This window comes from Danio rerio, chromosome 8, assembly GCF_052040795.2.
Source record: "Danio rerio strain M-AB ecotype USA chromosome 8, GRCz13ab, whole genome shotgun sequence".
Taxonomy (NCBI): Eukaryota; Metazoa; Chordata; class Actinopteri; order Cypriniformes; family Danionidae; genus Danio; species Danio rerio.
The window spans coordinates 41880133-42168490 of NC_141028.1; the positions used below are offsets into that span (position 1 = coordinate 41880133).

General features: G+C 36.3%; 5 protein-coding genes, 6 long non-coding RNA genes and 1 pseudogene across 26 annotated transcripts; 6 read left to right on the top strand and 6 right to left on the bottom strand.

Annotated features, from left to right (window-relative positions):
• Window positions 1-7139: 7139 nt before the first annotated feature.
• rh50 (Rh50-like protein) lies at window positions 7140-11259 on the bottom strand. Of its 2 annotated transcripts, none has more exon segments than NM_131547.1 (2): window positions 7140-8432; window positions 10801-11259. In NM_131547.1, coding segments are annotated over 2 exon segments (1419 nt in total). In that variant the 5' UTR covers window positions 11248-11259; the 3' UTR covers window positions 7140-7460.
• Window positions 11260-15281: 4022 nt separating this feature from the next.
• On the top strand, window positions 15282-18863 carry LOC147842788 (uncharacterized). The gene is made up of 5 exons (XR_015498260.1): window positions 15282-15344; window positions 15925-16113; window positions 16368-16526; window positions 17051-17146; window positions 17882-18863. It is a non-coding gene; the product is annotated as an uncharacterized LOC147842788 (long non-coding RNA).
• A 7887-nt stretch (window positions 18864-26750) lies between these two features.
• On the bottom strand, window positions 26751-141537 carry slc12a5b (solute carrier family 12 member 5b). 5 transcript variants are annotated; one of them, XR_015497345.1, is made up of 26 exons: window positions 141312-141532; window positions 79211-79311; window positions 78983-79114; window positions 75707-75853; window positions 72800-72854; window positions 71856-71986; window positions 68278-68525; window positions 67178-67389; window positions 64491-64658; window positions 63997-64095; window positions 63279-63336; window positions 62849-63023; window positions 62643-62761; window positions 56191-56289; window positions 55673-55792; window positions 54046-54150; window positions 53771-53939; window positions 53473-53668; window positions 49215-49384; window positions 46575-46706; window positions 46382-46489; window positions 44113-44238; window positions 43543-43746; window positions 41676-41809; window positions 33712-34991; window positions 26751-27987 (listed from the first exon to the last, which is right to left on the bottom strand). XR_015497345.1 is itself a non-coding variant. In NM_001302243.1 (26 exon segments), coding segments are annotated over 26 exon segments (3354 nt in total). In that variant the 5' UTR covers window positions 141367-141537; the 3' UTR covers window positions 34817-34899.
• On the bottom strand, window positions 94954-111011 carry LOC147842789 (uncharacterized). Its single transcript, XR_015497367.2, has 3 exons — window positions 104645-111011; window positions 95773-98596; window positions 94954-95628 (listed from the first exon to the last, which is right to left on the bottom strand). It is a non-coding gene; the product is annotated as an uncharacterized LOC147842789 (long non-coding RNA).
• Window positions 141538-150149: 8612 nt separating the features above from the next.
• On the top strand, window positions 150150-152828 carry LOC147842790 (uncharacterized). 2 transcript variants are annotated; one of them, XR_015498263.1, is made up of 3 exons: window positions 150150-150189; window positions 151070-151109; window positions 151208-151346. It is a non-coding gene; the product is annotated as an uncharacterized LOC147842790 (long non-coding RNA). The 2 variants fall into 2 exon arrangements; XR_015498262.1 differs by lacking the exon at window positions 150150-150189 and adding an exon at window positions 152690-152828 and having other exon boundaries at window positions 151068-151109; window positions 151236-151352.
• Window positions 152829-155854: 3026 nt separating this feature from the next.
• On the bottom strand, window positions 155855-159708 carry LOC147842791 (uncharacterized). 6 transcript variants are annotated; one of them, XR_015498296.1, is made up of 7 exons: window positions 159096-159131; window positions 158199-158350; window positions 156729-156913; window positions 156535-156642; window positions 156405-156458; window positions 156139-156313; window positions 155855-156042 (listed from the first exon to the last, which is right to left on the bottom strand). It is a non-coding gene; the product is annotated as an uncharacterized LOC147842791 (long non-coding RNA). The 6 variants fall into 6 exon arrangements; XR_015498299.2 differs by lacking the exon at window positions 155855-156042 and adding an exon at window positions 159521-159708 and having other exon boundaries at window positions 156190-156313; window positions 156405-156461; window positions 159096-159155; XR_015498295.2 differs by lacking the exon at window positions 155855-156042 and adding an exon at window positions 157730-157781 and having other exon boundaries at window positions 156190-156313; window positions 156405-156461.
• A 16333-nt stretch (window positions 159709-176041) lies between these two features.
• On the top strand, window positions 176042-180005 carry LOC147842792 (uncharacterized). The gene is made up of 3 exons (XR_015498665.1): window positions 176042-176819; window positions 176862-177320; window positions 179368-180005. It is a non-coding gene; the product is annotated as an uncharacterized LOC147842792 (long non-coding RNA).
• A 9120-nt stretch (window positions 180006-189125) lies between these two features.
• Window positions 189126-192602, bottom strand: LOC141375527 (uncharacterized). Of its 2 annotated transcripts, none has more exons than XR_015498663.1 (4): window positions 192366-192602; window positions 191922-192022; window positions 191676-191806; window positions 189126-191557 (listed from the first exon to the last, which is right to left on the bottom strand). It is a non-coding gene; the product is annotated as an uncharacterized LOC141375527 (long non-coding RNA). The 2 variants fall into 2 exon arrangements; XR_015498664.1 differs by having other exon boundaries at window positions 191918-192022.
• A 26151-nt stretch (window positions 192603-218753) lies between these two features.
• eif2d (eukaryotic translation initiation factor 2D) lies at window positions 218754-232996 on the bottom strand. Of its 2 annotated transcripts, none has more exons than XM_087263001.1 (15): window positions 232890-232996; window positions 231780-231970; window positions 231613-231696; window positions 231447-231537; window positions 227965-228072; window positions 227599-227861; window positions 227408-227525; window positions 224731-224776; window positions 224537-224643; window positions 224173-224328; window positions 223993-224082; window positions 222769-222864; window positions 222358-222478; window positions 219003-219177; window positions 218754-218918 (listed from the first exon to the last, which is right to left on the bottom strand). In XM_087263001.1, exons 1-15 carry the CDS (start codon window positions 232895-232897, stop codon window positions 218848-218850), a joined length of 1725 nt encoding a protein of 574 aa, XP_087119127.1. In that variant the 5' UTR covers window positions 232898-232996; the 3' UTR covers window positions 218754-218847.
• A 2824-nt stretch (window positions 232997-235820) lies between these two features.
• mapkapk2b (MAPK activated protein kinase 2b) lies at window positions 235821-246615 on the top strand. 2 transcript variants are annotated; one of them, NM_001101803.1, is given in 10 exon segments: window positions 236203-236482; window positions 237009-237148; window positions 238242-238306; window positions 238422-238501; window positions 240102-240228; window positions 240298-240373; window positions 240449-240573; window positions 240655-240740; window positions 245775-245855; window positions 246406-246615. In NM_001101803.1, coding segments are annotated over 10 exon segments (1194 nt in total). In that variant the 5' UTR covers window positions 236203-236248; the 3' UTR covers window positions 246586-246615.
• A 3196-nt stretch (window positions 246616-249811) lies between these two features.
• On the top strand, window positions 249812-263628 carry fmodb (fibromodulin b). Of its 2 annotated transcripts, XM_087265178.1 has the most exons (4): window positions 249812-249916; window positions 250090-250168; window positions 255792-256744; window positions 261743-263628. In XM_087265178.1, exons 3-4 carry the CDS (start codon window positions 255808-255810, stop codon window positions 261892-261894), a joined length of 1089 nt encoding a protein of 362 aa, XP_087121304.1. In that variant the 5' UTR covers window positions 249812-249916; window positions 250090-250168; window positions 255792-255807; the 3' UTR covers window positions 261895-263628. The 2 variants fall into 2 exon arrangements, with proteins under 2 accessions (XP_087121304.1, XP_087121305.1); XM_087265179.1 differs by lacking the exon at window positions 250090-250168.
• Window positions 263629-282804: 19176 nt separating this feature from the next.
• LOC100150155 (odorant receptor 131-2-like) lies at window positions 282805-283913 on the top strand (annotated as a pseudogene).
• The last annotated feature ends 4445 nt before the right edge of the window (window positions 283914-288358 follow it).

A 288358-nucleotide genomic window follows, 5' to 3' on the forward strand; every position in this document is an offset into this window, starting at 1 on the left:
GTATACTTTTTACTTTTAAACTTCTTTTTAAATTAAAAAATAAATGAGGAAATTGCTCATGGAAACTTTAGTGTAATACAGTTTGTTATATTAACCTTAGGCCCATAGGCCCCAATCAAGTTTGGATTTTGGCCCTTCATAAGAAAAAGTTTGGGCACCCCTGGTGTAGATTATAGTAAAATATATAATCATATTGAGATTCTAGATAGGATACTATAATATTGCTCATTAAATAATTTAAACATTACAAAGTCATCAATCAAGCAGTATTAGCATATCTTATTCACAATCAGTAATAGAACATCTACACAGAGATTAAATAAACATATATATACCATACATAATGCAATTAAATGACATTTAAAAATGTTTTTTTTTTTAATTTTACACTTTCTTTTTAGATGAAAGAAAAGTTTCATTAGTCAGCACCCAAGCTCCGACCTTAACCGAGACTAGACTTACATTACAAAAGTAATAAAACTCTAAACATATGGCAATATAGTACAGTATGTGCATATCTGTATGACCCTAATACAATCAACCTGTTAATTTATAACTTTGATCTAGATAACATACATCACATTTAAAAGAACACATTCACAGTTTGAACTGTTAACTGCTTAACTTTAGTCTTGTTTTTATCTTTTGTTCAGTGAGGGAGGTTACTCAACACAGATTCCTGCTGCGCTTGAGATACTCTGTATCATTTATCATGCTTTTGCAAAAAAAGAAAGTGCATTTCTGTTTTGCAAATTTTGTAGTATTTAAAAACTTCTCTATTACTTTAGGATTACTTGAATAAAAGGCAAATTTAAAAAACTTTTAAAAAGTGTACACATTGTTTTGTCAGATTATACTTTTTTATATTACCTTAAAGAACACTTAAATATATCTTCATAATTTTATTAATTTATATATATTTTTGTTGTGCAAAGAAAAATTATACATATTTTGTACAATAAATAAAAGTTTTTATTTTATTTTTATTTAAAGTTCCCAAGAAATCAAAACTAACCATATGATTTTGCTATCTCACATTTCTAGTTTAGTGGTGATATATCTGTGCATGTCATTAGGAGAAAAACATTGCCCTTCTAATCTTTAATTTAAATCTGAAAATGCTCTTTCTGTGTGCTTTCACTTAATTTATCAGATTTCGTGATTTTGAGTTAATGGGTGTGGCTAAAGGCTGATTTACACTTTTGCATCAAGTGCTTGCATATGCTCCAGCCCAGCCTTCAGGCTGGTTTATACTTCTGTGTCAAGCGCACTCGTATGCTCCGGCACAGCCTTTGTGTGGTCGCATAGCCCTCACCATTGCCAACGCTGACACATACCTCTCAAATAATGTAACTACACGTTGCAATGACGCGTTGGACAAGCTCCGTGGCTCGTTACCACTGATGAGTGGCTGCGCAAACCCATTGGAATGTCGAGTCCTGTGAAGGAGATCCAGACTGAAACTGTAGTTTTTTGTTTATCTTATGATCAAAGTTGTTGCACGTCTGCTGGTTTCCACCTCTGAATGAGCGAGTTTTAGCTACTTGTACATTAATGTAGTGTTCAGAAAAACAAAATACTAGTGAAGAAACACAGAGGAACATAAAAACCTACTGCCAGCTAGCATTTCAGAAGTGTTGAACAGCCTGTGTGTGACACATAGCCCTGACCTAGCCGGCACTGACGCGCACCTCTCAAATATAACTACACATCGGAATGACACGTACCACAAGCTCTGTGATAGGTCAGCTTGGTAGCGCTAATGACTGTGGACTGGACCGAGAGCCGCGCAAACCCGTTGGAGCTGGTGTTTACAAATGTCACATCCAGTGAAGGAGGTCCAGATGGAAACTTTTGTGTTTACCTTATGATTAAAGTTGTTGCATGTCTCCCGGTTGCTGCCTCAAAATGAGCAAGTTTGAGCTACTTCTAAAATAAGGAAGTGTAGAGAAAAAACAAAACACCAGTTAAGAAACTCGACACAGAAGAACATAAAAACCTTACTGCCAGCTAGCGTTTCAGAAGTGTTATTGCAGAGCAACACAAATAACACGCAGAATTATAAATGCATGACAACTCGCAAGGCATGTGCTGTAGGTCACGCCACTTACTCGATGCAGAAGTATAAACCAGGCTTTACTGCAGAGCAACACAAACAGTACACAGAAGTATAAATGCATGGCAACGCAAGGCATGCACCGTGGGTCATGGTAATCACTCGACGCAGAAATTTAAACCAGGCTTTTGCGTGGTCGCAGACCCCTCACCGTGGCCAATGCTGACAATCACCTCTCAAAAAATGTAACTACACGTTGCAAGCTCTGTGATTGGTTGGCTTGGTAGCAGTGATGAGTGTGGGCGGGACCGAGAGCCGTGCAAACCCTATGAAGCGAGTGTTTACAAATGTTGAGTCCCAAGAAGGAGCTCCAAATGGAAAGTTTTGTTTTGTTTTTACCCTATGATTAAAGTTGTTGCACGTCTGCTGGTTCCTGCCTCTGAATGCGCCGTAGGTCATGCCGATCACTCGACAGAGAAGTATAAACCAGGCTTAACGTTGCTCCAGCTGTCAGTTTTGACAACAAACAGAATTGATGAGCTGGAGGAGTCTGTTAGGTTGTAATAATTCTTCTTAAACCCCTCACATTACGAAAAGAGTAATGATTGCAGCTTCCGGTTCACTGGGACTTTAATAACAGTCATGGAACTCTTTAGTTTTTACAAAAGTTTTTTTTAGATGTCCGAAATACTCAAAGAAAAGAAAGGGAATTACTATGAAAACACCATTTAGTATCTTAATCTTTTAAGAGGGTACTAAAGCACTTGATTATGAATTTAAGTGTAGTGCCATATTTATTTATATAACTCTTTTACTATGTAGATTGTGTCTAAGCAGCTTATATGAAGAAAAGAGAATAAAAAACTATAATAATATATTAGATTGTGGAACATTGTGTTGGAAAAAATGTATTTATTTTTATTACTTTTGTGTCTTTATTTTTATTAGAAAAATGTTTAGATTAACAACATATTAATCAATCTTTTTCTTTTGTATAATAGCACATATTGACCGATACACTTCCTCTTTTTATTGTGCTGCATACTTTTAGAGGAAATCGCAGAATAAGAATAAATTTAAGGTGGGGGCCCTTGTTCCAGATTGCTGTCTAGACATGTCAGAAGTTGTCATGATGCTTGCAGAAGTTGTGAAATATATTGAAGATGCACATAATTGTTCAGTTCTGGTATGCAGAGAGGGGTTGCAGAAAGAGGAAGTATGTCTGGGGTACAAGAGCCAAAGGACTGCAGAATGACTGATAAGTGACGTTAAACCAAAACTCCACTTGTTAATGTTAGTTGTGTATTCATGCTGGAGTCAGGAAATGTATGTTAGTTGCGAAACTCTTGAATGTAATTCTTGTATTGCATTGGGGTAACGTAACCCAGAGCTCTGTCATCGAATTATTCATTTGTACCTAATAAATTACTAATATTTTTGGCATTGAAGAAAACCCTCTCCAGACCTTTTCTTATTGAACACACTTGGAATTGGCTTGATATTCCACCAATTGCAACTTATCAGTCAGGCAGGAGAGTTAAATTTAATTAAATTTAGTTAAAATTAATATTGATTCAGTTCAGTTTAATATAAATGTCACTGTTAAAGTTCAGTTTAATTCAGTTCAGTTTAACACAAATGTCTCTGTTAAAATATGATCCACTGAATAGCAGCTCCAATAACACCAATTAAGCAAGTCAACAATGGCAAGGTACCAAAATTCCAAAAATTGACAGAAGTGGAGAACAAACTTTTGGAAGATCCAGGCTCAGTCTATGAACTACTTATTTTATGGCCAGATGCAGAGCTGGAGTTAAAGGGCTGGTACACAGCAAGCCGACACCAAACATCTAGCACCAATGTTGGCCCATGTCTGGTTCTGTCTGGACCAAAAAGCTGGCCATAAACACACCAAACAGACGAAAGCCTATTTCTACACCTGCGCCAGAGGATGTGTTTTTCTACACTGCAGGGGGTAGTGTCTGTTTTCTTGTTCAGAATAGCAAGACCAGAACTCAATTAGAGGTACGTGTGGAACACATCAAACCAACTAAGCTTGACTAGATCTGAACGACAGACCGATGAAGCGCAATGGCCGATGGTGTCCCAGCCCTAAGATGTCAGAGGGTTTGAGAATTATGAGTTTCTGTTGTGGTGAAAATACAGGTCCAAGTAGGTCACTGCTTCAGACTAGCCAATAGGATAAATGCAGATATTTGTCCCCCACTGGGCTCTTTGCAGAAATCAAGTCTTGTGCACTTTACTCATAGATGACCATGACAACTATCTGCCATGGATACAGGCCAGATCTAATATTATGTGAACCTCAGGATCCAAAGAAACAAACTAACTGACATGGGTGTAGATGTCATTCATTCATGTCAATTTTGATATTTTAGGAATAATCAATTGTCTAGAATCAATTGAACATAGTGTGAGTTGCTGTAATAAAATGTATAATTTTAAAAAAGTTGTTTAATAGGAGTCAATGCAATCCTGACAGAACTGGACTAATATGATCACGTTTCTTAGACATAGAAAGCACAGCTGCTGCATTTTGATTTAGCTGAAGATTGTTTATTATCCTACAGGGCAAGAGATTATGAAAGCATTTATAGGCTTTTCTGCACTAGCCGTTGATAGCATATGTTGCACTTAGTTGAGTTATATTACTTAACTTATATTTTTAATGGGCATTATTGATTATTAAAAGTGATGTTCAGCAAAAGAGAGGGTATGTTTCCCATTTTAAATAATAATGAAAGGAGGGAGTAATGTTATCTCTGTTTTGTTATAAATATGCATACAGTGAAGATGACGCTCATATAAATATGTAGCTACATGACACCTCACCTTTCTGCTGTCTGTCAAGTTGCCCTTTCCTTATTCACCACTCGACACTCCCACCTAAGCAAAGCTGGAATCATACACTTTCCTGATTTTTTTTTAAGTAGAGGTGTAAAAACACCCTGCTGAGACAAGGGGGTTTCATGGCCCTTTAAAGCCCCGTTTACACTAGCGTGTTTTAGTTTTAAAACAGCATTTTAGAATGAAAACGATCCGCGTCCACACTATCGTTTCAACCAGCGTTTCTGAACAGCTCTCCATCCACACCAATACGACTGAAACGCACATCACATGACCATACACACTCTCTGGCATGCGCTGCAGCCTATCTACCCAGATGAGAGCTGTGCTCGTTGGACTGCTCATCAAGCATCTCCCACTGGATCTAATCTCACTATATTTGTTAAACGTGATATTTCATTCATCTTGTTGTCTATATCTAACGACATATTCCCTGAATTTGATCCTTTGAATCTATTACTTGTTCTCAGGTAACGTGTTTTGGCTGAGCGCAAAGATAGGTTAATAATTAATATAACCACATACATTCTGTATATTGACTGATCGCTTGCTTTTATTTCCTATAACGTATAAACTTATTGTACGTTACCTTTATAATGGCCATTATCGATTATTGAAACTGATATTCAGCAAAAGAGAGGGTATGTTTTGTATTTTCACTGAAAATGAAAGGAGGCAGTTGTTATAGGCTCCGTTTTGTTATATCCACACAGTGAAGATGTTGCTTATATATGTAGCACAATGCCTCAACATTTCTGCTGTCTGTTAAGTTGCTAATATCAAAATAAGCAGCAGCATTTTAGAATGTAACGGCTTATTCAGCATTTCCAAAACTCTCCAATTTCGGCGCTCGAAAACTCCGGCGTAGTGTGGACGGATGGCATAACCGTAGCAAAACGTATGCGTTTTAAAACGAAAACGCATTCGTGTAAACGGGGCCTAAGTCAAAAACACTTATAGCCTGTGTGAAATCTAAATTTACACTGTTTATTTTGCTAGCTCACATTGTTTTTCTGTAAGTGAAAAATTCAAGTTATGTAAGTTTTCAGTAATGTCCACAGAAAAATGTTTTGGTAATCTTTAGTCAAAGTCTAACCATTTGCTTCAGTGTTTGGAGTGGCGGTTTTTGTGGACATCAACTCGATGGATTTCTTACCAATATTCTTAGCCTAACTTAATTCTTAACTAAAATTCAATTGGAAGCACATAAACATACTGCAATAAAAGCATACCTGTCAACCCTCCCCTTTTTCCCGGGATTCTCCCGTATTTTACAATTCTATCCCGCTATCATCCCGTATGGTAAGGTATTTTCCCGTATTTCTCCCATATTTTCAGTCTTTCTCTGAACAGCCGAGCCTCCCTATACGCAACCCATTCTGCCAAACCACCAGAGGTCGTCCCTTTCTCTTAAATGTTAGTCTGTTCTGTGCTTTTGCTTTGTTTAGGAATGAGAACACTTTAAAATAAATATTAAAAACGGCGCGATTCCCTTTTTTTTATTGCAGGTGCCGTCTCCCATCCTATACAATCCTCGAAACAGTCATATAATGGTGCATGCTTCACAGTGATAAAAGATATAAAAAGATGCTGTTTCCCAAACGGATTCTGTACACGGGATTTGTTGAGAGAGAAAGTCTTTTGGGTGTGTGTTTAAACAGACATACACACATATTAATAATAATAACATATCAAGATGTCGATCTTAGTGGTTTTTTTTTTCCAAACACAACTAATTTAAACCTAAATGAGCATGAAAAGTTAGGAAAGCAGTCAAATGCTTTCATTATAACGTTAAATGTGTGCATTTTTAAAGTGACACCTCTTATTTAATGTAATAAAAAAATATTAATAAATGAGAGATTCATTCGTTGCATGTGAATGTGTAAGTCATACAGTGGAGAAACGGCTAATGAGATTTGATTGCTTGATTCTATTTCATTATAATAGCTATTAATGTTAATAAGCTCAACTGTTTGCTAATGTATTTGCTGCTAATGTACATATTTATTTTTCTTTTTTGATAATAACTTTAAAACATTTTACTGACCATTTAGCTGTTTATTTACAATGAAACAGCTCTAAATGAACATATTTAGTAATTTGGAAATTTTTTTTAGGGGGGGTGTCGGGGGAATCCCTTATTATGGTGTGCATATCCTTTATTTTCACATCCCAATGTTGACAGGTATGTAAAAGTCTCAGCATCTTCCAGTTCACACAGATTTTATATTTTAATTTAAAATAAATGTTCTCTTAATTCCAAATAAAAAAGTTCACAAAATAATAAATGAATCATTAACTATAGACAGAATATAGAAAAACATGAGATTAAAAAATATAAATTTAACAAATATGTATGAAAATCAAATGTATGGTACAGTTTATACTTTGATAGCAAACATTGAAATAATCTTATTTTGTAAGTACAATCACCAAGCAGAGTTAGAGTACTCATAATGTTGTTTAGCCTATTGTCCAGCATTGATATTCCTTTATTTAATGCTCCTACCAAGCTATAGTCTTTTATCTTTCTTCATTCATTCTCAGCTTTGCTTGTTTCACTGAGAACATTTACACAGTCGTAATCTGAAGGAACAGTAAAGAAGACCTCATCATCAAAGCATTGCTCATCTGAGGGTGAAGCCAAAAATGGTAGCTTGAGAACTACACCAGTCAGCATCCCCCCTACTGCAGACACGGCAATGGTCCCGAACAGTGCAGCCACCTGAAAGAGGGCCTGTTCCTTTGCACTTCTGCCCAAGCCTGCTTCCAGATCCGGGATCAATTGTTGTAACTCCATGAGCTGAGGGTCTCCTTCAGGAGGTGCTTGATGAGAGAAAGTCTCATAAAGACTGGGGCCGTATGTTTCCTCGGTCGCCAGCAGGATGGCACAGATTCCTGCAAGACTGGAAATGAGTCCGGTTAGTCCATGCAAGTTATGTATGCCACACTGATCCTGTATCCGCAGCTTTTGTGCCAGGACTGGGCTTAGGTATTTGTACCCCAGCATGCACGCGAAGCACCCCATGACTCCCAGAACGTAAGCAGCAGCCGGTGAAATCATCATGTCCACTGAGGCGCCGACAGTTACACCTCCAGCCAATGTTACATTCTGCACATCAGCCATGCTGATCTTACCATTCTTACTTAGCATGCTGGACAGGGCAAAAGCAGTAATTGTTGAGGCACTGAGACCTATAAATGTGTGCAGAACGGCTCGGTGCTGGTCGTCACCCTTGAAGGTCAGCGCTGAGTTGAAAGATGGCCAAAACACCCAGAGGAACAGGGTTCCCATTACAGATAACAGATCTGATTGGTAACTTGTGGACACCTTTGGGTGTCCTTCATTTAGGCTTGGTCTATACAGGACAAATGTGACACCCAGACCAAAGTAGCAGGCAAAAATGTGGATAAGAATCGAGCCACCAGCATCATTGATCCTCAGGTATTTCAGTACAGCCCATTCTGTGACACCAAACAGAGGGATCTCGAGCAAGGCCATGATCTATAAACAATACACAATATGTAGTATATGTGGGTCTGGAAATTTTAGTTTATTAAATAGGCAGATGGTTTAATTCAAATCATTTTACATCTTACAAAATTAGGCATACATTAATTGACTCATTTTAATGGTAACTTCACAAACCAAAGTACACATCATCTTCAGAAAACCTAGTGTTTCAACATTTTAAGTCTTGATAACATTAAAAAATGTTGGGTTCCTCACAGTCGATTTGTGTTGGGACAACTTAAATGAATTAAGTTAAATTGTTCTTTTTTTTTTTTTTTTACAAATTTAAGTAGATTGAACATAAAACAATTAATTTGTACCCCAAAAAATTCAAGAATTGTGAAAAACACAAGAATAAGTAGTTTGAACAATAAGCAAATGTCATTTTTTGAGTGGAGGCTGTCTAGAGCAGGGGTTCTCAACTGGTTTGGCCATGGGACCCACATTTTTACATGGTCATCAAGCCGTGACCCAAATTTTTAGGGATTATAATACAATTTTAGGAATTATAGTTAATTTGTATTTAATTGTTAACTTACACAAGTAGTGACAGATAAATCATAAGAAAATCACCAAGACTTACAAATAAACAATATTATAAAATTATAGAAATATTACAAAGTAAAAATGACAAATACTGTAAACAGTGGTTAGGGTAAGGATAGGTTCAGTTACCATGAACTAAACTGAACTTTTAACAAAACATTTTGTCTGGTTTTTCAATGTTGTTTTAATTTAGAAGGTTTCGTGCTCTCTTGTGAAAGCACCTCACTACTTATGACACACTGAGGCTTTAAGTCTTTTTTGCCGTCAATATATGTAAATCCATACTTTACATATTCGGGGTCGTACTTGCGCTTTGACAAATTTGTTGCTATAATTAAATGAAATTTCACATGTCAAATGGTAGGGTTATCGTGCACGCATTTTAAAATAAAAGTCAAAATAAGTTTAAAATTAAACTTTTGTTGTTTTTTTGACCACACACTCCGCGACCCACTGAAAATGTTGAGAAACACTGGTCTAGAGAATTTACTTTTAATTTAAATTGAATGCCTGCATCACATGCATTTATTATGATCAATGAAATTCCAGAATTCTTCATGTCAAGAGTGTGTTTCTTGCATGTGTACTGACATATTGGTGTCATATTTTGGGATGTTACGCACATTAAGATGCAGTTCATGTGTTTTTACATCAGATATGTAAATTCATTGCATTTTTCTGTTGTTTTTATTACAATACATTTTTTTAAATAACATGAAAAAACCCTGTAAAACCAAACACTCAAAAATGACATTTGCTGTTTGTTTAAACTACTTATTTAACTCAGCTGAAACAACAAAATTGTGGAGTATAAGGGGGGACAAATTAATTGTTTTATGTTCAATTCACTTAAATTTGTAAACATTAATAAATTAAATGAATTCCTTCATGTTGTCCCAACACATAAATTGATTGTGTGGAACCCAGCATTTTTTTTTTTTTTTACAGTGAGCAATACAATTCAGAAAACAAAAGTAATATATTACATTTTAGTCTATCATGAGTAGAGATGCACTAATAAGCCAATAATAAGCACAGACAATAAAAGCTATTTTCCACACTCAGACATGGGCCAATTGTTGCAGCCAATCATCAGGACCACTTTTATTCTGCCAATAAAAAGGGTCACGTTTCAAGACCATGTTTCCTAACACACCAAAGCACGAGTTAAATATGTGCAGTGATTAAAATGTAAAGCATTTAACTTTAAAGCACATCATTTCTTGAATAATTTATTGCTCTTCAATTTCTTAAAGAATATTTTATTATTTTAAAGAAGTACACAAATTGATATGGCAAGTTTTTTAGTTGACCATAAATTTTTATTTCCAAGTATTTTTTGTAAAATATGCTTATGTGTAAAAGAATAATAATAATAATAATAATAATAATTCAGTATGGAAACAGGTTACTATCTTATTTAACTATATAGGGCACTATAAATTATGTTTGGGATGCTGCCTTAGAATTGATTTTGGCAGCTAAGCCAGTGTGATTTTTATACAAACGTTTTCAACATTACAGAGAGGATTTCATGACAGCCTTGCATTGTGTAAGACACAAAAATTGATGCTTGGCAGATTTTCATCTCACACAAAAACAGGTAAAGATGCCTCTTCTTACTTTTTATACTATATATACAATATAATATACTAGAATATACTATAAGACAGTATAATAAACATATTTTCATTTTATATCTGTTTGTGAAATTAAGTGCTGTTCCCATTTGACTATTGAAAATGATGCAAAACATCTTTTGTAGATGCAGTGTCCAATATCAAACCACCTACTGCAAAAGAAATAAACTTACCAAGAGTTGCACAGGGCTCGTCTTTCCCAACACGGCTCCAAATGAGATGAGCACAACAGCACAAGCAAACTCGGCATTAATCAGGTTCAGCACACTAAGATGAATCTTCCCATCATAGAAAAACTGAAAGAATCCTTGAATCAGAATTGCCCACTGAATGGTGAATGTAGCAACTAAAAAATTAAAAACCATTCCACCAAAGCCATAGCGTCGGAAAAAGGCCAGAAGGCAGCCAAATCCAATAAATATCATCACCTGAATGTCAGCAAAAAACGGATAGTTTTGATAAAATGAATTCTCCATGTGCCGTGTCTGGTTGTTTTGTAGAAGTGCATTAGCATGATCATCATAGGTCACAAAGCAAGCATAGAGGACCAAAATCACAACCTCTGATGCAAAAATTAGAGCAGGGAGCCGTAATCGCAAATTTGTGGAATTCTTCTTCATTTTGACTGAAACTGAGCTCACAGCCTGCAGTCCTGCCTCAATTTCTCTCCCAGTGACACTTATTTATTTTATCTACTGTAACATGATAAGCAGAATGCTGGCCATTGGCTAAAACATGAAGTTACATCACTCACATGCTGCTTGGGCAGAGAGGAAGCCAGGTGCACTTTGTCCTAAGTAATAACCATCCCTGGGATTTTAATTACTCAGCGGTTTTTTAAACTTCAGCAAAGAACATGGTATTGACCCACTTTAAATGATCATATCACATAATAATCATAGATAGGGAGAAAAAGGCAGAAAGAAACACATTGACATGTTTATTGCAAAGATCAATGGCACAGTTATAATGAAGGCTCACTGCATGCTGAGTTCAGAGCATGGCAGGGTTGCACATTATTGTTTCCAATAACACAGTACAAAAAGTTCTGCTCATTTTCATTTAAACAGAGAAAAAGCTTGGAACGCTTCATGAAAGTGAATGGAAAAGCTTATCAGTTGTAAATGTTCATTTTAAATCTTGTTGAACTTTACAAAACACAATAGAAGCTTTCAACTTTATCACTGTAAGTTATCTTTTGGATGATATACGATATAGATAGGCAGATAGATGGATGGATGGATAGATAGATACAGTTGAAACCCTAAGTTTACATACATTGTATAAAAAGGGCACACAACCATTAAAAAAAAGGTCAGATGTTAATGTGACTAAACTTTTTCTCATTTAGGTAAGTTAGAATTATAAAATGTGTTTCTGTTATGCTTAATAGCAGAATAATGAGAGAAATATTTTTTAAAAAAATTGTTATAACTTTTCTTGAAAGTAAAGTTTATATACTAAAAGATTATTATGCCTCTGAAAAAGCTCAGATGAAGGTGTCAAGGTTTTGGAAGTTTCTGATTAGCTAATCGACAATATTTTTGTTAATTGGAGGCACATCTGTAGAATAGCATGTAAGAAAAACCTCAAACACACTGCTTCCTTGTGTGACAACATGGGAAAATCAACAAGCCAGAATCAACAAAAGCCAGATTACAATTTGTCAAATTACACTGGGAAAAAGAATCATTTTTGTTGACGTCCTGTGGTCTGATGGAACTAAGATAGAACTGTTTGGCCGTAATGACCAGTGTAACATTTGGAGGACAAAGTGGAAAGCTTACAAGCCTAGGAACACCATCCCAACTGGTATGGGGGCAGCAGCATCATGTTGTGGGGCTGTTTTGCTGCAAGAGGGACTGTTCCACTTCACAGCATAGATGGCATCATGAAGAAAGAATATTGTGTAGAAACACAAAAGCAACATCTCAATACATCAGCCAGGAAATTAAAACTTGGACACAAATGGTTCTTCCAAACAGACCATGACCCTAAGCACACTGCCTAATTAGTTAAAATGTGCTTTAAGGACAACAGAGTGAATGTTTTGAAGTGGCCATCACTAAGCCCTGATCTCAATCCTGTAGAAAATGTATGGGCAGAGTTGAAAAAGTTTGTGCAAGCAAGACAGCCAATAAATCTGACTCAGTTACACCTATTCTGTCAAGGAGGAATGGGCCTAAATTCCTTCAATCTATTGTGTGAAGCTAGTGGAAGGATACCCAAAACCAAAGTTATACAGTTTTAAATCAAAGCTAAAAAATACCAAGGAAATGTATATAAAGATTTGACTGTCTAGAATTTTTTTTTCTCATTATTCTGGCATTGAGCAAATGTAAATGATTTAGGTAATCCTAACTGACCTAAAATAGTAAACGTTTAGTATGATTTACCATCAGACATTTTAAAAAATGGTTATGTTCCTTTTTTTAGTGTATGTAAACTTCTTGTTTCAATTTTAGATGTTTTATATTTAGATAGAAAATGCATTAAATATACATTTTCTGTTGAAATTATTAACTCTGATTGGATGGAACATAGTTTAATTCAGTTTTGATCATAGCTTGAAATAAATTAGCTTCCTTCAAACATTAGTTTTAATCATAGTAACTATGTGACAGTTGAACTTGACAGAGTCTTCATTTCTTTGTGTAATCATGAGGTCAACAACATCTGCTGAACCAGGGAGCTGATGAGGATTAATCTTTCATATTCAATAACAGTATAATAACAGGATTTTTACACATGGATTGGCCACCACAGTCCAGACCATAACACTATTGAGAATCTTTGGGATGTGCTGGAGAAGTCTTTTTTACCAACGAACCAACTCATCATCTAGTAGACCAGATGGTGTAACATTGAGTGAGTGGGGTATAAGTAGGAAGCGGCAGATTGGAGTGAGGTGGTTGTAATTAGAATTTGTATGATGATGATCAGGTGGATGGTGCTTCAGATGTAGTGACAGAGGAAAAAGGTTGTGGTAAATGTGTGACATTACCCCATCCTCCAGAGGTAGCTCCCGACACACTATTGCATCGCCAAGAGTAGCCATAACCACAAGGAGCAGGTTGATCCGGGTGGCTGTGGAGGAACTCATGCAACAGTGTGGGGTCGAGTACATCTTCTCGAGACACCCAGGATCATTCTTCTGCACCATACCCCTCCCAGTTGATGTATTCCAGGCGGTCCCCTCGAAGCCTAGATCTCAAAGACCATGCAGATGTGTGGTTGGTTGAGGACTTTCAGAGGAACAGCTTCAGTCTGTAACAGAAGGAGAGAATGGTTTTAATAGGTAAACATGGAAGGTGGAATAAATGTGGTACCTGGGTGCAAGTTAAAGCTGGAAGGTCACTTCATTAATCTGCCTCAGGATCTTGAAGGGACCAATATAGTGGGGACTCACTGGGCAGTCATACACTGTAAAAACGCCAACTTTCAAAAAGTCCTCTGAACAAAGATTAATAAGTTAACTGAATTTAAATATCTTCATTTGAAATGCTGACAAATAATAGTTAGTTTGTTCAACAAATATGGTGCTTCAATGTGAAAAACTTAAAATATTTTGTTGAACTAATACAAAATTCTTAGTTTTGCGTTGATGCGTGCCCTTCTTGTTGGCGCATGCGCCTTATAAGCTTCTGGCGCATGCGCAATTTACTTCCATAGCTCACTGAAGGGGGTACCTGTCACGTGCGCGCGATAAAACGAACCATCTTTCTTTCTGTGGAGCTACGTGTCAATCGTTTTCATAATCGATTGTATATAATTGTATACATGTTTTTTGTGCGATGTGCTACCCATCTGACTGCCCGATCTATTTTACCTGTGTATTAATGATGTGAGAGACCGTGATAGAGCGGTTAAGAGCAGGCCAACGACGTTTCTGCTAAATCATAGTAGTGATGGTCAAATGAAGCTTTCTGAACCAGTGAAGCGCTCGACTCAATTGTATCGGAAAAAGGTTCGTTACTCGAAGCTTTCTAAATCAGAGCTCAATGAGGACCTCTTCTGGTGAAAGTGTGGGAAAGCACTGTGTTGCCATAATGTCAAATGTTCACAACTGACCAACTCATTCATGTAGTAATACAAAAACAGCAATATAAACAAATTACTCAATTACTGTAGTTTTTACACAAGATATATTACATTACACAACTGATGATTGTAGTAAAATTCAAAAGTTTATCATAATACAATTAGTCCCGCTCCAAGCAGGGACCGAACCAGGGATTCTTGATTGGGAGGCGAGTGCTCTAGGAGGACGCTATATGAACGATGCTTCAAGGTTGCATTCACCAGATGCTCTCTGTCAAACACAATACTACGATATGCGGTGGTTTTCTTTAAAGATAGTCATAAAAAAAATACGTTAATACACTTTAGTATTGTTCAAAACCTTTTTACTAAAAAATACTATTGTAGTTTAGTTTAATTACTGGTGTTTGGGACTGGTGCAGTGCTTTGAAACAAATGTATGTAATAGACGCCAATTCTCTAGCTATACACTTTACTATGAGGGTGTTTAAACCTTTGAATCAAAATTCGAAGCAGTCACGTGGGTAAAGGCGAAAATGAAGCTTCGGACGTCACTGATCACGTGATGATGGCAAAACGAATCAAGCTCCGGTACACTGCTTCACTGCGAGATGTATCGTTTTTTTGATACATGCTTCGAAGCCTCGGCGCACAACGTCACATCACTAAATCATAGGTATGTATGTCTTTTTTGTTGTCATCTAACGTTATATTATTTGATATGTTGGCTTTGATGTGCGTGTGTATCCTAATACGGGAACTATTTGTTATAATTTAGCCGTGAGTTACTTGTTTCGTGCACTTGGTTTTGGCTATTTACATCAATAAAAGTTTTGAGTGAATGTATTTGAAACAAATAGCGATTTCAATCGAGTCATTTGCTTTAATAACTCACGATTAATACAATGAGTATCATATAACATACCAGATCAGGTATCCAAGTCAAATTTCCTTGCTAAAACGAATATAACATTATGTCCTGTTTATCTAGATTGCTGTCAGCATTGCGCACATCATAACCTTTTTTCCCTTCGAACCAGAGCCAGTGGAACAAACGGTGACGTGTTTAACTGTGTAATTTGTGTGAAAATCGTGTGATTTTCATGTAATTCATTGCTTGATTTGCTTGTATATTAGTTAGCTCGACTAAATGTCTATCATATTCAGACCAACTTGCTTTAACAGTCAGCTAGCTTTTATTTACATAAAAAATATAAAGGGCTAAATATATATTTTTCTTTCTTTTTGCTCAAAAGGACTGAAATATTGACAATGACATAATTCAATGCAAGATTTCCTTGAGGAGGTGAGACTTGCTATCATCAGTGAAATTTGACGGTCATTCACCAGCAGATGCAAGAAACCTTTTCTCTTTGCCCAAAAGAAGTTGTTGAGATTTAGCCAGGAAGAAATTAGAGAGAGATAACCTGGACTTTAAGGAAGAGGTAAGTCACTATATTGCAATTGCTTAAGTTTCATTCAAGGTAGTAATGATAATGCTAAAAATAACAAACAACATTATTATTATAGGTAATTCAAAATACATCTGTATTCAGCATTTGAACATTTAAATATTTACATTTACAAATATATATATATATATATATATATATATATATATATATATATATATATATATATATATATATATATATTATGTGTAAATATTAATATGTATGTTTTTTTTTGTATATTGTAGATCTGCAAAGAGTTTTCTCAGATCTGTAATGTAGATCTCCTGAGACAGTTAATCGAGTGACTTGATAAATATACAGCACCTCTCCTGAAACTCTACAGAAAAAGAAAGGATTCAATGGGTCCAGAGATGGATACAACTTTAAACAAGATGGATGAGCAGGTACTCATTAAGATTTTTTTTTTCTTATACACCCGTCTGATGTTTTTAACATGTGCAACATATTTTGTCCTGTCAAACACAAAAGCATGAATTTCATGCTCAGGTAATACAGTCTAATAAAACGTGATTGCAACAACTTAATTGTCCAGCCCTTTTGCATTAATTTTAATTGTGTCAAGTTGTGTTTTGATTTTGAGATGGAAGTAAGATAAATAACAGATGTTTCACTTGTTTTGAGTGACCATTTCAAATGAATACATTCAAAGAGAAAAATAGAAAATAATAGCTGTAGTTTTTAACTCAAAGTAATTGTCACATGAAACTAAACATTTTTCTAAATTTGCCAACACAACCATTATCAAATTCCATTGTATGGAAACCACAAAATTCTTTTTTAAAAATAAAGCCATGTGTTTTTTCAACAGCATGAATAAAATACTATGCTCATTTAAATGTACTAAGTACATTTTTACTTACAAAACAATAAGATTGTAAAACACCCTTTGTAAATGACTTTCCTTTAGGTCACTGATATTGTCACCGATCGAGAAAGAGCAGCTCTTGAGGGATTGCCAATTTTTCTTCGTAAAAATTCTGCTTGCTTTCTCAAGATATGTCTGGTAAGTTACCCATTTTCATACCCTATTCTACATTTATTAGTCTGCTTGGTAACACTTATAATAGCTGCACGCTATAAATAATTTATTTAGTATTAGCGAATAGTTAATTTATTTTCCGTTAAGCATAACTCTACATGAAGTGCTCAATGATTGTATTTTTTTAACTTTAATGATTCATTTGTATTACTAATTTAAGTATTGCATTATTTACAAACCAGTTATTTAAGAATACTTGGTGTTTTTAAGATCATTCAGAATGCTTAAGTACACGATTAATAAACTATTCAAATTAACATTTAAATATCCTAATATTAAGGTATGTAATAATAGTTACTTTGTATGTTAGTATATGCTTTATGAGCTTAACTTCATCCAGTTGTGACCTAATCTAAAGTGAGGACTATTTATGCTTTATAAATCCCTTATGAATGACAATTAAAGGCTCAGTTATATTCTAAACAGGACAATAAACAACTTTCACAATTGAAACTGTATCAAATAAAAGTAAATCTTTGCAATTTTATGTAAAATAAAAGTTTAAAAAATTGCTAAATATTAAAAAGTTGTCAATATATTGTTCAATTATTATATATTATAGACTATTCAAAGTGTTACTGTTTGTATGTACGAAAGTATTACATGTTTTTATTTTCTTTGCATAATAGTAATAACATTAATAAGTAGTAATTAATATTACACATCAATTAATTTTCTCATTACTTAATCTCCTATAAGGACACGGACCCTGAAGACCACAGCACCAGAGATTAAAGGATTGGAATCTTCACTGTGGTGGAAGATGATAATGGCACTTCTGCATCCCTGCAATATGTGATGAACCTCGCTAAAATCTTGGAGGAGGCCATAGTACTTCAGCATATCACACATCTGCCTGCAGCCTTCGCTTACTTGTTCAGCCTCTTGTATAGACTGAATATGGAACACCCAAAAGAACTCAAATATACTTTTTAAGTGATTCAGCATGTTTTATGGAGGTTGGTGGCACATGATCTGCGAGAGTTCAGTTCATTCATTCATTCATTTTCTTTTCGGCTTAGTCCCTTTATTAATCTGGGGTCGCCACAGCGCAATGAACTTGTTTTACGCAGCGGATGCCCTTCCGGCTGCAACCCATCTCTGGAAAACATCCATACACACTCATTCACACATACACTATGGACAATTTTAGCCTACCCAATTCACCTGTGCCACACGTCTTTGGACTGTGGGGGAAACCAGAGAACCCAAAGGAAACCCACGTGAACGCAGGGAGAACATTCAAACTCCACACAGTAACGGCAACTGACCCAGCTGAGACTCGAACCAGCGACCTTGGTGGGAGGCGAAAGCACTTCCTACTGTGCCACTGTTTGAATGTTTTGAGGTCTGTTTTTGGACTTGATGTACTTTGTTGACAAAAGTGCAGTACACTTTAAAGACTGTTTGAATGGAGTGGCTTTTAGGGTTTACTCTGATTAGATGATTGTATATACACCTGGTTTGAGTGTTTGGACACACTAATAGCTTGGTTTTAGTAAGGTTGCCAGTTATTTTATGTTGAGGCAGTGTACAATCTTTTCAAATCTGGAAACATTCAGTACTAGTTGTGTACAAACTAGCCCAATGCTGAACACGGCTAATGTCAAATGCTGATTTTGTATGCAAATGTTTTGGATTGTGATTTGAACACAGTTAAAAATAAAAAAAGTGAATTGACTATTCTTGTGTATTTAATTTGAATCCTAAAAATTAATTGTCTGGTCTAAAAGGGTTGTCCCAATGCTGTTACTTATTCATCAGCAGGGCTGGACAAAATGTGCAATACAAAATTTGTGGATTTTTATGGAATGATTTTGGGAGTATAGTAAAACATGAAATTAAAAATAATAACTTTAAAATTTTCTTTAAGGTTTTAGACTCATATTACTAACTTGAACTTGTAAATTACACAATGTAAATGCAGAAGCAGCCATGTGGTGCACATGTACCTGACTTGTTTTATAGTCCATTACGCCCAAAACCTGTACAAAGAGCTCTTTAAGGGATTGGGTACAAGCGTTTTGGACAATGTGATAGATGCGTCGAACATTTTTTCATGGCATCATTTAAATAGAAAAAAAAGGGTTTTGGGCATTATTTAAAATTAAACCTGCACCATCTGCTTATTTTTAACAAATTGTTAAAAATAAGGTTCCAGGAATCAGTTGGTCAATGGGGCAGTTTGACATTTCTTTTTTCAGTTACCTCAAAACAGCTATGTGCGCCTAAACCAGCCTGATCTCATGAGGAAACGTAACTGTTTTACGTTTTGACAGTTTAGGCTAATTTCAGTCATATGGAAATGTGTGATTTTTAAAAGAAGTCGTGACACCAAGCCTCAGCCTTAAACCCAAATGTCATTGGTGGATAACCAAATCAAATATAACAATTTCATATGAATTAGCCGCTAAATCAATGAGTTACAAATTGCCGTGAGATAGCGTTAGTCTAAACATACTCCATTTTCAGAGTAGCATGCCCATGGTTGTACAAATGTTCACAAATGCATTTGTGGATGAATGTGAAACTCATAATTGCATCAGGCTAAAACTAGCAAAAACATGTGAAAAAAAGTCACCATATCTTGGATGGCCTGAGAGTGAATGTATCACAGTTCAGCATATTATCATATTTTAATGTTAAAGGAGCAGTAGATGATAGCCTTCAGAAACAGTTTTTTGTTGTGCTGGTTGAAAGTCTCTTCACAGTCCAATATAATGATTAAAGCAAATCATCCAAATGTATTTATATGTATTTTTATATTCTGGGTAAGGCCTAAGACAAAAAAATGTTTATCCAATTAAAAATTGTCAGGCCGATAATGTCAACAAATGTAGATTTTTACAACTGCACACCCGTTTAGACACCATGGCTGAAGTATTTCTTTTAGACAGGTAATGTTATGGTTGAGGGCTGCATGGTGGTGCAATGGGTAGCACGTTCACCTCACAGCAAGAAGGTCACCGGTTCGAGCCTCGGCTGGGCTAGTTGCCGTTTCTGTGTGGAGTTAACATGTTCTCCCCGTGTTCGTGTGGGTTTCCTCTGGGTGCTCCGGTTTACTCCACAAATCCAAAAACATTTACTAGGTGAATTGGGTAAGCTAAATTGTCTGTAGTATGTGTGTGTATGGATGTTTCCCAGTGATGGGTTGCAGCTGGAAGGACATCCGCTGCATAAAACATATGCTGGATAAGTTGGCGGTTCAATCCACTGTGGTAATCCCAGATTATTAAAGGGACTAAGCCGGAAAGAAAATGAATGAATGTTATGGTTAAAATTTATTTGTCATGCAAAGATTTTGTTATGCACAGAAGTGTTGTTCAACTACTCAAATTGTCCGGTGATAGATTGATGTGACTGTTTTCAATTTCAAAAGGGACCTTTTACAGAATCCATAATGTTGATTTTTTATTTAGTTTAACAACAAAACATAAGTAAATAACGCTACTCCGCCTAGCATGCTTGAGGTGAAGTTGGTTTTATGTTCACATTGGTTCATTTTTGAACAATGGCAACGTGAGACGCACTCCCTATATTGTTTAATGCTACTCTGAATATTCCGTCTGAAATAGCATATAGGTATGGCTTAGTAATAAGTGTAATTCCTGCACACCGCCGGCCAAGCACTAAGCATACAGTAGTGGCTTTAGGACAAAGCACGTGAGAGTGAGACCAGCGATCCTTGCATGCATGAAATATTGCACATTTTGACAAGTTTTGCTTGCTACATAAATGAAAACGTGCTAGATATAACACATTTTTTGTTCAGAATTGTATTATTATAAAGTACTATAAAGTTTTAGTTTCCCCTTCGGGTGGGGAACTCCAATGCTATTAGTGGATTTGATTTAGAAAATCCACGTATTGGGAGGATTCGGTTCAGAAGCCACTTGTCTGAAAGAGTATGGAACGGGCCAATGAATGCCAATAAATTGGCAGCGTAAACTTGCACAGGTGTGCTTCATTGCCAATTAATCAAGCATATAAGCACACGTGGAGCGAGCAGACGCTATCCTTTTCGCTTCAGAGACTTTTCTGATCGAGTCGATGAGGGTTCCTCTTGCTGACTACAGCGACTTCCGAGCGAACGAGTATCTCCCTGTCCAAAGTGGGTATACGCGGCGGCAGACGGTTGAGCTGGGATTCTCCCTTGCCTGGCGTTCTTTGGGTCCGGTCCTCCAGAGCGGTGCGTATAAGTTGCATTTTTTCTCTAAAAGAGCAACACAGTCGTGCAGCACTTCCTTTTTAGGATGGTGCTCCGACTGTGCATTTCTGGATGTGGGGGTTTCCTGGCTCCGGATGATGGACACGATCACTGCATTACATGTTTGGGGGTCCAGTATGTTAATGTGGTGCTCGCGGGCAGTTCATGTCATCACTGCGATGCCATGATCGTTGCGCCTCCTGCTCTGCAGCGGGCTCTCAGGCAGATCTGAGGGTCTCAGCGGGACATAATCCGCCGCCCAAGGGGTCGCGGACCTTCCGCTCCTCTTGGCGCTCCATCCAAGCTTTGGGCAGTGGGAATGATCCGACTAATCAGATGGTAGCTCTCACGCTCGCTGAAAATGGAGATCAGATGTCCACCGCGGCATCGGAGGGTGGGCTTTCACTGTCTGACGAAAATCCAGACCCGCTCGCCCCCTCCGGGCAGGTGAGCGATGTCAAGATGGATCCTGAAGCGGACAGTCCTGAAGTTAGCCGTGCTTTCCCGGGCTGCTTCGGCCGTGGGGTTGAAGATGGTTTATCCCCCAGCTCCGTGGTCGGACCGACTAGATGGGTGTTACGTAGAGGAACAGAAGGTGAAGCCCTCTAAGCCTCTCGTCCCCTTCTTCCCGGAGGTGCACAGTAGGCTCACGCAGTCTTGGAGGGCGCCTTTCTCTGCCCGTGCTGCATGTCCCTCTGCCCTCACCACCCTTGACAGTGGAGCTGCCAGGGGGTATGAGGCGATTCCGTCAGTGGAGCGCGCTATGGCGGTCAATCTTTGCCCGCGTGGCACCCCTACTTGGCGGGGTCCGCCCCGTCTCCCGTCCAAAGCCTGTAGGTTATCTGCCTCCCTCGGAGCCAGAGCTTACAAGGCTGCGGGCCAGGCTGCTTCCACCTTGCACGCGATGGCCACCTACCAGCGCTACCAAGCACAGGCGCTGGCCGAGCTGCGTGTGCGTGTGTGCGCTGGGGAGGACGATGTCCACACTAGTGGTCCAGGAACACCACCTCTGGCTAAACCTGTCCGATATGCGCAATGTCGACAAAGTTTGCTTTCTTGACTCGCCCATATCCCAGGCTGGCCTGTTCGGCGAAACCGTCGTTGAGTTCACCCAGGAATTCAAGGCGGTGAGTGAGCAGTCGGATGCGATGGGCAATGTCATCTATCGCTCTCCTCCAGCTCTTCAGCGGGGCCCTCGTGCTTCCCTGATCAGCACACCCACTCCACGCTGCCCCACCGCTGGTACGTCAGCGATTGTATAGATGACTCCATCATAGAGGGCTCTGCCTGCCTGGTTAGCGCAGGCCAGCCCCTCGCAGTGGCTTATACGCACAATCAGACTCGGTTATGCGATCCAGTTCGCGAAACGGCCCCCCAAGTTCACGGGTGTGTATTTCACCAGGGTCAGCCCCCGTCCGCCCCTGTCTTGCGAGAGGAGATTGCTGCCCTCCTGGCAAAGGGTACAATCGAGCCGGTCCCTCCAGCCAAGATGGAGAGTGGGTTTTACAGCCCGTACTTCATCGTACCCAAAAAGAGCGGTGGGTCACGGCCAATCCTAGATCTGCGCGTTTTGAACCGCTGTCTGCACAAGCTGCCGTTCAGAATGCTCATGCAGAGGCGCATTCTCCGGTGCGTTCGTCCTCTGGATTGGTTTGCAGCCATAGACCTGAAGGACGCGTATTTCCATGTCTCCATTCTTCCACGCCACCGCAAGTTTCTGGTTTGCGGTTTGCGAAGGTCGAGCGTAGCAATACAAGGTCCTCCCCTTCGGGCTCTCTCTGTCTCCGCGGGTCTTCACCAAACTCGCGAAGGGTGCTTTAGCGCCCCTTCGGCTCGCGAGCATCTGCATACTTAATTATCTCGACTACTGGCTGATTTTAGCCCCCTCGCGGGAGCAATTGATTATGCACAGAGACAAGGTGCTCCGGCACCTCCGCCTGTTGGGGCTTCAGGTCAACCGAGTAAAGAGCAAACTCGCCTCTGTGCAGAGGATCTCCTTTCTCGGGATGGAGCTGGACTCGGTCACCATGATAGCGCACCTCTCCGGAGAGCGCCCTCGGCTGTTGCTGAACTGTCTGAGAGAGCTTGATAGCAAAGTAGTGGTCCCACTGAAACACTTTCAGAGGCTCCTGGGGCATATGGCATCCGCAGCCGCCATCACGCCGCTCGGATTACTCCATATGAGACCACTTCAGCACTGGCTTCACGATCGAGTCCCAAGACGCGCATGGCACGCGGGCACACACCGAGTCTCTGTCACGGCGTTGTGCCGCCGCGCCCTCAGCCATTGGAACGACCTCTCATTCTTACAGGCCTGTGTGTCTCTAGGACAGGCGTCCAGTCATGTTGTTGTTTCAACAGATGCTTCCAACACGGGCTGGGGAGCCGTGTGTTGCAGGCATGCAGCTGCTGACCTGTGAAAGGGTGCCCAGTTGCATTGGCATATCAATCGCCTAGAGCTGTTGGCAGTGATCCTCGCTCTCCACCGCTTTTTTCCGGTGCTGGAGCAGCAACACGTGCTGGTCAGGACGGACAGTACGGCGGCGGCGGCGTACATCAACCGTGTGGGAGGTATGCGTTCTCGTCGCATGTATCAGCTCGCCCGCCGTCTGCTCCTCTGGAGTCACCCGCGGCTGAAATCGATGCGCGCCATTCATGTTCCAGGCATGCTCAACCGTGCAGCCGATGTGCTCTCATGGCAGTAGATATGCTTCTGAGAATGGAGACTCCACCCCGAGTCTGTCCAGCTGATATAGGCGTGATTCGGGGAGACCCAGATCGATCTGTTTGCTCCCCCCGAGAACGTTCATTGCCAGTTGTTCTTTTCCCTGACTGAGGGCTCTCTCAGCACGGACGCACTGACCCACAGCTGGCCTTGGGGCATACGCAAGTATGCGTTTCCCCCAGTGAGCCTGCTCGCGCAGTTACAGTGCAAGGTCAGGGAGGACGAGGAACAGGTTCTGTTAGTTGCGCCCCTCTGGCCCAACCGGACCTGGATATCAGAGCTCTCCCTCCTCGCAACGGCCCTCCCCTGGCAGATCCCTTTGAGAGAGGACCTACTCTCCTAGGGATAGGGCACCATCTGGCACCCTCGCCCTGATCTCTGGAACCTCCACGTGTGGTCCTTAGACGCGAGGAAGACGTAGGTAACCTAACAAGTGCGGTGGTTAATACCATCACTCAGGCTAGAGCCCCCTCCACGAGGCACGCCTATGCCCTGAAGTGGAGTCTATTCACTTAATGGTGCGTCTCTCGCAGAGAAGACCCCCGAACCTGCCAGATCAGTGTTGTGCTCTCTTTCCCTCAAGAGAAGCTGGAGAGCAGGCTGTCGCTCTCCACTCTCAAGGTTTACGTGGCTGCCATCTCCGCTCATCATGACACGGTAGCTGGCGGCACCGTGGGAAAGCATAACCTCATCATCCGGTTCCTCAGAGGCGCTAGGCAAATTAACCCGAATTCGCCCCCCTCTCATGCCCCTTGGGATCTCGCCCTCGTTCTCATGAGCTTGCGCACAGATCCCTTTGAGCCACTCAAATCAGTATCTTTAAGATTTCTGTCCCTGAAGACATCTCTGCTGGTCGCGTTGGCCTCCATTAAGAGGGTCAGGGACATGGAGGCATTTTCGGTCAGTGACTCGTGCCTGGAATTTGGGCCGGATTACTCTCACGTTATCCTGAGACCCCGCCCGGGTTATGTGCCCAAGGTTCCTACCACTCCCTTTAGAGATCAGGTAGTGAACCTGCAAGTGCTGTCCCCAGAGGAGGCAGACCCAGCCCTTTCCTTACTCAGTTCGCACTCTGCGCATCTATGTGGACCGTACTCAGTACTTTAGATTATTTGAGCAGCTCTTTGTCTGTTATGGCGGTCGGCAGCAGGGAAGTGCTGTATCGAAGCAAAGATTATCTTGGACACGTGCACGCGGCGCCTCTCTAACAGACATCTGTAGAGCTGCGGGCTGGGCGACACCCAACACATTTGCTAGGTTTTACAATCTGCGAGTGGAGCCAGTTTCCTTAAGGGTATTAGGTAACCCTTGGTGATTGAGGAAACAACTCGGTAGGGTGTTGAAACACGCTTGCTGCGCCCCTCTCCCTAACAAGGAGATACGTGTACCTTTTTATCTGTCAGTAAAGTTCCCCGTCAGGTGGGCCCTGCAGATTCCTCCGTGGCCCCCAGCACTGACTCAGCGAAGGAGTCACCTGCTGGCCCACTACGTTGTAGGCCTGCCCGCTGGTCAGCCCGCGTTTTCGGTTGGGTTCCTGCTATGCGTGATCCCCACTAGGTGATCCCATATGCCTATTCCGCCACGGTTCAGTCCCCCCTCTCGGGTGGGGCCTTGTCTTCCCTCTCTACTAACCACCCCTTCTTATGCGCACTCCCCCTTCTAAGGGCTAGTCCATATATAATTTTGCCATCTTATCTCCCCCTTTGGGTAGCGGGCGGCCTCCGCAGCATCATCGGAATTGCACGCTTCCCAACATACTGTCGTATTTTCCTAGAATTATCTAGACGCTCGCGACTTCCCAAAAAATATACCTAATCCGTAAAACTTCTGTTGAAGTAGGATAAGTTAGGGCCAGGGACACATTGGAGGACCGCGCCTCCCATGATGTGGGTGTGTCACGCTTGCTTGACTATCCTCTCATTGGAGGCGTTGGTAAGGTGCAGTCATTATGGCATTTTTCATAGTTCTCCCAATATGTGTATTTTCTAAATCAAATCCACTAATAGCATTGGAGTTCCCCACCCAAAGGGGAACACTCTGGTTACTGAAGTAACCCTCGTTCCCCGAGGAGGGGAACGGAAATGCTATTTACCATCGCCATAATGACTATCCCTTAGCTGTCAGTAAAGTCTCTTCAGCTTAAAAAGGATAGCGTCTGCTCGCTCCACATGTGCTTATATGCTGGGTTAATTGGCAATAAAGCACACCTGCGCAAGCTTACGCTGCCAGTTCATTGGCATTCATTAGCCCGTTCCATACTCTTTCAGACAAGTGGCTTCTGAACCAAATCCTCCCAATACGTGGATTTTCTAAATTAAATCCACTAATAGCATTTCCGTTCCCCTCAACGGGGAACGAGGGTTACTTCAGTAACCAGAGCATTCTCTGTCATCTTTAATGTGTGCACTTGTGATTTTAGGAGCCGTGGGTTTGAACTGCAAGGGAAGGATTGTATTTGAAAGATATTATGCTAACCGGTTAGCATATACTGTAGGCAGATCACCTGCACCTTTAAAAGTTGAGTCTGTTATTCCAAATTCAAAAATATTCTGAATAAAATAAAATAAATGATTCTCTCTCCGGTAAAATAAACTCTACATCACACAATATATAATAAAGAAATGAGCACACAAAAATAGTTGTAATAAATGACTTGAACTTTATTGCATTTTGTGCAGACAAGTCTATAAAATGGTCCAGAGAAACCATTATTCATAGAACATAGAAGCTTTGACAAGATAAAACAATAGTTGAAGATATCTAGTTTAAATATATTTTCATATAACACAATTGAGACACAATTTTCTATTTATTTTTAAAATATTAAACTTGCAAGGACACACAAATTAAACAGCTAGGCTAAGATAAATATAATGTGTCATATATTTACAAAAGTAACTGCCACGGTTTCAACCTCTCTTTTTCCAATAAAATGATATGTCACAGAGTCATACACATAGAGAAACAGAAACACACCACCTCTGTCCCTCCGTTACACTCACGCTCACAAACATGCTGCGTTTTGACTCCTCGTGAGAACCGAAGCAGAAAACGTAAAACACATCACTAATCAAGATCACTGTCTTTGGATCTACACTGACTACCTTACAAAAACTGTCAAACTGCCCTTCTATGGAGAAAGTAGAAATGTCGACTATGTAGAAACACTCTTGCACACACTGCTGGGAAAGTTTCAGAAGTTCAGAAAAGTATTTGAAAATGCAATTTGCCATTAGAAAATCAAAATCGCCACTTGAAATTTGAAGCTGTGGCTGAGGCGAGGCCTGCAGATTTTTTTATTTAAACACCAACTTGCAGATACAAATATTGGGAGCACTGAATGATGCTTAAACTCTTCAACCTCTCCAAAAGCCCCTTCTTTCTGCTTAGTTTATACTATCATTTATTGCCCCGATGACTTTCCAATCCCATAAAAAATGCATTCATCTTCCCAGTACAAATGAGGATGTTTTAATAAAACCTGAGATATTTCTATTGCCTTTTAAATTCAGTTTACACAGAACAGTTAAACAAGCGCAAAGAAAAAAAAAATCCAAGACATCTAGAGATATGCAGGCCAACAGAGTCTGTGGCTACAGAAATCTGCAGATTTTTAGCTCATCAAGTTGTGTAAATATTTGTAAATTTATATTTTGTCAGTTTTTTAATTATTTCAGTAAAATGACTGACTAAAATAAAATGTTTATATGTTATGACAGTGTGTAAAGTAAAATTTTTTGTCTTTTTGTAGATATATTATATAAGAGGCTTGTTTTGTTTACCAAATAAGTGGACCTAATTGGATTTACATAGGAAACATTTAATACAAGTAATTATTTTTTTATTTCGTATATTAAGTTTTAAGTTATGATACTCCCAAATTCATTCTCCATAAATCCACAGATTATTTTACAAACTTCTCAGCAGAAATAGCAATAATGATTAATAATAAAGTCCACAGATTCTGTTTATATATGATTACTTCATAACTCAAACACATGTAAATTGGCTTTTATTAATATTCACTCAAGCATATCTGTTTGACGTGCAAGAACGAACCTCATTGGTTCTTGTGTAAGCTCAGGTGTGAGCTCAATGAATGAACCTCATTGGTTCTTACAAGTCAAGAAAGCATGTTTGAGCTTCTGTGACCAAATGTGAATGCTCTCCAAACAATCCATATTTGTGACAATGTCATGTATAAAAAATTGTAAACAAATTTAAACAAAGCCTTCGCAGCTTGATTCATATGAATAGATTTTTGTTTATTTATTCATTCTTTTTGCAATTATATTTTAGGTTTTTATAATTTAATTTTATTATTTATATTATTATTATAGTTTTATTATTTAATTTAATTATTTATTTATATTATAATTTTAAAATTATTTTTATTTAATTTATTTATTTAAAATATAATTTTTATACTTTGCAAATATTTAGTCTCTGCAAAAAAGTTTTGAAATAATAACATCTCCCACATTTGATTAAAAATCCTCACTTGTGTTTGAAAAATGAACAAATTTTATATGGGTTTGGAATTACATGAGGGAAATTCAATGACATTATATTCCATTTGTGATGAATTAACCCTTTAGAAATAAAGGCTTCAAAAAAGGAGGGTTTTGTAGCAATGCAATAGAGGAACTATTTTGTGTTTTCCAATAAACATTTTAATGAACAGTTCTTAAAATATTTTTTATAGTGAAAAACCTTTCAGTGATCTGAAGTACCTTTTTCCCCCACCGTTAAGAACATTTTGTGCAATATAAAGGTTCCCCAGATGCTAAAGGTTCTTTTTTGAAGGATCAAAACATAGTAAATCAATTGATTAATCAAGAATGGCTCATTCTATAAGGGTCAGTGTCCTCAATATTGCATTTAAACACATTTTCATACACACCGCATCAGCAGTCACAAATAATTATTAGCACCTTCTGAAACCCCTGCATTTTCAAATTCAGTTCGCTGGTTATATTAAAAGCCCTGTTAGTCTACTAGTAGACTACATTACCGTTGTTGCAAGCCAGCATTGCATAAAATGCATTATGATTCATCTATGCAGTCTAGAGATGTTCTCTACAACAGTGCTCCACAGAGAGGACATGAAATGAAGATACAAAATGAAAGAAAAGATACAGTGTAGATGAGAAAGAAACACTAACTTTTTCACAGTGCTTATTTCTAGTTATGCTTTGGCCAATTTGGGGTGACTTTAAAGTTTACCGCCCCTTTAAGGGAAGATAAGGAACAACAAGCTATACAACACGAGGTTTATGACACTTCTTTATGCCTTCAGCCTTGGGGAAGGATAAGACGAATTTGATAAAATGATATCGAAAAGCCCTTTGCATCAATGTGAATTCAATTCAGGTATTCTATATCTCACGATGAACGAGACTTCAGACACCATCATCATCCGCAGAGTGAAACCTCTGTTACCCAACTAGAGAGCACGAAGCCAATATGGCTAAATCGCGACTTAGTCCCATGCACGTTGTCTTTCCAAATGACTTTAAATAATGTGGAAAGTTCTCCTAGAACTTCAAGTCACCCTGGCAGATACGGAAGCTCTGATTTCAATCTATAATAATACCACTAAAAACAATTCGATAGAAAGTCGTCTCAGACCTTCAAAGAACTTACTAAATTGTAATTGCATAGGACTCCGAAGAAGCCAAACTCACCTTTTGTGTTGTAAATTCTAACGTACAGCAATGCAAAAGTTCCTTCAGATAAGTTTATCATTTTAGCTAGAAACATAAGCAGTAAACTTGGAAGAATTATGATAGGTAGCACTTATTACATACTTTGCAATTCCCATTTTGGAGTAAAAAACAAATTTGTAGCATAACTAGAATACCAATAAAGAAAACGTACTTAGCTATAATTCAAATTCTTTTCGCAAACAATTGATTTAAAGATCACTTCTATAAACTTATAAACCACAACCTTTACACTATCTTTCTACTACAAGTGAGCACTTTGACATAACAACATATGAGGTACGATGAGGTATGCTTGAATAGTATTAGGACAGACTGAAGGTGGCGTTTTGACAAACTATCGGAGAAGTTTTGCCAGTAAAGACTTGCTGTTTGAGATAAACCCCAGTGAAACATTTTGTGGAAAAAATACAACTCATTAAGGTGTCTGAATGTACAGTGCTCGGCATAATTAAGTACACCCTGTTTTGAAAATGAATATTTTTATCAATTACTCAGTGAATATAGGCAATTTTGGTGCATTTAAACAAAACAGATTTATTGAACATATATGTTTATTAAGATAATATTTTAGCCACCAAACATATTCAGAAATTGAAAGATAATACAATATAAATTCAAACTAAATATTGCAAAAGTTTTTTTCTAAATGTATTTTTTGTGCTTCTCTTGATTTTTCCTCTTTTTAAATTTGTATTTAATATTTTTCTATAACATTAATAAATTTGGGTGTACTAGTTTTGGACCATTATTATTAGTTATTTTGTTAGATAAGCTCCAGGTTTGGCGTCAGTGCCCACCAATCATATATATCAGACCCTCTAGTTTTTCACAATTTTGTAATAATTTATTTTCACGATTTTTTGGCGATAAAAATGATTGATTTTTAGGTGGTAAATACCAGAATTGTGTAAATAATATATATATATATATATATATATATATATATATATATATATATATATATATATATATATATATATATATATATATATATATATATTTATTTACACATTTCTGGGATTTACCACCACAAAATCAATTGTATATATATATATTATATATATATATATATATATATATATATATATATATATATATATATATATATATATATTGTATAAATTCATATATTATCTTTTCCAGACAAGATCTAAAACAGATCTAGAATGGTAGGGTCTAAGCCAAAGGAAGGTTGTATAACTCTTATTTTTATCCACAATCTTACTTTCTCTCAGATTTTAACATCTCACATGCACCTCAATCAGGACATGCGTTAGGGCTTCCCCTAACCATAATACACCAAAACACGGATTGCCGTAAAACTCACCAATGGCAGGGAAGGGATTTCTCTTGTCAAATGCAGGAAAGGAGTTAAACGAAAACATTTATGCAACGTCCATAAGTCACATAAAACAATACATTTCAAACTGAAATAAATACAATTTGATCATATGGTTTGAAATTGGATGAGATTATTTACATGTTTTTGCGATTTTTTTTTCAGCGATTGGGGAATCACAAAAAACTAGGGGGTCTGATATGCACAAATATAATATTGTATAGCTTCCCATTAGAAATATGAATTGAAAAGATAGATTTGTGAGGGGTGCACTTATATATGCTGAGCACTGTAGACACACTTTCTATTTAAATGCAGAAAGTATATTAATATTGCATTTTTTTATCCTTTTGTTTTTAGTCTTTTGTACTGGGGAAGTGCAGTATATTTACATTTTAATGAAGGTAGCAGCAACCTCAGCACAATTGAATTTTTAAAGTTAAAACATCTGAGTTTAAAACATACAGTTAGGTATTTTCCTCTTTTTAAGTCTCACATTTACACAAGACAATAGTTTACTAGTCTATTAATTTAATATATTAATTTTTTCATCGTTGCAATTTTACAAAAAAAATAAAACAGTTCTTTAGATAAATGTTTTTTTTTTTAAATATGTCTATTTTTCTACCACACATGAACTAAATAATAGGCTCGTGCTCGTGAACTGAACAGTTCGCATCAGTCGCTCACAGATGCTGCTTAAATGTAGCAAATTAGTGTCGGTTTTACAAATGTAAAAAATAAATGAACATTTCAGACATTCATGACAAACGTTAGACATGATTTTAAAATACTATGCAGTTAAAATATGCTTTTGTTCACAAATTTAATCTGGTGAAAAAGGACGAATTGATTAGAATAAATCTGATTTATGAAGTAACTGGTAATATCAAACACATGATATGTTTTGATGCCGTGGCCCAGTACTGTCCTTTTCTTGTATGAAAATGTGAAGAAAAATATTTAGTTAGTTCTTTTTTTTACCTCTCATATGGCACGATTTATACTTAGTGATTTGGCAAGAGATGTAAATACCATGTTTTTCCATGTTTACAATCAATCAAATTGCTGGATGAATAAATATTTGTTTTGTAAATAAATATTTGAAATATAAATACTAATTCTTTTCTATTTACATTCCCTTAAGATATATACGTAATTATACTATTAAATGAGATTATTTAATATAATATCTTTATGGAATATTTGAACCGTATATGGGTTTTCAATTATACAGCAGTTCTTTTAGGACTCTCTTCACAGTATGTACAAGTGAGCAATATAATTCCTGTCGATGCTGATGATATATATATTTTTTTTGTTTCATGGATCAAGAGAAAACATTTGTCAAAGGAACACAGCCGTCAACCCTGTTTTATATTATAAAACCCCTTTTAAATCTACTTGAGTACAAACTCACGCGCTTGATCCAGCCCTCTCATATTGTACAGTGTATGACTCTGAAAAGGCTGATGTAGTCAGAGGACATGCAGATGGTCAAGGGCAAAGCTGATAGTCATTGATCCAGAAGTGCTTGCACCTGGCTCACATAAAACCCTGGTCAATTCTGTCCTTGGTGTAAAAACACCTCGGACAGTTACATGGTACGCTGGAAGACTTGGTTTTCAAAAAATAAAAAGATTCCACACTATTTACCTCATAATGAACAATGAAACGATGGATTGACAGTAAAAAAAACAGGCATATAGCTTAAAAGGGGGAAATCACACTAGATATTGACTGTCATTCACTTACATTAATATTCAGGCAAAAAAAAAAAATGTGAGTTTTATGTTTCGCTGTGTACAAATAATTTGAGCTGCCTATTTGAATAGCTATAGAATATTTGACCAAAAGAGGATTTTGGCATCATATTACGATTTAAAATGGGTGGATTGTTCATCATCATGTTTTATATACACTGCAAAGTTTGAGTTTCGATAAGCAGTGGCAAGTAATCTGTTACTGTTTACAAACTACACGAGCCTGTTACTGATTACACATAACAAAATTTAGTCTGGGATGTAATCTAGATTACTTATTTAGGTAATACTTAAAATACTTTTGGATTATTTTTACATTACTCTTTGACCTGAGCTGGTAATTAGTCCAAATTTTTATTGTTTTAAATGCAAAGTGTATAATTTTCACCACTAGAGGGCACATATTCACAACAAACAAAGGTGTAGTTTAATGACACATGACTAGGCCCACATGAAATCAGCATGTGCAGAAATCTACAGATTTTCAGCCCATCATTGAGTCTACTTATTTAGATGTGAAAATGTGTTTTGTTTTAATTAATTTCAGTAATATTGCTGACTAATATGAAAACATATGATTTACTTATAATACAGTTTGTAAAGTAATCTTTTCTGTTTTTTAGTAGATATATGGTAGATATATTATATAAGAGACTTGTTTTCTTCACCAAAGAAATTGATTTAATAGGATTTGCAATGTAAACATTAAATTTTTTAAAAAAAATTATAATTTTTATATAACATATTAAGTTTTTAGTTATGATACACAATCTTTCCACATAAACAGGCAATTTTTTATAATATTCTGTGCAGAAATAGCAAAAAGTGTCAGCAGATTCTGTCTGGGCATACACATGATTAAGTGTGGAGTTGTCATCTTCATTACATCCTATAAGACTCCTGCAAAGTCATGTTCATGGATAAATTAATATTTCAGTAAAGTATATTCAATCGCACAACATATTAAAGCATATTTGGTGTTTGCCTGTTTTCTATTAAACCTAAAATGGAAATTGAGGGAAATGGTCAGTGTCACTAGGTAAAATTGCTTATTTCTTTGGATGTTTAACATTCTTCTGAACATTTGGGAGAATCTAAGTACATAAACCAGCAAATATATAACATGTATCTAGTGGTTTTTGGATATTTTAATGAAAACATCTTAAATATTGTGCCTTTAATCCCTAATTTTATAACATGGTTCAGACATGAATTTATATGAAATTGTCATAGCACTTTGTTGGCTCTTTCATTGTTGTTAGGGATTCTATTGCTCTTCTAATTTTGTAATACAATGTTTTGAACATTGATAATACAAACAAATTTTACTTAAGCATTAAAGCCTGGGGTAAAGGTTGCTGATTTGCAAATACCAAAATATTTTTAAATATATAAATAGAAAACAGTGATTTTAAATTCCAATCATATTTTTCACATTATTCCTGTATTTTGAATGGCAGTGTAATACAAGTTTGGATTAAACTTTAACATTTAAACGACGTTTTGAAGTATCAACCTAAAATAAAGTCATTTCATATATGCAAAATCTAGTGTGACTGTCCCTTAAAAGCTTTTGATAAGATATATAATACTAAATGGATCAGAGTATTTGGTCAGATATCACTAAGGAATATGGGGTTTTAGAATTAAGTTAGAATATAGTACACCAACTCAGTCATTTACTGGTCTGTGAGTGAAATAAGCTATCAATTGTATGAGTTAGGAATTAAGCCAATAAGAGGAAGATAGATAGAAAGATAGATAGATAGAAAGAGGGAAAAAACGTAATATTGTGGAAGATGTGACATCTACTAAGCTGGTGTCTTTTTAGACTATGTAGTGCAAAAGTCATCTGATATGTGCTGGGGGCATTATTGCTCATGGTGTAGGTAGGGGTTACTGGGATGTTCCATCTATGCAGGGTGAGGAATATTTGGTGGTTGAGCTGAGCCCCTCAAGAGTAGATGGTAATGACTTCACGTCCACCTCCACGCACAAGAAGGACCCTGTTGAGACCTTCAGTCAAGACCTCGAGGAACTCCATGTCTGTGTGGCAGAAGTTAAGGGGCAAACTTTGACCTACTGTATGAGAGCTGGTAATTAAATACCTTTCCAGTTAATGTTGTGAAAAGGCCTGCACTTGTAATTGTGAAAGAAGACATTATAAAGTGATACAAAGAGCAGTAGCTTCTACTTTGGTAAAACTCAAATCAAATGTTATGGGTATACCATATCCGTCAACCAACCTGGTTTTAGTCTCTCATTTTTTACCATTCTATCCAGGGCTGGCCCTGTACATTTGAGGGCCCTAAGCAGAATAATTTTGGGGCCCTACCTTGCTCTAAATAGTGGAGTATTACCATTGCAATCTGGCACACAATGATTTTATTGCTTATTAAATACAATCAATGTAACAAAAAAGCCTGATTTCTACTTAATATCTGTCTGAATGATTTGGACATTTTAAAACAACACTATCTTTGTCAACTAGCAGCTTCAAAAATGAAGAATCAAATTATCTTTATTAAGGCACCAGTGATTCCTAATTTACATGCTTCTGGATTATTTAAAACAGGGGTCTCAAACTCAATTTACCTGGGGGCCGCAGGAGGCAAAGTCTGGGTGAGGCTGGGCCGCATAAGGGATTTCACAAAAAAAAGTCCTCAAATGTCATTATTAACAGTTTTAATTATTTCTTCTGAACATGAAGTGTCCTGAACATTAATAGAACATTGAGTGAAGATTATGAACAGTTCTTCTGAACATGGCATCTTTTGCCTACTTCTTGCTGCCAGAGACTTGACAGCGCTTCTTCTCACAAATCTGAACCACATTTGGCTTTAGAGTGGAAACAGTTGAGACCCTCAGTATGGCTTGAAGATGATCATCATTAAGTCTAGACCTGTACTTTGACTTATTGAAGTCCTACGGAAAAAAGTGGGGGAACTCACTCAAAACTTCCATTCCCTCAACTAAAAAAAAGGCGTATATATGTATAAATAAAACACCCCCACCCCACTCCAGTCACATCAGTCTGTACCAGTCTGTATCTACCTATAATATCAACACAATCTCACAGCAATTCGTAACTTTTTCAGTGCAGGCACGTGCACACATAGGGCTCAACCTGTGCAGAGCACATGCCCTTTTTAGTCTTGCATAGAAAGCGCCCTTCCAAAATTATCAAAATTGTCCCCGCGACGCGACACACCCTCGGTCCCGCCCTTCAGTAGGCGCGCGATAACACCGCTCTTGAGTACGCGCGCGACAACACAGCTGATCAGAACGCACGCGACAACGCGCATTGAGTGACAAGCGCGCTGTGTACGGATAGAATCAGCGGAGCGGGGAGCGCTCTCTCTCCCCGCTCCGCTGATTCTGTCAGAGTACAGCGGTCGGCGCGGGCCACAAAATATTGCACTGAGGGCCGCAAATGGCCCGCGGGCCTCGAGTTTGAGACCCCTGGTTTAAAACATATTCTATTTATTTAGCAAACTGATAAAGATTAGATAAAACATTCTTAGTTGAGTTATTTCTGCAATAAAAGATAACAATTAGACAAAAATAAAAATGCATTAATTAGTAATAAAATATACATTCTGAACTAAACTAAACAACAACAACAAAACAATTAAAATTAATGTAAGGATTGATCCATAAATAAATATGGAAAACGGTAAATATGAAAAAAAAAATGAAATCTTAATATCAAAACAAGAAAAAGGGAAGCAACAAATGCTGAGTTAATGTTTATACTCAAACACAAACTATTATTCCCAGGGGCTGATTTAACCAATAAGCAAGGTAAGCGGCCGCTTGGGGCCCCAAGAAATAATGTTCACAATACTTAACATTAACAGAATTTGTAATGTAGTCTAATGTGTAAACTTTAAGCTGTGGTTTTGCACTTCTGACTCTGAATGTCTCTGGGACAGAAGCAGCTGGATGAATGATAAAGCTTTATATAAAAGTGAAACCATCAACAAAAGCCTGATACTTTCTAAGTTTACGAATACAAACACAGCTGTTTAGAAAATTTACCTGTATTTTAAAATGTAAAATTAAATTAAGATGTGTGAATGGTCTTGTACGGAAAAATTCCGGAATGTCCTTGCCTGTGTAAAGAGTGTTTTTTTTTTTTTTACTTCACTATTATATGGTCTCCCTCTGAACCCAGTTAGAAAATAACAACAGACTGGGCCATCGAACCAATAACTGCAGATTAACCTTACACAAAGGAGGGGTTTGGGAACAAATGAATTTCTGAACAAATCATATGGGAGTCGTTGGGATAATTAGGTAAAGATAAATGCATATTATATGACAATGGAATTGTTTTTTGACCTTGCATGCAAATCAGCCTGTTGTTGGAGACCTATAGGGCCTCTTTATGCATTTGTTTGGCTTATAAATGCTTGAAACGAATATAAACATTGCCGCATCCCTTTCTTTCTATCAAAGCCATGCAACGGCTCATTGCCCTTCCCATGCAACCTCTGAATCAGTCAATTCATGTAGGTTAATGGTACGTGACTGTCGGACGTGCTCCATAGATGCTGTTCCCTTAGCAGCTTCTATATAAGATATTTGAAGACGAGCGCTTTGGACTCTTTGGAATTTATGTTTTATCATACAAACACACATAATATATATATATATATATATATATATATATATATATATATATATATATATATATATATATATATATATATATATATATATATATATATATATATTTTTTTTTTTTTTCAGTCTATGTTACAAATTGTAAAGGTACAAATGGAATCAAAGATACCAAAATAATAAATTATGTCTCATGTAAAAAAGAAGAGATAAGTAAAAGAAAAAAAAATAAGTTTAAGTAATAGACGAATGATGTATGTGGTATTGGGGTGGGAAAATAATAAGCTTGTGCTTCATCCCACTCCATTTTCGATCATGTTGAAATCAATTTTTTGTTTATGATGTTTTATGTATGATATTTCTGTTCAAAAATAAATTAATCAAATTGAATTAAATCAAAACATGAGAACATGTCAGACTGGGCATGTGTTATCTTAAACTCAGAAAATTAGAGATTAACTTGCTACTCTTCAGTAAATAACTATAGAAACTTTAATCAGCATCAGTGTGTGTGTGTGTGTGTGTGTATATATATATATATATATATATATATATATATATATATATATATATATATATATATATATATATATATATATATATATGTATGTAAATTATAAAGTGAGGAAAAAGTGAATGAGATTTGATAAAAATTCAAATTGTTTACTAGGCTATTATTTTTAATAGGCATTTTCTATTGTATGCTATTTAATCTATATATTTATTAAGGGTAGAATCTCTGTATTTTCTTATTGCAGTTTTGACAGCCAGGTAAGGGGTGTACATATTTATGACATTTTTTTTTTTTATCATTTAGACCAAATTTAAACTTTCTGAACACAATGTTTCATGTTCATAGGTCATAAACTAAGAAATCATTTAGAAATTGAAGACAGAAGTTGTTAAAAATATCCTGTAAGATTTAGAACACAGTAATCTTGATGGCCTAAAAACAGCTTATGCTGAAGCAAATCAGCCAAAATTACAGGTTGCCACTTTATTAAGCAATTGTGTGGTTAAACACTGCCTCAGCAGAAAATCAATGACTGCTTCTACATCCTTGCCTATTCAGCTCAGCCCAGCAATTCGCACATGCAGTAGTTAAATAATGAGGAAGGCAAATGAAGGTCTACTCTACACCAAACAAAAAAGATGACTCTGAAGACAACAAGATGCTTTGTAGTTCAAAAAAAAAAAAAAAAAAAAACATGGACAATGTCTTCCTTCTGATTATTAGGAATGAGTGGATTCATTTTTTTTTTTTTTTGGTCTTTGTTTATTTAACCACTGATTTCTTGTCAAATAAGACACAACTTTAAATTGGATTTTCAGGAAGACTGAAAGTAAAAGACAATGCTGTGCCGACTATTAGGTCTAACAACAATATTGCACCACACAATTGTGATTAGTTGTTTTTAGTATGGTCACTATTTGTTTGTTAGTACTGGACATTTGATATCTATTAAACATTGATGCACTTTTAAATTTAAATGACTATGAAGGATAGAGGCTGTCAAACATGCATGTATAAGTTTAAAGTTACATCAGTTGGGCACACAGCTATTTTTTCTAACATTTGCAAACAGTCACACCAGTATGAATTTATTTCAGAGCTTTATTTCAAAATTTCTTCCAATTAAAAAATAAAAAATAAAACTAAATAATGTATACATTTATAAGTGGACCTCAGAGAACATTACAAAAATAAATTAATAAATAAAAAGTAATAATCCCTTCTGACTAGTTTCTTTAAAGGTGACAGAAATTCTCATTCTGAAAACGTAGCCCTATATACATTTCTGGAGATCGCAAAGTCTTAGCGAAAGAGCAGAGTGGGTCAGTCGATCAGTCAGTCAGTCGGTCAGTCAGTCAGTCGAAATGGGGCCTCGTCCCGGATATTTATCTGAGACATTAAATAAGATCAATTAAGGTAAGATAAAATAAATCATCTGGAAATGGAATAAATTGAATTCATCAAGAAAATTATTTTAAAAAGTAATTTTTGAAATTAAGATTTCTTAAATTTATCAGATGGTAATCTTTGAGAAAAATGACCAAAGAAAAGCTGTTGTTGTTTTGGCGTGTTGTCTGTTTGGTGTTGTCCGTGTGCGTTGTCGCTGTTACTGATGTGTGCTTTGATTGAGATCTATTGATGTTGACTTTGAGTGAGTAACTGATGACTTTGAGTGAGATTTGTTTGAGAGTTCTGACGTGTGTTTCTACATCTATAGCCCGCTAATGCTCCATTCAAAACCTTCTGTGACTTGACAAGGGAGATCTGGAACAACATAGTAAGTCACGTGACATACATATTTGCACACAGGATTATTGATGTATAGACACACTAGTTAGCGAAGTGCGCTAATTTTGTATTTTTATTTATTAGTTAGAGTAAGTTCAGGGCGCTTTGCGCTGAAGACTTTTCTTTTCATATTGTTATTTTCTTATTTAGTGGATTGGAGAGGAGATTAAGGGAATGTTTTTGTTATATTTATTTATTTGGTTTCCATGCGCAAACTTCAGTTCCCTCTCCTATTTGTCTTGGTTCTTTTCAAATTTATCTTCTTGTTTGTAAATATTGTAAATAATGTGGGAGCAATAAATCTTTTGCGGTGCTAATTTGTTGTTTGGTGTTTTCTTTTGCCATTCTTCAACATCAGTTTATACTTTGGTCATCTTTATGTTACTCCTTTTAATACCCTAGACAAATTGCCATCAAGGATCGTAACATGAAATGGGTAGATTTACGAGAGAACAGCAGGCATGAATGGCACTCTTGAGAGAAATGTGAGTTCTCAAAAAGCATGAACAGTGGCCTCTGGTGGATTCAAAATAAAAACTGCAGACAAAAAAAAAAAAAATTAAAAATAAAAAGTACCTTCTGGGACATATTTGGCGCTCTCCAGAAATGTAAATAGTGGTACATTTTCAGAATGAGCCTGGGTTAAATGCATTCAGACAATATGTTAAATAGTTCTTTGAAGTCTAAATAAAAGATATGTAGCTTAAATAATTGCATAAATTCCCCTAAAATGGTTTTACAGGTCCATTTCCAATCCTAGGAACTGGCCCTAATATGATACAGTTGGTTTAGACCAGAGCTGCCCAAAGCAGGCTAAAGTTGGCCCATTGTAACCTGTGATTTGGCCCACCATCCCATCTAAAAATGATGGAGAGGGTTGGAGTGAATGCCTTTTCACGAATTTGACCATTTTTTTTTTTGTGTGCAATGTTTATCTGTTATAAATGAGATTGTTTTTTTTTTTTTTTTTTACTGTAATACAGTCATTATAAAATATATATATAAAAAATACTGTATTAGTTAATATAAAACAATGTTTTCTAGTTATTTAAAAAAAAAAAAAAAAAAATATATATATATATATATATATATATATATATATATATATATATATATATATATATATATATATATATATATTATTAAATAAAAAAGGAAATTACTAATGGCAACTATATTTGCCTGCGGCCCACAAGCCTCAATACTGCTTGGTTTTTGGCCCTTCATAAGAAAAAAGTTTGGGCACCCCTGTTTTAGACCATATTTGGAAGAGTTGAGAATAATAACAAGGAGTTCTGATGATTACTGAGCTGCTTATGTCAGTGCCTAAATCTTGCTCTCTCTTTCTCTCTCTCTCTCTCTCTCTCTCTCTCTCTCACACACACATAGTACAATGTACTCTAAAATATAAAAGTGCAAAATAACCAGTTTAGTTGGCAAAAAATATTTTAACAAATTGAGTAAATTCCTTGTTAAATGACTGTCTCTTCACCTGAACTGGTAGAGCGGTTTTATGTTTGCTAGAAGGAGTGAGTGAGCTATCTTTATGCCATCAGAGTAACCTAGTTTGCTTCTGAGGTGTATTGTGGATGAAATATAGGCTAAATTATAATTGTACCCAACAAAAAGGGGCTGACAGATATGTTTTGAGAGTTGTATTTTGTGGTTTTGACATATATTAAAACACAGGCAGGAATTAACAACAATCTCCACTTAAACGGATTATTTTTTTGAAGATATTAGAATGATCTCACTCCTGAAAGGGCCAATAGAGAGGTGTTTAGAGAAGAAAAAAAGGATACAGTTCTCCTCTCCAGTGCGGTTCCTAGGTGGTCCAGGCATGTTTAGCAGGACTAGTTTAGCTTCTTGCGATTTCTTCACAATGACCTCATTGAGCTTCTGCGCATGGTGCATGCGTCTCACATTGGACTGATTCCTGTTTCAAACATCATATAAAGACCGTTGCAAGGAGTTTTCTTCCTTCATTGCATGATTACATTTTTTTACACTCCTGCTAATCAGAGATTGAGTTTACAGCATTTATTTAAATGTTAAGGTATAATTAAGTATGAGATTTTTTTTAATGAGAAAGAAGTAACATTTGTGTTATCTTAAAATGTACTCACAGGTTCTCCCATTCCCTGAGGCGTAAGCAAAAAGAAAATAATGGTGAATAACACAGTGAAAAGAAAAATACAGGGAAACAGCACATATCGGATTACAAACATATATTCACTCACAGGTCACTTTATTAGGTACAACTGTCCAACTGCTCATTAATGCAAATTTCTAATCAGCCAATCACATGGAAGCAACCTAATGCATTTAGGCATGTACACAATGGTCAAGCTGATCTGCTGCAGTTCAAACCGAGCATCAGAATGGGGAAGAAAGGTGATTTAAGTGACTTTGAACCTGGCATGGTTGTTGGTGCCAGACAGACTGGTCTGGTGCTGATCTACTGGAATTTTCATGCACAACCACCTCTAGGGTTTACAGAGAATGGTCGGAAAAAGGAAAAAAAATATCCAGTGAGCGACAGTTCTGTGGGCGTGAATGCCTTGTTGATTCCAGAGCTCAGAGGAGAATGGCCAGATCTCTGAATGTACAACCCCTTGAACCTTGAGGCAGATGGGCTACAGCAGCAGAAGACCACACTGGGTGCCATTCCTGTCAGCTAAGAACAGGAAACTGAGGCAACAATGCGAACAGGCTCACCAAAATTGGATGATAGAAGATTGAAAAAAACGTTGCCTGGTCTGAAAAGTCTCAATTTCTGCTGCAACCGTCAGATGGTAGGGTCAGGATTTGGTATCAACAACATGAAAGCATGGATCCATCTTGCCTTGTATTAATGGTTAAGGCTGCTGGTGGTCTAATGGTGTGGGGGATACCTTCTTGGCACACTTTGGGCCCATTAGTACCAGTTGAGCATCATGTCAATGCCATAGCCTACCTGAGTATTGTGCTGACCATGTCCATCTCTTTGCTACCACAGTGTAGTCATCTTCTGATGGCTACTTCCAGCGGGATAATGCGCCATGATCCCAGACTGGTTTCTTAAACATGACAATGAGTTCACTGTACTCAGATGGCCTCCACAGTCACCAGATCTCAATCCAATAGAACATCTTTGGGATGTGGTGAAATCGGAGATTCATCTCAAAGATGTGCAGCTGACAAATCTGCAGCAACTGCGTGATGCTATCATGTCAATATGGATCAAAATCTCTGAGGAATATTTCCAGTACCTTGTTGAATCTCTGCCACAAAGGATTAAGGCAGTTCTGAAGGCAAAAGGAGGTCTAACCCGATACTAGTAAGGTGTACCAAATAAAATGGCCGGTGAGTGTATATATTTAAAAAGCACATTTTGCAGCTGACTTTAATGCAAGATGTTGAAATAATTATGGGAAAGAGAACTTTAAAATAGTCATAAAGTAATTTAAAATAATCAATATTCATCTAAATCAAATAATATACTAATGTTTTACAGTAATTTAGTAGTTTTAGAGGAGCTGCCAGAATAAGAAAAGCAGCAAGTATAAAAAAGAGGAAATTTAAATTTATTATACATTCTGAAGTCTAAGATCTGTGTATCCTTGTGTTCATATCACCTATTTTAACCCATTTGTTTACCTGAAAGAATACATGCTAACTAGACTCCACTATTATCTTGACTCACGGTTTCATGTTGAACATGTCCTTTATGTTTTCAGGATTGGCCACTGCTGGGTTATTGGCCTTCTCCGTATCGTCCGTCCAGGTCATCTGAATCTCCTCTCCAGGGCTCATAGTCGCTGGTGTGGGAGCAGTAGGGGAGGTGGGGCTAGTGGGCGTGGGGGTGGCATTTTTTCCCTGAATGAGCTGAACCTGTCGAGGATGGGAGACACGGACAGACTAAGAGAAAGGTAAAAAGAATGAGAGGGTGGAAAAGGTTGACAAAAAAATAATAATGAGAAATGGTGCTTTTCTGGTTAAAAAAAAAAAGAGGGGGAGAAAATTGCACTGCCAGGGATGTTAACAGAGGACACTGATTTTCTAACAGATAATGACTGCGAGAAGAGAGTGAATGGCTAAAATAGAAAGTGATAAAGAGATGCTATCTTCATGGCTGACAGGTCCATGCTATCATCTAATCGGCCAGAAGGGCACGATTAGCTCAAATGGAGAACAAGCACAAAGTCACTCACTTCAAGGATAATTGTATAGAGAAAAAAGCAGAGAGACAGCAGGTACCTCCTCTTCAGGCTTTTCTTCACCACTTCCTGCCACCGACTCCTCAGCGATACTCCTCTGGGGGTGCAGGTTTGATGGGTTCTTACGCCTAATAGAGCCACGGGACACATCTGTGATGCTCTGAATCTGAAGACGACAACATCAGTGTTGATTTAAAATGAAAGGCTTTACTCACTCCCCCATCCATTACTCATCTAGGGATTTTTAAAATCTTTTGAATCTTTTAAAGTCTTTTGCTTTTTGATTTTTTTAAACTTCCTTTACATTCCAGTAGTGATGCTTAAAGTAAATTATCTAAATGTACTTTTTATGTGTTTTTGTATTCAGAGTAGGGCATAGGACTAAAAAAAATGTTCGTCCATTAAAAATGTTCAGGCCGAACATCACAATAGAAAGACTGAACGGTCTGTCAACAAATGTACATTTGTATATCTGCACCTGTTCATGTGCAGTGTGCCAACCTGGTGCTGACAGACAGATGGCAGACAACCTGAACTTTTTTCTATACAAAACTGGCATCAAGTGGCCTTAAAGAAAAACTTTGAAAGGGTTTCTGTAAAAAAAAAAAAAAAGAAATTCTGAATCAAAACTGCTCTAAAGCTGAACAATATTGGAGTTGCTTTTGCACGCTAAATGCAACTACAAGATTCAATTGGTCTAAACGATGACACTGTTTTTACAGAATTTCTCTTAGACAGGTATGAAGGTTTTAACATATTTTTTAGTCAATCAAAGCTATTAGGTTATGTTAGGTTACTTTATTTAAACTCTTTATAGGGTTGGAGTGAATGCCTTTTCACTGCCTTTTCACAAATTTGACCTAATTTTCTTTTTTGTGCAACTCTGTTAAAAATTAGATTTTTTGTTTTTACTGTAATACATTCATTATAAAATGTAAAAAAATACTGTATTAGTCAATATAAAGCAATGTTTTCTAGTTATTTTTTTCTAAAATGTTATTAAACAAATAAGGAAATTACCAATGGCAACTATATTTACCTATGGCCCACGGCCCACTATATTTAACACAATTTTTTTAGGTTAGGTTAGGGTTATTTTATTTATACCCAAAAGTAGATTTGGTTTGACTTTGTTTTGATCAAACACTGAAGCAGATCCCGTTTGACTTTGAACATGTTGCGAAGACGCTGTGCTCTGAAGTGTGAGGGAAAGTTTGTATTACTTTCCCTACCCAAAGATGAGGCTGTGAAGAGTCAGTGATTGAAGTTTATTTTTGCAAAAATACCTCAGCATTGTAGCCCCAGCCTTGTGCTGTGTTCCCGTTATTTTTCTGATGAGTGCTTCAGCAATCTACATGCTTACAATGGGGTATTTGTCAGCCGTTTGTTAAACGACGGATGAGAAAAGACTATTGATGCATGGGACTTTGTCAGAGCTTGACAGGAACTTTACAGTACACAATTCAAGGATCAGTTCCTTCCTCCTTTGAACAAGTGAAAGTAACTTAAGTGTGATAAAAATGGTTGCCCACTTGTTTTCTCTATCTTGCAAAATGTGTATTTAATTGTGTTTTGTTACTTTGTAACCGCTCCACGTGGCTTGAACTGTATCTGATTAACTCTTTATATTCTTATATTGCGTCTAAAACCACATTGAAAATGCAACACTTGTCACTTTGTTTACTGATTAAAATGCAATTTTGAGCTTGTGATCCACTGCCGTTTGTCGGTTCTGTGGCCACCATCAGCTTTTTCTACAGCAGTCAAGTTTCAAAATAGTTCAGCTTTTGCCAGTGAGGTTTAATACTGAATGTGTGTCATTGTTAAGAATAGAGCAACATGCTGGTGTTTAACTGCGTTGCTTTAATGCACACCTGCATTGGGCTCACACATACACTTTGCACTCTGACTACTTCAATATTGTTGATAAGCATTTATCTCTGTCTCACGCTAAATGCAGTTGACCAATCGCAATTTGGTCATTGGACCAATCAGTGCAGATTAGCATCATGCTATGTAGGGGTTTGGGAACAAATGAATCACTGAACAAATCATATGGCTTGGAGTCGCTTGCATGTATATCAGCCTGTTGTTGCAGACCCCAAAACCAAAATATGACCTTTTTTAATGCATAATAGGGGCTCTTTACTTGTAAAAAAACCCCAAAAAAACATATAAATATATTCTATTCTATTCTATTCTATTAAAACAATTTTTACATTATTTCTGTAATAGGCAAACTTTTAACATTTATCACATAGTTAATATTCTGTTCTGGGTTTTTATTAAATCTTAATGAGCGTCAGTACCTCTCTCTCCCGCTCATTCTTGGTTAGATGCATCTCCTTGAGGATTTGCGATCGCTGCTCCATCATCAGGGTCTTTTCGTAGGTGTAAGCTGAGATGTCATTGTCAAGCTTGAAGCAAATGAAATTACAGGTTGTAACAACCGCTGGCAGGATCTATTGGTGCGTGTTAAAACATTGTCAGCTTGTTTCTCACCATTTCAACCACTTCAACTGCAGCATCAAGACGCAGGTGATAAAGGAACGTCATCAGGTCTTTCTTCATCTGAATGCTGTTGTCATCCATCTGAGCCACAGTGAAGATACGCATCTTGCACTTCCTCCAAACCTACAGAAAAAAAGCACAGTCAGCGGTTTGGATTTCATTCAGACATGAGCTGAATGCAGTTACAGTTTCAATTACTGCCTTAAGTTAAACATTTTACACAAGCAGCAACCTAATACTCAATCACTCAATTCACATAAATAAAGTTTATTAGATCAATGAAATTAGCAAATTTGTGGTTCTTCCGATTAGCATGTTGCTTGGCTAATGGCCCTTTGTGAACCTTACTATTTTAGCAATACATTTCAGTATTAAATAAAAAAATAGTGTTAAACTAAATTATTTTATACTATCTTTAATATATATTATATTATATTATATTATATTATATTATATTATATTATATTATATTATATTATATTATATTATATTATATTATATTATATTATGTTATATAGTATTGACATATATATTTTTAATATAAATTATTCATACTAAGTATGTTTATTTTCAAAAATAGAAATAATGTATTAAAATGTTTCATAACACACATTACTGTGAACAGATAAAAAATAAAACAATACATATAGGAGCATTATCATTTTGTAATAATCTCACAGAACTCATAACGTCAATATTAAAAATAGTAATAAAAAATCTTTTATTATACTTTTATTTACTTTTTATGCTATATTTATTTAGCAAGAATGCATTTGATTACTCTCAAATATTTTATTTTCACTGTTTTCATTTATTCATTAATTTTCCCTCGGCTTAGTCTCTTTATTTATCAGGCATCATCACAGCGGAATGAACCACGTTACTGTTTTCAACATGATGAAATCAACAGCATGTGACACTGGAAGAATGGGCAATCATTTAATGAGATCAATATCAACTCAAATATAAAAATTTACTCAGCATTTACTTACACTCTTTACCTTTATAAATTGCATTCTTTTGTTTAACAAAAAACAAACATATATATATATTTCAAAAAGATATAACAAGATATTTCTGGAGAATATTTGAAAACATTTTTAAAACACTTTTTAAGAAGTCTACATGATGACATCAAAAAATGTGGCGTTTTTTCAGTTATTTGCCAGAGTTTGAGATCAAACTAGAACATTCATTAATATTGAACAAGTGGATCAATGCTTGGAGTATGGATGGAAATTATGCATCACATTTAATGAAAGTAATAGACAAATAGCAGTTTAAAATCTGACAGGAAAAACAATCAGTCAGTGGCTACAGTGCATTGCGATACCTGTAATACTTTATTGGCTGTTTCAAATGTCATTAGCTGATCTGAAAAAGCTCATATTGTTAATTACAAACTTTGACATAGTTAATCAGTAGGAGACAAACATGTTAAATAATTCAGTCTCCTGGTCAAAAACTCCCATTTTTTTTGTAAGACATCGTGTTTTATTTTGTGTTTTGAAGAGTGCAATTTCAAAAGGCATGATTTATAGAAACTAGAAATTTTTGTATTTTTCAGAAATTGTGATTTTACATTGACCATTGAAGATTTTAACTGCAAAAATGTTGACAAAAATGCAGCACTAAGACAGCACTATTTTCCAACTCATTATCTGCATTCAATGGTTTTTACAGTCATTAAAGAGAAAGTCTTAAAGACAGGACTTTCAGGACTGTACAAATTGTATACTGAAATCAAAGAGAAACGCATGGCTTATGAATAAAATTATACAAAGTAGATTTTTTTATGAATACCTCCTCATGTACAATAGAGGTAAATGAGTTGGCAGAGAAGCTGACTTAAACTTGCTCTGAGAAATGCTGTTGCTGTCAAAGATTGTTTACTTCACTAAATCAGTTTAATGGTGAAGGGATTGATCCAATATGCCCATTGAAGGTTTTCAAAAAATAAAATAAAAAAATAAAAAAATGTAATGCTCCCATGTAAAAGTATTGTTGTAGTATTTTCAAAATACAGGATTTAATTTGATATATTTGTGGCTGCTGCTGTGGCTACTGTATGGTGGCAGTATTTCATTGTAATATATATATATATATATATATATATATATATATATATATATATATATATATATATATATATATATATATATATATATATATATATATATATATATATATATGAAGTATTTTTGCCCATCCCTGGGAACAACTAATATTATGTAGGTTGTTTTTAGAAATATTTTTAGTAAATCTTGCTTTGGAGATTTGAGTGATAACACTCAAATGATAACAACTTCCATTTTTTACCCTTAAAAGGTTTATTGGCCATTAAAAATATATCTTAATAAATAGAAAAAATAATTAAACTTTTTTTTAATATAAAATATTAACGTTTAATATACATTTACTTAACTTTGATAGTGTAATAATAACAATGGAACAATTTAGTTTTTCCATAAAAAAAGATAAAAAATAAGAATAAAAAAAACAGATCAATGGTTTCTGTCCAGTAGCAAGTTACAGTTATTTAAGGTCATTAATAAAACATTTCTGCCCAAAAAGTTTTGATCACTTTTTGATCACTACAAAATTAATGTATTTTTAGGAATGTTCACACACCTTATGCTGGCGGAGAAGAAAGGGAAGGAGCATGAGCATGCCTCCATCGTGGACAATCCACCACACGTCAATGTGGCCCTCGGTGAAACGCTCTCCATTTGATGGATATGCAGAAATGTTCTTCGGGACCAGTAAGGCCATGTGACCTGCTGTGGTCTCCCTAACAACCTCTGTGGAAAGAAAAAAAGAAAACATGCTAATATTATCAAATACAATGAAGGATTTGGGAGCATAAGCTAACTGTGATTGAGATTCAATTTAAAAATTCAGGCTTGCTACGCTTGTTTGTAGGACTATACAATTTGAAAATTTTATTGAATTGAATTGAATTGAATTGTATCAATCAATCAATCAATCAATCAATCAATCAATCAATCAATCAATCAATCAATCGATGCTATTATTATACTATTAATAAAAAAACAAAATAGTACAAAATATTAAATCAATACTGTAAGAATTGAAATATTACAAATATTCTGATATCTTTGACAATTCAAAACATGAGCTGAAAACAGAGACTGGTGACTTCACAACCCACCAGGGAGGAATGCGGGAAAAACCAGTTCCTGCTGCATTTGCATCTGACTATGCTGAGACTCAGCTTCATCCCCCAACTCACGCATATGGTCATTTCAATGTTTGAATGTTTTAGATTAACCAAACTGACTTTAATTATCATGTTTGATATCATTTGAAATGTCTCAGTGCGATTGGTACAATGGTCTCATTCTCTCAGAAATAGACATAATCAGAACAATAAATATATAACTTCAGGCATCTTTTGAACCACTGAGAGGGGTGTGCCACTAAGTGTGAATGCCTTTTGTTCACACCCCCTTCCTTGAGGGAATTCTTGGATTACTTAAGGCAAGGTTTGAGAAAAACTCAGGGCGATTCTGCCTAACCAGATCAGCCCATAACATGGGGTCTGCCCCATGTTATGTATATTTCAAAGTCAGGAATGCATCTTTTTCATCTTGGATTTATCTTTGATAATTTGATGTTTTGTATTGATCATTTATGAATTGACTGATTGAATTGGCATAATACATTTACCTGACTAATAAATTGTAATGTTTGACCATATTTTGCTCACTCTGTAATTATTAATTCAAGTAGATTACGCTGTATCCTTGTTTCCGCACGTCTTGCGTCAGGTCAGTAGACGGACTAAAATCCAATTGAGATGGAGCATTGGCACACTAATTGTGTTTTAGGGATCCGGCTGACTCTTGGTATTGATTCATGTGTACTTAGGTGGAAAGGGCGATAACTTCCGTCTAGGTCAACAAGGTGTTGCACGACTAACCTAGATTGGGTACCCGACCTTTGTTTGAAGGTAATATTATTCTAAATTAAGTTCATATGGGAAACCATGGGCTTGGTGAAAACCAAAGTTACTATAGAGTCCAGTAGTCGGGTACATTTATATTAATGCCCTAACCTCTAATTAGAAATGATGATTGTCTTAACTCAAAGGTGTACATCTAAGCGGGACTAACTAAAGTATTTTAGAACGAGCGCGCTGGTAGCGGCCATCTAAAGTATTAGTCAATTTACCTCTGTTTAATATACAAGACTGACTGGAGTGTGACCGTGAGGGACGCCTTCGGCCGAGGCGATCTCTCTGAGCGACATGAGCACCCGAATGAACGGATGTAATAGTTACTAGTGAAGACAAACGGTTCAAACATTTATCTAAATTACATATTGATATAATCTTCTTAATGTTTTATAATTGGAGTCAGATAAAACGAGGATAAATATATTAATATTCTAAACCACCTCATACTAAAATTGGAGTCAGATATGAGTTAAGTTTAATATAAATCAACATTGTGCACTGGAAAGACCGAACATGCAGTGAACCTTCATCCACCATTGGATACCGTCATTGGACCAACTGGCTGGACCCTACAAAATAATACAAAATATAAATGTAAAGAAAAAAGTATTTAAAGGTTCCATAGAGAGAAATTATGAATATGAAAAGAGCTGAATAATAAGAATTCAGTCCATAGAAATGACATATTGTGGGCAGCAAACACCATTGTTTCCTTGTTCTCATGTAAATCTGATGAGTTTAAAATACTGATGAAAAACAGGTCAATCAGTGCAAGTCACCAACTGTTATGTTGTACATTGGAGTATTACTATGCAAAATATTTCCTTATTTTTAAATGAATTAAATCCCTAAGGGACTCTTATTATGAAAACAGGAGAGGCAAGAAGAGTAACATGCAGCGATGTGTTTCGTCTCTTACAGCTGGTTAAAATAAAAAGAGCAGAATATACAGATTACAAGTTTATTTAGTGCAACCCTGAAGATGCATAATCTACATTTAAAAGTATCTTATGTTAGTTTAACATGTACATTGTGGAATTTGCCCCTGGCAAATTGCCCCTGGCATTGTGGTACCCCCTGGTTAACACACATTTCCAATCAGCTAATCTCATAGCAGCAACTCAATGCATTTAGTGCTACTCCTTTCAGCTAAGAACAGGGAACAGGAGGCTACAATTTGCACAGGCTCACTAAAATTGGACAATAGAATATTAGAAAAATGTTGCCTGGTGGTCTGAGGAGTCTTCAGGCTGGTTCAGGCTGGTGGTGGTGTTGTAGTGGTGTGAGGAAAATTGTCTTGGCACACTTTGGGCCCGTTAGTATTTAAGCATCATGTCAATGCCACAGCCAACCTGAGTATTGTTGCTGACCATATCCATCCCTTTATGACCATGTCATAAACCACAAATCATTTCAGATTGATTTCTCACACATGAAAATGAGTGCACTGTACTTAAATGGCCTCCACATACACCAGAACTCAATCCAATAGAGCACCTTTGGGATGTGGTGAAATGGAAGATCTGCATTATGGATGTGCAGCTGACAAATCTGCAGCAACTATGTGTTGCTATCATGTCAATATGGACAAATCTCTGAGGAATATTTCCAGTACCTTGTTAAATCTATGCCACAAAGGATTAAGGCAGTTCTATAGCCAAAATGTGTTCCAACCCAGTACTAGGAAGGTGTACCTAATAAAATGGCCGGTGAGTGTACAGTATGTGTGTAATGAGGCAACAAACACATTAACTATTGAATGTAATTGTTAAAGGCAGTTGTGCCCAAACTCGCTCATGCAGGGCTGCTGTCCTGCATAGTTTACCTCAAACTTGCTTCAACACACCTACTAGAATTTTCTAGTATACCTAGAATGAGCCTGATTAGTTCAAGTGTGTTTTATTGCGGTTGAAACTAAAATATGTAGGGCACTGGCCCTCCAGGATGGAGTTTTGACACCCCCAGTTAAATGCATGTTTATGGATCATATCATATCACTTAGCTCTTACTGTGATTGCTCTTGAGCAAAAAGACCCCAACAAATTTCAAAACACATCTGTCTTTTCATATATTGTAAAGCTTTAAAACTGTTGAGTATTAAAAATAACTAAATTTCAAAAATAATAAAAATAAAAACTCTGAATGCATCTCCATTTGTCCATTTTGTTGTGCATTATTATAATTTAGTCTATATTTTATTCATATTATTCAACTCAGGATAAGTAATGGAGGAACAGACTTAGTTCCTAAAGTGAACTTCTTCTTTGCTTCATTTGAAATGATTGACATTTGACAAGGAATCCACTCAGTTTGTTCAAATATTTATTGACTATTTATTGACAAATGAGAGTAATTTAGGAGTAATTCCTGGTTTTAAAGGAGCATATAAAAAGTTTCTGGAGATTTTACCAAAAATTCACATACCTACTAAGTAAATATCAGAGAACAGTTTAACACATTTAATCAATGCACTATATGGTACCTTTAAGAAAGGAAACAATACAATTGTTTTCTGGCTTGGAACATCTTGAGAGTGAGTGAATGGTAAGTACAAAAACATGTTTGTGGTAAACTATCCCTTTAAAGCTATTGTTAACAATTGTTTTTTTAATATTTATAAAAAGTATTATGGAATAAATACATTCATTTACCAAGAAAACTAACTTGGTAACTAACTAAAAACTTCAACAGACAAAAGTAGATAGGTTTGGAACAAGCTGAAGATGAATATAAATGGTGACACAATAAAAATTTTAGGGGTTAACTGTTCCTTTTATATATTTATATATGATGATATCTTTGTAGCCTTTGATTCCTTATCAGGAATGTCATGAAAGAAAATGTAAAAAGTCATTAAGCAGATACCAAAGACTGTCACCATATGTAGTGCAGTGTACATTGTTGTCTTACCAATAAAGTTCCTGCAACGATGGTGCTCCTCAGCCTGTTTCCAGTTCTTGGGAAAGCTGACCAGAACAGTATTGTGGCGAAGCCCACCCAGACCACCAGCTTGAATTAGGTGTGAGGTGGCATCCCGCAGGTTAGAAGAGATCACCACTTGACTGAATCCCTTCACCTTCTCAACCTCCATCAGCTTCCTTAGGGACTGAAAAATATGGAGGTCAAAAAGGTTATTAGTTTAATTTTAATGATGGACTATTGCCTCATGTTAAAGTTTGGGTGCACAGATTAAATTCTGCGTGCGTACCTGGTCTGCTTTCTGAGTCTTTGGCTGGTTGTTTAAGTAGGTGCCTTCTATACACGCTCCTACAATGGTCAAACCTTTGCCTGCTTTCAGCTGACTGGTCAGGGACAGCAGTCGAGGCTGCTCCACGTTCTGCTCCCCATCCAAAGTTGTGAGCACCAAAATCTGGGGCCTGCAAGATAAAAATATTTCAAACATGTAAAATACATACTCAGTATTTTGGATGACAATATTTGGATGATTTTATGAGAACAGTGCATTACTGATATGCCACTGACCTCCAGTTTTTAGTGTGAGGAGGACCTTCCTCCAACCTCATCAGAGCAAAACGAGCAGCGCTCAAAGAGATACCACGGATTCCATCACCCCATTCTTTCTCTGCTCTACAAGGTGAGAACACACAAGCATCCAATTGAAGTCTTTTTCAGTTTTTTAAAACTTACAGTTCTTACTCCCAGGGCCATTTATATTGAAGTTGATATTTAGCTGCACCATGTTAGTGTTTTGTGACATCAAATTTTTGCGAGATCGCTCATAAGTCTAATGCTCAAACTTCAACCTGGAGGACCAGGACATACACACATACCCTACGGACAATTTCGCTTACCTATAATTCATCTATAGCGCATGTATTTGGATTGTGGGGGAAACTGGAGCAACAGGAGGAAACCCATGCAAACATGAGGAGAACACTCTTGCTGTGAGGAGACAGTGCCATCCATTTAACCTGAATTTTGCATGGCAGTTTATTGTAATAAGTAATTATATACTACATCGTGAGAACATACAACCATAATCAGTGTAGTCCTTTTCAAATGGAGGTGGGACTTTGTCATAGGAATTAAATGTTGCATTGCAGTTTATTGATTGATTGGTATAAATATTTAGGGTGTACTCACACAAGGCACAGTAGTCTTGAACTGTGCTCAGTCGCGATTTTCCCACATCTTGCACTCACACTTTATTTTACCTTCCAAGCCTAATCACACTTACAACACTGATGATGCGACTGTTCAGGTTAACAGGAAGAGAAGTGCTCTCTCTCAGTACATTGGCAATTGCTTTAAATATATTGTTTTGAATTGTTCTAAGTAGTGTGTGATGTGGTGACATACTGTGAAATCTTTTGATGAACAGATCTAACACTTTTGATGTTCTTTAAGTTTTAAACTCATCAAAGTCATCGTGCAGCACGTATTTGAAGGTTTCCGAAAGGTGGCAGCTGTTGTGCAGCGAGGGGTTTGTATCTTTAATAAACTATAACAGCTCGCTTTCATTGGAAAATAAGAATGATTAATAAATCCACATCATCCCTTAAAAGTGATGTCAGGTCTTCAGTTTTGCGTTCAGGCATGCTTTGCACTCAAAATACAAGCGTACCATGGCTAAGCACAATTGAACTGCGCTCTGGCACACATCTTCCAACCAGGACAAGGCTGGCCAATCTAACTGCGACTGGGCCTGATTCGGAGCACTCACACTTGTCAAACGAACCGGGAAACACTCCCGGTTCTTATAGCCTTGTGTGAGTACACTATCAATAAAAAAACTTTTGATAAACTTTCTTAATTTGAATTAATGGTTTGATTTCATTGGTTTTAAAACAGCGTTTTAGAATGAAAACGATCCTCATCCACACAAGCATTTCACCCAGCGTTTCTGAATAGCTCTGCGTCTACATCACAATGCTGAAAATGCACATCACGTGACCACACACACACACACACACACACACACACACACACACACACACACACACACACACACACACACACACACACTCTGGCAAAAAACAAACAAAACAAAAAGACAATAATGCCTTTAGAGTAAGATTGATCTAGGTTTTGTGGTTTTTCATTTTTGTTCTCTGTTGCTTTCCCTGGAGGCTCATTTAGATTTGCTTACCCGCAGAATTCAATGTATTTGTAGATGCAGCCGGCGATTACCATGGCAACAATAGCATAGTACCAGGAGCACAGGAACATCAGGGTAAGACACAAGCTCATGCCCAACAGTGACAAAGCCCTGGGGAAAGATCACAAACACTCATTTGACCAGTTAGCAATTGCTCACATGACTGTGCTGTCAGATATGTGTATACAATCATAATAATTAACCACCACAGGTTGATATATATATAGTCTCCTTTATTTGCAGTGATGTCTTTAAGCCTTATTTTAATGTTAAAGGTACAACACAAGTCTAAACCAGGGATCACAAATCTCAGTCCTAGAAGGTTGGTGTCCCTGCAAAGTTTAATTCCAACTTGCCTCATCACACCTGTGTGGAGGTTTCAAGAATAGGTACCTAATAAGAGCTAAAGTTTTAACCCAAACCTCTTAACATTTTGTAAACAAACATGCTATCTGTTAATGTCACAAACCTAAGGGAGCATGTATGTGTTTGTTTGTGTAATGATGTACCAATGGTAAAACTTAAAGCGTGGTCTCCAGTTTGGGGTTCTGAGGAGAGTTTGCAGTGCACAGGCCAGGTTTACGAACATGTAACACATGAGAAAGAACCTGTGGAGAGAAAAAAAAAGTGTCAACATTATGAGCTTAGAACCTTAAAATGAAAACTCAGATGAAATTATATTTCAGTCAGTGTCCCTGGAACTGCACACTGCACAACTCCAATTTCAAAAAAGTTTAGACATTTTGTAAATGTAAAGTGCAATCAAATGAAGAATATGTGACTATTTTATTATCTTAAAGACCTTTATTTAATTTACAGAAGTACAAAAAAAATATTTTTTTTTCATTGACCAAATCAGTTGTATTCTGTAAATACACTCAAAAAAGTTGGGCATGTTTATCACAGTGTCATATCAACATTCCTTTTAATAATACAACAAATCAATTTACTTATGATGCTTTTTTTGTCTTTGGACGGTGGAAGAAAACCAGGGGAACCTGGGGAAAACCCACGCAAGCATGGGGAGAACATGCAAACTCCGCACAGAAACGCTGACTGGCCCGGAGAGGGGTCGAACCAATGGCATTCTTGCTGTGAGGCAACAGTGCTAACCACTGGTTTGCCGTGCTGCCCTATCAGGAGAAGGGAAGGAGTAAAAAAGAGGATTCTTCAAGACGAGGATGACTGAAGTGGAAAACCTCTTGGTTACGCATGTACTGTAATCCTAGTTCATTGAAGCTCATGGTTAAGGGTTGTGGTCACAGAGAACACCTGTTTTCTGCTTCAGTAAATGAGGGTTACATGAATAACCGAGATGTTCCCTTTCAGAAGATTAAGGGTCCCTATGGAAAGTGTCACAACCATTAAACAAGTTATGCATTTAAAGCGAAGATGTCAAGCATGCAGCATGACCATACAAGCACCTCCAAAGGTGTAACCATTCAAGGTCCCCTTGGCCCAAAGAACAAAATTTGAGAATTGAATACTAAAGAGAAAGTCATAACAAGTTTACCTAGTTAAGTTCTAAGGTTAGGGACTTCATGATAAATATGGCAGCACATTGGGAATTTGTTCCAGTCCTGAAGTGGAAACACTGCAGAGACCACAGTCTATATGAAACTGGAGATGCTGTGGCAAGAAATGCATAGGACTGATACTATCCATCAAGCACCACATATGAACCAAGGTGTCGATCACACTGAATGAGCTTTTTAGTTCTCAAAACAGTAGGTGTACTTCACTGCCTTTTTGTTGCCTTTAAAAAAAAAGAGCATTTTATGTTTGGTTAGGTTTCCACTGTATCAACATCTTGATGTTGGAATGCATGAGGCAGAGTCTGCGCAGAGTTTACTGTTTATTTCAGGCGCACAGAGCACTTCCTCAAAAATTTAAGACGCAGCATGCATTACAGTGTGATTGCTGCATAAATTTGCAAAGAATTCTGTCAGGGGTATAGTGGTCAGGGGTTTAAGGGTTTGAATATGAACAAATGCCTTTATTAAAGTTGCCAGCTTGGAAGCTGGGGACTGAAGCCATGTATTTACACTATTGGCTACTTGTGTGATGACATCACTGCATTTGAAATCTCTCTGAAAGTGCTCAAGGGAGCAATTAAAAGCCTCGTCAATCAGCTAATCTATCAGCATATTGATCGTGCATATATCTGCACAGTTCAGCTGATAGATGTGTCTTTAATATGCCCCTGTGTCTGTGTAAGAGCAGGGTGAAGCCAGTTCATTGATGACCATCCTGACCAATCACAGGCATTTCTGTTGAGCTCTTGACCACAACAGGTATTCAGCTCATGACTTACTTTATATTGGCTGCAGCTTGTCACTACATCTGACCTCATGTGGGGTTGAGTCAGCCGGCTTTTGCTGAATATTTAGCATGCTACAGTATATATCGTTTTTTCATCTGTGAGGTGTTGGCCACAAATCAGCAATCCTCTTTCATGTGTCATTCAGTAGTTCACACAAAAAATGCTGAGTGCCAAGCACCCACAGTTTTCCCCGATCACAGCCTGATCTGTTGTTGAGCTGCTTAACTTGCAAATCGGACTCAAATAAATAAATAGTGCGAACTTGACATTAGGTAAAGTTCAACATTATACATAAGTACAGTTAAACATATGAAGATGGCGGCACCCTGTTCAGATGGGGCTGCACTGGCTCATGACAGTTTTGATAGATTTGACATCTTTCACCTAGTACACGGACTAGTATACAGACTAAAACAGACAACACCCTCGGTAGGCTTAGTGTAGGATTGCGATCAGCTACTTGATTTACGATAATCCAGTGATGGCTTAACTCGCAGATCCCTGATGTGTCTGTTAGCATTGAGGAGAAAACTACAATCTGTGCTGAAAGGAGCTGCGCTCTAAGCGGCAAAGTCAGAGGAGGACTTTGTGCATTTTTTAATAATAATGATTGGAGTAACAAAGCTATGATGGTCTCAAGCTAGTGCTCTCCGGATATTGAGTTGCTGACTGTAAAATGCAGACCATCCAACTTATCCAGGGAGCATACTGCAATCATAATCACCAATGTACAGTATATGTGCCTCCAAGCGCTAACACAAATGAGGCTGTGAGTGTTCTGTACCGGTATATGAACAAGCTGCAATATGCTCATACTGAGGACATACTGATGTTGCTGGGGATTTTAACAAGGCTAACATGTAATTAGTTCTCCCACACTTTCATCAGCATGTGAATTTTTCCAACAGGGGAGAAACACACTACATAAATTCTACTCCAACGTCAAGAATATGTGCAAAGTAGCCCCTCGCCTTCATCTCGGCTCTTTAGACCTTCTATCTGTGATGCTAATTCCTGCATTCAAGGCCCTGTTGAAAATCAGTAATTTAGGCAGGTGAGGCAGTGGACTGTGGATGCTATGAAGGCTGTCATCACAAGCAAAAATTGGCTGTTTGCTCCAATCAATTGATCTGCCAATGCAGGTACACTGCATCTTAGCCTGTACTAAAGATATCTATTGTCACAACAGCATGTCTGGGCACTTACTTTATTGGCACTCCAGCCCATAGAAAAGCAAGGTCTGACCAGAGGTAGAATGTACAGTGACACAAGAGTAACGTGCAGTTGATGTAAGCCGCTGTGCTATATCTTTCCCAGGACTTGGTTGTGCAGCCAATTCTGAAGTGGTTTCCTATGTAGCAATATGAGAAGCATGATTTCAGCTGCAGAAGCAATATGCCCCAGTTGGACTGCTTTTTCCCTCCTGAATCATTTCAGGCAGGAGAGCACTGTCTTGGCTCATTATGTGGAGATGAATTTCTGCAGAGGAACTGGTGAAAGTTGGCTGCAGAGCTACGGGTGAGGAAGCAGCATGTTGCTCACCAACTGTGTTACACCCAGAGGTTAAACATATCACGGAGGACCTTGCAGGTTTACAAGAATGATGTGTGGACATATACAGTACAACCCAATTTTGGCCCCCATGTAACATGTCGACCTTGCTGTCTAGTTGCATAGGCACAGTTATTTTTCTTCAATTCATCTGTATATCAATAGCGCTTTTACAACGTAGATTGTGTTAAAGCAGACTAACATACTGTAGAAGTTCTAGTAAATTGCAATTAAAACTGTATCAGTCCAGTTTTCAGAGTTAAAGTTCAGTTTAGTTAAGTTCAGTGTGGTATAATCGTCATTTCTGAAAGTCCAAACACTAAAGAGCAAATCCATCGATGTGTAGTTCCACAAATGTCAGATCAAGCAAGCCAGTGGCAACAGTGGCGACAAACAAAACTTCACCATTTGACGAAAGTGAAAGAAAAAAAAACCTTGAGAGGAACCAGGCTCAGTTGAGCACTCTGGCCAAACTTTCTGTGCAGAGCTGCAGTCTATAAGCACCGGAGACTGAAGAAATGCTAGACGTCCATCATGGAGAAACTGCTAGGGTGTGTGAGTCGGTCACCTGCGAAATGCAGGCTGGCACTTCTGAATCAATTCGGATACTCGTCTGTCATTGGGTCTTTTAGGAATCAGTTTCATGCTCTCCACTCCTCCATGACACAATCCTCCACAGCTTCTGCTCAGGATATGCCTGGTCTATGATTATGGAGACCTCGGGTACACCCAAGGGGTGAATCACAGGTGAGGCCCCAATGGAGCATGACAGCTCACCATCCATTGCAGTGATAAATCTGTTTCTTTGAGCCATTAAATAAGTGTGAGGGCACACTGTGTGGTGGGCCAGTTCTCTTATCCGAAGCTTGGACGGGATTCACTGTGAAGGAGTGGGAGGTCCACATGGACTAACCTGGCAAATCTACTCCCACTGTAAACCTTTGTTAAGACTGTATTCAGTGACAAACGTTTTCAGAAATACTCCTGAGCCCATGTGTCTATATTTAACACCAAAGCATAACACCTGTATATAGTGCAAAGTGTTGGATAAAAGAGATTTTGCTGGATTTCCTGAATCTTTTCACATGTTTATATATTATATTTGGTGAAAGATCTAAATCTATTATTTCATATAAAAGAAAGAAATGTATCTAAAGTAATATAGAAAGAATTTTTGATAATTCTGTAATTACTTTTGGTACAAAATGATAGACCCTTCCACATCTTTGCTTGATTTCAATGCATTGTGTTTGGTGTTTTATTCATTCATTCATTTTCTAGTCAGCTTCGTCCCTTTATCAATCCGGGGTCGCCACAGCGGAATGAACCGCCAACTTATTCAGCAAGTTTTTACGCAGCGGATGCCCTTCCAGCCACAACCCATCTCTGGGAAACATCCACACACACATTCACGCACAAACTCATACACTATGGACAATTAAGGCCTACCCAATTCACCTGTACCACATGTCTTTGGACTGTGGGGGAAACCGGAGCACCCGGAGGAAACCCACACGAAGGGAGAACATACAAACTCCTGTAACGGTTGCCGTATATTGGTGGAATTTTTGCGTCCCGTTCTCTCTCTCTTTTTCTATCTCCCTCTCTTTCTCTCTCCCCATCTCTACCTGTCATATCCTTTAGGTCCGCCTTCGCGGAATCTGATTGGTCAGGAGACCAGTCACTCATCATTGGGTGACGTGGCGCTGTCACATATAAAGACGCTAGGGAGAGCGGATGACAGCGCGCTTTTCCTTTGATCCCGTTTTTGTGTATTTTTGCCGACATGATTTTGTTATTCGTTAATTTTGCTTAACTTTCGTTTGTATAAAATTATTTAGTATATTTTCTGCCCATTTTTGAACGAGATTGTGATTTCTGTACATTTATATTCGATTGTTTGTTTGTTACTTTGGCACAACTCTTACCTGCTCAAATCCAAAACAGATTATTGAGAGTTGACTTTGTCCTCAGAGTAAGGCGGACAGGGAAGATGTCGTACGACTTCCATCTTACATACACGTAGTCAATCCATTGTTTAAAACACCAGGTAAGTAAGTGAATGCCACTTATGTATTTGTTTTGTTTTTAGTTCAGAATAGGTAAGTTTACGGCGCTCGGCGCTGAAGCTTTTTCTTTCCTTTTTCTTTTCATGTTCTAGTGAGGTAAGGGTTTCGCTTATGAGTTAGAATTGTTTTGTTATATTTATTTCTTTGATTTGGCTTCACTGGCGTCCCCTTACTCTTGAGTTGACCTAATTTTGTTTGATACTTTGTTTAATTTGTTACTTTATTATTGTAAATATTTTTCTGAGTGTATATATATTTGGGCATTATTCTGATTTCACTTTTTGTACATTAAATCACTTTTGTTGGCAGTTTTGTTGATTGTGTCTTTTGTTTTCACCCATCATCATGTAAAGGTACCACACCTTTTAAATGTTATTACTTTTACATACTTTTACATACTTTTACACAGAAACGCCAACTGAGCCGAGGTTCGAACCAGCGACCCAGCGACCTTCTTGCTGTGAGGCGACAGCACTACCTACAGCACCACTGCCTCGCCAGTGTTTATTGATCTTGATTAATTATAATGAACTTCAGCACGCTTCATGAATGGCCAGCTGCGCACAAAGACCACTGGACAATTTCAGAGTTTTTGTTAAATAATAATAAAAAAGTTTGTGTTTATCAAAAAAAATTCTATCATTTATATCTTGAATATTAATGAATTGAATATATGTGAAAAATACAATGCCAGAGCAAAACCAAAAAGCACCACGCATGGAGAAGTGTTCACTTTTTTAACACTGTCCATTGGAAAACCTTGGCACTACAGATAATAAAGATGAATGTACTGTTTAGGGAATACAAAGTGCAGAATGAATGGTATTTCTTTGTGCTATGCAAGTACCAAAAAAAAAAAAAGTTTAGGAATTATTGAAGAACAGGTTTAGAAAAGAACCTATTCAGCACAGTAAATAAGTTTTATTACAGCAATAGTGAGTTTAAACAGTTTATGGCTGTTTCTCTGGGAATCATAAAGAATGAGGTGTGCTATGTGCTTTTGGGAAGACTTGCTTACATGGACAGAATAGGTGCGACTGCATCCAGGGAGGCAATGAGGATGCCACTTTCACAGATGCAGGCTGTCAGAAGGAGAGCCCATGTAGGTTCACCGTTAGCTTTGCCATGACCAAACACCTGTAAAACAAAGATGTACAGCTTAGTACAATGCAGCATCGAAGCATCAACAGAGAGATAATCAGAGAGGCAAAAATATACATGTACCCTGAGGAAAGGAATGATGCCATCTCGGGCAATAGCTTGAAGGAGGCGGGGTGCTCCTGTCAAACTTTGAAGCCCGGCCCCACAGGTGGAGAAGAAGGAGCCAAACACAATGACCCAGGGTGAGGGCCATGCCAGCGTGCCAATAACCAGGTTACCACTGACACCTTCTCCAAATCTATGTGTTTAGAAGAGTATTGTTACTAATTATCTCTCTGGGATAATTGATTGTGATCAATCAAACACAACATTCTAATGTATATTGATACCAGAAAACAACTAATTAAACTAAAAAATACAGGCTCAGCTGGATACTACGAATCAACTTGACCATAAGTTATTATATGTTCACACATATCCTAATAAAAATGATGACAAATTGAATTTTTTTTTTCTAAAAATACAGTAACACTACATAGGACTACATACTCACTTGTCCCTCAAAACAACTCCATCCACACAAGCTCCAAACAGAATTACACTAGACATGTCTGAGGGAGCAAACACTTAGGAGAATAACACAAAACATCAAGAAGTCATTCACATTTCTTCAGCTATTGTTCCACACACTGTAAAATCCAACCGTCAACTTTATCAAATAAAATGAGAATAGTTAACTAAAAATTTACTGAGAGGTATTCTACTCCTTTAAAAACAGTTTTGAACTCAGTTTTGAAGGTAAGGAATTAATTAACAACTCATTACTTTACCTTAAATGGAGTAAGTTCATAGTACTCATATAGATTATTTTTTTTTTAAAATCAAATGGTTTGTAGCAATCGGTTTCCTAAGATGGTTTGAGTTGCCTTAACTTAGTGGGTTTTACAGTACTCAGCTGGTTTGAGTTCTCTTCATTTATTGGGTTTTACTGTGCTCAAATTGCTTTGTTGACTCAAATGGATAAAGTTCACAATACTCATTACGATTAGTTTTTGAACTTAAATAGGTTGTTGCAATCGGTTTCTTCAAATGGTTTGAGTTATCTTAATTTTTTGGGTTTTAAATAGTCATCTTCTCATTTTATCAGTTTATATATATAATTAGACGGTATTTGTACATTCCATTAGCAGTTTTGCACTGAGTGGAAGTTAATGGTAATTTATTAAAGCAGTTTATTTCATATTTATAAGTTATTTATAAGTAAAGGATACAGATGATGGAGGTGGTTGTGATGGCCAAGATGGTACCAACAGGGATGGACTTCTGAGCATCCTGCAGGTCACCAGAACGGTTGGAACCTGCCATGATACCTATGGCACACATTAAATATTTTGGGTTACATCCTGTTTTAAGGCAGTAAATAATTAAGTGAATAAAACAGTTAAGAAACACATTTATATGAGTAAATACTGTATCTTTTTAATGTATACTACAAAAAAAAAATTTGGTTAGATCTAAACTTTTTATGGATAATTGTTTTTTCAATAGTGTTTTAAATAATCCATAAAATGTTTAGATCTAACCAAACCAAACTTTTACTGTAACCAAACAGTTTCTGTAATTTAATAACTTATCATAACAAATTTCATTAAATTTTTTCATTCACTAACTCACTTTTCTTTGGCCTATTCTCTTCTTATCAAGGGTCGCCATAACATTGAACCACCAATTTCGTTGAAATATTATTAATTATCATTATACTGACCTGTGACAGAGGGGAAGTAGATTCCAACCAGCAGGGTGAAGAAACTGGTGATATCAGCCAACACATATCGGTTACTGTTGGTTACTGGGAGTTCAGGGTCCTGTACTGCCTGTAGACCTCTCTTTTCTAAGACAGAATTTTTCTCCATATAGCCACTGAAAAGGTTTTCTGAAGACAAAATGATTTAGAAAATACAATAAGTTTTTTTTTTTTTTTACATTAGAGCTGGTCATCAAGTTAATTTAATTTTAATGATGGTTAAGTTCAGAGTGTATTTAATATAAAAAATACTGGTAAAATAAAATTCAGACTGAAAAATATTGTTGTCAATTTGTAGATTTTTTATTGTACAAAACGTATGTATAAAAGATCAAAAATATTGTTAAAAAGTATTAATTCAGTGATATTGTGAAATATTGTTACAGTTTAAAATACTTTTTAAATAAGTTTTAAAAGCTTAAGAGCATCTATATTACCCCTATTTACTATAATGTTGTCACCTTAGAATTATAAGGTTCTATCTGACATTTTTCTCAAAATTGAGTTATTGACATATTCTTATTGAATGAAAGCTTATTTACATTATGGAATGTTTTTTACATTGTTTACATTTAAGGACTTTTTATTTAAAAAAACGATCGTTATACACACTGTTTGCTATATGGAATGCAAAAACTTTGAGATCATTATCTCAAAATCATTCAGAAGGGGTTTTAGGGGTTGTGTTGCTTCTCATGAAAATTAGTTTAGATTTCCCTCCCAATTTAATGAGGGGTGGAGCTAAGAGCTCCCTTGCTTTGTGTATGGCAACAGACAGGCAGACTGAAAGAAGCAACATGGGTGAGAGGACCAGCATTCAGCCATACATGTACGACTCAGACACAGACCAAGCAGAGACTACTGTTGAGGATCAATATTCCTAATGTGCCACAATGTGTCAGAGTGGTAGTTACAAAATCATTTGTGTCTTTGTATAGTTTTACAGCAGCTAACGATGCATGCGTCATCCATTTAGGGATGTAATGAGTAACCGGCTTTACTATTAACTGCGCTATAATTCGTCACTGTTAATTAATTGTAAAGGCTTCTCAACAACGCGCTCACACTTTCCAGCCACACATAGTTGAGATGACTGGGAGCTTCTGTGACCGCGGGAAATGCAAATGGCTGAAGTTTAAGGTAGACACAATGAAAAGTACACAGGTTTGCAAACCCACCTAAAGTTACAAACAATGGCGCTGATGGGATCGATCATGTGGTAAATGTTGATCCGCCAGCTGAGATCAATTGAACTAGATGTAAAATCTCTGTTGCTCATTTATAGGAATGCAATGAAGGCTCTTGTGTTGAGCCTAATGAGCCTTACATTAAAAAATAGAACAAGGGTGTGTGATGTCGCTTTGACTCACACGCTGAAAATGCCAGATGTGAAACAACAAATTGAGGATATGGTTATGCGCGCCTGTCAATCAATATTGGTGGCCGGGGGACAGCACTCCTACGTCAAGTTTGGTCGGTCTCAAAACCGCTCTAATTGGTCCACCGGTTTTATGTCGTTAAATTTAAAAAAGAACTGGGTGTGTTTATATCACTCCAATATGACAGTCTATACACTATATCTACACATGTCTGTCCAAACACCTTGAAAAGTAGATTTTTCAGCATCAAGAAAAGCTGTTCTTTGCAGCTTTTATTCATCATAAATCATCATGCATTATGGTTTTCACAACATTAATAATAGCAGATGGTTCAAACCAGCATATTAGAAAGATTTCTAAAAAGTACAAAAGATATTTTAAAGAGTGCTGGTTGATTGATCAAATTGACTTCCATAGTAGGAAAAACATACTATGGAAGTCAATGGGTACCATTGTAACGTGAAGTGGACGCTGCAGGATCCTGCTTTATTAGCAGAATGATCAGGCAAGCAACAGTCAACACAGAAGCAAACAAATGTATACAGGCAATCTAAAGTCATAGTCAAATGAAAAGGCAGATGGTCAAAAGGCAGGCAGCAGACAGGAATAAACAAACAAAAATTGGGGGTCTAAAACACAGCAGGACAAAACAAGGGAAAATGCGTTGTAAATGTTCACTAAACAGTTTACAAGACTCTGCAACAATGTGTTTGTGCTGGTTTTATAGTCCATGTAATCGCATCATGAGCGACTTCAGCTAAGACTGTGTGTGTGTGTGTGTGTGTGTGTGTGTGTGTGTGTGTGTTTGTGTGTGTGTTTGTGTGTTTTATCAACGGAACTAGGAGCTTGTGTGTGTAAGCGGTGCATGACTGGATCTTTTTGTCAATGAAATGGCAGATTTGTAGCCCTTTAGCGATCTGCATACGCTAGATCCCTGGTGATCATAACAACCATCAACCAGCATTCATTAAAATATATTCTTTTGTGTTTTGAACAAGTGAAGGATGACCAAATGTTAACAGATATAAAATTTACCTGAGAACTATCCTTTACATTTTTTACTAAAATTTTTAGTCACATTTTTTTCCAGAAATCATTCTAGTTTGCTGGTTTGAAACATTTGCTATTATCAATGTTGTGGAAACCAAGAAGCATGGTGATTTATGATGAATAATAGCTCCAAAAAACATTTCTTTAAAACATATATTACATTGTTAATCATTTGAAATAGTAAAACATCAAATTAACAATGTCTATAGACTTTCTAACCTGCCAGGATGCCACTGGTGACTCCAGGGATTCCCTGGATCTGACTGATATTGTTGTTAACAAAGTACTCATCACAGGTGGCGTTCAGGAACTCAGAGTCACAGAAGGATCTCCAAAGCTTGGTAGTGATGGTGGCATTCCCCCGCTCTATGGTCTTGGCACAAATGTCATACGCCTTTGACACAAGAGTTCGGTTCCCAAGCACACACACCCTAAATAGGATAAAGTCTTATGGTCACTTACATTCAGTACAGGAAAATATGTAACAGATTAGTCACTTGGAGAACACTTATTCGCATTAACTTTTGCTTTAATTTGTTGTTACTGCTTATTAATAATCATTAAGACATTTGTTGAGGTGGTTATGATTAGTAAGGGATATGATTAAAAACAAAATTCAAATTGTGCCATTGATCTCTCACTCCACAACTTGTTTCAGAACATTTAAGTTTCTTTCTTCTGTTGAAAACAATGTATATCATTAAAAATAGCTGAAAACAGACACTGACTTAGAATATTTTTCAAAATACTTTTTTTTTTCTGTGCAACTAGAAATACAAAGAAACTTCCAAAGATCTGGAACCATTTCAGGGTCAGAAAACAATAAATGCACCTTTGCCTGAGAGCTACAACTTTTCAGAATATAGTCAAACAGAGTAATTTAATATTAAAATGTACTAAAGTACCAAATAAACAGCCAAAATGCTGGTAAAATAAGCAATTAGTTAAACGTAAGTACACTGTACTAACAGCAAAAATATTGCACCAACACAAATCGATTAAAAGTTAAATTAACAAATGAAAGTGGATTGAACATAACATAAATATGTTACACCCAAAAATCATAAGAATGGTGTGGTTTCAGCTGTTTTTTAAATAAGTGGTTTAAAAAAAAGAAAAATTATATATATATAAACCCCCTTTGAATTTTTTCTTTTTAAAATATTTACCAAAAGCAAGGAACTTACCAAATTAAGCCTTAAAATATTATTTACTGTCATCATGGTAAAGATAAAATAAATCAGTAATTAGAAATGAGTTATTAAAACTATTATGTATATATTATATTAAATTTATATAGATTGTATAAGTCTACTTACGGAAAGTCAGGTGGATCAAAAGAAGTCTTGATGACCCCCGCGTAGATAGCCAGGATGGAGAGAATGACGCAGGCGAGGAACACAAGAGCCAACTTGTTGACATACTTCACACCAACAAAGACGACTATAGCCATGAAGGTGAGAACGATGGTACCGTACACGCGCATGTTATTCAACAGCGCTGCCTCGGCTTCTGACCCCTCAAGACCCTCCATTTTAAATATGGCAGCTGATGGAACAATGTAGATCTACAAATAAAGAAGAGAAAAAAGTAAAATGAAACCACTTTTTCAGTTGAGAATGTAGTTGTTCAGATTGCAACTATGCAGTTTATCTATAAGGATAGTGCCTATTTTAAATATTTATCATTTCTGAGAGACAGCGCGTCATTGAGCTGACGGTTGATGTGAGTTACTATTTGGTTAGCCATCTGTTTGTTTTTGACGAGTCTCCTGTTTTCGTTACTGCAGACTAGTTCAGTAAAAAGAAAAAAAAAAGAGACATGCTTGGATGTGTTTAGCATTTTACCTTTTCACAAACAGTAATCTGGTAGTATTTGCACTGCTTTGGCTTTTTCGGTGTTAATTATTGTGATCTCCCGATTGCAACAAAGAAATACTGGGAAATCTCTGTAGACTGATGGCATTTCAGTTCAGCCTTATAATCTTAAATTGTCTGCAAAATCATGTTTAGTCATTAGTTAAGATATTATGCAAGAGAATCATTAATTCAAATACTAGCTCAAAAGTGACAGTGGAGAAGTAGCAACGGTTTTTGCTGTACTGACCGTCAGCTGCAGATGTAAAAGAATGGTGGAAAAAAGTAGTTCCTCATACAAAAAGGATTTTGAGTGTTTGATTTTCTTTTTTATTAACATGATTATACCGTCAAACGGTTGTATAAATGCAATATTACATGAGTATTAGTGCGATGTGGCTGTATATTGGTACTAGTGGGACACTAAAGCAGGTCGCACACCAGAAGCACCGCTCGGCGCCGCGACACGGGGGGTACATGACAGTTTAAAGTATCACACACCAGACGCGCACATTCGAATGATATTTAACATGAAACTAATCAGATGGCGATCTGTGGCGCAGCTGAAAAATGAACTGCGTCCTGAGCCGTCGCCGAGCGCCGCCGACAGCCGCCGACTTGCGGCGCCGGTGTGTGTATCCTGATAGAAACCTATGTTTAGAATTCTAAAATACATGGCGCTGCGTGGCGCTGCGTGGCGCTACGTGGCGCGCCGCTGAGCGGCGCTTCTGGTGTGCGACCTGCTAAAGGCATTCGGCTTGTGGCTTTGTACCAATGCAGACCACCCACCAGTGCCGATATACAGCCAAATTGCACTGCTTCTCGTGTGATATTGCTCATATATATCATTGATTACTGGAATTTTTCACACATTAATTTCATCTAATAAACAAAATGGAAATACTGTGGTTAAATATTAATATTCATTTACTGAAATCACGGAAATAAACCTAGTAACACAAAAACATTGTATCAGTTTATTATAGATTGATAAAAAAATGACAGAAAATACTGTATTGCAGGGCAACGCAGTAGCGCAGTAGGTAGTACTGTCACCTCACAGCAAGAAGGTTGCTAGTTCGAGCCTCGGCTGGATCAGTTGCCGTTTCTGTGTGGAGTTTGCATGTTCTCCCTGAGTTCGTGTGGGTTTCCTCCGGGTGCTCTGGTTTCCCCCACAGTCCAAAGACATGCGGTACAGATGAAATGGGTAGGCTAAATAGTTCATTGTGTATAAGTGCGAATGAGTGTGTGTGGATGTTTCCCAGAGATGGATTGTGGCCGGAAGGGCATCCGCTGCGTAAAAATGTGCTGGATAAGTTGGCCGTTCATTCTGCTGTGTCGACCCCAAATTAATAAAGGGACTAAGCCGAAAAGAAAATGAATGAATGAACTGTATTAAAGAAAAAAATTTTGATTTTTGATTTTATAAATTTAATAATAGCAATCTTCCTTTTGCTAAAAATAGAACTTTAAGTTTCCACAATATACATCTTTTATATAGGACACAAAGTCTATTATTTATAGTTATGCATTAAAGTTTTTATAACCCATGTAAAACATGATCATAAATCATGAAAAAGATCATACATTTTTCATGTTATTTTACATTTAGATACTGTCCTGAAAAAAAAGTATTTGGTGTAAACCTCCTAAAGCATGTGGGTCCATTTTGACATAAGTGATACATAAAAAGGCATTGTTTGTAAAGAGAAAAAAAAATGCTTACGTTTTAAGACTTTAAAAATATCTGACAAAGAATTGAAAAAATACTTTGTCAAATTAAGTTTATGCAAATAAAAGTAGTTAGTTAAGTTAATTCCATTTATCTCAAAACAGTGAATACTTGTCACTGTAAGATTACATTAAAGTAAATTTCATACAATAATAAATACAAACTGCTCAGAAAAAAAAAAATTCTCTCCAAGTACCACCATAATGACCAGTATTAAAAAAAAAGTATGCCTAAATTAAGAAGCCACAGCTCTGCACAGTTAAAAACGTGGCAGATTAATTCTTATTATTATGAATATTTATTAATGTCAGCCACTTTAAACATTTATTTTATAAATAGTTTGAACATTAACACTGCACTGTGCTTACGGGTTTAAAATAAAACTGTCAATGTTTAAATTAAAATGTGCTTTTTAACATTACAAATATCCCTGTTCTTAAATTGTAAAAAGAAACTGCTTTACTTAAATGGAAGGCATTACCATAAAGTAGCCTGTTCATCAAAACCTGTAAATGTTCCTTGATAAATTTTTGAATATATGATGCATGTATATATGAGTTATTTGCATAAATTTGAAATCTAAACATTAACTTGTATTTTAAAGATATGAATTAGATTGATATATTTAAATTATAAATTAGATCTGTTTACTGCATCTTAGAGTTGGTTTTGTGTGTCAGAAAAGCAAGTGATTTAAGATTTATCAGTCAACATTTGGATATAAAAATACGGGATGCGCCCCCAACAACCGTTACAAATATGGGGAGGAAATTAGCTTCAAATGATAGAATACATAACAAACATTGGAAAATTTTAAATAAAATAAAGCTTTAGCTTATTAAAATCAATTTACTGATCACATTGGTGTTAGCGTACTCGTTAAAGGGTTAAAGTGGTAATTTTTTTAGCTTAATTATTCAGCGAGTCCTCCGCATACCACTAGAAGAAAGCCTGCATACCACTAGTGGTACGCGCACCAGTTTAAGAACCACTGCAATAATATGTTCAAGTCATTTTTTTCATTGATAATGGTTTGCTTTTTTGTTTAATTTACATTTTTATCAATTCCTCAACATTTTTAATAAAATAAAAACTGTGTCTCATATTTTACTAAAATTACTAGCATCTTGCATATTCATCAAGCGGTAAGATCTGATATCAAACAAAAGAGATGCAAAATAATGCAATTTATCATTTGGACCACTGGCTACTGAACTCTTCAGCTCTGCATGAAATGCCTGCATAATGAATTGTGGCTTTAATTTGTTGAAACTAATAGCACATTCAGTAAAACCCAATGAAATTGTACCAGCAGGATTTCGATGCACCCCAAGATGTACATGGCTCCAGCAAAAGTGGTGCCCAAGAAGAAACAAATGCCAACAGCTCCTCCAAACTCCGGTCCGAGTGATCGAGAGATCATGTAGTACGAACCTCCAGCTAAATAAACAGGGAAATTCACCATTCAATGCACAAATATAAGCAGTTGATTATTTAAGCATTATAAGTTGTCATTACATTTTCTTTTCTTTAAAGGAGACCCATCATGCACGTTTTAACAAGATGGAAAATAGCTCCCTGATGTCCCTAGAGTGTTTATGTAAAGTTTCAGCTTAAAACACCACACACAAAATGTTTTATAACTCTTTGAAACTGCCCCTTTTAGGCTTTGATCCAAATTGTGCTGTTTGGTGGCTGTCGCTTTAAATTCAAATGAGATTGAGCTCTTTTCAAAAGAGGGCGGAGCTACAAATGCCTGTGTGACAGCATAGTGGCAGATTCAAATACAAGATAATGCTCTGTGATAATGACGGGAGATCATTGCTAGTGGGCAGGGCTTTACCCCCTTGGATGACACGTTAAAAAGAGAGAATGTTAATCAATGTGTTTCTGCAGTGTTTTTATGAAGTGTGCGTATATATATATATAAAAAAAATACATATTTTACCATTAGAAGCTTGTTATATTCACAGACTGTTGCCATACAGCTGTGTTTAAGCCCCTTATAAAAGTGCTTTTTGCATAATAGGTCCCCTTTAAATATAGTTTTTACACAAATCTACAGGTTCCTGTTATTTCAAATAAACACAGATCCAAACATGCATCCAGGCACATATAGTTATGAGTCCAGAGCTGATCTTAGCACAGTTGGGAGCAGTACAGTGTATTGTAGCTAACTGCCCATGAAGAACAACAGGACAGCTGTCCTCTGGGCGTTTGCACACATATACAAACACTGCGAATTCTGCTCACCTGGCACAACTCCATTGGTGGCAATAGCACTCATTGAGATAGCAGTCAGCATAGTCTGTAAATAGAGTAAATAAAGATCAATGCAGAGGGGACAGTGAGTGACAAAGACAAGAGGCCCCGCTCCAGCCCTCCGGTGACCCGTGAAAGAAAAATGTACTTATTAGAAAATAAACACTGAGTACAGTTGTTTGGCCGTGGCTTTGCTATATAGCAGAGTCCCATGACTCGTGATTTAAAGTGATGTACATGCAGAAACAGTACTATGTGTAATTATACAATACATATTTGATTAATGGTGATGTGTCATATTTTAAATTTTGATTACTTATTGAAACACTTTACAATGAGGTATAGGGGTATATAGGGATAAGGTATGAGAATGTTAATCATACAGTTGACATTAGCCATTGTCTTTCACAGTAGTCCAATTTTAAATCATTGGCTACCATCAATTGTTTGGATACCAACATTCTTTTGTGTTTAACCAAAGAGAGAAATTTATACAAGTTTGACAAACATAGGGTTGAGTAAATACTGAATACATCCACATTTCGAGGTGAACTGTACCTTTAACTACACTGTAAAAATGGCTGTAATTTCAACAAAAAACTGCTACAGTAAAAATCTGTAACCTGGTTAACAGAAAGTATAATTAATATATACCATGAATAACTGTAAATTGTTCCCTGCATGACTTTTTGTTGAAATTACCATGATTTTTTTTACCCCCCTCCCCCCCCCCCATTAACTATGTACATTAAGGGCTCTATATTAACAGTCTAGATGCAAAGACTAAAGCGCAATGGCGTAAAAGCATTAAGAGCATGTCCGAGTCCATTTGCTATTTTAAGAATGGAAAAATATGGTTTGTGGCGCCGCTTGGTCTAACAGGGTTGTGCTTATTCTCCTGATGAGTTTATGATGGGTGTATTTTAAGTATAACCTGCCCTAAACCAATCAGTCTCATCTCATATTCTTTTTAAGAGTCAGTTGAGTGGCGCATTTGTTATTTACATTACTGATTTTAAAAGTGGAAAAAAATTTATGGAAAAACTGAACGCTTCACTAGTGAGAAAACAGTTAAACAGACCTGATCTGCACAAGGATAACGAATGAGCCTTCTCCATTCGGCCTCTTTACTTTTTCTTTACTTTGACTCTTTACTAATTTAGTAAATTATAAATTTTGTATCATTTTAATCCTTTTTTTTCCATGTGTAAAGATATTTGTGTATTGCTGTACATCCCCTGTGTATTAAGCATTTGAACCTGCAAAGGTACACCACTAATGTACTCTGCACTGGACTTTAGACCAGCTTTTACTTGGTCAATGTTTATTTCAGTTCCTCAAAATAGCAAATGCCCCAACAATGCGCCTCAACACAACTCCTTTAAAGATCGCACATGAGTCCAAAAAGTGGTGCAAATGGATTTTCTATTTAAACAATGTGGCACAAAAAGTGAATTATAATGTTGCGCTAATCTGAAAATAGCAACAATAGACAAAACACATATTGAGCCTTATTGCGCCAGGTGTTTGATAGGGCCCTAGAGGCTTATGTTCTCTAATGTTGATAAATAATGTGTTTAGTAGTTGAGTGAATGATACAGACATATATTTATTAGTATATTTTGAAACTGACAATATAAAAAATAATTAGCAAAAAATACATGTTTTTAGAATTAATAAGCACTTATTTTTAAATGTTTAATCTGATATGCTGCTGTTTAAAGTTTATTTACAACCAAAACAACCAGAAGCTTTACAATCAAACAAAAGTCAAGTGCAAAAACATATTATAAACAAACCATGTTATCTTTCTTTGCTTTCTTAATCTAACATTTTTTTTTAAATTAGAAAGGCATATGTAAACTATATATATGATTTTTAATATGAAGAAGTTGGTCTGAATTTTTCACAATATTCATTTAAGCTGCATTTGTGTGTTTGGGTTTAAACAGTTATGTTATTTTATTACTAAGAGGTCTAGATAGGAGTTGTGCAAACACTAAGCTTTGTACAGTGGATGTGTTTTGCTAACTCTTTCAAACTAAAAATAATAAAACCAAAAGTAAATATATAAAAACTGAATACAAAAGTATAAAACAAAAAAAAAAATATTTAAACTAAATAATAAATTAACAAAAAAAAAAAACATTAATGAAATGTACTAATACTAAACTAAAATGTATAGCCAATTAAAAAATATTATAGAAACAGAAACATTTTTAAAATACAAAACTATAATAAACTTGCTGTGCTTGCATGTGCGCATGCTTGCTTTAGTTTGGCAGGGTCAAAAGGGCATGACAGGGGATTTATGTTGATAGAATCTAAAGGGACAGCTTTCAGCTTTTTGACTTCAAACAATATTAAAAGAGAAATGACAGGAGGGCAAAGAGCTCACAGTGGGACAGCACATATGCTTACATAATGCTACTAAAACTCACAAAATACCTCAAATATATTACTAAAATGTGACATGAGCACGCACAGAAGGCACACACGCTATTGTAATCACAAACATACAAGAATAGCTTGTATTAAACTAGCAGCTCTGAAATGGTGAACATTTAGCTTTATGTTCTTGGCAGAAACTCCATCTGGCACACTCGCTTACTGACTAACCAAAGTGACTTACAACAAAGCGATTGTATAACTGCAAGCATTTTTTAGTTAACAGTGCAGAGAGCTAAAAGGAAACCCTTAGGTCTCAAGAGGGAGTCTCTGAAGGTCTTGCTTCATAATATAAATAAAAAATTCTGCTTTCCAGGGCTATTTGTTGGCATAGATGCTATAAGCTACATTCGGATCTGAAGAAAAGTGTGGCTATTTGTGGAGAACTTGAGCAATTGGAACTGTGTGTAACAAATCCCAAGCAAACATGCATATGAGTCTGAAACTAACCGTGGAGCAGCACATGAAGACGATGGTGAAGGTTCCCAGGACGCCTCCAACACCCACTAGCCAGGTCATCCTGAGGAACAAAATCACCCCAAGGATGTTTTGAAGACATGGTAGGTAAACGCCCATTATTGTGCCCATACGAGGAGCCTGTCAATGAAGAAGTCAGCAAATCAGTAATCAGGACACCGTGTAAATCAATAGTTTAAAACATAAAAGTCAATGTCACTTATAGACAGCATCATTAAATGGTAGTTTTAGCTGATTGTTTGTGAACATCCACCTTTGATTGGGTGCCATTGATCAATGTACAAAAGACCTAACATGCATATAGCGCTCTATACACCTCATTCTGAAATGCAGATGTATTTCAAATAGTTAACAGCGGTGTAAAATAACAAATTAAAAACACTCCAATTACTGTAACTGAGTAGATTTTCTCAGTAGTTTTAAAAGTGTGTACTTTTACTTTCCCTTGAGCAAATTTTTAGCTCTGTATCAGTACATTTACTCCACTACTTTCCTTCAACCAGCAGTCACTACTTTATTCCTTTCTTGTCTATGCTGTGTTTTCTGTACAATCAAATCACTCATAGAAAGTAAATCGCATCATACTGAACAACCTTAAGACATGGGTGCTTTAGAAATGCAGCAAACCTTTCCAAAATCATGTCCAAAATCTTTACACACAATGACCCAGAGACTGTTTATCTGCTTGTTAAGTGTTACGTCACTCGAAGCGGCTTCCGGGTCCAAGCCCTCTATCAAACTGTATGGGGAGACTCATCAAATGGTAATAATAAACATTTACAAAGCGCTGTAACGCTTTTGAAAATCACAATCGCAATATATATGACCATGCTTAATTTGCAATGGCCAGCAAGTGATAATTTTTTTTTAAATTGGTAAAATTTTGGTATTTGTGATGCAGCATGTACAGAGACACCATGATTACACCATGATTAAAAAGTGGCCATAATCAAATATTTTTTCAATTAAAATGAGTAGCGGCTTGGACCCAGAAACTGTATTCCATATGTCAACGATATAGCATGACTTAACAAGCGGATAGACTTCATGTTACTGATGAGAAAATTAAGGATGTCAATTGTACGATGACTGAAATCGCCAAACAGCCTTAAACAATCATTAAATGGAACGAATGAAGAATGGAAGGAAGGGCCAACAAGGAATGGAAGGAAGGACCAAATGAATGAAGAAAATATTCAAGGAAGGATTGAACAAACTAACAGACAAATATAGGAATGAACGAATGAATACTTGAACAAAGAACCAAATAAACGAAGAAACAAAGGTATAAAGGAGAGAATGAATAATTGAACGAATGAAAAGAGGAACGAAGGAAAAAACTAATTAATAAAGGAACGAACAAACAAACAAACGAACTAATGAAGGAAAGACAAAACAAACAAACAGTGGAAGGAATTAATATAGGAAGATCACTAAATGAACTTCAGAATGTTATGCTTACACATCCCTACACAAACTGCATGTAAACGCACCAACTTTTCACAGTGTAATACTCACTACTCGCTCCTCTTGAGTACTTTACAAGGGCTACTTTTTACTCATACTTTGAGTAATTTACAACAGATACGTTTACTCGCACTACATGTTTGGGTAAGTAATAGTACTTTTACTTGAGTATGATTTTTCAGTACTCTTTCCAGCACTGATAGTTAATAGTAAAATTGTTGTGTGTAAATAATATGTTTACAAAATCAAACAGCGTGGGCTGCATTTCTCAAAACTTTCTTAAAGCTATGTCATTCTGAAGCTGTGCCTTAAGCTGGACATGTGTTTACCACTATCTTTGATAGGTATACCCTTACATACCCTTACAGCACGACAAGAAATGTTATACATTGTTAAGATGTATATTGAGATACTTTATAGCCAACTATGAGACGACATTGTCTGGAAACGCAGCCATGGTCTTACATAAGACAAGTGGAAGTTAATGACACTGGAAACCTTGTACAAATGGCAGTTTCCATTCTTAAAAATAAAGACTCTGAAAGGTGGCTTTTGGAGTGATACCATAACTGAAAAAATGTCGATTCCTTCAAGATTTTGTTTAAGAACAATGCTCAAGAGAGTGTAAAGTTAAAGTTCCTGGGACCATTCATTGCAATAAAGATCCAGTAAGTTAAACTGTAAGTTAAAAGACATAATAAGGATGCAATACAAATGGTATTGAAGCAATTTTGCAACATTCAACAAGAAAATAACATGTTAATCAACAATAAAAAGTTAAAATATGAGACAAATACAAATTGTTCACTAAAATAAATCTAAAAAGGATTTACATACATATTATATTTTTATATATAAATAAAAACACTGGTATTATTTTATAGTTTATTTTAATATTAAATTAGAATAAAAAATGTCCTGTTTTAGCCATAAAAGTTCAAAACACAACAGTGTGTTTAGGTCAGTTCAGTGTGGATTTGGTTAAGTTTTATAACAGAAATTTCATTGTGATCGATGTGCAAAAAAAAGAAACGTTTTTAATATCTTACAATTCTGCCAAAACAATCTTTGCTAACAAGCATACAGTTAAAAAATACAACACTTCACAATACTATGTTGTAAAAATACAATATTTAATAGTTTACATGGAGACGATTTAGAAATAATAATAATAATAATAATAATAATAATAATAATAATAATAATAAAATTGAACCTCCAAAATGGTGATACATTGAAATATGTTCCATATTTGGCTAAAAACAGGGTCACACTTTATTTTGATGGTCCTTTTCTTGAATTTAAGTTACATTGCATCTACATGCCAATTAATTATCATTAGATTATATGTAGACTTTTAAGTTGGGGTTAGGTTTAGAGTTAGGGTTAGTGTCAGTTAAATGTCTGTTGAAGGAGCAGTATCAACTGATATTAAGCAGACAGTCTACTAATACTCATATGGACCATCAAAATAAAGTGTTACCAAAAACAGTGTCATGTCCTCATAATTTTATTGATACTGCAAAATTGTAAACAAACCATGAAACTATGAAACAAATTCAAAGCAGCCCTACAGAAAAAAAAGAGTCATTATTCAGCTCAAGTGAGTTTGGTATTGATTCAGTATAGCTCAAAATTTAAAATGAAAGTAATTCAGTTCAGCTATCATAATGCAGCTCTTTAAAAGGAAATTATGTCATCATCCAGCTCAACTAAATTCAAGCTTATTCTGATCAAAAATTAGGATTTGTGATGATTTGGCAGTTGAAGTGTTTTTGTCACCTGTGCAGCTTTCTTGCGTGCCTCCTCATTGTTTTCTGCCTCTTCATGCTCTTTACTGCCCTGTGTCAGGTTGGAGTAGTTGGCAAGACTGCTCAGCAGAGAAGATACCATGGGACTAGTGTCCATCTCCTCCTACAAAACACACACACACATACCAACAAATATGTAAATTATCAATCTACTGTTACCTTTTAAAACATTTTGAAATTATTAGCAATACTGGGATACCTCAAACAGAGCCATGTTTTTCCCATCATACTGCTGGCTTTTTTCTACGTCACTGGTGCTGCTGTTGATGAAAGGGCTGCTTTCCTTGGATGTTGCATCTCCTGTGAACATATAAAAGTGAGACAATAATATTTATTAGCATACAGTTGAAATCAGAATTATTAAACTTTTTTTTTTTTTAATATTTCCCAAATGATGTTGAACAGAGCGAGGAAATGGTCACGGTATGTCTGATAATATTTTTTCTTCTGAAGAAAGTCTTAAAAAATAAAAAAAGTTTTTAATAGTTTAATAAACATTTTGGCTCCTATATTATTAGCCCCTTTATGCTATATATATATTTTTTTAATTGTCTACAGAATAAGCCATTTTTATACAATAACTTGTCTAATTATTCTAAATTGTCTAGTTAACCCAATTACCCTAGTTAAGCCTTTAAATTTCATTTTAAACTGTACAGAAGTGTCTTGAAAAAATCTAGTAAAATATAATTTACTGTCATCATCGCAAAGATAAAAAAAAAAATCAGTTATTAAAACTATTACGTTTGGAAATGTGTTAAAAAATGTTCTATTTGTTGAACAGAAATTTGGGGGGGGGGGTGGGCTAATAATTCAGGGGACTTAATAATTCTGACTTCAACTGTATATGCTGGATTGCATGTGCAGTGAGGATAAAAACTGAGCTTTTAGAACACTTATTATCTAAAAACAATGTATTAACATTAGCAAGTTATTCAGAAAAGTTTGAATGGCTTAATTTAGCAAAGATACAGTACATTAATTTGTAAAATGTGACAATGTGTATTTACATTAATTTTATATTCAAAATATGTTCATTTCAACTAAATACCAACTCAGGCTCAATATTGATTTATACCCCTATATACATTTGTGGAGATCGCAAAATATGTCCCAGGAGGTTCATTTTTTAGAGTTTTTGTTTTTGCCAAATCACCAGAAGCCACTGTGTATTAATCTTGCCATGATAGACGGTGTTGACGGTGTTACCGGTTTTAAGACGCAACACCGGTGACATGACTTTTCCACCATGACATCATCTCCACGTTTTTTTTTTTTTTTACAGTTTTCGTTTTTTATTAAACATTTATTTGAATTAAATGGAAAATACAATTCTAAATTATTCACTTAAGACGAGAGCATACTATAAATAAAATCTGAGCTACAATGCATCATATTTCATTTATCACGTGAGGAAAACGAGAGAAGTGGACTTTACAGAAAGAGAATGGCGGATGATTTAGTGTCAAACGCAATGCAAAAGCACCTGTTTATTTATAATTTATACACGCATATTCAACGCACCTGCTTGATGTTTAACTATGGGTGGGTCACGGGTATATAAGATCAATAGCCATAAATAGGCAATGCATACTCTCATTTTAAAAATCACGCAACCATTATCTCACAATGTTTATTAATAAATAATCTTATTTTTTATTAAAACGAGTGATTTAGCAATGCCATGTCATTAATAAGCCAACTGCAGAGAAACAAAGCAACCATCGTGGCAACCGCAGTGAGCTTTTTTTACGAAGTTCAGCTGTTCTTGCACTTGATTATTATGCGTTTAATGTTAAAAAATGAATAATGAATGTTATATCACCCGACAAGAGTGTATCCTGTGTATGTATGTGTGTGTGTGTGTGTGTGTTGTGTGTGCGTATTTTATCACTGAAGCCGCTCTCTTCAAAACCCGAAAGTTGATTCGTCTGTCTGGCAATATTTCGGCTTTTAAATCAAATGAAAAGTTAATTTAGATGAGCCAATATTAAAAATAGCAGCAAAGTAACTGTGATGTGCGGCCACACATCGAATCTGAGGTATGATCTTATCTCTCTCTGGCGTTCATCCAGACATCCATACAGACGCCACACAAGTCTGAGACTGGTAGCAGCTGACAGGTAGAATAGCTGAAGCGTTTGCAAAATCTGTCAAAATACAGCTCTGAAATTGACAGGCATAAATGTCTTTGAGCCAAAAAGTCTATAATAATTATATTAATTCTAATAAAATGAAAATCAAAATAAAGAATTCATGGCATTTTTGCATTGCAGTTTGATAAAAAATATACGGAAGCGAAAAAAATCAAAGGGTGGCTAGTTAGCATTAATGTGTTTTAATATAAATACAAATATGCTGATCCTGTTTAAGCTTAACGGCTATATACGTCGCCAATAGGCAAGCCATTCAAAAACTTACTTAATTATTTTACTGTGCACTGGGTTATAATGTATATTATACAATAAAAACTAAATGTAGCATGCCTCACTGTCATTAAACAGTAGCTGTAGCTGTAGTCTATGCAGTGTGTAAACTTACAGGGAGGTGTTGGTCAATAGTCAAACTGCGCACCACTTTATTAAATTCCAATATCTCTGAGGGAGATTGTTTTATCAGATAGCCAATATTAACCTGAGAGATTTTACAAATAAAAGGTATTTTAAAAAGGAACAACACGCAAATAACAAAACAAATAAAACTGGTCTCGTGGAGTTTATTACTTGATCTTGCCAGTGTATGCCGTGTAGCGCCCTTATGCAGCGCGTGTTGGCAATTATTGCAAAACTGAAAGTGAAAGTATAATACGCACGCTTTTATAAGTTATTTAAAAGCAGAAAAAAGAGAAAAAGCGGAAACCGCCACGATGATACTGGTATTACTGGTGTTGTCATATGTCAATTAACCGGTGGGGAAATTTCCTCATCGTCACAACCCTACTGTGTATACTTTTTAAGATCTCAAATCTCTCTCTCGAGTGCCATTAGCGCCTACTGTTCTTGCTTAAATCCACTAGAGGCCGCTGTCTACTGATTGACTAACCGATAACCCCCACACAGCTCTTTTGCCTTTTTTCAAGAATGAGTCGTTTATATGTGTTTTAACATCGTTTATTCATAACAAACATAGGCTATAGGCCACTTAGAAGTTGGAACAAAGAAATAAAATAAGTCCTCCGTAACATTGTAACATCTCAGCACTCAAAAATAGGCCTAGGTACATAGCATTTAAATTGGCCAACACACCAATGAAAATTTGTCTTTCGTAACAAATTAAATTAAAATATTTTAAATGATATTAAAATATTTCAAATTAAATTTTTTATTGCTCGTGCTGCTGCTGGCCAGGATGCATACAATAGTACAACTGATCTGGCTAATTTTGCAAGTCAAGTTTTGGGTAGGACTGTTTGTTCATCTTTCACCAGCCAAGAACATCCATTTCATTTTCCATGACAGTGGTTTCAGTGTAGCGAGTGACCTCATCATTCACCTTTGCAGGGATGGGTTTTAATGTTTTAACAAACTATTTGATTACTTTTCTCGAGCTTATTGAAATGCATCACATGACAAACTAAAGCGATGGGTCCCGTCAGGTTCCTTCAGGTTCGTACAAAAATCTTCAGCTCTGCCACAAACGATTGACCCGATCACCCTCTTCCATAAACCCAACCTACAGTGTTTTCAAAAGCAATCTAGAAATATATATATATATATATATATATATATATATATATATATATATATATATATATATATATATATATATATATATATATATATATATATATATATATATATATATATTTTTTTTTTTTTTTTTTTGGCTGCCTGATTTACCATATTTTTAGATCTTACCTCATTCTCACCCTGTTATTTACCAGTTTATTTTTTTGCTTTTTGTTTATGTACATGGCGAGCTTCTGGACAAACTGGTAACAGTGGAAAAGCCATCCATAGAGCCATCCGAAAAAAAACAGAAGCTCTTGGCGGAATCATACCACGCCGTAGCGTTCATTTTAAAGACAAAATGCAGCCATTTGTAGCTCTGGGTACATAATTCATGCTCTCTAGAAACGTAAACAAGGGTACGTTTTGACATTGAGCTGGTAAATGAGCTGGTAAATACATCACAGTTTACACAAAAACATATATTAAGCAGCTTTACGAATAATAATACATGTTTCCTGAACATCAGCACAATTACTTTCTAAAAGATTATGCTCAAAACTGGAGTAATGGCTGCTAGAAATTCAGCTTTGCTATCACAGGAATAAAACAACATAATTTATTAAATATTTATAGATTGCTCAGCGTTCATCAAAATAAGCATCAAGCAAACACACTGCATTAGTAATTTGTCAGACATTGTTCCCAATAGACTTGCTTACATGCCATCAATGTCAACACATCAGCACATAATACTAAAGAACAATCTTGTAGTGTCATCATCAGATTGATAACATTGGCTCAAAATGTGCTGTTTTTGTAAGAGAGGCTTGTCTCGCAACATCTCTTTCAGATCTCACACGAACTACAAGTGCTGCGTATAGTACTACTATAACAAGTCATTGCATCCTCTTGTCTACTGGGAGAAAAAAGAACAGGAAGATTTCCATAAAGAAACACAAAGCATCACCACAGAGAGATCCTTGTGTATCAGTGTGTGAGTGTGGGTGAGGAATTCCTGGATTTCTAGATACTCTTCCATAGCAACAACCCGGTTCTGAGCCTATTTTTATACTAGCGTGTTCAGCCGCACATCTTTTATCACGGAAACCTTTGATCAGTTAATTCTGAAGCGTAGTGCAACACAAACCCCTCACAGGTTCAAAACGACATTGTTGTGCCCTATAAATATGTCATGATTTTTTAATTGTGTGTATCTCTAAATTGCAGCGTGTGTTGTAATTTCTTTCGCATGCTGTCACCTCCCCTGCCTTCTCTAACATAATTATATGTAGGAGCATGCTCATTAAATGGCCATGGGAATCCTGCCTCTTAGCTTGCCTGGTTTAATCTGATGTATTAGTTTAATTAATCATGCTTCCTGGCAAAGCTTTATACATTTTAATTTACACAGCATTTGCCTGCTTATTGACCTGCGACCCTACGACCTTTAAACACACAATTCATCACCTTGTAATTTCAACTGTCAGCGCTGAATCAATACTCCGAGCCTTCTGCTTCCTACAGTAGATTTGAAACTCAAGGACACGCAAAAGAAAATCTCAGACACAAAGCATTAATCACTTCAACTCTCTGACTCTATGATGAAATAGTAAATAATTATTATAAAAGTATAATTATTTGGTCTAATTTTCATCTTTTTGTTGATTTTACACTCTTAGAAATAAAGGTACATGAGCTGTCACTCAGGTGGTACCTTTTCAAAAGGTATACATTTGTACTTAAAAGGGTATATTTTAGTACCTCAAAAGCATACATTAGTACCTAAAAATATTAAGAGAAAAACTTTTGTACTTTTCAGGTACTACAATGTACCCTTGGGTCCCACTTTATATTAAGTGTCCTTAACTACTATGTACTTACATCAAAAAATAAATACAATGTACTTACTGTGTTTATAATGTATTTGAGAACACGTGATGCTTTTGAGTTGGGATAGAGGTTGGGTTATGGACAGGTTTGGTGGTATGGGTAGGTTTAAGGGTAGGTTAAGGTGTAGTGTATTTACAAATGTAATTACAAAAGTTAATTACAGATGTAATTACATACATGTCTTTAATCAAGCATAAGTACACAGTAAATACATGTATTTACACAATAAGTACATTGTAACAAACTATTAATTCCTGTGTAAGTACATATTAGTTAAGGCCACTTAATATAAAGTGGGACCCCCTTGAGGTATTAATATGGACCTTTTAGGTACAAAGTTGTACCTTTTGAATAGGTACCACCTCAGTGACAGCTCGTTTACCTTTATTTCTGAGAGTTTACTAAGTTTACTCTACTAACTCTGGAACTCATTTATTCTTCTCATTAATTTATGAAAAAAAAAAATATGCAGGATACACCAACACTAGATTTATCTATCAGTTATTTGTCAACCCTGTTATGCAATTTCTGTAAATTTGTCATTCTTTTTTAAAAACAATAATACGTTTTAGACTTTCCATGTTGTATCTGGTTTGAGGTTAGCATCTTGAACTAAAGCACAAAATGGTGAAATATATCAACACTGTTACTTTAAACTCTGTTAGGGCTTTACAAATGTTAAACAACAATTACATAACCAATTGTCCCTCAGCACATTCAAGCATTATCCATTATTTTCTGTTAACAATAAATTCCGTTTACAATATTTTAGTGGTAACAGCACTGTTTTAGCATTGCTTTGCCTGCAGTAAAATCAAGTTGAGGACTGAACTCACTGTAGTTTGTCAAATAATGCAGCTCTTGGAAAACATATTGCACTTTTGACACAATGTTTTTTTTTTAGGTAATGTATAGTTGGCTGTGGTTTAGAGCGGATACTGCCTAATTGTAAATTTGTTTCAATGGTTTCGGAGTTGGGAGCTCCAGGACGTTCACCCGCCTTAAATCATCACCATGGAATTACAAGGTTCTATCTGCGTTCTGAATGATTTTGAGACAAAAGCTTCAAGTTTTTGCATTCCATGTAGCAAACAGTATGTGTGTAACATTTTTTTTTTTTAATTAAAAATCTTAAAATGTAAACAACTTAAAAAAAAAAAAAACATCCCATATTGTAAATAAGTTGTCATTTAATAAGAATATGTCAATAATTGAATTTTGACAAAAATGTCAACCTTATAACTCTAAGGTGACAAAATGTCACAGATATGGATTAGTAGTAGCTTTCTGCGCCTATCATCAATCCACATGGTTAATCAGCTATACTAATAGAGGACTCCAGATCCATATCTGTTTTTACATTACTGTGATGGTTGGGTTTAGGGTTGGGGTGGAAGTTAATGAAATGCAACTAATGGGAAATTTAATAAATAATATAAATAATTCTCGTTAACTTCCGAAGCTGTACGTTATTAATTAGGTGAATAACCATGTAGATGGATGATAACAGCTTTCTGAGCCTACCAGTAGGTGCAGAAGGCCTCTACTGGCCCATATCTCTCAGCTGATTACCACTGATAATGCCCATTTAATCGAAAGATAACATTTGGCTGCCAAGTCAGTGGTCAATGCCCTTGTTCCTGGCCAGAGCACCAACATGACAGACACGTATTATTGTGGATGTGTCTCTACAGTTGTTAAAGGTGACATACAATTCATTTCTGGTATATCTAATGCCAATATTTGGTCACAATCATCTTTTATTTGTCCTAGAGCAAAGAAATGTAACTGTAATGTACATTTTATAACAAACACAAAACAATATATTCTGAAGGTTGTTGAAGACCAGCAGCTGTTGGGATCCATAGTAGGAACAAAAAATTTAACTATTACTATTTTATTAACAATGTAACACAAACATCTTTGCTCTCACATTCACTTGCTCTCACATATTGTCACATTCAGTATATGTATTGACAGGCCTTTCTTGTTATTTTAAATGTTTCTTGAAATATTCAATTCAATATATTGTCTTAAATAACTCAGCAGTGTATAAGTATTAGTTTGCAATAAATTCTCAGAAAGTTGTACACACTGAATCATCCCACTATTTGGTTTCATCACCCGGTTCATGGAGTACATACAGAAATGTGTTTTCTCTGTAATCTTTGCTAAAACTCCTACTTCTGGTTCTCTTGACACACACAACCCACATCCCCAGCAGACTCACACTGTAATAAGCAGTAATGAGAAAAAAAGATTGAGTAAACAGATTGAGATAAATCATAATCTCCGACATCTTGTGTGCTGTGTAGTTGAAATTTATAACCGAAGCGTTTGCTTCAGTTACAATCCCCAAATGAGGCACTGAGCATCTCCAGGTCTATTATGTGAATCATACAGATATCAAAGCTTGCTTGGTGAGGGAATTGAATGGGGTCTGCTGATTCTGCCCTGATGTCCATTCAAATGTCTCTGGTTTTGTGATGTTGCAGAGGCATGAGCAGGACGATAGGCAGTAGCTGATGAATGTACATTTTAAATGTACAAGCTATTCTTTTCAGTGCATTTTTTCACACTCTAAAAAATGATGGGTTATATAACCCAAATTGGGTAAAATATGGACTGATATGGTCAAATATAGAATAACATGGTCATTGTGTTTGTGTGTGTGTATATGAAGATTTTAGATGCAAAAACCTCTAAATGCTGTCTGACACAAAGCAATGTAGCATTGGCTTACATTGGATCTTTTAATTAAATTTAACAAATTAACCTAACAGTTGGTTTAGTCCATATTAAACCCAGAATTGGGGTAAAAAAAAAAAAAAACAGCAGTTTTTGGAGTGCATATACTTTACCCTTTTAAAACTTTGAGAATCAAAAACACACACACACACACACACACACACACACACACACACACACACACACACACACACACACAAACACACACATGCACACGCACAGGCACACACACACACGCACACACACACACACACACACACCGTAATACACATTATTACTTGTAAACTAACATCATACACTCAAGAAATATATTTCTTTAACTTGCTCAAACTACTTATTTAAAATGAGCTGAAACAACACAGTTCTTGAGATTTCATTGGGACAACTTAATTGTTTTATGTTTGATCCACATAAATCTGTGTTAAAAAGTGTTAAGTTAATGGATTTGTGTTGGGACAACAATAATGAATTTTTTTACAGTGCATACAATTAAATCATATTTCTATAAAAGATATATTAAAATAAAATATCAGTAATATGAAGTAATGGGTTTATTCTGGAAAAAAAAATCTAGGTTTCAGGTTGCTCACAATAACTTCATGTTGTTCCAACACAATTTGATTAAGTAAAAAAAATGTTTTTATTAAGATAGGTAGATTAAACAAAACAATTAAGCTGTGCCAAAAATTTCAAGAATTGTGTTGTTTTAAGTTGAGTGTAAATACGCTGAAAAAAATGTTGGGTTCCACACAATCGGTTTGTGTTGGGGCACTATGAAGAAATTAAGGTAACTTATTAGTTTTTACAAAATTAAGTGGATTGAACATAAAGCAATTAAGTTGTCACAAAGAACTCAATAATTGTGTTGTTTCAGCTCATTTAAAATAAGTAGTTCAAACAAACAGCAAACGTAATTTTTTGAGTGTAGATTAAAAGCCTGATTTTGATACTACTTCAAAAACCAATTCATTAAGCAAGAAGATAATATTGCACAGCTTTAATTCTAGAGGTATGGTTTGTATTTGCTAGCCATTTGTAGAACAGCTGCAAACAAACTTAAAGAGCAACCACAATGTACCTCCAAGCAACATAAAATAGCCTTCATGGATGAATCATTATTTTAAAAGAATCATTGGAGTGAACGATTCAATTGCTTCCTTGTAGAAAACGTTTTGTTCTTAAATGTTCTTTTAAAGCTCAGAATAAATCACTGAAGTCCCGCTTGTCACCATATTGTTAGCTAAATGCTAACAATGGATCCTTTTCACAAGACTGTTGTGACGTGTTTAACGGTCATCATAATCTCAAATCCTTGAACGTTTTTAATAATTTTGTATGAACATTCATATCATCTTTGTGTCAAATTGCAAAAAAAACTACTGCTTATGCGAGGTGTTTCTAATGCAGTGTGTATGGGTTTGAGACTAAATTGGATGTTTATTCAGTTCGATCAGTCTCACACTATTTCTTTTTTTTTTTTTTCGTTTTTCTGAAAGTCTTGATTACACCATCAAAAACAAATCAATGTACTAAGTTTACCTAACCATACTGAAAAACCCGGGATTGTGAAAAGGGTCTATATTGCTAATATCTACAGTAATCTAGAAAAAAACTAGTGCATTGGTCTTTACCTCTAACATTTCCTTGTTCTTCAAATCAAATCATTATAGTTGAGTATTGATGAGCAAAATTTGCATTATGAATCATTCATTCATTTTCCTTCGGATTAGTCTGTATTTCAGAGGTCGCCACGTTAGAATAAACCACTAATTATTCTGGAATATGTTTTATGAAGCGGATGCACTTTCAGTCAAAACTCAGTACTTGAAAACACTCATACCCAGCAGGCATATAACGTTATGAGACATTAATATAGGTTTTGATTTAGGTCGTGACATCAAGTGACCAAAAGTTAATGTCCAGCCAGCATCTAAGGACAATGTAATTTTGACATCCAATAGTGACATCATATGACACTGATATTTGCTTGATTTTAGGTTGTGTTGGAAAATGACCAAAATCCAATGTGGAGTCAACATCTTAAACCAACATCATATTGACGTCAAATGCTTACATTTATTTGCCAGGCTTGGCAACTAAAATCCAACGTCTGAAAGATGTCATAGTGGTAACTTCCACACAACATCAGGCTGTAACATCATTAGACGTTGATATTTGGTTGAATTTAGGTTGGATGTTGGACATTGATGTCGGCCTGACGTTGCATTCATACATCAACCCAATTTTTATTTCCAAACAAAATGCAACATCCCCACACCATTGGGGTACAATATCAATCTGACATCATATGCCTGCTGGGATACACACTCATTCACACTCTCATTATACACTACTTAGTTTTTTGATTCGGTCACACTTTATTTTGATGGTCCGTTTGTTCAATTTAGTTGCATCTACATGCCAACTAATTCTTATAAGATTTGAAGTAGACTGTTAGGTTGGAGTTGGGGTTAAGGTTAGTGTAAATTGACATGTACTTGTAAAGTTTCTTATAGTCAGTTAAATGTCTGTTGAAGGAGCAGTATCAACAGATATTAAGCAGACTGTCTACTAATAGTCAAATGGACCATCAAAATCAAGTGTTACCTTCAATTCACTTATATGTTTTTGGACTGTGGGGGAAACCGGAGTACTCAGAAGAAACACAAGGAGAACATGCAAGCTCCTCACAGAAATGACCAGCAATCTTCTTGCTGTGAGGTGACAGTGCTAACCCCGAGCCACCTTGCTGCCCCATTATGAATCATGCAAAGCATATTCAAGAATTTATGTGAATATATGTACTATATTTCATATATTGAGCACAAAGTCAACAAAGAAAATTATAATTAGTGATGATAAAAATACAGAATGTGTTTAAAAAAATTGCTCAGGAAATAGGATTTTTATTGTGCATACTTAATACAATTCAGCACACTTCTTTTTCATAGATGACTTTTTATTGTTGTTTGTTGACTTTTTATATTGCTAGCAAATAAAATGTAACAAATTATGCTGTATATTCTTACATTTTAAAAATATAATTATATAACACTTGACTAATATCTAGTGTTCAAAGATAAATATATTAGTAAAAGTTAAATGAAAAAAAAAAAACTCATAGAACAACAATGAAATGAAGCAGTATAAAGCAGAAAGCAGAAAAACTACAAATAAACAGTCATGTTGCTCAGATACAGCTGGTAATATGAGAATGTTCAGAGAAATGAGACATCACTGCACTCGTTCCCTCTAAGCACCTTTGCCTTTCTCTAATCCACAGTTTTAAAATCTGCTTTTCAAAGCTCATTTCAGCCCATGACATCAAAGTAATCTGCTTTTTAAATTTTAATGTTAGCGTGCCCCTTTCTCTTGCTTTTGTGTGGTCATATTTAGTATTTTCTGTGTAAGAATCAAACTCTAAATGTTTATAGCATGAATAGGATCTTGATCCTTGTTATAAAGTGCACTTTAGCATACATGTAAAAAGAGTATTATTATGGATATACTTAAATGTACTTCAATAGAAAACATTTTCATAAAATAAAACAGAAATTTAATAATTATTAACTTAATTGTTACAAGCTTTTTTACAATGCAATGTATAATAATAGTAATAATAATAATAATAATAATAATAATAATTATTATTATTATTATTATAGTTTATTATTGTTATTATTTTTATCATTATTATTATTATTATTGGTGTGATTGTTGTTGTTGTTGTTGTTGATTAATTATTAATTTGACTTTATTTTAAAGTGCACTCTTTTCAATTCAGAAAATCTTGATATTAGAGACACCGCTGGCCATTAAGCTAACTTGAGCAGCAACTATTTTATTTATTTTTTAAATAACAATAAAACAAAGTAAAATCATATAAAACAGAAAAAATACATGTTAATACACATAAAAACACAGTAAAGAAAGCATCTAAGCATAGCGTTTGCAAAAAGTCTGCAAAAAGTCTGAAGCATTATGCCAACAAATGAGGTAAACATTCTGTTAAATGTCATATTTTACCAGATACCAAATATAATATACATTCAAACTGCCATAAAAGTTTCATAAATACGATGACACTCATGGCAGTTCTGTTATAAAGTATATTAGGGACCACAAACTACATAGATTTGACTTCAGTTCAAATGAATCCCCATTCTTATAACTCATTGGCTTTGCTGAATGGTTGTTGAAATATTTATTCATTTAATTCATTTTTTTTTCTAATAAAACAGAACAGAAGGAGAGGCTCTTGAGAATGTGTGAAAATGTCACATCTGTTTGATTTTCTGCAAAAGTGTCCTTTATTCACAATCTACAGTCTACATGTGTTCATAGGAAGTCTTGGAAGGTCTTTATGTTTTGTTGCATAGGGTTTACACTAGGAATGTCCCGATCATGATTTTTTGCCATCGAGTCCGAGTCCAATATACCGATACCGAAACCCAATTGTATATTTCTATGATACATAAAAAAGTATAAAAATGGGCGAAGAAACTGATCCAGGAATTTCTTTATTTTTTTATTTATTTCACCTTATTTTAAAATTCAACAACTCGCTTGAACAGTCAAGTAATGAATAACATAAATTCTTCACTTTTGGACTTAAGTGCAACAATAAACATTTTTAAAAATGTAATGTAAAAACAAATAGCACCTCAAATACCACAAGTTTGCATATCTCAGTTATCTACGGCAATGTTCTCGTCATCAACTTTATAATACTTCCAGACCGCAGACATACTCAAGCTTTTTGCTTCAAGCTGCTGCCATGTTTTACTTTGCCAGCATATAACCAATATTATCTCTGCAACAAAGTGATGTCATGCTGCACGCATTGCTGTTTTCATGTGAAGTCAAGAAAGAGGTCTAACTCTGTGCCACCGCATAACTAGATGTGTTAAAAAATAATGAGAATACATACATTCGAGTCCTGATCGAGTCGGAAACTGCATTATCGGGCATGATTTCCATGTGTTTTTTTCTGCACATCACTTACTAGCTGGCCTCCTTTACACTCACCCCCCTAAATCTCACTCCAACCCAGGTTACAGCACCAATGTAATCCTACAACTCCTACACCATCCAACCCACTTTGAGCTAGTATCAAACCAGCAACTTTCCGCATGAGAGTCAGTTGCTCTACCAAGGAGGCCAAAGACCATGACCTATAGCGTCTGTCACTAGAGCACCTTTAGAGGTCAGAGGTCTGCACAGCACTTACTAGCTGGCCTCAGTTACACATATAGTCAGGTCACCTTTGTTTTTATAGGACATTTACAATGTTTACTGTGTCAAAGCTGCTTATTAAAAAATATAGAGAAGCTATAACAATTTTAAGACACATTCAGCATATCAAGCAGGTAGGAAAGTTGTGGTAAACAAGTGAACTTTTATTTTGGAAACAGTAGAATCTTTTATTTGCCAGGACTGGGCTGCGACTAAAAGGTATAGTTGGAGCTGTTTTGAATAAATAAGAGACTAAGCCGAAGAAAACTAAATTGAAAATATACTCTTTTTAAAAGCAGAATCTTAGCTATAGCATCTTGACATTTCTTGGATAATTCTTGAACAAATGCCAAAACACAAACGTCCAAAATGGGTTAAATACTGGACAGTTAAAATCAGGTTAAGCAAAGATTCAAGCTTAAATTCTGTGGGTGCAGCATATCATCATTCCCAGTTACTAAATTGAAGTACCTTTATCTAACTGAAAGAGAGAAAGAGAGAGAGCAGGTGTTTAAGAAGCCTGCAGAATTGGCTAGCTTATGTCCTGAGCTCCCTGAGGCTGATTATATCAGGCTCTGCCACTATGTGGAGCTTCCTCAATTCCCTTCTCAACTGATCAGCAGTGATATGCAGCCCGACACTGAGGGTGTGGGATGGAGGATTTACTGTCCTAATTCCACGGAAGGCTTGTGGTGGGCTGAGAAAAGAGCAACCGAGGACCAATCTGACAAAAATCAAGCGTTACTTTAATGCATGGCTACTGGCCAGTTAGCAGTTTCAACCCACTTCACACCTCCTTCATGTTGTTCTGACTAAGTTTGCGATCACGCTTATGTCGTTATTATTTCTTCTCTTCCTCAAGTATAATTTTCACGTCTTCTCACATCCTCTTTGCCTCCCTCTTTGTCAGACCTTCTTTTTGCTCAGCAGGTCCCTCAGATCTTTAGTGATTCATGTTTTGTTGTTGGAGAAATGGCACAGTCCACTCTAAAGTTCCTCAGTGTCACTGTATGACTCATAGAACTTGTCTTATTCGGTTTACTTCAAGCACTTCTTTAAAGCGTTCTCTACTTCTCTTCTGTCCTGTGGTAAAACACACCTGTTTTGTGGTCAGTTTGCATTAAGAAAGACAATCAATCAATCAATCAATCAATCAATCAATCAATCAATCAATCCACTTATCCTACTACCCACCCACCCACTCACCCACCAACCAACCAACCAACCAACCAACCAACCAACTTCAATCAATCAATCAATCAATCAATCAATCAATCAATCAATCAATCAATCAATCAATCAATCAATCAATCAATTAATTAATTAATTAAATTATTCATCCCAACCGGTAGTATTCAAATCATAAAGAGCAGGGTTCCTTTGGGTCATGGAATTTCTAGAATATCAATTTTAGGTTGATTTCTGAAATTGTTTGTTGTGTTAAATTTTAGTTTTCATTTACTCACTCACTCACTCACTCACTCACTCACTATCCTCTGGCTTAGTCTCGGATTTATCAAGTGTCACATGATTCACTGATTTTTTTTCCACCAAAGTGGAATAAACTGCCAATGAATTAATGAACAAATGAATGAATGAATCCCAGGACAGGGCAATGGAGTTTGCATGTTCTCCCCATGTTTGCACGGGTTTGCTCCGGTTTTCCCCACAATCCAAAGGGTTTAGGTGACTTGAATAAACTAAATTGGCTGTAGTGTATGTGTAAATGAGTCTACTAAGTTGAAGGAAAAAAAATGAATAAACATCCCAGGGCAATGTACATTTTAAACACTTGGTGTTATACTGTTTGTAAAACTACTATTGATCTATTGAATATGAGAGAGAGCACTTCATAGCCAAGCAACAGGTAAGTAACTCTGATTTTCTTTTCAAAATCTGAGGTAGATTAGCCATTGTCATTCTTACAGTCGCTCTCCAAAGTCATGCAGAGATGTACAAGCTGAACCCATTTGATATAGTTATTTTAACATATTATTATTATTATTATTATTTTAACTTAGTTTTTTATTGATTTTTTTAGGAACATATAACCAGTGGGGGACAAAAAAAAAAAAAATATATATATATATATAAATATACATATATACATTCATACATATATATGTATATAGGCAAATACATCCATTCCACACATGTATATACATACATATATAAAAATATTGAAACAACCTCATCAAAATAAATAAATAAATAAAATAAGTATAAAATAAAATATAATAAAAGGTTGCTAAAAATATTCACAATGATGCATAGCCTCTAGAATTATGTAAACTTTAAATTATAAATAATAATTTTGTCATTGTGGAGAAAGCCAGCCATTTACTCCATTTCTTATCAAAGATCTCTAATTGTAATCTAAGTGCATGTATAATTTTTTCCACCATTTCCCAAAAACTGTTAATTCTTGAGCACTGCCAGAATATATGCGCATGATGTGCTTCTGTTACTCCACAGTTCCTCCAACAAGGATGAGTAGTCCCAGATTGTAATGATTTAATTTTTGGTGTAATAAAAATCTAATTAAGTTTTTCCAACAAAATTCACGCCACATTCTTGAGCTTGTTTAACATATTATTTTAATATTGTATATATACAAGCACAACAATGGATTGTTTGTCTGTTATTTGATGTCATGGAAATGCGTCTTTTTAGTCAGAGAATGTCAGGGAATTTGATATTTGGCTTAAAGTGCATTTTCAGAAATAAAGGTATTAGAGTTGTCACTGTGTAGTACTTTTTCACCTAAAGGTCTAAATTTGCACGTCAAATGTACATTTTACGTACATTTAGGTACTGATATATACCTATGAGGTATCAACATGGAGATTTGGTTACAAATGTATACGATTTGAAAAGGTACTGCCCTAGAGACAGCTCTCATAACTTTAATTCTAAAAGTGTCGATACCTTGTTAAAGATTTGTAAAAGTCTCTTGGTTTTTGGGATTCTTATTTATTTTTTATTTTTTTACACTTTTGGTTTGCTTTGTTAACTCTTGATTTTGAAAATGTAACTCAATATTTTAACATTGAGGCTTTTATTAAGGTTTTTACTTTATTGTACAGCCACAAAAAAAAAAAAAAAAAAAATGGGACTTATGCAAAATACAATGCAATCTACAAACTGTGATTTATACTCTTGATTTTGAATATGTAACTCTACATTTTAACATTGAGGCTTTTATTAAGGTTTTCACTTTATTGTACAGCCACAAATAAAAAAAAAAAATTGGGACTTCTGCAAAATACAATGTAATCTACAAACTGTGATCTGTTTGTTCGCTTTAACTTACATTTGATTGACAAAAGTTCAAAGAAAATATTTCCAGCATTTTTACTTAAAGATATTAAAAAAAGTAAGTAAAATAGTTTGAGGCTGCACCATACTCCAGAAAAGTTGGCACAAAAGCAAAATAAAAGTGAAAGGGGTTATAGAACATCCAGATTCAACTGTTTTAAATGGTTTAAATTAAGTAGGTGAACTTGTAATATATAAGGTTTAAATACATGTTCTCGATTAAGGTATTTCACCACATCAAATATTGTGAAAATATTGAGGGAGTCCAGAGAAATCTCAGTTTTTGTAAAGCAAGGCAGGAAACCTGCAGCTGAATGTGCTGGACATTTGAGCCCTCAGATGACATTGCATGAAAATGGTCATGTTGTGCTGTTAAATAAAGCCAAATGAGCTCAGCAGTACTTTAAAAAAAACTGCTTCCTCTTAACACAGTATGTGACTGCACAAAGAAATGCCACTTGAATCCCTGTTCCCCATGGTGAAAAGGCCAGGGATCATCTCAGATATATAATAATAATAATAAAAAGAAAACAGAAACTGAAGAAATGTGTGCTGGAATCTGTTGAATCCACATTTCAACTTATTTCTGGAGGAAAGGGACCATCCAGAGTTTCATGAGAGACAGATACAAAAGCAATCGTATGGGAACCAGCAATGCATACGGCATGACTGGCAAATGTATGCAAAGTTACCATTGACATGGAGGCATATATTGGAAGAGTACAAAGTCAAACAGCCTGTTTACTATTAAGTAACTACCAAGAAGTTGAAAATCAAATCAAATTTCACCCAGAAAATCTTCACTCAACTGTTTTCAGTCTTTAAGTGGACTATATTAGTAGACTAATGTAGAGAACATTGATTTCAGATACAGCCATCTTGAATATGCAAACTATTGCCTCTACCTGTACCTTGTATGGTTCTTTATTTAGCCATGACATGGAGGCAAAAATTGGAAGAGTACAAAGACATAATGCCATCAGAATGGCATATTTCATGAAAAGTTTATGGTTATTAGAATAATAATACTTCTACATGTGCTATAACTGTGTTGTTTTGTAAAACACAGAGTCAATGCACTTGGCTGGCCTGTAGTACAGATATCTCTCCTCTATTGATGTATGGGCCGTCATAAAAAGTAAAGTTTTAAATGACGGTCACAGACTGTTGAGATGTTGAGAAATTTTTAATTATGTCAAATAGGAAAACTCACTTTAAAAATTCGCAAATTTACCAGACAGTGTCTTCTATTTAAGCTCATAGGAACCATTTAGTTCACCCAGAGTTTTGCCTTATGCCACTACAACAGATAGTTGTGATCATTTGTTTCAACAGCAGTTGTTCCTAAACAAGCAGATCACCTGTATTATGCATATGAACACTGTATATTCATTGCTGATTGAATATATTTTGGTTAGTATTTTGTTTTGTTTATTTAAAGATTGTTGGTCTATTTTTGACAAAATTATACTTGTGTGTGTGTGTTACTAAAAAAATTCCAATACAATCCTCAAGTTTAGATTATTAAACAATGTAATTAAAAGCAATGTTAAATTACTAACATTTTAATCATCAAGCTTTTCCGACTTGTTTGAGTTTGATTTAGAGATCAAATTCCCATAATGCAATTTGAGAGCAGAAACAATGCAGTAGACTGTTGACTAACTTATTTTAATTTTATGTAAATGTCACTGGATAGCTAAACATAGACTGAGAGTCAACAGCATAATACGATTTTAAAGGTTGCAAGTTAAACATAGAACATAATAAACTACATTTGTGTATTTTACAACAAAAACTAAAAACTGAACTCAAAAGACTGAAAATAAATGAATTAAACAGATAAAATAAATTACAATCAGCTTGACATAATTTATTCACCATTTATCTCAAACCTCTATGAGTTTCTTTCCTAAACACAAAAGAGGGTATTTTGAAAAATGTAAACTGAAGACTGGTTGGAAACCTGGAACCATTGAAAGCCATGGTATTTGCTATCTCCTACTGTGAAAGTCATTGTTTACAGGTTCTCAGCTTTGTTCAAAATATTTTCTTTTGTGTTCAGCCACCCGCTTCGAATAATATCACTCGAATGAATGTGCATTATCTGTGGTTATCAGCTGATAGATATGAGCCAGTAAGGGGGCCTTCTGCTCCTGTTTTCATCCATGCGCATGGTTAATCAGCTCTATTAATAGAGAAGACTCCAGATCCAGATCTTTTTTTACATTACTTTGACGGTTGGGTTTAGGGTTGGTGTAGGGGTAGACGTTAATAACATACAATTATTAGGACATTTTGAAAATAATATAAATAATTCTTGTTATCTTCCAGCCACAGCCGTATGTAATCTATAGGTGATTAACCATGTGGATGTATCAGTTTAGAAGGCCCCTACCGACCCATATCTATCAGCTGATAACCAGCAATGACGCCTATTTAATCAAGTGATAACATTCGAATCAGCTGGTTAAGCAGAATAAATAAATGATTAAAACTTTTAAACTACTTAAGAGGTATATTTTATTCTTTGTGCAAATTATCACTTAAAAATGGTACTGAAAACAGAAAGTTTCTATTAAGTTCAAAAAGTTTCATAGATTTTTTTTTTTTCTTAACATGACTACTGGATAAATCTCACAAGTTTATCTTTAGTTAAAAATGAAGAAAAAAGAAAGAGCTCCCTAGAGCTACATATTATTACTGCCCTTCTAATACATCCTCTGTTCCCCTTCGGGGGGAACTTCAGCACTATAAGTGGATTTGATTTGTAAAATCCACGCATTGGGAGGTTCGGTTCAGAAGCTACTCGTCTGAAAGAGTATTGAACGGGCCAATTAAGAATGAATTGGCAGCGCAAGCCTGCGCAGGTGAGCGGCATAAGCAATCAACTGAGTATATAAGCTCACCTGGCGCCAGCAGACGCTATCCTTTTCGCTTCAGAGACTTTCTGATCGAGTCGATGAGGGTTCCTCCTGCTGTGACCAGCGATTCTGAGCGAACGAGAGCATTCTCCCGGTCCAGAGTGTGTACACGCAGTGGCAGACGGTCGAGCTGGGTTTCTCCCTTGCCTGGCGTTCTTTGGGTCCGGTCCTCCAGAGCGGTGCGTATAAAGTTGCAAACTTCACAGAAAGAGCAACACAGTCGTGCAGCACGTCCTTATCAGGACGGCGCTCCGACTGTGCGTTTCTGGATGCGGTGGTTTCCTGTCCTCGGATGATGGGCGCGGGCACTGCGTTACATGTCTGGGGGTCCAGCATGTTAATGCGCTGCTCGCGGGCAGTTCATGTCGTCATTGCGATGCCATGACTGTTGCGCAAGATCGCGGTTAGCCTTTGCAAAAGGGTGAACCACCCCAGTTGTCCCCTGCTCTGCAGCGGGCACTCGGGCAGATCTGAGGGTTTCAGCGAGAGATAATCCGTCGCCCACGGGCCCGCGGACCTCCCGCTCCTCTAAGCGCTCCATCCAAGCTTCGGGCGGGGGAAGCGATCCGTCTAACAGATGGTAGCCCTTACGCCCGATGACACCGGAGACCAGATGTCCACCGCGGCATCGGAGGGTGGGCTTTCATTGTCCGATGATGATCCAGACCCGCTCGCCCCCTTCGGGCTGGTGAGCGCTGTCACTACGGATCCTGAAACGGACATGTTAGCCGTGCTTTCCCGGGCTGCTTCGGCCGTGGGTTGGAGATGGTTTATCCCCCAGCTCCGCGGCCGGACCGACTAGAGGGGCGTTCCCTTCTTCCCGGAGGTGCACAGTAGGCTCACGCGGTCTTGTAAAGCACTTTTTTCTGCTCGTGCTGCGTGTTCCTCCACCCTAACCACTCTTGACGGTGAAACAGCCAGGGGGTATGTGGCGATTCCTCAGGTTGAGTGCGCGATGGCGGTAAATCCGCGCGGCGCCTCTTCTTGGCGGGATCCGCCTCGTCTCCCATCCAAAGCCTGTAAGTTATCTACCTCCCTCGGAGCTAGAGCTTACATAGCTGCGGGCCAGGCTGCTTCCGCCTTGCATGCGATAGCCACCTACTAGCGCTACCAAGCGCAGGCGCTGGCCGAGCTGCACGAGGGTGGGTCCAACCCAGGCTTACGAGCTTCGCACCGCCGCCGACTTAGCTCTTCGGACTACTGAGTCCGCTGCGTGTGCGTTGGGGAGGACGATGTCCACATTAGTGGTCCAGGAGCGCCACCCCTGGCTGATATGCGCAAAGTCGACAAAGTCCGCTTTCTTGACTTCCCCATATCCCCAGCCAGGTTCGGCGACACTGTCTGTGAATTCACCCAGGAATTCAAGGCGGTGAGAGAGCAGTTGGTGGGTGATGTCTTATCGGCGGTCCGTAGCCCGCTCCGCCCGCCGTGCCATTCATACCTGCTCCTCGCCGAAGGCGCCCGCCTACGAGAGCTGCTCCGCCCCCGCACACGCCTCAGGCGAAGCGAGCGCGTCGGGCACCTCGGAAGCAGGCAGCCCCCCTGCCCAGAACGCCGCTAAGTCCGGCAACGGACCGCGAAGCGCCCCTGGGACAGGCCATCTGGAGAAGAGGGAACTTGCTCTTTCCCCGCTGGAGGGCGGGGCCCCATTTCCAACGGCACTTTTTACTGCCATGAAAACATTATGAAAGGGCACTTTTCACTTCCCCAGATGTGACAGCCCGAAATCTGCCAGTCTGGGACGCTATGCTTTCTAGCTTGCAGATTCGGTGCGTTTCGCCAGTGGCTCACGAGCGCTGGGAGGACGGTCTCCTTTCTCCCACCCCTCGAGCCTCCCCTCCGGAGCTCGGGTTTGGAGTGAGAGCAAATATCTCACCTCCAGCTTTTCCGTGGGACCCGCGAGCTTCCCGGATCAGCACACCCACTCCGCGCTGCCCCACTGCTGGTACGTCAGCGATTGTAGCGATGAGTCCATTAGCGAGAGCTCTGCCTGCCTGGTTAGCGCGGGCCAGCTCTTCGCGGTGGCTCATACGCACAATCAGACTCGGCTATGCGATTCAGTTCGCGAAACGGCCCCCCAAGTCACGGGTGTGTATTCACCAGGGTCAGCCCCCTGTCCGCCCCTGTCTTGCGAGAGGAGATTGCTGTCCTCCTGGCGAAGGATGCAATCGAGCCGCTCCCTCCAGCCGAGATGGAGAGTGGGTTTTACAGCCCACGCTTCATCGTGCCCAAAAGAGCGGTGGGTCACGGCCAATCCTAGATCTGCGCGTTTTGAACCGCTGCCTGCACAAGCTGCCGTTCAGAATGCTCACGCAGAAGCGCATCCTCCGGTGCGTTCGTCCTCTGGGTTGGTCTGCAGCATTAGACCTGATGGACGCGTATTTCCATGTCTCCACTCTTCCTCGCCACCGACAGTTTCTGCGGTTTGCGTTTGAAGGTCGAGCTTGGCAATACAAAGCCCTCCCCTTCGGGCTCTCTCTGTCTCCGCGGGTCCTCACCAAGCCCGCGGAGGGTGCCTCAGCGCCCCTTCGGCTCGCGGGCATCTGCATACTCAATTTCTTTACGACTGGCTGATTTTTGCCCTCTCTCAGAGCAGTTGATTATGCACAGAGACAAAGTGCTCTGGCACTTCCACCTGTGGGGGTTTCAGGTCAACCGAGAAAAGAGCAAACTCGCCCCCGTGCAGAGGATCTCTTCTCTCGGGTTGGAGCTGGACTCGGTCACCATGGCAGCGCGCCTCTCCGGAGAGCGCGCTCAGCTGATGCTGTACTGTCTGAGAGAGCTCGACAGTAAAATAGTGGTCCCACTGAAACTATTTCAGAGGCTCCTGGGGCATATGGCATCCGCAGCCGCTTCATGCCGCTCGGATTATTCTATATGAGACCACTTCAGCACTGGCTTCACGATCGAGTCCCCAGACGCGCATGGCACGCGCGCGCACACCGAGTCTCTGTTACTGCGCTGTGTCGCCGCGCCCTCAGCCCTTGGAGCGACCCCTCGTTCCTACAGACCTGGGTGTCTCTAGAACAGGCGTCCAGTCTTGTTGTCGTTTCAGCAGACACTTCCAACACGGGCTGGGGGGCTGTGCGTTGCGGGCATGCGGCTGCGGACCTGTGGAAAGGTACCCAGTTGCATTGGCATATCGCCTGGAGCTGTTGGCAGTGTTCCTCGCTCTCCACCGTTTTTTTCCGGTGCTGGAGCGGCAACACGTGCTGGTCAGGACGGACAGTACGGCGGCGGTGGCGTATATCAGCCGTATAGGGGGTATGCGCTCTCGCCGCATGTCTCAGCTCGCCCGCCGTCTGCTCCTCTGGAGTTATCCGCGGCTGAAATCGCTGCACACCATTCATATTAAGGCAAGCTCAACCGTGCAGCCGATGCGCTCTCACGGCAGCCTTGCGTCCTGGAGAATGGAGACTCCACCCCGAGTCTGTTCAGCTGATATGGGCGCGATTCGGGGAAGCCCAGATCGATCTGTTGCTTCCCCCGAGATCGCTCATTGCTAGTTGTTCTTTCCCTGACCGAGTGCTCTCGGCACGGATGCACTGGCTTACAGCTGGCCTCGGTGCACGCGCAAATACGCGTTTCCCCCAGTGAGCCTGCTCGCGCAGTTACTGTGCAAGGTCAGGAAGAGGACGAGGAACAGGTTGCTGGTTGCGCCCCTCTGGCTCAACCGGACCTGGATGTCAGAGCTCTCCCTCGCGATAGCCCTCCCCTGGCAGTCCCTTCGAGAGAGCACCTACTCTCTCAGGGACAGGGCACCACCTGGCACCCTCGCCGATCTTTGAAGAGATTTTAGACGCGAGGAAGACTTAGGTAACCTCCGATTGCGGTGGCTAATACCGTCACTCGGGCTAGAGCCCCCTCCCCGAGCGCGCCTATGCCCTGACGTGGAGTCTATTCACTGAATGGTGTGTCTCTCGCTGAGAAGACCCCCGTAATTTGCCAGATCAGCGTTGTGCTTTCTTTACGCCGAGAGAAGCTGGAGAGCAGGCTGTCGCCCTCCACACTCAAGGTTACGTGGCTGCCATCTCCGCTCTCATAACGCGGTGGCTGGCAGCACCGTGGGAACGCATAACCTCATCATCCGGTTCCTCAGGGGCGCTAAGCGAATTAATCCATCCCGCCCCCTCTCATGCCCTCTTAGGATCTCGCCCTCGCTACACAAGCCGCGTCAGATCCCTTCGATCCTCGACTCAGTATCTTTCTGTCCCTGAAGACAGCTCTGCTGGTCGCGTTGATATCGATTAGAGGGTCGGGGACCCGGAGGCATTTTTCGGTCAGTGACTCGTGCCTGTAATTGGGCTGGCTTCTCTCACGTCCTGAGACCCCGCCCGCGATATGTGCCCAAGGTTCCTACCACTCCGTTTTAATACGAGGTAGTGAGCCTGCAAGCGCTGCCCTCGGAGGAGGCAGACCCAGCCCTTCTTTATTGTCCAGTTCGCGTTTTGCGTATTATCCGGACCGCACTCAGAGTTTAGATCATCTGAGCAGCTCTTCGTCTGTTATAACGGTCGGCAGCAGGGAAGTGCCGTACCGAAATAAGTTCCCACTAGATTGTGGATGCCTTTCTTTCACTATCAGAGCCGAGATGAGCCGCGTCCCCCGAGAGCGCGTGCGCACTCCACTCGGAGCTTCGCATCCTCTCGAGCGCGCGCACGCGGCGCCCCTCTAACAGACTTCTGTAGAGCTGCGGGCTGGGTGACACCCAACACATTTGCAAGGTTTTACAATCTGCGAGTGGAGCCGGTTTCCTCAAGGGTATTAGGTAACCCTTGGTGATTGAGGAAACAATTCGGTAGGGTGTTGAAACACGCTTGCTGCGCCATTTTCCCTAACACGGAGATACGAGCGCCTTTTTATCTGTCAGTAAAGTTCCCCGTCAGGTGAGCCCTGCAGATTCCTCCGTGGCCCCCAGCACTGACTCAGCGGAGGAGTCACTTGCTGGCCCACTACGTTGTAGGTCTGCCCGCTGGTCAGCCCGCGTTTTGGGTAAAGGTGCCTGCTATGCGTGATCCCCACTAGGCGATCCCATATGCTTATTCCGCCACGGTTAAGTCCCCCCCCTGGGCGGACCCGTGTCTTCCCTCCCCGCTAACCACTCTTTTGCTATGCGTACTCCCCCTTTTTAGGGCTAGTCCATATGTAAATTCTGCCATCTATCCCCCCTCGGGTAACGGATGGCCTCCGCAGCGTCCTCCCTATCGGGATTGCACGCTTCCCAACGTACTGTCGTATTTCCTAGAATTATCTAGATGCTCACGACTTCCCAAAAAATATATCTAAGTCCGTGAAACTTCTGTTGAAGTAGGATAAATTAGGGCCAGGGACACGTTGGAGGACCGCGCCCCCCATGATGCGGGTGCGTCACGCTTGCTTGACTATCTCCTCATCGGGGGTGTTGGTAAGGTGCAGTCATTATGGCGCTTTCAATGGGCTCCCAATGCGTGGATTTTACAAATCAAATCCACTTATAGTGCTGAAGTTCCCCCCGAAGGGGAACGTTCGAGGTTACTAAAGTAACCCTTCGTTCCCCGAGGAGGGGAACGGAAGCACTATACTCCGTCGCCATAATGACTGTCCCTTAGCTGTTGAAAGTCTCTTCAGCTTAAAAAGGATAGCGTCTGCTGGCGCCAGGTGAGCTTATATACTCAGTTGATTGCTTATGCCGCTCACCTGCGCAGGCTTGCGCTGCCAATTCATTCTTAATTGGCCCGTTCAATACTCTTTCAGACGAGTAGCTTCTGAACCGAACCTCCCAATGCGTGGATTTTACAAATCAAATCCACTTATAGTGCTTCCGTTCCCCTCCTCGGGGAACGAAGGGTTACTTTAGTAACCTCGAACGTTTTCCATAATGGCAACTTCATCCAGTCTCTTGAGAAGAAATCAATTACATTGCATCACTTCTGGGTCATGGCCAAAGAAGTAACTGATCTGCGTTTGCTGAAAGAGGTATTGTAATTCAGAAAACAATTTATTTAGCTTTATAAACAGCACTCTGTTCTACCGTTTCACTATTTTATGCCAGTAGCATTAAATTATATCCCTTTTCAATCATAATTGCATTGAGTGCAGCACAACTTCAGGACAAAGGCTCTTGTCTGGCATACACGGAGAGAAGACTAAAACGTATCACTTGCTCAAATGATCCTTCACTTGAATTCAAAGAGCCATTCGTCACATCAGTTACTGTACCAGCTGCTGTATGATATATTAGCATCAATATTTGTTTAAAACCTCTGTTTTGACAAGCATTCTTTACTATATGATGCATCATGTTGTTTGATGTGTATTATCAAATCAAAATGTCTGTCAAACCCTTGTTACAGCTTTTTTTTTTTGACAGTTGATGACTAACATTATTTTCAGAAGTTGATAATCTGAGTATATTTAGAGTTGTATCAATTCAAAACATATTTTGAATGAACAAATGGCCATGTCCTTATCAGTTTAGCTGGACTGAGTTCCCAGTTTTAAAGGTGCCACATTGTATGTGTTTATTCAATATCTTAAATTGTTCTCTGATAACATAGTATGTATGTGGCTTAGATATTTTCAAACAAAATTTCCAGAAAGAGTTTTGAATGCTCATTTTATGATTCCAGGTATTAGCCATAGAATACATTTAGTGGCAGCTGTGGCATAATGGTTGGATTTGTGATCTGAAGGTCACAGAATCATGTCCTGACACCAACAGAGATTGTAGGTGGTGAGTGTGAATAACCAGCCTGATCTCAGGAGGAAGTATTTTACCTTTTGTCAGTTGGGTGGCTAATTCATATGAATTTGTACGAGTTCAGTCGTACGTAAATGTATTCATTCATTCATTCATTCATTCATTCATTCATTCATTCATTCATTCATTCATTTTCTTGATGGCTTAGTCCCTTTATTAATCCAGGGTCGCCACAGCGGAATGAACCGCCAACTTATCCAGCAAGTTTTTACGCAGCCGACGGCCTTCCAGCCGCAACCCATCTCTGGGAAACATCCACACATACATTCACACATTCTCATATACTACGGAAATGTACAATTTTAAAAAGGAGGCGTGGCATGCAACCCCACCCCTAACCATCATTGGGTGATGAGCAAATCATACTAAATTGTACAAATTAGATTGTACGAATTCATACAAATTAGCCACTAAATCAAAAACTTACTTATAGAAGTAAGATTGCTTTGGGATAACCAGTACTCTCACCATTCTCAATACCATTGCTAAGGTGAATACCGTGAGCAAGGCATTGATTCCCTAACAACTCTCCAGGCATGACAGTAATGGCTTCACACTGTTTCGAGTGTGTGTTCACAGTGTGTGTACACTTGGATGGGTTAAAAGCTAAGGACATATGGGTCACATTCCTTTAGAATTTCTTTTTCCTTCAAAAGCTTGGTTTTGTCCATATTTGGAACATTCATTATTATTAATGAGTTCTGCTCTTGCACAGCTTGTGTCAGTGCCTGCTTTCTTACACACAGTGTGATTTACTCCGAAACACATATGTGCAAAATAATCATACTTTGTTTGTAAACAAATATTTGAATGGCTTGATAACAATCTTTTCAGCTTAGGTGTTAGAGAGATTTACTTTATCTAGAAGTAGAGGGTGAGCTATGCCACCAGAGTAACCTAGTTTGGTTGAGTTGTGTTTTAGATGAAATATAGGCTAAATAATAATTATAGTCTAAAGGGAGAGTAATATATTCACATATGTATTATTAAGCTTTAATATACAAAAACACAGACAGTAATAATTTACAATTTTAGCATAAATATGAGTTTGATCAAATTTACTGCATCCTTTCATCAAAAAAATTAGGAGCTGAGTGATATGACACGATGCATAAACATGCATTAAACACTTATACAAAGCAGTTTACATGTGTTTGTTGCCTCATTACAAACATACATGCCAATTTTCACAATGTACACATTAAACTACAGCCATAAGCTACAACCTCTGCTGACCAACAACCTTCCCATGTTTTGATGCCTGCCCAGTAACATGACAGATTCACATTAGACAAGGTCTTGTAAATTCTTGAAAATGAAATAGTAAAAAACAAAATTAACATGAATTTATGTCTTAAAAGGCTCAGTATTGTTGATATATTGGTCAGAATATATATAAAAGGATCGACTTGTTGACTGTGACACCATTCACCAATCTAATAATTCTTTTTCTTTACAATAGTACACAATCTTACAAAAGTTTTGTCACCTATCCAAGTTTCAGGAACAGCAAATAATAACTTAACTTCTAGTTGATCATTTGGTATCAAAAGTGGCTTAAATAAAAGTCACAGGTCTCTAGATTACATTTATTCTATCAAATAAAATAAGCTTGTCTTGATTTTTAATCATTTGATTAGGACAATAAGGTCTGACTTTTCTTAGACAAACGTCTTGTCATTTAACAAAAAAATGGTGCATAATATGACTCCCATGAGCTTGGATGACTAAATCCGTTCATCTCTGCAATGACTCTAAATAAATAACTTATTAATAAATTCATCTGGAATGGCAAAGAAAGCGTTCTTGCAGGGCTTCCAGAGTTCATCAAGATTCTTTGGATTCATCTTCAATGCCTCCTTCTTTATTCTACCCTAGACATGCTGAATAATGTTCATGTCTGGTCACTGGGCTGGGCAATCCTAAAGCACCTTGACTTCTTTGCTTTCAGGCACGTTGAGGTGGAGGCTAACGTATGAGTAGGAACACTGTCCTGCTGAAGAATTTGCCCTCTCTTGTGGTTTGTAATTTAATGGGCATCACAAATGTCTTGACACCTCAGGCTGCTGATGTTGCCATCCTGTCTGCAGATCTCTTGCATGTCCCCGCACTGTAACCACAAACCATGAATTTTCCTTCACCAAATTTGACTGATTTTTGTGATAATCTTGAATCCATAATCTTGAGTCTTCAGCAGTATTGGTTATGATTAAGATGCAGTTTAAAAGATCATTCATCTGAAAGATCGACCTTCTGCCAATTTTCCTAATGATCAACTAGAAGTCAAGTTATTATCTGTTGCTCTTACCAATAGGAACGACGACAAGACTTTTGTCAGGTAGTGTATTGCCAAGCAGCCTCCTGTTGGCTCCTAGTAATGTTTATTCAGGGGCTGGCATTTCACTAATTAGATTTTTTTAAAAGTAGGTTTTATCTAGGAATAAAGCATCAACTGGGACATAAAATAAAAAGTCTGATTTTAATATATTGTTAGAATCGAATCCTATGCGTAATCTCAAATCTGACTTTAAATTTATCTGTAACACACAAACAGAAAAGATATTGACATCAGCTTAATCAAAAGGAATTAGAAAACAGCTGTAAAAGTACAATATTGTGCATCCAAACTAAATTTAACAAGCTCAAAATAATAAAGAACATTTCTGAAGTATGAATGTTTATCATAACCTTTTATTTTCTTCAACAACTGTTTTGAGAGAGTTAGTGTTGTCCTGTTTGTCCAATTTTTCACCAGGATTTTACACTCATTGAGTTTATATGAGAAATAAGAAACAATTGCGTTTGAGGTTCATGGTATATCATTTTCATGTACTGAACTCTTATTATTCAGCCATGCCTACAGTAGGTATATTCAGCTTTTCATCCTACGGCACCTTTAAAACATCTAGACAGAAAGAAGGAGCAGAACATGAGGATCATATGTACCTGGAAGAGACGGTCTCAAAACAAATAAACCAAATGGGATTAAACCCCAGACATCCTGTTGTTATGTGAATTGCATGCAAATATTAGGTCACATCCATTGAGTCTTCAGTTAAGACAGAACAAACAGAAGGCTATGAAAAGTAAGGAAACCAATAAGTCTACAGATATTACTGTTAATTAAATTACTGCAGCTTTTCAGATTCAGGAGCTTTGATGATACAAAAACATATTAAAAGTAGAATCACGTTGTGTCTGATCATAAGCTGTTATGGGAGCTGAAATCTTGGCTTCATTTTAGAGAAAACTGGCAAGGGAATGAATAAAGACAGAGAGATTGAGACATTATGAGAGAAGAGCTTGAGGCATGTCACCTCTCCTTTAAAGTTCCCAAGTGTATTTAATGCAGCAGAAATTAACCTACACTTTAATAAATGACATTTCTGATGAGTCTGTTTTGGTGCACATTTTTCATTTGCTTTTTCTATCTGTAGTTGGAGTGAATATACAAGCAATTATCTTCTAGCCAAAAGTGCTGATTCACTAAGCTGGCAATGTGGCATTAGTGACAAAGAAAGTAACACTATACCAACTGGGCTTATCCAAACAAACTTAATAGCGGAAGGCTTCAGTGTAGGCAAAACATGCAAACAGTCTGAATTCACGAGCAGAGAATTTGGCATATGGTGGAAATTTGATTGAGAGCCCTCCTGAGCGAGCAGACCTGCAGCCATTTATCTAATGCCATAATCTCTTCTGTATGTGCTGTTAATGTCCTGGGGTGACACTACATTAGTGTTTCAGAGCCAAGGGCTTACAGATAGACGTTTGATAAAGTGAGAGTTCTTTTTAAGATGGCTGACCGCCTTACTGATAAAATAAAAAGAGATAAATATGGTGGAATTTACAAGCTCTCAGCAAACTCAGTTCAGATTTTTTATGTAAATTATGTGTACAAATTAAGGGGTTAACCAAAGATAAACATTTTCTCCCCCTTACTCTATGCTATTGTCTCACCCATTTTTTCTCTGGCTTTTAATACCATATGAGAGTCTTGTTGTACGGTATTTGTCCTTTGTTTTAGATTGTGTACATATATATGTGTATAGCACTTTAGTAAACACTTGTGTGCTTTATAAATAAACATTGACTTGATTTGACTTGATTGACTATGCATTTCATTCTTCTGTTAAACACACACACTCACACACACACACACACACACACACAATAGTTTAAAGAAGACTTGCAACCGAACAGTTGTGAATACCCAATGACTTCGATAATGTTAAGTTTTTCATAAACTAATTTCGAGAGGATCTCGTGCTTATGATTTACCACAGCTGGTCCCGCAATAGCTAAACATGATCCTCCAATAATATGATTCCTATGTCACTATAAAAAAAACGTCTTCAATCCACACAAGAAACCCTTCCTTTCTCCCCTTCTCCTCCTTTTTTTCCTCAAATATTGGGCGGCACGGCGGCCCAGGGGTTAGCAATGTTGGCCCTACAGCAAGAACACTCTGACCAACTCTGGTCCTCATCTGTCCGTTTCTGGGTGTTTCTGTGCAGAGTTTTTATGTTCTCCCTATGTCTGTGTGGGTTTCCCCTGGGTTCTCCAGTTTCCTCCCACCGTCCAAAGATATGCATCATACAAAACAGACTAAGAAAAACAGGCACCTTGTCTAGCTCCTTTCCTTCTCAAAGTAGTTTACCTTAGCCACTTCAGCTGGGGAGATTTTGAGATCTACTTAGTGCGAACTCTTGAAAGGAAAATTATCAAATTGGATAGTAATCAAGTCAATGGAGACTGAATTTTCATTTTTGTGTGAACTATCACTTTATAGGTGGAGTATGCAGTTTTTGAAATTATATTGAAAAGTGGATCAATCTGAGCACCAAACATACTTGAAGCCAATCAACAGTAAGGTCTTGTCCACATTAGTACATTTTAGTTTAAAACGCATATTATTTTTAGCAAAACAAAAACATATCTTTAAAAAACTCTGTGGATAGATTAGAAAAATATAACTGTTTATGTGTTGTAGTGTGGACTGTGAAAACAAAGGCTTTCAAAATCGATGATGCATTTTAGTCATGTGACTAAATCAGCAAACATGGTAGTAGACATTGTAAAGCAAATATTTTGGGTGCTGTTCTTTTTGAAAGGTTTATTAAAGATTAATATCAGTTTTTGCATGCTTCATACAGGAGTATTACTCCTCAATGCCAACATCTCTGGATGTATATGGCATGTCTGTACTTGTAGCATATACTATGCTTATAGGTAGGCCCACCCGGAATCTGCGAGCGCAGAATTTCGCAGATTTTCAGCAGATTTTCCACAGATTTCAGCAGGTTTTTAGCCTATCTTTAACTCTGTATTTTTTACTTGAGTAAATGTGTGTAAATCTATATTTATTCAGTTTTTTTTTTATTATTTCAGTAATATTATTGACTAATGTGAAAATGTTTATCTGATTTATGTACAATGCAGTTTGTACAGTAATATTTTCTTTTTTTACTAGATATATTATATGACAAACTTACTTTACCAAATAAAGTGAATCTAATTGGATTTGCATTTTAAACATTAAATAAAAGTTAAAAAGATATTATTTTTTATTTCATATATTAAGGTTTTAGTTATGATACTCCTAAAATAATTCCGCAGAAATCCGCAGACTTTTACCAAAATTCTGTGCAGAAATGGCAAAAAATGTCCACAGATTCCGTCTGGCCCTACTTATAGGCCTTATAGCTTTTAGTTTGGTTGTAATTATCAGCTTTGTAAGCTCGTGCTTACTGTGGGCATAAGCGATGTCATCAGCAAAGTACTGATCTTTGAAGCGGTCCAATATTTTGGCATATTTGTTTTGGCACGTCACCCAATTGGCATTTCCTCGCTTATGCAACTTTATTTTTTTGCATTACTCTCAACAACATCTCCATTTACAATCACTCCATTTAAAGAAATCTGTGATTTTCTTTGATATTTTGCTGCGACCGACATGGTCCGACGCAGCAAGAAGGCCACTAGTTTGCATCTAGGCTGAGTCAGTTGGCGTTTCTGTGTAGAGTTTACATGTTCTCCCAGCGTTCGCGTGGGTTTCCTCCGGGTGCTCCGTTTTCCCCACAGTCCAAAGACATGCGCTAAAGTTGAATTAAGTAAACTAAATTGGAAATAGTGTATGTGTGTGAATGAGTGTATATGGATATTTCCCAGTGTTGGCTTGCAGCTGGAAGAGCATCCGCTGTGTAAAACATATGCTCAATAAGTTGGCAGTTCATTCCGCTGTGGTGAACCCTGATAAACAAAGAGACTGAGCTGAAGGAAAATGAATAAATTAATGATTTTGCCGTGATCTTTTAAAGACACAGAAAGTAGGTAAAGGCAGATATGATGTTTTATGTTTGTGTAGATGTGCAGTACTTGAACAAAACCATTTTCAGTCATTTTAGCGTGCATGACCATTTTTTTTTTTTTTAAAGAACTGAAAACTATAGTGTGGATATAGACAAAAACAATGTTTTCAAATTGATCTGGATCAGTTTAGATGTAGCCTAACACTCATGATGGGGAGGAGAAAGAGTGCTCAGTGCATACAATGAACATTAGTAGAATAAATAAATAAATAAATACAGAAAAGAAATAGAAATCAGCCAAGAGGTGGGGTTTACGGCACAGGAAGACATTAAAGAGATTGCAAACAGTTGCTGAGGCTACTTATGTTCTCCTCAAATGGGTTTGCAACTCACAATTCTAAGATATGCTGACTTGAAAATACTTATAGTCTACTTAAATGTACTGAATTTGCATTTTCCTTTGCTTCAGCAATGATGAAGAGATATTAATTTCAGAGAACTTGTACATCTCCCTCCACCACCTGTTTCACACATCAATTCCCAAAGCATGCTATAGAAGCTTAAATGAGTGATAAGTATAACTGTTTGCGTGTGGGGCGAAGCAGTGGCACAGTGGCACTGTCGCCTCACAGCAAGAAGGTCGCTGGTTTGAGCCTCGGCTCGGTCAGTTGGCGTTTCTGTGTAGAGTTTGCTTGTTCTCCCTGCGTTCACGTGGGTTTCCTCCGGGTGCTCAGGTTTCCCTCACAGTCCAAAGACATGCGGTACAGGTGAATTGGATAGGCTAAATTGTACATAGTGTATGTATGTGTGCGAATGAGTGTGTATGGGTTTCCCAGTGATGGGTTGCAGCTAGAAGGGCATCCGCTGTAATAATAATAATAATAATAATAATAATAATAATAATAATAATAATACATTTTATTTAAAGGCGCCTTTCTAGCAACTCAAGGACACCATACAATCAACAAGAGCAATAAAACAACAAAAGAAATAACAAAATATACACAGCAATAGTGCAAATAAAATTAAGTATTAAAAGCCATCTTAAATAAGTGGGTTTTGAGTTTTGATTTGAACAGTGTAAGGGACTCAATGTTTCTGATGGCAGGTGGTAGTAAGTTCCAAAGCCACGGAGCAGAGCAGCTAAATGCTCTGTTGCCCATAGTTGAAAGGTGAGAAGAGGGAACAGACAACTGGAGGGAGGAAGAAGATCGCAGGGTGCGAGAAGGAACAGAGATGTGGATGAGGGCAGACAAATATGGAGGGGCGAGATCCATTTCCCACTTCAGTCCATAGACATGTGGGATAGGTGAATAAATAATTGAATGAACTAAATTGGTTTTAGTGTATGTGTGTGCATGTGAGAGTGTATGGGTTTTTCCCAGGACTGGGTTGCAGCTGGAATGGCATCCACTGTGTAAAACATATGCCGAATAAGCGACCCCTGATGATTAAAAGGACTAAGCCGAAAGAAAATGAATGACGTGTTTTCTCTGTGTGGTTTGCAACAAGGGCAAGCATTGTTCTTTCTCTAAATCTCTAGTCATTCACAGTCTTTGCCCTCAAATCCTTTGTGTAGTGTGTGTGAACATTATTGACATAAACCTTCATGTTCCCCAAGAGAGCACACCACCAATTCAGTGACTCAAGGCTTACATAACAACTGTCCAGACCACAAGTCAGAAGCGCAGCGAGGACCACAGCTGTGTGTCTGTGACTGTAGACCACAGCCAAAGGCAATTCTGCAGCTGCAGTGTCTGTGTGACGTTTTGCAGAGATCCTTCAGCAGTGCTATTGCACTGTCTGATTGTAGAGATTTATTTATTTTTTTAAATCTTTTGTGCGCAAAACAGAAAATATCATATTTATTTGTGACCATGCACCACAAAATCAGTCATAAGTGTCAATTTTTTTGGAAATGTTACACACATTAATTATACAAATACATCTAGATTTACACTGAATAATTAAGCTTTCATTGATTTATGTTTTGTTAAGACGATATTATTTCTAAAATCTGAGGGTTCAAATAAATCTAAATACTGAGAATTTTTTTTTTAAAGTAGTCACAATTAAGTCCTGCGATTGAGATTTGATATATTTGCAGCAGGAAATTTACAAAATACTTTTTTGACATAAAAGAAAAATCCATAATTTTGGCCTAAAGTGTGTGTTTTTGTCTATTGTCAAAAATTGACCTGTGCAAAATACTGTAAGACATTTTGTGGGTCACATGTTTATATATGTATTAGCATGCTATAATTCAGCTGTCAATTGATTCAACTTCCTTCTCTCTCTACAAGAGTTTTTAGTTTAGTTTAGTTTAAACTTTATTGTCTGTTCTGCTTGGCACAGAAAGGAAATTTGTCTTTAACACTGGATATAAGACAACAACTGCATACACACAACAATCACACAATAGCAACACTTATCGAGACATTTATAATGTCTGATCAACATAAGTTATGAATTTAAAAACCCAATTAGCTCATACATATTACTGCAGATCATTCCTGACAACCACCCCATTCACATAAACAGTGATCTGATTTAACTGCAATTGGGGTAATCGACTTTCCATAAGCATTTCTTCAGATTTCTAAACCTGCATCCTGATGGTAACAAAAGCTTCAAAAGCTGAGTGGAGGAGATGTGTATTACCTTTATAAATCACAGTTGCTGTTTTTTTCTATAAAGGAGTCACATATAATCTGCAGCAAATGTTGTTTGTGACCAGTTATCTTATTTGTAATAATTTTCAATTGTCTAATTAAGTAAAGTTGTGGCTAGAAGGGCATCTGTTGCGTAAAATAGATGGATGAGTAGTTGGCGGTTCTTTCTGCTGTGGCAAACCACGATCAGTTCTGGGATTACACATAATGCCTCAGCATACAGTCGCAACAGGCACACAACATCAACACAAACATGTTAGATTTAGGTCATGACGTCAGGTGACCACAATTCAATGTCTATCCAGAATTTTAGGTCAACGTTATTGTGACGTCCAATAATGATGTCAAATTACGTTAATATTTTTTGTTGATTTTAGGTTGTGTTGGAAAGTGACCAAAATCCAGCATCTGAGATGTAGTGGTGACATCCACACAACGTCAAAGTGGATTGTAAATAGATGTTAATATTTGCTTTATTTTAGGTTGATTGTAGGTTGGACGCAAGACATTGGTGACGTCGGCTTAATGTTGAGTTCTGACGTCAACATGATTTTCATTTCCAAACAAAATCCAACATACCCTTGACATTGGGGTACAGTGCCAATATGACGTCATGTTGACGTCCTGTGCCTGCAGGGCTCCATCAGGTAGATTGGAAATCTTTTTATATATTTTTTTCTTAATTTTTTTATTCCATAAAGGGAAGTTGTTGACATGAAGTATAAGACATAAAGATTGTGAATACATTCAAGCATCATGCTCACTGTAAATGTGAGAGAGAGATAGACCAGGTTGCATCTCTCACAGCTTTATCACCAATTGGACAGTTTATATTAACTTTCAAAGGCTTACTTGGATTATCCCACACACAGTGTGGGTGACCACGGCATGCCAGATAATTCATTAATTTCAGAAAATAGGCCACCTGAACATATACAGACATGCTCAGACACAGGCACAGCTGTCAGATTAATTTCTGCAGATATCTTCAGCCCAGAATACTGACACACAAAGTGGCGCATAGCTGCAAAGGTGCTGCTGTTGGCCTGAGTAACATCTCCCTCCCTCCTTTTCTCTGTCTTCATCTTCCTCCCACTCTTGCTCCTTGTCGCAGACACTTTGATAAACCCCCCCCCCAGTTGTCTCGCTCTTCTCACGCTGCAGTCTGCCAGCCACATATCCCCTTCAATTGTTGAAACGCACCTTTCATAGACACTCCTTATCTGAAAAGATTCATGGCCGTATAAAAAAAGTCCCTGCTGTACTGAAGTGATGTGTATACTGTGAGGCATCAGTGCTCTGACGCAGCATTTTTTTTTAACACTTACAGCAGAGAACGGTTCAATGTCAAATCTAGATGCTGAACATTCTTTAATGTCTGGGTTCATCGCTCCCAAGACTTGCATAGACTTCAATATGACACAGCATGAGAGTAAACAGGGAACAGTCATTCTGAATTAAATCAATGGTTGCCAAAGGACAAGTAAAGCGTTGCCAGGGAACAGGTTGCTTAGTAACAACAAAGAGTTGACTGGTATTCAACGGCTTAATCACAACTTACCTTCACCAGCCTGTCAAACCGTGTTCTTCATCACAGCAAGGTAAAAAATTCTCCCTTCATTTGCAGCAAATTTAACCTTAAAGGGGTTTTACTATGTATAGCTTTTTGTAATATGAGTGTGGTTGTTTACATCTTAAAGCCATAGTCTACATTATCACTTTCAATCCTCTCGTTTGTTCTCTCAACACCCCTTTTTGCTGCACATTTGTTTTGTCAGATAATTAAAAAATATATATATTTTAATTATTTATTAAGAGTAGAAACTGCCTTATGGTAAAAAAAAAATAAATAAATAAAAAACTTTGTAAAGTTTTTTATGCAATTAATGAATAATTGAATGAATGAAAAGGTTAATGAATGAAATTTGATAACTTGATTAAATTTCTTTATAATAGCCATCATTTTAAATAGGTTAAACTGTTTAATTTATTTGCAGCTGTTTCTGATGAATGGTATTTATTTTATTCTTTGTAAATAATAAAAAAATATATATATATATTACTGACTGTTTCAACTGTTTATTTAAAATGAAACACTGCAGATGAACATATTTAGTTTCCCCATATTTGGGGAAATTTACTATAACGATATAACTATAATTTACTATATACATTACTATAATGCGTGTTAAAAACTGTTTAATAGTTTCACTAAATAAGTGATACATTCCAGGGATCTTTAATTAATAGATTTAAAGGAGGCACATTTATTTGAAACATAAATTGTTAACACATTCTGTGAAGCCTATATGTATTATTATTTAAAGCATTCTTAGGAATTCTTTAATTACTGTAATGCCTGGATAATCCCTTATAAAAGGCTTATGCTCAATAAACAATGAACCAATGACTACTATTGTTACAGTACTTAAAGCACACTGAGACCACTTATAAATATTATCTGAAACGGCTTAGAATGGGGAATACATTCTGTATCAACCATGCCAATAAATGTACTGATTAGGAATAGTTAGATGTTGTCGCAGTTAAGATAAAGTATGGGGTTGGATTAAAGGTTAAGATGTACAATATTGTCCTGTACATGTAAGTTAAGGCATTAACTATCAAACAGCCATGCCAGCCTAAAACGATAAGCTACACCTGAGTATATTAAAGTGTTATCATATGAGCACATTATAAAGTTTTGCTTCTGTCACTTTAAGTGGTACTTAATTTAAGTCCTACGGCAAAATTATTTTTTATTATATTTGTAGTGATCTGCTAGAGGTAGGTCAATTTGTTTTTATTATTTTGATGACGTAGCATTAAACTTAAGAGCTCTTTAGTCTTGCGCTGGACCGTTTCTCCTTGTTTAGCTAATAATGTCTTTAAATAAATATTTCATTTAGGACTATTTAAGTATAATTTTTTAATGTACATTAATTGACACATAAAATGAGATGTGTAATGAGATGTTCCGTTGTTGTAAAATCAACAATGGAAATGTGAATGAAAAAGCTTATTTATTGACTGTCTTAGTCCTATCACTTTAAAATAACAAACACTGTACATCTCTTTATATTTATGCTAAAACACTGCTTTATTTATTTATTTATTTATTTATTTATTTATTTATTTATTTATTTATTTATTTATTTATTTATGTATTAAGGCCTACTTATTTGTATGTAAGCAATTCCATGCAAATGTCAACCTTGCCATGAAAAAAGTTTTCATCAAAATACGGAAACTGTTTAAGGGTTTTTTGTGTAAGCAAGTGTTTTACAGTACTACGGAAATACTCAAAAATGCATCTATCAATGTTTTCTAACTATTCTATTTGATTTATCAAAGTCACACTAGTGCCAATTTCACATCTGTCACATCCATAACAGAGAGATGTCACATCCATAATGACACTTTTTCCTCATAAATGTGAAAATAATATTAAATAAAATAAAAATAATCATTGTTGTTTTATAGAGAGCCGACTCTTTTCCTTTTGATTATCATTATTTCTTTTGGGTTGTGCAGTTAAATTCACAGAATTTCTACAAAGTATGTTGTAGACTGTAAACTCGCAACCTTTTTTTTTTTTTGTCACATCCATAACGCATGTTTATTTTTCACATTTAAAGTACAAAATATGTTTACAGATTGATATTTTTCTGGTCCCTTAACTCTGAGGTCAGTTGTTCTTGAAAATATAAAGAGATGTTTCAATATAATGTTAACATATACTTTCCATGTGAATATATGTTTTGAGTTTTTACTGCAGATGTCACATCCATAACGCTGGAACTGCTCATGTATGTTTGTACTTTTACTTTGTTGTCTTTTAGTCCTTTAATTTTACTTTCTAAAATGAATCCTCATTTTACCTAACAAGTTTACAGTAGCTACATTTCCATCCTCCTATTTTTTATGCACATTTTGGATATAAAAATACGCCCAAGATGTGCATAAATTTTGAAAATGCACATAAATAGCATATTTGCATAAATGAGCAGGATAAAGTTTTAATTTGATTAGAAAATGCAATAGAAAAAATGCAATAGAAACACTTTTAGCGAACAAATTCCAGTATGATATTAAAAAAGGTCATGTGATTTTGTTATACGAGATCATGTGATGATAAAAATTTGTGTGAATGGACAAACCAGCACACTGTAAAACATCTGAAATGTTGTTTTGGTCATTTTACAATGCCTTAACTATTTCCGTATTAGTGTTATTATATTATTAATGACCTCCAGAATCAAAAGTGTCTATGCTCCTAGTCTCACACCTTCAAACGCCACAGCGCGTTCACTGCATGTCAGGATTGCCTTCTGAGGCACAAGTCATTTATTAAATGAAGAAAAGATTCACGCTGCTTCTTCTCTTACGCAAATTACGTTTTTACTGTTGATATTTGGTGCCAGATATTCAGGAAGTGACGATTTTGTTCACTTTGACTGGTTGGATGGAAACATGTTCTAACTCCTTTAGTGCAGTGGTGGAGCCACTCACTGCAGTAATGCTGCTTTTAAAGTGTCACTCACTGTACAAAACCATACAATGTAGCGCAATAGCCTACTGTTAAGATCTGTAGAAAATAGTGAGTATATGGAATGTATAATCCATTAAAACTTTAATAATTACAATTATATTTTGTAGTATCACAATATTACACATTCTTCATGTAGAAGCAGAGACGTTTTTTTCACAATGATGGCCAAACATCTCAAAATTAGCTGATATTTTATTCTTCTGGTGTCTTTGAGTTATTATTTCTTATTATTTCATAATGACTGGGTGGACTGTGCTTTTGAACACTGAATGATGTTCCAATTCCGATGTAGGTTAATATCGTGTGCTGATTGTGAAGTTTCAAAAAGTGTGAAAATGAAATCACATTGTCCATAGTATGATTTAAACTATTCTTAAAATGTTCTGTTGAGATACTTGAGAAAAGCTTTTCTGGAGTTACTCAAGGGCAGGGACTGACCCACTGTACAGCCAAACTTTAAATCTAATCAAAGTCTCTCCAGATCTGATATACAGCTATTGACACCCACGGACAGCTATTAATACAATAAGGCAGGCTGAGAGTCTCTTTCTCTCCCTCTCTCTCTACAGGGTCACTCCTACTGTGGATCAGATTTAATCTCCCATAATGGCTCATCTGGCACTGACATTTCATTCCCTTGCAGTCCATTCCACCGCCTCTCATCTCCCATGCTTACTATTCTATTCTATTCTATTCTATTCTATTCTATTCTATTCTATGAAAGACAATAATACATGCAGCAAAATGATCATTATTTATTCAGTGTTTTGAATTCCATATTGTAAGATGTTTTGTTAATCTGGGACTGGAAGTTTCAAACATTAAAATGCAAAAACAAGGTTTATATGCTCTACATTTTTCATTTTGACATCCTGCAATAGCTTTGTGTGGTAAACCTAACATTTAAATTATCCATTGATTAGTTGAAATAATCATTATTGGTTCAGCCCACTGACTCAATGATCCACTAACAACAGCTAATGAGTCAGTGGTGGGTAACATTATGAGTAAATTAACTGTCAAGATGAAATCAAAACGAATCCTTTCTTTTTTAAAATGCATGTTATCAACCTTACTGTGATCTATTCACATATAGTTTATGCATCTTTTGGTAACACTTTATAAAAGGTTCCATTAATTTAATGTTAATTAATGTTAATGTTAAAGAAAGGTTTCTCCTAACTTGATTTGAATGATGAATGATTTGATACATTATCCTGTACCATGTTGATCTCATCAATCCATCCATCCATCCATTCAATAATTTTGAACCAATTGACTGGGGTCAGGTTATGCCATGTCCTGGATCTTCCCCTGGGACCCCTTCTTCCGGTGGAACATGTTTGAAACACCTGACCAGGTAGGCATCTAGGAGGCACTCCGAACACTCCAAACTACACCAAGCTCCTCCTGGGTGACAGAGCTCCTCAGGCACTCTCTAATGGCCCATTTCCTACTAAGTGGTACAGAACAGTACGGTATAGGTTGGTGTGGGTCGCCTTTATCAGACTTGCGTAACCAATCCTAAAAGGGTACCAATGGTACTCCTTTGGTGGGTGTGGTGTATGACAGAAAGTTTTTGTCGTCATCATTCTCAGAAACAATCAGAAGCACTTCAATTATGTTATTATCATTAGCTGAAGAAGTTTGTTCATTCAAATATAGATACGCGGCAGGTGTACGCGAGAAAGCGAAACTGCTCAAGCTTTAGACGGCCTTGTAAAAAACTACAGGGCACAGGGCAGAATCTGCTCTTCTTTTTGTCTTTGTCGATGTTCATCAAGACGACAAGGCTTGTTTGAACTAGGGTCGACTATGGCTCGTTATTATATGTATATATTATTATGGTGTAATATTTCGGCTGTGTATTTAAAACATGGTGGTTCCCTGGTTTTCATTCTGACTTGTTGCACGAGTGAGTGACGTATCTCTGTAAACCATTTGCATTGCACGTCTAGCTCCGCCTTTTAGTACCCTTTTGTTGTGCTAGGTACCCTTTGCAAAGGGTACCCAAAAAGTGGTACTGTTCGCTTTTAGAGTACCACTCAACTCAGTGGAAACGGGCCATAAGGGCATGCATGCACCAGACACCCTACATCAAAAGGCTGTGCCATAAAAATAATGAACAGATCGGGTGACAAAGAGCAGCCATGCCGACACCAGGAACAAGTCTGACTTATTGCTGGCAATGCAAACCAAGCTTCTGCTGGTTATACAAAGATGGCACAGCCCTTGACAGAGTGCCTTAGACTTCATACATTTTGAGCATTACACACATTATGCACCATTATATACCTTCTACAAGTCTCAGAAGCATATCTGAATTGGTTGGGTGAACTGCCACAAACCCCAAGCACCCTAAAGAGGCTATAGAGATGATCCAGTGTCCCAGGGCCTAAACAAAAGGTGCATTGTTCCTTTTGAATCTGAGGTTATACTATTGGCTGGATTCACCTTTCCAAGTACTTTGGCACAGACCTTTCTAGAGAGGCTGAGAAGAATAATCCCTCTATGATTGGAACACACCCTCTGGTGTCCCTTCTTAAGAATGGAGACCACCACCCCAGTTGCTCAGTCCAAAGGCACTATCCCTGACCTTCATTTAATGTTGTTGAGGTATGTCAATCAAAACAGCATCAACACATTCTAGGAGCTATGTTGTCAGAGGCAAAATGCCCCTTTGAAGGGTCTCCCAAAGCAAAATGTTCCTAGGTGACAAAGCAGACTATGTGTGGTTCAGAAACCCTTTTATGAGGGATAAAACTCTAATATCGTTCAGTATGATGCAATTAGGGCCTCACCCTGGAAAAAAATGACCTGATTTTTAAACATGTTGAACCCTTTAAATCAAACTATATTAAGACTCACTGACAAGTTTCTTTTTCACCAATGTAGCACATCTGCATTATGTCACAATTAAAAAATCTGCAATCGTATGCCTTAGGTAAAACTGTGACTTTTCTAATTACATACGGATATGCCTATAGAGAGAATCTATGCCTATAGGGGATTTTTTTAGGAATGCATTTCTGACCTTCACCATCTATGCACCTGCACACACCCAAACCTACTGCATTTCTCTAGAGAGTGCTTAAGCTCCCAAGGGAGTTGCTCTTACTGTAGAACAGTTCTGTGACAAGATCTTTAATTGCACATACAAGCACATGAGCAAATGTACGCTGTATGTGCACACCCTTAAAATTAACCTTTTTTTTTTGGTTCAGCTGGATACATGAACGTGTGAAAAGGCTGAAAATAAATGAACTCCAATTCAATAAATAAGCCACAGTGTCATAATGTTGATGGCATTCAGCTCAACAAACACAGATCTCTATCTTTTTCCCTCCATGCAGTGTGACCTACATAGTGGAGAACTACTGCCTGATGGTGCATGCAGCTGCCACAAGAATCCACGCACACACAAACACGCATGCAATCAGATATGCATGCAATGCACCAAACATAACACCAAACATGTTCATGCATACAATTCATATTCATTCAGCTTTTTCATCACGACTGTGCTTCTTTCAAACATAAAAAATCTGCATACAAATTGAGCAAGGATGCATTGCTGTTATCAAAACTGAAAGTGATAGTAAAGACATTCATAATTGTTGTAAAAGACAAAATGCTGAACTTTTACGCTTTGGATTCATAAAATAATATGTATTGCAGATGAATAAAGTGCTTGTGCTCCCTATGGCCAGTTCTTCTGGTACATCACACGAGTGACCTTATTATTAAAGAGCCGCTGGTTGTTCTGACTAAGTGTTCTTAGGTCAGACTTGTCTAATGTCTGTTTTACATTGTACTGTTTGAGGCTGGCCAAGATGAAAGATGACCAACATGAAACAACTGTGTCGATTTCTTTGATCCTGGCTTCTAAACGGTGGTCCTACTAAATGTTGTACTTAAGAGATTTAAAAACCCCTGTTGTCATGGTCTTGCAACCAATATGACCTTCTAACAGTGTAAATACTGCAATGAGATACATCTACTGACAAGCCAATCCAAATTCATAATGAAATGACATGTTAATCAGTGAAACATGTAAAAATAACTCAAAGAAATGAAGGAATACTTTGGCATTCCAATAAATCTGGTGGATGTGTCCTGTTTTACTAAAGTGCAGATCACCTTGCTTTACTGTATGTTTATGATTTTATTTTTCTACTTGTGTTATATTCAGTAGCTGTCACCTTTGTGAAGTCTACATACAGTACACGTCATGTCCAAGTTTATTAGATCCACGCAGTTGGATTTTTAATGAACTGTAAAATTGACAAAATCAGATGATCTTCTAGGAGACTTAATACAGACCCACATACTGCTACTTAACAGGCCGGCTTAAAAAGATCACCACTCGCACAAGGATTTCCAGCCAGTTGAGAGGCTATTAAAGGTCCGTCCTACAGTGTCTGAGAGTAGGGTAAGTGTTAAGAGCCAATACTGGCAGATTTCATCAGACTTGAATGGCCCATAGTGTGAAGTCCTGTGGAAAGCAGACATGTTTCAGACAAAACACACACAGAGCTTCCTTTCGCACATGGCATGGGATGTCATATGTCAGTGTTTTGCACATCTACTACATGTCTACTGCCACATAACCCCAGGCAAAGCTCCACTTAGAAATCTGTTGTGGCTGTGAACACGTGCCTTGTCATAAATCATCTTGCCCTTGAAGATTATGCTGTGTATTTATAGATACAGCCATTTATATGCAACACACAAAGATGCAGAAAAGGTCACCAAAGATGAATAAAGATTAAACTTTCATGCGATGCTTATGCTGTCTGCAAAAACCACTTGCTAATTATAATATTATTCTGTAAAATCCAGCATGATTAAACCAATGTAAATGTCAAGGTCAAATGGCAGTGCAATGATGTTTTATGTGACCTTTGTTTAACAAAAAGTGATTTTTTTTTTAGAAAAACAATTCACTAGATGTACCATTATGCTAGCACCCGTATAAGAGAATATTTGGAGATGTGAATGGCAAAAATGTCCAATACTGCTGTTGCTTTGCATTACTGCATTGATCAGTTTACACAAATGCAGACATTCACAAACCCAAGAACATGTGTGTACATGAATACATCATTAGACCATATATAAAGTCTATAAAATCCACAACATGGTCAAGCAAGGAATGTGGAAATCCATTAATTTTATGCAACAACAATATGAGACAGGCTCTGCTAAGCTCACTTACCTATTTTAAGGGGGTAAGAATGGTTATGTGACTGTGGTCAAATGCAAATTAAGAATGTGACAAAAATCAGCCATGCATGAAAACCAGATTAGGAATTTAGTACAGTTCCAGATGAGAAAAGGAAATCCTCACCATTCTCAGAAGAGATGGAAAGAATAGGCAATTAGTATAGAGAGAAACGGAGAAAGCACATAATGCGCTTGGGGTGAAACTGACTCATTGAGCACTCACAGGGACAGCATGTACCATTCCTTCATTTCCATCTCTACTCTGAAGGTGATCTCCTGTTCTCAGCAGTAAATTGACAAATGTGTTAGAATATTAGCTGTCTGACACCTAACGTAGCCAAACCTCTTTCATAGTCCAGAAAATGCAGTCACATTAAAAATGTTTCATTTTTATTGTACCCATTTTTGTTGTTATTTTTTATGTACCCATCCATAAAGCAACGCTCACACAGAAGCCAAACCAACCAGACTTCTCCTGATAAATCTATGTTCAGCAGATTTTCTTTTGTTTTGATTGATTGATTGATTGATTGATTGATTGATTGATTGATTGATTGATTAATTGATTGATTGATTTGGTTGGTTGGTTGGTTGGTTGGTTTTATTGACTGGTTGGGTTGGTTGGTTGATTGATTGATTGATTGATTGATTGATTGATTGATTGATTAATTGATTGATTGATTTGGTTGGTTGGTTGGTTGGTTTTATTGACTGGTTGGGTTGGTTGGTTGATTGATTGATTGATTGATTGATTGATTGATTTATTGATTGATTGATTGATTGATTGATTGATTGATTAGTTAGGTTGGTTGATTTATTAGTTAGGTTGGTTGGCTGGTTGGTTGGTTGATTGGTTAGGTTGGTTGATTGGTTGGTTAATTGGTTTAATTGATTGGTTAGGTAGGTTGATTGATTGATTGATTGATGGATCTCATCTAACAACCTGTTTATTAAAGGTTCAAGACACCCTGTAGTGCTTCAAAAAAATTAACAGATTTGTCTGTGTTGAGCATTAGTTGGCACCTGTTAATTGTGGGGAAAACTGTATAATTTTTAGCTTTTGTCAGCTAAATTCATCTTCCGGTTTTAAAATAACTTTTAGGGCAGGATCAAAATCTGTAATATAGCACGCATCTGCTAGTGATGACGTATCGGTTTCTCATTATTATTCATAGCGGAGTTTTCTTATCCTAAGAGATTTAACATTCCTATGAGATTTTTCATGAGAGCATGCATTTTCTGAAGGCAAGGTAGACCTGCCAAGCTGTGAGACCATATGACTGGTGAGACCACGTCAGCGCACGACACAGGTCATATATGTTTGTTTCCATGATCCACGGGGGTTTGTTGCATATTTTTCCCCGCAATGCTGTCAAAGCTGAAAAAGCTGTTGGTTTGCAGCAAGCATTTTTGTCAGGAGAGCTGTACAAGAATTGGAATGGTGAACTATCAGTGGAGTTCATTGCCATTCAGACACATCACCTATCCGTGCTGCTGTGTTCACCTATGTTTAAAATCTCCAGATTACCAGCAGCGTTAATGGTTGGAATGGACAAGGAAAGAGACCTGCTACACTGCTATCCGCTGTGTCTGACCCTCCTCAGTTCCAGAAATTGAGAAGGAGAGAAGTTCTTATTTATAGTGTTTATATAAACATAATTATGTTTATAATGATATAACAAATTGTGGTTATGTGTATTTGAAAGTATGAATATAGCAGGACATTAAATTAATTACTGTTTACTTCTTTGCATTTTAACTTTGTTAACTATAAAATCATGGGTGTGAGGTGTAAAAAAAATAAGCTCAAAAACTGTAAATGGGATTAAAAATACTACACTATAAGATAGTTTTCCCTTTAATAGATTATACTCTGGTTAAATTGCAATACTGAGCCTGTTGCACATTTTAAATTTGACAATGACATTTACTTTTACACAGAGTTAAAAGTGGTGTTTAAAATGAGAAGTGGAGTTTAAAGATACATTCTTAACAATATTCAGTATTGGGATTTCAGGCAGTCAATGTTTTTGAATAAATTGCTCTAGTGGATGATTCAGTGACTTATTTATCAAGACCTAAATAACCAACCTAATTCCTAGAAAAACACATAATTTTTAGTATCTTTACTCAATGGTTCACTGACACATTTCACGATTTTGAATGATACTCAAGTAAATGACTCATTTAGACTAATTCTTCTTGGGATGGCTTACAATATCAATAGGCTAATCTTGGAATGCTGCTTGACCAGTCAGACCCAAAGAATGGATCTGTAAGTAACCAGAAAGCACATAAATGATGGAGGAACATAATTTGAACTGTCATCATCTGCATGTTTAAAACAGTGTGTCCAGTGTGTTCTTCTCTCTCTTCAATTTTCATTGAGTTTATGCAAGACTAATTTCATTACCTTTTCAACGCTACTGCCGTCTCTGATTTGGCACTTCAGACTGAAACTTAATCAATTCTTAACTCGCAGAAGAAAGATGAAAATTAGTAAAGCAATCATGCAGACCTCACAGAGTTACAGACCCGAGACATTTGGTTCTACATTTAGAAACCTAAGACAGACTTCTTTCTTCTCAGTACATCTGGTAATTATAAAAGACTGTGAAGGCACACTTGCATGTTGATGAAATAAAAAAAAATCTGGTTTTCTGCAGATTTTGCAGATATTCTTCAATTTGCAAAGCAACGGACTGTAATGCATAAAGGAATGCATTACATGGAATAAAATAAAAAACATGGAATGATTTGCCATCAGACATTACATGCTTTGTAACAAGTAAAATGTGGTAAAAAAAAATTGTTGAATAAATATTTAATGGCACAATATTAAGTGGATTGTTTATTTGGATGTCATGTATGATTTTTTTATTTTTTATTTTTGGTCTTTGTTGTTATGGAAATGTAAATAATGTAATTTTGTTTTGTGTTCAATAGCCACTACCTTGTTTGTGGCAAACAGGGATTGTGATAAAAAAATATATAATAATATTTGCAATCTACAAGGTGGATTAAGTTATACGAATGCTCAATGTTCTGTTAAAATCTCTGCAGTATATGTTCATTAAAAGCCATTCAGTGGAAATTAAAAGAAGTTGCCGCCAATTCACTATGGCTACAGTTAAAACTCAAGGCTTAAGAATGTTAAAAAGTTGAATAGTTGTGACTTTCGAATTGTCCTCGTCTCAAAACTGAGGTAGATTACATGTTAGGGCTGCATGATCAATCAAAATCGAATAGTAACTGCATTTCTCATGCATACCTTGTCAGGGAAGCATGGTTGTGTGATCAATAGTAAATGTCATCTGAAGACCATGGTGCTCTTGTATGGAAACTCCAAACACCAATGAAGATATCTTTAATGTAGAAATTCCCATAGTGGTTGTTAAATAAACAGATTTAACTGCTTGCATTGATTCACCATGACTAATAATCACACGATTATGGAATCAACTCATGTAAATATTTATTTTAAACACTCGGCTAAAGTTATAAAGTGACTTTAAAGTGAAACCTGCTATTAAATGTACCATTTAGTTTACTGAAAACATATACAAGCACCTTCATTACCACAGAATAATTAACTTTGGCAGCTTTAAAGCAGAGATGGCCAAACTTGGGCCATCAGGCTAAAGTTAGCCCATAGTGACCTTTGGTTTGGCCATCCACCCCATCTGATAAGAGAATGATGGGGATGGTTTGGTATTGTCATTTTAAATTTAATGCAACCTTTTAATTGTTTATTTTATTGTTAAGCTTAAAAAAAAATAAAAATAAAAAGCTAACTGAAATTAAATGTTGTAATTTAAATGTTGCAGTTTAGTTTAAAGGGTCATGAAACACCAAAACACACTTTTTGTTGAGCTGTTGACAGTCATATATGTCCCACGCTGCTATTGTGTATGCAACTTCATTAATATGCATGATAGCTTCAAAAAACGCTTTTACCTATTACAGTGTTCAGATGGCAGAGAGATGACATGTTGTGTTGTCAAAACAAGTGGAAGAAGAAGAATTGTTTGGAAACACGGGTCATGTGTGTTGTGTTTATGTGCTGCAGTGAAGGTTTAGTTTCCATTTCCCGCTATGAGAGCGCAACTGGACTCACGTGTGGACTACAGTGCAAGTGACACGTAACAAAAATACGTTTGTTTAAAACCTTTTTTACCCAAGAGCTTTTCTCACCTGGAAATGGTGAAATCCAGATTTGCCACTCGTCTCCTTTTAAAAATGACGCGACTCCGGTTGGTGTTGATTGTCCAGTCTCTACGGATTTGTAAGTAAGCGATCAATGGTCTTTCTTTGTTTAATCAGATGGCAAAGTTAGTTTGTATCGTCAGCAGTACTCTTTTAGTGTTTAAAGACATACCTTAGTCAAAATGTTTTAGTTACTAAGTTTACAGTACGTCAATATCACTACAATATTATAGGCTGAAGATCTGCTGTAAATGCTGCTCTTTGAGTGTAAACCAGGTCTAAACATGTAAACACTGCAATCAAACTATTATCGGCATGTAGGATTTTTGCTGCATTTTGTAACAGGAATAACACACACAGCCATTTGATGCTATCTACCGAGTGCACCTAAGTTACTGAGAAATGCGGAGTTTTTTTCTACCATTCGCCATGCGGTATCAAACATTGCATTAAAACAACACTCTTCCAGCAGTTCCTCCTATGCAATATCTCGTTTGTCACAGGGGCATACATGAAATGTTTCTGAATGAAAGTGCCAAACTGCAGTTAGAGTTCACAAATTAATCATTTAGCCAGTAATTCGATTAGGGATGTCCATGTAAATGCAGTTACTGTCTTTCTCCCCTGCGTCTGTGTGTTTATTTTGCCTCTGTGAATATCAGCGCGTGCCCAAAAGGAAGCTCCCATTTTTATGCAAAATCTTCCCCCTTTCTCTCTCCCAACATTCCCACCTAAACAGAGCTGGACACACCCACTTTCCTGACTTTTTCCAAACTACATGTGTGAAAACAGCCTGCTGAAACAGAAGGGTTTTGTGGCACTCAAAATTGTACATACAGTCACCCGACGCATAGAGGACAATGGAGAGACTTTGGTGAGCAAATTAAGGCAAAGGCAGATTCTGATTGACTAGTGTATTCAGCATTCAACTCCACTGTGTTATAAATGTGATAGTTCATGTTTTTATTGCATTAAGTTATAATTAAAGGTTTACTGCATTAGTTTACATGATTCATAGCAATGTTTTCTACCTATTTTTAAATATTATGAAATAAATTAAGAAAGTACCCATGGAAACTTTAATGTAAAATAGTTTGGTATATTTATCTTCAGCCCACGGCTCTCAATGATATTGGGTTTTTTGGTCCTTCATACAAAAAACGTGGGCAACTCTGCTTTAAAGCGATGCATTCTTAAAAAGGGCACATAAAAAACTCAGACAGGAGGGTCAGCAGGAGTATTTAAAACTTTTGTGTAAAAGGGTAAGTTGTCTATGATTATGAACACCATTTTGTGTAGTTTGTCATTGAACTATGACTCTATATAGAAAATGTACATGCAGTTCTATCTGAAATCAGGTTCTGGAGACTTACTGCTGATTACAAAACTGGCTTTACTGACAAATTATGCACATAATCTCGTTTCATTTATCATGCAGCCCCATTACATATGCAGGTGAGATTAAAATCAGAGGAGTATTTATACACACTTGATTTTTCCAGAGTTAATGGACTTTTAGTTGTGCTGTGTTAGTAGAACAGGGGTTTACAAAATGATCAAGGTAAGTCAAGAAGAAAAAAAAAAATATGTGATCAAAAATACAGAATTTAAATGATCATTGCACACACTAAGATTACAACAAATATTTCTAAAGGAAACAGCAGTAATAAATTGTTATGTAACTCATGAAATATGCTTACAATAACTACTCTGTTTGTTAATATATCTTCGCATATGACTGGCGCAGTGTCTTAAGCCATACAGGAGCACAGAATTGTGTACTGCATTCCCAACCGAATGGTAAAATTCATAATTACACAAATTGTAACTCTTTAACATGGTTAAAAGTACATGCCGAGTGATTAATATTTGTTGGTTTGCACTGATTCACAGTTTTATCATTCAGTTATTTTATTTTCAAGATCTGAGGTAAACTATTCTGCTTTTGGTGTGGAAATAAATGTTGTATAAAATGATATTCAAACATTGTTAGCATTTAGCACTGATTAAAGCACATATTAAGCACCTGAGGTGACTATTGTCATAGTAATTTATGTGGTCTTTCAGCAGGGACGAACAGTAAATAATTTTAACATGGATTCCAAAAAATAATTTTAACATGGAAAAGGTACCTTTTATAGTATGTTGCAGTGGTGTTTCATATCTAGTTAAGACACAGTGTGAGTTATGATCTTATAAAAAAACAGGTTGTACCTCAATTTTGTTCTCTCTGCTATATATTACGACAACATTCACAATAGTCTCAGCATGTTATTGAATATAACAATGTTAATGTATTATGAACCAGACTTAACAACTATGGACTTACTGAACTACTACTAATAAGTGTTCAAGTTTCTGTGAGTACAGTGCTCAGCATATATTAGCACAACCCTCACAAATCTTTCTTTTAAAATGTATACTTTTATAGGAAGCTATACAATATTATATTTGTGCATATACATTAGTCAGTACTGAAGCCATATATGAAGCTTATCTAACAAAATAACTCATGATAACAGTAAAAAAAAAAAAAGCTAGTACCCTCAAATGTAGATGTCATAGAAAAATATTAAATTCAATTTCAAAGAGGAAAAACAAAAGAAGCGAAAAAAATTGAAATATTTAGATGAAATTTTGTAGGTTGTAATTTTTTGCAATATCTTGCTTGAATTTAATTGTATTATCTTTCAATTTCTAAATATGTTTGGTGGCTAAAATATTATTTTAATAAATTTATCTGTTTAATAAATCTGTTTTGTTTAAATGAACCAAATACATTGCCTATATCTACTGAGAAATGGATAAAAATATTCATTCTCAAAATGGGGTGTACTCAATTATGCTGTGCACTGCATATAAAATGCTTGAATGAGCAAAAACATTTCTGTAGCACATCTAAACAAGTGGTTCTGGGGAAGGTGGAGGGTTTCACAGTACCCCTGTATAAATTCTTCAGCACATCTGGTCAAGTGGAACTGGGGGAGGTAGAGGGTTTACTAGAAACTCTGCATGACAAGCTACAGAATCAGCAGAGGCTAATCTGCATGTGCTACTGTACTTGTGTAGTAAATAACCAGGGCTGCATTTCTGAATAATGTTGTCCCTTATTAGGTTATGAAGACTCTAAAGGCTTATCTTAAAAATATATGGCATTTCTTGGCTTGTTCTCCAAACAATAATTTAAAGAGGTTGCTTAAGGTTTACATCTTACATCAGTGTTATGCTCTACATGCAAGTGGTGCTGAATTATTTGATATGGAGGGTAAAACTGCAAAGAACTGTTTACCTAATCCCTATCTAGTCTAGAATCTAGAATTTGGACAATGTTTTAAATTTACTTTCTATTTTCTTGTTATGTTCTCTGTAAAAGGGGGTATATTTTATACAATATTTTAATATTAACATTATTTTAGCAATGATGACATCAAAATCTGTGAAGCAGAAAAAACTCAACCATGCTTACTTTACTCTCGACTCTTGACTCTTTCACTTTCAATTTTTTTCCCTAAAGGGTTAATTTTAATAACACATACATTTTATTGAAATTCTTGTACTGAAATATTTTGCGCTGTTTTTGGGCTAATACTTCTCTAAATGTACATATACTTTAGCCAATGAAAAAGAGATATAGCCTAATATAACATTGAGTGTATACACAACACGTTACATTCATTCATTAATGATTCACAGTGATGAGGTGTAAGAGTGGTTTAGACCAACTTTACAAGAGTATGACTCAAAGAAAATACCCTTAATTAAGAAAGTGTTGGGAAACACATTAACACTAAGGCATACAGTGCTTAGCATAAGTGAGTACACCCCATTTTGAAAATTTATATTTTTACTCATTTCTCAGTGAATATAGGCAATGAATTCTGATGCATTTCAACAAAACAGAATTATTAAAAAATATATTTATTAAAATAATATTTTAGTCACCAAACATATTTAGATATTGAGAAATAATACAATTAAATTCAAGCAAAATACTGTAAAAAAAAAAATAAAACCTACAAAATTTTAACTAAATTTTTCATTTTTTTGCTTCTCTTGATTTGTATTTAAAATTTTGTATAATATAAATTTGGGTGTACTAGTTATTGGTCCGTTATCGTAAGTTATTTGGCTTCAGTACTGACTAATCTAATGTATACAATATAATATTGTAGAGCTTCCAATTAAAAATATGAATTAAAAAAATATTTGTGAGCGGTTTACTTATTTATGCTGAGCACTGTAGCTTAAGATATGGTTTAAGAATGATGTAGCATTAAGATGGTTTCAAGAAATGCAGCCCTGATTACTAACACGGATCTAAAAACCCACACCATTGTCATGCTAAAACTTTAGCTAGGTGCTGTTTTTTTCTGTTCTTTTGCATGTCTAACCTAACAGTCTCTTTCCTCCCCTCTGTTCTCACCCTAAAATGGCTTCCCAGGCACCTGCCAGAGACAGCTGGCCACGACAACTTAACAAAACCATCCATCAAGGGCAAATACATCAGCAGGATTACAGGAGGGCATATAAAAATCCTTTATGTGTGGCATTAGGGAAATATTCTTATATAATGCATGGTCTTTTGCAGTGACATAATACTCACTACACTCCCTCAATTACATAAGAACTACATCCCCCGACCCAAAACACATGAAACACACACCTACCCCAAGAATTATGTTTGTAATGGGATGGGTCCTGACTACCTATGTGGCCTACTATTTTAAAATTAAATATTAATTCAATTAAATAGCTCATTTTTGCTTCTTGCTATGTTGCAAATTGTAGCATATAGTTGTCGTCATCTAATGACAGTAAAAATATGTTTTTACTTAAATTTGTTTGTTAAATTAATTATTTACATGTAGCTCAATTGGAATTTTAAATGGTATGACGGAAAAAGTGAATGACTGAAGTGCAATTTAAACTATTTCTACAACAATAATGTTAAAAAAACATAACAATATTTTTTTCTTAAATGTAATGTTAATTTTAATATACAGAATTTATTCATTCATTCATTTCATTTTCCTATGGGAATAAACCGCCTATTTATCCAGCATATGTTTTACACAGCAAATGCTCTTCCAGCTGCAACCCAGTACTGGGAAACATCCATACAAATTCATTGACAGCTAGCTCTGCAACTCTCACATGGTCGCCCACTGGAAAGGTGGATAAATGGTCGCCCACTTAAGCTAAGCAGGGCTGCGCCCGGTCAGTATCTGGATGGGAGACCACATGGGAAAGCTAGGTTGTTGCCGGAAGTGGTGTTAGTGAGGCCAGCAGGGGGCGCCCAAACTGTGGTCTGTGTGGATCCTAATGCCCCAGTATAGTGACGGGGACTCTATACTGCTTAGTGAGCGCCGTCTTTTGGATGAGATGTTAAACTGAGGTCCTGACTCACTTTGGTCATTAAAAATCCTTCAAAAAAGAGTGGGGGTTTAACCCTGGCATCCTGGCCAAATCTGTTCACTGACCTCTGTTTATCATGCCCTCCTAACCCTCCCAGTATCATAATTGGCTTCATCACTCTGTCTCCTCTCCACCAATCAGCTGGTGTGTGGTGTGTGGTCTGACGCAAAATGGCTGTCGTCGCGTCATCCAAGTGGATGCTGCACACTGGTGGTGGATGAGGAGATTCCCCCCAATGTGTAAAGCGCTTTGAGTGCCCAGAAAAGCACTATATAAATGTAAGGAATCATTATAATTATACAGGATTCATTTCAAATTAAAGTTGGTTTAACTCAAATTCTCTAAAACTCAATATGAACAAAACTGAGATCATTTTTATTGGCAGCCCAGCACTTACCTGCCATATTCCAATCAGTTTTTCCTGTAAGATTGCTGGCTCATATTAGAACATCTACTTCTGTCAAAAATGTAGGTGTAATCTTCAACTCCTCCCTCTCCTTTCAGTCTCACATTAGATCTGTTATTAAATTTACATCCTTTCATGTACGTCGTATTGCCCAACTGTGTCCCTTCATTTGTAGCAGGGATGCCGATTCTGTTGCCTATGCATTTGTCTCATCAGGTATTGACTACTGTAATGCCCTTTTCATTGGTCTGCCTGCCGGCCTTATCTCCAGATTGCAATATATTCAAAACTCTGCGGCTAAAATACTCACTTATACCAAACGTTCTGCTCATATAACCCCAGTCTTGTATGACCTCCATTGGCTCCAAAATTCACCTCCTTGCATTTAGATCCTTAAATGGCCTAGCTCCCATTTAGATTCGCAACATGCTTGTCCCATACATCCCTTCTCACTCATTACATTCCTCTGACTCTGGCCTTATTGCTGTCCCTCGCCTCACTTTAATGGAGGGCAGATCATTTAATGTTACTGCACCCAAACTTTGGAATTTTCTACAATGTTAACTCCGTTCTGTTAATAATATCTCAGAATTAAAATCAATCTTTACTCTGCATATTTGTCTCCTAAGTCTTGTTTTGTATTTCCAGTTTGTTATATTTGACGTTCTGTATGTTCGTGGACCTAATGTTGTCTCTACTTGATTACTGTCTCTATCAGTGTCTGCTTGTATTATTTATTTTTGTTAAATTCTTTGCAAAGTGTCCTTGAGCTCTGGAAAGGTGCTATATAAATAAAATGTATTATTATTATCATTATTATTATTATTATTATAAAGTATTCAAATCAATTATATATTTCATACAGTATGTTTTACTTTAATGTTTATTATTTAAATTACCTAAGATAAAATAATAATACTTCAATGATACTATAAGCACTGTTGCAAAATCTTTCAATTTTCTAAAACTATTTAAAGCCAAAATTCCGTCATCAATTCTGCATTCTGTTTTTCTGTCCTAAATATTAGTACATTAGAATAATTTGACTTTAAAATGCATTCTCACTTAGGACACACAAAACTAAAAGCTTTCAAAAAAACATACAATAAGCTCTCACGAAATACAACAGAAAGGCTAAACAGCTAACTGAAATTTTTAAATGATGTTATATAATCTGATGTTCTTGAAAGATAAACTGCAACCAGTTATCACAGCAGTCTACTTGTCCATGCATGGAAAACCTCTGAGCTAAGCCACCTAAGAGGTTTTGGTCAATAAACATCTGTATAAATCCTGTCTAACCAATGAGCTGACGAGAAATGCATTTTTGTTGCTTGTCATGATAGTGGGCAGCTTGCGTATGAAACACACTGACATGCTTGAGGCGTTTTGTGTTGATTGACTGAGAGGCGTTTCTGTTACTGACACATTATATTAAACAGATCTACTAACCTTGTATTCTGCTCTATCTACTACAAACAGGCAATGCTACTTTGATTACACACTAAATCTGCAGAGGACGCCAAGGTGGCTCAGTGGTTAGCACTGTTCCCTCACAGCAAGAACGACACAGGTTTGACTCCTGGCTGGGACAGTTGGCATTTTAATGTGGAGTTTGCATGTTCTCTCCATGTTCGTGTGGGTTTCCTCCGGGTGCTTCGGTTCCCTCACAATCCAAAGACATGCTCTATAGGTGAATTGGACGATCTAAATTGGCCGTAGTGTATGAGTGTGTGTGTGTGTGTGTGTGTGTGTGTGTGTGTGTGTGTGTGTGTGTGTGTGTGTGTGTGTGTGTGTGTGTGTGAGAGAGAGAGAGTGTTTGTGGGTTGCGGCTGGAACGGCATCCACTGTGTAACACTTATGCCAGAATAGTTGGTGGTTCATTCCACTGTAAATAAATAAGGGACTAAGCTGAAGGAAAATAAATGAATAGATAAATAAATCTGCAGTACATACATGTTGACCAGTGTATAAAATTAATACTTTCCAAGTGCCAAAAGTCTGTAAAAATCTTCATGAATCAGCTTTCTTGTAATCATTAGATGTAAATGAGCAAATCAAAAATTGTGCATTGTAAAGTTGATTGAATTGAATCTGATGCACAGCACTGTGATTTTTGATTTGGTTTGCAGGATATTACCGCGCTTATTTGCAAGCATATTTTTTGTATATTACCAAATCTAATAATTACAACAGCATTAAGAAATTAATTATAAACTTAGTGTCCACATCAAGTGCTACTAATTCACAGTTTCCAATTGTGTTGGAAAAATACAAGCTAGAGTAAAGTAGGTAGGGGTTAAGAAAAGTAAAATGTTTTACATTAAAAAAAATATGTATTAAATTATTGTTATTATTTTATTTTAAAGTTAAGTGCACAGAAAAGATGCTGTGGAATGTTTAAAAGATTTAATTGCTTGATTTTTTTATTCATATACACAATTCAAAATATAATTTATATATTTTGTGAACATTTTTTTTTAAATGTAAACGTTCTGGAATATGAACAAAATATAAACAACAATAAGTTTTTTTAAACATATTTCTCTTATCAACAGTTAATATTATATTGTAAATCCCATTTAAATGTTAATATAATCATATAAAATTTGAAACTGCCAGGGCATTTAGTAACAATTATGTGATCATTACATCAGTGGTTCTCAGTTCATGTCCTTGCACCACACTGCTCTCAGACAACCAGCTTGATAGATTAGAGCTTTATGCATGAACTGTGTTCAGACTTCAAAATCCTGTTAGTGATCACTACTAAACTTAAAGGAAAACCTTCACTTCAGAATGTTTATTCATTTGTGCAAAGCAACTGTCCTCCACATTATACACATTTCGGTTATGAAGTAGACTAATTATCTCAGAGAAATGCAAAACATCCAAACACTGTGCAGATTTATCCATCCTCCATAAATAAATCTAGTATCAGAGCTACAGCAAGGGCTTTTGTCAGTGCTGGTTCCTTGGAGAATGTGGCTGATGACTGCTTAGCAACTGAAGATGGGGTGAGAGTGCATTTAAATTGGTTGAGAAAGTGGCAGGTCTCACATTTTCTACAGGTTTTTACATTTTCTACAGGTTTTAAAAATATATATCCCAGGGGTATTACTAATTTCAGTGCTTAACTGTAGTTCTGTCAAAATATAGTTTTAGGCATTGCTGTTGGCTATATGCTCCGATGTAATGATGCAACTTGAGCAGAATGTAACACTGTCCTTGGATTTCTTGTTTATGTAAAAGTTGAGCATTATGACATTATGAATACTATATGTTTTGACATAACTTAGGAGTTTTGGCAGCTATTTTTTTTAAAGACAGAGTGTGTCACATCATTACTGTGATGGCTGCATCTGTCTTCCCGGAAATGTTTTGTAATGTAACCTAATAGCTAGTAGTCAAAATATTTTAACATGCCTGAATACAATCCACAACATAAAGGTTCATGTCTAGTGTAAATAGCTGTTTTTTTTTAAAACACGTGACTGTAATTCTTATGCAAACAGCATGCAATTCATTTTGCCTAAATTTACTTAATTTTTACTTTAGAGTTTCTTTCTTCTATCTATCTATCTATCTATCTATCTATCTATCTATCTATCTATCTATCTATCTATCTATCTATCTATCTATCTATCTATCTATCTATCTATCTATCTATCTATCTATCTATCTATCTATCTATCCATCCATCCATCCATCCATCCATCCATCCATCCATCCATCCATCCATCCATCCATCCATCCATCCATCCATCCATCCATCTATCTATCTACGTATCCATCTATCTATCTATCTATCTATCTATCTATCTATCTATCTATCTATCTATCTATCTATCTATCTATCTATCTATCTATCTATCTATCTATCTATCTATCTATCTATCTATCTATCTATATATCTATCTATCTATCTATCTATCTATCTATCTATCTATCTATTTGAAGGTTGGAAATAAGTAACAAGTGAGTAATTGATGATGGAATTATTAGTTTTGTGTGAACTATGTCTTTAAGAACAACTAGTTCTTTCTTGTTCTGTTAGTGGTATTTGAGAACAGCTAGTTCTCTAGACAATACTAATTTAGGGTGGTCCTGTTGTGTTTTAATGTCTTCATGTGCCTGTGGCTGCTAAAACAGGTCTGTGCCATCTGGCCTGATGTTCACTTGACCTGAGACTCCACAAGGACAGGCACAATCACAGTGCACACACTCTCATCTGCATGCTCATAGAAGATCTCCCCCTCTCTCCATTGTTCTTTGCTTTTCTTTTTACACAATAAACAACATGCTGTATTAAAAAATAAATAAGCACACATCTCTAAGTAATTACATACTGTTTTTTGATCATTTTTAAACCACTATGGATTTTGTGTATAGTTTGGAGCTGTGATGAAGCCGGGTCTTTATATAGTGTCTCTGAAATTGATCGACAATCAATTGCCTTCTGCCTTCCATCCAATTTCTCAACTAATCTAGTCCAGCCTTCTTCACCGATAACAAATGCTAAAGATCACCAGTGTCATGAAGCAATCAGAAATCTCGAACCTCACTAACCACTGAGAGGAAGGTGCAAAATGATCTGGTATGTCAGCCTATTTGATGAGTGAGCTAACTGAATGGTCATGGAAATGCACATCATCTGTGAAGCTGCTGAGTCTTGTGACTTAGAGCAATGCATAAGGGCTGAAAGTACGTTTGTCAAACCAAGTGTGTGACAATATAATGACATTGTTTTACACTGAAACTGATATTGCTTACACATCTTTGAATTTCAGGTTGAGAAAAGACTATTTGTTTTACTCTCTTTAAATTTTTTTCTTTTTAATAGGACTAATTTATTATTAACTATCCATCCATCCATCCATCCATCCATCCATCCATCCATCCATCCATCCATCCATCCATCCATCCATCCATCCATCCATCCATTCATTCATTCATTCATTCATTCATTCATTCATTCATTCATTCATTCATTCATTCATGCTTTATTTTACCCTTTCATTCATTCAATCATTCATTCATTTATGCTTTCTTTTACCCTTTCATCCATTCTTTTTTCTTTCTTCCTTTCTAATTCATTGATTTATTTATTCACTCACACATCTTAATGATGTCGATGAAGTGGTACTTGACCATTACAATGGGGACAACTAAAACAAATAGGCCTGAATAGTACTGAATGTACTTTCTTAAAATCAGATTTTAATTTTAATTGCTAATCAAATTTAAGTGCCTGCTTTTTATTTCACCCCATCCCTTCAAAATGAGAATGACAGAGCAAGATTGTTTTGGGACAGCTTTAGCTGGTGAGCTACCAAGCATGAATTTTATGACCAAATAGGCATTAGCACCACTGCAGTACTGTCCCTACCCCCTGATGGGAGGAAGAGAGAGAGAAAATTCAGGGCAGCATTGGACTTTGAAGGAAGCGAGGCAGAGAGAGAAAGAGAGAGAAAAGAGAGAGAGAGAAAGAGAGACCCTTTGAAAAGAAGCAAAAGCTATAATGCAGCAGTCTGCAGCCAGCTCCACTCATGTCTACACAAAACGTCCGTCAGCAACAGAGGGCCTAGAATTGGAGCGCATTCGCTATGTATGTGATCACTGACTGTTTCAGAACCACGGAGAGCTCCACTGATACCACCAGCTCAATCAGCATTGATTTCAGCACCACGGACAGAGTCGCTGCTAGAACCACTGCAATCCAATCACGACACTTGTACCACAGTGCATTTAATAAGGGAGATGTTTGTGTAATCGATTCAACAGCTGCCATCTGTAATGTGTGCGAAACACACATGCGTGCATCCAATTTTTCACCACTCAGAATGAGTGCAGGTTCTGCTTTACTGCAGGGGGTTGATAAGAACGCATGCGAGAGGAGGTCAGGTACGAGCTAATTTAATTCCTTTCTCGCAGGCTTGAGCTGAACCTGTAGGCACGAAGCTCCTTTAGAAACTGAGACCTTGCATAAGAGACCATCTTTTCTCTTTCTAAAAGGTAAATGACATGAAATGCACCAAAGCTCGGCTTTTGTTAGTAATTATTCCTATTATTTCAGAGAATCTAAAACGCAGGGAGTGACAATGTGGAAATGAAATAAAACGAATGGTTAAATAGGAAAATTAAATAAAATTAAGCAACAGAAAAAACAACAGTTCATAGGAAAGACAAGCACAATAATTTGATGGTTGCAGGCTGTATCAGCCAGTACACTGCAAATAAAATAAAATAAAATAAAAAAATAATAAAATAAAATAAAATAAAAAATAATTTATAAAATAAAATAAAATAAAATTAAATTAAAAATAAAATATAAAATGAAATAAAATAAAATAATCACGTGTAATTTTCTGACATAAAAAATAACTGGTAATTTTAAACCTGAGTCATTGTGAAAATCAGAAAATCCCTTGATATTTGCACAGTGTATTAAATTTGCACTTTACTTAAAGTGTAGGGAGATGACAGTGCCTGACCATCTACAAACACACACATTCACACACTGCTGTCTGTAGTTCCTCAGACAGACACGGAAAGCATTATCATTCTCCTCACAGCAACCTTGCAGCACGAGCCTTTGCCAAAGCTGCACACACACACACACACACACACACACACACACACACACACACACACACACACACACACACACACACACACACACACACACACACACACAAACACAATTTTTAATTATGTCATTGCTCCAAATGCTTCCATGTCACATGCGCACCATATACATCAAAACCATCTTTAATTATGATGTTACAAGAATATCTGCACTCTGACATGTTGTACATTCCACACACACTCAAGCAGTAATCAGTTACTGGTGCATGATTGATGACACAGACACACACATACATACACACACCAGTGACCACTAAAAAGACACATTTGCTTATCCTCTGCACACACACGCGCACACACGCACGCACATAAATGCTGTTGCAGGATCAGACCACTCACCCTGGCTGTTGGGTCCCCCATCGCCTTCTTCACATTCATTGAGGTTGTTCATCATTTTGGAGGATGGAGCACAGATTCCCTGCTAATGCTAACACTGCTGCTGTGTCCACCAGCCAACGGATGTACCAGCCTCACACACACTCGGATGGAGGAGGAGAAGGCTAGTGGTTCTCTGCCTCTCTCCTCTCAAGAAAGCGAGCAGTGCTGTGCTTTGGCAGACTGGAGTCCTCTACCGTTTGCTGCCTTGCGTATTGAGTCTCTCTCTCTCTCTCTCTCTCTCTCTCTCTAGGAGGAGGGGGACAGAGAGGCTGCAGGGACGTAAATGATGGAATGCTTAAGAGCACTTTTTTTTCTCTCTCGAACACTCACAGAGCATGTCGTCTCTGCTTTTCTCTCTGCTCTGCAACCACTGCCTGACGCCTGCGCTTCACTGTTGTTCACGATGCGATGATCAGGAATTCCCTGATGCGTATACCAAGCTGTTGCAGTTTCTCTGTCATCATGTCAGACTGCATTCATTTCTGAAAGATCTGAAATATCATATCATATAAAAAAAATGTGTGTGGTCTACTACTTTATTTATTTGGTGGTTATTAAAAAAATATGCAAAAGCTATCTATGTTTGAGCTGTCTGGGGTCACCACAGCGGAATGAACTGGCAACTTATCCAGCATATGTTTCACGCAGCGGATGCAATTCCAGCTTTAACTCATCTCTGAGAAACATCCACACACACTCAATCACACCCATATGCTACGAACAATTTAGCCTACCCAATTCACCTGTACTGCATGTCTTTGGACTGTGGGGAAAACCGGAGCACCTGGAGAAAACCCATGCGAACGCAGGGAGATCATGCACTACCTACTGCGCCACCGCGTCACCTATGTTTAATTTAATTTAATATATATTTTTTATTTCATTCATTCATTTATTTTCTTTTTGGCTATAGTCCATTTATTAATCGAATGTATTTTTAATTCTTTATTTATTTTTCTTAATGTTAATTTATTAATTTAATTAATTAATTTGTTTATTTTATTTTAAATATGAATGCTGTTTCTCCACACTAGGTTAAAATAGCTGTTTGCTATGTCATTGCTAAGATGTTGAAAGCAGTTTTACATATTTTGCTAGTTTCTTTGCACTTTGGGTGGTTTCTAATTAGCAACATTTATTTATTATGATACTGTTGCTCTTTTTTTTTTGCTTGAAAGAGGAAGACAATTTGATACAAGATTATTAGTTTTAATTAAATAAAATCAACCAATCGATCAAAAATCATCGAAACAAAAAACAGACGTTTACTTCTTATGTAAACATAAGAAAAATGTTTACTTTTTTCTTGCCATTAGACTCCACTACAAAAAATAAATTAATAAAAATTTTTTGACAGTAGCACGAAAAAGCATTTTAAAAATTTAATACGGTTAATTTAAATTTCAAAATAATGATGCAATATAATGAGGTTTACGTTAATGTATTACCATTTGCAGTTGTATAAAGTATTATTATTTATTCATTTTCTTTTTGGCTTAGTCCTTTTATTAATCTGGGGTCGCCACAGCCAAATGAACATTATGCAGCGCATGTTTTACACAGCGGATGCCCAACCAACCCACTTCACTAAACCCAACCAATAGTGTTTTAAAAAGCACCGATTGACCAGCGTCCAAGCACTTTCCCAAACCCAACCAACATTGTCTTCAAAAGCAATCCAGAAAAAGACCCTCACGGCAGCCTGATTTTTTACAATGTTCTCAAATTTTACCACATTCTCACCCTGTTTGTTAGTTGTTTACTTTATTTTTTGTCATTAGTTTTTCTTATCTGCTTTCAAAAACCGTTCTTCACCAAACTTGAATCCATTTGTTACAGTCAACTCTGCTCTGTGTCGGCATCATACCACCCCTTGGCACTCTTTTCAAAGATAAGACTCTTTTCGTGATTTCCAGAAATCTTTATGCGCAACACAGGCTCATTCTGAAAACGTAGTCCCTTGGATGTTTCTGGAGACCACAAATTATGTAGCCTAAGGTACGTATGGCTGCATTCCATTGTTGAAGCAAATGATACGAGAAGGTACGAGGCAGTTCCTTTTCGCGCTTACCGGCTGACCGCTTACCTCTGTGTGGAGGGCTTTCCCGCTTTCAGTTTGTCCAGTTAGCTTGTTGTGGATGTCGGCGGACTTGAAACACAGAGAGGAGTTGACCACGATGACAGGGTTTGAGTCCAGGGAAGAGCGGTTCCAGATATCAAGTAAGACAAAAACATATACAAAAAATAAAATAAAATTAAGTGAATAACAGGGTGAGAAGGTGGTAAAATCTGAAAATGTGGTAAAAATCAGACGAGAGCTTTTCTTTTTTTGGACGGCTTTTGTAAATGGTTGGTTGGGTTTACGAAGTAAGTAGGTGGGCAGGTCAATCAGTAAAATTGGTTTGGTTTAGGGAAGGAGGAGGGCGGGTCAGTCGATTGGTCGGTCGCCCAGTTGATCATTTAGTCAGCCAGACAGACGGTCGGTCGACAGCGGCCTCTGGTGGGTAAACGCGAGAACAGCACGGGTGCAAACAGCACTCGCGAGAGACATTTGAGATGCAAAAAAGTGCACACAGTGGCCTCTCCTGGATTCGCTAAAACAAAAACTGCAAAAATACGTACCTCCTGGGATGTATTTTGCAGTCTCCAGAAACGTCTACGGGACTACGTTTTCAGAATAAGCCTGAGTTGTATATAGGGGTGTGAAGAATGAACCTATGTTTTTATAAACATGTATGTTAATAAATGTTGCAACAAATATTAAATTAATTTTCACAATACCTAATGAATTGTATCATGTGAATTGTATTAACTGAAAATACTGTAGTTACCCCTATTTTCTTTTCTGCAAAAAGTGATTTTATTTAAAATCAAATAGGAGCATTCATATTACAACTCAAAGCCATTTTTTAGACATACTGTATGAATCAAACACCTCAGCTTTCTCTCTTAATGTTTCAATATGTGATGAAATACTTATGAGGCATAAGTCATGTAAGGAATGATTACCAAAGGCTTTTACGGGCTCTATGTCACGCTACAGGTTGTGGATTACTTAAGCGATGTGGAAATCTTGCTTTCTGATGTCTTTTCTGCACACTTTCCTTCTGACCTCTGAGCGGTAAACTCCACCGAGTCTTCCTTTTGAGAGCTTTCTATAAATATAGAGAATAAATTAAGGTATGGGGAACTTTTTTCTTTCAAAGTGCAGGATGGTGAGAAAGGGCAGGAATGAAAAACATACAAATGGTTGGACACATAAATGATAGAATGCACTTAAGGATCTGCTCAGAGAGTCAGAAAGGGGGAAAAGAGAGAAATATTGATGGATAAAAGCCACTGTGTGAAAAATGGAGAGGACAAAGCCTACATATATGGGCTTTGGAACTAGGGCATAGAACAACTTATATATGTGCATATAGAGTACTACAGTCTAAAACCACACTGCATTCAACATCTAATTTAGACTTGGAAAAGAAAATGTAGGCACAAAAAACAAAGATATATAGCTTATATGAGTAATATCACATGAGTAGCACTGTGATAAGGTTGTATATATCAGCACTGCTTTGATTCAAGGTCGTAGACAGATGATCATTTACAGCGAAGCAATGAGCTGTTGCTAAATGAAAAAGCTCACTTTAGAATTAGTATTTTATAATTTTATTTCTTCTAGTAATAATCTTGAGCAAATAACAGATGGTGACATCTAAATTTTGCATTAAGATTCACCCAAAATGAATTTTTTTACATATCTCCACAATACAGGCATCCATTATACCCCTCAATAACTGTTTATTAGAAGGGTGGTCTAGCTAGGGAATGTAAGGTTAAATGGCCGTTGATGTCCTGCAAGTCCCATCTCCGAAATGATTGAACAACATTTTCAAATAGGCACTATTCTTACAAATTAATGACATTTTTTGAAATCTAAACAATCTCTACAATCTGACCTAAAAAGTCTCAGAAATACATTAAGAGTTTTAAAAGCTGTCAAACTGTAGTACGTTTAGCTTTTCGCTTGACACTTGCTGCAGGCAGAGTGATACACAGAGGTGACCCTTCTGAAAAAAAAACAGCATATCCTGGTTTTAAATCTGGTTTCCTGGTTTAAGCCGGTGTTCTGTCTATTTTTCCTACCTTGTCAGATTGTCCTACCTCCCATTCAAAAAGTAGGTAGCACATTTTGATGACACAATTTGTTACCCATCTGATTTTGCTACTGGTGTAAACTTTAATGTGGTGTAGTGTGATATGGAGCTGTAATATCACCCTAATATTATACCCAATCCCTAACCCCATCCTAAGAACCATTCAAATACAGTGTGGGTAGCATGATCTGATGGGTAGGATAAAATGTCATGACACCAGTTTTTGCTTGTCATGAGCTGGTGTAAGCTAATTCTTGCTGGTTATGTGCTGGATCTTTTATAGAAAATAGCAAGAATGAGCTTAAAGAATGAGCTTAAACCAGTTAATTTTCAATTCAATTCATCTTTATTTCTATGGCACTTTTACAATGTAGATTGTGTCAAAGCAGCTTAACATAGAAGTTAATGACCAGCAAGACAGATTAAACTAGTAAACAACCATCAAAGCTACCCAGAGCACCTTGAAGTCAAAATAACATGAAACTGATATCAAGAATGCTTTCAAAAAACATGTCAAAAATGAAAATCGATGTCAAAACCTCAACGTCCATTTGACATCAACACAATGTTCTTTTGACCATCAAGATAACAACACAATGAGTATGATTCATTTGATATTATTAATCTGAAAGGTTCAATTACAAAAGACAAATTTACACTAGATTTAGTATGACATGTAACTTATTTTTTGTTGTTAATTTGTATTTGCATGTAAACTAATAATTCAAAAATTATTACAGGGCAGTCCTAAAATAGATTTTGACATGTTTTTGAAGCCAATAATAGATGTCAATTTGATGCCTTTTGACATTAAGGTAGTCATTTGACATCAAATGGATTGTTTTAATGTCGATTTAACAATAATCTGTCTACTGGGCTACCTTAACAGCACATACTGTTTTTTTTTTCTTCTTCTTCTTTTCTTTTCAGAAAGGGAAGAGGCTGGATCAGAGCTGATACTACAATATCACCTATATATTTTTACAATAAATATAGAACTTTACCACAGTGGTTGGGTTTCATCTGTGGATGAGTTTCATTCTAATACAGAAAATTACGTAATTACTAGTGCTGTCAATAAATAATAATAATAAAAAAAAACTAATTAATCACACTTTTTTTTTTTTTTGCAATTAATCACTTAGTTAAAAGATTGAAACTTGTAATTTTGGCTTATTAAAATGTAAAATGTTAATTAATGTAAACTCAAGACAAATAAACCATTTAAATTCATGTTTAACTTGTAACACATATTTCTTCCTGTAAGCAACATACCTGCAATAAACCATCCAGATCCTTAACGTGTTGGTTTGAAAGCCATATTTACAGAAATAAAAACACGGGAATGTAAGTGCCACTTGAATTTTAAAATCAATGCCAATAAAAAACAAAAATGATTTCCATGTTGGATGATTTAATTTGATTAATATTTATTATTTAATTTGACAGCTACAGCAAATAAAATTGATAACGCGTGTTTTAAAATACAGGCATTGCAAATATGGAAATTAGAAAAGTATAATAAAGTAATGAATACAAACAATTGTACTCATTGAAAAGTTATGCTGCTGAGAGCTGAGAACATAAAATAGAAACAATTTTCCTCAGTCCTCCTTACATTCAGCCAGTTGCTGAGAGAGCCCTTTTCTTTTAAATGATGTGACCTGACAGTAAGAACAGTCTCCCACAAGAAGGGTTGGGTACTGAAACCCGTATGCACCGGACCGAATCAGTTTAAGAAATTTGGTGGCTAATTTTGGTGACACTGGTGCTGCGACAAGGATGTAAGAAGCATCAAGAGGTACATCAAATCACACATAGGTATGCATTATCACACTAAAAACTATAAAATTCTTAAAGGGACTTTGGTCACACCATCTCTAAACATTTAATTCTACAGTAAACAACTTTAAGGGATATGGACACCATTGGTGATGTTAGGTGTTCTTTTTGCAAGGGAATGCATGCATGTAGGAAATCGTGGAGCACAGCGCGTCCGTTAAGCGACTCCCTTCAGATTCATCAACACTCATGATTGTGCTCATCAAACTTGCTTAAACTAAGCGTTTTAAAGTATAGCTATATTTTACAAGCAATGATTCTGACACAGCAATGTGAAGCAGATGCATTATAAAAAGTTGTGCGTAAGGGTGAAACATGGAATCAACTTAAAGACAGAGGAATGACTTTGTCTTTAACAGCTTTCACTGAGTATGTTTACATGGACACCACTCTGATTTAAATATAAATAAGGCAATACTCTGATTAAGAGTCTACCATGTAAACAGTGATTTTTGATTAGACCTACAGGGCCTAAGACCACAGATACCAGCGTACGAAATGCAGAGGATTTTTCTTTTCTTTTCTGTGCGGTATCAAACTCTATTAAAACAACACGTTCTCACTCCCAACTCGTCACATACTGACGCTTGGTCAGGAACCCTCGGCGTCAGTTATTGACGCACAGGGTACCCCTTTAGCGTCATATTTACGCCCTATTCACACGGGGCTTCAGCGTCAACGCTTGACAGAGGGCGTGTCTGAAGTTGGAGCTGAAACGATCGTCATAGAAGCGTCAGCCAATGAAATTCAGTCAGCAATAGGCCACTGTCTGAGCTGGTGTATTTGCATACAGCGATCTGATTGGCTGACGCTTCCGTCGGCGCTTGAAAAGTTGAGCTGGTCCCAACTTCTGCAGCGAGGAACGCTTCTGAAGCGGCGCCGACGGATCCACAATGCAGTTCGGCAACGCCTGACGTCACCCATTCAAAGTGAATGGGAAGCGTTGACGCTGACGCCCCGTGTGAATAGGGCGTTAGACGTGCAGGGATTCCCTATAGAATCTGTGCATGAGCCTGACGCCTGTTTCACACCGCAAGCGTCAGCGGCGCGTGAGCAGAGCGTGAGCAGCGCGTGTGTTTTCGGCGTCCATGTTAACAGATTAGAGCTTTCATACCGCACGCAGCAGCAGCGCGTCAGTGCGAGGCGTGAGCGTCGCCGAAGCAGCAGTGCAGCGATAGTTTCGGCGCTGGGTCTATTTTTGACGCGCTGCTCACGCTCAATTAAAGTGACAGTGCATTGAGAATGACCAAAACACATTGAATGACAGTAAAAACTAACAATTTTACCCAATAAATGCGTTAATAATGTCAAATGGTTTATATATAGTCATTCAAATGAACTTAAAACGATTAAAAACGGCAACAAACATTTATTTAGGCCCGAACTACAAAACCAAATGTAAAACTATTTTACTATCAGTTTTGCTTAAGTTGCACACTAGTGTTGTAGGAGAGGGGAAATGGAATATTTACGGGATTTGTAGTCCATAGCGAAGTGTATTGTGGGTAGTGTAGTGCGACACGCATGCTGGATTATGTGAGCTCGCTGTGTTCTGTGCAGCTAGCAGAGCAAGAAAGTTTTAATCGGCTTTGTTTTATGTTCACTCGAATTATTCCTACCGGGAGCTGTTTGCACTGTGAATCTGACAACACGAAAATAAGTAAAAGAATGGCATGCATTAATTACTTTTGTCCGTCTCATCATCTGCACGAGCATGAATTAACGAGCTGTTTTTCTGCCGCTGGACATCACTGAAGCGGAGAAATTAACACTAGTTTGATCAAGTATAAATATCATTATAACTATATTGTATAAATATGATTATAACTAGGTCTACAGTAACCTGATAATCAAAAAACAAATGACATGATATCACAGGCGATTGTCTTCTGACTGTAGACACTTCTCATATAAGTTAGCTTTAGAAGCATACAGTACTATTTGATCTATAAAATTTGTAAAATAAACATTTTCAGGTTAATGAAACAGCATAGGAGGGGCCTTGGTACAGATGAAAAGTTTAAAAAGTGTATTTGTATATAGAGGGGTAACTAGATAGAATAGACAGAGATAGGTTGATCTCAGCAGCAGCTGCCGAAGAGCTGCGCGCTGCAGACGCAGCTGGTGTGAAAGGCAAACGCCTGCGTGCTGCTACTGCTCGACATACGCGCTGCTCACGCTCTGCTCACGCGCCGCTGACGCTTGCGGTGTGAAACAGGCGTGAGGCGTCATATGGAGACGCTGGAGGCTCGTATAATTACCAATAGATGTCAACGCAATTTTTAAAACCTGATTTACGCCTATTATCTTAGTTTTCTTATTTTAAAAATATGTAATTTTTATTTTGTTCATGAAAAGCGTCTGTAAACGGGGTCGAAACTACTGTATGAATAAACTTCGGCCCACGTGACATCCCTTCACGGTGAGTTTAACGCCGCTCTGCTATTGGTCAAACTGCATCAGCGGTGAGTTCTCAGATGAGTTCAACTGTCAACATTAAATATTACGTTAATGCTGCATAATATATTTTTATTGGAGATTAGTTGGTGTTTATAAATATGTTATCATTTACTTTATATTTAATGAGTGAAAATATATTCGGTTGTCCAGTTTAGGGTAACTATGCCTAATAAAACTTTGATTCATTCATATTATTTATTATTTTTTTACTTTAAAAAAATATTAAATTTCAAGTACTAAGTTTAAAAATGTTTTCGGCTGATATTTTTCATTTTAAATTATTTATTAAAGTTGGGGTCATTGTATGTGGCGATCTATTTTTTACAGTCTATGCTCGCTATCCCAAGGTTCATTGCGATGCAAGGTTCACTGCGGTTTTCCACAAGGTAAGTAAAAAGTAAACAAATAAACACGATTTGTTGATAAAGCATGTACTGTGAACTAGCGACGTTATCTAATTACATCAAGTTCATTTATTAAAAACATATTTTTCTCACATATAACGTTGGTCATGCATTAGAACAATATATACATTTTAAGATAAGGAACAGTGTAACCAGATTGTTGTTTTCCACAATAGAATTCGTGCAAAATCTATATATAATATGCAATATGCAACTCTAATAATACAAATGTATTCGTAATTGTTTCAATATTAAAGAACATCAAGTGTTTCCAAAGGTTTATTGTAAAAACAATTATTTTCCATGCCTTAAAACACACACACACACACACACACACACACACACACACACACACACACACACATATATATATATATATATATATATATATATATATATATATATATATATATATATATATATATATATATATATATAGCATAACAAAAGCTCAAGTATAACTTAAGCTGATGTATGTCACACAATGAATATCATACACTATTACCAGTACAATTTGGCCTTTACCAATTTATTTAATAAAAGAAAGAATCTATCATCTCTAAATTGTGGTAAAGAGGCACAACAAGCTGTCTTCTTTTCAAATATTATGTCAGTCAGGATGGTAATGGTAAAATTCAAGGATTACCTTGCACCTTCTCAGAAATTTACCATTGATCATATGTATTACAAGTGGCTGGATTGTTTTTAACACAAGCAACGTTTTTTTAAATCATTATCTTAAAGAGATTAAGGCTCATTTTGGACTACACTTACATTACTTTACAACTGCTTAATGCAGTACTGATGTATCTAGTAGTTTAGTGGGTTTAACTAATGTCACATCTGTTTTTATTCATTTCAGATGCAGAAACTTTTGACATATGAATTCATCTTGACTAAGGGTAATGTTTTTGTTCAGAATTAATCATTATTTAAAATCATTGTATTTTCTTTGTTATTATGTACAGATTTTAAAAGAATGTACTTTCTTTTAATAAAGAACTCTTCACAGCACTGCAGCTAAACAGTCACAACCTCACAGAGCTGCACAACTGCCCCACTCAAGATCAGTGTTGAAGCTGGAACCTCATCTTGTGTACAGCAAAGGCAGAGCTGAAAATTCACTGTTTGTCTTGTATTGTGTGGTAAGTCATAGTTTTATTAATTTTTTTATTTTATTGCAACACTAAGTAGTCCATTCTGTGGCCAATATGATATAAAGGGCCTAAAATGGGACTGATGTGATCATTGTTTTGATTTCTAGATAAGTACTCATGGGGCTACACATGCAGCTGAAGTTAGCTTCATTGAGTAGGACATTTCTTTCAGTATACTCTTAAAGAGATTCACCCAAAAATGAAAATTCTGTCATTATTGACTCATCCTTCACTTGTTCCAAATATGTCTGACTTGCTTACTTCAGTTAAACACAAAAAAATTATATTTTAAAGAAAGATGAAAACCTGCAAACATTAACTTCCATAGTATTTGTTTTTTCCTACTATGTATGTCAATGTTTTCAGCTTTCCAGCTTTCTTCAAAAAACTTCCTTCATGTTCAACACAAAGTAACTTGGAAGTTTTTAAAAAAGGTTTACAACCACTTAAAGGAGAGTAAATAGTGAACTATTCCTTTAACCCAATCTAGTTGACTTTACTAGAAAATTGTATAGAAACCCAGTGGCTTAAACCCCTTACATTTTATACAAGGTACAACTTAACAGCCATACTTGAATTAAAATATTACTGTAAGTTCAAGAAGATTGTAAAGGTTGTAGGTTAATTTAAAGTGGGCTGTTTAGTTTCACCTTGTGTAAAAACATAAAGGATTTAAGGCAACATGTTTCGATGCAGTTTTCTAATAAAGTCAACTAGTTTGAGTTAAGAGTGTAATGGGTTATAGTAATAGCAGTGAATCATGCAGGCATAAAATAAATGTTTAGCCATGTAAAGCAATAAGCTTGTTATAATTTAGAAATATTTTTAGGGTGGAGCACAGTATGCTGTTGTAGTTTTCATATAATTGATGAGTCAAACATGAGATGTGTTTTAAATTGCAAGACGTGAATTAACAATATGTTCATCAAGATTCAAATCTTGCATCTTATATTTTTTAAGGTTTTGGCCCAATAATACCCATATTCTGCTATTTAAAAAATCATGCTGGAATTTGTGTCAGCATTCCCTTCAATGAAAACTACAACAGTGGACATCAGTGGTGATAAAAATGTATGAGAAGGATAAGGGTGTTCATAATGAGAAGTGCAGTCACTATCCTGATCTCTGAGTTTGTAGAACTGACAGATCTGCTTGGAATAAATGGAAACATGCTGGAAATGTTTAACCTATTATACAGTTAATTCAAGAGTGCCAGGTTTAATGACACTTTACATATATAAATAAATATCACTGAACTTTCTAAATGAAACCTAACACTCATTCTTTGTTCAGTAATGATGTTGTGCACTTCTAATACTTTACAGTGGCAAAACCTGGAATAACACATGGGAGCCCTCCAGGAATTCCTGACACTTTACGCCCAAGTCTCCTCATGCTAACCGGATTGCAATATGACAGTCTAGTCAGCATAAACACCTGGACTCACCAAGCACACTTTGGTTCTCAGTGTTTTGTAAAAATAGTTTTTGCTATTCTTCAGTAAATACTTCAATATGTTTTGAACTTATTCTACTTTTGATGTTTAAGTTCAGAAAGTTGTTATTATAAACATAATTTGCATTTGTCATGAACTTGACTTCTTGTTGTTGTGAAAGCTGTTTATTATGATGGCATTTCCAAAGGCATCATTTGAAAAGATTTTTTGCAGTGCAGTTTTACTTGAGCTTGACATACCAGATGTATGACATGAATAAATATCACAAAATAAATATAATAATAATAATACAAAATATACATTTCCTTCAATTATAATTGTTTTTAATCATTTATATATGTATGGTAATATATTATTGCATTAAAAACTTATAAAATATATATTTTTGGTTAAAATATATATTTTTGCATTTTTGTGTGATTTTTATTATTTATTTTTATTTGTGGCATTATAAATAAATTATAAATGTTTCATTAAAAATGTATTGTGTTTATTTGCATACTCATTTACAATGAACTACTATTTATACTATTTAATGGGCACTATATTTGTCATTTAAGTTTGACATATATTTATATTTGTATACCTACAGGATGCAGTGTTTAGTTACAGCAAATGCTTGAAATGTTTTCAAACATTAAGCTTTTTTATTATTTTATTATTCGTTTCAAATTAAGTATACTGCCTATGATCTAGTTTTACTATGATCATTTTGCACATCAGGTTACCCCCACAAAGTAATCTCACGGTAAATATACTTTTGTATTTTTAATAAGACAATAAATAACATGTAATATTAATACACATTTTGATATTTAAGTTATATTATAAGGTTATAATCAACCTTCAGCCGGAAGATTACCAAATAGAGACAAAGTGTGACGTAGATTGCGACGTTGTGATTGGACTATAACTTCAAAGCCAAATTAAAAGATCCTTCGTGTTGCTAACTATGTTTTGCTAACTTTGCCACTTTACTAACAGTGTCCTTTATCAATGAGTTATCGCTGTGTTTTAAATAGTTAACGATTAACCAAGATCGTAACCCTAAACTTAACCCTAACTACACCTTTCAAGGAACTACAATTTGTAGCGCCATGTCTTTCCCCTCCCATCTATACAGCGACAAAGGATTGTGGGTTAATGTAGTTTAAAGCCTTTTTGTAATAAAATGGAACAGATACAAATTTTAATGAACTAAAGACTATCTGAATAAGGTAATTGTGCATATATTTATGACATATATGAAAGCCAGGCATAAATTTGTTATTTTACAATGAGTATTTTTTAAACAGCTTTTATTGACTTGATCAGTATATATCAGACTATTATATCCAACATTATTTATTGAACGTAGCATAGGTAATAGTCTTGCTGATATTCTCTCACTCATTTCTCGTTTGAAATGAATGTGAATACTTTTTCCTTTTCTACGGGGCTCTACTCATCCCTTTTGAGTAAAAGGGCAGTTAACCTATGTAGATGTATTATCTTCAACATGGACAAGAAATTGTATTGTCACATGTACAGTTGTGGTAAAAAAAAAAAAAGTTGTAAAAATAAGCTAAACATTAGTATCCTCTTTAATCACAAGTTATTAGCAATAGTAATTATGTTCATCACAAATATTATGAGTTCAGAATAATATGTGTGGATGTAATTCTGTAAGTGTGTTTCATTAATGGTCATCATGTGATGTTTAATTGTTTTCACTTTATTTGAAATATGGATAAAAGCTCTTTTAAAATATGTAAATGTTTATAAATAAAACCTTTTTAAAGACATGTATTTGTTTAAAAACCACTCTTTATCTGATTATTTTTACTTACTAAATCTTCAACTGTTTGTGTAACAGTATGATTTGATGACAATGGATGAACTTGTGTTTAATAATGATTCCACATAATGTCTTTGTCCTGCATGTGGGTTAATTTGTTAATTATTTTTTTATGATCAAATGATTGTAAGATTTGCTGCATTGTAAGAATCATGAAAATATTGAGAAATGAGGTAACAATGATGAAAAGATATCCTTTCAAATGCTGCGAATAGTTCAAACCTCCAAATGATTAAAAATACATAGCCATTAACCAACAAAATAAAAATGCAAACCTTTAAATCATCTAAACTAGAAGTAAAATAGTTCTGTGCTGTATTTATAAGTTACTGTGTAGTTCTATGTCTACCAAAAATACATATTTCAATACATATTTTATTTTCATTCATTCATTTTCTTTTTGGCTTAGTACCTTTATTAACCAGGGGTCGCCACAGTGCTATGAACCGCCAACTTTTCCAGCATGTTTTTATGCAGCAGATGCTCTTCCAGCCGCAATCCATCTCTTGGAAAATATTTTATTTTTTATCTTGCATTCAATAAAACATTATACAAAGTTAATTTTTATTTTCAGAATAACAACAGTCGCACTGTTATCTCACAACAAGTGCAGCAGTTTTTTGTTAGACATTCTAACAAATTAATACAAATGTTTCAAAGGACAAAAATAAAAGGAGATTAATTTTTTTTTTTTTTTAGAAAAATCCATGAGGACCAAATGGATCCATCAGATCTTTGATGTAAATCATAGGTTAATTTGTTCAGAGGTAGAAGTGTGGTTGCCTGACTCAGCCACATATTGACTGGAGGTATCTGAGCAGTGGACCATAATAATGTACATTTTTTGGCCAAGTATATGCAAAAATTAAATTTATCATAAAAATGTATCATAAAATTAATATTTTAAAAGCTCTTAATGTCACTTAATGTAATAATTTCATTTTAATATAGAGTTCCTTAAATCGTTATATGTTGTAAGCAGTTAGGCATACAATAATGCTCTTAATTTACAACACTGATTGATTTTAGAGGAATGCTTACATACTGTACATATCTATGTATTTAAAAAAAAAAGACAATTTGGTTATAGATGACAATTTTATTTAATTTTTTACAGATTTTATTACATGCTTTAGATTCAGGGTTAAGGTCATCCTCTTCTGGATTACAGTAAAAGAAAATCCACAGTCAATGTCATACTCATCAGCTGGAGCTTTATTTAAAAAAAATCTATGTTCTCTGCTCCAGCCAAAACTTGCAGGTACCTTGCAGGTCTCTAGATTGCACCATCGTATTGTTGTTTATTTCTCAGTTATTTTGTTGCTTTTTGAGAATGATGATCCATAGACCTTTTAACCCCTCTTCGTTAAGGGCACATGTCGAATCTTAAAAGAAGAACACAACAACATAAAAATATATTAATATTCTTTGGACTGGGTAACCTTATGCTTATGTCTGTGCCAAAAAATACAAATACATACCAGTACATTTCAGTAGCAAACAAGCAAGAAAGTTCTTTGAAAGAACCAGGATGAGTTGAAAGGTATTTATAGTGGTTGACCATCTCTGCCACAAGAATCCACTGCTTCTCCTGAAGAATCCTGACCAGCAGGATGATGTTGAACACCCTCCTCTTTGTTGCTGGGTCAGCAGAGTCTGAAATATATTTATGAAAAGAAAGTTGTATAACAAGGATTATACGTCAACTTTTAAAGAATCAACACTGACAGAAGTCTAGTGTACATACCATGCAATATGACAAAGACATCCATATCACTTCTTTTTGTTGTCTTTGCTTCTGCTACTAAAAAAAAAATGACAGTAATAGTAACACAATTTTTCATGACTACATGTAATATTAATAAGAATTTCCTCACCCTCTGCCCACTCCTCTACATCACAGACCAAAGTCTTCCAATTGGTTTCCAGTCACTGCCAGTTTCATGGATTCTGTTTTGCAACTTGCTTTGCAGAGCTGTTGCGGTCTACAATGATAAGCAATCAAAAAAATCACAATACTATTTAAATAGGTTACTGAACAACTAAAACAAATTCAACTGGATATTGTTACCTTCTGATATCAACAGGTCAGCGAGATGGCCAAATTGTTGAATATCTGCTAATTCCAGCACATGACCATGAGAGTTACAGTAGCATGTCTGGTCACTGCAATCCTATAGAAGAAATATTGCACTGTTCAACCTCCTTCCCAAAAGTAAAACCAGGCATATCCTGGTATGCCTCACTCCATTTCACCTGGTTAACATATACAAACAAACAAACAAACAAACAAACAAATAAATAAATAAGTAAACCAATAAGTTTTGGCATTTACTTGTAGATCAGTTTAAGACAATCACATAGTTCATCTATCTCAGATATAAACTCATGTGATTAGGCATGAAACACACTAAAATCATGGGCTTAAAGATGGTGCTTAAACTTTGGACAGCTTTTTGCAAGTCTTTGGAGGTAGTGTCATTAGTTGATGTAGTCCACAAATCTTCCTGTCAATTCTTAATCCTTAGCTGTAAATAAACCTTCAAAAATGCCAGTGTTTGAAAAAGGAATGAAACAGTACAGAACAAGTGCATGACAGTTTATATCTTCTAATCTAATTTTCTTAGGTGAACATCACAGAGCTGTTTTCTTGTTAATTTAGTTTCAACACATACAGTTTAAAGTACCTCGTGCATTCTTGAAATGGTTATGCTTATGGTTCATATCTACTTAAATTGGCAGTATATCTAGTGTGGAAGCAGAACAGATGAAGGGCTCTTCCTTGCAAATACTATCCACCTTGTATTGCACAGACTCCCACTCAAGAATATCTCAGAAAAATGTCTGCTGAGATCTTAGCAGTCCATTAAAAATAATTATACCAACATATTTTCCACCAATGGAAAGAATATAAAAATATTTTAGGATATATTAATACTTGCATGACCAAATCTGAGATAAAAAGGCCATCAGTATGCCTTAGTTTAAATAAAACCAAAATTTTACTCTAGCCCACTGTCACCTAGGTCTACAGATACAGGGACTAATGGAAACAATGAAATACACACTGACAGTCACTGGAGCAAGGCCCTCTCACAGTTGGGAAGATTGGAGTTCCTATGAGCTGTACCAGATAAAAACAACAAAGAAATTAACATTTATAACATTTCTAACTTATCCTAAGACTAGTAGACAAGCAGCATAAGCAGTTCTAATTTCCTAAACCCCAATGTAGGCAGTTGATGGCCTATAAGGTGTCATAAAATCAGACAAAACAAAATACTTTCTGAAAAAGAAAAAAAATGGTTGGCCACTATCAACACCCAGAACAATTAGTTTTAAACAGTTAGGCCACAATATTTTGTGAGCTTATGCTGTAGTTTTTTAATGTTTGTCATAAACAATAGTAATAGTAAAACTAATGCGTTTCTTTCTGTTATTACAATAGTAGTGAAAGAATAAATGCATTTTATCTCATACAATCACATATGCCTAAACAATGTAGATATTTAATATACATGGAATGAAAAACTTCACTAACCCTTGACTGATTCCAGAGTGGTCTTGGCCTTCCTTACATGGTGGTGCTTTCTGCAGATCACCAAGTTGTCATCAAAACTTGAGCTTATAATTGAGATCTTGATGATAAATCTGAGTATTGAGGAATCACTCATGGTGATAGGCAGAAACAGGCTGAAAGACACAAGAATTAATCAAACAAATATAAATGTGTTAACAGAGATAGAGAGAGAGACAAGTGCAATTTAACATATAAACATGGGTAAAGTGATTTTACTTTTTGCTTATTAGAAAACAAAATTGGATTTTTAAAGAAATCTAAAGAACCTGAAAAGAGCAAAGAAAAAATATTCATATCTGAACAGTGAACACCTTATAATGTACACCTGTATATATATATATATATATATATATATATATATATATATATATATATATATATATATATATATATATATGTGTGTGTGTGTGTGTGTGTGTGTGTGTGTGTGTGTGTGTGTGTGGTAGATTAAGCTATTTTTTTGTTTAGTTTTGTGTTGTACAATGAATAAAATGTGCTCAGACGGGCAAAATTTCTGCCTTTTTCCTTTAAAGGCATGGAAAATAATTGTTTTTACAATAAACCTTTGGAAACACTTGATGTTCTTTAATATTGAAACAATTACGAATACATTTGTATTATTAGAGTTGCATATTGCATATTATATATAGATTTTGCACGAATTCTATTGTGGAAAACAACAATCTGGTTACACTGTTCCTTATCTTAAAATGTTTATATTGTTCTAATGCATGACCAACGTTATATGTGAGAAAAATATGTTTTTAATAAATGAACTTGATGTAATTAGATAACGTCGCTAGTTCACAGTACATGCTTTATCAACAAATCGTGTTTATTTGTTTACTTTTTACTTACCTTGTGGAAAACCGCAGTGAACCTTGGGATCGCAATGAACCTTGGGATAGCGAGCATAGACTGTAAAAAATAGATCGCCACATACAATGACCCCAACTTTAATAAATAATTTAAAATGAAAAATATCAGCCGAAAACATTTTTAAACTTAGTACTTGAAATTTAATATTTTTTTTAAGTAAAAAAATAATAAATAATATGAATGAATCAAAGTTTTATTAGGCATAGTTACCCTAAACTGGACAACCGAATATATTTTCACTCATTAAATATAAAGTAAATGATAACATATTTATAAACACCAACTAATCTCCAATAAAAATATATTATGCAGCATTAACGTAATATTTAATGTTGACAGTTGAACTCATCTGAGAACTCACCGCTGATGCAGTTTGACCAATAGCAGAGCGGCGTTAAACTCACCGTGAAGGGATGTCACGTGGGCCGAAGTTTATTCATACAGTAGTTTCGACCCCGTTTACAGACGCTTTTCATAAACAAAATAAAAATTACATATTTTTAAAATAAGAAAACTGTGATAATAGGCGTAAATCAGGTTTTAAAAAGTTTGTTGACATCTATTGGTAATTATACGAGCCTCCAGCGTCTCCATATGACGCCTCAGGCTCAGGCACAGATTAGGGAATCCCTGCACGTCTAAATATGACGCTAAAGGGGTACCCTGTGCGTCAATAACTGACGCCGAGGGTTCCTGACCAAGCGTCAGTATATGACGAGTTGGGAGTGAGAACGTGTTGATTAAAACAACACTCTTCCACCAGTCCTTATACTTAATACTCACATCAAATACCTTAATCACAAGACATGGACAATACAACCCAAGCTCATTCTGAAAACAAAGCCCTGCGGACATTTCGGTAGACCGTGATTTACGTGGCCGGGGGTACGTATGGCTGCATTTAGTTTTTTTAAGCAAACTCTACAAAGCGATGTGACGCTGGTCCTCTTTGCGCTCGCTGGCTGACGGCTCACCTCCTCCATGTTGAGGGCTTTCCCGATGCAACCAGTTTGTCTGGTTAGCTCGTCATGTTACGTTGGTGGAGCAGAGGCCCGGAGGAGGAGCCGGCCACGGCGACAACCGGGTTCAAGTCAGGGCAAGAGCGGTTCCAGATACCAGGTAAGACAAAAACAGAATCAAAAAAATTAAGCTAACGAGTTCGTAACGGGGCGAGAATGCGGTGCAATTCGAAACCGCGCTCAAATTCAGACGAAGGCTTTTCTTTTTCTGGACGGCTTTTGTAAATCGACGCTTGGGTTTAGGGAAGAAGGAGGAGGAGGAGGGTGGCTGGGTCGGCCGGTCAACCGGCCGCCGAGTCAATCGTTCAGTCATTCAGTCAGTCAGTCGAACAGACGGTTGCTCGACAGCGGCCTCCAGCGGATTTTTACGCGAGAACATCGCAGGTCAAATGGCACGCGCTCATGAGCGGATTAACTGCCTCTCGCGGATTAGCGAAAACAAAAACTGCACAAATACGTACCTCCGGGACATATTTCGCGGCCTCCAGAAATGTCTGCGGGGCAACATTTCCAGAATGAGCCTGGGTTGGAACATTATGTTGCTAAATGAAAGTGAGACTGCCGAACTGCAGTTACAGTCAATAAATTAAAAACAAAACACCTGAAATTTCATGAAACTCTGGAGGAAACCTGGATAGCCTGGTGAAGTGGCATTAATCGTTTTATACTGAAACATAAAATGTAAAAGTCCTTCCTTGGTCTTATCCATATTTCTTTGCACATTTGAACACACTTCGACCTGTCAGTTTAGGAATTCGTACAGTTCGGTCGTATGAAAATGGCATAGCACCCAACCCTACCCCACCCCTAAAGCCAACTGTGATTTGGGCATAAGCTAATTGTACTAAATTGTATAAATGAAATCATATGAATTCTTATGAATTACCCACCAAACAAGAAAGTTACAAATTACTATGAGTTGGATTTTGTGGTGTTATTGCAATGCAATAGCAGCTTGTACACTGTTTGGGACTGGGATATTTCAGACTAGACTAAGCAACATGCAAAACAGTGGGATACACAAGTATTAGTATCTTTAACTCAAGTAACTGATTAAAGCATTTGAAGACACAACAAACTGTCAAACAGTATAGTGTATATACTCTCAGAAATAAAGGTACGCGAGCTGTCTCTGGGGTGGCACCTTTTCAAAAGATCCAACATTTTCCCTAAAAGGTCCATATTAATACCTCAAGGGTACATATTAGCACCTAAAAAGTAAAAAAGTGTTCCTATTTTTTTTCCTTATTTTTTTGTATTAATATAAACTTTTAAGGTACCAATATGTACCCTTAAAGTACAGATTTGTACCTTTTGAAAAGGTACCACCCAGGTGACAGCTCGAGTACCTTTATTTCTGAGAGTGTAGAGCTGCTGAAAGTGCTGAGAAAGTTATCTGACAAACATTACATATAAACTAAAACATGCAGACAATCAGATTTATTACCTTTAACAGCTTCATTTTGTATGCTGAGTTATTGTTGAACTTTAGTTCCATTGATTTATTTACATTTTAAAATAAATGAAATGTTTTTTATATAAGAAACTATTTTCTGGACTTTAAGATTTATCATGAAGTTATAGCTTCTTTTTATTCAAATGAACATCAAAATACCTTAAAATGCAGCCACAAATCTAACACCAAAAACTGAAAAAAGGGTATTTTCGTTTTACGGTCTGCTCTGGTTTCCCCCACAGTCTACAAATAGTTAAACTGGCTAAACTAAAATTGGCCATAGTGAATAAATGTGAGTGTAAATGAGAGAAGTGTTCAGGTGTTTTCCAGCACTGTGTTGTGGCTGGAAGAACATAAAAACATATGCAAGAGTAATTGACGGTTCATTCTGCTGTGGTGATCCCCTGATAAATCACGGACTAAACCAAAGGATAGTGAGTGCGTCAATATATTTTTTAAACACTTAGTCTGTACCATGTAAAGTTTACAGTTCTAGATTTGTGGCTGCATTTCTTTTTTCAGTGTAGTATTGTCAATAATGTTACTGTTAATATAATATACTGTGCCAGCAGCTAGCTCTCTGCAACTTTCACATGGTCGCCCACTGAAGATAAGCAGGGCTATATCTGGTCAGTACCTGCACGGATGAGAGATCACATCGGAAAGCTAGGTTGCTGCTGGAAGTGGTGTTAGTGAGACCAGCAGGGGGTGCTCAGCCTGCTGTCTATGTGGGTCCTAACACCCTAGTATATTGATGGGGACTCTATACTGTTAAGTGAGTGCCATCTGAGATGTCAAACTGAGGTCCTGACTCTTTGTGGTTGTTAAAAATCTTCTGTCTATCATGGCATCGCAATCATCCTCATATTATAATTGGCTTCATCACTGTCTCCTTTCTACCAATTAGCTGCTGTGTGGTCTGGCACAATATGGCTGCCGACGCGTCATCCAAGTGGATGCTACACATCGGTGGTGGATGAAGAGATTCCCGCCAAAAGATGTAAAGTGCTTTGAATGTCCAGAACAGCGCTATATAAATATAAGGAATAATAATAATGATGAAATGTATGTCTGATAATAAATTTCTCTTGTTCAGAGAATTATTTTGCTCATGTTCCAAAATGAGATAAGTCTGAAGCACTCAATAAAACAATTAAATCAATTCATTTAAGGTTACTAAACACCATCAGATTAGTACTCTGGGGCGAAGCAGTGGCGCAGTAGGTAGTGCTGTCGCCTCACAGCAAGAAGGTCGCTGGTTCGAGCCATGGCTCAGTTGGCATTTCTGTGTGGAGTTTGCATGTTTCTCCCTGCATTCGTGTGGGTTTCCTCTGGGTGCTCCAGTTTCCCCCACAGTCCAGAGACATACGGTACAGGTGAATTGGGTAGGCTAAATTGTCCATAGTGTATGAGTGTGTGTATGTGGATGTTTCCCAGAGATGGGTTGTGGCTGGAAGGGCATCCGCTGCATAAAAAACTTGCTGGATAAGTTAGCGATTCATTCCGCTGTGGCGACCCCGGATTAATAAAGGGACTAAGCCGACAAGAAAATGAATGAATGAAAGATCAGTACTCTGTATTAGACAATATCATGAACCCAGTATTATAATTGGTATTGGGAATGTAAAATAGGTGTAAGAACATCTCATCATGTGGCTGATCTCGGAGATACAGAGAATATTGCAAAAGAAATAAAATATTGCAGATACTGTATGTTACATGAAGGTCCAGGGTGAAGAAAAAAAGTTTTGAGATGCATGAGAACATGCTGGTCTGACTGTATCCCTGCAGTGAATTTCCACTGAGATTTCCACTATTTCTACTAAAAGCATTTAAGTGTGGCATCTCAGTTATTTTTAGCATCTGTAGCCTGAAGACACAGAAAACGCTTCTGAACTCTGAAGATTTTTCTGTGATTAAAGGATCTGTTCTCATAACTGTCTACATTTTTGAAGTGGAAAGATATATTTCTGGATATTGATCTAATAAAATATCTCAATATAACCACACATTCACAGACTTTGGCTTTCACAGTCAAAAGTATGTTTGCCTTGTTAAAAAGTATAATACTTTTCATATTTTTTGAGTCAAAAATGTCAGTTAAAAGGTAGAATTTATAGATTAAATTATATCATCAAATAATTTTAGCATACTTTTAAAAAGAGTATTATTAATATTAAAAAGTGTTAAAGGAATAATATACCTAAGATTAATATACTTACTTGTTAATATACAAAGTTATACTGAATGTAACATTTTAGCGCTGCACAATAGCTTAGTGGTTAGCACAGTCGCCTCACAGCCTGAAGGTTGCTGTATCGATTCCTGATCGATTGTGGCACTTGTATGTGGAGTTTTCATGTTCATCCCCTGTTTGAGTGTTTTTCTTCTGGGTGCTTCCCTTTCCCCCACAGTACAAAGACATATATAGGCAGGGCCAGACGGAATCTGCAGACGTTTTTTGCTATTTCTGCGGAAAATTTTGGTAAAAATCTGTGGATTTCTGCGGAATTATTTTGGGAGTATACAGCGGAGTATCATAGCTAAAACTTTAATATTTTAAATGAAAGTAATAAATTACTGAATAAAAACTGAATAAATTACTATTTACACATTTACTCAAGTAAATAAATAGAATTAATAATGGGCTAAAAATCTCCAGAAATCTGCGGAATTCTGCGGAAAATCTGCGGAATTCTGTGCGCGCAGATTCCGTGTGGGCCTACATATAGGTATATAGCGATATAGGTGATATAGAGATATGAAATTAGACTGAATAGCTTCAAATTTAAATTTAATTTTATTTAATTTAGGGGTGACGCGGTGGCTCAGTTGGCATTTCATTGTGGAGTTTGCATATTCTGCCCGTATTTGTGTGGGTTTCCTCCAGGTGCTGCAGTTTCCCTCACAGACATGTGCTATAAATAAATTGAATAAACTAATTCGGCCGCACTCAAAAAAATTATTACTGCTGTTTTTTCAAACTACCTGTTTAAAAGGATAGCTGTAAAGTGTGAGCGCGTTGCCTCGTATGCGCGTCCCCCCATTGAAAATAACGAACTTACCTTAGTTATAGCCTCAGTCAAAGTTGATACAGTGTACCTGGTTATTAATCTCAGTGTACAAGCTCGGAACTTTAAACAAGCACACAGTTGGCATAACTTTGTTTAGTTGCCGCAGTTTTGTTCTGTGTTGAAACGTGTTGTTAAGAAGCCTTTATGATTACTTAACCATGACGAATTAAAGCACGACTAATAGTGAAACTGGTTAATCATTACATCCCTATATGGATGACAGATACATCATTACAAATCGGCTGTAAAACTATACAAAGACACAAATGATTTTGTAACTACCACTCTGACATATTCTGGAACATTAGGAATATTGATTCCTCAATAGTAGTGTCTGCATGGTCTGTGTCCGAGCGACATGGCAACATGTACAGCTAAATGCTGGTCCTACCCATGTTGCCTCTCTCTGTCTGGCTGCCTGTTGCCATACACAAAGCATGGGAGCTCTTGGCTCCGCCTCCTTGTTAAGTTGGGCAGGAAGTCAAAACTAATTTGTGAACCAACACACCCCTAAAACAACGATCTGTGTGCACGCCCCCAAAAAGGCAAAAAATAAAAAATAAAAAATAAAAATCGGAATTGTATTTTGAACTTACCTTAAACTGGCACACTCAGAAGAACCTTAATATTAAGATTGGTGCCCTTCAAATTTAAAGTGCATTGTCTATGCAATTATACGCATTTAAATGAAATGTTATTTTGATTGAAACATGTAGAGCATATATTTAAATATTTAAATTTTTTTTTTCAACCTCGACAAAGAGAATTAAAATATAATGATTTCAACCATAAAACTAAGCTGACATTAATGCAAAGTGCATTCTAAATTTTTTAAGTCATTCAACAACCCATAAGTGGCATTTTATTTCATTAATATTGTACTCTTTGAAAGTATTTCTTTAAAATATTCTACATATTTTAAGATATTTAATTTTGGCATCCTTAGTTTTTCATAAGGGCAGTAAATGTTATTATGGATAGATTCTTCTCTTGTATTAAAATGCTGATAGACACATGAGTACAGCTGACAAAACAACCGCAAATCAACTTCTATGCGCAAACTAAAAGGTGTGGTCCAGATGTGGACCGACCTCCTCATGTTTGCTGAAATCTGAAATTCCAGTCATGATTGGCATCCATCCTGAATACCATTTTCATCTGGGCCAAGCGGCTTTAGCGCTTAACCCAGGGGGCACCTCCCATCTTTACGCATACACATATACACACACAACCCTCACACACACAGACTGCAAAAGCTGACCTAATCCAAAGATTAAGGCCATGGAGTAATGCTGCAATTTGCTTTTTCATTTCAGCAGAAAATGAAACAAGGATGTAAGAGTCATCTCACTCGATTTCACAGCGCTGCGCAAGACATGGATATGAGTTTCTAATAAGCTGCGCCTTTACCACTTTGTAACATTTGCTTTGCGCTTAACAGTTGGGGATTCTCGTTTTATCAAGGCTCGCCACGGTTTTAATGAAACTCAACTGTCCATCAAGACAACCAAGGACATTTTCTGTGTACTGGGATTATATCAGGTTCACCAGCAGCTGTACTGGGGTGAAGATTAAAATCGGTGGCAGAAAATCACCGTTCTGATGACGATCATATGCAGAGTCCCCTTTGGTTATCATTTACCGATATTACATAAGATGAATGTCACAGGAAATGATGGACTTCCAAGAACTGTTTGAATGTTGTGATGTCATGAATTAGCTGAAAAGCCTTTTAGAGGTTTAGATGGACAGTTGTTTTATTGGGTTTAGATACTATGTATTCATTATGCAACGTAAAGGTTTAAGTCTCACAGTCAGACATAAATACACTAGACACAATGATGGTACCATGTATTTTATTTGACATTAATTCATATTATATGCACTACTATTAAAAACATTTGTTACTTAGGGTCTTATTGGGGTAATTATTGTCAAGAAAATATGGCTTACTTTACAGAAATACACTGTTCAAAAAGACTTTACAATAAGGTTTTATTTACTAACAACAAAACATTGATGCCCTTTGACCTTTTAACAGCACAAAATCTATTGTATTACACTGCAAACAATGCCTTTCTTACTTAGATTTTTTTGTCTTGTTTCTAGTCCAAATATTTAAACATTCTTAAGAATTTTCAAGACAAGCAAAACAATGTCTGGTTTTCAGAAACGATATGCCACTATTAAGTGAGTTTTTCCTTATAACAAGCTAAATAATCTGTCATTGGGGAAAGCAAAATAATCTTGTTTTTCCTTTTGACATAATATTATTTTGCTTACCCCATTGGCAGAATATTTGGCTTGTTTTAAGGAAAAACGCACTTAATTTTGGCACATTATTTTTGAAAACAAGACATTATGTATAGCTTGTCTAGAAAATTCTTCTTGATTTAAGAATTTTTAGATATTTTGACTAAAAAAAAAGACAAAAAAAAAATGTAAGACATTGCTAAGTAAGAAAATAATTTTTTTGCAGTGTATAAAAATAAAATTACATCTGTTAGATAAATCTGAAAGCTTCAAATTGCAATTGAAATTACCTTGCCGTCCAAGCAACATCAAATTGACATCTAACATTGGTGTCAAAAAATAAGTCAAAAATCTATTACAATTATACATTTCTAATGTCAATCAGAAAATCTATTGACATCAATTGGATCTGCCGTTTTGACCTTTTTTGCTGCATGTTGAGAGGCAACTACGTAAATTAGCATGAACTACCAACAACCAAATATTTCTACAATGTTTATTTATCTTATTTAATATAACTCTTTACATTTATAACTTAACAACAAATAGTCGCCTTGAAATTATATGGTTCTTTCTGCGTTCTAAATGATTTTGAGATATTGAGCTTCAAAGTTTTTGCATTCCATACAGCAAACAATATGTGTAACATCTCTCTTTAATATATGAACGTGACAGAGACCCTAAATATATTCTAAATTTAGATTATCAAAATTACTCTTAAAATTGCAAATTGGGGTAAAAAACAAGGCAAATGCATTGAACCTTTCATTCATTCATTCATTCATTTTCTTTTCGGCTTAGTCCCTTTATTAATCTGGGGTTGCCACAGTGGAATGAACCGCCAACTTGTCCAGCATGTTTTACGGAGCGGATGCCCTTCCAGCTGCAACCCATCACTGGGACATAACCATACACTCTTATTCACACACATAAACAATTTTAGCTTACAACTTTAAACAATTTTAGCTAAACCAATTCAACTGTACCGCATGTCTTTGGATTTGTGGAGGAAACTGGAGCACGTGAAGGAAACCCACGTGAACGCGGGGAGAACATGCAAACTCCACACAAAAATGCCAACTGACCCAGCGGAGGCTCGAATCAGCGACCTTCTTGCTGTGAGGTGACAGCACTACCTACTGCGCCACCGCATCACCCCCAGTTAACCTTCTGATTCCAAAAAGTAATTTTTTGCTAGGAATTATAGGTTCTATCTGGCAGATCATTAATTCAGGCATTGATTTTCAAGCAATACAACCAGTCTGTTTATTAATTTAATTTTAAAAAAGATGTTTAAGAAAGTTACGTTTTTCTTTCTATAACATTTATTTAACGTTTTAGGATGAATATTTTTTCTTGGTCAAAATAAACCTAAAAGGCTGTGCTAAATATTTTGTCTGGTGCAGATGTTAATTTTATGTAATTTATATGATAATATTTATTGAATTCTATGCTTAAAATGACTTATATTTATTGAATTATATTCCTCATGAATTAAATTATTTGCCCTTCATGGCTTAATATCAAATTTAAAGACTTTGAAAACAGACAATGAGCAAATGAGTTTAATAAACACTGAAAAATGTTTTACAGACTATATATAGACCCAAAAATAAAAATATTTCCCATTTAATTGATTAAACTTTTTTTAAATAACGCTTTAACATTTAAAATTTACCATTTCATCACAAAGTCTAAACCATCACATTTACACACATCTTTTCAGTTTCAGGTTTCTTCTTAATTTTGTATGGTGCGGCTTTACTCAACTGACTTTGTGTCGCTTTCTGATGTTTCCCACTGTCAACTGAGCAGTCTGGTGGAATGACAAAGAATGCTGATCCTGATTGGTCTTCGTGCACGCATTCAAAATGCTGACTGGCTCCCAGAAAGAACCTTTTAGAGCCAAGCTAGAGTTTGACTTTGTACTGTAGATCAGGGGTGTCAAACTCAATTCCTGGAGGGCCGCAGCCCTGCACAGTTTAGTTCCAAACCTAATTTGAACACACCTGATCAAACTAACTGAGTACTTTAGGCTTGTTTGAAACCTACAGGTAAGGGTGTTGGAGCAAGGTAGGAACTAAATTGTGCTGGGCTGCAGCCCTCCAGGAAGTGAGTTTGACATCCCTGTTTTTTTTTAATGATTTAAAAAAAAAATTATACAGTATGATAAAGCCTGCGCAGGTCTTCAGGGTATGATAGTAGCTGCAGAGCATATTGACTTCACCTTTTGGTATAACTACAGTCTGCAACCTTGTTATTGGCACTGCAGCGAGAACTGCTGAGATTTATGAGCAGCTGGGGAGAGGGAGAGGAGCAACCATTTTAAAAGGAAAGACAGAAAGAGAAATTGAGCCTATCCTGAGTGTACCCCTGAAGGACGTCAAGGGCATATTGAATCTTGCAGGCACACCTGACCTTAAATGATGAATTATCTGTTGCAAAGGGAAAAAAAATGCTAAATGTGATGTTTGGTTATTGGCAGGATTTGTGCATGGAAATGGTTTCGATATGTGATTTTCATTCACTTATGCCTGAATCAGCATGAATGGATGTCTTGCATTTATAATTCAGTATAATCTTTCCATCAATGAACTCCTGTGAAAATTTGCAATTGTCTTGTATTGTTGTTTACATTGTAGATTAGCGATGGCAAGGTTAAGGGCACAGTTTCTATGAAATGTATGTGGATATACAAATGTAAAATCTTAATTTAGTTATCTACTGTAAATAAAACTGGCTGTTGAATTTTGAATGCTTCCAAACCAGATAAAAAGCTATTTTTTATTGTTTTAGAAACACTTAATCTATGAACATAAATCTAGACCCTAACCCCTCACAGCCCTTTTTGGTATTTCAGAGAAAGTTGACCTGACTGTTGCATCTCGGTTATTGCTTTTTCTACTCTTTTAGCTAGACAAGCCATTCTTATCAAATGGAAACAGGTGGTTCCTCTATCACATGACATGTGGATCCGAGAAATCTTTAGTTACATAAAACTTGAAAACTTAAGATGTTTACTTGCAGGATCTTTCAAATCTTTTTACAAGACCTGGAACCCTGTTTTAGACTTTATCAAAGGCCTATCTTGTTCAGTTGATATCAGATCTAATACACAGTATTTTGTTTATATTACACAGTAATACACAGTTATTTTTTGCTCTTATCGTAAACTTGCTCATTTATTGTTTTTAAAGAATTTCTTTTAGTTTTTATTTATTGTTTTATTTATTGTTTAATTTATTTTTTTCTTTTCGAGGATATGTTTGTTTACAGTTCATACATATAATTTTATTTTATTGTGAGGGGATAAGGCGACGCAGTGGTGCAGTAGGTAGTCCTGTCGCCTCACAGCAAGAAGGTCACTGGTTTGACACTCTGCTGGTTCAGTTGACATTTCTGTGTGGAGTTTGCATGTTCTCCCTGCGTTCGTGTGGGATTCCTCCGGGTGCTTCGGTTTCCCCCACAGTCCAAAGACATGCAGGTCAGGTGAATTGCAGGCTAAAATGTCCGCAGTGTATGAGTGTGAATGGATGTTTCCCAGTGATGGGTTGCAGCTGGAAAGGCATCCGTTGCGTAAAAAAAATGCTGCATAAATTGGCGGTTCATTCTGCTGTGGCGACCCCATATTATTAAAGGGACTAAGCCGAAAAGAAAATGAATGAATGTGAGGGGATGGTGGGAAAATAGGAAAATATGACAATCTGTATATTTCCTATATTGTATACTATGATATGATGTCTTGTTAAACACCAATTAAAAGATAAATAAAAAAAGCTCATTTTTATGTGACTAATTTTGTTAATTTTGGTCATATAAAACAATTTTTTTAATAACTAAAATTCCCATTCATTCATTCATTCATTCATTCATTCATTCATTCATTCATTCATTCATTCATTCATTCATTCATTCATTTTTTATGTGTGCAATATTTACATGTGCATCACTTTGAAATGTAACATATCAAAATTGATATTAGTATTATTCATTCATTTATTTTCTTTTCAGGTTAGTCCCTTTATTATTCTGGGCTCGCCACAGCGGAATTAACCGCCAACTTATCAAGCAGTATGCTCTACCAGCAAAAACCCATCGCTGGGAAACATTCATACACACTCATTCACACACATACACTACAGACAATTTAGCCTACCCAATTCACCTGTACCGCATGTCTTTGGACTGTGGGGGAAACCAGTGCACCCAGAGGGAACCCACGCGAATGCAGCGAGAACATGCAAACTCCACACAGAATTGCCATCTGACCCAGCTGAGGCTCGAACCAGCGACTTTCTTGCTGTCAGGTGACAGCACTACCTACTGCACCACTGCGTCGCCTAATTATTATTATTTATTATTATTATTATTACTGACAAACAGATTTTATTTTTGGTAGTATTTAATAGTATAATTAACCCAGAAATCTAATTATTGTTAATTAAATTGGATTAACAACTCACACTGACAATATAAAAAAGCAGTTGTCTTTTCCCCCCCCATTAGAACAGTGGTGAAGATTTTTAGCTAAAGCAGTGGAGCTTAGTCCTTTAATTATTTTACCTACAGAAATGTTTTGGATTATGAGGCATTATACAAATTGGCTGCATCCAAAAGTGTAAAGTGGGTGAAAATCAATGACAAATAGCAAACAGCTTACGCTAGTATGAAACCTTTATTTTTAAGAGCATAAGGGTAATAGAATTATCCATTGTTAAAATGACCTTTTGGCTTAACCAATTTGCATCATTTTCCAAATCAATACAGTTCTCATTACTGTGTCTATTGAGGCATACAAACTAGCTTTATATCCTTGCGATATGTTAAAATATGATATAATTTGTTAGCATTATTATTTTGTAATAGATTTGCACTCTATTGTATTTTAATCTGCAGGACAGACTTTTTCTGGATATGGCCACAAAATAAATGGGATCCTTGAGTGTGTGTCCCATTTTCAGAGCCATCTGAGTCACATTTTGTTTGAAGAGGTGCCACTGTTGGCAATTCACTGATGCTTTGTTTGTGTAAGCTCTGAACACATAAAAAAAGTTTTTTTTTTTTTTGATGATTTGATCTGGATTTGTTGTGTTTCCTCAAAGGTTTTCAGTCTCCCTGAGCATTCTATCACCTCAACAGAAGGTCTCAGGATGTTTTAACTAGAATGTAAACAGAGCACAGGCTTTAAGCATTAGAGTATGATCGTAATTAGAGAAATGAATAGGGAACAATACACAAAAACTAATAGAAAGAAATTTTTGAAACAGATGCAGATTAAAAACAGTAGTAAGAAAAAAAGCATGCATCCAAATGACGTCTTTTAGATGTTTATTTTGAAAAATTAGACATTGAAATGACGTCCCCTAAGGGTGCAGAAAGAAAGATTTTATGACATCCTTTTTAGACAAAGGACTAAGGACTAAAGCATCAAATCTCTCAAAATCTCAGCAGAGAATTAATAAACAATTTTAAACAGTATCAACAAACAACGAAAGCATTTCATTCTTAATAAATGGGATGGGGGACATCAGACAGTAATAAAGTGAAGCAGGTTAGTAGTAAGTGAAGCTGCTGATGCTGTTGAGTTATTTATTGATCCTCTGTGGAGATTTTTAAAGATTTATTGGTTCAGTTGATTTCATCTTAAGCTTTGTCTAAGTTCAAAAAGGACGTCATAAAAACGTTCATTCTGCACCCTTAGGAGACGTCATTTCAACGTCTAATGTCCAAAAGCAATGTCTAAAAGACGTCATTTAAACACAGTTGTGTTAAGTGGGATATAACCTACTGTAATCAACACACACATATATATTGGCCTTTTCCTAACTAAATTAGAGTGATTTCAGTTTAGATAATTTCAGAAACTTTTGTAAGGGATTCATAAATTGAGAAACATTTGCTTGAGCTTTTGGTAGAAAATATGTAATAATACAAAAAAATCCTTTAAGTTACAGAGGTGAAAGTGTCCTGAAATAAAAGCTTTTGACACCAAGCCCAGAAAACGGCAGATTCTGGAATGTACCTGTCAGAATACAACATCCATTGAAGAAAGTCTATGCCTGTTTCTGTAGCTCTGCCCACTGATTCACACAGGGTATGGTTGGAGCAAGCTACAGAGGAGCAATAAAAATGCCACTGAAGATAGCTAAATATCGTGAAGCCTGGATTTAGAGAAACACATTTGCTGCAAAACATTCAATGAATGTATTGAGAAGGGTCTGGCTGCAGACCAGGTGCATTGAGTGCATTGTGTCTGCGATAGCATGTCTGAGACTGTGTGTCTCAGCTAAGTCAGCAGTGAGATAGTATTGACCATCTTTGACCAGTTTAAAATATCATATCTGCAAATAGCAGCAGCATAAACATGTCATTATGTACCTGCCACATAGGCAACAATAAATCACTTAAATTACACAAATTAACAAAATCAAAGAAATAACTACACCAGTAAGTTAGGCTATCAGCACGATTTTGCCATTAACATCTATGTTGATCCTGGAACATGATTTTTGTTCGAAAATGTAGTCCATACCTTTTCACTACCCCTAAATCCAACCATGACTGTAATTATACCCAAAATCAGAGGGTAATAATACTTGGATTACACTCATGTGGAAGTACATAAACTTAACCATAAGCCTAAACTTGACATAAATGGTAAACATATTCCTTAATTTTGATTGGCTAATTGGAATGTTGTCTCAGGATCAACATAGTTGGTGGTAAACATATCTCTTAATTCTGATGATTATGATGTTTTTGAAAGTAAAACCCACACAAACATCCTAAGTTGAAATCAGACAATAGTATAAGCAAATAGTTTAATAGCATTTGCCCTGATATGACTGCCTATCTTACTTATTTTATTGTAATTAACAGATTAATGTGCCTTTATTATGCTTTGCAGTGTTGCCAACTATTTCCAATGAAAAGTAGCTAAGCCTGCCCGAAAAGTAGCTAAATGTTGCCAGATAACGTCACACACTAATTTGCATATCAGTGACATCATCATGTAGTATCTGACAAGCATAAGCTCATGATATCTCTACCCTCTGAGGCGGCGTGTATTATATTATATTAAAACACATCCAGATGCACAATAAATAGGTACTTTTTGACGTATTACTTTGCGTGATGATGTCATTGCGTAATCGCAACTCAAAACTACATCTTTATGTAGTATACAAAAAAAATTATGTTTTCTCAAATTCACTGGACATCTCAGCAAAAACATTATTTAAAATCTGTCCATTTATATATTTTTTGTATGAAAAATATAGTAGGGGAGATGCACTGGTGCAGTAGATAGTGCTGTCGCCTCACAGCAAGAAGGTCACAGGTTCGAGCCTCGGCAGGGTCAGTTGCCGTTTCTGTATGGAGTTTGCATGTTCTCCCCACATTCGCTTGGATGTCCTCCGGGTGCTATTGTTTCCCCTACAGTCCAAAGACATGCGGTACAGGCGAAGTGGATAGGCTAAATTTTCCGTAGTGGATGAGTGTGAATGAGTGTGTATGGATGTTTCCCAGAGATGGGTTGCAGCTGGAAGGGCATCCAGTGCGTAAAACATATGCTGGATAAGTTTATTTGTTTAATTTGTTTATTTGCAGGGACAGTGTACATTAATTAGCATTTCTGCAAATGCACCAGAATTAGCCAAAAGGCTATTTTTCATCTGTTGTCCCTGAACAACCTAAATAAAAAAACAATACAAGAATTATACAATCAATCAAACATAGTTAAAAAGTACTAAAATAGACATGGTTATGTAGATGTTAATAAAAAAAGAATATTTACAAATTAAACTAAAACACCAACATTTTGTAATAGAGATAAAATAGTTGAAACGCATTTAAACAATAGATTATTAAGATGGTAGGCACAAATGGAAACATGCTAGTTTCAAACTAATAGGAATGATAACACGTCTGATTCTCTATAAACCAGATTTTTAAATGTTTTTTTAATATATTAAAGGCGGTTATATCTCTGATGCTGCCAGGGACAGAATTCCACTCCTGTGCAGCTGTAACTGAATAGGCACCCTGACCAAAAGTACTTTTCCGGAGTGGGACAATACAGTCTCCTCAGGCAGCCCCTCGTGTTGCTCTGCGTGTGGTGTTCCTGATGTTTACAAACTGACTGAGACAGCAGCAATATTGTCAAACTGTAGAGTGTCCCCTGCTTGTCGCTGTATGGGCGAAGTAATACACACGGGTGGAGGGCTTAGAGGCTGGAAGAATGCTGTTATTTTCAGAATATTTTGCTTAGCTATCAGCCAATCAGATTCAAGAACCAGACAGAATTGTTGTTTATATAATATATAATGTGATTCTATATTGTAAAATGTATATTGTATCGTGTATAATGCCATTGTAAATGTATAATGTGGTTATATGTACAGTCAACGCATTTAAATCAATTTTATAACAGTGCTTTAATAAAGACTTCTTCAAAATCCCCAGAGGCCAAATAAATGAGAAAAACAAGAACCAAGGACACTAAAAACAGTGCACAGACACTTCTGTACTATAAAGCTATGAAATGATTAATTACAGTAAGAAAGAAAGAAAGAAAGAAAGAAAGAGAGACAAAATTAAAAATAAAAACTCAGATGTGTTTGAAAAAGGCATTAACAGGGTGTGTGTGTGTGTGTGTGTGTGTGTGTGTGTGTGTGTGTATTGAGTAATGAATAAAGACTGCTGTTTATAAATAGATCAAGGAAGGAAGGAGTCCTGGCAAATAAATTATGCAGTATGGCACTGAAGCATATTCAGGGTGTCCACATCCAACAAACAAATACTCTAAATGTGTCTCTCAGAGTTGTTAAATATACATATTGTTTGTAGTAACCGAACAAAAAATGTCCTGAAGTCATAGGTCATTTCATAAAACAGTCACTGGAAATAGCATAGACAGAATAATACTGAACTAAATAGTCTTAAACACCACAATCATGAACAAAATAGTAAAACATGATAACTAAATAAAATGTCTTATTTGTTTTAAAGGGGTGGTCCACTATGATATCATATTTTAAACTTTAGTTCATGTGTATATAGATGTGGTTACATAGAGTAAACAACATTTCTGAATATAATACGCTCAAAATTCAATGCAATGGGAAACACTGGCTTTTTCAGAGTTACCTTAGCAAAGCCTACAGCGAATGAAGTTTGGAGACTACAAAAAATAAAATAAAATAAAACATCCGGACTAGTGACATAACAAGTGCTTCAGATCACATGCATTCACCATGCACATTCACACCCCACAGCAAAGGGGTGGGGCTCAAGGTGCTGTAATATTATAGCGGAGAAAGCTAATATGCCGTTTAAATGCTGCTATTTTTCACAAGATTCTTCTGTTTCTGTATTTGGGCCTCCAAAGGACACGACACAAAGAGAGAAGTGCTTACAATAAAATTTTAACTATAATTTAGAGAATTCAAAAAAAAATTATAGCTAGCATTTGACAAAGGACAGCTTCCAGAATCTCTCCCAGTTTAGTGCTGGATTCAGCTAAAAACTTCTCAAAGAAGGAGCAGCTCCAACAATAATAGGTGAAGCTGTGGTTTGTGAGCCACAAACTGTAAGTATTTTTATTTATTATAATTGATCCATTACATGAACAGTTTCAAGCGTTAATGGAATGTTGTAGCATGGATGTAAACAATGAGAAATGCTATTTAGCACCGCTAACAATTTAGTTCTAAATTAATAATTATCCGTCAAACCGTTGTAAACACCCACAAATCTTCACCAGAGCTAAAGTGTCTCTCTATGCAGCCACTTTCCCTGTTTTAAATCTCAAATAACACTCGCAAAAGATACTTGAACGTTTCATATTACTTGCACTTGCTTATTCCAAATGTATGTGAAACACTTGTCAGAGCAGAGTGAGGTTTAGCTTTTCATTTTCTTTGTCATTTTCTGTCTGATTCAGGCACAAACTGACACGGCTAACAGCTACTCTGATTGACAGTATTTACACAACCCAAAAGCGAGTGCTTGTGCAGGCATGACACTTTCCCTGGTGACGTGAAGCCGCACATCAGGGGGCGGGCCTTTCGGAGAAACTAGTAAACATGACAGACATTTTTATGTTAGCTAAGTACCAGTATATAAACAAAGTAACATATATGAAAAAAATTCATGATTTTTTTTTTTATGTATGAAGCATGAGCCCACATTGCTTTGCATCTTATAAACAGAACTAGACCCCTTAAAAATACACTCTGGATCACCCCTTTAAATAAATAAAATACATTTTTCTATAATTTTATTTTATTCAGCACATTCAGTTGTGCGCTCCTGACTGACCTTCTGTTGTAATTAATTTAAAAAATAATAATTCTGTGTACATCTCACATTTAAATGGGTATTGGTCATGTAACCACAGGGAGTGACACATGTGTAAACAGGTATATTGAGACAGTCCAGAATCGTAGTCATGTACTGCAGTCACGTTACTACTACAGTTAACACTACAACGCATTCTCCTTGTCTTGTTATCCTGTTTATTGACCTTAGCCTTGTTAGCCTTGTTTTGTCTTAGTCTGCCGCCTGCCTTACGACTTCCCACCTGTTACATGACTACGATTCTAGACTGTCTCAATATACCTGTTTACACCTGTATTGACCATTGCTTGCCTGACTACGATTAAACCTGCATTTGGATCCTACCTTCTGTTGTCAGTGTCAGTCCCCGTGATTAAAGAAGACTCGGCCACACAATGGATCCAGCAGGAATTAAAATCATGTGCCTGCGTCAGGGAGCATGGTCAATCCAAAATATGTTGAGGACTTTATTAATCTGGCTCATCTAACCACGTTGAACGAGGTATGCCTGATGATATTTTTTAATGGTGGACTGTCTCAATATACCTGTTTACACCTGTATTGACCATTGCTTGCCTGACTACGATTAAACCTGCATTTGGATCCTACCTTCTGTTGTATGTGTCATTTCCCGTCGTTACAGGTCAAGACTTTGATGTCCCTTGTGATAAAAATATATGTTACCATATTAAAATATGCAAATAATTGAGATGTTTTCAGGACACTTAACTGCATGTTTATTGCTATCAAAATAATATTTATTATAGTTAACATTTTTTTATTATATGCCATTACTCAAAGTAGCTCCTTAAAGTCATCATTATATTGCATGCAATATTTATTAATTTTTTTGCTCTAATGTGTTATGTATTTAAATAGTTGTGATTGTGTAATGAAAAAAATGTTGCAATTTAGTATATATATTTTAAATATAAAAAGTATTAAAGTATTATTAATATTATAAAATAAATGAAACATCCAAATTAACCAGTTCTACTTTGTTAGCTATTTTAGTCAGAATCGAATGTAGGTCAGGCACAACTACATTTATACTGTACATATGCATGTATATACAACTAAAAGTGCAACTGTGTATGAAGAGTTCAGATGCAAAAGCCGCTAATCGCCACTTCTGCCAAAAATGAGCTAACGACATTGATTGAATGCTTTAGGGAGATAGTACATGTTCAACAAATAGTTTTGCTACAAATAATCTATATTGCAGCGTCAAGGCATTCAGAAATAATAGCCTCTAAACGCCACTTGCCTCAGACAGCAAAAGCTGCTATGTTCTGAAAACCAGATCGAATCATGCGGATCGAATCATATGTTTTTAATAAAGCTTTTTATGAGGAGACTGTTTCATCCTGTTTCCGATTTTAAAAGATGGAATTTGAGGAATTGGATGAGACTGTCGGACTGTCAGTGAATGGTAAATGAAAACACCCCTTATTTCAAAACTATGTGTATTACAAGAAAAAGAAAACACACTGTACAGTCAGAAGTGTAAGATCCATTCATAAAAAATTTTTCCAACGCTATTTTCAATTAGTCCAATTTACTATACATTAAACGGCAACTGCAATTCATGAAAGACGAAGATGCCATTCTTTTATCCCACATGGATAATATAAGGATAAGCAAGAGATGAAAAAAGTCCAAGACTGTGAGTATGGTGAGAATGATGAATGACAGCTTCCAAAAGTGTTTGAAAGACATCCCCTTTTTGCCTTTTGTTTTATTTGCTAACGTAAGCTATTTTTTAAAAGATAAATATGATGTATAAAACTATACATTATTTATATTACTTCATATTACCTATACTTCAGATAAGCTTTTGATATTGATGTTTCACAATGTGTTTACACTACATTATTGGAATCTAACAAGCTCAGTTTACAATGTTTACATTGCTCTACTTACATCAAATCTCATTTGTAAGTCGCTTTGGATAAAAGCGTCTGCTAAATGACTAAATGTAAATGTAAATCTAAATCCTGAATATCAGAAAGTGTTTAGATTTAATTAATGTCAATTTTAATGTTGTTGATTAATGCACTTGACAGATTTCATTTATTAATTTTCCTTCTGCTTTGTTCCCAGTTTATCAGGGGTTACCACAGTAGAATGAACCGCCACTTACTTGACAGATTTTTATTTTTTTAATTTGAGGTGTTTTATGTTTGGTAAAATAAATTTTAATTGCATCTTTAGTGATTTTTTAGCTAATTACACTGTCCTAAATCCTAGATGGATTTAGAGGGTTTTGCAAAAAAAGCACAAGTGGATTTAGCTGGTTTTGATGCAAAATAAAATCCAAAAACCAAAAAAAAAAATAAATAAATAAAACAAAGAATTGTCTAAAGTGACAGTTTTGAAAAAGGTATTTTTATTTACTAGCTAATAACCTTTTCATGATCTATTAAAAGAAACTTCTGAACCTAATCAAAGGAGCCAGATGGAAAATGCTCATTTACAAAAAAAGAGGTCTGATGGATTTAGAGGGTTTTGCATAGACATTTAAAATGCTGAATAAATTACCAAAATAAATAAATAAAAAATGGAAGCACCTGAAAAATACAGTACAGATCCTCATTTGTGTCTGTTTTTATTCTTTTTTAGAGCTAGCTCATGTAGAAATGGAATAAGGACATCTTTTTGTGGTAAAAGAGGTGTGAGCGTAGAGCCAGTCTTCCTCTCTACTGCAGTCACGTTGAGCATGAATATTACATGTGCATGTTGCTCATTTGTGAATTTTTGTCATTACCGCAAAGGACGGTGCTTGCAGATGCTGTAATTTATATGGATTGCACATATGTCCATGTAAATCATGCGGCTTAATGACTTTATAAAGATTATAATCATTGCATCACTGCAGTATATTTTGACTGATTGTGTGAGTGTGTTTTTTACTGTGGGAATAGTGATGGCAAAATAGTGCTTGCTCACTTTCAACAGCCTAAACACCTCCTAGCAATGCTCATTATTCAGACACATCTGTTTTTAAAACCAAACATATCCACTAAAGCTTTTTTTATTGTATACCATGATTCAGCTGTGTTCAAGCTCATATAATAAAGTACCTAATAAACACCCACAATCACAATTGGTGACAAGTATACTCATAAATAAAGCAAAGAAAGTCTATAAGAACGCTCTAATTAATGGCCATAAATATTGACTCAACAAGCTGCAAAAGGCAATCGCTGAGGGCAGATTCACCAATGAGGTGTTCAAATGCATGTCTGTTTTTTCACTGAGCTGTTACAATTTGTCATTAAACAGCATACACTATTTCTAAAACAAAATAAAAAACACGTATGTTTTAATGCTTTAGCTTCTGATTTACAAGCTAGCTACTAACGTAACATAGCTTAAATCAACAAGCCAAATTCACACCATAAACAAACACTGTCTAACATGGATATGACAGTATATCAGTATGCAACATAGAAAGACAGAGATATAACTGAATAGAAGTGTGCTACCTGTTGGTGTCATGTCTACTAAAGACTGAAATAAAATAAATTTGGATTTACACAATGAGGTCTGCTGGGAGAATTCTATGGATTACCTAGCGAGACAACTTTGTTTTCATAATGAGTTGGAAAGTTCACCATCCAAACTTTATGCAGGTGTGTCTCTCTCTCATGTATTAATGTATTTAAGGAGTGCTTGGACTCGTGGGCGTGATCGCATTAAAATTAATGAACTCAGACTGAGAAACTGGATATAGTGTTGGTTTCATACTAGTTATTTTATCAAACAATTTTTCTTTTCAGCATGCATTTAAAAGTAGACACTTCTAGCTTTCTATAGATATATTTCTCATGTCTGTTTGTTTTGTTTACACTGAGATTGAGTGCATTTTAATGACGCGTTTCTAAAAACAGTTCGCTGAGAGAGTTTGTTTTCCTTATTTTGCAGAAGCATACACTTTTGTTGTTATTTTGAGTGTACATAACAAAAAGATTTTCTGATTTTCTTTTTTATATACACGATTATGCTGTTGAACAGTTCTATAAATGCAATATCACACTCGTGGCTGTGCGATATGCCTGTATAACCTCACTGGTAGGGCACCAAGGCACAATGCATGCCTCTTACAAGTGCTGATATAGAGCCATATATAGTATTTTTAGTAAGGAAAATAGACATTTATTTTTGTTTTTGCATTGACTACAGAAAGCTCAATTCCAGTTGCTCCTTTCCAGAATCAATGATTTTGTTTACTGTGCTGGTTCTGGACAATTTGTCAGTAAATTTGATCTCCTGAAAGCTTATTGGCAAGTGCCATTGACATCATGCTTCAAAAAACAATATCCTTTATTACACCTGATAGATTCTTGCAGTACACTGTTATGCCTTTTGGGGTTTGAAATGCTCCATTTCAGTGGTTAATTAATTAAGTGTTGTCTGGGTTGTCAGGATGTGAAGCTTACTTAGATGATGCTGTCCTGTACAGTGCTGTTTGGAAAGAATGCCTTGAACAAATGTGAGAATAATTTGAGTGCTCAAATAATTCACAAGTTATCTTGCTAAATGCAGATTTGGAAAAGCCACTGTGACATGTTTAGGTAAGGTAGTCAGTCAATGTTGTGTGAATCTATAACCACTAAAGCTAAGAGACTCTTTAAACAGTCTGATAATGCCAGTCTGAATTTTAAAATACCAAGTCATTAATAGAAAACCATTTCTTTTAGCAGTTGGTGCAAGTGCTTATGGTTCCAGTGCCATTATTTTACAGGAAGAGGCTGAGGGAATTGAACATTCAATTATTTATTAATTTTTTTGGAAACCTTTCAGTCATCAGTCTGAATATTCAGCTATTCTGTTGTGAAAAAAAGGCTTTGGCTCCTGTTTTGGATGAACACTTTGAGGTTTACTTGGGTTTAGTTCAGTCAATTATTAGTAAACACAGATCATAACCCATTGACATTGCGTTGTGTTGTTAAAAAAAAAAAAAAAAAAAAAAAAAACTTATAGTGTAACCTTTCTACTTTCAGATCAAACACATACATGGGAAGAATAATCCCAGTCTAATGAATATAGGATTTTTTTTATTTTTTTTTTTTATTTACCCTTAACTTTTCTTTTCCTCAAGCCTTCTTGGTTTCTCCTGATGCTCTAGGGCCCTAGAATTCATGAATGAACTCAAAAGAGATTTCAGATAAGTATAATTACTGCATACTTGGGAAAGAAATACTTAGCATATTTGTTTTTCTATTTTTATTTAGTCAGTTTGTTAGAACTGAGAACCTGCAGTCAGATTAAGAGGTATTAAGAATATTCATAAATATTTTGTTAGTTTTAGTATAAGTCTGGCTGTTACATTTGGATGGTGTCGCACCCTTTATGGGTTTATCTCTTATATTTTTAAGCACCCTGATCTTACTGATGCCTTTTCCATTTTTATTTATTTTTTATCTACTTTTATAAAGCAAGTATGTTAATCGAATAAAATCTGTTACTAGTCAAAGTTGATGTTTGATCCCTGTTTTATGTCGATGTGTGAATTGAGTAGCCCTTAATGACAACATTGAAGCATGAAACTAGAAAATAATCTTAAAACATGACAACCTGACAGGAAGTTACATCATTCATTCATTTTCTTTTCGGCTTAGTCCCTTTATTAATCCTGGGTCGCCACAGCGTAATGAACCACCAACTCATTCAGCGTTTGTTTTACTCAGTGGATGCCCTTCCAGCTGCAACCCATTCCTGGGAAACATCCATACACTCTCATTCATACACATACACTATGGCCAATTTAGCTTACTCAATTTACCTGTACCACATGTCTTTGGATTGTGGAGCAAACCGGAACACCCAGAAGAAACCTAGGCGATCTTGGAGAGAACATACAAACTCCAAACAGAAATGCCAGCAGACCCATCTGGGGCTCGAACCAGCGACCTTACTGTGAGGCGATTGTTTCACCCACTGCACCACCATGCTGCCCCAAGTTACATCAAACAAAGACAAAGAAAAATGGAAACAGTATTTATTTTCTTCTTAACACCATTCCAACTTTTATGGTTATATTCAAGATGAGATTCAGTTAAGCCATACAGAGTCCTTTTTACACAGAAGTCAGATAAGGGACAATTAGGAATCTTCATTTTAGCTATCCTGCATGTCTTTGGGCAGTGGGAGAAGACTGAAGTACACAGAGTAAACACATGCTAAAACGGAGAGAACATGCAAACCCAGCTATATTTAACAAGCACAAGGGGCCACATGACAAGAACTAACCAATGAAAACATGACATGTTTGTTTACTGCAATGTAAAGAGAATCTGGAACGTCATTGTCGTGATGTGTAGAGGCTATGGGAGGAAGTCTGTGACATAAAGAAGATCTGATGTTATGTGTACTATGGAATAATACGGTTCTAGGGGCAGGAACTGCGAGTATGTAGGGCATCAGTAATAACCATAGTAAACAATGTACCACTTAGCAAGAGAGACAGAAAAAAAACTAATTTGTTTATTTCCTCAAAAGAATATGAAGAGGAAATAAACAAGAAAAATTTTCATTTACACCATTGATGTCCACTTGGTTACACAGTTCAAAGAATTCTTCAAAGTTCTCAGTTGGCCAGTTGCCTTGATGTAGATTCAAGAGACAAACTGATGTGTTCATTGTTTGGGTCTGGCTTTCTGTAAAGCATAGGCCACTGAACATGAGTTTAATAAAAGCAAGTGCAGTTTTATTTACGAAACCAAGATGAAATACTACATAATACTACATAAACTACATAGAATCAGTGATGTTATGCTCTGTGCCAATGATTTGAAGCATGGGTCAAGAAATCCTGGAAGCTTTCAGTAAAGTGCGTATAGAGTTTTGTATTGTTTTGGAGCAAAGACATCATTGATTATGTCCGAAGCCTTGTTTTTGCCCGACTGGCTCAGAAATTGGTTTAAATCTCTGTGCGACCATAGGGTGTGACATCCTCTGCTGAGTTACACAAGCACATTAACTATCCTCTGCCCATTTAAACCCAGCCACTTTACAGGTTTAGAATATTAATATTGCCAGTTCCCCTTCCCAATAAATGTATTACACAATTAGGTTATACAATAATTAAATAGCAATAGAACACAAACATTATATTCATTCGACTTTGTCCCTTATTTATTAAGGGTCACCACTGCGGAATGAACCACCAACTTATCTAGAATATGTTTTTACACTGCAAGTGCCCTTCCAGCTAAAACCCAGTACTTGGAAACTCCATACACTTATTCACTCACACACACACACTTCTACACTACAGACAATTTTTGTTTACCCAATTTACGTATACGGCATGTCTTAAGGCTATTGGGGAAACCGGAGCACGTGAGCACGGGGAAAACTCAACACAGAAAAGCTAACTGGCCCAACCTGGATTTGAACCAGTGGACTTTTTGCTGTAATGCAAGAGTGCTAACCACTGAGCCACCATGCTGCCCCACTATTACATTCATAAAAATAGATTAGCCTATGTGAAAATAGATTTTTTTAAATTATATAAGACCTAACTGGTGCGAAATAGAGGTGTATCATATCACATAATCTCATCTTAAATCTACAGTTACAGCTTGTTTTACATTCTGTTGGCCACAAGATGGTATTGTGAGCAATTAAAGCATTTAAGCTATTAAAGCAAATTAAAGAAACATTAAAATAACCTTTTGTAGAACCTTATGGCTGAAAAGCTTCAACGCTTCAAAAGGCTTAATTTCATGATCACTGCATAGAACCACGAAACTAGACTATAAGACTCATCAAGAGTGCATTACCTCACACAAAGCTAGACAACAGTATAGACAAAATACAATGGGATGCTTGGGATCACATGTGAAGAACCATCCAATAAGAATATGACACACTGAACAATACGACCAATTAAAATGTGACCTATAAATGTGCAATATCACATGAATAGCAGTGCAATACTACTGTATATCGGCACTTGTGGGAGGTGTGCATGGCCTCGTGCCTTAGTGTCCCACAAGTGAGGATATACAGCCATGTCACACGACTATTGAGTGTGATATTGTGTTTATACAACAGTTTGACAGCATAACTGTGTGTATAAAAAAGAAACTCAAACACGAGAGTCTAAAAACTCTTTTGGATGAGTAACTACTTTCTTGCGCCATTCATTCACATCTACAGCTGACATCAAAACAGCAGATACCATTATTAATTCACAAACGTCACTTTCGAGCTAGTATTTGAATGATTCTCCTGCATAATGTCTAAAGCGATGACAAAACAGGCGATTTTGCTGGCATTTTAAGACTATAAGGCTGAACGGCATGAAATGTCATCAGTCTACAGAGATTTCCCAGTATTTCTCTGTGGCAATCAGGATATCACACTGAGTATCCCCGAAAAAGCTGAAGCAGTGCAAACACAACCAGATTACTGTTGTGTTTGCGATAAGCAAAATTGCAAAACACGTGAGGGTATTTCTTTTTTTTTTCCCTTTTTTACGGAACTATAGCATTATGAAAACAGGAGACTCATTAAAAATAAACAGATGACTAACTTTCTCAACTAAAAAGCCTCAAAATGTACATTATGTTGTCCAACAGCAGCAATATTTGTCAAACTGTAGAGTGTCCTCTGCTTGTCGCTGCATGTGAACGGAGTGATAACCTAGGGTAAATAGGCTGGACGAGTGCTGTTATTTGCAGAGTATTGCACGGGTATCAGCCAATCAGATATCAGAAACAGACAGAACTGTTGTATAAAAGGGGACATCACATGACATGATCACATGGGACTGATAAATGCCAAACAAGTAAACAATACATTTATTACAATAAATAACTAATGTCCAATCAATCCATCAATCAACCAATAAATTAAAAACTTGAATAAAAAACTGAATAAAAATAAACTGATTTAAAAAAATAATCGATGCATTCTACAGTAGCATGCAACTATTGTATTCCACATCCTTTTGTCAATTTGAATTGTGTTGGTTCACCATTATTCATCCAATAAATTTATCCAGAGGTTGGAAGTTATGGGTGTCTAGATCTCATAAATCCACATGAATCATGCTTGTTCACTCAAATTGCCTCCCAGTAAAGGATCACTGAAAACATTTCAGTTTTCACCTGAACTCAGATCATATTAATAAGTTTGTAAATGTTATGATGAATCAATTGTAAAAATAAAAGTAATAATATTAGTAGAGAAAATATTATCGGACTTTATATTATGTGCTGAAGTGATTAAACTGTTTATTGAATTCACCTCACAGTAGTGGTAGGCCTAAGTGTTGATGCAGCAAACACCCAAAAGCCCTCCATCTATGTCAGATTCCCTTAACTCGGAGAGAATGAATGAACAGGTCCAAGCAAATGTGTATAAAGGTGAACTGCATCCATCACCTGGAACGCAGAGGCAGTGGCCAGTTCAGGCCTGTCAAAGGCACTAATGTCTGGGAAATAATGACATCTGCATCAGCGGAACATGGTACTGTTACTGGAAGGCATTCAGAGAAAGAGCAAGGGCTTCATTTTGAATGAATGAAAGCAGCTACCACAGCCCCAGGGTCAACATGAACAAGCTGAGGAGAATTCACTTTCCCTCAAGACAAGAAGACCCTTAGTAGGGTACACTACCAGTGCCCTTTTACATTAAAAATTCATGACTCATGAATACTGCACCGTGACTTCACACCTTTTAACCAAACAGCACGTCTGCAGGACCAATACTTTTTAGATTGCTTGTAAATAATTCTTGCTTCTTATCTTCCTGAGCTTTGTCTATTGTGCTTACTGTGAGTTTATTTACAATTTTTTTGCACGTTTACTATAGTAGGTAGAAACTTTCAATGTCACCTCTCTAAACTGTAAAACATGAATTGACTTACTAGATACTTTGGTTGGTTAAAATAAAAAGTTAGATATGAAAATAAAGAGCTGGTAAACTTTTAAGGCTATATTTATTTTGTGAAAACAGTAACTAATAAGGTAGCTAAATAATTTTAAATACAGTTTTTTTCTATTTGAATGTATTTTAGTTCTAATTTATATTGGCATGCCAAAGCATTCAAAGTTTCAGAATTTTCAGCAGCCATTGCTTCAATATGAACAACTGTTAATATTGTTAATTTGGAAAACTTTTACTGTATTTTTGTGGAAACTGTGATAAGTTAAGTGTAATGTTGTAAAAGTCAGGCCAGGTTCTTCCTGCTCATGGTGACCGCAATCACTCTGATCACAGTTACCTGCATATTGATAAACCCACACCTGCACATCATCCCTAGTCATCACCTCAGCCCTATATAACCCGGCACCTAACTCCACACAGTGTCTGACCTTGGTTTGACTTGAAGGACTACAATCTCGTCTCAGTCAGTGTCGATTACAATTCAAAAAGTTTACTTACCTGTCTTGTCTCCTTTGATCTCCAGTGTCAGCATCTCTCATTCCTAGTGTGGTTTCTCCTGATCCCTTCCCTGGTTGTTATCATCCCTGTGTTTGTCTGTGTTCCTGGTTCCTCATTTGTCCTCTGGTCCATTCCAGCATCATCCAGTCATCCACATTCTTCTGCAATATCCAGCGTCATTGAACTTTGTTTACCATATTGCCATTCTAACAATAAACTGTTATCAACTTATGTCTGTTGTCTGGATCCTTCTGTAACACTTCTGTCCTTCTGTTTTTTTTAATTTAGAATTATGTAGAATTATTTGCGGAGTAGAAAAATATAAGAATCAGAAAACATTTGTAAAAACAACAATAACATTTGTAATTACTGTCATTTTCTATGCATTTGATGCATTCTTGATGTTTAAAGCAGTAACTTGTACTAAATGCAAAATTTTTGATTATTTTAAATGACAATAAAACACAGTTAAAGATGAGGTAAAGCGAATTTACAGTGACGATGAACCTGAAATGCCTGGTTTTGAACCACAGTAATTCATTAGATTGGTGTATAGGGCAGGGATCACCAAACTTGTTCCTGGAGTGCTGGTGTCCAGCAGATTTTATCTCCAACCCTAATCAAACACACCTGAACAAGCTAATCAAGGTCTTACAAGGTATACTTGAAACACCCAGCCAGTTGTATTGAGGAAAGTTGGAGCTAAACCCTGCAGGGCACCGGATCTCCAGGAATGAGGTTGGTGATCCCTGGTGTAGGGCCTCCTTTTGTGGTCAATACAGCGTCAATTTGTCTTGGGAATAACAGATACAAGACTTGTACACTGGTCAAAGGGATTTAGAGTAAAGAGTGCAAAACAGTGGCCAGGTCACCATGTGATGCTGGTGGAGGAAAACGCCCCAAAGTGGTTCAATAATATTTTGCTCTGGTGACTGTGCAGGTCATGGGAGATATTCAACTTCACACTCATGTTCATCAAACACTCTGTCACCAGTCTAGCAGTGTGTATTGGTGCATTATCATCCTGATACATGGTGTCCCCATGGTTCACTCTGAGCATGCAACAGTCTGGGTGGTACGCTTCTTTGCGGCTTCTCCACACCTTAATTCTCCCCAGAATGTGGGAAAGACAGTGATGTTGGACTTATCAGAGAACAATACATGTTTCACATTAACCACAGCACTATTGAAACTGACTAAAATGACCAAATGTTTGGCTGTAGCAGCCCAGCTATGTACACTAACCCTGTGGACCTTTCGACATTTGTTGGAAACAGGAGTGGTACAGTGAGTTGGGCAGCTGTGGTTTTATGTTTTTGGATACAATCCGGGGTTAGCACCCAGACATTCCATTGAGACGGCTTTCTCTTTCGTCCAGAGTTACTCCTGTTGGAAGTTATTCATCCTTCTTGGTGTTGTGCTGACATTGGATTCTGTGGTTCTTGATACATCACAAAGACTTTCTGTCTCCAATGTTTCAGTTTTATTGTGCAACCCCTGTATGTCATGCACAATAGGTTCTTTACAACAGCATAGTAATACACAGATTAAAAATGGACATGTATTTTCAAAACATTTGTACAAGTATGCCAAATACATAAATATATGAATCTGACTGAAATAAAAAAATAACAGACTGAAGTTTGCTTAGAATTTATGTAGTCATGTAATGGGGAGGTGGAAAAGTAGGTGAAGTAGGTGAAACTGGTCTTTAATAAATCAGGTTTTTAAATTCATTTCATGCTGTGAAGCTTAAAGCATTGCACTGAGAGTTCAACTATGAAATTTCCATCAGGCAGAACAAGGAAATTTAGAAGAGCATCTGAATTATTAATATTTTAACTTTATTACTATTATCACTTGTCTTTATTTTCAGAGGGAACAAAAATATGTAGTATAAGGATGCTGTCTCGCTATTCTACACACACATCTGGTGTAGATTACTGCCAAGCTGACATGCGTTATCTGTGACTCCAGAGCATCAAAATCCAAACATCACAGAAGCCCAAAACCTGATCTCTTTGCTTTAGGGCATTTAAATTGACTCTCTCGTTCCCTCTCTCTTTCCCTCTCTCTCTCTCTCTCTCTCTCTCTCTCTCTCTCTCTCTCTCTTACAAAATCATTTAAGCAGTTTTGGGAAAGAGAGAGGGACAAAAAAAAAGGAAAAACAAAATGTTGTAATCCATTTTGTCCAGAAATCCTCTCAGCACCGCAATCATAATCTGCTGGATGGAAGAGAGGTTGTGTATATGGTGTACTGTAACTCTTCACCTCACTATCACTTCTCCCTATTGAAAACATCACTTTGCGAAAATGTGTTTTGGTAGATTGAGTTTCCTTCTTGCTGGTTGCCCTCCTCACTACCTTGTGAACAGTTTAAATAAATGAACACTACATATAAACTATATTGCCAAACGTTTTGGAACACCCTTCCATACATTGCATATAGCTTCTACAAAATTTAGTAAAAGAATGGGTCACTTTCAGGAGCTTAGTGGATTTAAATGTGATAATGTGATAGGTGACCACCTGTCCATCAAAGAAATTTCATTACTGAATAATCTGCAGTCAATTGTTAAGCAGTATTACAACTCAACTCTATAACAGCAACTTATCCAAGAAGTGAAAATCAATGTAAATTTGCATATGTTAAAAATATGTTGCCATCTTTCTGAATGGTCAATACAGACTTCCTAACTTTGTGTGGCCTTTAGATTGCGTGAAGAAAAGTGTGTAGAGAGCATATTGGAATGATCTTCCAACGGCCGACCAGGTCCGAGTTTAAAGTGGAGGAACTTATTGGTCTGCACAAAGCTCTTAGAGTGGAGACTGTAAGCCTCACTTTCTCTTCCAACAACACTCAGTGCCTGACTACACAAATTAGCTTGTAGAATAATCATAAATAAATTCCCATAAACTCATTGCCATATGGAAAGCTGTCCCAGAACAGCTTTGTTGCAAAGAATGGGCCAACTACATATTAAACCGTACAAATTAAGATGAGGAGGTCATTAAAGTTCATGTGCATGTAAAAGGCATACAATAAATAAATATAACACAAGTAAATATAATAAAGATAAGCATATTATAAACAAAAGCAAATATTACATTGTCATTTAGCAGAATTACAACTGAGAAGGCATTCGGCAGTGCAATGAGAAGAGTAAATACTCACAAAAAGTGCTAATCATAAAAAGGAACTGTTACTAATTAAGTGCTAAGAGTGTTTTTCTTTTTCCACAAATGTGCAAAACTGGTGCTACTGTCGGTTAAAAAAGAAATTAAAGAATGAGAATGTCTGAGAAATTAAAGAATGTGTTTTCTTCAAGTGGTTTGTTAAGCCCACTCACCTATGTGACGCACACTCAGAAATTGCATAAGTGAGGTTGTGTTGTGGTGTTGTGGGTGGACAAAAGAGGAAGTTCTGGTGTTGTCCACAGGGGTTTTAGTGATTGCAGTAGAGTGGGGTATTTAGTTGTTGCTTGAATGTTACTAGTGAGTCAGCAGTTTGTTTGGGAAAAGGAAGATCATTTCCCCAACATGGAATGTTGATTGAAAAGTTCTGAAAAGTGACTTATAACCTCAATGTGATGGTACCACAAGGTGGCGCTCACTTACCGTCCAGAGGCTCTTGAAGAGGATGTAGATTTTCAGTAGCAGGTGAAGGAAAAACGTGCAGTGCCAGTGTCTGTTCTGTAAGCAAGCATCAATGGTTTGGACTTAATACGAGCCTCAACCAGTAACCAATGCAGAGAGATAAAGGCTCTCTTGGGCTCATTGAAGACCAGACAAGCTGCAGTGTTCTGGATAATCTATTAAAGGGTGCAATGGGAGTCCAGCTAGAAGGGCATTGCAATAGTCCAGCTTTGAAATCTTGAACTGAAAGTTGTGCAGCATGATCTGTGAGACAGAGCAATTTTTTGATGTTAAAAAGTGCAACCCTGCATGATTGAGCTTTGTTAGCAATGTGCTCTTTGAAGGACAGCTAATGAACCAGGATTACCGTAAGGTTCCTTACTTAATCACATGGGGAATTAGTAGATGATCCCAGTTGGATTGAGAAACTGTGTTTAATGTGTGGAGTTGCAGGAAAAACGTGAAGTCCATTTTTTCCAGATTTTTTGTTCCTTGCAGCTACCATTGGGTCATCTGGATGAAATGAAAGACAGAGCTGTTTCATAGGCATAATAATGATATGAGAAACATTGTGATTGGATGATGATCCCAAGGATGTGGTGTTAATAAAAAATAGAAGAGGACCGACAACAGATTGCTGATTGCTCATGTGACCATCTCATTAGCTTTGGACACCTTTCCTCTCCAGGCAATCCTGAATGATCTGCTCAAACCAGCAGAGCAAGGTTCCTGTAATGCACATTAAATGAAGAACATACAGTAGTATCTGATGATTCAGCATATCAAATACAGCAGGCAATTCCAGTAAATGCAGAACAGATGATTTAGAACCCTTATTTGTAAATGTGCAGTGTTGAAATAAAAAAAGAAAACAGTTTAAGGAAACAGATTCTTCATTTTCATTATCTTGACAATTTAGATTGACATATATTGATATTCAGTGGTCTCATCAGTAAGGGCAACAAAAATGTCTTTTGTTAACTGATTCATTTGATAGCTATTTCAATGTTGTACAGTTCATGTATTCTCATAACAATTGTCCCCCTCAATGGTAACTTGTTTATTGGGTCACCTGTGGCAATTGTAGAGGGATGTCTTGAATGTCTTCAAAATCCTGTTCTTCCGGTTGACTCAACTCACCTAGTGTCATTTGACAAGCATGGATTGTTGATGCTGTCTTGGCACATGGCATCTTTTCCAACATCTACAATATATTTGGCCCAAAGATGGTACTTTGATAAATCGTATGTGATTTTATGCAATTTCAGCAAGGTACCATCTCACACTTTACAAAAAGATTGCATGCATTGTCAAGCCAAAGCCTCAACCGTGTTTAGCTTCAACCCTAATTAAACACACCTGATGCAAATAATTAGAACTTGAATAGCCCTTAACAATTACAGGGAGGTGTGTTTGGGTTGCCACTGAAATCTGCTGGAAGGTAGATCTCCAGGAAAAGGGTTGGTCACTCCTGCTATGCAGACTAAAGCTACGGTCACACTGGGCTTTTCCTTCCATAGACTTCTATTCATACGCACCCGAATGTGTCAGACCGCAAACTCTGGGTCATGCGTCAAGTTTCGCAGGTTGCTGCGGTGCAAAGTTCAAGCTTGGTGAACTCTGACCTGCAAAATCGCATCACTTGACTATGTGAGAACAATCGAGGATCAAAACATGACATCTCTTGCCAAAAATTTAAAACATGGAGCAATCGCTCGCTTCATTAATGTCTAATCATCTTAAAGCTGCGGTCACATTAGAGTTTAAACATGCGATATTCAATATATTTAAAGTATGAAATTCTTCGTTAAAATTATTTATTGCATACAGTTGTTTGCATATAAATATAATATTGCATAAAAAATATTATTTCATTAATACATTACCTTAAATATTATGCTAAATCATAGGCTACTTTTCCACTCAGAAACGCTGCTTGGTCAGCCAGCTTCACTGCCCCCAGATTTGTATTGAAAACTAAGACAGCATGAAATTGCATATATGAAATATAAAGAGCTAAATTAAAAGAACACACATGTATGTAGACTTAACATACTGTACTGTATCTAATTAGCTCATGGGGATAGCTGGATGTATATATATAAAAAGCATATTATTTGCAGTAGGGCCTATTTGGGTATTGTTAGTGTGCATGTGGCTATGCAGCAGCATCCACGAGGTTAGCTGGAGTCCCAGAGGAACTATCATTGAAAGGAATTCCCTTGTGCACAAACCCATATTAGCGTGTGCACGGGGTCATTTAGAGCATCAGCTGACAGGCAGAGTGCTGCACGAGCTGAGGAAAACTGCAGTGCATCTGCACAACGGACAGAATACCAATCAGCTCATCCTTCGCCCTCTCTCACTGTTGCTACTGATAACAGTGACTCCAGAGAATCTTCTGTAAATTGACTCAAGATATCATATAGTTATAATTGTCTGCACCTCATAAAGGGATGGACACGAACAGCAACAATACTCTGGTCGGTTGCAGAGTTTAAATTGTGCTCAGTTGGTTCAATGAGTGCCAAGAAACATCCACTCCATTACACCACCAGCAGCCTAAACTGTCAGTTCTTCATGTATGAACTGTAGCTTAATTTGTCCTGTTTTTAGCTGACATGTTTTAAGGTTCAAATTCTTGTGCAGTCAGGTTGTTCTTCTGCTTTCCTCAGTTGTAGTGGCAGGGTTATTTGATACACAATGTCTGGGCAGTTATGTCCCCTGACCTTTTTCAGCACTCTCATTGGATTTGTTTTGTTTGTAAACCCTACAGATCGTTGTGAGTGTATGTATACAGAGCACAGCATGGATTATAGCCTTGAACTCAGGTACTCACTGCCTTGATGATGACATTCATGTCCTCATAGTCTGATGACATTCAAATGGCACATGGTCTAGTCCATTATCCTCTTTGTGTGCTGATTCTTTTGATCACCCTTTAGCCATATTCATATTATACTTTCAAAGTATGCCACCTGCTGGTTGATTGGGTACAATTCATACAGTTCTGAGAAATATCAGCTCATTACAATAACTGATTAAAATCAAGTGAATTCAATTTAAATGGTGTAAGAGATATCTGAATGCTAATAGTTTAATGGATTTGATGTAATGCTAGTGTTAAAAGGATAATCACCCAAAAATGAAATCTACTTTTGATTACCATTTACTTGTTTAACTTTATGAGATTCTTTGTACTGTTAAATTAAAAAAATATATAATTTGAAGAAAGCTTTAAACCTTTAACGGTTGACTTTCCTAGTTTTGTATCTGCCTACAATGGAAATGGTTATAGGTTTTCAAAAGTTCTTCAGAATATTAGAATAACTTAACAAAAGAATCTCAAAGGTTTTGGACAACTTGAAGGTGACAAATTATATATATATATATATATATATATATATATATATATATATATATATATATATATATATATATATATATATATATATATATATATATATCCTGATGTGAGTTTCATTTTTTCACCTGCTGGCATAGTTTTGCCATGCATCAGTTTCTATCCCACAGACTAAACAAAAGCTTGATCTTTTTTCATGGTCTGGAATATCTGATGACGCGGATTACAAGCGAAACCATTCCAAGAGTCAATGTTTCAAGCTAAGCTTCTTAGGGAGCACCGAGGGCCTGTGCCAGAAATGATCTTTTCCGTTAGATTAGTGCCTGTAGAAAAACTGGACTCGATAAACCTGACAACAGATTCACACATGGAGCTGCTGCATGAAGCTGGCATTTTCTTAGATCTAGAGTAAAGCAAGAACTGTAGTGAGAAGAATGACATAATGAGATAAGACCTTTCAGTTTAGTCCCAAATGTTGAAATGCATCAATGCTCAAATATGCAATAATGTTGTGTGTATGTGTTAAATATAGAACATAACAGCTTCATTTAATAGTTTGAATTTAATAGATGTGCAACAGTCCTTACTGAAAATCAACAGAAGTTTCTTATTTAGTAAAACATTTTTAGTAATACAACACATGCTAGTTCATAGCAACTGCTGTCTGAAAACTCCTTTGTTTTAATGAGTTTTGGACGGCAAGTATTTTCACAGAACGCCTATTGACAAAGGCCAATATGAAGATTTGCCAGAACAGGTAGAGGTAGATCTCATGTGGTATTTGTAACTTCTGACACATGCATCAAAGACTCCCCCATGAATTTGTACTCCACAATTCGTATCTTGTTGACCTGCTCTAACTTAGGGGTTGAGCGCCTATGGATTTTTTAAACTTAACTTTTATGTTATTAAAGTCGAGTCGACTTTGACTAGTCACGAGTGACTTCATCAATAAAACACAAGATGCTAATGTTTTGCAACACACCACAATTTCTATTTATTTGCAGGATATTCACTTGCTGTTTGACAGCTCATAACTGACAGCTTAAAATTAAAATTGACAGCTCAAAAAAAAAAAAAACAATTCAATGTTGCCAACACTGTTCATTTTGTTAATAACGCAAAATTAGCAGGGTCTAATTTTTGTGCAAAATAAATGCAGTCAATGCATCGATCATGGATTCATGGCTCATACTACTAAGAATTTAACAACAACAGATACAGTGCCCTCTAAAATTAATGTCACCCCAGTTTAAGATGTGTTTAAAGCTATTTTTATTGCAGAAGCATAATCTCAAGCTGCGTCCCAAATCGCATACTTATGCACTATTCTACGCCATTTTTATTATAAATAGTGTAAGCAGGGCGTTCACACTGAAAACTAAAATAACAAGTGCACTTTAATTACCCGCATGATGCACTTATTCAGCCGCTAAAATGAAGTGTGGAATGATGGATACTTCACGCAGGTTTTCTTACGTAGCGGAAGGGGTGGAGCTATTGGGCGCACATGTTAGATTACTTTATTTATTTTGCATGGTGAAAGCGAAATTCTCCTACAAGAGTGATTATAGCGCCTCCCTATGGTGAATACGACTATACTCATGGCAGGTAATATTTGATAGTTTGGTCATTTATTTCACTGATTTGGCGACCGTCAAACGTCATCAGGGAAATGGTTTGAATTTCCGCTTAGTAAAAAAAAAAACATTAGTGCTCCATTTGGGACAACACTACATACATATACTATGCTGTGGAGAGTGTAAGTGCATAAGTACATAGTGCATGAGTGCATAGTGTGCCATTTAAAACGCAGTTAAGACTGAAAAATGTTGAAAAGCCTAAATAAAACCACCTATTCCACATTCATTGGCACCCCTAGCCCTAATATTGAGGCATTTTTGTATCATTTCTCTGTAGTGTTTAAAGTTGGTCAGAGTATCTAGGAAGTCTTAATCAGTAATTCATGACTTCCTGTTTCTCTGGGGTATACATCTTTTCAACACAGCAAAAACAAGCGAACACACCATTTTAGTAAGGCAGATGTGTGTCAACTTACATAAGTTAGGGAATAGCTACAAAAAATAGCTGCTCATCTGAACTTGCCCATATTCACAATCATTAATACATTTAAAAGGAAAGGAAAAAAGGCTTTTCTCACCAACATAAACATCTGAAGTTTGCTAAGCGTTACTGGTACTTCAACTGGGATCATGAGCTTTAGTCAGATGAGACTAGAATAGAGCTATTTGGTAACAGACAATCTAAGAGGGTATGCAGAAAAGCACCTCACTGTGAAGTATGGTGAAGGATCTGTGATGCTGTTTCTTTTTCAAAGGCCCTGGGAAACTTAAAGGTGCATGGCATTATGAATGCTTTGAAATACAAGGACATTTTCAAATCAAAACCTGATAGTGTCACATAACCAGCAATCTGTTCCTAAATGATCACTGGCATACTACAAGTCATTCCGGAACTACATATCCCAGCATGCCTTTGCACAAACCAGCCACCACACACACAGCTGAATATCGTCATCATCAATTGTTTGGACTATTTATACACATTGCACATACCAGTAAAGGCGGAGTCTTTGTCAGTACATATGGTTTCAGTGAGTGTCGTCCTGTTTGTAGTTTTTCTACTGTCACATATCCAGCAATCTGTTCCTGAAAAAGATCGTTGGCATACCACGTGTCATTTAGAAACTATATCCCAGCATGCCTTTCCACAAACCAGTCACCATTAATTACACACAGCTGATTATCGTCATCATCAATCGTTTTGGACAATTTATACAGTCAAGGCGGAGTCTTTGTTTGTCTGTACATGGTTTCAGTGAGTGTCGTCCTGGTTTTAGTTTTTCTAGTTATGTTTTGATGATTGTTTTGTAACTTTTTATACTTTGATCATCGCTTTGTTTTTGCATTTTTCAATGGCCTTCATGACACCTGAGTTCTTGTTTTTTGACCTCACTTGTTTTTGCCTGCACAAACAATCTTTTTCATTAACAATTGCATTTGGATCCAACCTCTTGTCTTCAAGCCCTTGACACCCGGTGATAGATGGCTTCTGCTAGAAAGCTAAAGATGGTTCTTTCAGTTGGATAATAATCCAAAACAATTGGAAAAATCTACACAAAAATGGTTCAGCAGTCACAAAATTAAGGTCCTTACATTGGCCGTCACAGTGCCCAGATCTTAATCCAATTGAAAACCTGTGGGGTGTGCTGAAGTGGAGAAAACATAAGGGAGGAGTCACCCCACTCCACCTCTTCACCACGATCACCTGGGATGATATTTACATGTGAAGTTTGTTGCACCCTACATGGCTGCACACTTCATGGTTAATTTACAGTGCAGAACATGTCAGTGTTAATGTGTCACTGAGGACAACAGCCAGTCACATTACTTTTCCAGTGTTGCGTAAACACGTTTGGCTGTCATATGCTCAAGCATATTTGCATGGCACAATCTAACTGGCTCACACCTGTTTGAAGATGTAAATTTCACTTTAAGTTCATGTGAATCATTGAAGTTGTCTTAATAAAAATAACATTTAAATTAATTTCAATAATCCAAAGGCAGTTTTATTCGGTGAACCTACATTTGTGTGTGGATGTTATGTATTTCAGTAAAAAAAAAAAAAAAAAAAAAAAAAACATGTTATCACCTCCTATGCCAAGTGTAAGTTTCTTCTTGTAATGTGCTGGTAAGAGGAATGGATATGAAATGTGGCATCACAGACTACAGCTAGCCAGCTGTACACTCCAGGGAACACTCCTTGCTGATTGAACATGTTCAACAATTGTGTACACTATAGTCCTTCCCTTGGGGTTCTTAAGATCCAGTTCACCTCTGAGTCGTGGATTTTATGTCGGCCTCTTATGCACAATCACAGAGATATATTAACTGACCCTCCCTCAGTAGTGATGGCCGTACCTATACATCATCCATTGCCATCCAGAGATCAGCCATACCCACCATATGTTCACGAGTACATATTCCACCCATAATCAATCCTGATGTTTTAGGAAGACTTATTAGTGCACACTACTTGCCTGAGGCTTCTCTAAGCCTTGGTTCCAGCCCAAAACATCAAGAAATACTGACGTTTCCCTGTAGTGTGATGAAGACATTTGAAATGAAGACATTTCCCAGTAGGTGAGGAAAACAGGAGGACCAATCCCGTTTCTTTGCCACTGAAATTGTATGCAAAATCTTGTGTAGCTTACAATGAAATCATTTGCACAGCCCATTTCTACAAGGGTGGCATTGAGTAGTATGTGACTTCTCAACTTCGTAAAAATGCCAAACTTTCTGAATAAAAGCTGAAGTTTCTGACTTGATCTTAATAAATGTGAGCTGGCACACCAAATCTCTTACCTGGACATGGGTCACCATCTTGGCTTGTTGGTCCCTGGCGGAGTGTATTTGGTGAAAATGTCAGAATGTTTAACACATTCTCAATCTCCAAACTGGAGCTTAAGTGCTCCAACCTGGTGAAATCTAATGCTCGGATTTAATTTAATAACAGATGTCCCATAAACCTAACAGGGGCAAACTGCACTTAGCACACTCACATGCTTGGCTTCAATGAGTAATATCTCAAGGCACCCCTGGTCAGTAGCGTAACTGCCACACCAATTGGGTGGTACACTCTACTGCCGGGTGCCCATGCAGCTATTGTAGTTCTGTCGACACCTCAGACTTCATAATTGCAATAACAATAGAATCCACCATCCAGATTTGAATCCACTATTTGATAAAGCATTTCCCTGGTGCTCCACCAGATGATTCCATTGCCAAAAAAAAAAAAAAAAAAAAATCACAGTAGACTTAGAAAAGGGGTTCTCAATCTGGATCGTGGTGGTCTGGTATCCTGCAGATTTCAGCTCAAACCCCAATCAGACACACCTGGGCTAGCTAATCAAGCTCTTACTAGGCTATCTAAAAACATCCTTGCAGGTGTGTTGAGGCAAGTTGGAGCTAAAATCTGCAGGACACCGGATCTCCAGGACAGAGTTTGAGAACCCCTGGCTTAGAATATTTCTTACAATAGCTCCAAACTAATAGCTGAATGGGATATTATCCATGTAGACTACCATGTAGGTATTCCTGAAACTTCTGGTCCACTTGAGCACAAGACTCTCCAGCTTCATAGAACTGTAGTTGATATATTGCACTCAGTGGGTCTAATACCTCAGCTACCGTAAGCTATTGAAATCACCTTATCTTTCTGTTCCAGAGAAAGAACTGCTGGTCGGGATGATTTTGAAGGATGGAAATATAAAATGTGAACCACACACTGAGTCAGTTGGTTCAAGTGTTGTTGCTGCTTCAGCAATTCTTGCAACTCACTCATGTTGATGCTTAACTTCATCCACTGGTTTCAGCAGGGCCAAGGATATGTCTAACAAGGCTACTTTCTTCTTTCGTTTTTTGGAGAAGAAACATTGCTTGATTGAAGGGCAACAGAAGAACTTGTGCAACCATACAATTCATGCAACAACTATGAAATCATTTGTCCTTCATTCTTCTCATACTTTAGCTAAAATTGAATCTCCTCTCTCCTTCTTAACTGTAATACAAAATACAAATACATTAGTAATAGATCATGAACAAGCTGTTAGTAAATTACTTACTAAATACTTGTTAAGTATCAGTTAATAGTTTATTTATGTTATTGGGACGTTATTCTAAAGTTGCAACTATTCTTCATTTATTAATTGTTAGTAGATGAGGAATGGTTCCAACTTTAGAATAACGTTCCAATAACATACATTAACTATTAACTAATACTTAACTAATATATTAACTCACACTTAACAAACTAATTTTAAGTTAACTTTAAGTCATTTATAACCCATTAACTAACAGTTTATTAATGGACTATTAACTACTAATAACGGATAGTTATTCTAAAGTGTTACCTTTTTTTTTTTTTCATCTTCTATCCAGAGGGACAAAAAATCAATTTGTTGCAAATTCATTAGCATCAGTAACTGGCTGGTCTACAGCTACAGCACAATGTTATGATTCAACTCCACCCAAAAAAAAAAAAAATAACAGAAAAGAATATAAAACTCCCAGCCTCCCCAAAAAACAAAACAGATCCACTGCAAGGAGGAGCAGAACTCACACAGAGTCACTATGAGTCACAGAGTCATCTCAATGCAGGCTCTTCTAATGTGAATGGACATTTGGCAGATAGCAATTAAAAGTTTACAAACAGAACTCTGGAAGGAGCTGTGAAACCTTTTATTAGTGGCAGAGTTAGAATTCTTGTCATGGGATGACCGCAACACAACCAAGAAGTGGAGTAAAATGCACAAAACGAAAAAAAAGTCCTAAAACGTAAAGCTACAAAACATGACACATTACAAATTACAGCCAATCAGCTCTAAAAGAGGGAACACTTCTTGCTGATTGGTTATCACCAAGGACATTTTTAAGACTTCATATTAGGGGGCTCAGTAATATGAATATTGTGAGATGGTGAAGAAGCACACGGCAAGACAGATCTATGAGTGAAGCCTTAAAGGGCAAATTTATTTACAATAGTGCAGTAAAACAGGTAAGTGAAGTGATTGTAAGTGAAGTGGGCAGGTAAGTGAATTGAAGTTCGTTGGGTGTCTCCCTTTCTTTTCTTCTCTAGGTCACAGTATCCAGTGCTTTTCAATTCAGGCCATCATAGCTTATCATTTGGGGAAAATGAAGAAACAGGTAAGCATCTGTGTTATGGAGTCATTACTCACCTCTTGGGTCTGTGAGTCTCTCTTTTATGGGGTGGCTTGATTTGACCGATTGGCCCTTAGAAATGATCCCCCAGGTGTTTTCATTGCGTTGCTGATCTCCAGGCAAGATACCCGTCACAACATATGTGGCAAAGTTGGAAGCACAATGGCCTTACAGCAAGAAGGTCGCTGGTTCGAGCCCCAGCTGAGTCAGTTGGCATTTTTATGTGGAGTTTGCATGTTTTTACTGTGTTCCCATGGTCTTCTGAGTGCTCCAGTTTCCCCCATAAGTCCAAAAACATATGGTACAGGCAGGGGATCTGAGGGAGAGCTTTTCATTTTAGGGGAGCTGAGCTCTTTATAAGGTAAAAAAAAAAAAATTTACCTTATACATATACATACACACACACACACACACACATATATATATATATATATATATATATATATATATATATATATATATATATATATATATATATATATAAGCCTAATATTACATATAATACACTTTAAAATATTTGTTTAATATGGCCTGTATGCTATAGTATTCCACTGTATTACATTGACAGGCACAGTCAATTGAGTTCTGAATAGGCCAAATAGGCTCAACAAACCTGTTTACTGTAGTAAAAACACTTCCTATATTCAAGTGCATTTTTTTGTTTCCATTTATTAAATAAAGAAAATGCCACTTCTAAATAAATGAATACAAATAAATGTATATTTTTAAACTTGCAGGCTGATTCATATATTTTACGATAATAATAATAATAAATAAAAGCATTTTTTAATACTAGACAATACTTGATGTTTCTGTCTCTCTTAGTGATTTAGTGACAGTTTAAACGAGTTCATTCTCTAAGTGCTTCTGTCACTGTGTTTATTCCTTTATGTGCAAGACTGTATGGTATAGTTCAGTGGTTCTCAAACTTTTTTCACCAAGTACCACCTTAGAAAAAAGTTGTCTCTCCAAGTACCACCTTACGACGCAATTTTTTTACCAGTATTAAAAAATAGCGTCGTAGGCCTAATTAAGCAGCTACAGGTGTGCACATTGTTAAAAACGATGCAGATTAATTTCTATTATTAAGAATATGTATTATTGTCAGTCACTTTAAACATTTTAAATAGTCTGAACATTAACTGTGCTTGCAGGTAAAAAAAAAAAAAAACGTTTTAGTTAAAATGTGCTTTTAAAAGTTCATTAAAAAATGGCACTGTTCTTAAAAAGTAAAAAGAAAACTGCAGTACTTAAATCTAAAGTTTTCATAGTAGCCTATTCATCAAAAGTTGGAAATGTTGCTTGGACCTCATAAATATAGGCTAAATGTCATATTCATACACTTTCAGACAAATCTTGAAATATATGTTAAATGTACATATGACAGGGTTCATACACACTGTTAACCCTTACTGTAGATTATGCAGTAAATAACTGTAAAATAGCCAGTGTTTAGCTGTAATGAAAAGAAACAGTATTTTACTGTAAAAGGAGCAGGATTTGTATGAAATTCTGTAGTGCAAAGAATAAATTACAGTAATTTACTCTATGTACCATTACAGATATTTACTGTGATAATAAATGGTAAATTACTGTTCAACCATTACTGCCCCATCTACTCTGATGCTTTATGTTGCTATTTTATATTTATTTTATCTCTGTGTTTTCTTTGGTTCCTTTTATGTTTTTAACATTGAGTATCAGGAGTCAACCAATGCCACAGAGCTTATTAAAAGGTAAGTGTAAGATATGGACGAAATGCATTTAAAGGCAAAAATAATCACACAGAGCAAAGAAATTGTCACAATAATTTTTATAACTTTGTTTACTTTTTCTATAATTAATCTAATTTAATTGCCTAGTTTGACCTATAGTTAAGATTTTAAATTTAAAAAAAATATATATATATATCTTAAACAACACACACATACATTTTTGCAGAGACTCAATGAATTTATCTGGAAAACTGGCAAGTAAAAGTGCCATTAACAGTATAAAGGCGTTCCTAAATAAATGTATAAATCATTATATTTGTTGTGTTTTTTATTATTACTACAGATTTGGAACGACATGAGAATCAGATTATTTATTTATTTATTTTTTTTCTATGGATGAAGTTTATATTATAGTATATTTTTATTGTTTCTATTAAACGATATGTGCATAACTGTGATAAATGTAGGCAGTTGCTTTGAAAATATGCTATGTACCAGGGGTGTCAAACTCCTGGAAGGCCACAGCCTAGTAGAATTTAGTTCCAGCCCTGCTTCAACACACTACCTTTAGATTTAGTTTGATCAGGTGTGTTTAATTAGTATAACTGCACTGTTACTCTGTAGATTGTGCAGTAAATAACTGTAAAAAAAAAAAAAACAATGATTTAGGCATCACCACACACTCCCACAGGCTGTCCGTCTTATTCTAAACACAAAGGTGTTAGAAAGAGTTTTCAGAAAATGCTGGTCCTTTAAGAGAGTCAGGTGTTTGATTTGTTTACTGCTGAGTGTGCTCTATTCTCTGTCTATCAATTCAGATGTTGAGTCTGATTTGTTTTAGGCTTTAAATAAGAATCTAAAATGAGTAAGTAAAATGTGTTCAAATGTTTTTGAGGGTTTATAAAATAAGGCTGTGTTTTAAGTTATATTGTTGTTTTCTTGAACTGTGTACTTGAAAGCTACATTGTTAGCTAGTTAGCCTCTCCTCATATAACTTCTTACATTACTTTTGTTTAAGTATATGTATTTATTGGATATTGCATACTGCCATAATGTACAGATGCTAACAGTTGTATGTATCTTTCTGGCAACTAAGCCAAAATTGAATTCCATCATCTCAGTAAGGTAACGTGCACATCCTCACAGGGAATCACAAAAACATGATACACATAGCCATCCACACACAAAAGCTCCCCTGTCCGGTCCCAGGTTGTGAGTTTGTTGCTAAGTATTTTTCAGAGCTGTGTTTCCATCTATGAATTTATATTAGAAACAATGAAAAAGTTTGTTGTCATGAGATAATTATAACAATAAAAGATTGGGTTCTTTGGTTTTTCGGTGTTGCCAACTTTATTTTTGTTTTCTATAATTATTTTAAACTTTTTGAGATTTGACAGAGCTTTTAATTATTTAAAACTTTAAAATTTAAAATAATTATTTTGTGTTATTTGCTGTTCAGTTTTTTTTTTTTTTTTTTTTTTTTTGCATGGTCAGCATTAAGGAGAGAGTGACACATTTCACTGCAGCACTTTGTGTGTGTGTGTGTGTGTGTGTGTACTGGATATGTGATTGTGATAAATGTTAGCAGTTGCTTTAAAAGTATGCTATATACCAGGGGTGCTTAATCCTGTTCCTGGAGATCTACCTTCTGCAGATTTCAGTTGCTATCCATATCAAACACACCTAAACCAATTAATTAGGACCTGAACACTACGTGATAATTACAGGCAGGTGTGTTTGATATGGGTAGCAACTGAAATCTGCAGGAACGTAGATCTCCAGGAACAGGATTAAGCACCCCTGCTATATACCATGGGGGTCAAACTCCAAGTTACTGGAGAACTGCAGGGCAGCAGAGTTTAGTTCCCACCCTGCTTCAACATTACCTGTAGAGTTCTAACGAGCCTTAATTAGTTTGATCAGGTGTGTTTAATTAGAGTTACAGCTTAAAGTCCCGGTCACACTGCACTTTTCTCCCTATAGACTTCGATTCATACGCATGTGAATGCTGCAGACCTGGAATGCATGCTCATGCGACAAATTTTACAGTTTGCAGCATTGGAAAGTTCAAGCTTGGAGAACTCTGAACTGCAAAATCACATCATGTGATTGCTTGAGACTAATCAAAGATCAAACCATGACCTCTCTGAACAAAAAGTATGGACCAGTTGCTTGCTTTTTCAATCTCTAAATATTTTGTTTAATCCCACTCCTTTTCGCAGAGCCATATGACAGAATTTTGCATGCTTAAACGTTAGTTTGACTGCAGCCTTGCTGTGCAGACCTGTGGCTCTCAGTAATATTTTATTACTAATTTATATCTGCTGATTTCTTAATTTTGTTATACATTTTCTGTTTTATATTTGTTTGCTGCCAAAACAATAAAATAAATTTGTCAGAATTTACAACTTAATTAATTTAAAGAATTAATAACAGGTAAAAATACCAATTAATTTTAGTAACACCTTGACATACTATTGTGTATGCAGTATAATGCTGTGAGTTGTAACACTACAGTACAGTAATTAACTGTACACAGTTTCCAGTTAGTTACCACTACTGCTCTATTACAGTAATTAACTGGCAACACTGTTGCCAGCTACTCACTGCAATGGTTCGGTTACAGTAAACAACTGGCAACACTGTTGCCAGCCACTCACTGTAATGGTTCAGTTTCAGTAATTAACTGGCAACACTGTTGCCAGTTACTTACTGTAGCTAAACTTTTACAGTGAGTAGCTGGCAACAGTGTTGCCAGTGTTCTTCTGTAAAAAAGCCTGGTAAGGTCTAACAGTGCAGGGACAGCCTAATGAAAATCAATTCCAGCACCTATTTTTTTCAAGACTGTCATGCTATGTATTGAAGACCTGAAATGTATTGTCAGCAACCCATAAAACATTATATAGGAATAGATACAAATAAAAACCATTAATGATAATGATAATAATAATAATAATAATAATAATAATATTTATTAACCATATATTAATAATATAATAAACCTGCTAAATACTATTACACTGCTAAAATAACACAAATTTTAGTAAATAATACTAATATTAGGTAAAAGTACAAAGTACTCTTTTAATAAGTACTAGTTAAAAAAATCTGATTTTCATTATGAAATCACTTTTTTTTAAGTGTAAACTTGATTGAATGGTTTAATTGCTTAAATCCCAAAGCTACATGTATAGGAACTTGCACTAACAAAGGAAGTGTGACCGATTTTTCCTTTCATGACAATTAATCTTTTTCAATAACACTGGTAAAACTACCACATAATCTTTAAGGCCATCAAGACAGTTTTTGCCCATTTTTTAAACAATATTTTCAAGCTTTGAAAGGTTAAATTAAAGTATATGGTAAAAAGATTTAAATTTAGCCTTTTATTTGAATATTTTACACTATTTTTCTTTACAATATGGCAAATTTATTTTTTTAAATAGCTGTACATCACATGGAGATTTTATTTTACACTTGATCTTAATCTAAAATACAAACTTTAAACAAATACAAGTACACTGTCAGTTAAAAAAATAAAACAAATGACTTAATTTTACTTGAGGTATTTGAAATATGACAACACTACATTTAACAAAGCAGTGCTTTAAGAGCCTTATTGTTAATTATGATAAATAAACAATAAGTAACAACGGATTGCTTTGACCTGTAATGGTTTAAGACAGATCAAAATACAGCTAAATGTATAAATCACACAAATACCTCATCTAGAAACATTTCCAGCATAATTCTTTTGTCGTAAAGAAATAAAAAATTCCACCTTTGCTAAAGACCATTAGCATTGTCATCGATTATGCATCAATCTATTTCTAAATACTTGATAAATTTGAATACTTTTGACTAAATTTAGTCAAGGAGCAAAGATAAATGTCTACTTTAATAGTGGAAAGATCGCGATATTCAATCTGAGCACGCAGGCGATCATGAGAGCACTTGCAGTTCATTTGAAAAAAGCATATTTTAGAGCTCGCATATTTGTTTTAGCGATTTGCGTACATTAATGCGCTCTTGTGATAAAACAAAGCACTCGCCACATTTGCAGAAATGAGTTATTGCGCAATACCTCCATTCCTGCGCCGCCATTCAGACTGTATAGTGGAGTGACAGGTCAGAGGCGAGTCGACTGGCTGTCGGAGGGCGAAACGTGTATGAAGATCATAAAAAAGGCAGGAAATATGTCCGCGGTTTAATTACTCTGCAAGACATTTCTATAGTGAAAACATACGAGAAGCATTATTCCAACAAAACATTTGTTTTTAAGTTTTCTGTCTCTGTAACACAGAAAGCCTTTGTCCCGCCCTTACGTTTCACGCAAAACTAGACAAGGTCGACTGTGATTGGCTACATTTCATGTCAGTCAAATCACGCTTCAGAATCATTTCTTAAACTTCGGAAACTAATATTCAGCAGCTTATGACACAATGCACTAAAATAAACACTCTAAGCACAGAGCTGTGATCGTACGCTTCACTAAACAGCCAATGCTGATCACATCGATGTTATAGTACGCATCAAAGGATTAAAAGTGTTAATTGTTTATTTCTTTTTTTGGCGATTCCTCCGCGTACCACTAGGAGGAAGCCCGTACCACAGTTTGAGAACCACTGGTATAGTTAATGCCACACGAACTGAAAATGTTTAATTTAATATTGGTAGTTCATTTTGAAATAAAAATAGGAAAATGTTTGTTAGGAGTTTTTTAGGATATTTTTCGCTGGAGAAAACAGTTTTGCTGATCAGGTGAATGCTGGGAAAACCCGACTGCTCCTCCGTGACATTGGAATACTGGTGATACAAGGTTATTTATATCAAAGAACTGCAAATAAGCAGATATTATAACAATTTATCAATAACACACACCTCGTTTTCTCGCTGTCCACGGCTGTGGTTTGCTAATCAAATGAAAAACAAAAGATGGGGAGGAGCCAAATTCTGCCGCCATTTTCTTATCAAATTTAAAGGGGACTGAGGCGATAATTTAGTGTACAGTTTACGAGCTAATCACAAAAGTTTTAGGGGGGCTGAGTAGAAATATAGGGGGGCATAGCAGTGCCTATGGGTACAGGTGAGTTGGGCAAGCTAAATTGTCCGTAGTATATGTGTATAAATAAGTGTGCATGGATGTTTCTCAGTTAAGGCTTGTAGCTAGAAGGGCAACCACTGCGTAAAACATATGCTGGATAAGTTGGCAGTTCATTCCGCTGTGGCGACCCCAGATTAATAAAGGGACTAAGCCGAAAAGAAAATGAATGAATGAATGTATTATCCCATAGAGGTCTGCATTTAGAGTCACAATCAAAAGTGGTGAAGAACACACTACAGGCTTTAATGTAATGTCCTTAAAACAAGTCAAGAGGCTAAGTAGTGTGTGTGTGTGTGGCCTTCACATTTTCCACCTGTTGTCTATTCTATTTGCATAACAGCATGTGGAATTGATTCTCAATCAGTGTTGTTTCATAAGTGGGCAGTTTGTTTTCACAGAAGTGTGACTGACATGGAGTTACATTGTGTTGTTAAGGTGTTCCCTTTATTTTTTGAGCAGTATATGTCAACACTGCGATAAGATTAAACATGATACAAGACAACGTGTTAATTCAAAAGCCCTGGAGTGTAGTTTATTCACAAATCCAGGAATTGCAGTGATGGGAAATAAGGTAAGTAGTGCTGGTGCTTGAGTCTTCTGGTAGGTGAGCCACCTGAGTCTGGGTAAAAGAGAGAAAGCATTTGCATGCATAATAAAGAGAAGCTGGAGCTCTCTGGGATTTCCATTTCTGATCGTACTGTATATTTAGTATGTGCAATTAATCAAATTCTAATTTTAATTTCAGGACCCAACAATCAAAAAAATAATAATTTTACCAAAAATTATAAATATTTCATAAATTGTTTACAATCATTAAAAAATATGATTACAGTATTTATTAATTAGATTTTTACCCCTTGCGAGCAAGCATCAATTACATATTAGATGATCAGACCCTTTCAGAGTCAAACGAAGACGCATAAGATTGTTGACAACTTGTTACCACCAGCTTCAGACATTATCAAGCATGTGAACCTGAAGGCCTCATCATCTGCCTTCAGCTGCTGGAATCTGTTTATGGATCTGTGGAAGATGGGGATAAATTATTGGCCAAATTAATTAGCTCATTGTAGAATCTTGGTGAGAAGTCATCAGCATATCTCCACAGATTGCATGTCAGTCTAAGTGCCACCATCAACCGTAATGTTGTAGTAGAGTGAAAAAAGTTGCTGCTTGTTAAGGCAACTTTGCAATAGCTGCTGGGACAATGCTCTAATTGGAGACTTGCAGCTTGAGAAAAAGAAAGCAGATCCAACCTTCTTTTGCGAAGAACAGCAATGTACCCACAGTTTGCTTACAGTTGCAGTTCATCAGAAGAGGATGCTATCAATGCTTCAGCCCACAACACTCTTAAAGGGCACCTATGGTAAAAAATCTACTTTTCAAGCTGTTTGGACAGATCTGTGTGTTGGTATAGTGTATAGACCGTCATACTGGGGTGATATGAACACACCCAGTCCTTTTTTTTCAATTGAACTACAAAAAAAAGGGTCGGCCAATTGGAGCTGTTTTCAAATCGATCGCACCATTACGTAGGTGTGCGATCCCCCCGTCCACCGAATTGATTGACAGCTGCGCGCATTAACATGTTCCGGTAGTCGCGTGTATATGTCAACAAGACCAGACAGACATACGCAAAGCAACAGGGAATAAAAGGTCTGTTCTGTTCGCTAGGATCAGTAATCATCATCAAATGTGATTAAGAGTAAGTTTCACATGTTTAAAGTGTTTTAAAACAGAGTATGTGTGTAATTAATTACAGCGTTTTACTTCAGCTTTGCTTCATCAGCACAGCCGCGTGTCAGAACAATTATAAAAGAAGACGCTTCAATCCGGGTTTGTGGAAGTTAAATCAGGTTTATTATGTACATTAGCATAACAGATATCCACACAGTACTTGAGGTTAGCCCTAACTAAGCTAAGCGCGCTCTGTTTGTCTGCCTGCCTGCCTGTCTGTGTGTGTCATCTGCGGTGTGTGTGTGCGCGGGCACGCGCGTTAACTTTGTAACGATATTGTGTGTGACTCATCAATGCAACTTCACAATACTGATTAGTAAAGGTTAGTTCTTACTGTAGTATCTCACAAAAGCTACGTGAGACCTTCTTCCTTTAAGTCTGTCTGTTGTCTGATGCAGCTGAGGGAGGAGGCATGTAGAAATAGTGGGCGGGAAAGACTCGTCTTAAAGGCGCAGTACGAAAAAACCACCCCCTGCTGGAAATCAGTATAAAACAGCATCTTGTAAAAGGTATAATAAAAAATCTGATGGGTATTTTGATCTGAAACTTTATATACACATTCTAGAGACGCAAAAGACTTGTATTAAATCTGAAAAAAGGGGTAACCTAGGTGCCCTTTAAGCAAAAGGCTTGTAAAATACTGCTCACTGTTCTGGACTGTCTAAAGTGGAGGTACTGATGAAGGAAATTACAAAAGCCTCCAAAAAGCCATATTAGCTGCGGTTCTCAAGGCTGCGGTCAAATAGTGAGAGAACAGACTGGGGCTGGTGAACTAATTGCTTTCAAGGGACAGATAGCAAAACTCAAAGCCGGAGTTGCAACATTTGGAGTTTGGAGAAGTGTAAGTATGGTTAAATCTCTCCATAATGTCAGACCCCGAAAACTGTTATAGAATTTTATGAGACAAGACCACAATAATTGCCACGTAAAAAAACAATAAACTTTCTAGTCTGAGTAGCAGATCTGCAAGAAAGCAAGTTCCTCAATTGCCTCAGTTACCCATCATGTGCCCCCTTCTCTGCCATCCCCTTCACTTCTTTAATCAGAGCTCAGCTTACTGACATTCCATACTAAATCTTCATCCTCTTTATATGGTGTATCTTGTGAATCTATAACTTGAATTTTATCGTGTTTGGTATCATTTTACATGTCTATGTGATGGGTAAAGTGATCTTAATTTTTGTTGTTGATCTGGTTTTCGGCTTTGATAAAATCTTTGCCATATGCTCTCCCCTATAGAGATGGTTAACACTTCAAACTTACTACCAGGCAAAGGTCTTGGTGACGCTTTTGTTGCCTTAAATTTATAGCTGTTTGTTCTGAGTTTTGTATTTAAGGGAAGGGACAAGATAGGTCATTTGGATCTTGTAGCCAAGATGCCCCGCTGCAGTGTATGAGCTTCTGAGCTTTTGCATAAGAGACTTATATATTGCAACACACTTATACATACATACATACATTTATAACTCTTGGATGTTTGAGTAATTGATGTAGAACATTTCTGAATTGGCTTTTTATTCTTTGATTCTGTAATTAGCATGATACACTTTTATCTGGAAAATAAAATATTAAGTTTCGATTCATTCTAAATTCTCCTGAAATCTTTTTTACCCAGTAGATTAAGTGGTGTTTGCGCTACCATTTTGTTTGTGACATAATTTTTTTGATTATAAAGGCGCATTTGACTTTACGGAGCAGTGTGGCACGGACCTTTTGATCATTAAATCACTGATATTAGCAAGTTGTATAGAAATTACAAAATTTACTACACTTTTAGTATGAGTAAGCAGTAGGCAACCAGACTATTTGAGTATTGGTTAAAATTACATCTTCTGACCAACTTCAAAGTATTGAGATAATGTCCGTAAGAAGAAACGCAATCCCAGGAAATGGAACTCTAAGCACCGTTTGGTTTCTAATGAACGTATAACTGAAGAGTATGGGATCAGATATAAGTCAAAACTTTAAATTGCATCATAAATGATAAATGTGATCCATTCTTACAATTAGACATACGGTCTAAATTTGACGGTCACTTAAAACTGGAGTCAGATTAAATTCGTAGCTGAAATAGAAATATAGATAAAATCTAATAAATAACAGAATTCTTTTTCAGAAGCACTAGAAAAGGCTTACATGCATTTGCCCTTCGACCATGCTGTTAGTTTAGTCATTGGGCTAATAGATGGACTTCTACAGTAGCCAGTATGATAACTCTTATCAGAAAGACAAACCAAGGAAGCCTAATGTCAAGAATGTTGACAGAAAGGGAATTGAAAGGCTGAAGCAAGCTGATGCAAGAACCAGCCCTCCCCAACCCTGATATTGTTTTCATTGTGGGGAGGATGAACACCTTGCTGTTTAGTGTGAAACCCCTTTAAATCAATCCCTAGTTGAAGACAAGTGATATACGCTGGGAGAAAAGCAAGAAGAGTGAGATTTACAAAACTGATTTATAAAGGTCCCTGTTGATTTTAGTGATTCCTCTTTGTCAAGTGAATGGAAGATGAGGATAATCAATCTAGTAAATGTTAAAGTCTATGACTGATGTGTTTGCATTACATGACTTGGATTAAGGCCATACCAACAAAGTTAAACACCACATCACTCTCAATAACAACACACAATTCAACCCTTATGATGTTGATGCAGTGAAAAATGTCAAAAAATCTCAAAGAACTTTTTAAAGCAGGCATTATCTGTATTATCTATAGCAAAAGGGACAAGTGGGAATCATTGCATTGGCCAGCAGAAAACTGACCAAAAGTGAGGCTAAATATCCCGCACACAAGTTCGAGTTCCTCTCACTTAAGTGGGCAGTTACTGCAAAATTCAGTGATTACCTTTATGGGAGGGAGTTCCATTATGTACCTTTATGGGGCGAAGTGGCTTCCAGGTCCAAGCACTCTATTCAACTGAACTGAACTAAACACTCGGAGCTTCGCATCCTCTTGAGTGCGCGCACGCGGCGCCTCTCTAACAGACATCTGTAGAGCTGCGGGCTGGGTGACACCCAACACATTTGCAAGGTTTTACAATCTGCGAGTGGAGCCGGTTTCCTCAAGGGTATTAGGTAACCCTTGGTGATTGAGGAAACAATTCGGTAGGGTGCCATTCTCCCTAACACGGAGGTACGTGCGCCTTTTTGTCTGTCAGTAAAGTTCCCCGTCAGGTGAGCCCTGCAGATTCCTCTGTGGCCCCCAGCACTGACTCAGCGGAGGAGTCACTTGCTGGCCCACTACGTTGTAGGTCTGCCTGCTGGTCAGCCCGCGTTTTGGGTATAGGTGCTATGCGTGATCCCCACTAGGCGATCCCATATGCTTATTCCGTCACGGTTAAGTCCCCCCTGGGCGGACCCGTGTCTTCCCTCTCCGCTAACCACTCTTTTGCTATGCGTACTCCCCCTTTTTAGGGAAAGTCCATATGTAAATCCTGCCATCTTTCCCCCCTTGGGTAACGGATGGCCTCCGCAGCGTCCTCCCTATCGGGATTGCACGCTCCCAACGTACTGTCGTATTTCCTAGAATTATCTAGATGCTCACGACTTCCCAAAAAATATATCTAAATCCGTAAGACTTCGGTTGAAGTAGGATAAATTAGGGCCAGGGACACGTTGGAGGACCGCGCCTCCCATGATGTGGGTACGTCACGCTTGCTTGACTATCCCCTCATCGGGGGTGTTTGTAAGGTGCAGTCATTATGGCGCTTTCCATACTTCTCTCATTTCGTGGATTTTCAAATCAAATCCACTTATAGCACTGAAGTTCCCTAACCGAAGGGGAACGTTTGAGGTTACAGAAGTAACCTTCTGTTACTTGATCATGATCTTTTGCAATATGTTGCACTTAAATAAAAATATAAGTATATATAATATATAATATATAAGTATATTTAATGGTGTATAACATTTAATTTGTTATCTAAGTACTGAAAATTACCGCGTACATCATGCACATTCCACCTAACGCAGTGTTTGTGTCGGGTCAGCTGTTCAGCAGTACCTGAGTGGAACTGTTGTCACAAGATGTTTAAAAAAATTCCGCCACTGTACTTCATTTATTCATTATTTTGAGGAGCTGAAGCTGATGAGGTAATAATACAACTTCTTCGATAAACTGAATAGTTCTAACTACTAATGAAGCTTAACATTTGTTTCCACAGTATAAAAATATGTGTAGTTTTGGTGAAATAAAATAACTGTAATTGATAAAATGTGCATCATATCAATGCATACATGCAAATTAGTCAGAAAAACGTAAATTGTACTACCTTTCTAGATATGATATAGATATCTAGGTATATTTATCTAGATATGATATAGCCAGTCACATCTGTTTCTGAAATAGTTAAATCACAGTGAGCTCATGCATCTAGCATATTGTATAGCTATTTTACTGTAACATGCTATGTCAGTTAGCATGGGATTATAAATCGACTTATGAAAATACCTGAGATGGCTGGAAGAAGAATACAGTTGAAGTCTGATTAGCCCCAGTTGAATTATTGGCCCCCTGTTTATTTTTTTCCCTCATTTCTGTTTAACGGAGAGAAGATATTTTCAACACATTTCTAAACACCATATTTTTTTTTATAGCTCGTCTCTAATAACTGATTTATTTTATCTTTGCCATGATGACAGTAAATAATATATGCCTAGACATTTTTCACGACACTTCTATACAGCTTAAAGTGACATTTAAAGGCACGTTAGGGTAATTAGGCAAGTTATTGTATAACAATGGTTTGTTCTGTAGACTATCAGAAAAAAATTTAGCTTGAAGGGGCTAATGATTTTGACCCTAAAAGGGTTTTTTTTATGTAAAACTGCTTTTATTCTAGCTGAAATAAAACAAATAAGAATTTCTTCAAAAGAAAAAAATATTATCAGACATACAGTGGAAATTTCCTTGCTCTGTTAAACATCATTTGGGAAATATTTAAAAAAGACAATAAAATTCAAAGGGGAATAATAATTCTGACTTCAACTGTATAAACATTTATTATCGCAGTCGTGATCAGTTTAAGCCTTTTTATGTTTATTTAGATCTTATTTTCATTCAACAACAGCAATAGATGCCTTCATCCATATTAAGGATTTCCTGGACTGTTCTACTACTTTTGTGAGGCATATATGGAATTTCTGCTCAATGAATGAATGAAACAGGCATTAATTGCATTTAAAGTGCTACAATGCCCACATCACCTTATTTTGAGGAAAACTGAAAAAAATCTCCCTCAAAAGAAATTTGAAGTAAACACATTTCTAGCATATAAATCTTTTTATTTTTTGTACTATTTTTGATAAAATTGTTATTATGTCAAAAATAGTAGCCTATTGAATATCAATATTTTGCGAGGTATTAAATTTAGAAATTCCAGTATCTTGACAACACACTTTAGTTAATCACTCTGTCCAACTGAACATGTTTGTAGCTTTGTATCACATTGGATAACACCTCACACTATAAAATAAATCATATTTTCAGATTTGAAGACATGCAGAAAATTACATTTTCAAAAAAACAAACAGAAACTGCAAATCAGAAGAGGAGATAGGAGGCTCAAAAGGTTCAATATGGCTCACAACAGACTACTAAATGAGAAGTGGGATAACTAATTAATGTTTTTGTTTACCTTTTTGGTGTTACACGTCACAAAGCTTTAGAATTTATTGCTAAAAGTCAACTCAAAAGCCCTATTTATTATTAAACCATTTTTAAATCTATTTTAAAAGTAGAATACCTTATGAAAGTGGTGGTATTTTAGCGGGGTGAATTAGAACATTATTTTTTTTATGGGGTGGGGGGGGGGGGGGGGAGGGGGTCAGTCTGAACTTCGGTCTTAACAGAGGAGAACTAGTAGAGTTGGCAGAGCAAACTTTCCCTTTGGCAGAATTGATCCCCCCGATAAACTTTAGCACAGAGCAAGCACCCCAAATCAAATCTAGACCAGTTTATTGACCTCTTCTGTGATTACTACAGGGAAATCACCCCGTTGCTGCCAGGGGTCATTTCAGCATCTTGCTGGAGAGGAGTCTGGATGCAGACCTGGTGTAGTGCAATCTGAGCTGCATCTAATGCTTTTTAATGGGCTCACCTAACCCCACCCCTAACCCTACCCCTCACAGTGACGTCACTCGCTCCATTTGAGTGTGTTTTGTCTGACATTGCATCGATGAGTGATGCAATCCCAGCTTGCATCATAAAGGCTGCATCCAGATACTATTGTCTTGCTGGATAGCTTACAAAAGCATTTGCATTTGTAGGTCACTTCACCTGTTCTTCAGAATGATAATTGAGGGACTTGTGGTCCACAGTTCAGCAACTGTGAACCTCAAAGTGCAGATGATGTTCAAGGTGCTGTCACTCTTTAGGCAATAATCAAAATATTAATTCATTCCTTTTCTTTTCAACTTAGTCTCTTTATTAATCAGGGGTCATCACAGCGGTATGAACCGCCTCATCAAAATATATAAAATATAAATCAAAAAATTTGACTTGAACTGTACGCCTAGTCTATTTTTATACATGCTCTAGTGTGTATCCTTATGTATGTATGCATCGCTCTCTTTCTATCTCTCTGGCCACAAGATGGCACTACTTCCATAGCGCTAACCACTGCTGCTTCTGTTCTTTACTTGTTTTCCATCCACAGGTCAATTCAGGTCCATCAATTTCATCAGTGATCACCATCACTATAAAATCTTATTGCAAGTGGATGCCAGTGCCCAGAATGCCCACTGGACATACGACCCTGCTCAGGGGACAAATTACTTACAGATGAATGATGAGTCATTCATAATTGCAAAGCAGTTTCCATTTCCTTGGTAATCCATAAAATTGCTATAATTTATTTTGAGAAACATTAGAATTGTACAACGCTAAGTGCACTGGTGAGCTGAACAAGTGGCAATACTTAACCCTTACTTCTATGTATTTAAACATGCATACACATACTGTCCAAATTTACTTCTTTTTGACTTATGTTCAGTCTTAAAACATCCACTAAATTAAACTAAACTCACCCCCCCCACCCATTTTAGTTGCATAAATCTGCCTTAGTCCTGATCATAACAACCAAACGTTTTTTTAATCCAGGATTTTGAGTCTTTAATTGCAAAAATCATAAATTATGTAGCTGATTTAGAGGAAAAACACAATATGACTTATTTTCAATAAGTAATAAGTAAATAAATAAGTAAATAAAAGGTAGTTGTGGACTGGATGTTTTTAAAAAGCAAAGCCATGATACCACATTATCATACATTCTAGTTATTGCTGTGTGTGTGTATATGTATTTGTGTGTGTGAGAGAGAGATCTTTGCACGCTTACTTATTACATCTGAGAAAATCTAAATATACACTTCTGCTCTCAGAAATTCATGGAGTAAACAAAAACAAAGGCACCTGTTGCCTTTTGATATTAAAAAGTATGTGTAGCCTATATGTGAAACGCTTGTTTTTTCTTGGTGTTTTCTTTTCTTTTTCTTTCATTTACTCCAAGTAGTTCTGAAAGCTGAGTTGTATATTTAGATTTTTTGATATGAAAAATATTTATATTTTGGCAGATCAAGGTAAGTGGGGAATTAGATTTGCGCAGTTTTAGGCAGAATAATTAAGTAAACAAAACATTTAAACTAAATTGATGAATATAATTATCACATTTAGCAAAGTTGTTTTGTACATTTAGTCTGATGATTAAATAAAATAAAAAAAAGAAGAATTTTTTTTTTATTATAATAGTACCTCAATGGCTTTTTGGGTTTGGAAATTAGTTTTATGTATGTATATGTATGCATGTATGTATGTATATATATATATATATATATATATATATATATATATATATATATATATATATATATATATATATATATATATATATATATATTGTCACTATTGTTGGAAATAGTATTATTAAACAACCTGTATATTGGTTACTACATGTATATCTATGCACACTGCTATATGTTGATGGTCTACTGCATGTTTTTCTTTGATTACATAATTTAAAATAAAAGAAAAAAATGAAGAAAGATAATATTTGTTTGTAGAATTAAAAATAAAAAAGAGAACATTTTAACAACTTCAATTAGGCTACAGTTTCTACTGTTTTTATACAAATTTAACCAGCCATCATTGATTTCACACATCATTTCAGTGTTACCCTCTTTCAGTTAGTTACTTCTATTTCTGTTACCATGTGTACTTTTTGTTATCATGTTAGTACTTTCTTATATCATTTTAAATCAGTGTCTGAGATAAGGGTAAAGATGTTTTTATTTGAGCAATTATACAATTACAGTTAACCTTACAAAATACTAATACTAAATGTGCTTCATACAGTATATACACAGACCTGCAGTGCCCCAAGAACCAACCTTTAACATTTTAAGTTTTATCACTCAATGATCAATCACTTATAAGGCTGAAATTGTCAATTTTGAAGTTTTATTTTTTTCAGGGTCTAAACGTACTAAATGCAAAAATAAGTAAACAAGCTGATTCCTATTCCAAGTTCCATTGTAATTCACAGTTTGTGACAGTATATACTTTTCTTCTTCAGGTACTTCAGGCAATACATCATTATAAAAGATGAAAGTCATTCAAAGAGAGGCATGATTAGTTGTATCTGTCGGATCGGAATGGCAGACTAATGCTTAAGGCACTTCCATCATATAAAGCTCTAAATGAGTCTGTCCATCACAGCTTTATTTTTTTGTAATTGTGTGATGATGAACTGGGCTCTGTTGAGGCAACATTATGCTAAAATTGAGATAAAATTAAGAGATCACTCTGAATGAAATAAGATTTGTTTAATGAACAAATTATCTTGTGGTAGAACAAGACAATTTCATGTTACAGCAACACATGGTGCTTCTGGTAAGATGCTTTCTATTTCTTCTTGCCTGGTTTGGGTGCTTTGTCAAGACCTTGCACATATTTCCGTGGGATCTGATACCGATCTGTAATGAAGAAAAAGATATACACTTACACACAGATTGGAGTTAAAGCTATAGACAGTCATATTTTGCTGGACCACACACTACCTAGCAGCAGTTTTCCAACATGTTGGACCTGGTTTCCCTGGATCTGCACCAGAACTCTGTTTTTGGCTCCTGGGCAATCATGGAGGACACAGCTGGCTTGAACCTGATGCTGCAGAGCTTCTGCTACCATAGCTGGATCTAAACCAAATGCCTCCAGATTCTTAATTACAGTAACCTTAATAAATAGGAGAATGAGTCCTATTAGTGTTTTACATTAAACACAAAAAACATACAGTTGAAAACAAAACTATTAGCCTATTACTATCCTATGACATTTTAATTCTTATAAAATATTTCAATATTTATATTTAAAGTGGAGAATATTTTTTTCAGTATGTTTAAAACTAATAGTTAAAAAAAAATCTAATAACAAGTTCATTTAGTCTTTGCCATGGTGACAGTGCATACTATTTTTCTTATTTAGCAAGATACAAGTATTCAGCTTAAAGTGCAAATTAAAAAACTGCCATGGCATGACAAATTCAACAAGGTATTAAAAAGATTCCTCAGAGACTTCGGTCCATGTTAACATGATAGTATCACACAGTTGCTGCATATTTGTCAACTGCACATCCATGATGTGAATCTCTGGTTTCATCACATCCCAAATGTGCTCTACTGGATTGAGAACTGGTGACTTTGGAGGCCATTTGAGTACAGTGAACTCATTGTCATGTTCAAGAAACCAAACTGAGATGTTCTGCACTTTATGATATGGCACGTTATTCTGCTGGAAGTAGACATCAAAAGATGGGTACACTGTGGTCATTAAAGCAATGGACATGGTCAGCAAAAATACTCAGGTAGGCTGTGGCATTGACACAAAGCTCAATTGGTACTAATGGGCCCAAAGTGGGCCAAGAAAATATCCCCCACACCACCAGCCTGAACCATTGACACAAGGCATGATGGATGTTGCTGATGCCAAATTCTGGCCCTACCATGCAAAATGTTGCAGACAAAATTGAGACTATTGTCCAATTTTGGTGAGCCTGTGGGAATTGTAGCCTCAGTTTCTTGTTCTTAACTGACAGGAGTGGCACCCGTTATGGTTTTCTGCCACCTCAAGAATCGATATGTTGTGCGTTCAGAGATGCTCTTCTGCATACCTCGGTTGTAACGAGTGGTTATTTGACTTACTGTTGCCCTCCTATTAGCTCAAACCAGTCTGGCCATTATCATCTGACCTCTGGCATCAACAAGGCATTTGCGGCCACAGTACTGCAGCTCACTGGGTATTTTCTCTTTTTCAGACCATTCTCTTTAAATCCGAGAGATTGTTTTTTTTGTAAATTCCAATAGTTCAGCAGTTTCTGAAATACTCACACCAGCCCGTCTGGCACCAACAACCATGTCACATTCAAAGTGACTTAAATCACCTTTCTTTCCCATTCTGATGCTTGGTTTAAACTGCAGCAGATCATCTTGACCATTGCTGCATCCCAATTCGCACACTATCCGTCCTAAATAGTATTTGAAAATAGAATTAGTATGTCCCAAATCATAGTATGTTGAAAAGAGTATGTCAAAGGTTTCTGGATGGTTTACTATTTCCGGTCAAAATTTTAAGTGTAGAACCGTCCATACTTTAACCGCTGATATTGCCCACAGTACATTGCATGTTAGACGTTAATTTAATTAGAACTACAAACGCAGATGAAAGGTGTAATTAAACTACAAACATGATGGACTCACGAGACCAGCTGTCAAGTAGAGAGGCTTCGGTAAAGATGTTGGTATGACTGTTAATTAATATCTAGCCAACTGGAAAATATTTAAATTGTGTTGTCTGTGTTATATTTCATCTGCAACCAAAATACTGAACTTGTAAAAAGACATGTTTGGACATTAACGTCTGAATGCAGAATTACCCAAAAAACCTGAGGAGATTTCTCTGCATGAAAGACTTGGGAATGAGAGATTAACCTGCTGCCGCTTCTCCAATAAGGTAGGAAATTAAATACGACAGAAATGTGGATAATGTGTTGATGATTGACAGGGCTCATAACTAAGCAACACAACGATCTGTTAATGAAGAAGTATGTCCAAAAGCTTGCTGTTACACACTCAAAAGTTTAATTTTCCTTTTATAAAAAAGTACATACTGTTAGGGCGTAGTATAAGTATGCGAATTGGAATGCAGTTGCTGCCATGTGATAAGCTGATTAGAAATTTGGTTTATCGAGCAGTTGGACAGGCAGGGCCGGATTAACATAAGGGCTAGTTGGGGCTGAAGCCCCAGGGCCCACGGAAGAAGGCGGCCCTTGATTGGCTAAAGAATTAATTTCCAATATGACGTGGGAAACGCCTTTTTGCATTATGCAGTCTCTCATCGATACTGTAAAGTATTACTTTCAGTTCGCTGCTGTTCAAAAACAGTGATGCCGGCACTAAACTGGGGCTCAGAGTGGCTGTAGCCAAATCAGAATATTGAATAGCCCTGTTTTAGTCACCCCTAAGGGTGATCAGATGTGCAAATTTTCCCAAGTCCTTTATTTTGGCAGTACAGCAAGAACCGTCCAGTCAAAGGTAAGCTAACCAAGCTCCACGTAGAATAAAAACTCAAAACAGTCTTTCAATTAAAAAAAAAAATAATCAAATGGTCTTCATTTGTTACTACATGTACACTTGTACAAAGTATTTATTATAAAGCACTAATTAAGGAAGTATTGCAAATGTTTTTTTTTTTGCTGATTTTTTTTGCAGCCTGTTTGAACATTAAAGTTCATAATATGTCATTACTTAGTTTTGTATACTTGCATACTTGTATTATTTTTAAAAAATAGAGAAAATATATAATAATCAAATATAAATGGTGTAAAATTAGATAATAATAATAACAATAATAACAACAACAAATAATATGTATATATATATATATATACACACACACGCACACACTTTTGTGAGATAAAACATTTTTTGCTATAGCCTCAGAGCCCACTGTGTTCTTATTACGGCCTTGTGGACAGGTGTAACTAATTAAGTGGCTGGTGACTGTATCTATGTGTATGTGTGTGTGTGTTTGTGTGTGTAGGGGCTATAGGTGTTACACAGAAGGGCTAAAAATTTAGATTGTTTCAACTGTCTCAAAATTTAGTTAAAGCGTAAAAACCTCTTACTATGACAACAACTCCAAAATGAGCTTCAAAGAACTTATTGATACTATTAAAATTTATTAACCGAATAATCCTCGTATGAAGGACTTAATCAAGGTAATGAGAGTAATGAGAAAGCTACAGGCAGGTGAGTATTTAATCAAAGCCAGATCAAAACTTTGCAGGACTGAGACTTTCAAGGACCAAACTTGCCTACTCCTTGTGTATATACCCATAGACTTATGATGACTCCATACCTTCTTATTTGAGCCCCTTGAGGCTACCGTAATGTCTATGGGCTCCATCTGTCCTTTCTTTACCACAGGAGGTTGACCTGGAAATAGAACCTCATGGCACGCCTGCATTCTGATGAGAGTCCTGCATGTACATAGAAAAACTGTTTGCATTCAAGCGTGTTTGAGATCAATATGTCTGTAAAACATTGTTTTTAGAAAGACATTCCAGATCCATACACTAGCACATTCTCATACACAAAGCAGTTATGAATAAAGAATGTTTTTTTTTTTCTGTTACCAATCCATATTTTAGAGATTTTACAAATTAGTTTTGCAGATTAAATAAGCATTTGCCGTGAAAAAAGCTGATTCTGTTTGTGATTTTATTTCTTTTTTTTTTTTTTTACACACCATAGCACAGTTTTGTGTTACCTGCTAATAAGGTCATCCCATTTCAACATCTCCACTTCCTGGTACTCCGACTTCTCCAGCAAACAGTCACAAAGTGTAGGGTTAATAATAACATAACTGGTTAACAAAAGAAGAGAGAAAGTCACTTTAGCTGAACCTTCTGATTGTTGAAATCTGCACACACACAGTACCAGGGTTTCTGCAGGTTTTATCAAGTCCAACGTAAGACTTTTAAGACCCTTTTAAGACCATTATGAATGACATTTTAGACTTATACAGGGCTAAACACTGATGACTATTTCTAATGGTACATTTGGGCCAATGTAAATGGATTATTAATTTTTATTTTTTTTTGCTTGCCACAAAAAATCAAATGTAATGTTTTTTAGCGACATACTTTAATGTATCAAAACAAAGAAACATGTATATCCTATTTTCAACATAATATTTATTTTTTACGACAAGTTTAACATTGTTACCAAATATATTTATTGTGGAGGCAATTACATAATTAATCAAAAATATATATATCTTGGCTTTTGGTCCAAATTGTGATAGAGTAACAACTTCTCTTGATTGAGATAACTTCTATTGAACCTAATGAATTTTTGTTATAAACCCTTAAGTTCAAGTCTATTTATAAATAGTATGTCTACTCGGCCTTTCTACCGTTTTTGTATGACTGGAAGATATCATAACGAGATAAATTGCTCTGTTATTATCATGAGGAACTGTGTAATTGTTTTTAGTTTTCTTTCCCTGATTTTACTAAGATGGATTGTTGGTGATTGAATGATTGACATCACGATTGGGTAGCTTTACTTGGACAGAGGAAAACTAAGACCTGTTTAAAATCAACCAACAACTCAATATTTTAGTGAATTTTTTTAAGGCCCAAAATTTTGTTTTTGAAATTTAAGACATTTTAAGACTTGCTTTAATTTAAGACTTGCTAAACCTGCGGAAACACTGAGTAATAAAATCATGAAAAAAAAAAAAAACATGCACCGATGTTAAATATTAAACATTTGGGGTCTGTAATATTGTAATTTCTTTGGAAAACTTAATACATTTGATCAATGTAAGGCATCCTTACTGAATTCGAATTAAATATGTTTAATACAAAATATGTACATTTGAACAAAATTTAGTGAATCAAAAGTAATATTTGAAACTTTTTTCAAATATTTTAACATTCAAACTGTTGAACGTGACATAAAAGGTGCCAAGCACTTTTAAACTTACTTCTTATTGATTTCATTGACAAGTTCATTTTTCTTCACATATTCTGTGATGATATTCCTAACTTCAGTGGCCTTAAGAGATGTTCCCTTTCTGAAACACAAAAGTTTATTCACTCCAAACCTCAACAATCCCACTAACAAACTTAAAAAATAAACAAATAAGATGTTTCCACTCGTTAACTTTTTGTGGGCATCCTGAAAAAGCGGCTCCAGGCGTGCAGTAACCCCATAAAGTGGTGTGATTTCCGGGGGTTGATATTCAACCTCACAAGCCCCATCGCCCTCTTCAAAATCTTTCTCTAGTGCACAGTCCTCAGGTATTTTGAAAGAGCACAACCTGTAGAGTATAAAATAGAAATAAATATACAGATTTACCTCATAGTTAACACTTACTCCATATTGGAAAAAATATCATATTTAATAAAATAATATAATAAAAATAACATATTTATTTACTAATTATTATTTATATTATTAAATTACTTTTATTATATCAATATTATTGTATTTTATTAATGGATTAGATAAATTATGCGACTACATACTCAGGGTTTCTCCAGTCAACATCCACAATGCTCTCTACACCTTTGCTCAGCTCCTTCACCTGAAGCAAACTGTGATCTCTTTGCATGATTTGCAAAAACTTGGAAAGCTGAGGGGAAAACAAAAAGAAAGATTGTGATATTTGAAATAATATAGCTTATAGATAATAAAATCTTACAATCTGCGAACAGCCCACCTTTTTATAACTGGATTTCTTGATATCTAGTTGCTTTCCTCTAGGACTGTGGGGTACAAAGGGGAAATTGTGAGCAGCTTTTAAAAATTACTCAAAAATGCACACAATAAAGTGTATAAATATAAAACACCCACTTATTAAAATTATTATTAAAATTGTCTTACAGTAAAATATTTTGTAGCACAAACATTTAACATTTTGAAACATAATTTATTCAATTAATAGCAAATTATTTAGCATCATGATCATTCTAATATGCTGAAACAATTTTTCTTAATATTATTAAAACAGTTGCACTAAATCTTTTCATTCATGCAATCAGTAATAAACTGTCCAAGAATAATGTAAGATACTGTGATAATTATAAAGATCAAAAGAACAAAATGAATTTAAACAACAAAATACCTTACAACATACAACCACAAATCAGAAAAATTTGGGACAGTATAGAAAACGCAAATAAAAAGAAATAAATGATGTCTAAATTTACTTTGCATTGTATTTACAACAGCACATTATTTAATGTGTTCCTCATGATTTATTATTTCTTTTATATGAACACGTATTCTGTCGGTGCCAGTGGTGTAGTGGTTAGTGTGTCGACACATGCACTTCAGGGCTCACAGCGACCCAAGTTTGATTCCGCCTCGCGGCCCTATGCCAATCCTTCCTCTCTCTCTGCTCCTCATGCTTTCCTGTCAATTCTCTCTATTATTCTATTGAATTAAGGTATATATATATATATATATATATATATATATATATATATATATATATATATATATATATATATATATATATACATATATATATATACATATATATATACATATATATATATATATATATATATATATATATAAATATATATATATATACACACACACATATATATATATATATATATATATATATATATATATATATATATATATATATATATATATATACACATATATATATATACACATATATATATATATATATATATGTGTGTGTGTGTATAAAAAAATTAAAAAACGCTTTCCAATTAAAAAAAAAAAAGTTGAATCAATAAAGCATTTACTATTTATTTTTTGTAATGTTGCCATTCCTTTTCACATCACTTAATAGACATTTAGGGACTGATGATGTGTTTCAAGTGCATATTGCGCTACAAAATCTCTATGTACTTTTCAGCAGTAATAGTACCATCACAAAAGTGCAATTTACCATTGCAAGGCACTAAGACAACCACATACCATGACAGACCCTAGTTTTTGGACTTGTTGCTGGTAACAGTATGGATAATTTTTTTATCTTTAATCCGGAGCACACAATGTCCATTTCCCCCCAAAAATACCTCAAATAGTGATTCATCTGACCACAGTACACATTTTCGCAGTGTGATGGTCCATCCCAGATGCCTCAGAGAAGTCAATGGCACTTCTGGACACTGTTAACATAGGGCGTCCTTTTGGCACAGTACAGTTTTAACTGGCATTTGTGGATGTAACTACATATTCTGGTACTTGACAAAGGTTTGCCAAAGTAGTCCTGAGCCCATGTGATGATATCGCTTATAGATGAAGGACAATTCTTCATGCAGTGCACAGTAGTTTAGAGATCACAGTAATTGACCTTAGGCTTGTGCCTTGTCCTTTACACACAGAAATTCCTCCAGATTCCTTGAAGGTGAAATATAAAGATGTCTTCCAATCTTTCTTTGCGGAACATTGTTGTTAGACATTTCAATTATTTTCTCACATATCTGTTGGCAAACTGCCGATCCTCAGCTCATCTTTGTTCTTAAAGGACTAGACCTTTCTTGGATGCTGCTTTTGTACCAAATCATAATTACACCTGTAATCACCGGTCGACATCACCCATTTCAGATCACATCATTATTTAACCATTTTACCTGATTACTAGCCCTAAATTGCTCCTGTCCCAACTTTTTGTGAATGTGTTGCAGGTCTGAATGACAAGAGAGAATATACAGCTGAAGTCAGAATTATTAGCAACCCTTTGATTTATTTATTTTTTTCAAATATTTTCTAAATTATGTTTAACAGAGCAAGGACATTTTCACAGTATGTCTGACAAACATTTTTAATCTGAAGAAACTCTTAATTGTTTTATTTTGGCTAGAATAAAAGCATAAAAAAAATTAAGGTCAAAATTATTAGCCCCTTTAAGCTATATTTTTTTCAGATTAGTCTACAGAACAAACCATAATTATACAATAACTTGCCTAAATAAACCCTAACCTGCCTAGTTACCCTAATTAACCTAGTTAAGCCTTTAAATGTCACTTTAAGCTGTATAGAAGTGTCTTATAACTAGTCAAATATTATTTACTGTCATCATGGCAACGATAAAATAAATCAGTTATTAGCAGTGAGTTATTAAAACTATTATGTTTAGAAATGTGTTGAAAATATCTTCCCACCATTAAACAGAAATTGAAAAACAAAACAAACAGGGGGGCTAATAATTCTGACTTCAACTGTATATTTAAAAATTAAATGAAGTTGACCAGAACAAACATGAAATATTTTGTGTTCATAATGTCTGCAATGAAATACAAGTCAAAGTAATTTTTTTAAATCCATAAAAATAAGATATGTTACACTAGTATAACACTGAGACTAGTAATAGGTATGATTTTTTTAAATAATATTAGTGGATAAATTACCAGCAGGACACCATGTGGTTACGCAGGAAGGTGCTGGTCAGTAGTGGAAGCTCTGACTTCTTAACTTTAGTTTTAAGTGCATGGAGGAAACACTGCAGCAATAACTCATCCATCTGCTCTGTAATGAGACAGACAGACAAGTCAAAACACCTATAAAAATGTCATGACACACAAAGTCAAAGATATCTCACCTTGCGGAGATCTAGAATCACCCTCTTCTCCATCAATGTTTTCTCCCTCTTTATCCTCAACCGATTCTTCTTTCAACACCTCGTTTTCAGCCAGCATCAGCTCCTGCAAGCTTTGACAAGACGTTTCCACTGCAACATTTTCAGAGCTGTCTTTCACCTCCTCTTCTTCCTCCTCACATTCCTCACCCTCTTCTTCTCCCTCCACCTGTGTTGGAGAGTTTGTGACAGGTATAACTGGAGGATGCGTCTTATCCCCAAACGCCCTGTGGAGAATTTAAGGAAGAAGTCTGTAGAAAGTGAATGCATTAAGTGACAGGAATAGAAATCTAAATGAATGTAAAAACTAAATCGTTCTGTAAAGCATACCATAGCTGATCCATGTATGTGTGTAAAACATTCACTCCTTTCCCCTTCATTCCACTGTTTCTCATCTCAGCACTTGACATAGCTGCTGTGCCAACAGCCACTGGTGCCCTTTAATACAAAATAAAAGTCACAAAATAACCATAAACAACATTTTGATGCATATTGTTTTATAATGTAGACCGAGTGCTTAAAGTTTTAAAAGCTAAACAAAAAAGAGCAACAATCAGATACTTTTCTGCATAATATTATTAAATGTATTTGCTCAACAAAGTAAAAATTAGCATGGTGATGTTAAACATATAGGGCCCTTATCATACACCCGGCTTTTTCAGTGTATTCGTGACAATTTGCTTTTGTTTAATGTTATCATTATTAGCAGTATTTTTTATTATATCCATATTTATATTTGTTTTATTAAAAACAAGCCTAGATTTCAGACCATATGGGGCACAGCATGTGTATTTAGATATAACTTTTTAAACACACTTCGTTATTATTGTTCATTTATTAGTTTGCTGGATATTAAAACTGAATTTAGAAATAATTTTGAAACAAATATTTGCGCTTAACAAACTAAATTAATTATTTATAGGCTAATTGATGCCTGTGCATACAAGGTTTCCTACCCACGAGAGCGAAAGTAGATAATGAGAGGCCTTATATCTCATTCTCGTGCTGCAGATGCTCTTGTTTAACTGTTTTCTTGCTAGTGAAACTCTCAGTTTTTCCACTGACAAAGTCGTCATGTATATAGCAAATGCACTGGCGCGACGCAACTAGCTCTTAAAGGGAATGGGAGAGAAGGCTCTGATTGGTTTATTCTCAAAACACACCTATAACTCATTAAGAAAATAAGCTCAACCCTTTTAGACCATGCGCCACGGCACAAAGTGAATTTTTCCTTCCTTATATTTGCAAAAGTGGATTCTGACACGCCCTGAATGCGTTTGCGCCCTGCGCTTTGCACTTTGTGCATGGATCGTCAAAATAGAGCCCTTTATTTTTTATATTTTTTGTTCAACTCAGGTAATCAGTAGATTGAGAATAAACTAAACTCTTTTATTTTTGCAAGTTATGCTGAATTTGCTCCCCATGTTAAGACCTAAATCTATGACTGAAACTGACCTATTTGACAGTGGTTGTGTTTGTATTTGTAGTTTGGTTGTCTTGGTTCACAAAAGATAATTATAGGTTTGGTCCACTTAATTGTCACACAATACAATGAAGAGAAGAAGGGAAATACATTTTTTTGCAATAGAACAATAGAAGGTTATGAAGGAAGGAATTGGCATTTATATAGAGCATTTATTGTGTATTGCCATACACCCAAAGCTCATTTACTATCATATGAGTGAGTCTTTCCTCATCACCACCATCAGTGTGCAGCATCCACCTATAACAGCAGCCACAGGACAACAGTGCCAGTGCGCTCACCACACACCAGCTGCAGTTGGAGAGGAGAGACAGAGATAGAGCCAATTCAGTGGATGCACATGATTAAGAATTCATGATGGGTAAAGGCCAATGTAGGGAATTTGGCTAGAACACTGGGGTTACACCCCTTATCTTGCCAAGAAATGCCATGGGATGCTCAATAAACACAGAAAGTCAGGACAGCAGTTAAACATCTCATCAAAAAGATAGTGCTCACTGACACTATCCTGTCCCTATCCCTACACTGGGGCATTAGGACCCACACAGACCATGGTGCTATATGGCCATGTAACTTTCAGGGCAACCTGCTTTTTTAAGATAACCACTTTCAAATGTACACTGAAAACAAATTATTTCTGCAAAAATGTTGCAAACTTTTTATATAGGTTGAATTTAAACAAACAAATCCAATTTATGTCCAACTTAAATTGTTTGTTTAAATTCAGCTCAAATAAATTGTTTACAACCACTTAACTCTAAAAATGTAGTAAATCCACTAAGTCATCCTTAAATCATTTTTGTTGAGAACTTATAACATGTGTACATAAAATCTGTCAAAGAATCAAGGAACAGCTAACTTAGGCTATTTCTGCATTTATAAAGAGAATAAAGAGAAAATTGTGATCAAGCATACAGCATTTATCTTATAAAACTGCTGACTTTACATTGCCCCGTTTATTATAAAACAAAATCAGCAGTCAAAGAAACGTACAGTGAAAAGTTCAGTTGTACCTAAAATAGTCAGTGTGACCACACCATACTGCTAAATACATTTTTTTGGCATGAAGAAAGAAATAATTACAAAACCTTGTTTACATGACAAAAAAACAGTCATAGTTTGACAACTAAATGTCATATTGTAAATGTGGACACATTTCATCACCTTGGAATTATAAGGTTCTTTCTGCATTCTGAATGATTTTGAGATAATGAGCTTTAAAGTTTTTGGATTCCATATCAAACACTATGTGTGTAACATTTGTTTTTGAAATAAAGTCTTAAAATGTAAACAACTTTAAAAAAAACAATGTAAATAAGTTGTCATTTAATAAGAATGTAAATAACTCATTTTTGACAAAAATGTCAGATAGAACTTTATAATTCTAAGGTGATGATTTGTTTGTGTCAACTGAGAGAGATAGGGACATGTTGCAGTTTCTAATTTTGCAATTAGCCTAAAAAAAAGAAAATTGTGCAATTTAAAAGGGCAGTTTTTACCTATAAACAGTTATATTTGTGTAATGGTACTGTTAGTTAATAGTTAGCTGGTCAGTTATGAGCATTTATATACACACACACAAACACACACACACTATATATATATATATATATATATATATATATATATATATATATATATATATATATATATATATATATATAATGTATATATTATTCTAAGTTTTTATTTTTAAAAATAATTAACCATTTCAGTCAGTAAGTCAACACTTCATTCATCGTGTTTTTCTTGCATATGGCTTACCAAAAAAAATCTAAATTTCACTGCAAAGCAAATGTTTTTATTTAAATGTCTTAGAAATTATGTTTCACGACAGTAGCAAACAGTATGATTTGATGCTGTGTAACACTACATTTCCTTATTGAACTTTTGATTATTTTATGGATAATATTTTAATATTAATGATTATATTAAATGTTCAATAATCATTATTTGAAAGACGCTTTTGACCACAGTTTTGGAGCAAGTCCCAAAACACACTTGCAGCTAGTAAGGAGCATGTCTAGTAACAAAAGGGCAAAGATTGTGTTGGGTTATGGATAATTATTTTGGTGCTTTTAAATAACTTGAGTTTGAAAAAAATCAACTCGGTGTACCTTTAAGCTATTTTGTTACATTTTACTTGCACAAAAGTAGAAAGAAAATTTTTTTTTTAAAAATAAATCCACAGTTCAATATCATTCAAAAATCTATGCAAGGCTGATGTGGTTATAAGTTACAAACTTTTACCAAGTCCAGTTGTGGAACTTTAGGTTTAAAGCGAAATTACAATTATGCATACAAGTAAAAATGCAGTGAGCAACATTACCTATTCATCACAAGTGTGACAGCACAGCATTCTCCTCGGTTAACCTCAGGAAGACCACTAGTTGATAACACTACACCTGGCAACATGAGATCTGCAGGAGAGAAATTAGTCAGACATGTTCTTAAAATGCATAAGCACTTACTAACAAACAAAAACAGGAGCTGACCTGCTCCGCCTGATAACTTCTGCAGGACCGGTGGCCATGTGGTGAATGCCGGTAGCATGTTGGGACATCGCCATAGTGTGTACACTAAGAAAAGAAAACAGACACAAATTTGCATTTTAACACACATTACCTTCACAACAATGATTGATTGTGAACTGCAGACTTACCTGTCGGGAACAGTTGTTTCTCCAATTGAAAAAATATGGGATTTTTATGAAGGACATACAGAGTGACTGCGTCTCCTTTATGTGCATAAATTTTCACTATATTCAGCTCTTCTTTATTTGGAACAAGCTCATTCAGCTCCTCCACTGACAGAGAAGGGAAAGCAGCAGAGATATCAGCTCTCAGCTTCCTCCTGATGAACAAAAATGCCAACATGATAATTATGATCATAGCTTCAGCATATACTGCAAGATGAATGACTTGGAAACTGCTAAACAATCTTATATTTCACCGTCTTAACAATCACATTGTAAATGATTGTAGAGAAAGACAGCTTTAGACCTTTTCTGATCTTATCTGAAGTTTTATTCTTTCATCAAGTACACTCTTGAATTTAGAAACGCAACTTTATGTATTATCAATGAAAAGAATGTTAAAAGGTAGTAATAATAATAATAATAATAACGCAGTAGCAAAAATACAACACCGACCATTACAAAGAGGTATCATTCATTCACAAATAGTTTTGTAAGGTTTTTATGTAAAGACAACATATGATCTTGAATACAAACATAGATACATGCACACAAACATACATAACAGTTACATACATAAGTTACATACATACATAAAAAGGTGGGAAAACGATGAGCATAAATCAAAGTCCATTCATCTATGCCTTGAAAGTGAATAGTTACCTTTTAATAAACTAATTTATTTATTTCACTTCATTTTTTTTAAAAAATCTATGTTAACTGGTTGAATACCTGTCAGATCCCTTGATAACAGTGTTAGATTTCACGCGAAAAGCTTTTGCAAACATCTCTGTATTCGGATGAAGTATTTGGAAGAAGCCTCTTAAAATGAACTACTGCGGTGAGTTTTGTTTATTCCCATACTCTAAAAACAAGAATTTTACAGCAATCGCCTGCTGTTCCCCTAACGGCATGCGCGTGGAACACTGAAATATGTCCGGCTGGAAATTACCGGTGTATGTTAAAGGGACCGCCAGATCAGTAACTCCCGTAAGAGGTTTAAATCGTTGTTTCATGCTTTGGATTGTGTATTTCTATCGATATGTTACCCCCAAAAATAAACAATAATGTAATGACGTGATCATGTCCCTCGTTCTTTTTTTCTTTGATTAACGTTACTATAAAAAAGTGGTTTGAAGGTTGCCATAGATATATACATATCTATGGAAGGTTGCCACGTCCGCGTTTTTCCCGCAGAAATGGGCAATTTATAACTAGGACTAGACATAATCTGACGACTTTTCTTTTATTTCTGCGCGTCATTTTGTATAATAAATAAATAAATAAATAATAAATAAATAAATAAATATGTGCATGGCATTTATGCGGAATGATTTTGGAAGTATAGAAACTAAAAACTTAAAACATAAATTAAAATAAAAAAAATCTAAGTATCTACTGGTAAACAAATAAGTTTTAACTACTAAAAGACAGAAAATATTACTTTGCAAACAGTATTGTAAATAAATCAACATTTGCATATTAATGAGTAATATTATTGCAATTAATATAAAAAAACTATATATAAAAATGCAATGTAAATATACATTTACACACATTTGCATAAGTAAATTGATTGATTCAATGATGGGCTTAAAATGGGTGTATTTCTGGATTTCGCAGGCTTATTTATATCCTTGCCACAGTTTTTTTTTTTTTTTTTATTGCGGCTTAAATGTCTCTGCTCTCCTAAAGGTAAATCTATTGCATTAATTTAATTAATGATTGTATTAAAATAATTTACTCTATAGCCTACCAAATTTATATTATATTAATGATAAAAAAAAAAAAAGCTATTAGAAAACTAAACACACTTTTGTAAAATGCAGATAGAGCCCCTGCTTTCATTTTTCATGGTAACAGATTGACAAGACTCTCAAAGTTTGTTTCTAAATAATAACTGCAAAAGTATATGTAATCAGAAGAAAGACTGCCTAAGTCTAATCTATAAAATGTTTTAATATCTTTAAATAATCTATTTTGAATATCTTTAATTTAAAATTAATTTCACAAGTTGGGGGGTTCACTTCCGCCATATAGTTGTTTTCCCACAATAACTGGATGGAATATATGGCCTTCACTTGAAGACACCATGCCAGCTGTACTGTCAATCTTAAGGAATTTGTTTTAAACAATAATTGCTAATAGTGTCAATTTCAAAGAAGAAACCGTGTATAATTCATAGTGATGTAGAATAATTTTTAATATAAAAACTAATTTCTAATAACTGATTTATTTAATATTTACCATGATGACAGTACATCATATTTTGCTGGATGTTTTTCAATATACTAAAAGTCAGTTTAAACACTTGACTGGGTTAATTATGTTAATTGGGTTAATTAGGCATGCAAGTAAGGGTAACTAGGCAAGTAATTTCTGATAATGGTTTGTTCTGTAGCCAATCCAAAAAAAATAAAAAATTATATTGCTTAAGGGGCCAATAGTATTGACCTTATTTTACAAAAATAAATAAATAAATAAATAAATAATACATTCCAGCTAATAATACTTTATCCAGAAGAAAAACTAAATATTATAGGAAATACTGTGAAAATGTCCCTAATTTGTTCAATATTACTTGAGCGGAATTTGAAAGTAGAAATTTTGCACAGGAGGGTTACTAATTTTGCCCTCAAGTGTAAATATTTTACTAATGTACGGGAGTGCGGGGCACAAAGTAACGTGGGGTTAAATGTAACATTCCTAATAACCAATTAAACCTGTTGGGGAATAAGATAAACAGTTTAATAAAAAGTCTGGTGTCCAATGATGAAGCAATTAAAAAATGAAAAATTTACTGAAGATAGTTTGCAGTTCTATGGCAATAGGGTTTCACACTCTGAATGAGTTTGCAGGCCGATCTGACTTACAGTACAACAATGCAGCAATTATACTCTTTACACAAGTCCAGAAAAAGTGGGATCCAGGTAAACAGTTCTTATTGGTTACAGTAAAAATAGACAATTCTAAATGTGTGCGTCAATGAGGTAGTGTATCTAGCTCCAGATATGGATGGCGACATGGTTCTGGGGGTTAAGTCAACTCTAAATTATTAAGAGTTTTAAGGTATTTACTCAGGATTAACCATGATATGCTTGCGAGGTTTTCACCACAGTGTCATCAGACGTCTTCCTGCCAATTATTGAACAATTTAGGCAACATTTGGATGAGAAACACAGAAGAAACCATTTTTTTTTTCAGAATAAAAGTATTTTTTTATTATACTCTATATTTTTTATTTAGAAGAAATCTGTGGACGTGTGAACGTAAAATCTTATATTGTTGTGATTACCGTCTTCTAGGCTAAAAGATGAAACCATTTTGAAAGATGCAAGAAACACACAGTGACTGCTAGCCAATTTTGAGCAAAACACCTCACAGCGGGGTTAGTTGTAAGAGGCTGTAACAATTCGGCCCCACACTGTTGAACACCAATAAATCCACAAAATATATATATATTTTTTTAATATAAAATATTGTTTTAATAGAAAACAAATATTGTTAAAAATGCTAATAAATCCATCTATTAACAATGATAATGGATAAATGCAAATAGATTTAAATGCAATTATCCAATAAAAAATAAATAAATACATAAACATGCTGTGCTTTGTAGAATAAAAAAGAAATGAGCCAAGTACTGAGGAAATATAGCTACTATTTAAATTAAACTGAATTTAAATTAATTGTGTTAAATCTGCCTTTTAATGCATTTTTTTTACAACTTTCCCCACAGGTGGGGTCAATAGTAGCAATTTTACTCCTGGCACTTTTGGCAATACTGCACAGAAACCATAGGTTCGGTGATCATAATTCCAGTGCTCATTTGTAGGAGAGGCTTGTGTGTTGTTGGTAACCAAAATATGGTTCGTCTAACCCTGGTCTAACCCCATTACTTTGTTCATTATTTGACCAACATGTTACTTTGTGCCCTGCTCTTCCCAAGCATATTTGTAAGTTCTGATGTTGTTGTTATTTTTTATTTTTTATTTTTTTTTAGGGATATTCATTTTTATTAGGATAGGACAGCTGATATTACAGACAGTAAAGCAGAGAGGGAAAGGTAATGGTAGGACCACCGCTTTGGTGATGTTTTGGCTGGCCATTGAGCTAAATTTGTTATGATAACCTGGCAACCCTTGTTTGTCAGAATGTGTGGTAATCTGTTTTACAGTTAAAGTGAACTGTAACTGACCACTGTCTTCAAAACTAAGAGGGTAAATAAATGAAAAGATATTTAACACTTATGTCCTCTAAAGTAGCCTAATACTACCAAAATTCTGGCTGCTTTGAATCATCAAGTGCAAAGAATAATACAGAGACATCTGTGTAAGAGAAGTGCGAACCAGCTCTTAATTGGATCCTTTAAAAATCCTTTAAGCTGGTCTAAAGAAGTTGTGCTGCACAGTCCGGGATGAACACAGTCTACCACTATGTTGGATAATACAGAAGATAAAAAGGAATCAGATTTTTCCAGTGAGCAGCAAGGGACTCAGTCTCCGATTAATGTTTTGCTTTCAGAGTCGGTGCTCAAACCTACATTGAAGATCAAAAAGAAAGTAATAACAGAGGAGTATAAGCTTGCAGGACAAGTACTCGGAATAGGCATTAATGGAAAGGTTTGGGAGATATTCCAGAAGAAAAGTGGCAGGCACTTTGCTTTAAAGGTAGGCTATCTATTTAGTTTACTTTTATTAGGCAGCTTCACAACCTAACATTATTTTTTTTACATTTTCCACAGCAAAGATAGGAATGGCTGTTGGTCAATGATTTTTGTTTACAGTAAAGTCTTGGTTCAGTTATCAATTTCTCCCCCCACCCCCATTCTGCTACATAGTTTGAGTCCACATCAATAAATCTCTTTGGTAAATGGGATCATTCTGGTATTTCTGGGAACAAACTGATGTTTCTATGCTGTAAAAACTAACAGTGCCTCAAATATTGTATAGTGTTGTATAAGTGCCTCAAAAACTTTTCTATTAGAGTTACAGGAGGGGCTTAAACAGGAGTACTTAAACTATAGACTTTGTAAATTCCTTCTGCCAAAACATTCATCATTGGTTCTGCGCAGGGCCATCGCTTAAGTTCGGAAAGCCCGGGGGTGAGGTGGTGGTGGGGGGTAAAATTGGAGTAAGATTTGTAGCAGTTCAGTTTGTCTGCTGTTCTTCATGCTCTTAAAACACTCATTTGCAGATGTTGCGTGACAACCCTAAGGGTCGACGGGAAGTAGAGCTTCACTGCAGGGCATCAAGCTGCCCACGCATTGTAGAAATTGAGGATGTATTTGAGAACTACTACCAAGGCAAAAAGTGTTTGCTTCTCGTCATGGAGTGGTAGGTCTTGTTAAATGGTTTTAATACCACATTCTTAGAAATAAAGGTACAAAAGCTGTCACTGGGGCTGTACCTTTTCAAAATACACTTTTAAACCCTACAGATGCACATATACCTTAAAGGAACATTTTTGTCCCTGTTGGGTATACTTTTGTACTTTTAAGGTACTATGAAGTACACCAGTGGTTCCCATTCTTTTTTTGCCTGAGACCCCCTTTTTCCTTGGAAAATATTGTAAGACCCCCCTCAACATTTATTGATAATATCGCTCATTTAAGTTTGCAGTAAGGATGACAAAAATTTTTTTTTTCAAACAAACAGTATGTTTATTACTATATCTAGATATGTTTAAGCAAAAATAATAGCCTAATGTAAACAAAGGTCATTTTTAACTGAAAAACGTAAGCCTTTGGCCTTTAAATTGGCCATATATACTAGTTGCTAATTGGTTGCCAATTTTTCTTTAATGTTTTTGGTCAGTAGCTGTGACGTCCCTTATCTCATTTTGGGTGTGTGTCAATTTTTTTGCCTTGCGCTCAATACATTATCTGAGCTGATTTGGGCTTCCTCATCTGGGTCCAGTATGCTTGGCTCATTACTATTAGCAGCTGAAGGCAAATTAGTGAGACTCTATCTTTTCTGTGGAGGACGAATTACAAATTTGTCCAATTTTTGGTCAAAATGAACTAAGGTAACAATGATCGTAATGATTCTCCTAATTGTCCACTGCTAAAAATGTTAAAAATATGACGTGAACCCCAAAGAGCTCGCTGAGGCCCCCTTGTGGGCCAGGACCCCCCTGTTGGGAATTGCTGAAGTACACAATTGTACTTTTTTAGGTGTACATATGTACCTTTATAGTACAAAAGTGGACAAAAAAGGTATAAAAGTGTACCTTTAAAAAGGTACCACACCAGTAAAACCTTTTGTACCTTTATTTCTGAGCGTGCAATATACTGAATTATCTTCAACAGATTAGATTACTTTTTTGGCTTTTTATTTATTTTTCAAATAGCTTTAAGATTTCTTTTCCTCATATAAGTAAAAAATCCATTATTATTTTTAACCTAAATGCAATCTGTTACTTAAACAGTATGGAAGGGGGAGAACTCTTTCGCCACATTCAAGAACGTCGTGATCAAGCCTTCACTGAAAGAGGTACACATCAAACCCATACACACACACTGTCAAAAACATAGTTGAGAAAACTGATCACATCACATAAATTAATTGTCTTCTTCCCCTCTTTTTATACTTTCCTTACAATGAGTAGAAGCCTCCGAAATAATGAGAAGTATAGGAGAAGCTGTTGAGTTTCTGCATGGTATCAATATTGCACACAGAGACCTCAAGGTAAGCAACTCTATAGCCAAAAATCTGACATTTATTTTAGGGTTATTACAGAATATGTTTATTTTACTTTAATTCTGTTCTTTTAAAGTCATACAATTACCCCTAAAACAATTGATAACATTCCACAAAAATATTAATGCTAAACTAACAAATGTTGCAACAAATCATCAGTAAATGAAAATGATTTCTAAAGGATCATGTGACACTGAGGTCTCTATCAAACACCTGGTACAATATAGCGCAAGATCTGTTTGGTACGATTTGTTGCTATTTTCAGAAAAGAAAAAAACGCAACCCTAATTTTTAAGTTTTATGCCGCATTCTTTAAATTGTAATTTAAAATTTAGAAATAGCTTTGAAACAAATCTTTGCTCTTAACAAAAAAAATTAAATATGTAGGCTCATGAATGTCTTTAGTGGAGTGCGTACAACACCGTTTCCTTATCAAAGTAAAGAGTAAAGGTAAAGTTAAAAGAAGATAAAGAGGCCGAATGAAGGGAGCTCGTTCTTTCTCGTCACAGCAGATGGTCTGTTTAACTGATAAAATAGCAAATGCACCATGGCGCGACGCAACTGACTTTTAAAGGGAATAGGAGATGAGACTCTGGTTTAATGCACGTTATGCTCAAAAACACACTAATAACTCATTAAGAGAATAAGCACAACCTTGTTAGACCAGGCACCGCAGGGCAAACTGTATTTTTTATTTTTTATGTGTTAAAAGTAGATTCAGACATGCTCGTACTGCTTTTGCGTCATGCTTTAGACTTTGCGTCTAGATCATTAAAATAGATAAAAATGTATAAAAAATTACACGCTCTAACTAAATACATTTCACAACATTTTTTTTACTGGTTGTAAACTGGTAATGTAAACTTTGTCAAGGTACTATTTTAAAAGATAAAGAAAAATTTCAACCAGAGAAAAACAAGCCATTGTTTAGGTGGTGTCTAAACCTTGGCTGATGTATAATTAAAGGGATATGGTTCATCTAAAACTGAAAAATCTGTAATCATTTACCCACTCTTTACTAGTTCTAAACAAGTTTGACTTTCTTTCTTCTGTTGAATATAAACATAGATTTTCTGTGTTCAGCAGAATGAAGAAACTCATAAAGGTTTGGATCTACTTGAGGGTCACTAAAGAGTGTGTACATTTTTATTTACCATTTAAGCCATAAAATTGCTTGTTTTCCCATTAACACAATTATATTATGTAATTGTTGGGTCATGCAGTGATTTTCATTTTAAAATATATTTATTTGCATTTAAAAACACATTACTTCATACATGACAGTTTAATTATTGCATTAAAGCTATGAAACTGAGGAGACCTTCTCAGGACAAGTTCAAAACTCAGCATTAAGTTCTAATAAAAGTCTAATAGTATGATTAAAACCATAAAAAAAAAAAAAAAAAAAACATCCGAATATTTTACCATGTATTACTTGTGTCCAAGTCTTCAAAAAGTTGTGTCTTACATCTATAGAAGAAGATATCTTTCCTGCTAAAATATATTGAAACAACAGTCAAACTGTTACAACATATTTTTACATATTACAATATTCAACTAATTAATTAATACATCTTTTATATGGCAGCCAGAAAATTTACTGTATTCATCAAAGCAGCCGGATGCCCAGCTCAAGCTTACAGATTTTGGATTTGCCAAAGAGACCACATCCAACAAATGCTTGACCACCCCATGTTATACACCTTATTTTGTTGGTAAGCAACCTTTTTGAGTCTCGTTTGGAATCATAACACAATGATGCTGACAACTGCTTTCTTTTTCAGCCCCGGAGGTGCTTGGTCCGGAGAAATATGATAAGTCATGTGACATGTGGTCATTAGGGGTCATCATGTACATCTTGTGAGTGTAAATTATATTAGTTCCTTATACTGTGATATTTTTAATTTAATTTATAACCAACATATATCCTCTTAGATTGTGTGGATATCCACCATTCTATTCAAACAATGGCTTACCACTGTCACCGGGAATGAGAAAACGAATACGGAATGGCCAATATGAATTTCCAAATCCCGAGTGGTCGCATGTGTCAGAGGAAGGTAATTGTATTATATGAACATGTTTGTTCAATATTGCAAACAATATTACTCACTGTGTGTTTTTTTCCCATTTTTTTTTAGCAAAACAGCTCATTCGACAGCTCCTGAAAACAGATCCTACAGAGAGAATGACCATCACAGAATTCATGAAACAACCTTGGATCAGTGTGAGTATTGACATTTTTAGGGTCCTCAAGCACATAAATGAAGAGTTGAGCACTTTTAGCTTAGCAAAAATCATTGAACTAGACTGTTAGCATCTTGCTGGAAGAGTTTCAATAATTTTCCTATTCAAAGCTGGACTATTCATCAGTTACATCTTGTACTAAGGCATATGGAAAATGGAAAGTCATATTTTCTACTCCAATATGTCTAGAAACTTTACTCTCATTCTAGCATAATATGTTAGAAACTTGCTGCTGTACCATGACTGCAGCTGGCACAATGCAGCAGGCATTACCTAGTTACCCAAGGAATACATAATATCATTGCCCTTGCCACAGCCATGATACAGCAGTTCAAGTTCCTTGATCATTACACTAGTATCTAGATGCAGCCTTTTTGATGCAAGCTGGGATTGCATCTCTCAGCGATGCAATGTCAGGCACAATGCACTCAATGAAGCTAGTGACGTGACTGTGAGGGGTAGGGTTAGTGGTGTGATTAGGTGAGCCCATTAAAAATCATTGCATGTTGCTCAGTTTGCACTGCACCTGGTCTGTATCCACACTACTCTTGCCATTCGCCATTTTGGCCCACAACTCCAAATTAGAAAAAGAAGGGACAGTATGGAAAATTGAAATGAAAAAAATAGTGATTTTTAAATTACGTTGACTTTCATTTCATAGCAGACAATACAACAATCATTATGCGTTATTTTTTTTTTTAATAAACGTATTGCAATGTTGGTTCTTGCAACACATGAAAAAAAAAATGGAACAGTAAAGCATTTACCACCTTGTAATGTTGCCATTCCTTTTCACAATACTTAAAAGACGTTTAGGGACTTAATTTTGTCCCATTCCTCCTGCAAACAAGTCTTAAGATAGGTCTTTGTTGTTGCATTTTGCGCTACAAAATGCACCACACCGTCTCTGTTGGAGACAGGTCAGGACTGCAGACTGGCCAGTCAACTATCTGCATCCTCTTCCTCCACAGCCAGGACTTTTTAATATGTGCAGAGTGGGGTTTTGCATCATCTTGTTGCTTGGGTGTCCCTGGAAGGAAGGCAGTCTATTGTACTCCAAAATCTCTATGCACTTTGCAGCATTAATGGTACCATCACAGAAGTGCAAGTTACCTGACAAAACCCTTTACTATGACAGACCTTTTAGACTTTTTACTGTTAACAGTCTGGATGATCCTTTTTTCTTTGGTCCAGAGCACATAACGTCCATTTCTCCCCAAAAATATCTAAAATACTGATTTATCTGACAACAGTACACGTTTCCACTGTATGATGGTTCATCCCAGATGGCTCTGAGCCCAGAGAAGTTGACGGCGCTTCTGAACACTGTTAACATAGGGCTTCATTTTGGCACAGTACAGTTTTAACTGGCATTTGTGGATGTAGCTACATACTGTGGTATGTGACAAAGGTTTGCCAAAGTAGTCCTGAGCCTATGTGGTGATATCGCTTATAGATGAATGATGATACTTGATGCAGTGCCACGTAAGGGATCGGAGATCACAGTTGTTCAGCTGGTCCATTGGTCTTAGTACCCAAGTCAAGCTTTAAACAGAAAAACTATCAGAAGTCTTTATTATAATTAATTTTTGAGTGAGACGATAATGATCTTGAAATTTAATTCAGTTATTTATTCTAAACTAAGTTAAAAGTGCTTCCACCAGAGATTGGCTGAATGGATTGAAATATGGTAAAGTAAAACTATGAGTGTTTCTTTAAATACATTTGGAGATTGATGAATTTTGCATGCAGACTTTTAAAAACTACTTTTTAAAAATCGGTATACATTTGTTTGGTAAAATTAGGGGACAAACATCATCATGACCTCATCAAGATGTCGCCGTAGATGGCCGCCTCGTTGTGGAGCTCTCCAGTGTTTGCACTGCTTTTGTTAGTCTGTCCTGTTTTATGTTTATCAAACACAATCAGTTACAACAGGGATGAGCTGCTAAACATTCGGCAGTGCACAACAACTTATCAAGAACCGTTTTTTGATTTCTCTGGCATTTTGTGGAACATTGTAGTCGGCGGAGCAGCTGCAATGTGAAAACGCTACAAGACGCACAAGTGTGGGAAGCGAGCTGGCACGCTCGTCAGGCTGAGATAGCGCAGCTTCAGAACGGCGCTGCCGAGCATCCATCTGGCGAATCTCCGCTGTCTTCCTAACAAAATGGATGATCTACTTCTGCTCACATGCAAAAACAAAAACTTTAACTCTGCTGCGCTGTGTTTCACGGAAACCTGGCTAAACGAAGCCATTCCGGACAGCGCATTACACTCACCGGACTTTCAACTGTATAGAGCAGACCGCAATACAGAGTCAATCTGATCTGATCACAGAGACAAAACAACAACACCCGGACTCTGTTTTTATCATACTTGGTGACTTTAATCAGGCAAAATTCACACATGAGCTGCCTAAATTCAAACAGCACATTACATGCGCCACCAGAGACAATAACATTTTGGACCATTGCTACACCACAATAAAGGATGCATATCGCTCCGTCGCCAGAGCAGCTCTAGGACTCTCTGACCACTGCCTGGTTCATTATATACCAACTTACAGACAATAAATTAAAACTACTAAGCCAGTATTAAGGACTGTTAAGAGATGGACCAACGACAGAGTAGGTCCTACAAGCTTGTTTTGAATGCACTGACTGGAGTGTTTCTGAAGCTGCAGCCACAGACCTGGACAAGCTCACAGAGACTGTAACATCATACATCAGTTTCTGTGAGGAGTTATGCATCCCTACCAGGACCTACTTATCATTTAACAATGATAAACCATGGTTCACACCAAAACTCAGACAGCTTCGTCAGGCCAAAGAGGATGCCTACAAGAGTGGTGACAAGATCGTGTACATTCTGGCCAGTAACACATTGACAAAGGAGATTGGTGTAGCTAAAAAAAAAAACTATGCCAAAAAGCTGCAACACCAGTTTTCAGCTAACGACCCAGCATCAGTGTGGAGAGGCTTAAAAGGTTTTACTAATTACAACACACATTCCCCCAGTATCGACAGCAATAAACATCTTACAAACAAGCTGAATATGTTCTACTCTAGATTTGACTCCTTTGACCAGACACCTCACACCCTCCCGGACCATCTTCCTACACAGCCATCAACACCATATCAACACAGCTCAGACCATCTCTCTATACAGCCATCAACACCTCCAGCCATCTTCCTCTCCCCCCCTGAACTTCAGATCAGTGAGGATAATGTGCGTCAGATCTTCAGTAAAGAGAAGAAAAGCAAAGCACCAGGCCCAGACAGTGTTTCACCGCCTGTCTGAGAACCTGCGCTGACCAACTGGCTCCCATTTTCTCACAGATCTTCAACAGATCACTGGAACAGCGCAAAGTTCCATACTTCTTTAAGCGCTCCACTATCATTCCAACCCTGAAGAACCCAAAGATCACAGGACTCAATGACTACAAACCTGTTGCCTTAACATCCATAGCCATGAAGTAATTCGAAAGACTGGTGCTGGCATATCTGAAGGACATCACTGGACCCCTGCTGGACCCTCTACAGTTTGCCTATAGAGCAAACCGTTCTGTGGATGATGCAATCAACATGGGATCTCATTATACCCAACAACATCTGGACAAAACAGGGAACTACGCAAGGATTCTGTTTGTGGACTTCAGTTCTACCTTTAACTCTATCAAATTTAAAACTGACCCAGCTATCTGTTCCTAGCTCTGTCTGTCAATGGATCACCAGCTTTCTGACAGATATACAACAGCTGGTCAGAATGGGCAAAATCACATCCGACAGCCGCACCATCAGCACAATTCCCCCCAGGGATGTGTTCTCTCCCCTCTGCTCTTCTCCCTGCACACCAATGATTGCACTTCAAAAGACCCCTCCATTAAACTCATTAAGTTTACAGACGACTCTAATGTTATCGGCCTCATCTGGAACGGTGAAGAGTCTGCATACAGAGAGGAGGTGGAGCAGCTGACATTATGGTGCAGATACAACAACCTGGAACTGAACACGCTCAAAACAGTGAAAATGATAGTGGACTTTAGGAGAAATGCCCCTGCACTCCCCCCACTCACCATCATGAACAGCACTGTGGCTGCAGTATAATCATTTAGGTTCCTGGGTCCCACCATCTCTCAAAATCTGAAGTGGGACATTCACATAGACTATTGTGAAGAAAGCCCAGCAGAAACTGTACTTCCTTTGTCAGCAGAGGAAGTTCAACCTGCCACAGGAGCTGCTTGTACAGTTCTACTCAGCTGTCATCCAATCCATCCTCTGCACTTCATTCACCATTTGGTTTAGCTCAGCTGCCAAAACTGACTTCCGTAGACTACAGCGTATAGTCTGGACTGGTGAACATATCACTTGCACTACCCTTCATACACTGTACTCTTCCAGAGTGAGTAAAAGTGCTCGCAAAATCACTCTGGACGCCTCACATCCAGCACACTACCTGTTCGAACTGTTACTGTCTGGTCGGTGCTTCAGAGCACCAAGCACAGAAACAGCCAGACACAGGAAAAGTTTCTTTCCTCAGGCCATCTATCTCATGAACGGTTAAATTGTCCCCAACTGTGCAATGAATATGTGCAATACTCTCTCATACGCACTTGTACAGCACCTATATCAATATAAAATGCAATACTTTCTACATTCGCATTTATACACAGCGCCGTATAACCTGTATATTTATAACAAATCTGTACACACAATTCAACATCCAGATTTCTTGACTAACTGCATCTCTGTTTAATGTTTGTCATCTTTTTTTTTTTTCTCATATTTATTTTGTGTTGTCACTTGTCACTTTATGCACACTGGAAGCTTCTGTAGCTAAAACAAATTCCTTGTGTGTGAAGCACTCTTGGCAATAAAACTGATTCTGATGTACTCATCATGTACATTTTGTTTTTATAAATATTACTAAACATGTAATTACGTTCACCTTTAGTAATCTAAGACTTCACTCACATACTAATATGTGTCTTTCTTTCTGGTGATGCATGCAGAAGTCAGTGAAGGTTCCCCTGACACAATTACACACAAGTCAAGTTCTCACAGAAGAGAGTCATGTCTGGGATGAGGTCAAGGTCTGTTCTGTATGATGTGTTAAGACATTTGAAATGTACATGAAAATCAATTTTAAAATGAAACATAATTTTTTTTCCGAAGGTTTGGGGTTAGTAAGATTTTATAATTTATGTACTACTTTTAATAATAAAGTAATACTACTTTTATTCAGCAAATATACATTAAACAATTTGAAAGTGTTAGTAAAGACATTTAGTAACATAATATTGTGTCATTTGGAATAAAATTATAATTATGTTTATATAATTTCTTATGTTCCAAATTACTAGTATAATTACTTCTGAATGACTTAAGTAGAATGGAAAAAATAAAAAGTGAAAAAAAAACATTTAAGTTGTAATATTTCACTATATTACTGTGTTTGTGTCTGTAGAAAAGCAGCATTGATGAATATAACAGACTTACATACAAAACACTTACCATCCCAAATCTTTTAAACATTTATGTACCATTAGAATTAAAATTAGTTTCAAACACTATACTTTGCTGTGACTTTAAATCTATAATTTGTGTAATTTTAGTAAATCCATTGTTTGTGTAAATACACAGGAAGAGATGACCTATGCCTTATCAACAATGAGAGTAGACTACGAACAAATAAAGATCAAAGCAATCGAGGACTCATCCAATCCTCTCCTTCTGAAGAGAAGAAAGAAAATGGCGGCTGCAATGAAAGAGGCACCAGGACTGAATCAAACAAGCTTGGCTGTAAATTTGCCTACCTCCTGATCTTGCCTATAGCTCCTGATCTTGAACATTAAAAAAAATGTTAAACATCTTTTTTTTTTTATTCATGAATATGCAAATATGACCTTTAAATATCATTTAACCTCTATCACTGAAAACTTGTCATTGCATGCATATTAATATTTGTGTTAATATCTGAAAGCATGTCAAAGGGTTTGATGATAAAAAGTGTTTTGGTTTTTGGAAATGCAAAGTTAACCCAATTATTCACCATTTAGTACACATCCTCCATATGTTAAATGTGCTGTGTGTAAGATTTTTGACTCTTCTAAAGCATAAAATACCATAATACGTTTGCACATATTTAAGACACATGCTAAGTGAACATTCTTGTTTATCTGAAAAACCATGCTGAAGTCAGATATTCTGCTTTGAAAATCAGCATTAAGTGCCGGAACATCTATCTTTGTTTTGGTCCCTTTAACCTACCCAATGTCAGTGTAGCCAGTTATATTTCAGCACCCCTGATTGCTTTGTTGGAAAACCACTTATTTGATTCATTCAGTCATAAGGCTCTCAAAGCACGGATCCACGACTGAAATGCGACCTCCGGTGGACCGTAGCAGCCTCCAAAATAAACACAGATTCCACATTCCACATAGGTACGTGGTTATATTAATTAGCAAATAATACAAATATTACGAATGTAAACATTAGGTAAGCAGGTTACATTGTAACCCCATGTCCTAACAACATGCTACGTGACGAGATTTGCAGTGATAAGCAATTGGGCTGTTTGCACCAGGCTCAACACAACAGAAGTTTAAGCCATTCAGAAATACAGCCCTTCAGAAGCACAGAATTTATGTGCACATACTGGTTTACAATCTAATTAGTACATATTAAACCACTTCAACATTATTAAATATACATGCTAAATCACTTATATGTGTTGGCTTGCTCTGAGTGAGTTTTAAAGTTCAATTTCAAACAGTTTATTTTATTTTCAAGATCTGAGGTGAACTATCCGCTGCTGCTTTCTGTAGTGTATGACAATAAATGTCACATAAATGGCATTCAAACTCACATTATTAGCATTTAACACTGAGTAAAGCACATGGGGTGTACCTGAGGTGATCATTGCTAGTTTTCTGTTGTTCAGCTGCAAGAAACAGAAGTTGTTTCTAAAATATAAACTTCAGGTGCTGGTTAGGACAAAAACTCCTTTTAAAATAGAAAATATTCCTTCTAACGTGTACCCTTGCTTTTATATAGAACACGATTTAAATCTGCGTTTGTTAGTGTTATCTGCTGTTGCATGCGTTTTGAACCAGGGGTGCAATACCAGGTTCAACCACTGGGTTTCAAACTTACACACTGCACCTTTAAATCTTTTTGAATTTCTTTCCTGATATAAAAATATAGTTTTGATTATTGAAGAAACCAGAGCAATAAATGCTGCAATTTATTTAAATACTTTTTTTTCTGCTACGTAGGAAGGTGATCATAGATTGAACTATGCCTTAGTGTATTGTACACATAAGCTGCGTCCCAAATGGCACACTATACACTATGCACTCATGCACTATGTACTTATGCACTTACACACTCAACAGCATAGTATATGTATGTAGTGGTGTCCCAAATGGCACACTAATGTTTTTTTACAAAGCGGAAATTCAAACCGTTTCCCTGATGACGTTTGACAGTTGCCAAATCAGTGAAATAAACAACAGAATTATCAAATAATACCTGCCGTGAGTATTGCCGCATTCACCATCGGGAGGCGCTATAATCACTTTCGTAGGAGAATTTTGCTTTCACCATCCAAAATAAATAAAGTTATTCAACATGTGCGTCCGATAGCTCCGCCCCTTCCGCTACGTAAGGAAACATGCAGTCGTTGAGTGCGTGAAGTGTCCATCATTACACACTTCATTTTAGCGGCTGAATGAGTGCATCATCCGGGTAATTAAAGTGCACTAATTATTTTTAGAGTTTTCAGTGTGAACACACTACTTACACTATTTATACTACAAAATGGCGTAGAATAGTGCATAAGTATGCGATTTGGGACGCAGCTATACATTTTGGGGTTAGTAAAAAAAATTACCATTGTTGTTTTTTGAAACATGTGGTAACATGTTAAATAGTGGGCAGAGTGCACATAGACATATATAATATTATGTACACATTCTAAACAAAAGTTGGTGTTTGATGTGATCTCTATTGGCACCAAGCATGCCTTGGATATGTAAATACCAGCTATTTTCATCTAAGTCTTTTACATTTTCTGAACTGCTGTAGTAAACCAGTTAGGATTGTTCTTTATCGTTAAACATACGTTTATCATTCTTTGTTCTGTGTATACTTCAGAGGCAAAATGCTACTTTAAAATTCCATTACAAAACGAACTGATCAACAGCCAATAAACAGCACACTAAAACATTACATCATCATCTTCGTTATATAACACACATTGGTATGCGTTAATTAAATAAAGCATGAGTAAATCCACATTAAGCCTAAGAAATGACTTCTCGTTAACCATTCCCTTGTGATAAATGAACGAAAGACAAATTGACTCCATATGAGTGTTTTCCATATTATGTGAGTTCTGCCAACATGATGTCATTAAGTGCACCACAGTTTGTATATATAAAACAAACTAATAAATTGGTTGTGTTTTCATGCATTCCTTAATTGCATGGAATTTATTTACACATAAGAACAACCCCTTCTGTTCATTTTAATTTTACATTGATACATAATGAGTCCTTGATTTGTAACCCTTTGATATTTATGACTTGCGTATACTTCGTTTTTTTTTTTTTTTTAGGAGATTTGTTTAAAGTGTAATGTTAGCCAGTAGCAAGTTACTTCAGTATTTAACTGCAAGGTATGCTGTCTATACTGACATTCACACTTAGTACAGTTATCTGACATCTTTTGAATATAAAGTATCTGAGCAGAGGTCACGGATGAATTTGATGTCAAGCAAACTATTTGAAAATATGTACAACTTTAATTACAACCAACAATATAACATGCCTAATTTTACTAGGGCAAATGCCACAGAAATGCATGTAAACACACAAAGCCTGTCCTGTGTAAGGATAATGATAAGGCAGGGGTCCCGTCTTGACAGAATCCATGAAGTAAGGCTGTTAAAATGCAGATGTTTTGCGTTCTCGCACATGGTACTTATGTTCACTAAAGCCTCAGGGCACAAAACTCTGCATAACATGTTAGTGAGGCATTAGACAAAGGTTCACTGTATTGGCTTTACACTGAAGGGTCTGGTCTGTAAAACTGTATCCATTTATTGGAATACATTCTACTGTATAAATTGAAGCGATTTACGAGTTTCAAGGTACAGTTCACGCTTTTTTCCATAATAATTTAAAATGTATTTTAAAGTTATTTTATAGTTAAGTGAATGTGACTGCATGTGTATGTACTAGGATAATGGTTTCATGGTATCTTGTTGTTTGCACGGATCATTTTATTACTCTCTCTCTTACTCTCTACTCATTATTTTTGTAATTTACCATTTTCCAAAGCAACTGAAGCGCACAAACACAATACAAAACTATACTGAAAACTACAGAGGTCACAACCATAGGTAGGTTTAATCTTTATTCTGCATGTAAAACAAACTTCATTAAATTTCTTCTATGATAAAATGTTAATTTATAGAAATACAATTCTTTTGTCTGGGTTTTTTCTATATTCTTTTTCTTTTAACTTTATATAATGTTTATACAGTATATTGAAAATAGTTTATTATCCTTAGATTTTTAATTTAGCAAATAATTATAAAGAAATGACAGGTTTGAAAATTACTACTACTACTATAGTTTTTATTTTACTTTGGTGGAATTTAATTTTTGATCTATCTCATTATTGTTTGAAATATGTTTACTCATTACTTTAAATAGATACTTCATGCTTGAAAGATAATAAAGTTTAACTCATCTTTTCATTTGGTAACACTTTATTTAGATGGTCCATTTGAGTATTAGTAATATCTGTTGATACTGCTCCTTCAACAGACATTTAACTGACTATAACCAACCTAACAGTCTACTTATAATCTAATGAGAATTAGTTGGCATGTAGATGCAATTAAATTCAACAAATGGACCTTCAAAATAAAGTTTGATCTTTCATTTTAAAGAAGTTTACTTATCACTTAAAATACTTGAATAAAAACCTCTTCTTAATCTTTTTAGTCTGTCAATTTAATCAAAAAGAGATACACAAAGTTGAAGTCAGAATTATTAGCCCCCCTGAATTATTTGCTCCCGTAAATTTTTTCCCCCAGTTTCTGTTTAATGGAGAGAAGATTTTTTTTGACACATTTCTAAACACAATAGTTTTAATAACTCATTTCTAATAACCGATTTATTTTATCTTTGCCATGATGTCAGTAAATATTATTTACTTTTCAAGACACTTTAATACAGCTTAAAGTGACATTTAAAGGCTTAACTAGGTTAAGTAGGTTAACTTGGCAGGTTAGGGTATAGCTTAAAGGGGCTAATATTTTGACCTTAAAATGTTTTTTTTTTTTTTTTTTTTTTTTTTTTAACTGCTTTTATTCTAGCCAAAACAAATTAGACTTTCTCCAGAAGAAAAAAAATAATATCAGACATACTGTGAAAATTTCCTTGCTCGGTTAAACATAATTTTGGAAATAATAAAAAAAAGAAAATAAATACCCCCTTTCCTCCAACCAAATTATGCAATGCATGTTCAAACATGAATGTGTGATCAAATATAATTCTAGTGTGTTGTTTTTAACATCGCCTTAAGAGGGGAAGCTCTCATCTGGACAGCTGTCAGAGCTGGATTAATTGATCATCATCTTCGCAAATTGCACCGAAGCTTCCTCAGGCAAAACTCTCTTCTCTCCATGAAACTTTCTGTTACAATAGGACAAATTATATCATGTGGGATACTTGCCCAGACCTGAGATAATTTGCTTGATGCCTGTTTTCATGCTCTGCTCTGACAGATATGAAACATACCACATGCAAATAGTGATGATGATTTATTGTAATTATAGTTTTTATAGAGAAACCATTGTCAGGAGGAAATTAGATTTATGTTTATACCTTAATGCTTGTAATACTTGTAATAATTTATTTTAAAACTGCTAAATTTTTATGTGCCTTCCAGTGGTGTAATATAATGATTTACAAATACTTAAAACACTGTAACTGCGTTTTTTTTTTTATCTCTCTCTCTCAGCAATTATGTTACACCTGGTAGTTGAAAAAATGTGTGCTTTTACATGAGTACATTTTAGTGCTGTATTTGCCAAATTCGTTCCAGGAGGTACATTTTTTGTTTTTGTGAATCTGCCAGAGGCCGCTCGGTACGCTCTTTGAGATCTCAAATTTCTCTCACGAGTGCCATTTGTGCCTGCTCTTCTTGCACAAATCCAACAGAGGCCACTGTCGACTGACTGACTAACTGACTGATCAACTGACCCATTCTCCTCCTTCCCTAAACCTTACTGATATTGTTTTAAAAAGCACTGATTGACAAGTGCTCACCCACTTCCCTAAATCCATCTGAAAGTGTTATCAAAAACAAACCAAAAAAAAAAAGTAAAGCCGCCTGATTTTTACCACATTTTCACATCTTACCACATTCTTACCACATTTATTCATTCATTCATTCATTCATTTATTTTATTTTCGGCTTAGTCCCTTTATTAATCCGGAATGAACTGCCCCTGTTATTTACTTGTATATTTTATTTTTTGGCTTTTGTTTTAGTCTTACCTGCTTTCTGGAACCGATCTTCGCCAAAACTCAAACCCCGTCGTTGCGGTCAATTCCGCTCCAGGACACAAGTCCACTGACACGCTGCGAGCCACCAGACAAACTGGTAACAGCAGAAAAGCTGTCCACACGGAAGTAAGCAGTTAGCTGGTGAAGCGAAAAGGAACAGCATCATACCGACCCGTAGCCTTTGTTGTAAAGACGAAACCATAAGTAGCTTTGACTACATAATTCGTGATCTCCAGAAATGTACTGTATATAGGGCTACGTTTTCAGAATTAGCCAGTGTTGACTATTTCCCTTCAACCTGAGGGGTTATTTGACAAAAGTAGAATCAAGAAAGCCAGGACAACAGAAAAGGTACAGCTTGATCTAGTTTAATTGGGCCCTTCTGGCTTAGTCCATTGCACATGCTGATCCAGTATGAGAACGTGCCGCTATTTTAAGCCTGATGTTAATAGCAAGGATAAAGAAAAAGATTTACATTAGATGTCGCCTACCCTGTTGCTGCCTATTGGAAGGAACGCGTCAATAGAGTCGCCATTTTAGTACAGGGTAGCGCTCCCTTGTAATGAATGTGAGACCAAGGTGCAGTGCAGGAATGTGGCTATCGAGAGCCAGAGATATACAAATATATGCATATATCTATGATCGGGAGTTCTCCTGGTGGTCAGTACGCACATATATATATATATATATATATATATATATATATATATATATATATATATATATATATATATATATATATATTTTTTTTTTTTTAAGTTACTAAAATTATAATTTTACATCACTAACATGGATGGATAAGTGATGGCATGGGCATTGCCGACAAAGCGTATGTGTTTGTGTGCATGGAAATGTATTATCCCTCCCTGCCTGTTAAATTTGATGTAATCCATGTCCTGAAACATGCACCCCTCTCCTGCTTTTACTTCTCATTCTAATGGAGGGAGCGATTCGTTTGTGAATGAATCTCCGTTATGAATGACTCATTCACTTAAGTAAGTAGCAGACAATAATACAAGCTTCTGGAACTGCAGCGTCTTGTTGTCATATATATTTTTTTCATTGTTTGCTGATTTTATTCAACAAAACTAGCATAAGCCTAGAATTTAGTGCAAGTTGGTGCTACTTTTCCTTTTGGTGAATACAGTAAGAGACTGTATTATTGTCAAAGACGTTACTTGTTGAGCAAAAAAGTTCGTAACATGCAAAAACGTAACAACGAAATCTTACCTATGGAATGTTTTGCCTTTGTGCATTGTTTTCTTTGTTTGCTCATTACTACACCCGTACACATTGCTAAAGTCCAGCATCTTCATATTGGCACACTGACTAGTGCAGTTGAATGACATTTGTCCTAGGGGCCCTGTACAAATATGGCGGCCCTATTGACGCATTTTCAGGGTTAGTATGCGATATCTGTTGTATATATTTAAAGGATAAAGAGCACATTTGCTGCATCTATTAACAGACCACGGGATAGATCACAGAATCAATCATGCAAGTATGGATAAAACCTGATGTGAGCCAATCAAGTGACAAGTTCAAACACGCCCCTCTCTCCCACCAAACAGGGAACTCCCATTACTTTCATTCAGAGAATTAAAATAAACGTGTTAACAAGGAGGCGTATTAACAAATTAAATCATTCACTTTTTCTTAAATCTGACCAGTGGACATTCATGCTACTAATGAATTTATTGTGAAGAATATATCAAACACTTTGCAGATGTATTTAATCTGTTTTGTTTATTTTATCAAATTTATTTAATCTTTATCAGTATGATCACTTATATATATCATTCATTAATATTCTTGTCAGCTTAGTCCCTTTATTAAAAAGTGGTCGCCACAGCGGATTGAACCGCCAACCTATCGAGCAAGCTTTTATGCAGCAGATGCCCTTCCAGCCGCAACCCATCTCTGGCAAACATCCACACACACACACACTCACACACACACTCATACACTACGGACACTTTAGCCTACCCAATTCACCTGTCCCGCATGTCTTTGAACTGAGGGGAAAACCGGAGCACCCGGAGGAAACCCAAGCGAACGCAGGAAGAACATGCAAACTCCACACAGATCCTTCTTGCTGTGAGGCAACAGCACTACCTACTGTGCCACTGCTTCGCCCATATATATATATATATATATATATATATATATATATATATATATATATATATATATAGAGAGAGAGAGAGAGAGAGAGAGAGAGAGAGAGAGAGAAAGAGAAAGAGAGAGAGAGAGTGTGTTTAATGTCAAACATATTATTTATTGGATACAACTGAATAATTTGATTCACAGAATTCTGTTATCCTCAATGCAATGCAAAAGTTACATTCAGGAGGTGTACAACTGTTTTCATTTCCTGACTTTAACTTATATCGGCAGCTGATAATAACAGGTGGAGTTTAGTGGTTTTTCACTTTATCATTGTCAAGTCTTCCAATGGCCGCACCCATACATACATCCTCTTTTTCTACTAATTCTCTGCACAACATTAAAAGCACAAGATTTTCTCAGCTCGGTTAGGCTAATTTAATTTTAAGTTAATTTTAGACAATCAGGCCTTTGCATCTCTATCAGCTCCAAACAATGCTTCATTAGTATGCAAAGAATATCAAACTTAACATAAGTTCAGTTATTATATCACCCTTAAGCAATACAAATACAATTTTTTTATGAAAACTAAAAAAGACAAAAATATGTTTAAATTGTATTTTTGTATGTAGTATTTTCCCAACAAGGTAGCAAACCTCCAATTGCTTTTGGCTCAATAATACTAATATTAATACTAGTGTTGATAAAACTGTTAATTGCAGTACTTATCATGTTACAAATGTAAATATAGCACTGTATCTCAAAACCATGACATTTTAAACATCATTTTCTGCAATAAACAGATGGCATATTTTTATAGTTTTTATGACTATATAAATTTTACACACTTTTTCTCGGAAACAGATTATGTGACTAGTTAGACAGAGATGGTCACATATATAGTACACATACAGTACACCCCTTAAAAAGGAGCCATTAAACAAATCTAAAATCATCCATAAAGGAACTAAACACTATCATGATAAAACAAGGCTCATCACTATGTGGATATGTTTTTGAATGGATTGGCAGCATCAGGCAAATATTGGTGGACAATAAGTGTTTTCTAGCACTAGGGGTTGCATGTGGTAGTGGAATCTTATAGGTGGGTTGCGGAAAAAAGGGTATGCGCTGGTAAAACAATTTCCAGCGTAATTGGCAGTACATTCCACTGACTGCGATGAATCCTAACAAATAAGGGAATACAATTGTCAGACCTGGAAGAAAAATATATGTTATTTATGATTGATTCAAATTAAGTAATATTTATTTTACAGCTTTTGTGTGTGCATTAACATGCATTTTATCATAAAGATATTTATATTTGTGTTCTGACAGGAAACTTGCAGTGAAAATGAGAGGCTGGATTTTACTGCTGATCCTGGCAAGGCTTGTCAATCTTTCCATGACACAACCAACCAACTCTTTAACCTGGCTAAGTTATCTTCGTAACCGAGCCTACAGTCATGGCTATGGTCGTAGTCACAACGGCAATTACGCTTCTCTAAGAAATGAGGATGAGCCTTCTGTGCTAGACTGCCCTTTGGAATGTGACTGCCCTCCTGCCTACCCCAAAGCAATGTACTGCAACAACCGCAAGCTACAACATGTGCCGTTTGTACCATCTCATATTAAATATGTATACTTGCAAAATAACCAGATCACAGGCATCACGAATGGGGTCTTTGATAATGCACCAAATTTAACTTGGATCATTATGCATGCAAATAAACTAACCTCTGACAAGATTGGTGATAAAGTTTTTGCCAAACTTCCAAACCTTCAGCGCCTCTTTTTACAAAACAACAACTTAAGTCGTGTTCCACAGGATTTACCACATTCCCTACGAGATCTACACCTGAATCACAATAATATCTCAGTGGTACCGCTTAATTCTTTCCATGGAATGAGCAACCTGACAGCTCTATATCTTCAAGCAAATGCTATTGAAGACCTAGGCAATGCACTCAAGGGTTTGCTTTCCTTGACCGTTTTAGACTTGAGAGGGAACCGATTGAAAATGATTCCACAAAGCCTGCCACCAAAGCTGAGCCAACTCTATCTTGAGTACAACTATATATCCAGCATTCCTGCTGACTTTCTGAGCCAACGGCCTGATTTGCGCTTTGTACGGCTGTCTCACAACCAGCTCACCAATGGGGGAATTCCAGCCAATGCTTTCAATGTCAGCACACTTGTTGAACTCGATTTGTCATTCAACAAGCTGGAGAGGATTCCGACTATCAGCACCAGCCTAGAGAATCTGTATCTCCAGGCCAACAAGATCAAAGGTACAGAGAAATTATTTGAAATGTTAAGCAAATGTCATAGGGCATGTCACAGCTACTCTATTTTTAAAGAAACACATTTAAGATTTCATTTGCATTCACATGCATACAATATTTAGGAGTAATTTACATTTAAGATATAATTGCTGGAAAATGTACTCATTATTTACTCACCCTTAAGAGGCTCCAAACATTTATGAGCTTTTTTCTTCTTCTGTTGAATACTAAACATATTTTAAAGAAACCTGTAATCATTGACTTTCATAATAGGAAAAAAGTAAATACTATGAAAGTCAATAGTTACAGGTTTTCAGCTTTCAATTTCAAATTAATTTAATTAATGTTTTTTATTTTCCCCAGACCCAGATTTTCAGTTATAAATTGATAAAAAATAGAAATGTCACTAAAAGAGCAGAAAAAATCTATTGCTATCTATTGTAAATTTACATAGGAAAACAAAGTAACAACACATTAATGTAACAGTGTTACATTAACACCACTTAGTAAAGTATATACAGGTATTTACAGGATTGTTAAAAGTAACAAATAGGAAAAAGATGGTTCACCCCAAAATAAATAGTTCACCCACAAACTGACTCAAACTCAAATCATTCTCTCGATTTCCAAGCCAACTTCATATATTAAAGTCATTTATTCATTTTCCATCGTTCCAGCGTATGTTTAACAAAGTCGATGCTCTTCCAGCCGCAACCCAGTATTGGGAAAGATCCATACTCACTCAATCACACACATACAGTACAACTAATTTAGTTATTTCAATTCACCTATACCGTATGTCTTTAGACTGTGGGGGAAAGTGGCGCACGTGGAGGAAACCCACGCTAACACAGGGAGAACATGCAAAAATGCCAGCTGGCCGTGTAAGGGTATGGGTGTTGGAGGAGACGAGGCAAGAACCCAGTTGCAGTAAATGAAAGACTTAATTGAACAAAAATAAACAAAACAACTTAAACCTCCCTGTGGGTGAAAAACATTAATACACACTAGGGGTGTAACAGATCATGGTTGACCCGCGGATTAATAAATTTTTTTACTGTTAGATTAATCCTAAATTTTTAATGATCGCCGAGAGATCACCTCTCGCGTCATTGGAATCACATATATGAAAGCATTAGTCTTTCCTGTAAAATATAAGGATGATGGAAGAAGTTGTAGTAGTTTATTTGGGATGTGGTGTGTTTCATTAAAGGTGTTTTCTGCCACTACTTGTTTAGCTTGCAGTGATGCATTCAGTGTAGGCAGCACGATTAATCATTAAAAGTTCAGGATCTTAACACCCACGCAACATAAATTATAAATGATGGTGATAGGCACATATATTAATCATAAAAGATCCAGTTTTTAGTCTTTTGAGTTAGTTATGAAGATACAAACAGTCAAATAACACAGAAGTACTGAGTTAACAGTTTATAGTTCAGATAAATCTACTGATGTTTATGGTAAAGATTAAAATCACCGTCATGTGCTCAAAAATGAAAGTATTACCCACTAATTACATCAAACAAAAGGTGGCGACAACAGGCCATCAGAAATATGCCACTGAATAATACTTCAAAAATGATCCATCTAGCAATGAAACATAAAGTTTTATGAGTGAATAACTGAATCATTTATTGAAAATGAGACTAAAAATAAATATGGGTTGTACAAATTATAATGTAAGATTTATCCATTTAGCATTATCAGCAACATTAGCAGTAACAGCGAATCTTTTACAGTATTGAATATTTTCAATTCAATATTTTACAATTTATTTTTATTTAGCTGATAATTTTCTTAATTTTACTTTTAATAAAACTACAGGTTTTAAGTTGTTTATTAAAACCAAAACTGTCTTGCAGTACTGTTTTTGAAATAAATGTAAAGCGAATTACATGTTATTGTCCCCTTTTTGGCTAATCCGAAACATGGTCCAATCCGTCACAACAAAAAAAAAAAACATAATGTGAACCGTGAGATTTTTGATCCGTTACACAACTAATACACACTATGCTAGACTTGACAGGATTTGGCACAACAGACACAAGATCATCCACTACAAACTTAACGATGTCTTCAATGATGAGCTTCATGACAACAAATTACATCTGTTTCAATGATAATGTAGCAGTACAGGACAGAACACACTAGGAGAATAATGCTGCGGTGTGGTCACAATAGAGTTTGAGTATGCAAAATTCTGTTGTACAGCGCTGCAAAAAGGGGTGGTATTAAACAAGATGATTAGACAATAAAAAAGCAAGCAAATGATCCACATTTTAAATTTCCTGTCAAGAGAGGTCATGTTTTGATCATCTGTTGATCTCATGCAATCATGTGATGCAGTCTTGCAGGTCAGAGTTCACCAAGCTTGAACTTTCCAACGCAGCAAACCAGCTTGCGCTGTCACGGTTTGTGTAGAGGAAAGGGGCGAGAACTCAAGTGCAGAACTAAATGGGTATTTATTAATAGTAAAAATAAACAGTAAAATAAACTACCCTGAGGGGGGAAATGTTAATGAAAAAAACAAATAAACAAATGCAACATATGATAACGAACTCGCACAGGACAGCAGACATGAGAAGAATGTAAGGAGAAGTAAATTAACACAAACAGAACAAAGAAGGTGGGACTACAAAATAGACGGGAGAGCACATGACACAAAGAGACAACACTAGCCATGCGCTCACATAAAACGAGACTAGAACATGCAACCAATTAGAGAACTCATTAATTGTGTGTTCATGACAACACAAGCACAGGGTGCATGTAAACATACACCACGTGCTAAACATAACACCAACAGAAGACTGAACGCGAGACACTAGTACACGAAGAATGAAAACACTCATCATGCACTCACACATGCAGCGTGCACATCCCAGTCTCATCCCAGCGCCGACCAGAAACGAAACCAACTAGACTGAGACGCTGGGAATGAAACACCACGCTGCAGACAGATGAACGTGAACACCCAGATGGGCATGCGTATGAATGTAAGTCTTTGGGGAGAAAAGTGAACTGACAAGCAAACAGGTGGACATAATAATTAAAAACAGGATAAAGCTGCGGTCACACTAGAGTTTGATAATGCAAAATTCTGTCGTGCGGAGCTGCGAAAAGGGGCGGGATTAAACAAGATTATTAGACATTAAAAAAGCGAGTGATTGCTCCATGTTTTAAATTTCTGTCCAGAGATGTCATGTTTTGATCCTCGGTTGGTCTCACGCAGTTAAGTGATGCGATTTCGCGGGACAGAGTTCACCAAGCTTGAACTTTGCACCGCAGCAACCTGCTAAACTTGACGCATGACCCTGCGTTTCCGGTCTGATGCATTCGCGTGCGCATGAATGGAAGTCTATGGGAGGAAAAGGCCAGTGTGACCGCAGCTTCACAAGGGGGGTGGGACAAGATGATAGACAAAAGGGCACATGGTACAGACAGCACAACATAAGCCATGGGCTCACATACAAACAGGACAAGACCATGCTGCCAATGAGAGAACCCATTGACCACATGCTCACATGAAACAAAATACTAAAGCACCTAGCTTCAATCTAAACATGAAACCACATGCTACACAACACCAACACAACAGAAAATCAACAAGACAGAGACACTGAGCAAAGAACAGCATGCCACAGACAAAACAAACCACTGAGCCACCGTGTTGCCTATTTATAAAAGTTACTAATTTAAATTTTTTTAAAAATATTTTTTGTTTCAAAAACACATTGATCAGCTTCATAATAAATGTGTTAACCCCCTGCCAGCATATGGGTTAATTTTACAATTAATGCATGTGCTTTTGGAAGCTTCAGAATAAGGACCACTAACCAACATTATTGTAAAAAATGGAAGAGCCAGGGTAAAAATTTAAAACATCTCTTTCTGTTCATCTGAAAAAAGAAAGTAAATTACAGCAAGGATAGCTTGGGTGAGTAAATTATGCCTTAATGTTCATTTTGGGTGAACTATTTCTATAATTAGATAATTAAGTGTGTTGATTAATCATTAATGACCTGATGTTAACCAGAATCACTGAAAAGACTGAAAATAATACATACATACACAACCTGTTGTATACAGTCTATGAAAACAATTTGATTGATCTTTACTCTTACAGTTGCCATTTTGATCTACTCAGTAGGATTAGGCATTAGGCTACTCTAATGCAGGGAGTTCAACATAGGCTCAATCTAAAACCGTAGCCTTATATACATTTCTGGAGATCATGAATTATATAGCCAGAAGTAAGTATGGCTGCATCTCATTTTTAAATGAACGCTACGGGGCGGTATGAAGTCGTTTTTTTTTTCATGCTTATCAGCTGACTGATGACCATATAGACAGCTTTCCTGCTGTTACCAGTTTGTCCAGTTAGCTCGCCATGTACGTTGGTGGACTTGAGATGCAGAGAGGAGTTAAGCACGATGGCGGGGTTAGAGTCCAGTGAAAAAATGTTTCAGAAGGCAGGTAAGACAAAAACAGAATCCATAAAAATTAAACAAACAAGTAAATACCTGGGTGACAATGTGGTCAAATCTGAAAACCTGGTTTAAAAGCAGGCGAGGGCTTTTCTTTTTCTTAATTTAATTTTCTCAAGTGAGTGGGCGGGTCAATCTGTGCTTTTAAAAAAAAATACTATTGGTTGGGTTTAGGGAAAGAGGAAGGTGGGTCAGCTGATCGGTCAGTCAGTCAGTCATTCAGACAGTCAAACAGTCACTCGACAGTGGCCTCTGGTGGATTTACGCGAGAAGAGCAGGTACGAATGGCACTTACAAAAGAAATTTGAGATCTCAAAAAATGTACATGGCGGCCTCTGAGGGATTTGCAAAAACAAAAACTGCAAAAAAACGTATCTCCTGGGACATATTTAGCGCACTCCAGAAATGTATATAGAGGTACGTTTTCAGAATGAGCCAGGGTTGAAGGAATTAATGTAAAGATTTATTCTCTGTATGTGCATGGACAAAGCAATATCTGCTTTTCATTTCCCAGAATTTTCAGTGAGCAGCTTCTGCAGAGTTGTGGACACAAACAATTATTCTAACCTGCGTGTACTGCGACTGGAGGCCAATGAAATTAGCCCACGAGATATACCCAATGAAGCGGTTCTCTGTCTGCGCCTGGCAACCAACATCGACCTGTAGACCTGGCATCAAGCCTTCAACAGTTCATCAAATAATTGTCAGGCATGAGCTACATGTAATGAATCTATAGCTTTGCTTTGATTTGCTTTATCAATCCGAAAGCCAAGTGCATTCTTGGGGGAGGGGGGTGTTTTTAATTTACTCACACTCCATACAACATACAACATGTAGGTGATTCCTTCAGTCAGTAGAGCATTAAAGATTTTTTATCTTTTTTTTTTTTTTTTGGAAATGCAAGACAACAGAAAACAAGCTAACAAAGCTAATACATGTGACATAATAATACATTATAAAGAATACGCAATTATGCTTACCAAAATTGTAAGTCTTGTGCTTTTTCTGAATTTACAACCAGTGTTAAAGTGTGAGATTAGGCTCTCTGATTCAGGAACACTAGCTATGTTTCCATCCAAAGATGTTAATTAAATTTATGCACAAAATTGAAATATTGCATTAAAGATATGTGAATAAAGCACCAATTTAAAGTTTCCATTCAATGAGGCAAAGAGAACAAAATTGTCACTTATATCAATGATAAAATATCAGAACAAATATCCATAATAAAAACAGAATTTGCTGAGGTAGGAGAAGCTGCATGCAGGAGCGGACTGGCCATAGGGAGCACCAGGACATTTCTCGGTGGCCTGTCAGTCAATCTGGCCTGTACAACTATATTATATTATAACAACTATATTAGCCCAAATTAGCAGGTGCACTTATTTCTCTCTTTGGGTGTGAAAGGTCTGTGACTCGCTGCCTTTCAGGACACAATCATGACAAATTTTGTCACAGGCTATGAGTCCACCAGAGGACTCCTGTCTGTTGTACCTCCAGCCTATAGATCCTGTTAAAGAATTAAAAGCTACTGTCTTACCTTTAGCTCTTTATCGAGAAGTACAATTTACAACTTTCTGTTGCTACACTGCTGGTGTGTCAGTAGCCGCGTTTCCACAATCGCACCAAAAGCTAGTGAGCCAGGGCAAGCCAAGGCCAGTCGTGTTTCCATTGTCACTTTCAGGGCTTGAACGGGCCTAAGCGGGGTATTCTGAATACCTTGGGCCAAAGAGGGCCAGCTGGGGCTTCGGAGCTTTGGGTAAAAGAGAGGCAGACTTTGCCCGAGTCTGAGATAGCTTGCCGTCATTAAACTAGTTTTCCGATCGCACACGCAGCAAACAAATAAATAAATAAGGGAAAGAAAACATATAGCCTTGCATAAAATAATAAAGTTTTCAGTGACATTCTTTGCTGCATCCTCCTTGATGTTTCAATAACGCATAATCATCTTTACACCATATTTAAGACACAGCAGCCAGTAAAGGTTGTCAAGAGTTGTTGTCAAGTTGAAAAGGTGTGTTTGTGGATACATGCGCGTGTAGATGCCTGCATGTGTGTGTGAGACCGGGCAGGAGTGCTCGCTTCACAGCTCTGCGAATGACTATTCATTTATTTTTTTCTTATTTATTTTGGAGTTAATACAAAATATGAATACAACAGAAAGACGAAAAACTTTACAAATTACGTGTCCACTTTTATAGGCCAGAAAAAGTGTCATAACTGTCCTGATAACATAGCTTAAGCTATATTGAAATGATTTAAAGAATTAAAATCGGTTATAAAAAAAATGACAATAAATAAATAAACCAATATAAAACAAGCAAAAGCTAGCTAAACAATTTAGGTCAAACTGTTTTAAAGCCATATTAGGCTAAACTTTTATTTTACAAAGGCCTTTCTGAAAAAAAAAAAAAAAAAAAAAACTAATTTAAAAACAATAATCACCGGAGAAGGTTTAAAATAATATTTATAAAGTATTTGGATATGATGATATTGATCAAATCGTGCAAACAGAGCATTTTGAGTGAAAGCAGAAATTACCTTTTTTTTTGTAATCCAGTCCTACACAGCACCGCTTTACAAACGCATTGGGGAAAGCTGCAAATGCCAAATGTGTTTTAGGACCTTTCATATGACGTGGTAAATTTTAAAAATGTTTTAGGTCTCTCCGGAGCATTTGGGCTGAATGTTTGACAGTATTTATCAAAACAAGGATGTTATAAAATACATTTCATTCTGAGTTATTACTGGAGAATTTCTGTGGTTTTATATTATGGATGGGTGCGCTCACTGCGCTGGGTCCCTCCGTTAGTGGCGAGACCACTCGATGTATGATGCCAACAGTCGGTCGGCGAGTAATTGAATATAATGAATAAAACACAAAGACCGGTGGGTGTAGATCTATAATGTAAAGGCTGATTTATACTTCTGCGTCAATCGTATACTACGGCGCAGCCTACGCATTGACGCATAGCCCTACACCGTGGCCGTCGGCGTAACTGACGTGCACCTCTCAAAAAATTTAACTGCACGTTGCACCGACGAGTAGCGCAAGCTCTGTGATTGGTCGGCTTAGTAGCGCTGACGAGTTGATCGAGCCCGATGAAGCAATTGTTTACAAGTGTGGAGTCCCGTAAAGGAGCTCCAGATGCAAAGTTTTGTTTTGTGTTTTCCTCATAGTTAAAGTTGCTGCACGTCCGATGAGAGAGTATGAGCCACTTGTACATTTAGGAATCGTTCAGAGGAAACACAACAAACTTGACACAGAGGAACATTAACACCTCACCTCCAACTAGCGTTTCGGAGGTGTTAATGGAGTCCAACAGAGACAGCGTGCAGAAGTATAAATGCACAGCTACGTGCGTTGCATGTGCCGTAGGTTACGCCGGTCACTTGACGCAGAAGTATAAACCAGGCTTAATGCTGTACAGTAACGTGTCATTTGTTTGTTTGGGTTGTCTTCATTTTGTGATGATGCAATGGTGTGCTTTATCTGCCTGATTCCCGCTGAAATGGGCGGGTTGTGTGACAATTGATTTAGGGGACATTCTGGGGGTGGGGTTTGTGTGCTGCAAGCTACTAGCCCGACAGTGGAAATGCGACATGATTTCCCAACCTCCCAGGCGATTGACAGTGAAAATGCGGCTAGTGATTGCTCCTGTGGTTCTGCTGTCACAGACTCTGCCAGCCTGGGGTCTCTTCTTCGTACCTCGCTTAAATGATCTAAGATTATTTGGCAGATCCCGGATCTTTTGATCTTGATAACTGATCTCTTGCTAATTTGGTTCTTCAAACGAGTTCGCGAATCAGATTAAAATGTCTGGATAAACTGATCTGAGATCGCTGCATGTGTTGTGAAGGACATATCTATTGATCCTCGAAATCATGATCAGCAATGCAACGATTGGCTGACGGCACAGCAGCGTAATGAAATCATCTGATTAATATTCAATTATCCATGTGAGCAAAATTACATCAAATTAGCAGTAAACGGCTTGTTAAATGTGACACGCAATAACCTTCAACATTTGTTGTGAGCTGCAGGCTTTACACTTTCATGTGTATTATATATAATATTTTCTAAATTAAAGTAACCGTTTTTTATTCGGTGTAAAGAATAACTGGTTGTTTACAAAAGCATTTTCATATTGGTAAAGGCGTCTGCAACTTTTGTGAAGCATCAAATCACAGTGACCAGCATATTAAACTATCAAAACATGTTTATGACTGCATAAATGTATTATTGCTTTAAAAAAAAAAAGTCACATATTGTGCATTTCTATTATACACAATTTGTACTAAAGCGATCTAAAAAGTTCATATCAATAAGTTTTCTCTTTGCACCATTAGGTGGCAATCTTTGTACTTTCATTTCGAGGGTGCAGATTGCATACGTTTTATTAATATGTATAACTTAATTTATTTTATTAATGACTATAACTTTATATTAGTTAAAAAATATGTACCATTTTGCCAAGTGTATATAACTACTACTGTAAGAAATCAGAATTCGGAACATACTTTCTGTATTATCTTTGCTTGAACTAAGCCAATCTAATCCTGTTTATATGAATGGAACCTGCTCCCGATCAGGTTTGACCAGCTTTGAAGAACGAAACGATCCTGGATCGTGTCAAATCGTCAATATCCAAATCCAGCTAACTGAGTAATGCACGTACGAAGAACAGACCCCTGGATAGTGCTGCTCAGCCAGCCAAAAGCAACATTGTCAAATTGCTTCTTATTTTTATTGCAATAACTCCAGCCACATAATTTTAATCCAAACTCACATTACCACAGAGATCCCAAGTAAAGCAATCATTTTCATAGCAGGGCTGACTTCTGAAAACTTGTATTTTCAAAAAAGACAAAACATTTTATTCTCAACTAATTTTACTTGAGATTTTGAATGCCTGACAGATATAAAGTCAAACAGGTTACTAATTAGAAAAGTTGCTGATGATTTTTGTGGAGTTGTTTAACGATCATTTGTTGAGATTTTGATAGATTAGTTGATTTCACCTGCGACTAAAGTCCCTTAGGGGCATCATTTCTATGTTCTTAATGTCTAAAAAAAACATCTAAAATACATAAATTGGACACAATGTAGTATATGCACAGGGACTTTTTTTTCTTTAGGGTATAAAATATATCCAAATTAATTTGCTGATTTAAAAGGCTAGCAGATTATGGCTTGCAATTATGAAAATTATGAGCAGAGGCCAAACTTTTGCATAAAACTGTATGCATCGTGATGCATAAATTAATAACTAACTGTGAACTCTTGTGTAAATGATCTCTTTAATAAAATGCAAATCAGCTACATGTGTCTAACAATATCAACAGCAAATATGGTAGAAGAAGGGATTTACAGTAGATTTCTTTTTGTGTAAACTCTGATTTTGCTCATAACATTTTGATTGACATGATTAGTTAATCACTATTTTAAAACCTATAATAGTTAATAGTTTGCATCTTTAAACTCTTAGTAAATGCATGATGATGGTGTGGGTGGGGAAATGTTTTTGTTTTTGTAAATGTGAACCACATTTTCTGTCAGTAAGACATTTTTTTTTCTTTGAGAAGTTAGTTTACGAGGATAAACAAACCCATATCTGGAATCTGAGAAAAGTTTAAACGTGGACATGTACAGCCCCTCCTAGAATGTAAACGTTTGATCAGAGCTGTCATTGCCATTTCAAGAATAAAATTTTACATATTTTACATCTTTTCCTCATTATTTATGCATTTATTTGTTTTACATTATTGTCTTTGTTTATCAGAATATATCTGTGTTTGTGGTGATGCACTGTTTCTTGGAAGCATTTTGAGCCATCTTTAATCGGATGAACTTTAATGTTTTCTCCTGAGAGCTCACTAATCCCAGTCATATTCATTAGGTTTAATAAACAGCCTTGACCTTCAGAGAGAGCTGTAAGGGGATCTGGTTCCTTGAGGACAAAGTACATGTTAATTACTAGAGGTGAGCTTGTTGCACACAACCCAAAGGAGTCAATAAAATGTCAACATGTGTCTGCACAAACATGTAGTTTCAATCCTCTAAACATTGTCAAAAAGTTTTGAAGTCAATATTTAAAGACATTAAAAACATATACATTTATTGATATTACTGAAAATCTGCATGAAAACAGTTCCATTACAAAAAAAAAAAAAAAAAAAATATATATATATATATATATATATATATATATATATATATATATATATATATATATATATATATATTCCATTTGACATAGATCAATTGTGCAATAAATAAATAGTAAATTTGCAGAGTGCTTATGTACTGTACAATAACACAAAAAAAAAACAAGAAAAGAAAAGAAAAATCCATGTTAATGGTTTGTTGTAAGCATGCATATACAGACAAATAAACACGTAAGAATATGTTAAATCATTTTCAATTACCACTTAGTTAAGGATTGAGTAACTACTTTCTTTACTTGAGTGCAGTCATGCAGTGGTTGGCATCACTGTTAAAACCGTTAAGTAAATAGAGAGATGCTTACTTTAACAAAATGATCAAAATACAATAACTGCTTTTCTTTTGCATGTGTGATTAATGCATGTGAAATGCTATAACATGCTTCCATTACCCAAGTCTTAACAAGATATTAACACAAAGTACATAAAAAAAAAAAAAAAACATAATCCTAATATACATGCAAAACTTCTTAGGGGATTCACACAGCATATTTGACTTCACATGCAATCTTTGTGTTGTTTCTGTGCTCTCTGAAATATATCCTTTAATATTTTGCCATTGCATCGCTGTGAACCTGGGGCCTCATGTATCAACGCTGCGTACGCACAAAAACTTTGCGTACGCCAGGTTTCACGCTCACGTTTGGATTACCTAACGATGAAATGAACGTGAGAATGTGCGTTGGTCCACGCCAACTTCATGCCTGGCGTAAGTGCATTTCTTATGTGTGTTTGTTTTATTTCCATTGGCGACTCCTAGAAGAAATTGTGTTGAATTGCACACTACAAATGGGACGAGATCATCCGCATGTCTAGCAGGTATATAAGGTTTCTATACCATACAGTTAACCAGAAAAACATTAAAGCGCAACTTGCAGTGATTGCCGGTTTTCCCAATGTAGTCGGAGCGATCGACTGCACGAACATTGCTGAAATGGTGCCATCTGAAGATGAATTTGAATATTTGAATCAGAAACATTTCCATTCAATAAATGTGCAAATATGTGATGCTCAAATGCCCTTAACATAATGCACACACTTAATAATGTTTACTACTTGTGCTCGTGATGAAGAGTAGGCAAAATCAGATATGTAATGAGGAAAAAAGTAGAATGAGTTCATCAGACGCTGGATTCGAACCGGCTTCATGAATGACAGTGTCAAAACATGCTGTCATGCACATTACAAGCTTTGCCACTTTACTCTGCTGATATCTGCTCTCTTTAGCTTTGTTGTCTCTGTCAATCAAACGGACGGAAATCAATCAATTAGCTCATTTCAACAACAAACTTGAAAAGCATCTGCTCATCTGATTGCTACAAAGTAAGATCATCAGAGTAAAATTTACTCAGTTCAGAGAATAATTGGTCCCTCTCTAAATTGAGCAAAATTTACTCAGAGTTAACGTTAATTAAACAATGATGGGGTTAATTAATTGATGATTGAGCACTGATGATGAACACCTGCTGTTAATAAGCAGAAACAGAAAAGAAGCAGCAGCAGCTTCGCTCATTGATAACCTGAATGACTTTATTTCTGTCAGATATTCACAAAAGTCCATATGAGATTTATTGAGAATTTACTGTTTTAGTTCTTTACATTTTACAAAAAAAAAAAAAAAAAAAAACATGTTTTTTTCCCCCTGATGCCACCATCGTGGCGAAAAGTGGTTGATTTACTTGGACTCAATTTCTATTGTTAGTTTTACTTTGCTTGCTAAGACAGTTGTAAAGACAGCAAATGTTATCAAGTTGACTGATCCTGTATTGAGTCTTACTCTTGGCAAGAGTAACTGTATAAGAGTTTTTGTTTGACTTAGCAAATTATATTTAAATGATGGTTTATCATAAAGAAACAAAATTCAGTGTTTATCAAGAGAATGGATCTCAGCTGTGGTTTTTTTTTTTTTTTTTTTTAAACACATTAAGCATCTGAATCAATTCAGAGACACAGACATCAATAATCAGTGTATCTATCTCAACAGTGGTTAGAGTTTTATTTATTTTTGGCTGCATTCATCTATAGTTCCCAGCATGCACTAGGGGGAAAAAAAAAAAAAAAAAAAAAAAACTCACCATAGTTGAGAAGCATACTCTGATTCTTTATGTTTGTGTGTTTTATGATCCAATAACAGTATTGTTAAGTTCCATATTCTGATACAACATTAATTTAACCTAATAGGTCAAAAACTATTTTTCTGATTTGACCAGTGACTAAACCACCAACTATCCACAGTCAAGTATCCACAGCTCTATGGCTCTCTTTATACAATATTTGCCATAATACACTACTTGACAAAGAGAAACAAACATCAGAAATCGAGTCAGAGTCCAAGTAAAGCAAGTACTGTTCTCCTCAATGGTGACAGCTTAAACACAAAAACGTTATTTATTTATTTATTTATTTATTTTTTTATGTTGTTGTAAAAAATGACTTATTTAATTCTTAATATTATTCCTATATGGAATTTTGTAGAGTATGGCAGAAATAAGGCCAAACAGGTTGTTAATAAGTAAAGCTGCTGTATGTGGAGTTGCTTGATGCACTGCTGAGATTTTGAAAGATTTGATGTGCTTTATTCAGCTTATTTTATGTGAGGCTGTGACTGAAGGTTGGTGTAGTTTTGTGTTTCTCTTTTCTGTTTCTGCTTATTAACAGCAGGTTTTCATCATCAGTGCTCAAATATCACTTAATTACCCCATCATTGTCTCATTAACTTTAACTTTGCTGCTAAGTAAATTTTGCTCAATTTAGAGAGGGCAGTGGCGCCCCCAGAAAATTTTCTTAGGGGTGGCCAAGTAAGGCCACAACAAATCTTGTGGTGGCACACAAAAAAATATGAATTGTGTATATATTGTGAATAAAGAGTAATGTTATTTTTTTGTTTTTGGTTTTAATGAATTCCAATAATTACTCTTGAAATATTGTAATTTATTCCGCAAGTACAAGTGCAAACCAAATAAAAATCAATATTTAGTCTAAAACCTCTTTCAGGTAAGTTATTTCTTGTACAACATACAACATATGCCATGTCTAACATTAATGAATTATGAATAATGAATATGATGAATGAATTAATAAACCAAACAAAACCCAACAAAATTTTGAAAAGCAGATTTCAAAATGCATCTAGTTATTTATTTTGGATTTGTGGTTTTCAATCAGATGAAACACAACTTTCTCATTTCAAAAATAATAATTTCTTAATAAAAAGTGTGCAATCTCAGTGAATCAGCTTCGTCAGTGGCGCTGATCAATCCACAATAATTTAGTGGCTGCATTTTATTTATTCATTTATTTATTGAAGTATTGTGAATTTAAGTAAATACATTTAAATTAATAATATCAGCAACTATCATATTGGGGTGGCCACAGGGGCCCCTTGGGGGCGCCCCTGAGAGAGGGACCAAATATTCTCTGAACTGAGTAAATTTTACTCTGATGATTTTACTGTGTCTTTACTGTCTTCCTCTGTACACTTCAGAAATATGCTACAGCATGACGAACAATGCATGACGAAGCTAGAATTTGTCCCAACTTCAAGTAGATTTACACAGGTCAGGATTTGGATAATAAAGAACCCAAAAAAAAATAAAAAATAAAAATAACAGTGTATGCTTAGCCTAAAACAAATTTAGTAGTGATGGGAAGTTCGGATCATTTTACTGACTCGGATATTTGAGTCTCGTTCATCAAGATGAACGAATCTTTTGAGTCATTTCGTTCATTTGGTTCAATTTGCCAAAATATTATTAAAATGTTACTAATTGCTTCCAAACACATCTACAACTAGCCCAAAAGGTTGATTGCATGACAAATAAGTCATAAGTAGAATATAACAAGGATAAAATAATAATTCAATGTTTACCTGCTCTTTTGTCTATGAAGGCATTTTTGTCTCTTTGCTCAGCTCACCTTTTCATGTCTTCAAATGTCAGGGGTTCATTCACGTTCTGACAGTCACATATAATCTTAATCAATGCACAGTCTAAGCCGATAGGAGCCATGATCATTCGTTCATCACGTGACAGAATGAATCAAACCCAAGGACTCGAGAGATGAACGGTTCAATTCTTTTTCCGGCTCTAAATGCGTATGATTGGCCCGTGAGGAACGAGTGACTCAGACCTGATAGAGGACTCGAGAGATGAATGGATCAAAACTTTTTCTGGCTCTAAACGGCAAATGATTGGCTCGTGATGAATAAGTGACTCAGACCTGATAGAGGACTCAAGAGGTGAGCGGATCAATTCTTTTTCCAGCTCTAAACGCAAAATAAATTGAAAAACTGAAAAATAAATGATTGGCTTCTGCCAATGTGATGAAGACTTGAAATTAACGATACTACCTGCACAAATGTGCGCGCGCGCGGATGAACGAATCACTCCCTGAGAGGACTCGTAGTTCCTGAGTCATATTGAAGATTCGTTCAAAAAGAATGAATCGTTCATGAACAACCCATCACTAAAATTTAGTTGTTTTCACACTGCAAGACTATCTGGGGTAGCATTCAGCTTCTGTTGTGTTCACATTGCATAATGGATCGGCATGACTTTACATTAAGAAGGATCACAGACAACTGTGCCTGGTTTGGAAACTATACATCCAAACACGTGATAACTGATAAGGAAATAATGCAAGATCCCACATGAAATCGGAGTTATTATATTACCTGGAAATGCTACCTTGTCGTAGGCTACATCTCAGAAAAAACCTCAAATGGACATGGGTCTGTAACAAAATGTGACCAATTCAAATTGCATTCTGACTGTGTGCTGTGTTTGTGTTGCTGGGACCTCAACTTGTCTGGACTATACGTTCTTCTTGATAATCTTCCTCATCACTGCTATCTGAAGGACGGTCATCATGCATGGCCTGAGGTGTCCTCCTCATCCTGCCCTAACTGCTCTATGTCACTTTTGGCCCATTTCCACAGAGAGGTACAGTATGTACGGTACGGGTCAGTATGAGTCACCTTTATCAAGCTTGCATTTCCACTGCCAAAAGGGTATTTGTGTATAAATGTTCATTACTAACCTTTCTATCAACATGATTTGATTATAACTGCAGATCAATGACTGTGCAAAATAGCCTAGTGTAACGTCTGCAATTATATAAAATTTATAAATACAGCATATATGAACACATACAGACCCTTACAGTGTTCGATATGTTATCAATTACAGAAAAACTACACACAGCGTATATTTAGTCCTTATTTGGGTTCAAAAACAACACAAAAGTATAGTCCACAGTCAGAGTAAACCTCTCATATGTGTCTTTAATCTTCAGCAGCACATGTAACCTCTTGTTAGAAAGTAATTACGTCATTCCGAGTTCATAATACTATATAAGGTGATGATAATAGTTAAACATGGCAGTTTGTTCATGTTTTAAGTTGCAGATGCATTATTTGCTGCAGTTTTTTTCCAGCTTCTCTTTTGTTTTTCTCATTCTGACAGGATCAGATACCAAAGCATGTCAATGAGCATGCGCACGTTATTAAAATGAGCTCAAAAAAGTTTGTTATTTCAAATATAGATGCGCGGCGAGGTCATCAGAGAATGTGAAACCTTGCGCGCTTTAGACAGGCTTGTAAAACAACAAGAAGACACAGCAGATTTAGTTCTTCTTGGCTTTGTGGCTGTACATCAAGACAACAACAAAATTTTTTGAGCTCAGGGCGACCATGCTTGTTATAATATGTATTATGATTGTGTAATGTCTCAGCTGTGTTTTTAAAATTGGCGGTTCCTTTGTTTTTTTTCTACTTCTGTGAGTGTAAGGTCCACCCAGTTGGTCCAATGGAGGTGTCCACTGGTGGATGAAGGTTCAAGGCCTGTTCTGTCTTTCCAGTGCACAATGTTGATTTACTTCAAATTTAACTCATATCTGACTTCAATTTGAATATGAAGTGGTTTTAAATAATAATATATTTATCTTTCGTTTTAGCTGACTCCAATCATAAAGAATATAATCATAAGAATCATAAGAAGATTATATCATTATATAATTTAGATAAATGTTTAAACCTTTTGTCTTTAACTACAACTGTAGCAACTATTACATTTGTTAAATCGGGTTGCTCAGATTGCCCCGGTTGATGGCGTCCCTCATGGTCACACTCTTGTCATTCTTGAATATTAAACAGAGGTAGATGACTACTACTTTTAGATAGCTGCTCCCATGCTTGCTCATTCTAAAGTATTTTTAATTAGTCCTCCTTAGATGTACACCCTTGAGTAAAGACAATATCATTTCTAATCAGAGGTTAGGGCCATTATTATAAATGTAACCGACTACTGTACTCTATAGTAATTTTGGTTTCACCAAGCCCATGATTTCTCATAACTTAATTTAGAATAACCTTACTTTCAAATAAAGGTCAGGTACCCCATCTAGGTTAGTTGTGCAACTCCTTATTGTCCTAGACGGAAGTTAACGCCCTTTCCACTTAAGTACACTTGAATCAATATCAAGAGTCTGTCGGATCCCTATAATACAATTAGTGTGCCCAATGCTCCATCTCAACTGGATTTTAGTCCGTCTACTGACCTGACACAGGAAGTGCGGAAACAAGGATACAGTGTAATCAACTGGAATGAATAATTACAAAGTAAGCAAAATATGTTCAAACATAACAATTAAATATTCAGGTAAATGTGTATTATGCCAATTCTTTCAATCAATTCATAAACGATCAATACAAAACATCCAATTCTCAAAGATAAATCCAAGATTAAAAAAATGCATACCTGACTTCAGAATATATATAACATGGAGTGTTAGAGCTCCATGTTATGGGCTGATCTGAGCAGCAGAATAGCGCAGAACATTTTAGAAACCTTCCCTTAAGTAGTAAACCTAAGAATCCCCTCAAGGAAAGGGGTGTGTTAATAACAAAGGCATTTGCATTTAGTGGAAGAGTTTCTGCCTATAGGAAGACACACCCTTCACAGAGATTTAAAAGATACCTGAAGTTATACATTTATTGTTTTGATTATGTCTATATCTGAGGGAATGAGACCATTGTACCAGTTACGCTGAGACATTTCAAATGATACCAAACATGATAGATAAAGTCACTTGGGTCGAACATTCAGACTTTGAAATGACCATTCTGTGTGAGTAAAGTATGCAGATGGGGTGGTTGAACTAAAGGGTTTCAGGGGATTCAAATGTAAATGGAAGAAAGGAGGGGAGCTGTTTTTTTCCCGCATTCCCGCCTGCTGGGTTGTGGAGCTGAATCGCTCTGTTTTCGGCTCATGTTTGAATTGTCAAAGACATCAAAATATTTGTGATATCTCACACCTTACAGCAAGTGATGCATCTCTGTAAACCAATAGCCTTCAGCTGCGCATCAAGTTCCGCCTTATGGTACCCTTTGGGCCTGTTGGTACCCTTTGCAAAGGATGACCAAAAAGTGGTATGGAACAGTTCTCTTTTAGGTGCCCTTTGACAGTGGAAACGGCCTAAAAAAGCATACCAAATCATACAGTACCATACCACTCAGTGGAGGCAGGCCATTTAATTGCATTCTATTCTGTTGAACTCTGGACACTTTATATGCATTTCAAATAGTTTGCCACTGACGCAATGTGTGGTGGGTCATCTAAAGGATACCCAGCATTGTCCTGGGTAGTGCACATTAACCTTACCTGGAGCAATCACACCAAATGCTAACAACTGAGAGCAAACCTCCCCACTCTACAAAACAGCAGGATGTGCGACAAAGGTTGAGATGCTTCTCTGTTAACAGCCAGGTTTGGTTTCTCTCTCTCTCTCTCGCTCATAGATATAATTAATTACAGAGGAAGTTGAAAGAGGCGATTGGTGTATTACCCAGCCACCTTTGGTTTGACCACACACCTTAAAGACACCGTCACTATTATCTTCCCTAATTGCTCGTTTTATCACTTTCACTATCAATAAATTCCCTCTAGGTTTGTTCACCTGCAACTTGTGTCTGCACCTTCATTCCTTCCTGCTAGACTAGTGAAGAATGTTGGCTTAACAGGAGTGAAGTGAAGTTAGGAGTTCTATCGACTGTTGACACTTTTGTTGATAGACACTTTTGTGACACATTTGTTTTGGAGTATTCCATCATGCTCACTTTCCCTGGTGTCATCATCAGTGTCTCGACCATGAAGGAAATAATCCAGAAGCTCACAGAGGTGATGTACAACATACATATATGATGTACGACATCAAAGCATCCCTTCACACTTTTGGAGTGATTGGGGTCAGAGAGCTGTGGCAATGATGACAACTCAAGCCATCCAGCTATCCCACCTCTGTCTACTCTCCGGGAACACCACTGCCTGTGAGTCTATTAGGCAAAATATTTGACTGCGTGTCACTGCTTCCCAAACTACTAAAATTACATAACTAAAGCAATCCCCACTGTGCTGAGTGACAGCCCTTCTCTTCCTGTTAATCTAAACTGTCGCATCATTGATGTAAGCATGCTCAGGTAAGCCAAATGCAGTGTGAAAAGAAGGTCAAAATGCAGTACAAGTGCAGGTCATCGGGAGGGGGGGCAATCGCACATTGACATGGTTCAAGGCAAATGTACCTAGTCTGAGTATGCCCTAACAGTGACGTGAATGACGCAAACGAGTATACTTCCACTTTGCAATAAATTGGCACCAGATTGTTAATTCACTGTTTGGCAGTTCTTTTCTTGTGAAAAAGCATTTTATGCATTTTTGCTCAAGTGTGCTCTTGTCCCACTGCAAGAAGGTCGCTAGTTCAAGCCTTGGCTGTGTCAGTTGGCACTTCTGTGTGGAGTTTGCATGTTCTCCTAGTGTTAGTGTGGGTTTCCTCCGGGTGCTCCAGTTTCTCCCACAGAACAAAGACATGCGCTTTAGGTGAATTGGGTAAGCTAAAATTGTCTGTAGCATATGTATGTGAAATATGTTATCCGCTGTGTAAAACATATGCTAGATAAGTTGACGGTTCATTGCGCTGTGGCGACCCCTGATTAATAAAGTGACTACGCCGAAAAAAAATGAATGAATGAATATTATCCAACTTATGCAGCATGTTTTATACAGCGGCTGCCCTTCTAGCTGCAACCCATCACTGGGAAACACCCATACACTCCTTAACACACATACACTATGGACAATTTAGCTTACCCGATTCACCTGTACCGCATGTCTTTAAACTTGTGTGGTTAATCGGAGCAAGTCAAGAACTCTTTAACACTTACATTACATGCGTAAGTCTATTTATTGATTATAATTTAGTTCATTTACATTATCAAAAATGATCACATCAACTTTTCACCAGATGTTTATCGGTGGCTTAAAATTACTTCCCTTATATAAAGCCTATTGTGCTCACAGATATGGCTACTGAGAGTACGCGAGTGATTTAAAGAAATGTTGCACGTCTCCGCAGTAAACTGCAGTAAAGCAAAACAGAGTCTAACACAAGAGATACATGGCCAGCAAAGGGCAGTTATGTAACAAGGTGAGTATACTGAACAAATATAATGTAGCAACCAGAGCATGATGTGAAAGTGGCATTCTTTCTTGTTCTTTTTTTTTTCAATACAGTTTTTTAATAAGATTTTAATAGGCCCAAGTGATTGTGTGTTATCTTTAGTGTTGTGCAAGTTACTTTCAAACTATAATACATTACAGATTACTTATTACTGTTATTTAAAAGTAATCCCTTACATTATAATATTATTGTTTAAAAATTGTAATATGTTACATTACTCTTGTATTACTTTTAGTTACTTTCACCAAAATAACTACAGAATTAAAACTAAATGTACTGCAGAGCATTTTACATCAAATAGAAAGCGATATGAGGTAGCAGAATGACTGTGACCTATGCAGGCTACTAACAATATAGTACAAAATTGGCAACCTGGCAATTAGCAAGGCTCAAGACAATGCAAGAAAGGATAAGAGCCAGAATCTCAAATGATCTAAGTCTTTTGAAAGTATGGCAGAGATAAAGTGATTATCCGGCAGTATCTGCGAATAGCTTGACTGTATTCATATTAGACACAACAGGCCTATATGTAAACTCCAATGCCATGACAAGATGCAGATTTTTTTCCTTCTTATTGTTACCATTATTGTATTCACTTTAAATTCAGGTTCACAACACAAAACGGTCATGCACAAGTGAGCATGATGAACATGGCTTTCTCAATATTATGCACGTACACCGATTTCCTCTGTTTGTGGACAAAACAATTTGTGAGCTCTCACGCTTTCTCAAATATGCACTGCTCACACACAAATTTTCTTGTGCACTCTCAGTACACTGCTCGCTGTGAGATTATATGCAGACTCACAATTTGTGTCTTGTGTTCCCTCTTCTATTCATGCTTTTTGATATATTTTTTATTGGTGCACTTTTTAATAGAAATAACCAATACACTAAAATAAACTTATATGTTACATTTTTAATCTAATAAACCATAACATTTTAGGCTTTATATTATATGATGAGATATTTCCAGTTGGATGTAAAGAATAGATTTCATTTTAAATACATTTATGAAACATCCAAAAGGTGAACCATAGTAATCACATAAAAGACATTTAAACAAAAAAATAACTAATGCATGCAGAAATGTAACTGTGATAGAAAATTGGGGAAAATTTGATAAGGTAATAGCCTACTGTACTAATCACTCTTCAAATAAATCTCACTGTCAATCCCGTTTTATCATGTCAACTAAAATAAAGTGAACAACTCTCTGTTGTCTTCCACATTGTTGATGACAATTTCCCTGTCATGTACAGTGTTTTGAACAGTACTACAGTAAAGTACTTTAATTTCCAGTTGTGCTAACACTATAGTTGCTATGGTAACACAAGTGCATTATAAGCAAATTACCCAGTGCTGTATTTTTTATTTTTTTTCACAATATAGGGTATATTATTCTACAATTCACCACACTTTACTGTAGTAAAACTACACTGTATTTCATTTTATCAGTTCACTATTATTAATACTACAGTGTGCTGAAGCATTCATTATTAACAACTTGTTAATAATACTAGCCTAAAACATATGCAGTGTACCTAACACTCAAAAACACTAATGTTTATTATAGATTTACCATAACCTTGTTATGTGTATTGTTTAAGTGTTTCGTGTATTGTTAATAAATAGTGCAGCAATATATAAACCATATCAACATTCTTGGGATAACCAATTGAACAGAAGGATCTCTGGAGAGCAAAAGCATGAAAGGAAGAGGAAACATGAGGCACTAATTGTAAGTCTGCATCATCTGACGGAGCGAGAGCAGATCATTCGCAGGTGAGCAGCAGTCTCAGTGTTTTGAGTGCGTACAACTGCAAGAAAGTTTTGCCCACAAAGAGAGGACTACATAATTGCGCTCTCGACTTGTAAAACTGCTCTTGACATTTGTCAGTGAAATAACGGCATATGCACGTACGTCCATCTCACGGATGTCTTCAGCCATTTTCATCTATTTGCCTTTCTTCCGCTGCACGTCAGGGCTTAACGTTTGTAACGAGGAGACTGACACAGAGGGATCCATTATGCAGCATTTATTAATCAAGCTCTCACTCAAACACACAATATGCACCAACGTGCAAATACACATCAACAACAGTATTAAACGGTTTCAAGGCTGGCGGTAAATAGACACAGAGGGATTTACCAGGCATGGGTCAAAGGCAGGCTGCGAGAATCAGAGTCCGTATATCAGGCTTGGATCGTGGGCAGGCAGCGAGTATCAGAGTCTGTGTATCAGGCTTGGATCGTGGGCAGGTAGCGAGTAGGGATGGCTGACGTGAAACTGATGTTTCGGCACAGTGTCGAGATCCTGAAGCGCAAGTGTTTCGAAACACTGCACCGAAGCATGATCCGAAGCACTCAAGTCACGTGACTAAAGTGTTTCGAAACACCTAGTCACATGACTAAAGCGATTCAAAGCATCGATAAGCTTAGAAACATTTCGAGACCTAGCGAATCGTCATTTGACTGCCAAGGTCTCAGTTTAATCTCTGCCTTATACGGCTTAGAGGACTGTGTTTGCTAATTGAATCTATGCTTTGCATGATGTTTTGGGTTCGAATCCCAACTTGTACAAATACTCTGAAATCATGGTTTTATGTATTTTAATCATGTTTCTGTTTTGTGTAGCCTAAATAGGATACAGCTACAGTTATGCCATCAATTTAGCATCATTTTTGTAACACTGTAAAACAATAATAAATATTTTTACAGTATGGTTGGGTTTAGGGTTAGGGTAGACATTAATAAAATACAATAAATGGGAAATTAAATGAATAATATAAATAATTCTTGATAACTTCAGGCCACCGTTTTTGATCTAGCAACAACCCTGTTTTAAGACAAAAAAAGACATATTTATTCACAAATTGTTTATTCGGATATCAGACCAATGTTGAAACAAAACGATACAAGAGCAAAGCATTACCAACTGGTATTAAAGCATTTCAAAATAGCTGCGACAGACTGGCTTCGAAACCTACTAACCCTGCATGGAAGTCTGACACCTTATCCACTGTACTATGTTACTTGAGAATTTTAGGTACAAAGTTGGGTTTAATGCCTCAATTTGTTCAATCGTTCTTTGCTGAAGCTGTTTCAGTGCAATACATAAAAAAATGACCACTAGATGTCACTGTAGATTGAGGTTTCGAAACGTTTCGAAGCTTCGACACATTTGCTTCGACTGTTTCAGTGTTTCACGAAGCCTCGCTTTGCCCACCACTAGTAGCGAGTATCAGAGTCCGTATATCAGGCTTGGGTCGTGGGCAGGAAGAAGGCGAAGCAGAGTCAAAAACAGGCTGGAGTTGTACACGAGAGATCAGGCAGGGAAATAACACTCAGTAATGCTGGCCGGGGCTAAACAAGACTTCGCACTGCCTGTGTGTAAGTGTGGGGCTTATAAAGGGTACGTGGGTCGTTAGCTAGATTCAGGACAGGTGTGTGCACAATCAGCGTAAGTGGATGATGTAATGCTAGAAGTCCGGAGATGGCGGCCTCTGCTGGCCAGCGAGGGGAGTGACTGGGACCGAGTCGGTGACAACGTTACTGAGAACCGGGCTGAGCCAATAGCCTCGGACCTCGAGCTCAGGGGCTAAAATCATTCCGCATTCAAAGTAAAAAAAGTTCCTATAGCCAGAGGGAGATTAATGACAACACGTGCATATATTCACTAACCACGAACAGGAAATAGAACTTACTTGCGGTATTTTTATTTGTTAATGTCTTGCAGGCGAAAAGTTTTTTGTAACGCTTGCGTTACTGAACATGTACCGAGTAAAATATTACTGAAAATGTATTAGTAATGCCTTACACTACTGCATTACAGGATACATTACTGTAATACATTACTTTTGTAACACATTACTCCCAACACTGGTCATCTTATACTATATAGTTTAACTGTCTGTTACCCTTTTTTAGGAGCTCTCAGCATAATTTGAATTACAATTTCGCTTCCATGACCACATCTTATTAATGCATTTCCTTGTTTTAATTAAAGTTGTACTTTAATAATTGATTGTGAAATGGAACAATTTGTTCCTGGAATAGTCCTAACAAATTTATGAAACCTAAAGAAAGAACTTATATAATAATAATAATTCATGGCATTTAAGCCAGCATCAACAACAGAACACATGCAGGTACGGAATTCAAGTCGAATAGATTCTAAAAATTATTTTTAATTGAAGTCATAATATGTAGGCTAGCTTAAAGAGAACTATTCTAAACACCTGCCGTGAATTTGTCTGCATGTCATCAGGGCTCCATAACAACAAACATGTGGAGCGTGTGTAGCCTAAGGCTGGGGAATGCGTTGTTTTAAAAAAGCATATAGCATATACAACCAACAAACTAACTTTTTCCGTTTGGAAAATTAAAGCTTTTAATAACAGTTCTTAAGGCCTTTCCTGTAGGTTTCAAACAAGCCTGAGGAACTTAGAAATTAGAAATCAATCCCATTAATTACCACTGCCCAAGGTCAACAAATAAATTTAGTGTCCACCTATAAGTATTTAAGCTTTCTACTCGTTCAGGAGCTTTCTTTCAAAGAACACATAGCAAATTTGGTTAGAAAATTGAGAGTTAAGCTTGGATTTTACTATCGAAATGCATCCTGCTTTTCTCTTAAAGCTTGAAAACATTTGGTGTCTGCAACATTTTTACCATTGATTGACTATATGGTGATGTTTTATATATGAATGCTTTAACCAAATGTCTTCAGCCTTAAACCTCCATCTATCACAGAGGTCTAAGGTTTCAAAGACTAACTCACCATTATGAATTGTATGCCAAAGCTGAGTGGCCTTCACTGAATGTAAGAAGGTACTGTACACCCACAGTATGACTTTGGTCTACAAGGCTCTTCTGGTGCCTTCATACCCATGTTCCCTTCTTCATAAGTCTAAAAGCCAGTATATGACCTACGTTCAAGTAAATCTTATAATTTGACTGTTCCACGGGTTCAAACTGAAATAGGGAAGTGAGCCTTTAGTCATGCCACCCCCTCTTCCTGGAATACTCTTCAGTCTGAACTAAAAATGTCTGAGCTTATCCCAATGATATAGTTTCGTTCTATCCTTTTAAACAAACAACAACAGTACATTTCTTAATGTATGTATTTTTAATATATTGAAATATGGTAAAGCCGAAAAACTGAACTGTATATTTATGTTTTATTTATTTTCTATTTATTATTAATATTATTATTATTTTATAAATTTTTTTTTAAAAATCGTGTGTTGCGGACCTCTTGGCCAGGTCACCCTTGTAAATGAGATCTTGATTTCAACGTTTTTTTTTTTTTTATCTGGTTAAATAAAGAAACATATAATTAGTTTAATCAGGTGTGTTTAATTAAGGTTAAAGGCTGTGGCTCTACAGGAATTGAGTTTGCCACCTGTGCTTTCATGAATTTCTTTACATATCGAAAGACAAACTTTTTTTTTTTTTTTAGGTAAATCCTTTAGTGTTTAAAAAGCTAATTTTAGATTTATAAAATATCCAAAAGGTTAACTTGTGTTTATTCTAAGTTTTGTTTCTTCTATTTTCTTAAGGGACACCCTTGTGACGATAAAGCACAAGAGAATTTTCAGCAATAATATAAGATCATGTTTAATTGTCTCAGGCGGAATAGATAAGTGATTCTAGAGAAGCTCATATGATATCGCTAATGTTTCTAACAGGTAACCGTATCTACTCTACTGGATTTTACAATCATAAACCATAATATTATTATTATTATTATTATTATTATTATTATTATTATTATTATTATCTGAATTACATCAATGAACAAAACATTAAGATTAAAGAAATCTTAACAATTGTAAAATGAACAGTTTAGAGTTAAACACAACTAGATGCAAAGATTTCTTGTGGGAGGCCATTTTTAAAAACATCATTGTTGTTGGACTTGGTATCATTATTAATTTTATCAATAGCTTGTTGCTTTATACATTGTTTAAGAATCCTGTATTGATGCAGGAGCCCCGCTATATCCTCTATATGCAGTTGATCATCAATGACATTATTTTACTGTCTGTCTGCGTGACTTTGTTTGTAATTACTAACTTACTGCCAAATATGAATGTTGCCATCTGCTGCTTTTTCGTCCTGATCGCAAGCAATGTCTACAAAAACACACCACTAAACCTGGCTGGCATGGCAATTGAGCGATTTGTGGCCATCTGCTACCCTCTACATCATGCACAAATAACTGTGCGAAACACTAAAATCCTGATTGGCATCATCTAGCTAATAGGAGCCATTCCTGGCTTGCTGGATCTCTTTGTGGTTTTGATTCTTAACCCACTCACCTTCTTTAATTCCAGCCGCATATGTCACCAGCAAAGTGTGTTCAGTTTTGAGTACAATATAATAAGCAGCGCAGTCTTTAACATTGGCTACATGTGCTCCGTGTGGGTACACTTACTTCAAAATGCTGCTATCTGCTAAAGCAGCGGCATCAGAACCAGGTCAAGCGCAGAAGGCCATGAGAACCATCTTACTGCATGGCTTTCAGTTACTGCTCTGTACACTATCGCTGCTCACAACATTTCTGGATGGGGTTTTAGCAACTCTCTTTCCTTACAACCAGTTACTAATCATGTTCTGCTCTTTCGTTCTCACAAGCATTTTTCCACGTCTGCTGAGTCCACTCGTATATGGATTGAGGGATCAAAGGTTTAAGAAATACATGAAGAGTTCATTGATGTGTGGATCTGACAATAGAACCATTAAACCCTCACATTAGCAAAACTTGTTATTTAAATGTTTTTTTAATTGTGTAAATAATGTATATTTCTGCCTAGATATTAGTAGAAATTTATTGAACAAAATCCTGCCAGTGTTACTTTAATTAAGTTTGTGAATTAGCAACATATAAAAAAATTTAAAATCTAAGATGACTATCAAATGTGTTTCTTTTCCATTTGTAAAACAGCTGCATTATTCTTTCATATACTTTTCCTCATTTACGATAGTTTGTGTCATTGTACAGAATAATGCTGTCTTTTTTTCGCTAAACCATTTCTTTATCAGCTAAAGACTTGTGTATGGAATTAACAATGCTTAATGTTTTAATATGCTACTGCCTTTTAAAGACTTAATGAAACACTTTGCTTGAAAGAAGGGTCTGTAGTCACATTTTCATATGAAATAATGCCATTAGCTTTGATTTCTGATTTTTTTTTTTCTAGCTGCTATAGTAAAATTGTTAAAATGATATTACCAAAAAAATATTAATACATAAATCAATAAAAGTATACTGTAAAATATATTATACCTCCCAGAATCTTTACACATGTATCAAAATCTTTTAACAGTATTAAAAAAAAAAAAAAAAAAAAACATTGGTGCAGCATGGAAAACACAATGAAGAAAGAACTGATTTTCAAATTTGCTTTGAATTGTGTTTCATTATAGACAATATTAACACAGTATATTTCATGTTTTGTCTGGTCACCTTCACTTAATTTGTAAATATACATCCTTTCCTGTCATTCAGACCTGCAACACATTCCAAAAAAGTTGGGACAGAAGCAGTATAGAGCTAGTAATCAGGTAAGTTGGTTAAATAATGATTTGATTTAAAACAGGTGATGTCAACAGGTGATTGTAATTATGATTTTGTTCAAAAGCAGCATCCAATAAATGTCTAGTCCTTTAGGAGCAAAGATGGACTGAGGATCGCCAGTTTGCCAACAAATAAGTGAATACCTATTTTCCTGAATGATAGGGAGACATTTGGATAATACACCTTCAACAGTGAATAACATAGTTAAAACCATCAAGGAATTTAAAGGAATTTCAGTCCGTAACAGACAAGGGTGCAAGCATAAGCTGAAATACTGTAATCTCTGAACCCTTAATTGGCACTGCATATAGAATTGTCATTTGTCTATAAGCAATATTACCACATGGGCTCAAGACTACTTTGGCAAACCCTGTCAATTACCACAATATGTAGTTACATGCCAGTTAAAACTGTACTGTGCCAAAAGGAAGCCCTATGTTAACAGTGTCCAGAGGCAGACCAAGGAAGAAAAGTATTATCCAGAATGTTACCAGCAACAAGTCCAAAAGCCATTGTTTGTCAGTGGCCTTGGCATAGGTAATTTGCACTTCAAAGTTGAAAAGTACATAGAGCTTTTGGAGCACGCTATGCGGCTTTTGGTCACACTTTACAATAATGTTTGTTAGTTAATGTTAATGAATGCATTTGCTAACATGAACAAACAATGAACAATACATTTACTACAGTATTTGTTCATGTTAGTTAACATTAGTTAATGAAAATACAGTTGTTCATTGATAGTTCATGTTAACCCACGGTGCATTAACTAATGTCTGCAGGCATGAGCTTAGATGTTAATAATGCTTTAGTTAATGTTCAATTTTGATAAATAAATACTGTACATGTGTTGTTCGCGATTAGTTCATCTTAGTAGATGCGTTAACTAATGGACGTTAATGTAAAGTGTTAACCTGCTTTCTTTTCCACACTGTAAAAAATGTCTGTGATTTTAACTGTAAAAGTTTGTAAAATCTACAGTGAAATATACGAAAAGTAACTGTAACACATCAAACCTTAATTTTCGAGAAAGTGGGCAGAGTGTCTGAAATCTTACCATACACCCTCATTCACTAGTCCCTAAATTAGTTGATTAGTTTAGTCCACTAGACAATGGGATTGACCATAATGACCAATGGATGAACACCTGCTGTTAACAAGCAGAACAAGAAATTTTACAGCATTGGTGCTCAACCCTGTTCCTGGAGATCTACCTTCCGGCAGGGATGGCTGATGCGAAACTGACGTTTCGACACAGTGTCGAGATCCCAAAGCGCAAGTGTTTGCAAACACTTCACCGAAGCATAATCCGAAACACCCGGGTCATGTGACTAAAGTGATTCAAAACACCCAGCTCACGTGGCTAAAGAGATCCAAAGCATCAGGGCGGCCCAAGTGTTGAGACGTGGCATACCTGTCGAATCTGCGTTTGATTGAAAGGGTCATAAACAAATCACAAAATCGCACATCTGTCTGAATCTAATTTTTTAAAAAAAGGATAAAAATGGTGTTATTTCATGTTCGATTCGTGGGTTTTTGTGAGAGAAGAGATACAACCATGTAGGAAAACATATCCATAACTTAGATATTGTATGGTATTGCATAGATAGATAGATAGAATAGTAATGGATGCTCCACGCAAGAGATGCCGTCCATCTGTGGTGTGGGAGCATTTCCACTTGGAAACACAGAATAAAGTGAGATGCATGTATTGTGATAGGCAGCTATTGATTAGCACTTATCCTGGCATTTTGGGAGGTGCAGAGGATGGCCTTGTACCTAGACCAGCTAGTCACACTGCTGGGTCATCTAAGCAAGGTATGTAATGCATTTTGAACTATTGACCTATTTCAGGCTAAATACCTTAAATATATTTTTACTGAAAGTAGGTTGTATTCCTTTTTTAAGGCAGACAAAAGGAATTGAATGAGGCTCTTGTAGACATGGTGGTGAAGGATCTGCAGCACTTCACCATTGTGGAAGATATGGGTTTCAGGGGCTTTGTGAATAAGCTTGATCCAAACTATGTTCTCCCATCTTGTAAGGCACTTAAAACAATGGTCACAGAAAAATACAACAGCACCAAGTAGAAGACTATGAGGGACATACAGAAGGCACAATTTGTTAGCCTTACAGCTGATATGTGGTCCTCTATTAATATGGATGGATACCTTGGTGTAACTTGTTGTATTGGGTGTTGTAAGGTTTTACCAAACACACACTACACAGCATCTCATGGAGGCTAAAACTCTGCTCATGTCTGAGTGGGGAATAACCTCCAAAGTTCAGTGTTTGGAAACCGACAATGCATCCAACATGATGTTGAGTGCCCAACTACCTAATCTACGGCACATTCCATGTTTTACACACAATCTTAATTTAATTGTCAAAAAGGCCCTAGATCAAACCCCAATTATCAGTGAAATTCACCAGAAAGATCGTGAGGTTGTTTAGATCAAGCTGCAAAGCAAAGGACAAAATTGAAGAAATGCAGGCCTTGATGAGTGGACCAACTTTAAAACTCATACAAGAGGTGGAAACCAGATGGAACAGCACCTTTGACATGTTGCTACACTTAATTGGACAACGAGAGCCAGTGGCTGCAGCAATTCCTAGTTTAAAGGCTGATACTGCTCTGTTGTCAAGTATGGAGTATGATGTTGTTCAAGAAACCATATCATTATTGCAACCATTTAAACTTGAAACAACTGAGTTATCAGAAGAACAGAGAGTCTCAGCCTCAAAGCTTATACTACTCTACCGGATGTTGCAGCATAAGCGAACCGAGAAAAAAGGCCTTGCATAGCAGGAATCAGTTGTCCAGTTAGGTAAGCAACAATAGCCATACAGTCACTGGCCATAAGTGTAATATTGATGTCAGTAGTATAATTAATATACTTTGCTCCTGTTTTGCACAGGCTCACACCTGCAAGAAGGTCTCCAATCGAGATGTGGTGGGTATGAGTCCTTTAGAACATTGGCATTGGCTACACTGCTAGACCCAAGTTTTAAAACAGTGGCTTTTGGAAATACTGGCAAAGGCCAGGAGGCTGAAAGGCATCGCATGATGGAGTGTGCTTCACTTATGCGTAACCAAACAAGTCATGGTGAGTCCTTTTACTTTTCATGTATTATGCAACTTCATATAGGTTTGACATGAGTTTAGCATTTGTAATTAATGACTTTTTTTTCTCACATCAGATTCACAGTTGTCAGCATCGATGCAATCATCATTGTCGTCATAATCAATAACACCAGCAGAAAGCCAGGACAGTTTATGGGAACTTTTTGATAATCGTGTCCAGGAATTCTACTTGACAAGCAGTGCTACAGCTGAAGCCACTGTTGAAGTAAAAAAATACATAACCGATGCGTTTTTGCAGAGAAATGTAGATCCCCTAAAATACTGGATGGAAAGAGAAAGAATTTTCCCAAATTTGTATGTGCTTGCACAAAAGCACTTATGTATGCCTGCAACAAGTGTGCCCTGTGAGTGGATTTTTTTAAAGGCTGGAGAAATAATTAGTAAAAAAAAAAAAAAAAAAAAAAAAAGCAGGCTTAGTCCATCCACAGCAGAACATTTAATATTTTTTAAATAAAAATCTTTGTTAAAAAAAAAAAAACAAAAAAAAAAACATTGACATTTTGTCTTTTAATAATGTTCATATTTCATGACCAAAAGATTTATCATCACTGTTCATTCAGATGTGACACCACCATTACAAGTACAACACGTAAATAAAATACATTGTGACTTATGCCAAATTCGAACCCATGGTATCAGCGTTTCAGTTGAGAACACTAATCACTCCC

Excerpts from the sequence above, each read along its gene's own strand:
- eif2d (XM_087263001.1), bottom strand. Across the intron at positions 222,865-223,992 it reads GTCAATGAAATCAATAAGAA|TTATGTTATTATTAACCCTA; the intron begins GTAAGTTTAAAA and ends TTTGTTAACCAG. Across the intron at positions 218,919-219,002 it reads TGTTGGAAAACTGCTGCTAG|ATCGGTATCAGATCCCACGG; the intron begins GTAGTGTGTGGT and ends TCTTCATTACAG.
- mapkapk2b (XM_087263441.1), top strand. The coding sequence starts at position 236,249 with ATGTTGGATAATACAGAAGATAAAAAGGAATCAGATTTTTCCAGTGAG. Across the intron at positions 237,149-238,241 it reads TTGCTTCTCGTCATGGAGTG|TATGGAAGGGGGAGAACTCT; the intron begins GTAGGTCTTGTT and ends TTACTTAAACAG. Across the intron at positions 238,502-240,101 it reads TTGCACACAGAGACCTCAAG|CCAGAAAATTTACTGTATTC; the intron begins GTAAGCAACTCT and ends TTTATATGGCAG.
- fmodb (XM_087265178.1), top strand. The coding sequence starts at position 255,808 with ATGAGAGGCTGGATTTTACTGCTGATCCTGGCAAGGCTTGTCAATCTT. Across the intron at positions 256,745-261,742 it reads CCAGGCCAACAAGATCAAAG|AATTTTCAGTGAGCAGCTTC; the intron begins GTACAGAGAAAT and ends TTCATTTCCCAG.